Source organism: Chelmon rostratus, chromosome 7, assembly GCF_017976325.1.
Source record: "Chelmon rostratus isolate fCheRos1 chromosome 7, fCheRos1.pri, whole genome shotgun sequence".
NCBI classification, from domain to species: Eukaryota; Metazoa; Chordata; class Actinopteri; order Chaetodontiformes; family Chaetodontidae; genus Chelmon; species Chelmon rostratus.
The window spans coordinates 19,944,289-20,221,792 of NC_055664.1; the positions used below are offsets into that span (position 1 = coordinate 19,944,289).

A 277,504-nucleotide genomic window follows, 5' to 3' on the forward strand; every position below is an offset into this window, starting at 1 on the left:
TACAGAGCACAAAACAGATAATTTTTTTTTTTTAACTTATCCACATCTTCCTAAATGGAACTGAAATTAAGTTCAAGCTCATTCAAGCTGATGAACTTCATCCCATGATGCCCTTCTTTCCCTGCGTTTGAATTCAATGCCAATTTAATTAAAACATGTAACTTTTAATTACCTAACTGATTAATTTAATAAGTGAAAATAGACTCAGAGTGATAAATTATTGAGGTGGCAATGTTCCTGCAGCAACTAACCGACTCACTGTGACTGACTTCAAGGCTGTGTACAGACATTTTTTTAAGACTGTAACAGCCTGTCCCACAAAAATAGAACGCTTTTATATGCACACAACAGAAACACGCTCACAAAACATAAGTGAGAAAACATCCATTGAGGCGTCGCAGTGTATCAGACGGAAGCTGGATGACTAAATAAACTTGTAATGCAACAATAGCATTTTTACGGCTATCTCAAAAAGACAATCACGAACAGCTATCTGGGTGTTTTAAATTAAAAATCTACTTTAAATGAAAATTAATTATGCATCAACAATGCTAAATATGATAGAAAGATTGCATGCAGACGTGGCAGAGTAGGAGATAAGAGGAGAAGATTGGGAAATGTTTGCCTTGCTTATTGTATCTGGGTGGTGGCTATGAAGCGGAACATCCATTTGGCAAAAGAAAACTTGTCTTTTTTGCGTCTGCAGAGAGGAGTCACCTTGAGATCTGGTTGAGGGAACTTCAGAGGATGCAGCTTGAAGCTTACGCTCATCAGATAATTACAGATTTCCTCTCTTAAACACTTAACCTTTTTTTGTTTTGGGTAGAGAAGGGTAAGACGAGTCTACTTTTTTTCAGAGCTTTTTCTGATTAATCGCACCTAAAAACTTCCACATCAACATCCAGCACATTTCCGCCCTCTGGTAAACATCAATCTCTGATTAAGTATCAGAGTATTAAACATCAAGCGGCAACATCGCTGACATTAGAGCCCATAGTGCTGTTCACAGCATCTTTCAGGTTTAGGAGTTAATCACCTCACAAACACGCGTCTCTTCTCCCTGACACTTTCAAACCGGATTAAGAGGCTGGTTGTGTGTGATTTAATTAATGCAGATTTCTCTGGGTCATACTGTAGCAGTCGGAGATAATTGTGTTGTGGTTATCACAGGCTTCAGGTGCTTGTCCTTCATCATTGTTTGAAACAGCCAGCTCATCTGTTTCATGGAAAACGACTTAGCATCTCCCCACCCTCCAACATTAATAGTTATATATAGAAGACACTTTGAAGATCCAAAAGAAGTCAGATGGTGTTTTGGCTTTAGCTCAGCACGGTTTGAGTTTGTCGGATTGGGATTAGTTTGCAGGCTTTGTCCCCGCGTGTGAGCATCTCTTACAGCGTTTTCCATTTGCTTTGGCTCAGTTTTCACCATGTGCAAACCTTTAAACTGACTCGCTGCATTCTTACCTTTAAACATACTTTGCTGTCCTTCCAAAGCGCACTAAATCGCATGCTCAGTCACCTCATGCTAGCACAAGTGCTCATGATCAACGTGTGATAGCAAGTGTTTGTCCTGATTTCCACGTTTCTCAGCTGAGCATCATTGCAGCATAATTGCATGACAGTGGCAGATAGGAGGAAAAATCCATGCAACTTACCGTACTTTGTTTTGCTTGCTGCAAAATTGCTGCAATGCACTGACCGTAACATTAGTGCAAATTGTGGTTCACTGTAAAGTCATACGCTTCCCAGCATCACAGTATGACAGATGGAAAGTGTTGGAAAACTTCAGGGTGACTTGTGAAACTTGTGGTTGCAGAACTAAACCGATGCAGTAAAATGCTGCGTGCGGCTGCAGGATTTACTGAAGCGTAGAGTCATTCTGTATCATCTATATTTACAGTAACAGAGCATATTCATTATGTAAATGAAACACAAGTGTTTTTAAGTAATTTCTCTGCATTAGTGCTTCCCATCTACCTCCTGGAGTATTTATTTCTGTGAGGGCAGTATAAACAGGATGAATAGCTGGAATAATTAGCTAAAGGTAATAAATAAATGGCGAAATAGCTTGAAGCGATAGAAATTATTAGCCAGCAATGAATGAAATGATTGGTACGTCCAGCTTGTGGTAGAAGTTCAAATGCAAATGCTTTAATTATCACAACAATATCCACTTTCATGTAATCAATAGTGTTGGTGTAAACAGTGGTTTGAAAGAAGTTCACATGAACACAGTGGAGTTAGTAAAGGGGATCCATCTGAAAAACTGTTTGACAGCAGTGTTTGCTTGATATAATGTTGATTAAAATTCAGTTATAAACACATACAATGTTGTGATACTGTGTCCGTTAATGTGATAAAGATCTACCATTTGTTTGCTGTGGGGCCAAAGTACAGAGCACAATTTTTGTGTGTGCAGAGTTTTGCAAAATTGAACCTCTGTGGGGTGATTGTAAAAACACTGTACAGACCATTTCTCTGTTAGCAGCCATCATGAATTTTTAATGCCAGGTAGAGCCTTTTTTAACCTTATATATAAAATGGTATAAATATGCTGAAGAAATTAATAGCGGCACAAAAAGCCCTTGAGCTGTAAGGACTAAAAATGTAGTTTACAAATCGCCATGCTAGAGGGATTTGTCCTCTTGTTAACAACTAAATCAGCCAATAAATACGTAAATAAGCTTTATACGACCCAAAGTGTTTGTGCTAACCAGGAGCGACATAGAGGGAGAGATATAGTAAGTGTGCAGACACAGCCTGTTGCATTTTCCTTTGTTCACCGACTATTTATTCCCACATCATTTAATTATACCTCAGCCAAGCCAAGTCCTACATGCCATCAATCTCAATCAATCAATTAGCCAACTAAACAAGCCATGCTCAGACATTCGTTCACTCTCAATTTCCCCATTGTGCTAATTACACTTAAACATGTCATTCCAAATTAAAACTGAACATTTAAATGGGATTAGTGGCGTCTAACTGAAACATCACCCTTCTACATTCGTGCACTCATGATGCGCTGACAGCTGGCACAGCCGAGCAGCAAGTGCCCGTACCTGCTTTTAATTCAGACGCTTTATCGTCCAAATCATTAAGAAATAGAGAGAAAATCCTACGATTTGTTAAGTTTTAAAAAAAAATCAATAGGCAGGTATTGAATGTTCCTCGAGGGAGGCATTATATTTCAATGATTGTATGAGTAAGGGAGAAAAGTGGCTGGTTTCTAAGGCTAAACTATTCCCATTAAAGTTTGAATAATGTTATTGACCTTTACCTGGGATGGATCACTTAAGGTAATGGGAAATGGTGGCGCTGACAGAATGACGATGACAGAATGACTGCTTATGGTTATGAACTAGGTCTTGTTCCTGAAAACGCCTATCAATTTGTCGAATCACTAACATCCACGTGTTCAGCCGGAAACCTTAACAGGGGCCCCGGAGCCTCTCGGTGTCACTCATCGTGTCATTTAAAGCTTTCCTCGCCTCTATCTGCACCACAGCGCATGTGTCAGTCACTGATGGGAGCTCAGATTGCCGCCGCCGCCGCTGCCGCTCACCCACATCGAATCTATGTCTGCAACAGTATTTTTTCCCCTCGACTCAAGATGTTTCTTCTTTGGGAGTTTGACAAGTATCAGCGGCTCAGGATGAAGTGAACAGGTTCGCTCCGGCTAATGTATTCAGCACACTGAACAGGCGGAGTGAATATGACAACAAATACAAGCTAATGAGTTTTGCCGTCTGTGTCTCCGTGCAGGACGGGACTACAAAGTGACGTTTTTTGTTGATCAAGTCACAACAGCACGACACTTTAAACATTGATATCTTTTTATTAAGACAAGTACTCTGATTTTTTTTTTCTTTTGTAAAAATGTTGGTGTGAACCAATACAAAATATGCATGGTCATATGAGAAACATCCTCTTCACTACACAAAAGAAAAATGTCACCTGGGTACAGAGGGAAATTTAGGATTCAACAACAAAAACGACCATTTCGGGGTAATAAAACCACCCCACCCCACCCAACCCCGCCCCCAACCCCACCACCCCAGGCTTTAAACATGAGTTTCATCCAAATATCCAAGACATGTTACAGATCATTCAGAAAACTTCATGTCACAGTAAGTACACCATCTTTTCATATGAAATGTAGGCATGGATCGCCTGAATGCAAACAGATGCTTGATTGACTGTCTGTGGTCACATCCTATAATTACTAAATAACCGATACAGTATAAGCAAAGTGTTACGGTGGAGGAAGAAGAAGAAGAAGAAGAAGGAGAAGAAGTTTCATGAACATCATTGTGATTTTGTTAACACTGACTGTACATAATTTTTGTCTGCTTAACAAATCTAGTTTTTTCTTTGTGAACTAGGTCTATGCAAAATAATATTTAACGTTCACTGTAACAGTGCACCATATTAAGAACACATAAACATGTACAAATGAGAAGAAACATGTACATCTTGTGATTTCTTCACTTCTTGAATAGCTGTGGTACTACAGTATATACTTGGGGCCTTAAATTTGCATTCTACCTGAGATGCAAAAAACAGAACTATTAACACTCATGAACCTGAGAGAGTGAAAACAAACATACTAAATATCAAGTATTGAAATAAAAAAAAGTTGGATAAGAATGACACCTCTGACAATCTTTTTATGCCTCTCAATTAAAAGCAGCAGTCACTTTAGAACCGTTTAAGACAAATATCAAACCTCAAAATAGAAATTGTCATGCACGGAACGGTTTCCATGACACCAAAACCCAGAAAAACGTACTTTTATTGTAGCTTATTATAGCTTTTAGTGCTGCATTCCTCTCTGACATTACTACTGAGCCTTGTCCTTGAAGATATCCAAAGAAATAACAAATGAAGTGAAGCAGAGAAAATAATTATGACCAAATTAAAATTGTTTTGCGATCACTAATTAAGACAATAAATACTACATCCTGGCATACGACATTCTAGTCAGTGGAAGCTGCCACACCACCCTGATAAACAAAGAAATACTTTTCTTTTTTCTTTTTTTTTCAATCAACGTCGAAAACTCATTCCATCTTTTTTTATGCTCCAGGTCCTAATCGTGATGCAAGTCTATGGTGTGTGAATGCAGGCAACGGGTATCAGGATTGGCCCTGTACGTTAGAAAGGACAGAAATATACAAGATATACTGTTAGAGTGTACATGAGGATACTGTAGGATACTAATCATATGCCTCAAAATCAAAGAAGGCACTAAATTAAGTCCTTCAGTCTTTTCCTTTATAATGATAAGTATCAAGAGGTGGGTTTAAGGCAGTGGTTATCCTTTTTCATAATACATTTACAGCTTTTTTTTTCTTACTCAGGCAAAACAATGAAATCACTCACTAATTGCCAAACAGGTTTTGCTCTTATAGCCGTGACAGAGCGAGAGGCATGAAGCATGCGTGGCGTGCACACTGCGACTCTGTCAGCGAGCTTAGGGTCTTCTGATTCGAGTTGGTGAAAACATAAATAAATTTGTAACAGTGGACGGCTCCTCTGTGAAGGTTTGAGGCTGCAGGACGATCTTTCCCAAACCAAGTCTAAAGCGCTACGCAAATCTTTGATAACTTGTAAGGGCGAGAGCCCTTACAAGTTATCAAAGACAGCCCAAACGTAAAATGTCTGTACAGACAGCAAGGAAATATAACTGATTCATGTTTGCAGTGATTGAATGTCTTCTTACTCGTGTATGGGCAAGGGCAAAAAAGTGTGTGTAGCAAGGATTTCTAAGCCAGGAAATAAGCACTGAAATGCATTTTTCACTTGCTACAGTTATTCACATGGACATACCTTGATGCCTTACACAAACTTTACCACTGAAAGTGGAACATTCTTTCTTCCCTTCAACACAGCACAATTAAATATAAAGAAAAAACCTTGGAAAGTGAAATAACCAATGTCCCTGTAACATTTCCAGTTAAATGGTCACACCATATCATCAGATTAAAAAAAAAAATCTCATATTTAGAGAGGAGCACTCTGCACAGTGGACTTTCAGCCTTTGCTGTATACAAGTAATATTCACTGTACATATGCACACTCACGTAATTACCATATTTGGTCCAGGGTCGACCATGTGGGTGGTATGGAAATGTGAAGAATTTCATGTGTAAACCAAAAGCGCACAAAGCAGGTTGTACAAAATCTAAAAAATAATACATTTTAATGACGTGAACATATGATCGATGCAGCAGGACCAGTTGCTCTTTTAGGTACTGCAGAGTTTGTACACTCAAAGTAAAGTCTGGCCCTCAAACCAACAGACATGAAGTCTTTTGGCTTTTGTACTCGAGCAACGTTTTCTGCCATGTTTTTGGTCCATCCATCCCACGGATGATTAAAACGAGAAGATCTCGCGCAAAATAGTGGCTAAAATCGTTCTAAATACAGGCGACGTTTTTAAAGGTGTAGTTTGACAATTTGGCAAATGCACTTATTTGCTTGAGTTAAATGAGACAATTTATGCCACTCTGATGTCTGCATGCCAGCAGACAGTTGGCTTAGCTTAGCACGAAGACTGGAAACGGGGGGAAACAGCTAGCCTGGCTCTGACCAGAGGTAACAAATCCACCTACGAGCGCCTCTAAAGTTCACTCATTAACAAGTTTTATCAGTGTAAAAATGACACTCGGGTGCGTGAGCGTATTTCCTAAGATGTCAAACAATTCCTTTAAGATTTGTTTCTAAGTCAAACGCTAATGACCACAAAAAAAGAAAGACAGCAGATAACTGTAAATGTTATCCGCTGTTGGTTTACTGTTGTCCAGAGAAGCCTGATACAGAGTTTGAAAAAAGAAGGAAACTTTAACTCTATATCATGACACATTACAGCTGTCAGGATGTCTTAGACTGCACTCCACAATACCCTAATCAAATACGAAACTGACCTCACATCTACTAATCGTCAGATGTTTTTCTCCAACGAGGGACCAGTTGTACTCTGTGGTTTGGTGTGAAATGATGCTTAACTCCTACTTCACTTTCAGGAACAAATACATTCCATAATGAGCGCAATTACTCACAATTGTTACATTAATAATCAACACGGTGAACCGACCTCAAAAGGGGTGAACGAAATATGTCGAAACCAATTAGAGCTGCACGTGTGGGGGAAATGTGGTGAATTTACAGGGGACTGTTGGACTTTGACCCAGCAGGGAGAAAAGTGTTGACACTGTGTTACAGTTCCACAAAAAAAAAAAGAAAAAAGAAAAAAAAAAAGCTTAGATGAGCTGGCTCCTCAGATCTGGGTACATGAGCTAAAAGCTAGCCACAGCACACATAGACAAACACCAGGCCCATTTAATCTCCTCCGAAAGCCAAAAGCAACAAAGGATCAGGTGGAGTACATGGGGACAAAAAAAAATCCAATCCAACAAGCGTGTGAAGGGGGAAACAAAACAACAAAATAAACAAAAGAAATAGAACAAGGCACAAAATTGTCTGTAAAATAATTGAACTGTACAGAATAAGCCCCAGCAGTCCAGGAAGGGTCGGATAGGAGACTCAGCAACGCCTCTTCTTACCACTTGGCCATGCCAGTCCTACTTTCCACTTTCTTCTTCTCCTCTTTAAATCTCGCCCTCTCTGCCCCCAAGCCTTCTCGTAACCAATCGGAGTTAGACATAATGCTCCTACAGCACCCACACCACCAGCATCCCCACCCGTCTCTCCTGGCCTGTCCAGTTTAAATATAGTACTCCTTCTTCTCGTCTGTGTTGTTGTGTCCCCCCTCCGCGTTGATGATGGCCGTGTCTGCGTCGGCCGCGTCGTCCGCCCCTTTGGCTTCATGCGTGAAGTAAGTTCCTGCAAAAGCGTACAGACAAATTAGCAGCACGCCTCCTCCTCATCCTCCTGTGCACTTCAATCCCATTGCTCTTCACTTGCAACACACACAAACAAACCCCCCCAAAAAAACACTTGAACCCTAAGATGGGTTCATGATCAAGTGTGATTGCAGCGGCGGTGCTTTACCTTTGTGTCGTGCAAAGTATCGACCAAGAACAATGAGCGCACAGAGGATGGCAAACATCACCACAGCAACCACTCCTCCGATGACAGCGTGGTCAATTTTCTGTGGTGCCCCCTCGCCGGCTCTGGAGTCTGAAAACAGGACAATAACCGTAAATAATTTCATGATCAGCAAACCTTCTCAGCCAGTCACAAAGCTAATACCTTCAGACAGACGTGGACCACACTGGAGGGCTATGGCCATTAAATCATTAAGCTGCCAAAATAAACTAAATTGGTTTGTTTTCTCTCAAAGCATTTTAGCATGACCCAGCCGCAGAGGAAACACTTGAAAAGGCTGTTGAGAAAACTGCCAGCTGATGTTGTTTACCAATAAAAATGAGACGATATGATGGCACAAGGTGGTCCACGGAGGATGGTAAACAGTTCACAATTTGGAACTAAACATCCCATAAATATGCTATTAAACCATGTAAATCTTACTTACTGACAAATCCTGCAAACCACAATAGCTCAGCTTTATAATACCCAGAGTGAGGCTTTTTACTAATTAAAATGTTTAATTTGTTCACTTCTTCCTCACTCATTTTCTTTCCAGCTTTATGGACAGTATTTTGTTCCATTGTCCATGAAACAATCCAAATTCAAAACCCATTTAAGTCTACGAAATCTGTTTGCATATTACATTTAAAGGAATAGTTGAACATTTTTTGGGAAATATGCTTTCGGTTTGATTCCATTTTGCACGGCTGCAACGCGGCCACCAGAGCTGATTCTGGACAATGCTTGTGATTCCACCAGACGCTTGTTTCAGAGGCGTCCCAGCAGCAGCTCTCTGTTCTCCTTGAAAGATGGGCCGACTCTATTTCTGACAGAAGTGGCGTGAAGCCGCACAGAGCAGACCGAGCTGGGCAGGAAGTCGGACACAGGATTGATTTAGAATTTGGTTAATTTTCAAAATAAAACGCCAACACACCATCCCAATCATAAAAACAGCCAAGGAAAAAGGACCAAATTAACCAAATCTGAATAAGTCAACAAATTTGGGCAGACAAAATGCCTCCTGAAACACTCCTGGAGCCATGTGGAGGAAGAACAAAACAGACCTGGCGTCATGGAGCCGTGCCCAGCGGAATCAAGCCATCACTGGCTTTCTTGCAGAGAGTTAAATGAGAAGATCAATACCGCTCTCCTGTCTGTTAGCTTAGTTTAGCAGAAAGACTGGAAACATGGGGAAACAGCTAGCCTGGCTCTGCCCTAAGTTAACACAAATCCCACCATCAGCACCCAAAGTGCACAAACAAACTTGTGTAATCTGTCTAAAACCCAGGTGTAAAAACAACACATTGTGATTTTAAAGGGATTATGTGTCAGACTATTTCTCGACCAGGTGCTATGACTTCCTTGTTTCCAGTCTTTATGCTAAGCTAAGATAGCCAGCTGTGGGCTGTAGCGTCACATTTACAATACAGACATGAGAGTGGTATTGATCTTCTCATCCAAGTGTTGGCAAGAAAGTGAATTTGCAAAAATGTTGAAATATTTCTTTAATTAAAAAACAAAACAAAACATTATTAATTACTAGAATATATTTAAAATAAAGTCTGATGTCTAGTTCTAAATCATGCATTTGTGATATTATACTGTTGAACTCAGCTCATTATATGACGGTTTTTAGTGCTTCATATAGCTAAAGTGGCTGCCCGAGCAGCTTGAGTGAGCAATGGTGAAAAATGTTTTCAGACAGTTATTTCACCATGAAACAGTCGACACTGTCTGCAATTTCAGCGAGAGTTCACACACTGTAAAATACATTGTGATTTAAGAGGCCATTTCTGGAAGTTATAGAGCTCAATCATCAGAAATAGACACAAGTCTGGAGATAAATTGGCACCCGGTGTCCCCATGCAGAGAAATACGTGGCTGCCTCAGGTGTCAGAGAGTATCACTGTCGAGCATTTAGCCAGATTTATCCGTGCACCACAGAAGAACAAGGCGAAATTCGAAGCCTTTAAATTTCCAGTCTCAGAATAGTTCAGAGGCGTTTATCAATAGTCTATATCTGTGCACATTTGGACTGATGGAGGAGTGGCAGGCGAGGGAATGGCTGCACTGTTCTTTGCTGCATGAGAGAGCAGCTCAATTTTCCATCAATCTCACTAGTCATGCTCTGAACTTGAATGATTTTGATAAAAGACGAGCGGAGGGTGCAGAATTTCTCAACACTGTGAGGGCGTAATAAGTCGAGTTGAGGGGTCTGAGACGTGTGACACATTCACATCTCAACCCTACGAACAGCGCCTCGCCCTGGCTGCGTTCGGTTAGCGCGAGGACATCTTGCAAGAGGAGCTGCAATGAACCTAATTAATGAGAAAAGTTTTTGATGCAGTTGAGCGCTCCCTTAAAGTGGACTCGTCTTCACGGAGCAAGCCGGTCTTGTGCGTCGGCGTGTGTGAAGCAGGGATGTGCAAGGTGCTGCTTGTTTACTGTATCGGGGATGTCAGATAGCGCTGCTCATTCCCCCCGAGGAGAGGGAACGGCCCATGCTCCATGCTAATGAACATTCACCCACTAAATGGCCTGTGCGTAGTCCTGTCTCACCCCCCCCCCCCCCCCCCCCCACCTCCCACGCCTTCCTGCCCTCACCTTGCTCCCCACTGTCTTCCGCTTGACACATCCGCGAGGAAACATGCAGGGTCTCGGCCGCCTCTGCACAGCGAGGGAGGGTTTTATTGAACAGGTGGAAAAATTCGCCCAGAGTAAGAATCGAGACTCTATCACAAGAATGTCAGAGAGATTAAAAATCCCATAACACCTACAGTATCACCAGTTATGGTTGGTTGCGTGTCATGTTGCCTATATTAAGCACACTGCTGAACACTGGTTTTCTGTTTGCCACCTCTGTGTTTATTACAGGGGAGGGCCATAAAAACATGATCTCAAATTTAATCAGCATTACTGTTGTGCTCGTTTTCACTCAGTCTGCGGTGTTGCTGCAGCCTGCATTACATTGTAAGAAGATTACGAGATACGGGACATAATGTGTTGCCATGCAGAGGTCTAAAGCATATTATAAGACAATCTAAACGTACAGTAAAAGTGAGTCGTCATGAGCAGTGAAAACAGCTGTTTCGTGTATTGTGTTGCTGTGGCAAGATTTTTTTCAGTGAAATAACCCCTGACGATATCATTGGTGTTATCTCGGCTTTAGAGCTTTTTAACAGAAAGCGTGTGTTGCCAACAGGATGTATAGAGCGTGAAAGATGGGGGGTCTTTATCAGGCAGGGAGGGTCTAACAAACAGATGCTATTGGCTGATTCACGGGATTATCCAGCGGTTTTGGAGCTTGACCCACATAAGGGACTAAAAGTCAGGACATCTCAGTCTCTAATGCCTCAGTATTGACCATTTTCTAATTTATCACATGACTTCAATTTTACACCTGGGTCACCTGATAACTACCACCCCATCTCCATGACAACAGAGCAAATTCCATTCGCTGAAGAAGGCCAGATGAGGAAAAAGCTTTGGAGAAACCCAATGAAGGATCTTGTGATAAGAAAATGCAAAGTCACATAGTACTGCTGGAATGGACTCTCATTCAAACACGCTGGCACCAGTTCATGGACAGCAGGAGCAGCGAATCGAACCCCCAACCCTGAAATTATTGGACATCCTTCTACTTACTGAGCTACAGCTGCCCCCAAATCTGCCACATGCTCATAAGGACAGAAACATCCTATGATATGACCACAGCACCGGCAGCACAAACGCCAGGTTTAGTTGAATCAACACCTCATGGGCTGCTGGATGCTGTAGCATGTGTTCTTGTTATTTTGTCCACCTTCCGCATTTGGCTAACAGAGTGAAAAAGAGGGTGAGCCTGATCTCCGACCTCAACCAGAGCAGATTTTCTTTAGAAAGTGTCGCATTGTCAGTGCGATCATTCCTCCCTCTTCCTGTGTAGATTAGCTTGTCATTCAGTACTCTAACACACACCGGGATCAGGATCAGGAGTGTGATCCCCTCAGGAGATCCACGTTCGATAAACATGCATTCATAATACTACAAGGTGCTTAGAATAGAAAAAAAAGCTCCAAATGTCAGACGGTGTTATTACAGCAGCCTTTGTGGCCCACACTTGAAATAAGTAGAATTTGATTATGTCTGTAATGTGGCCGGTGTCCATACCGCCCGCGCAGCTCTGCTCGCGGCTCGATCGAGGAGTGCTGACATGCCCACACCGGCGTCCTGACAGGATGTGCACAGCCGTGGGGATTTATGGGGGAATAAAGAGGATTTGCAACTGATGCCTGTGTCCGCGCGGCGTCGAAATCTGCTCCGCTGAACTCCGCAGCACCGCATGCTTTACAGTCACACCTTTCCGTCTCTGTGCTGGAATGACTAATTGCCGCTCTGGTCAGCAACAGAGCATCTGTCGGCGTGGAGATCAGAGCTGCGAGCATGTCACCGGGCTGATTACATGGAGGAGAATTTCAGTTTTGCCATCTTTCTTCTCTTTTAATAGTTTTCTGCTCACATAAGGAGGCATATCACACGTGCGCTAACACCCCCACAACCCCAGACACGCGCACCAACACAATTCATAGATGTAATTACATGGGTATAATTGAAACAATGACTCTCTTACATTGAGAGTGCAAAAGCCTTCACTTCTGAATAGACTCTCACAGTAACCCTTTCCTGGACAGTGGCAGGACAATCGCTGCAGATTCAACTTTAGGTCCGTCGATAGCTGTTTTGTTCTGCCAACATGCGTGTCTCTTGTATTAGTTGCCGTTCGAGATGCACATAATGAGATGAGCACACATGGACAATCTCCACCAAATCATTTTCGCATTGCTGTTGTAACAGGCCATCAACAGAGCACAATATAGGCCTCACTTGAATTCCAGTGCCAGTGCTCGGCTAAATAGATTCCCAGAGTCCTTTGTAATAACCCAAACAATGATTTGAAGATGTACAAATACAGCTGTGACATTTAACGGAGGTGCTGAAATACAAGTGAAGGTCTGGCTACAACTAATAAACTCGTAAATGAATGGAAATTGTTAGCAGTGAACTTGAACTCCTCCATGGCAGTATATTGTGTCTTTTGAGATTGGCAAAATTCTCCGCGCACAAAAGCTGGTCGCACCCATCTTCCACTTCAACGTGTTCTCCCCCCGCAAGTGGAGATCAAGGCAAGGGAAAAGGTTGAGGAAATAATAGAAATCACTGTTCACCCCCTAAAGTAGCCCGGAGTAACGCGCCACAAAAGTACACCTCATCAGCCGAAAATGAGGACACAGTGTGAGTTCATTGGCACACAACATTCAATCTCAAAACCCTAATGTGCTAAGTGGAGCTCTCATAATCATTTACAACTGCTCCATGAAAAAAACAATATTACTGCAGTGAAACACTCTTTTAACTTCAGGGTGGGCTGGCATTACTAACCTATTCCCTGGAGACCAATTAAAATGGACCATTACAATATTTTCTTTCTTTAATAACTGTTTAAAGGAAAGAGAAAAAAAAAAACCTGCAGGTCAAAAAAAAAAAATACAGTTTCGACTGGGAATCAGAGTAAACAAATGCGAGGAAAAAAACTAATTACCATTTCTAAATGATTCTTTAATTTTTCCAATGAAATACTTCAAAGAGGAATGATACATGTGAGAGTTAAAACAGCGCTGGTAAATGTTTAATGGCTAATTATGTTGAATACTAAATCCACTCATAACAGTCTTTGTTGAAGTCAACAGTGTGCACGGAGTTAAGGCTTGAATCCCAAGACTCAACAGCAGTGGAAACCTGCCAACACCTAACATGTACCAGCGCCGAGGGAGGAAACAGCAAACAAAACAAGTATGAAAACCTGCCAGAAATGGATTCCTAAAATACCATCTGGCGAGAAATCGCATGATTTACTCACTTGGAAAAAAAAAAGAAAAGAGTTTGTCAGAACAAAGATGAGGGAATAACCCTGAAGTCATGTATGTACTGTGTGCACATGTTAAAATCACGAGGATCTACAAATCCCTGACGGCTAAGCAAAGCAAGCAATAAAAAATATGCTATGGTTATTTTCAAGTCCAAAGGGTGCCATATAGAGACTACACTCAGGTTCATGTATAGTGTAATGTTTGCTTGCAAAGCTCATATTGGCAGTTAATTTACTGCTTGTACTATCCATAAAGCAGAGAGCTGTTGACCTCAGAAAACTCCCTTTAACTCATCACACCCCAAAGCCTCTTTAATGTTTAGCTCCGGACTTTTATATTTACACCGTCCAGCACAGGTCCAACCGTAGCATGCTAAACTACAATTTAGCCTGGACTGCAGATCTGCAGAAACATAGGGCCTTTTTAATCAAGTCTACAACATAATGCCTTGTTCCGTGTCTTTCCTCTGGCTCCTCTCGACAAGCCGGGGGGAGATGGGGGGTTACTGAAGGCTTAGCCAGGATCTGATGTCCCTGCCTTGGATCATCTCTGAGCATCTGACGAGCTGGAGCATTACCGCCACAGACTCCCTTTATTCCTTCAGAGCTGGGGATTCTGGGTAAATTCTACCCTCTCCCCAAAAGATATACAACCGCCGACAAGGAAATTGAGGAGTGCTTTTTTTTTTTTTTTTTTTTTTCCTGTGGTCTACTTTCCATCTTGAAGAATGTTCTGCTTCATTCATACAAGACGTCCTCAGACCTGAATGACTGAACAGGTCGATTGCAAATGTCTCTCTCAACGACATATATGACCACTGGACAGTACCAGCAACAGGCGTACCGGACCTTCATCATCATGTGGTTAACGTGAAGCCTTCTTAATATGACTTCCGCCTTTGTTCCCGTCATTATTACCATGCCCACTGAAGGTCGCTGCCTAACAATGAAAGCAATAACCTACTTGTAAAGAAGACCTACGCGGCCGTTTTTCTGGTCAGGACGCGCTGGATTCACACTCCTGCTTTTAGTGTGATATGTCTAAATCGTACGAAAGAAGGTCACACATGTCTGTCAACTGTTTCTTGATGCAGGATGTCAACTAAAAGCTTTTTTGTTTTAGTGTAAATACGCAATAAAAACACACAGAGAAAAACAAGGTCTGAAAACTTTCAAACACATGAAAGAAATGTTCCTCTGAAAGGGTGACTTATCTTTCCCATGAGGTCTGCGCACACACAAACTCTCTCTCTCTGCATCTTTTAAGACACTGAAAGACCTGACAATATGAACTCTTGTGAAACTTTCCCAACATGAAACAGCATAGAAGACAAACAACTGTGAGACGCTGTGCTTTAACGCGCCATTTGCTCCCCCACTGCACAAAACCATGCTTAGGCTTTGAACTGAGGCTTTGGTTTGCAAGGCTACAACAAGAAGGGGAAAAAATAAACAGAAACGAAAATCTAGCAAGTGAAGTCATAGCATTTTGCAAATTAAATCCATCTATTACTAACCACAAAACCAGGAGGGAGAGGGCTAACATGGTTCAGAAACCCCCTTGCATGTTTTCTTACATACTAACACCTGCTGCTTATGTGGATTAGTGAATGACAGCCACTCCAAATCTTCATCATTCAATCAGTTCATCTCAGTCGTAAGTACACTGTAAAGTAGTGGAGCTATCAAAATATAGCAGAAAAAACAACGTTTTAAAGGCACAATGTTTGATCCAGGCATAAAAAAGGGAAATTTGAAACATACTAGACAACAACTAAATCTACTGTTTATTCCAGTTTATCCCAATTGTTCTGTTAAAATGTCCAATTGAACATTACACAATAATGTAAACAAGGTCCAGACAAATCAAAGATAAATTAATACATAAATAAACAAAGGGACAGTGAATTACAACCAGATTTAAGCACATAGCCATCCATTAAAGCCATGAAAACTAACACAGCACATAGGAGGATGCGTACATGTGCACTACCTGATTATTCATGATTTTCTTGCTTACGTCTGTGATGTGTGACCAATTTTTAGCTATGATGAGTCAATTTCTTTATTTATTTTAAAATCAAGACCTTCAACTCAATCCGTGTGTGACGATAACTGAAATTTATGCACCAAAAAAATTTAGTGATTGGACCTTTAAAATCAGGATCATATACAGTAGTGGTTCAGTGGCCCATGATTACAACAGGAAATCGCAGCTGGTGCTGCGAGTGGCCTTGCCAAGTCACACTTACAACGAACGAATAAGAAATCACACTGTATACTTCCTTATTGGCGAGAGGAAACTGCTATACTGTGCTGTTATGCTGATTAAGGTAGTGCAAAGCAATCTACCGCAAGCCAGCTTACCATTGCCCCTGTGACAGGGTATTTAGAAGAGTAGTGAACTGCAAGAAAGCTCAATTACATCCTCCCAGCATGTACTGCATAAATCACGGTAAATCCTCTTTCAAGCCTGTCTTTTGGAAATTACTGGAATGTTTCAGCAGAAAGCATGGAGACGGTTGCATCGGTGGAAGCAGAAGAGCTCAGGGGGGGAAAAATGCAGAGTAATGCACACTTCTGCAAAAAGCAACTTCCTGTTTGGACTGAGGCAGAGCGAGGGAGCTGAAGTGAGGCTGTGTCCATGCAGAGCGATCGCTGGCATGCTGCTGATAACTTCAGTGAAAGAGATAAAAGCAGGTTTGAAGTAGAAGTTTCAAACATGGGGAAGTAATTTAAAAACATGCGACGGAGAAGAGCTCTGTCATAGTAAGCAGAGGTTTAAAATAAAAACCCAGAAGACCTCGCAAACTAGAGTCACTGCCATTAATGTGAAAATTCATACTTAATAAACAAATACATAATGCACAATCAAACTACTGCAAAAACAATTGTCAAATCAAATAAATGTATAAATGAACAATATCTGAAAGCTGCCACATTAGAATGTTGGAGCTTTTGATGCCGCCTCACGCTGAGTTTCAAACTTATTATGTGTATATTGCCACTCCACATTTCTATGACGGTATGAATTGCAGTATTGTCATGACAAAGGGGCCAAAATTGCCGTATCTCTAAACCAACTATTGATAAACCGATCTATTCTTTAAGGATAGTTTTTGTATTGAAATGTCACATTCTGGCATATCCAAATGTCAACTCCCAAGGTTGCCTCGCCATCTGTCTAGCTTTAGCAGTGCTTTTGAAATAATAGCGATTTTTTATGTTTTTTTTTAAATAAAAAAGGTTAATATTGAAATAAATTTTCGCAATGGAGCTAAATCAAAGTATAAAACATTGTGTGCAGAAGATGGCAAAAGGTTGCTCTGCTATAAACACCGCAATGAACTGCCTTTCATTCATTTCATATGTCTTTGAGAAAATAGTTATTGATGTTTTTCAGCCTCGCAAAGACGAAATGTGACTGGCATTTGTAGGGGAGATGTAAAGGGCATTATAATATGATGGATGGGCCGGTTGAGATATAGCTGCAGATGCTGATAAGATAGCAGAACAGCAAAGCAGAGTGTCTACGTTTTCTCAGATCAGACATGTGACTGGAAAGGACTATGACAGGTGTCTCTGACAGCCCGGCGCTTCCTGTCCTCAATGTCACCTATCAGCAGCACTATCTGATTAAAACTGGCCATCCACGGTCTCTCTTAGCCTTAGGTACAAGCCCTCGTTATTTCTCTCCCCGATCACCTGATCACACGTGCATGCAGGCTCACACACACACGCACACACACACACACGATTGCTGAGAGGGACAGTAGTGGGGGCATACAGTACCTTGCGTGTTGACTGGGTTGGTGGTGGGTGTGGGGCTAGTAGTGGGAGCATCTAGATGAAAAGAGTAAAAAAAATAAAGAACATGTGTAAGAAATAAAGGAAGACAAGAGTAAAGAAATAGACAGAAGTCATTGAAGATGATAAGCTGTGCTAGAAAAATCATGACATGCACATGTTTTAGCTCCTGTGGTGAGTTCATCTATAAGAGCCCATGCTAGCACAGTGGTGCTTTGAGCTAAATGCTAACATCAGCATGCTAACATGCTCATAGTGACAATGCTAACATGCTGATGATTAGCAGATATAATGTTTGCCATTGTCACTATGTGAACTTAGCGTGTTAGCATGCTAACTAATTAGCTGATGAGAGTATTTAGTTGGTAAATCATTAATTTTGTTGGTAATAATGTATCACAAACTAAACTAAACTATTTTGACCTGAAAATGGCGCTACAGGGAAAGTTAAAGGATCACCAAGTGACTAAAGTTCATCCTGAGGAGGACATGAATGTGTGTATCACATGTCATCAAATAGTTGAGGAGATATTGAATGCAATACCAGAAATGTCAGCCTCTAGGTGGCGCTAGTGGAAATCAGTGGGTCACCAAAGTCTTTAGGATTTATCATCAGGGAACCATGAATGTTGGTGCAAAGCTGTGTGCAGTGAAAACTTTGACCTGCTGTGGAAGTGAAGTCAAGGGATCAAAGTGGCTGGGATCCATTCAATAGTTGATCAGATATTACACTAAAAACCAAAAATGTCAACCTCTACATGGCGCTAGAGGAAAGGCCAAGTCATTAGCCTTTTCTTCTGAGAACCATTAATGTCTGTGCAAACTGTCATGGTCATCCATCCAACAGTTGTTTAGTTACTTCAGTCTGGACAGACCGTCCCCGGAGCCACACCCCCTAATGTGGCTGAGAAACTAAGAAAATGACGCTCATAATTCACTGTGCAGGGTCTGCATTATATTACATTATTATTTTTTTTTTTTTGATGCATTTTCTAATTAACTGTGAATAATAATGTCTGGCAATCATGGAAAGGTATTGCTCTTTTTCCACAGTCTCAATAATTAAGTCAAACTGCAAATTAAACCACTCTGGTGGTCTCCCGCTGCAGCACAGCAGAGCCCAGAGCAGCATCCTCCGCCCCACACTGTACTGATTAGGCCTGTCACTAACCCCCAAAACAAAATAATCAGAAAGACAAAATAGAGGGCAATTCAGGTATGCAGTGGTACTAAGGAGGGCTGAAAGCTTCCTCATCAGGGGAATATATGCCTGGCTCTGGTGCAGGGGAAAGATAGCACGACCCCTTGCTGTGGGAGAGTCGCAGCAGGGGAAATTGGCTGGCTGTCTCCATGCCTTTACTGTCTGCACTCCATCAAAAGACAGCAGTGGGGGACCACACACTCCCCAACTAATGATAAAACATCAAGGACAGCATAATGTTGCCGCCGGGGATAGAGTGTATGGTGAAGGTGGTGCTGATGGTGGTAGGGGGGTATCAGGGTATCAGGAAAAGATTCTCCTCTGACAGTATTTGAAGAGGGGGTGGGCTAGATTTCTTTCCCTGTGACCGAAGGCAGTCTGATAGCTGAAATGTCAGTGTCTGGAAGAGGGAAATTGGCCATTCAGGGAAGAGGGTCTTCACAAAGGCCGGGATAGGATGTGGCACATATAATATCCAGGCGAACAAGAATTCTCCATGGGCAATTTCCAGGCTGGATGACTCTGGGCTCAGCATTATGAGGGCTGAAATATGAGTGTATTTTGGAGGGGCCATATTTTCAGGGAGCATTTGTACCAGTGAGGAATTTGATATGAGAAAATTTAACCATAAAGTGAAACAGTGTAGGATGTTTGTCTGTTTATCTATGCCTGCTTAAACCTGCCTGCCAACACGACAGCAGGGAAGAGATTTTTGTTTGTTTTTTTCCTTTATTTTTTTTTGGAGGGGGGGGTCTATTTCTTTTTCTTGCTTAGAAAGTAACTTTTACATGAAGTTTTGTCCAGGTGTTGTTTTAGAAACATGGGGTAACGTCTGTAAAAGAGGTTATTATGGCTTATATTATGAAAAAGGAATCTACCAGCTGATGTGTTAAAAGTTGCTCCTCGCTATGTTGCACATTTTTATAAAATAAGTGTGATTCACAAGGACAGTTTCACAACAGCCTTTCATAAGAACAGCGAGACTCAGGAGTCCTGTCTGCTCATGTTATGTCAAAACCCTCATAAACCCCAAATTCCCGTTGGCTTGTGAAGCTTTGACTTCTTGTCCACGGAAGATTTATAGGTCAAAAAGTCAACTGTGGGCTAAACCGTGGCAGTAAAAGGCAGCAGTGTTCTCCTGCCAACAGGCAGTATGTGTGAGTTATAGCACCAGGTAACCTCTGAGAGAGAAAGGCCCCACTCTGGCCAGCTCTCTCCCACACCACACACCTGCCAGGGGGCACAATTCACAGCCTGCTGCAGACACACCCGCGTGGAGAACAACCTGACAAAGCCTCTTTCTCAGCCTTTTCGACCGGCCACATACAATGCAAGAGCCACAATAGGACTTGATTTGACGTGGATTTACATCGGCCTCACGCCTGTCCGGGCTGTCGCACAGTGAAAGGTCATTAGTCTTTTTGAAATAGGAAGACCCCGAAGGACTAGCAGCGGCGGAGGGTGGCAGCAGGAGGAAAGAAGAATTGATGGACAATCCATCTTGGCTCTATCAATAATGCTCATAAGCAAATATTTATCAGAAAAAAAAACAAAACTCATTAAAATAAAGCTATTTGTTGCATGCAGTTGGTGAAACAAAAGGCATTTTTTGACAGGTGTGTGATGGTTATAACTGGAGCAAAAGCTCATAAATTACAAAACAAAACAGTATAAGGCCAGATAAGAGAAGAAAACACTAATTTTGGAGAGAAATATGAAATTGAAGTCAGTGGGTGGGACACGATTAGTGCATCAGTTTGTGATTGCACGTTGCTGCTGAGAAGCCACACAAAAATAGCACAAGGTTATCATGCTAAGACCCATCTATGTTGCGGAAACACTCTAATTAAGCCACTGTAGCAAGCATGATTAGTCTGGGACAACAAACCCTCACATGGACCACAACATGATTTTGCCTGGCATTAAATCCTCCAGAAAAGAGGAGTGGGAGTTGCAGACATAATTATACGTGGTTATGAGCACCTTTTTCCAATCTCCTGTGTGTCATTATAGCCAGCTGAAGTCTTCCAGCTTCCAAAGCTCGTACACCACAGGAGCGGTGCTTAATGGAAATTGGTAAAATATGTGGATAGGAAGTTACTAATTGAAGACATCATGGCCAGCGGCACAAAAATTGATTGCAAATGTACTGTAGGCAGACGGGAGAGTTGTTTTTTTTCTGAGGCAGAGAACATGTGCCTCCCATTGCTTTTCACTCGTTCATGCAAGTGTTAATGGGTGCAGCATGACATGATACATGAATTCAACAGTAGTAGACACACACATTGATCATCGGTTCTGATGTGCCTGCAGGTGATTTTCTCGTTTATTTGAATATTATAAAGGATCTGTGTTTGGGAATAACAAGCACACTTTCCCCACCTTGTTCATTAAAAAACACGTTCTGGGAGAAAGCATGGTAAATCGCGCTTTTAAAGGAATCTTTACACAACAATTAAGAATTTAGTCGCGATAGCTTGAATAAGTCTGCCTTGAGTGAGCTATTTGCCGGCATATGCTGTCCTTTTGTTTGGGAGTGATCATTATGGGCCCATTGGGAACAAGCAGATGTCATCATCTGCCTGGCAGAGCGCGATGATGAATAACCATGGCGCTGCAGAGTTGTGAGAGTCACAGGGAACCTATGTCACAGTGGCAAAGTCACACGAGTCAGTTGGTGCAATAAGACGCTTTTCTGTGAACATCAGCCCATCTACAGAACTGCTGAACATCAAACATAAGATGATGCGAAAATCTGTATGTGTTTCATTAACCACGTGCTGGAATAGCTGGAATAGCACTGCTTCTCTGAGTGCCTGAGAGATTTGGATTAGTGAGGTCCGACTGTGTTTGAAGCCCAGTTTATCAGACATTCCTACACCCCCCCGGCCCCCATAGTTATTCTTCCTGCAAACTCAAAACACCAACATCCGCTAAACCATTAAGGAGGCAGGGATTTCACCCGTTTTTAAAGTTTGCATGTGCAGAAATCCAGTGGAAAGGCTGCATTAGCCCTGCACCCACCGCGCTCCCGGTTTTTCCTCCTTTAATTTCGGCTGACTCTGACAGGTCTTCTGACGTCTCGGCCCCAGACCTCGTCCCTCCATTAAAATCCCCTTCACCGCTAGCCACACAATTGGTGAAATGGCGTTGACGTTAAAACCATGACAAATGCATTTATTCTCACAAATGCATATTTTCAGCAACTGTCATAAACATTTGCCAGGCGGCCGACAACAAATATATGTTACATTGCTGTTTTTTTGACACGCAGTTCATGCCTGTCAACTCGACCTAAACAAGCAGACTGAGTGATAATCAAAACAATATGACCATTCTGAGACCTGCAATCGGCTCGCTCGCGCAATCCACAACGAGCCCATTTTCAATGACAGCTTGGTGCACATGTTAGTTTCAAGCATGAGCGTTGGTTTTAGTGGCCAAATCTAACAATCTGCATCAATTTGTGATGAATCTGATGTAATGATGTGCTGTTGCACCATAGCCAGACGGAGCTGTTCTGTCTCTTTCTGGTGTGATAATGTTTCGAAGGTGTACTAACAAATCAGACTGTTTCGTTTAAACAATATTTAGTTGTGATGCACTAATTTATCACATCCTAACGATCCTCTTCAGTCATGTTTAAAGAGTTAAATTCTTTAAATTACATCAACTCTCACTCATTAAAAAGAATCCTTATCTGTGAATATAAAAATGTTCCCATCTCCTAATTCATTGTCTATTTTCAGACAGCGTACACAGCATGTGCACCAGAGGCATCAAGTTTCCACAGCACATCCTGTTTAGTAGTGTCATCATGCGTGCACGTGCACGTCTAAAACCCAGACTGAAGGTGAGCACAGAGAAACTTTCCCTCTTCAGCAGGTGAATGTGAAAACGGCTTTCCAGTGTCAAACTCTGCACATACATCATCCTGCGCGGTGAAGGTCAAACATCTGAGTGACGGAACAATAAGCAAAACACAGATTTTGAGTGGAGTGGGACTCGGAGAGCCTCAGTTCATGCATTGTGGATTTGCCAATATATAAATATTTCAGACAGTTAGTTTGATGGACAGTCAAGCCCTAATTTAACCTGACATCTAGAAATGTTACTTTTCCTCACACTGACATTTATTTAACACAAAATCTTGAAAGCAACTATGACTTAACCTGCACCGGGTTAAGATTTCTTGGTAAAAATGCATCTATTTTAGCACCGAAATGACACAACAGTCAAAATTTTAAGAAATGTTTTATACATATTACTTGAGATTCAATAGAGAGGATCCACCCTTATTTGTGCTTTTGGGTATGGTCACTGGCAGGCGATGTTCTTGGCACACAGGCAGAAACAAATTGAAACTTGGGAGCGAAATACAAAATCCTCTTCTAAGCAGCAGGGAGCAAGCGCTCCAAGGAGAGAAAGCTAAACTCCCCAACAATGGCTGCACCTGCTGCAAATTTATTTCCCCCTCGTCCTCATCACCCCTGCCAGCCACCAAAAATAGGAAATTAAGGTCCGAGGAGTGTGTACCTCACTGACGTCACATTACATGATTTCTACATGATGAAGTCCTTCTCCTTTTCAAAACTTCAAACAGTTACCTCCCGCTGTTCCGCCTTGGGGATTCAGGTGCAAAGATGCCCGGTGCACCTTTAAACAGTCGAGCTGTTTGCAAAAAACTTTTTCAGATTACCTGCATGTGTAATTGCAGCCAAGCGAATTCACTGGCAACCGCGTCCTTTCTGCTTCGCTTTTTTTCAATTTTATTTTTTAAGCATATGTTCTATATCTTATGCTTTTGGCTTCATTTTGTGTACTATTAACTGTTGTATTCTGGATTGTGATGCGTTGAAAATAAAAACACAAGTGCTGAAGCACCAGTGAAGAGTGGTTCAAACCAAGGGGAACAAACTGCCCGCTGCATTTAAAGTCAGGTCCTGGGAGAGATGGTCCCTCGATTGCCCTTTACTGGTTGGCTGCAGAGCACATTGAAATTCCACCCACTTAGATTTAAGTCAACAGGACCAAAGCCCATCTTTATTCTAGATATATGAAGTTGAATTTCTGGACCTAAAAGTCAAAGCCAATAGTGTAGTCAACAGTCTTTCCATGTTTTTTTTTTTTTTTTTGTTAAAAATTTGTTTTATTTTTTTTTAGAGATTTATTGGCTTTTATGTCAAGAGTTAGAAAATAAGATTAACACCACTCTCATATCCCTCTGCTAAATATAAAGCTACAGCCAGCTGCCTCTTAGCTTAGCTTAGCATACAGACCATAATGCACCTCTAATAACAGAACAAAGCGTTGATATGACATGTTAATTATTGAGCTCTAGATGTGCTTGTAGACAGATCTTTTTTTCCCCCCATTTAAATTCTTCATGCTAAGATAAGCTAACCGGCTGCTGGTTCTAGCTTTATATTTACCCTAAAGGCATGAGAGTGATATCAATCTTCTCATCTGACTCTTGCCAAGAAAGCAAATTAGTCTTTTTCCAGCCACATTACACATCCATCCAACAAAACTGCCCTGTACTTGACCCTGAATAAGGATGTGATGTCATGATTCCAATCCGGCCAATAAATGAATACTGAGCAGATTGTAAATGCTGCATGAGATCAACGCTGTGGTTTGTAAACTCGTAGGGCAATCTTGCACAAACCACCGCAAGCACAGTCCATTGGTGTTTCCAGTGGCCGCAAATCAGCTGGTAAAGTTGAGTGAGCTCTCATCTCTGACCTCAAGTCAGTTTTTTCATAAAACAATTTTTGACCAAAGTATCTTCATGAAGGAATTCAAAACACAGCAATCATACAGTCAAACTGAGCCTTGGGGAGTACAACAGCATGAGTGAAAAACTTTGTATAAGCCTTTTGTGGCTCCAGAGGGAAATACGTAAAATCTGACAAATTGCCTCAGGTGATGTCACTTGAGTCAGCGTTTTTTTGGGGGGGCTGAAGACGAGTTTGAAAATAAAAAAATCTGGGGGTGTAGAGTCATAAAGAATTTAGGGTGAGAGGTGAGCCTACCAGACCTCTGGAGCCCACTCCTCATCTCTGCTTGGGTCTAGCAGCTGGAGGCTACATTAGCCGCTACTAGCTCCGACTGAGCTGTCAGCAGTCAAGGTTCTCTTGTATCTGTTTTGATTGTTTTTTTGTTTTCAGTCGTCCATCGGAGGTCTGACAGTGTCAAAGGAGTGCAACACTCAGTGGTGTTCTTTTTAAAGTGGCTATGGATAGGGAAGGCCTGACAATCAAGGGTAAACTGTTCCACAGAATGGCATTGGAAAAGGTCATCAAACCAGGCCAGGACATCACACCAAAACAGGAAACACATTCTTTAATCGTACAAGCTGAGCTGAAAACAAGTGAATTTGTGGGGCAGATATTCACAGGATACAAACATACAGATCTGCTGTAGGGCCGTACAGTGCAGCATATAGCAATAGAGCCACCTGATTCATTTTCTTTGCGCAATCTGATGCTTCAAGTATATAAATCTACCATGTAAAACCTCACTTCCTGGGTTCTAACATGCCAGTCCAAAGTCAACAGTCAACACTCTGTATGAGTCAACTCATCATGCATTAATAGTACAGCTGCAGCTCAAATACCAAACCCAAATTCTGAGCTCGGTGGATTTGTCAACTGCAGCCACCTTCTGTGATTTTAAGCTCTCTGTTCCTCTCAATAATGGCTTACATCCATATACGTTTGAAATGTGACTCTGTTTGTTGCACAAATGCTGCACCAAATCCTTATAGTTCCAATACGTTCTCCTGCCAAAGCCACTGTAGGCAGTTAAGTCTATAAACCTTCCTATATGAGCAATGCAGACTTGAATCTTGCTGTAAAAGAGTGATGGAGGCTTTAAAAGGTCAAGTGCAACGAAGCGCAATACCTACCATATACATAGAGGATGTAGTCGTCATAGGCCTCTCCCACAGCATTAGACGCCACGCAGCGGTAGGTGCCGTTGTAGGACTTGTTGAGGTTCTCGATGTAGAGGTCAGAGCCAGTGACCACAGCGTGAGGTGGCACATCCTCGTCTACCCTCAGCCAGTTGATCTGATGGGGACTGGAGAGCATAAATACCACACACATCACTCAGGCGCTGTCTATCCATGCTCGAAATCTGAAATGAAGGTCAAATCTGAGATTGTCTGAGGAGGGCCATCGGCAGGCCTCGTCTAATGATGTGTTTTATTCAGCATGCTAACAACTGGTAACATTTAAATGGTACACTGAAATGCAAAGGTTAAGGGGGTGCTCGGACTGCTAGAAAAGGGTCATGCAGTGGAAATTAGAGACTGAAACAGATATTTCAGGGTGTTTTGAGGTGCTGAAGTGCGTCCATCTGTTTGAATACTCACTGTGGCTTCCCCTCTGCGATACATGTCAGATCTAGATTGTCACCCTCTCTTGTTAACCCTTCCGGATACGTCACCACAATCTTCACCTCTGGTTTATCTGAAAACACATGAGCATTCCCAGTGTCATACGTGATAACAAAACCACCTTTTTCAAAGCAAAGGTGTAATGATTATTGGACTCTCTAAGATGGAGCGCTGAGAGAAACAGACTTCTAAGTGAGAGCAAAACCGCCAGGAGTGAAACACAGAGCAGGATGAAATGATTATCTTATGTGCTCAGTAGACATTCAGTCAGTCTACAGTACCTTACAGCAAAATGATTTTTTTTTTTCTTCTTATCAATGCTAGCCAAAGATTACCAAAATGTCAAGCGGTTCCAGTCAAGCTTTCTCTTTTTCCTTGAAAGGTCAGACAAAACTGTTGTCTACCGGGAAAAAAATTAATATTCTACACAGACTACAAAAGGGTACCTTAACCTTTCTTTGACGTCTAACAGTGTAAGGCAGCCTGTATTACCTCCTCAATAAATGCACCATTTCAAGAACATCTAAACATCATTTGACACCAGAATAAAAGTTTTCTTTTTTCTCCCTTGTGGTGACTGTATCTCGTGGGTCAAAGCACCAGTAGGCTGAGACTAGGATACTGCGCGATCCCTCGATAACAGGCAGCGATAAACATACAGTGCAGCTATGATCTGATGGTCAGAGGATACACTGTGAGTCTACCTGGGACACATTTCACCTGAGCGTCTTAAAGAGTAACTCCACCTAGGCAAATGCCGCTTGTACACACATTGTGCATCCACATCGAAGCTGGGTGGAGTCACAAGCGTGCTCCGTTTGCCACTTCTATGGGAGTTTTTTTGGGAAATGGAGGATGTAGATCCCCATGCAGTTAACCGTAAAGGCCATTCCAGGTGGCTATTCTCCGTGTTTACCTTCGGAGAAGAGCATTTCAAATGATTCACATCATCAATGTTGTTTTTCCCCTGAATCTCTACAATGGAGGTGCAAAGTTAGCCTGACCTGTGAGTCACAAAAGCCACATTTATGGAAAATGCTCGACTAATCAAAAGTTTGGAATCACCTGCCACAAAAGCTTGATTCAGTTCAGTCAGACGGCTGAGAGGACTACTCTGTGTTACTGAATGGTCTTTCAGGCTTTTACATTGTAGAAAGGCCTCTTTACAAATAGATGTTATTTTGCATGGAGGGTTTGCAACAAAATAATGTTTTGTACCTGGAGAACAAAACGCTGTACAGTGGCTCAACCAGAGGGTCAAATGAGAGGGCAGAATGAGACAAACATAGCTTTGAGCAACAGTTGATTTAGAATATAAGAGATCACCAGTCATTAGTGAAAGAGACTGCAGCTTAGCATCAAAATCTATGCAGATTTAAATTGGAACAGGTTTCAAGTGCACAAAAAAGCCTATAACAAGCTGGAATTAAAACTTTAAAAGAGAAATGGAAGGTCAGTCTATGGCTAGCACAACTGGGATTGGATCACACACTGAGTAGTCTGAAGAGGGCCAAAAGAAAAAAACAGGTTCCTAAATATTCAGAGCCCAGTTGTGACATTTGGTTCAATAATGATCTGTGGTCACTTACGCTTTTCTGGACTAAAAAACAAATTCAAAATCGAAGTGCATTTGAGTGCATGCAACACCGTGGGGACATTAACTAAATGGAAGTTTTGATCATGCAATTATTCTTATTTTGGGGCCAAATGTGATTAATATATATGGTTATTTCATTGTACTGTATCTATCTTTTGAAATCAGTTTTGGGTAATGCATTACAAAAGTAACATATAACTGTATTATATTGCAGTCACAAAGTAATATAACAAATTGATGCGGGAGTTTGGTGATTTTACTACAATTATTATATCGCATCAGCAGCTGTCAGTGTTGTATGTGCATGTGTGTGTGTTTGTGTGTGTGTGGGTGTGACTGTCTCTGTCCAGGTAGCAAGATTTAGTTGAATATATTTATTCAGTGCCTTTTTGTTGTGCATCAACCTTGCGATTATGAACGTAGTCGAAAAAAAATAGTGTAAATAGACGCTGCAGGTCAGGGTAATGCCTGTGAGACACAGCTGAAACATGATCCTGCACAGAGTCTGCTGCGTGAGACACGCGAGTAGGAAAAACACATCTGATAAAGCCTGTCAGAAAAATTCCTGTTGAAAACAATCATAAGGTAAGTTAACATTGCTCTAAAGACCAGGTTATACTGAGGCTATATTAGTGATTGCATCATTATCACAATCTGTAATATAATATATAGCAAAATGTAATAGTAGTATTTTTTGGTCTGTAATGCAGTACTCTACACAGACTAATACGGTTAAGCAGCTTATTACTTTCAATGAAAGGAACACATGTAATGCATTACATTTTGCCCAACACTGATTGAAATCCTCATTCCTGAGGGGGAAAAAGAAAACATTCAATCTAACAGGTGACTCCAAACTGCTGAACATGAGTGTAAGTAAGTTAAAATATACCTTTAAGGCAAAAACACCTGAATAAACTCTTATATTTTGCATTGTACACTTAACCACATAGATCCTTGTTGGTGTATTAATTTAATACAGGTACTTTTTTCAACAATGCACTTATTATGTACAAAAAATGTTGCCTGTAGTCTAATATTTCAGTGTCTATGGGGCCTTGGTCTTGTCTAGGCTTCAAAAGTATGGCTTGGGGTCACTCACATAGCACTTCCAAGTGTCTTTGAGCCAGGAGGTCCTTTGCAGCTGGGTGGTCAATGATGCAGTCCACTGGCACTCCATCATCCTCTTTGGTGACAGAAAATCTTACCCGGCTGGTGACAGTAAACATCCTGTCATACGTCTCCTCAACTGTAGCCTCACCTAGAAAAACATCCCGGACACGAGCGGAGAAAAAAAGTTAATAACTCAAAAACATATGTCAAATCCTGAAGCAGCTCCAACCCGCAGTGGCCGTAATGAGTCAGAGATATTAAGTGCACATCACCTGTCAGAGTGGAGTGCTTTCAAATGCCATTTACATTTAATTTATGATTCGCCGATATGGTGCCCGAACAAGACTGTAGCGGATTCAGACGGGCCCGGGGCCTTCGATTCTGTCGAGAGCAGCGAGGAGTGGCTGGGTCATATAAGCCTGATAATGAATGCTTCTGCAGCTTGAGGGTTGAGCATTGTTGGGGCTAACCCTGCAGTAATCTGCTGCCCACAAGGCCCTAGGCTGTCAGAGGGGCATTCATTTAGAGAGCATTACAATGCCACAGGGGCATCGCATTAGCTGCAGTGCTGAGTGTGATGGTTTACTCGCACTTAATGAAGTGAAGAAATAATTACAGCCCCACTCTGACCTGCAGCACACTTCCATTTCAGCCTTGTCACAGGGGAACTTGGCTGGACTCAGGGAGGGCAAAACACTGTTGTTCCACAGTTGATGATCACCAATACACACATATGTGGCCTCTTGATGGATATTAACCCCGTGTAACACACACCCACCCACCCAAGACCTGCCTACATAAAATTTAAAGTACTGGGATTGGTAAGTGGTCAGTGCGCTTGAGGGCATTAAATTTGACCACTCTGCCAACTGCGGCGAGAGAACAGGCTGTTTGAAAAGCACACTCACCGCTAGCGAAGAGTAAGTAATGATGGTAACATAATGATAATAACAGCACAGATTAAAAGAGTGAGAGTGCGATGAGAAAGCTTAGAAAATAAATGTCTCTCTTTTAGAAACAGTGATAATTTAGCTATTTTGCTGCAGAACGAATCAGATGAGAAACAGTGCTGACTGACAAACAAACAGTTCATCAGTTAACACTTAAATACGTGCAAACCCAATATGAGTAAAGACATTACAGGATGTACAGCTGCAGAACAGTAACCTTTTAAAGGCATGAAAAATGCAAAATGTTATACACTCCTTTCCCCCCCTGTGAGCTTTTAACCACAATCTACATCGAAGTGATTTGACTTGGCTCTAAAAAGCTCTGCAAGCATTAACGTGACACACAGCGAATTAGTTAATCCCAGCCATCTTTAGTTAAAGTGCCACGATCAGCAGTAACACTCACAGAACAATGCCGCCGCGCTCCTCGCCACACAACAACAGGTTTTTCACGTTAAAGAGCGCCATTGTCATCGCGCAATCACAAAGACGAGGTCGCGTTTGTAAGGTCAGCGAGGGCGTTTCCAAAGAGTTGGGTGAAGTGGAGTATGAATTGGAGGGGTGTGATGATGAGTCATTATCCTCTCAGCTAGTCACAATAATTGTCTCATACTAATCACAGTGCTGCATTACTAAAACGGCTCAGGAAAAGATGGCAGGGAGCAAATGTGGTCGGACGAAACATTGAAATCATTATAGCAATACTAGTATGGATAGTTGCGTTGCCATGCGTGGCCATGACACACGGTAAGTCACTTCCTAGAAATATTTCGGGGTCCACTTAGATAGCGTCTGTGCAAGAATACATCAGTGCTCCATTTCCTTCGGAGTTTTTTAGCATCTGCAGGAATTTTATGCACATTTTTTCTAGAGCAGGTTAGGAAATTTAACAAGTTTAAGACTTAAATATTTAGTCTTGTTAAGACAGCAGGGAGGATTATGGGAAGGCCCAAGCCCCACACAAGACACATTTGAGCAGTCTACCGTTCACAGTTTCACAGTATCTTCCAGTGAAAACTAAAAAGGAGCCGAGCCGAGTGAGGGCAGAAGAGTGTGATGTTCAAAACTGTGTGGAGCTGCTGAAATGTTGCCCCCTGCATAATGTACAGTTGCTCAAATTTGCACAGTGAAAGTAAAAATTAAAATTTCATGACGCACATTAGGTTTTGTTAAGTTCCTTGTGACATGACTGCACTCCCCTCGATGGCAACTTCAGTTCGCTGCTGCTGATGTTGTGCAAAAAAACAGGGTCGCTTCTATGCGATGTCAAAGAGGCAGCTTTCACCAAAAAAGCACCATCCCTTCTTGAACTACCTCGTCTGCACAAAAGTCCCATGATGTCGTGCCTCTCATTCGACCTCCGCATTATGCAAAATACCACATGGACAAGCGAAACACATTTCAAGGTCAAGTAAACAGCTTGCAGCAGCTAGTTGCTTGCAGTCCTCTTAGCGCTTTCATGAAAAAAAAGTCCTTAATTTGACTTCTAGTATCAATTATTTTTGGTCATGATTCTTCTTACAAAGTAATTTGACAATGAAAAACAGTCGGCAAACTTCTGAAAGTTCTGAGTCATGTTTTGAAGATCAGTCTCATACAGACAGAGCTATTATCATTGTACGGACTAACCAACGCTTGTCAATTATCAGTGTCATCCAAACCCGGGTGAGGAAAACAACTGTGGATCAGGTCGTGGAAGGACTCCAATTTGAATGCAGAGGCGATTTGAGTGTTGCAGCAGAGATGTCAAATCAAACGCTCTTGTGAGCATCAACCACTGATCAATCCCAGTGCAATCAAGCATGGCCTCTTCTCAGGGTGACATTTTCTTTCAGTCAGTTTCCAACCCGAGTCTTACGCCTGCCAACACGCTGCAAAGCAGCCACTCATCAAGCTCTTTGAGCGTGGCTTCGACAGCGGCGGCGTAGCGCTCATTTAACCATTAGCCAAGCAAGCGACAATTAAGATTATACAGATGCTAAACTCGCTCCACACACTGCACCTGCATGTATCAGTAAACATACAGTTGGGTCATTGGAAAAGCGAATTGTAATTGACGAAGCACCTTTCATAGAGGGTTTACACACTGTAATCAATGGCTTTATTAAAAGTTAATAAAGCATTTATTAATCCTTTACAGAGCAAGATGAAAAGTATTATTAAGAACAACGTTGGTGCCTGGTTGTGATGAATTAAAGAATTAGCGTATCATGCTGGAGGCGGATTTCCCACAACCTGGCAACCTAAAAGTTTTTCTTATTATTGGCTCATGTTTAAAGCTTTAGTAATTGATTCATTAACTATTCATATATGTTATGAAAGGTGCCTTATTAGAAAAGTGGAACCAATATGACTTTGTTGCAAAAGCAGCTATTATAATACAATCAAATGCTCTAAAATTAACATTCACTTATAGTTCTGTTCGCTGAAGAAGAGTTTGGGATAGTGTCAAAAGCTCAGGAAAATGTGTGACTTGAGTTAAGAATATTTATGTACAGATATAAGCCCCCAAGGTCAAGACTTAAACTATGTTCAAGCTCTTATCATTTTGCTTGGATATTAAAACACATAAAAATCAGAGTAAAAAAGTGAATAAGGTTTTTATTTGGTCTTTTAAGAGATTCCTGAAATTATTTTTTACTGAATATTAATTGTTGTCATCACCCACGATCTTTCAAAGCTGAATCTGAGACAGCAGCTGGAGTGCATTTTTAAAAATGTGTGTAGAAAAAGCGTGGAATTTTAAACTGTTTGCCAGCAAATTAAAGCTTAATATTTCTAATTGAGTTTTTAAAACACAAGGTCCTCTAACTTCCTGATGAAATCTCCTGCATGCAGTCCCACGTAATAGCATACAAACTTCACAACACACAATCTGAATCCATCTGTCTGATCTCCTCCTGTCCTGTAGCAGCAGTAGCAGCCGAGCGTCGGGCTCCACTACATTTAAATAATATTGCAGCTGTCGTTTATGCTAACAAGCATTTTTGCCACCTTGTGTGCTGAGTCTCTGTCAGGCCAGAGCCCGTCAGTCCCCGACCTGCCAACATGATAAATGGTTGCGAAACCCATTCGGCCAGTTTGTGAGCGTGTTTGAATTAGCCATCAGATTTCCTCCGTGCCATTACGACTGTTTTTAAGGCACACAGACGCAAGACGAACACGATCACAGAGATTCTACAAAACCCTTTTAATCTCAATACGTGCGGGAGCTAATGAATTGTTTAGCACGTCCATAATGAGTAGTGATTTGTGTTTCCTGGGGTACAGGAGGACAAGACTCTCTGACTCTCTTTATGTATCCACTGCCACTATGGATTAGCCTCGCTCAGCATGTCAGTGGCATTTCGCTGATCCAACCATCCTGTTGTCTCTCCCTCCCCTACACAACACTCAACAACTCATGAACAGAAATTGACTTCGACTCCTGTAGGGAACACTGGCGGCACAGATGGCATTTAGCTTCAGATTCGCTCTTGTCTAAATATTTCATCTCTCAACAAGCCAAATGAATCCTCTCCATTCTAATACATATATAATTTGACAACAAGCCCAGAGATATCCACTCTGTGTAAATACGATATGACTAAAATGAATATCCCTCCTTGCTGTACAATAAGTATGTGATGAATAATTGATGACCCCTAATCATAACTGAGAGGTAATAAGGATTTTTCCACCACACCAGATATATATATAAACCTCTCTGCAGCAGTCTGCAGCCGGCCGAAGGCACTGAGAGGAAGATCAAATGCCCAGATATGAGTTCATAACCATGTTTACCGCCTATAGATGGTTTAAAGTAAATAGAAAACATTTGACTCGCCTCATTTTAAAAACACACAATTCCACCGGCATCAACTAAATTAAACATTTAAGCTATTTTAAATCTGAACAAGCGTCTCTGAAATGAAAACTACCTTCAAACGTGCCTTCAGACGAGGCAACTGTTTTGTAAAAATGCACGTGAAACATAACATGAGCCTGGATTGCAGCTCCTGCAGATGTGAATGCACAGTTCAATCGCTGCACGCTGCTGCGAGCAAGCAGCTCAGGAGTACAGAGAGAGGTAGGATGCACCGCTCTCCTCCTGCTGCATGTGCCAGCCATGATTATCCCCCGGGATGTACTTCCCATACATGTCAGTAACATGCTTTAATGAGTACAGCGCACATTTATGTTTGAGAGCCCAACTACGTTTCGTTACACAAAGGAAGCGCCTCTCGACACCAGGACTTGTAGGGAAGTGGACAGGCCTCGAGCATGTGAGGCAAACTGGGGGAGGCTGTTATTCTACTGACCTGTCAGTTCTTCCTCCCCCTTCATCCATCTGATGGAGGCAGCTGGCTTGCTGCCCATGGCTGTGCAGGTGAGCTCCGTCTCGTTCCCCTCGCTGACCACATCCTCGCGGCTCTCGATGATTGGGCTGCCTGGTGGGACTGAACCGCAGCAACGATGGTCAGAAAGACACCAGCATGGCAACATTTATACACAAACACTTAATAATAGCACAGATAAATACATCGCCATAAGTGATGATTGAGCGGAATGTCTTTAGTCTAAATGTCACTTTTTAGGAAAATCCTGCACTGTGTGCTCGTGACACAGAATAGATCAATTAATAACTCACAGTTACTTCATGCATTCATCTATGTGGCACCAGAATATGAGGAATCCAGGTTACATAAAGCTTTTTTCAGGCCCTGTGTTTGATCAGCAGAACAGCACCTGTGCATCCTCACTTTCTGCAAATGAGTAAAAAGTGAATAATACAAGAATATAATTTGCTAATTAGTTTAGGCCTTTTTCCCAGTCTTTATTCAAGAGCGTGGTCTTTCAATTTGAGAGCATGACTCATCGATTTCACGTTCAGATTTTGTAATGCTTTCCCTCAAAACCCTGCCCTCCCACTCAAATAGCCCCTGCTTGAGCTTAGATTTGCTCTGCTTCTGCTCAGGCTGCATGCTCGCACTCAGATATGTTGTCTGGCTGCACGGCTTCAGCCCGTCTCCTCGCACTCGGCTGCCTGTGTGTCCGCCAGCGAAATGTCTGCTCTCAGGTTTCTCCACTGCGCTCCAGTTCTTTCTGCAATAACCCTGTCAAAATTCCCCAACCAATAGAATGCCAGGTGTGGTGCTGACTAATGAAATGATTCCTGCGTCATGGCGGGCGTGTCCACTTTCTTCTTAGAGCGCCTCCTGCAGGTAGTTACTCTTAAACCAGGTGCATCCACTCCCACCCTCCAAGGCTAGGATACGATCACACATGAGTTTAGCTTTGGTGAAATTTGCTACTTTGGCATTTGTGCATGTGCGACTGTACCTTTAATAAAGCTTCGAGGCAACCGTTGTTTTTAAATGTGCTATCATCAAACCTAAACATGGCTGTGGCTCACAGCCGTTGCTCACAGGGCGCTGATTGTCTGGACGAATACGCAGATGCTGCTGTAGCATCAGTTATATCAGAACTGTATTTCTTCATTGAAAGAAGAGCAAAGAACAGCACCGAAGGCGTTTTTCGACTGGCTTCGGCTGCGTCATGTGATTTATTGAACCAATCGGTCGAAGTTAGCTTGCGATAGACGTTGATAGACAGATGGTCCATCCAATCATCTGCCAAGTACTTTTTGAAAATGCCTGCCCTTTTCCAAGCAGTTTCCGTGGATGACTTCTGAGATGTTTCTGTGTAACAAACCATCTGGCGGGTCAGGTTAAAGTGACCAACAGACTACTGATCAAAACTCAAAGCCACTTAATCATTTCTTATAAGTAAGCTAAAGGAAGTCATCCAGGATACATCCAGTAATCCATGCATTAAATCATCATGAGTCATGCATTAGTTGTGCATTCCTTAAGCATGTTTTGTGCCCCTACACCCTGAAAAATATTTTCCAAACTTACATAAGTATAGTGATTACACCCTATAGTTACATGGATACACGAAAAATAGGATGGGTCCCTTGCCCCTCGCATTAGTCATCGCAGCAACTTGCTGAACTCCAGTTACTTGAAAGCAAAAAGTCAGCGGGGTGTTTATTTCAAGGACTCTTCAATGCAACCCTTGGTTCAGAAATACTGCAGCTAGGTTTCAATTGTACAACTAGAGTAATTACTTTAAAGTGCTTTTAATTCCTTTCAATCCCCCAGGATGTCTGCATGTATAATAAAGCTTAACTAGAGTAATTTCACTCCAAAGCATCAAAGTGTGGCACAGCTGACTCTCAATAGGGAATCGTTTGGAGCAGCCAAGTCAACATTCACCGGGATTCACAGAGTCAACACAGCTGCCAAAACCAACGTGGTCTGAGCCATCAGTTTCAGCATCTGCTCCTTTTCGTTATGCTGTGGAGCTCCGCGAGACCCTAATTGGCTGACATTTTGTTTCAGTAAAGATAAAAGGATCAAAGATTACTATTATTTCATATTCGCTATCTATAACAGAGCGAAATACAATAAAAGCGTGTGTGTGTGTGCATGTGTGAGGAGGGGTGTGACATGTGTGCGAGGTTCACACATGCACCCTCACACCTACCCAGGACAGTGATGTCTGCGTAGGCTTCCTGAGGAGGATCTGTGTAGAGCTGGCACACATAGCGTCCCTCATCGGAGAGTGACACATTGGACAGAGACACCCGCAGTTCGTTGTCAGAGAAATTCACCAGCTGGAACCGGCTGTCCTTCAGAGCTGTGGGGATACATGTGAGACAGAGACAGTGAGGATACAGAGTACAGGGACACAAACGTGAGACACGGAGGGGCGGGAAGGGGAGAGGGGCGAGAACGAGAGAGCGGATGGAGGAAGACAAAGGAGAGGAGGTGAGGAGAAAATGAGACGGAGACAGGAGGGGAGCAGAGGGGAGAGAGTGCTGCCCTTTCGCGGGCTCTCTCCTTAATTGAGTAAAAGAAAAGTGAGTTTCAAAATGATTCATACAAGTTGATTTATAAAGCAGCTTTACAGTCCACAGAGCACTCGCACAGACAGGAAAGTGTGAAGAGTGCTCATGAGGACTCCTAACAAGCTGGGAACTCTTAAAAAGGGCTGCTGCTGGTCATGGATGGATGCATCAAACTCACATATTCCAAAAAAATGAGAGGCATTCAAACATACATAATGAATTAAATCACAGCTCAGGCGCAGAGAGGGTGGGAAGCCTGAAACTCACAAATCAAGAGTAGCCAAGAATCTGTATACTAATGCAGGTATAGATTGACTTAATTTTCTTTTAATGTCGTCAAACTGGGTTAGCAATCTCCCTGAGAGTTTTTACTCTGCTTTTCATTTGGGTCAGCCCTCATCCCTGAGCACTCTTTTACATAAACAGCTCTGGTTGATTTGATTGGGAGCCCTTTTGATGTTTTGACCTGCCTTCTTTATCAAGTCCTCTCTGCATCTGTCAAGCTAACGAACTCTATTCAGGCCCTGTTTAAAGCGCGGGGAGTTTGTTATTCCCTTCAGGCTCTACACTTAGCATCGTGATCATTACCCAAGGTCTCGGGGCAGTGTCAACATGAAACCTCATCCCCCGATATAATTTGAGAGCTCTTTGGAAGTCTCTCCTCAAAGGGAAACAATGACACTGATGCACTTTGAGAGGCAAAGCACCTGCTAGGGAGGGAAACCCTTCACTTCTGAGACGCTGAATATAGTTTATATGAGGCAGTTTCATAACCAGCTGACTGCTTACATAAGACCACAGAGAGCGTACGGTATCCAGTATTTATTAGTCAATGTTTAGACATATTTTCACCACAATATGTCCACATATTAGGGCGACAACTATTATTAGATATTTTAATTAGAGATTAATCTGCTGATTATTTCCTCAGTTCATCAAATAAAATAGCCTCTCACAGTTTCTCAGGGCCCTAGCTGACATATTTAAACTTGTTTTGTCAGACCACCCGCCCAAAACCCACAGATTTTCAGTTTACTCTTATAAAAAACCAACAAAACCACTAAATATTCACATCCGAGAAGCTGAAGCCAGTTAATCTTTGGTGGTTTTTGCTTAAAAAACAGGAAGATGATTAATGGATCGATAAAACTGTGCTTGATTAATTTTCTCTAAGTCAAGTAGCTGATATGAGCTCGTAATGTGGTAATGCCCTCCTTTTCATTTTTACACTACACAGCAGATACAGTCACAGGACTATTCATGAAGTCTTGTCCTGTTTTTTTGGTGGTAACTTCGCTGCTTTGGCTCACTGTGTCACGGAGTGAGCGACTATCTGTGGGACGTAGCTGAGATTTAGCAGCTTAAAGCTGTATTCACACATGCACTGCTACCCTGAACTTTTCCAGACAAGCTGTACGTGTGAACACAAATGTCCGAGTCAGTTAAGCTGGACGTTCGGCTGCCCTGCCGATCCCCGAGTTCAAAGTCTGTGTAATGTCTGATGGAGCCCACGTGTGAATAGACCAGGTCGTTGTCTGGTCATTGCGTCACAGCGAGGGAGTGGACGTGTTGATGAGTGTAGCTGCTTCGCACATGTTTCTGCTCGCCTTTATGTTGCCTTCTTTTGTTGAAATTGCAGATACATCTAAATACATGTCGTGATGATCATTGACAAACAGTCATCTTTACAGACTGCTCCTGCACGCTCTAACTTCACTGAACCAAAAAAGGCAAAGTCCAGACCTGATCCCGATTCCAGAGTCCGGAGTTCATATGAAAAGAGAGCTTAAGATTTAAAAGTTTCCCTCAGGAGTTGGTGGAGACCAAAAACAGAGCTAAACAAGAGTGAATATTATCAGATGGCCAGAAACAGGTCTCCAGATGAATAATAATGTTGCTCTGTGTGGCTACTGGTTACCAACAAATTCTACTACTTTTTACTTTATTCACAAAGGTGCTTTTTGCAGTGACATTTTTAAAGCTCATATTGGGTTCAGCACTATGCAACTGTTAGAAATTTCAAACAGTTTTGGTTATATTACATGAGAGATTTCTGTATTTGCTTGCTGTCCTTGCTTTTCTTCCTGGTTTGACGAGCCGCGGGCTAGTTTCCGACTTCAAATGCAACCAAGTAAATGATTGGGACATGCGTGGCATGTGATGACAGTTATGGGGTTGTTTGTATGCATTGCAGCACCACTTGCAATCAAATTTGCTGACACAACGCAAACACAGCCATAAAGAAGCAGACTAGCTGAGGGTTAATCTTTAAATAACTAACATGTAAAGCTGTTTCTTATCCAAACTTTAACTTCGATGTTATAGATGTACATGATATAGGGAAACACTTCAGATGAGAAGACAGGTTTCCAGGTGCTTTTAAACCTACAGGGAGTACATATTTGATGCTAAAAGGAAAGTCTTTGGACAGGGGATCACTTTAAACATTAAACCTTTGCAACACAAAGCCAGACAACTCCTGTGGAAAGATGCAGCGAATAAATAATGGTGTGATGTTGCATCACCATCCATAGAGGTCCACCTGTGCTGATAAAAGCTCATCTTTCCCATTTCAGATGACAACTCTGCCAAATTGCATGTCATTTCACATATATCTGACAGAATAAATGGCTCATTGCAACAAGGCTGGCTCAGCCTCTAAACCTATGACATAATTCATCTTTATTTGTTGCAATAGAGATTTGTTTATTTGGCCTTCACTCGTACTGTAAAAGCTGTTATTATTTTGTTATTTGTGTGCGTGTCTGTGGCTGCCGCTTCGCTCGTAGCTGCTGCTCTTGTAGCTCCTCGTGTGTCTCTATGTCGCCGCTGTTTACTTCCTTGTATACAAAGATCTGCCACTGTGTCGAGCGGCCCCGTTGACAGGTAACAATGCCGCTGAGTGAGGGGGGGTCCCTGCAGAACCAGGAGTCCTTTAGGAGCAGAGCCTAGAATAGCGCTACCATGGGGTTCGCCAGACCCCATTACGAGGAGCACAACAAATACAGCCCTGTAGCACTTCAGCCACCTGTCTGAAATGCGACATATATTCAGATCTAATTGCAGATAAACAAAAACCTTTAGCGTTTTGTTGTTGACAATGGAGCTGCACTGACTAAAGCAGAGAAAATTAGGTGTTTAGAGGCCCATGTGGAGCAGATTAATAAAGAATGAGGAGAAAAAGGTTGTCTTAACATTGTGGAAAGATTTCCTTAACAGTTCAGAGCGGATTTAACAGCTAATTATTCATTGTTGCTCTTAAAATTTGACACGATCACAGTCTCTATGCACTCCTTGGTGTCAGAATAAATATTTTCAAGTTGTACAGCACAACATGACCTGCGCCGTATACGAATCCATTCTTCTCAGGCAGCTTTGGGTATTTTGTACAAATATGACGAAGATGTGTACTCAAACTCCCTTGATGCTCTTAGCAAGTGAGGAAATGGAACACGCGTCTCGCTACCTAGACTTGTGAAATAACAGCTGGGATGCAATATAGACTGAAATGAAGGGTGTTTCTCGTTCACCTTGAATCTTGGCTCAGATCCCAGATACAAACAAGTAAAAAAGCAGAGACAAAAACTCAGCTCCAAGTAGAAGTAGCCCATATGCTCATGCATAATCATAATGTTCAATACCCTAATCTAAGAGATTATCGTAAAATCGAACAGTGACAAGGACACAGAAGTATTCCCATTATGGTAGCACTGTGTATTATCTCATATTAATCTTGCTGCATTCTGCACTTAATGACTTTTGTAAAAGAGCCAAAAAGTCAAGGACAGATGGAATCACGTTCTCACCGACAATCTAACCTAAAGCTGGAGGTGGTTTTGTTGTGATATCTGTTACCTTCACTCGAATGTCAAAACATGAGAGATTCCTTTAGTACGGGATGCCCTGAAATGTGAAACTGAAACAAAAACACACTCCTCAGGGGAAAAAAAAAAAGCAGATGTAGCAGCTCTGCTTGTGCAACACAGTCTCACAGATGTAGTGAAATTAGAACAAACTCTGAAATGGAGAAAAGGCGCGGTGGATTGGAGGACATGAAGAACATGCTCTGCAAACCACCAATTGGATTTTAAACAGCAAATGAATTCTGGTCACACGTTTGGATCCGGTTTAGACAATTTAAGTGATTTTGGACCTGATTTTAGTAAGTAAAGCTTTGAAAATTTGAACGTACAGTAAAGAAACCCCAATTATTTTTGTTGCATTTTTGAAATTACGCATGCATAAATGTAGCACTGGTAGTAAAATAAATATTTAAACTGCAGTTAAAATTCTGTTTGAATTTTGTTAAAACTTGATTTTTTTGAAAGTGTGAAAGCGCTAATGCATATAGCCACAGCACGTTCAAGTTCAATGAGGAAGAGGTTTAATTCACGTTTCATATCTTTGCGGTGTCGCATCTTCTGAATTTTCCTTTTGTGGTGGGAAAACCATCATGTTTGCATACTTCATGCTCACTTCATGCGGCTGCATGGCTGACATTGCATTCGACACTTACGCCTCACGTCTTTGAAGTAGATGGTCTGTCTGTTGGGGTTGAGCAGCTGGATGACGGAGTCGTCGTTGTTCTTCACTCTGCAGCTGATGGTGGCCATTTCCCCCTCGATCACAGACACGTTGTCAGTCGCCAGGTTCTGACCTTCAACTTCCCGACACAGGCAGAAAATACAAACGGGAAAAATTACAATTCAGATGGAGACGGGGGAATTTACAGCCGATCAAATATTTATGCTTCATACAACAGGAACAGTATGTAAACACATGCGCAGTGTAAAGATATGTGAATAGGCCGCGTAGATTGTCTGTTTGCAGCCATGTCTAATCCTTTTAATATCAGAGCCATGTGCAATGTTTGTCACTATTGATCTCCCCCAGCTCAGAGTGGGCCCTGTGAGTCAGTGCCAGATGGGCTGTAAGCTCTGCTGCCCACGAAGGTAGGAAGAGAGGAGAGGGTATGAAGAAAAAGAGACAAAGAAAGAGTGTAAGAAAGTGGCAAGTAGTAGATATGGGCAGGGTGGAGGACGGGAGGAGGAGAGGGGGAGTTAAACAGAGAGAGAGAGAGGGAGACGAGCCGGGCTGGATGCTGTTTATGGCTGAGCTTTATCAGAGCCCTCCATCTGAGGTTCCATGTGACCAATGTGCGCTCAGTGTGCTCAGCTGTTCTGTTCTGTATCTCTAGGAATAAAAGTGCTGTAAGCATCTGAGTCACTCTCTGTACTCTGGCATTGTTGCCACAGACAGACCCTGGACCTTGTCATCGAAACTTACACCTCACATCAAAACCCCCACACAAAAAGCCTGGCTTTGTTTCGCACCCCCCTCCCCGTCTTCCAAGAGAAAGAGGAAGAGAATCAAAAGTCACCTTGTGCTATATTTATCCGGCAGGAGCCAAAAAAGCATAAGGGGTATGGAGAATACGTTTAAAAGCCTCAGATTCACACCAGCGGAGGAACAACACTCTCAGCCACGGCCCCAAGAAAACATCAAAAGCACATTTGCATGCCCGAGTTGTCAGACACCTCTATTGCATTCTGACATTTACAAAGTGGAGGAGAAAAAAACACCTGCATTTTCAGATAGTGATAATGGGAATAGACAGCCAAACTAACATGATTCAAAATGAACTCTGTGTATGCGGCAAGCAATAAGAAATTAACCTCCTGTGGAGAAAAAGCTCCTCAGACCTGTCTGATGCAATGAACTACCCATTTCATTCCACTCCGCTGCCAGGGATCAGGTTCAGGACAAAAGGACGGTAATAGGTAAAAACAGACACAGATTATGCCTGAAAAGTACACACTGCAGCTCATTATAGCTTGGTAATTAATCCAAGATAGCTTTTTAATGCAGTTTATATTTACTACTTGTTAATGTGCATTGACATAATTGAATTAAAGTGCACAGACATGAACCAAATTAAACAGGAGAGCAGATAGTGATGCTTCATGATTGTGGTTTAGCGTTTATGAGGCAGTACCCCCTAACAGCCACCAGGGGCAGACCAACAGTAAGAGCGTGAGTGTATGGACAAGGGAGTGCAGAGATAAATGCAGGTACACAATGACAATGTAATTGGAGAGGGAGGGCTGGGCTGAAGGGGCATTTTGCCCTTACAAACTAAACCCAGACAAGAAGGCAGACGCTGGATAATTCTGCAAAACCTCAGAATACGTCCAATGCCAACGTTTTTTGTTGCTTCCTACAAGACCTGTTGATGGCATCTAGAGTTTGGTTAAGGTTTGGGAAAGATTGTACAAATGGCTTGGTTAAAACACTAATCTATTTCTTGGGGATAGGATAGGATATAAAGTTTGTTAATAACATTACAATATAATGACATTTAGAGCTGCTTTGGACAGAGCCAGGCCAGCTGTTTCCCCCTGCTTCCACTCTTTGTGCCCAGATAAGCTAAGCTAACCAGCTGCTGGCTCAATGTGTTTACTGCACAGACTTGAAAGTGGCATGCTCTCATCGAACTCTCAGCAAAAAAAAACACCAATATGCATATTTCCTAAAATGTCCCATACTGATTTAAGCTGTGGTTAACCAAAATGCTTGGTTAACGTCAGAGAAACACCATGGTTATGTTTAATGAAAAACTGAATTGCAGGTCCAGTCACATGCATGCAAGCCAGCCACTACTCTGACTCCGCATATAGAGCACAATATTTCCTGAATTTGCAGGAAATATTGGCAATGAACGGAAAAATCAGGAAAGGCTCGTCCCGATAATCTGCTATCAGTTAGTGTTCTGTTCTTGTGGGCCTTACAGGGAGCGATGAGGACATGAACATCACAAGACCGTGTTTAATGAACACATTCAATAATGGCTTTTAATGCTTGTATTTATAAAAATAATTAATATTTTTTTCTCCTGAATCGCATCATTTCCTCTGAGCCCTGTATAGCAGCAACATGGCCCACTGGGTTGGGAACCACTGAATTAGTGAATGAATCAAGGAATGAGTGGAGTGAGCGATTAGCTTCCTCCTTGCTAAATGAAAAAAAAAAAAATAAGGAGACAGATAAGCATGAGCATCAAATCAAAATAATCTTCATGTGGAGAGTTGAAATGTGAAAGTCTGTAATGACATCAAGTGCGCTGGAGCTCCTCCGTACATGCACTAAGTGCTGCAGAAGACGAGGCGAAAGCAATGTGAAGTGTTTTGATGTCTATTTTATTTCATCGCTGTAAAAGTAATATATTTGGCAGTCAAAACAGCAACATAGAGCAGCCTCAAAGCAAGGTTATTCTGCTCCCAATCTGTTGGACTGAGAGAAAGGGAATGCAATAGATAAATTCTCCATAAGGTTTAGCCGCCCCAAGCAAGGTTGGTCCCCCTCCAATATCCCAGCCTAGGCTCATCTCCAATTCAAAACACACATAAATAACATCGCTGTGATTAGCAATCCCATCAAAGTGAAAACAGGCCACTTTGTGGAACATGGAAGGGTTTTGCAATTGGAGTAAACATTTTCAATTGCCTCAGCATCCTGGTCATGATTGGGTGCAAATGAGGAGAGGCAGTCATTAATTCTGGGTGGTGGGTGGGGATGGAGGGGGAGTGGGCAGAGGCATGGCACAGATGACTGGCTGATAAATTCATACTCATTCCAGCAGCTGTCTGGAAGAGTAAAGTGCCTGTATCTCTACACATGGCTGCCCTCCTGTTCCTGCATCACAACATACTGAATGAAACAGTCAGAGGGAAATACAGACCTTCAGAAGTCTGCGCGCTCTCTGAGGGGATGTACAATCTGGCATCAAGTGTCTGGCTCGGAGGCTCGGCTCATCAGCCGCACTCAAAATGCAAAACAGCACCTACCCCGACCAATTTGAACAAAAGTTGACGAAATCAAGAAATATTAGCAGACCGGCTCCTCCAGCAGAAGTTCAGAGACGGGCACCTTTGAATGAAGTTGGCTCTCTCTTTGAACTTTCCTCTCTTGTTTTCACATCAAAAGACATGAAAGGGGTAGCAAAAAGCAGGACAGCCAGCCCCCAATTCCTCTCCCTTGAGTCACCGCTGTCTGCAGCAGTCGTGTCCTTTCAAGGAACAACCAGGACTATAGACAGTCATTAACAATAAAAGTTTCTCCCTCTCCTTCTCTGATGCTGTCGTCTCACCGCCGCGCGTCTTCATCCTGCTCAGTCATTAAACCCTGATCCTCATGATGAAATGCTGTTTTAAGGATGTTCACACAAGTAAGACGGCTTCTGTCTCGGGGTGTAATTAGCTCAGTGCCATTTCTGCGAGAACCTGTGCATGGGAAGATTTCAAAAAATTTCATATCCACTAATTTGACCATCCTTTTTTTTCCCCCAAAGACAAGCTCACATTGAACCTCAGTGTAATCGTTTGTATAATGATGCTACAACACGACTTGAAAATCAGCCTGTTCGACACAGAAAGGTATGCGTCCTTTTTCCAATATAAATGAAATGATTGATACACGGTAACAATCGGGTACCACTTTCTAATCAGGCATCCTTTATGAAGGGTTTATATATCGTAACAAGCTTTAGTGATGGCTTTTTTTTAAATAGAGGTTTAAAAATCAGTTTTAAGCCTTGTTCACTTCTGTTGCAGGGCTCCATTAATTAACAACCATTTATTTCCAAGCAGAAAGGATGAGCACCAGCCAAATGTTTTTATTGATGACTTATAACTGATCTATAAAGCAACGGTAAACGGTTCATTAACCATTTATAAAGCATTAGCTACAACTCATAAACACATATTAGTAAGTGGTATCTGCCTCCCACAACTGTTCCCTTTTAGATGTTCAGAAGTATTCAGATCCTATACTTCTTTCAGAGTACTAATACCACACTGTGTAAATACTCTATTGCATGTAAAAATCCTGCATTTAAACCTCAAGTAAAAGTATGTAAGTAATATCAGCAAAATTACTTTTAAGTATTAAAAGTAAAGTAAAAATTAGATGTTTTTGGATTAATATTACCATTATATTTAAGTGCATGTTGTATTTTACTGCTGTAGATGTTTATGGTTGTTCTATTTATTTCATTTACTGTTTGGGTAGTTTAATCTACAGCAGTGCATCATATTCTGTGTTTGCAGCATTGCTATCCTGCAAAAACCACATATCTCTAAAAAATGCAAAACTTTCTAAAAAAGAATTTTCTGAACCCATAAAGGAACACTTAATCCTTCAGTTTATCACAAAAACGGACATTCAAAGTCACCAAATTTGAAGATACGTGGTTGATCTATTACCTCGAATTTGTACTTAAATAGAGTACTTGATCATATGTACTTTGTTACATTCCACCACTGCCCGTTTCAAGTTCACATTTATCAGATACAGAGGGAAGTACCTGACAAACTCCTCATGTAATAAAGTAAAAACATATTTGGGGAATATTTCAAAGTGCAAAAATCACAGTTTCAGTATTTTGGGCTTAGCAACAAGGAACAAGAAAGATGAGCATGTGTTTTAAAATTCATCATGTATTAGAAGAAGGTACCAACACAAGTAATGTGTTTTCTTTTCAATTTTGCCCCAGTTTGGTTTTAGAAATAACAGGTAAAATCAGAGAAGCACTTTCAGTAATTCACAGTAACCTCACATGATGTTAGGAAAGAAAAACACATAAAGAACTGAAGGGTTAGTACAAGAAAGGAGGAGACAGCCGCACTCATGTTCAGACAGTGTGTGTTGTAAACGATGTTTGATTTTACTGTTTACAGACATATTACAGTTATTAATGATTCCAAATAAGAATAATTGTGGAGACATTTTTTGCCATGTTGACATGGTCCACCAGTCGGTTCACCACTTTGGTCCAGAATCCAATACCTCAACAACTACTTGATGGATTGCCATGAAATATTGTTCAGATATTCATTTCTGTGTATTTATTTGTCCAGTGCTATTGATAACGTTAGCATGCTCATGCTAAATGAAGAAGGTGAAAACAGCAAACATTACACCTGTTAAATAGTGATCATCTTAGCATACTGATGTTAGCATTCAGTTCAAAGCACAGTTGTGCCTGAGTACAGCCTAAAAGCTGCTAAGAGGCTGCAAACTTGTCTTGTTTTAATCATGAATGATGGCTACGACAGGTTTATTTTTGCTGTTAGTCTAGTTAAAATAGGTAAAGTGCACTTTCTAGCATCACAGAACTCAGACAAACTAAAGTGGCAACTGAGTGGCCCGGGCAGAAATTGAAATCTGCCATTGCATGTGGCGAAGTGTTGATTCAAGAACTGAAAATAATAATAAAAAAAGAGTGGATCGGCTCTCTCCTCCTTCCTGAAAAGAAAAACACCAACATAACCAGCCATTCATGTAAATATGCACAGATGAACAGACTGCTTTGGACAGCCAATCAACAGACACAGACAGACGCAAGCACTTCCAAATGAACAGCAGGTAGCAAAGAGAAAGAGTACCTGTCACGCTTTCAGCAGCTCCTGTTGCAGCGCAGACGAGGACGAGAGAAGAGAAGAAAACAGACAGGTTGTGAGCAGACAGGATGCAAGCAGAGAGCCATATTCCACTTATAACAAAAAAAATGTGTTCATAATTTCTAAATATGGGTGTTAAAATTCATTAAATTTAAGCTCCATATGCTATATGTGTAATTTTCTACCAATTAAGAGGAATACAAAAGGCAACATAATGAGCCATTTTTACAGTCCAGTCATTCTATTTTTCCACAGGTGTCTACCATCCCGGCATAATGAGCCATTTTCCTCTCTTCATTCATTTGTTGGGAATTGTCGGGGAACAGAGGGAATGTGTGGACTTTGTCCCCCGCCTCCACCCTCTTCATGTCCCTGATTGAGATTCCAGCCAGCCCCACGCTGTGGAGCAGCCACTGCCTGGAGACGCTCCCCCAGGACCCGCGCTGCAGCCTGGAGAGGAGAGCACCCATTCGGAACGGTGCCCACCCAAACTGGCATCTCACAGGGCATGGGAGACTGGCGCGTTCCCAAGTCCCCGCAGCGGTGCTCAGGGCCTGCACCCTCGGGAGAGCTTCCATCATTCATTGTCTGCTATTCATAAACAACCCCCCCCCCTCCCCCACACACACTCCTCCCAACCTCCCCCTTCACACACACACCTCCCCCCCTGCCCTCTGCTGCACATCTACATTTTTATATTTCACACACCATCTTATATTGACATTTCACACAGGCTTTGGAGCTTCTTCACTCGGGCTGTGAGCTATGTGAGCTGCAGTGCCGAGCGTACAGTATGCTGAAGTGACTGCCTGTCTCACTTGTCATTGCCGGCGTAATAAGGGTGTAAGGTATGACACATGTCCTTGTTATACTCCTTTGTGCATTTTCAATGTGTCAGCAATTCCCTCAGGACAAAGACGTGTGAGTGACAAATCACACACGATGGGAAACAAATTCTGAACACTGTCCAGGAGCCCGCTAGGATATCTGGAGCCTCTGCGTCTTTAAAACTTCCGAGTGTCAGTCAAAACTTTATCTTTATTAGGCGATAATTCCACATAATGAGGCTTCTGGGGCAATTCTGCCTCGGCTGAAAGTGATTTGAACAAAAAGAGACTGGAGTGATAGAGGTTGATAGCCAGACTCAAACTCCAGCTTGAATGAGCACACCGTATGCGTCCCAGTCCAACCAGCCCTCAGGACAGCCCATAATGAGACTTTTGAGCTGCTTTAATTGCCAGGTAATTATAATGTTGTAGCAACATTATGTAAATGACTCATTATCATCTTGTACGTGTAGTATATCTGGCCTCGTTTTATGTTACTTTGTCAAGAGTGTAACCCAGAAAAATGCATCACCGTAGCAGTGGGGCATCTCCGTGTTTAATCTTGTCTACAGAGACCTATATCTAAACAGAGAGACTTGTGATATAGCGTGGTGACACCTTCCCTAACCCTTCAGTATGATCCACTTCCTGCTGGTGGCCTCTGAAGGGGCTATAAATAGCGTTGTGATGTGCCTGCCGTGCTCCCCTTCTCTCCTCTGTACCTGCAGCACATTAGGTAGAAGTTATGAGGTGCCAGCTCGACTGTGATTAGATGTCATGGCTGTCGCTCCGCTTAGACAGTGCTGACAGACAGATTTCTGGGGGAAATGCGCGTGATGGCATTCGCGCGAGTGCAGCCGTTGCACCAATCTGTCAATCACGCGGGATGAGAGCGGGCAGGCCAAAGCGTCCTCCAAATAATGTCTGTCCTTGTCTCCTCACCTCGTCTCCTTTTCATCCGAATCTCATCCTCCTCAGCGAGCGGCGTCATGTTCGGAAACAGAAAAGTCGAACATTTCCTGATTTCCACCCGCCGCGATGCTGCATTTCCTGCTGGAAACATGCCCGTTGTTGACATTTGAAAGGGCATATTCTTGCACCGCATTATGTTTTCTATAAGAAGTGAGGCGCTAAGTGCTCTGGTATTCAGGCATCTGTGTTCAACCCATTGCCAACCCAATGAATCCATAATAATCTGCACTATTTTTTAGTCACTGAGGCAAACTCAGATCTCAGGAGACTGGATGTCTGTGTGGTAAGAGTGGCACATAGCCTCTCTCTCTCTCTCTCTGTCTCTCTGTCTCTCTCTGTATCGCTGCTGCTCAGTAAGAGCAGTGGGGTAACACTAATGAGGCAACATTTCTTCTCAGTACTAGTGTGATGCCTTTGAATTAATGTTCTTCCTTTCAGGTAAAACATTCCCTTGCTTATTTATGCTCATGATCTGCAGCGTTTTGCATGTCAGCCTAGTGTGTGATTGCACTGCATAAGAGGACACAACAGAGTCAGGTGCTGGAACTCTGTGTAGTTCCTCATAGGTATCTACATTGGTTACCTTCGCTCATGTGTGTGCGTGTGTGTGTGTGGAGCGATGCTTTCTCACTGTGTGCAGCCCACTGTGTTTTCATTTAATTAGAAGGATCAGAGGTGGGCTTCAAACTTTTCCTCTTCAAGGAAATCCGATGGAGAAGCGAGCCCCTGCAGAGTGGACCCGATAAACACGAGCGACTTTTGAGGTCAGGATTTTCACAAAAGAAACTGATCAAAGAGTTGCAGCTTTCCTCGCAAAAAGGAAAAACAGTGTCCATCACCTCATGCCAGTCATTGTTGTCATTCATTTTCAAATCCACATTAAATACTGCATGTTGCCTACAAATATATGCAGACGCTTTACTTTGCATGTGAACTGGAACTATATCACATGGTGACATATCAACATATTCACCTCCATGACAGCTTGATTGGCAGCAATTCTGATAATCGATTGTTTATGTGTGAAGAAATCAATTATATTAATAATTTATAACAAAGAAAACAATCATCAGATTAATCACTACTAGAAATCAGCATTTCTTGCAGTTGTACTCCATTTGCAGATGAAGATAGAATCGTACAGGTGAAAGCGCGGGAGAGCGCTAACAGATGGACCTTGAGTTGGGATTAGCTATCTTTAAGATGACACTGATATCCTAAAAATGATGCGGATGAAACAGCGACAGAGCTCAGATCCATCTCCAGCTGAATAAAATCCATTCACCAATGCAGTCTGCATTATACAATTGAAAGCCCTGGAAAAAGCGAGTAAGTGGACCTTGAGCTGGTACCGTTTTTTGAACCTCAATTCCCAAAGTGAAGAACTAATTTTCATGCTTTTTAATGGTTGCTTTTATTTAACAGATGATGCATTTATGCCTGTGAGGGCTTGGTTTTATGATAATTCAAAATTGCTCTTTGCTTTGTGCATTATTCAGTAATTTAGCTGCATTTTATTTACAGCCTTCTTTCATTATGAGCTGTCAGGTACGGCTTAATCCAGGCCAACCTGTCAGTGAGATATCAGAAAACATTCACCTGCAACACTAAAGGGAATACTCAGATTAATTCTCCCCAGAGTCGACTGAAACATATTAATCAGGTAGGTTTACGGGAGATGCAGAGTATGTTCCTGCTCGACAATCTGTAATAAAAAGGAGATTTTGCGAATATCCCCCACAGAGGAGGTTAATTGCTGACTGTTAATGAGATATGCTTTGTAAATGTCCAATCTATGGCCTGAATGTTTGTGTTGTACTCATGAAAAGCCAGGAGGACACGTGTAACTGAAGACAGCTTTTACTCTGAGAGATTAAGGGATAATCCTTCAGAAATGCTGGCAGATAAAAAGCAGATATATTGAATTTGGTGCCCTGCCTCCTCTTTACAAAGTGCTATGGGCATCTAAAATTGCACATAAATAACAATAGATGATGGTCTTATGAATAAAAGCCCAAAATTAAGCATCAGCAATGTCTTTGAAAACAAAAAAAAAAGGTGCTGAATCTCATTGGTGTACGTGACTGGGTCCTGTCACTCACAACACACATGAAAAGTCTCTGCAGCTGCCAAAAAAACAAAAAAAAGAAAGAAAAAAGGTGCAAACAGCAACCAGCCGCTTTAATGACAGCTCAGGTAGTGTTCGGCTCTCACATCCGTGTCAAGAAAAAAGGGAGCGCTAACACATTTCTGACTACTGTAGACGGCAGACTGCTGCTCCACGCAGCCTCACATGACAGACACCGAGCTCTCCCCGTTACACAAATAAAACAAAAAGCGGAATTAAAAAAAGGCAGCAGTGGCTTCATATCACATTGACACATCTATCAGGAGTTAATTCGACATTATAAAACAAGGCCGGTCTGCTTGGCAGGACGTCTCAAATCAACATGATATGAGGCAGGAAGAGCATTATAGCAACACACTGTTAAGTCATGCTGATTGTGACAAATGCAGCAACTTCAGAGGTCTATAAATCACCAAGCAACTGCATTCGCTGGGAGGTACAATGATTTCCTTTTTCCTACCAGGCACAATCATTCACTCTGTTATGTTAACAAGCCTGGTTGACTGAGCATGGACTTAAGTGCAGCAGCGACGGTGTGCTCTGCACCCGAAAAACCATGCAGCAGAGACAGATCCTCGCTTAAAGCCGAGGCGAAGCTTAACCTCTGGCAAAGTGACACATCACATCTCATTCAGTTTGTCTATTTTGGGTGACGCTGCATCTTTTTGTGTGTGTGTGTGTGTTTTTTTTTTTTTTTTTTTTGTTCCCCCCTCAGAGGCGGCAGGCACTGCGGAGCCTCTTTTCAGCCCCTCGGTTTCAGTTTTTAAAAGAAAGTTGCGGCAGGAGCGCCTGCGTTTGTTACCACAGGAGAGAAACCGAAGCTCTGATTCAACACACAGCCCTGCCCGGATCAAAACACGCGCAGAACGATACGAATCAAAGCCCCTCAAAGAGTCTTGAGGGAGGGATTTTTGCTATTCTGGAGACGCTGTAATGCCTCACCTATAGTATGGTCTCTTGCCAGGAAAACCCACATGAGCAGTGTTCACAGAAGAAATGGCGTGTGTGTGATTGTGTGTGTGTGTGCTTTCTAGCCTGTCAGCCAGCATATCTGCTTACTCACTATGAATGTGCGTTTCTCTGCACAAGCATTTCTGTGTGTGCGTGTGTGTGCGTGAGGGGTAATTAGGACATTAGGAGACGCTTCTGACAGGCTTGTCATCGCCACAGCCTGCCCAGTGGAAAGGAGGTGGTCAGAGGGGTAAGTGGGGGTCCGGCAGGGTCAAGAGACAGCTGCTGCACCACCACTCACTGTCTGGAAGCTCTCAGAGAATATTAAACCGCCGGGACCTCGGCCAAGATGCTCCCTCATTTATGGAATACACAAAGCTGTAAGAGGCAGCGGGTAATTTATTTCACTGTTATAAAGGTGCTATTGTTTTGTTTTTTTTCATCCTGAAATATGAGAACATAAACATAAAAAGACCAAAATAAATGGCGATGGCATTGAGGTAATTGAGGTTATTTTGTAAATCGGAGGATTTAGAACGCAGTGATTGTTGTTTTCATTTTTACAGTCACGCTTTGTGGTTTTTTTTTTTTCCATGATGATAAATCTGTGTGGTCTCACGCCTCCTGTGTATCTGTCCCCAGCAGAGAGAGAGGCTCTATTATTACAATATGAGACATATTAAATACATCCCCCAAGGCTGATGACCTTGGCGATGACATACCATTAATTGTATAGATGGATTATTATCATCGCAACAATAACATGGCTCCTCTCTCTGCTCCACTCTCCCTAACACCTGTGCCCATTCTCTGGCTGCCTCTGCTCATATACTCATAATCACATCTATCAGCCCAAAACGTTAACCGCATCCGGGGACGCTAAACACGTCCATTTGTTTGCAGTTGTAATGTCTTTTGTGCGCCTCAATCAGGCACCTGTCAGACACACACCTGCTACCTCGGCGCTAAGAGAAAAGGCAGAGGGAAGGCCTTTTGTTTCCTCACAGAGTTTATAATCAGCGCGTTGTTTCCAATCTTCTTCCACCATTTTTCAATTTCCCATTTCCCTTTTCTCAGTCAAATCACTGCTATCAATCAGGTGCATGTTTGAGAGAGGAGAGAAGCGCGCGAGTGTGTGTGTGTGTGTGTGTGTGTGTGTGTGTGTTAGAGAGAGAGAGAAAGAAAGAGGGGGAAGTTCCTTGATGGAACCATCTCCAGCCCTAGGCCTCATTAGTCAGAGACTGCAGGAGGAGATGTGTGTGTAAATGTGAGTGGGGGACGTGTGTGTGTGTGTGTGTGTGTGTGTGAGTGATAAAAATGAATACTAGTAGAGTGTGTCTGTCAATATGAGGCCATTTAACATTGCCCATTCCACCCGAATGATGCACAGCGGACATTATGCTCTCTATTTGAGTTCCTCTAAATGGATACTCAACCCAGTAAGTTCTATTATATTTTGCCCTTTTCCCTCCGCTGTGCTTACTGATATCATGACAGAAGATGACCTATAACGTCTCAAAACAATTTCTGTGCAGCCATGACAACATCTCCTCCGTATCAGGGCGCCGCGCAGCGAAAACATCTCAGAAATGAATGCAGCTGACTGATGTGGCAATCAATACGAATCAAACCATAACAGCTGCATAGGCACAAGCCATATTGATCGAGTGTGGCAAGAGGAGCTCGCGGTGCATCGACAGGTTTGAAGAGAGTCAACTTACTCGCTTTGATAGTCCGTTTCACTGCGCACGGCGACTGTTACTACAGAAATAGCACAAAGTCCTCTGTTAACATTCATGAGGCACAAATTAGGCAACAAATACAAACAGTGAATAAAGGATGAGCAAACACGACCAGTCCAGATTATTGGCAACGTGGCAATATGCTCCATGTTTTACTGAGCGTATTGATTATAAAAGAGATCTATTTGAAGTGGCCGTACAAAATGGCAACTATAGTAAATTCACAATGGCAGGGTAATATACGGCTTCACTGCTTTCATTTATTCACAGCTTGACATTTCCTCCCTTCCACAGAGTGTGCTCTAACTGTGTGCCAATGGCCACATCATTTAGACTGGACCCGCATGAATATTTAACATTAGTGCCTGGCTCGTAGCTTGCAGAAAATGAATTATTTTTAGTGGGCTTTGCAGAGGCACCGTGGAAAAACCCTCACTCTGGTGATGAATCGCTGGAGAGTTTATGTTGTATTAAGCAGGCAAAACAAATGGCTATCAATCATTTGAAGCTTTTCATGCTTGCCAGCAACGCATCTCCCTTCCCCCCTTTTCAGAGACCCTGTTGGTTTTCAGAGGGATCAGCTGCCAGCCTTGGGTGTGTAAAAAGAGGGTCAGCTCTGAGTTCACTGGTGTTTGTAAGCTGGAAGAGGAGGACTGAGGACGTGGGCGACAGTCCTACTGCAGCTTTAAGCAAATGTAAATTAGACTATAGATACTGGTCAAACAAAAAATAAACCTGTGATAATAAACCACTTTGAGTGTCTTATTAAACTGCAGCTCAGTTTTCACTACAAAATGTAAGTCTCAAGGCTGCAACGTATTAATTCAATTATTTTCTTGAATGATTCATCATTTCGTGTATAAACAGCAGAGTTGCTTGTTATAATTTCAAGGCGAAATCTTCAAGTGTCCTATTTTGTCCAACAAACAGTCCAAAATTAGTTCACGATTACATAAAACAGTGAACGGCAACGAATCTAGTGAAATCTTTGGTTGTCAATCAAAAATGGTGGTTGTACTGAGACAACTGATTTAGAGTTTGCTCAACCAAAGACAAGCTGTGTCAAAACTCTGATGTGACTGTTGCCACCTGCCACATTTACAAACCAACCAACGTCAGAATATTATTAATAATGACTCAGAACACAGAGGTGAGCTAGCATAATGCTACCCCTAAAAGAACAAAACTTGTATTGCTTGTTGGCTTTTTTTCCTCACTTCTTAGCTTCACAATCCCCTCCTCCTCCACTTTTTTGGTCTTCTTTGATATTATACACCAGGCATGTCCAAACTATTCCATAAAGGGCCGTGTGGCTGCAGGTTTTCGTTCCAACCAAGGAGGAGCACACCAGGCCAACCAATCAACATCAAGGGATCTCTTAGTTATCAGCTGAAAAGTGAGATCAGCTGATTAAATGAGTCCAGTCTGGTGCGCTCCTCCTTGGTTGGAACGAAAACCTGCAGCCACACGGCCCTTTATGGAATAGTTTGGACATGGCTGTTATACACAAATTCACTGAAAGCCCAGACGTCCAAGTTTTCCACTTGCACTTAAACGCAGCATGCACTTGTGGGTTTATGTGGAGCCGGATGATGAAGAGTCTCAAAACTCCACACGCAAATGTAACCTGATTTGAGTGTGTCAGGCGACTCGTGCACACACATATAACAATCTGCAAATAAATACAAAAGAACGTCACAAATATTTTTAGACATTTGTGTAGACAGGAAGCTTTTTGAAAGCAAAAATTGTCAGATTTGTGAAGCTGAAGTAAAAAATCTGCACGTGAAATACTAATAATTATCCAAGCTGTGATGTGTGCATTTGTAAACGTGTTCAAATTGCTTGGTACCTGTGTGTGGACTAAAACACCCATTCGTGACCGTCCTGGGTCTAATCTCTCCATAGATATGCTACATTCTGCCACAGATTGTGACCAAGACCCCTCTCACACAGTGTGACATACAATGAACTTGTAAAACTGTTTTGAGGCAACAGAGAAAAACTAAGGTCAAACCCAAACTGCAAGTAATTAGCCTGGCGCAGACTCCTTTTTTTTGTGCAACGATTTTTATTTCTGGAAAACATCCACTGTAAATGGAAGGAGGTCAACCAGATACATCTCCAGCCAATGATGAAAGTACAGAGGGGTTTTCAAACTATATAACCCTTCAGTCCCGCCAGCAGCACAGTCAATACAAACTCACGCAAACATTGTTCGAAACATCAAAACATTATTTCACATTCTGGAGAAGATCCAAAAGCTTTCAGTGAAATCAGATATGTTAGGCTGAATAATGCCATCAGGTAAACAGGTAAAATATTCCCACCTGATAAATGGTGGATGGCAGCTATTTTACTCAGCGTGAGGAGTTTCAATGAAGAGCTGGACCAAGCTGATAGAGAATATATATGTATGTAAGATACTGTCGGACAGTGTGGAGCAGATTTGTCCAGCTTGAATAAAACTCGACTAGGTTAAAGGACATATGTATTACGTGTTTTTCATGTGCAATTAAGCGTGATTCTGCATCTACGTGACCTACTTTCAAGTCAATTCAGAAAGTGACAAAGGTTCAGCGAAGTTTGAATTACTTTTTTTTTTTTTTTTGCTTAACCGCCACCGTGTTTTTCAGCACGGATCAATACCTGTCCATTCAATCGTACACTTGTGGGCTGAGGTTGATGTTGGAGTGGATCACGAAATGAAGTCTGTATCAACAAAAGGCCTATTGAGTCTTGGCCTACAACTGCCAAGGACGGTGGTACAAAGCTGTGAATGGTGCAAATAAATACAGTCTACTGTACAAATGAAATGAATAAATAAATAAATAAAACATCTGCTCCGGCAACATTAAGAGGGCTAAGAGATCAAACCTAAGAGTGCATAAAGGAGTAGTTCTTATAGATGATTAAATCAGCTCTTCATGCTTCCCCTACCTGCTTTGAGTAGTTAATTTGATTGGCTATGTAATTACCTTAACATTGGTTAATTGCTGGTTAATTTACCTCTCATAGCAATCACATAACCCTCTAGTCTGCCAATCAGTAATTTGAAAATCATGTATAAATTCAGCCTGGTAAAATACACACACAAGCAAGTGCCCAAAACTCCAGCACGACACCACCGAGTTTACAGATTCTCAGATTACTTGACAGTTTCATTAAGACAGATTACCGTGACCCTGAAGTTTTAATCTTCCAGATAAAGTGGAGCTGTTTTTACACCCATCCTCAAGGATGCACTTCATTTCCAACAACAACAAACCTGAGATGAGATTTGGCCTCTCTCAAACACAATCTGAATTGCTTCAATTGATTAAACAGAAACTGGCTGAACAGAGCAGCAGCAGCGGGAGTACGAACCCATCCACGCAGCCGATGGCGACTGTGGACACAAGATGGAGGGCAAGATATCTGTGAGTGGCCTGGCACCTGAGTCAGAGAGATAGTCCTGCTTACTTGGTGGTGGAGGGGGGGGTGTCAAATTGGAGACAGACTGGGTGGCTTTGCCTGTGTTTCCCCTTCAGCTTAATATTTTATGGATGTGAGATACAGTTCAGATGACAGTTTGAGATGACTGCGAGTCGGCGTGCGGGCGGAAAGAGTTCAACGATTTATTAGATGGGAGGGAGTGCAGCACGATCGGAGAGTGAGGCTGAATGTGAGAAATGTGTTAGCAGCTGTTAATGCGAGGAGCCTGAAAACGACTAAAAGTCGGCGCTCGCGCCTGTGTGCATGCATGTGTGCACCAGAGATGAGTGAGTGCTATCTGCAAGCCGAGCCCGTGAAAAAGAAGAGGCGCCGGCAGTACAGATGTATCTCTCTCTGAGCCCAACATGAAACACAGGAAACGGCCTCTTTGATCATTACCTACCTGTCAGTCTGCCCTCCACAGGGACCGCCTGTTACGACTGCTGATGTGCCGCACTGACAGGCCAGAAACACACATGCAAACTCAAACACATCGAGAAAAAGAAGCAGCGCTGCTATGAGTCTGACTGGTGTCGGCAGTCAGACTCGAGTCTGACTGCCGACACCAGTCAGACTCGTCCCTGAGGAGGTATAACCATGACGACCAACAGTGTGGGCAAAGCGCAGGTTTATTATTCTATATTTGGATTCCAATTAGCCTCAGCGACTGTGAGGCTGGCTGGGGTCCCCGCATGCATTTGCACCAATGGACAATTTAGCCTCCACTCCCTGTGATTGTATGTTTGTTGAATGTGGGCGGAAACAAGCACAAACCCGTGCGATCAAAGGGAGAAAACATCTGTAGAAGTAGTGAGTCGAAAGCAAACAAGCTTTTCCAAGTTCATTTGTTTCACTTACTGCTTCTACGGTAGATATCATGTACAAGACCCGCTGAGAAGAATCTGCGGACAATCAGGGTCAGCGGCGGGAGGTTAGGAAAGGATAGGTAGCCACAACACATGGGTAAAGTTGTGCACGATGACAACTCCGGTCGTCTGCATGAGTTTTATGTCTAATACGCTGTACATGCCATTCAGGAAAGCCTTATAATCACAATAAAGGCAGCGGACTGTATGTTGGCACTAAACATAAATTGTGAGCATCCAATACTGATGTAACATGGGGACAAAACATAGCTGAAAAAAAAATCTATCAATCAGAGTCTATCAAAAAATCTAAATCAGAGTCTCTGACTAGAAAGTCTGCCCTGTTTACTCCAGAAATGCATTTCTGAGGAACTACTTTTTCTGCACAATTAGTTCAGATTTATCAGTTTTAGAAAAAATATTTCATCACTGTGACCACCACAAACTTCCATTCACTTCCATTTCGTGCGTTTGGCAAATAATACTACAACTAACTTAATGGCTTAAAAACCACCAGGGATAAATTAGAAAGACCACTTTTTTAAATTTGCGTGAGCTGATGCTTTCAGGCTACAGCTGCAAAGACCAGAACCAGCAGGAAAACTGGCCTCAGCCTCCATCCTGTGCAGAGACCCGCTGGCTTTGACAAAAACTTACTTTGCTAACCAACTCCCAAGTTTAAAAGTGTCCTTAAAATACTGTATCTATGTTGGCTGTGTTGCCTTTGTATGTACATATCTGTGGGTTAACAACTATTGGTCACCATTTTCAAAAGGCGTCCTTTGGAGGCTCAGTTTGCTAAAGCTTGTTAGGGGAACATCTGCACCTTTATGATCAATCAAATAGTTTCTACATCCTCATTCCCTCTGCTGCCTTTGTCGCCTTTTCACCAAGGTCCCTGTTGCTCTTGTTCTCTGATTTTCTTCCGCCACCGCTGTTTCCAGCTTCCATAGGTTAAAGTTACCTCTTTAATCTTCATGTGCCCCCACCGGCACCGAGCGTAAACAAATGAACAATATAATGCGGCAGCAAGTATACACAAATTTATATGCAGAGCCGCGTTCGGCTGTGTTTCTATTTCAGGCGAGTTTGACTTCGTTGTTAGCGAACCACCCGCATGACTTAGGGTGGCCACATTTGGTTGCAGCAATTTGCACAGTTTAAGTTGTAATGGCTTTTCCACATCTTCCTCAAAAACAGCCACGACACCTCTGTAACTACTTTGGGGATACACTGTGCGACCACAGCTCCGACACCATTAGCATGCATTGTACTGTCAATTTGAAGGTAATGTTTGCAGCTTATTCTAATGGGAATGAGTCGATTTGTTTTGAAGGTAGGTTGAGAATATGAGGACAGAGATAACATGATGTTGTGTGGATTCCAACAGGAACATTACATTGCATACACCAAATCTCCTGATGTAGTCTCCCATAATGTCATGTCTGTCATGCTCCAGATCAGAGCGTCAGATCTTGCAGCACAACATCAAAGACTCCTCACCGATCAAGCGCACGCCAAGGAAACGAGAGTCCAACAGACCCGCACATATTCACAGGAGCTTATTGCATGTGCAATATGCATATCCATGCTTCAACACGCTGCGCCTGTGCCATCAAGTCTGCAAACATGCTAATATGATCACATCGCACAACATTCGCTTATCTCTGCATCCACTTCTCACCTCTGACGGAGTAGATGTATATCTGTCACTGTGTCAACTGCCTGCGTGCATTAAGAACATCTTTCAACACACACAAAATAAATTCAAACACACGCTGAAGCAGTTTTTCATGTTTTCTGGTGTTTGAGTAAAGGCAAAAAAAATAAGCAATAGTCACACATTCAGTATTCATGTATGCATCAACAGTAAAACTCATTATGCAGAGTGGCCCCTGTTAGAGTTATACTATTGATTTTATTACTAATGGGTGGATGGAGAAACAGCAATGCAATGTATATGAGATGAAGCCAATTTTATGTTTGTTGTTTTAAATTAATTTAATTTAATTTTTAGCAATGCATCATTTTCTTAATGTTCTTTTAGGTGTTTAAAATCGTAATCTGCAGAGCAACTAATTCTAACTTTCAGATAAATGTAGCGGGGCCACACCTACAAAATTGCATCTACCTGAAATTTAGTAGAAATGCAAAGTCAAATAAAACGGAAATAAGCGAGTCGAGTATTTGTACTTAAGTATTGTACAGATCCCAGTCCTAATTGTGGACTGGGCTCTGTTTGAATACTAGTGCACACACAGTATGATACCTGAGTTACAGTGCCAATTGCAAAATGTTGAATGCTTTACTATTAATATGAAAAACATGAACTTTCTCTAAAGGAAGACTAAAATTAGTGAAAACTGAATTTAAATTAAAATAATGAATGAGTAGAGCAGACTATTAATCGGGCCAGCCTTTCATTGCTGGCCTTCAGTATTTAACAGTTTTCAAAACTCGCACACACATTTCAGTAAGGGTAAAAAAGAAGTATTGAGGTTTGATATCATGTGCTAACATGCACTGCAATCTGGTGCTCATGATTTTACCTGCCACTGTCCAGACAACACTAACACCATGCTCCTGATACTGCCTACAAACAAAAACAGTAATCCAGCTGCTATTACTATGGCTACTGCTAATAATAATAAAATATGAATGGAGGATGTTGCACAGCAGTCCTTGCCAGAGGAGGCGATGCACACAGAAGAGATGATGATCATAGAGGAAATAAAGGGAAGGAGTCGGCTAATCTATGGCACAACACTGCTGACACCTCATAAGATTAGAGACGCCTCTCAGTCTAAAATAGTCCTCTATCTGCATGCTCAGTGCCATTACTTGCTTTGTGGGGTACTACCCTCAGGGGTGCATTTCCCACACAGTGATAGTTGCCAAGCTGCAGAGCGGGAACACACACATGCATGGACTTCCAGTCGCACAGTCACGCTGCGAGAGATTAATCGAATATGATGATTAACAAGAAAAATTTCAGGGAAATCTTAACAGAATATGTCTGCACAGTCACAGAGGTGGAAACTCCCGAGCAGTCATGACTCACTACTCAGGAGCTGCCTGCCTCTCTTCATATTTAAATGCAAGCTATTTCAACTCGTCTTCAACCGCCCTGCTAATACAGCGGCACAGACCGTTGGAGCTTTGATGACCAGAAAAATGGCGTTTGAGGGAATTTTTTTGCCTAAACACAAAATAAACTGGTGAGAGCATGTTTTCCAGGAAGATCGGGGCTATGCATAGGGTACTGTTTGTTTTGGGCAGACGAGAGACTGCCACTGGAATGCCAGAGTAAATACCCAGTTTTGTCAGTTTTCTGTGCTGCTGTTTGGGATCCAGAGCAACCGCAGGATCAGCATCAGAGAACATTTTCATCCCTCGGCTTACAGACCTACTGAACTGCAGCTCTACATCCTCTTCCTAGCCTTACTGCTCTTAGTTGTGAGCCAGCTTTACTCCTTGAAATAAAAAAAAAATGGCCCCACAACTGCTCCTCACATTTGATTTGTGTACAAGGTTGAAGGAGAGAAGTTCACTGGCAAGTTCAACTTGGGATTTCTTCCTCCTTTTGTTGCACCGTGAGGAAATTAGCAAAGGAATCCTCGCAGCTTGTTGTCGAGAGCGGCAAAATGAAATGACGAGAGGATTTTTGTCTGTGGCAGTTCAAGCCAATTTTACTCATCTTGCAGCAGAAAACTCTCAAATACAGTTCACCTTTCAAAACCGATCATCTTAAATTTGCACCTTCGCACTCGGTTTTGTGTGAAAGAGGTGAAGGGTACTTCAGTTGATTTGTTAAATTCAATTACCTGAGTCAATTTCAACAATGCATAATACCTCACATAGAACCTGGCAATAATGCAAGCCTGTATAATGAGGTAAAATGTAGGCTAAATGAATCCAAATCAGAAGAGCCATGGGACTGTGGGGAATATGCACTGTGAACAATTAGCCAGCTCATCCAGCATACGAATCGGCTCCTGGCACATTATGCACATACTGTAAAGCTCATTACTGCTGCAAAACACACAATCAGTCGATCAAATTCAGTGACAGAGCAGTGAGTGAGCCCCGTCAGGATCCGCCTGTCATTCAACTCTTTAACCCGCTGCTGCACCCTAATCACCCCGCGCAGACACAACAACAGCCTCATGTTGTGTTTTAACAAGTCATGCTTCGTTATGTGCAGGACTTTTCCCAGACTTCTTCGCTCTTTGATGGATGCTGACTGTTGTGATGCTTTCATCTCCTCCCTCTAAAAAAAAAAAAAAAAAAGAAGAAGAATCCTTGAACGCAAACACCCATGGTTAAACATAAAAGGGTTGAGATATTTTAAAACTGACATCACTTCAAAGGGAGTGAACACATTCAAAGGGTATCACAGGAAAGAGATTCAAAAGCCTGCTAGTCACCTGTAATCCACTGCTAATACTTGGTCCCCACAACTGCATATTAACATTCACACCGGTCACACACGCCCCGCTTCGACGTACAGATACATGCCGGAAATGAGTGATTCATTAATATTCCACTGAACACACAACAAGATGTACAGCTGCAGGAATTTCTCACGTACAGATACGTATTTCGTAGTTGTAGCTACTTTGTCTGTATTGATTCAGCATGCCAAGAAGAAGGATCTACACGTATACGAGGATTATCTCGTGAATAAATCAGTGTCATTACACATCAGCAGCTGTTTCATAGCGACAACTATCCTGTTAGCTGGCATCCGCCTCTCTTTTTCTGCCGTTCTTCTCTGTGTCTCATTCTTTCATCACTTTGGCTCTTTGTCTCTGCCTCCACATTCTTTGAATTTGTTGCCTCAGTCAGTTGTGTTGAAAGGTGTAACTTTAAAAAGAGAAACTACCTCTACTTCTAAATAAAGAGAGGAAGGAACTGTACCTTCAAAGGCTTCTCTCTCTCTTTTTTTTAACCACGGAAGAGAAGGTAAAAGTTTTTTAAAAGTTTCAGAAAACAGCGCTGAATCTTTGATGCTGCACAAACGAGCGTTTAAGTCTTTGTGGTCACAGTAAAGGGTGACATGCTCTTTTGAAACAGGAAACTATACGATATGTTATACTATCAGACGATAGGAAGAAAATGATGGCTATCACACTCAGACAGGCTCTTTTTAAAATGTTTACAAGCACTAATCACAGGCGGTATTAATGGCTGATAAGTGATTCATGCCCTACAGATCAGGTAACCATCAATAATAATAAATAATGGGTTGCCAGGTTATAAAAAAATCCTTTTCAGTCTGAGCTATCGCCTATTAAGTCTCAAATTGTTGCTCACCAAGGCAGTATTTTTAAAATCAAGTGGGGTTTATTATCCATCTAATTTTTCCATTAATACATGACATTAATCCTTTTATGTTCATTTTGTCTTTTTTATGTGATGCAAAGGTGCTGGCAGATTTACCATCAAAATTCAGATTACGGATTCAGATTTTGTCCGATGGAATGAAGACTAGCACATTCTCTTAGTTGTAGCTAGCGAGTGTAAGCTAATGTTTGCACAGACGTATAACTGCAAGTGGATCCAGCGTTGGAGGTGCGACTCCATTCATTCCTGTGAAAGTTGCTTAGGTGGCGCATGAAGCCAAAAAGACTTATGACCTGGATGAATGCACACCAGCCAGCTAACTTTCATCTTAGCCCTCCGCTAATTTGACAGTGGATGAAATGAGTTCATTGTGCAGCTCTTCTAGATTTAGGACTAGGACTAACCAGCTCAGCCCTGAAATACACAAATGATGTTACGTTATGTCTTCTAAATGGATCATCATCTGATGACTTATTATCAGGGACATGTTAAGTTTTAGTCTCAGTCTTTTGGCTTTTTCATTTTAGAACCAATCAGCCGGAAACATAAAAGTCTGGAGAAGGAGTTTTCAACCAGCTCACAAAGTTTTAGGCTTAGTGTTACTTGCTACAGCTGATCTAATCTGCATGAGTGTTAGAAATAAGGAGGCTGCTTTTGTTTACCTCGCTGTGAAATCAGAGACCCTTCATGTGGAGACTTACTGCGAGTTTCGAGAGTAAATCTGCCACCATTATCACTGTAAACTGCAAACGTGTCATGCACGAGAGGAAAGCTTAACCAATGATTTTGGAAAAGACAACCATATAAATCCCAAGGTTTGGCTGTTGCTGGAGTGCAAGCATCCCCAAACCAAATACAGAGCAGGACAAAGACTACTGTTCCTCTAAACTCTGATATAATATTATCTTAGCTCCCACAAAGCGGATGTTCCAGTCCTGAACAGATATTTTTCTTTCTTCAGTATAACGTAGTTTGCTAAGATCTTGCCTTTGCCAGTAAAGCTTGGTTACTGTTGTAGGTAGTTTACAGGCAGCTCACATTAAACACACCATTGAATCCACCCCTCACTCATTGGACAAATGGCTGTTTCAGTGAATGATCAGTTGCATGCACATGTACCCGATCAAAAAATGTTAGATGAATTACTTATTAAATGTTAATAAAGATAAAAACTTTAAAGCTTTTGTACAGGATAACATATTGGAAAGTGTTATTAAGTGACGGTTGTGTCATTTTGAATAAACACCAAAGAAACACTGGCGCTATTGTTCTGTAAAATAATCTCAGGCATCAAGCGCAGTAACAGTGTAAACAATGTATAACAGAAGGAGGCTGTGAACATCAGACAGTATGGCCTCAGTACAGTCGCAGCGAGAAAGAGAATCACACATTTTGGCAGAACACTCACAAGCTCTTAAGGGAAAAATGAGCTTCATCTTTAAGCTGCTCAAATTTCCATTTCCATTTGATTGCTCTCTCAAACTGCAGCGTATTAGTTTGGCACAGCGGGGAGATAGAGTCCACTCTATAAAACAAATCTTTAAACCATTTAGTTTCCGGGCATCTTCACTTCGACCCAAAAATCAGCAGATTGCGCGAGCAGACAATTGAGGTGAGCAAAAGAAAATTAAAGAACAAGAACAACAAGTTAAGTTCCTTTGTGGTCCAGATAAAGAACAAGAATATTTGGGAATCCATGAAAGGTCGCTCAAAGTGAAAACACTTGAATGCTTTTAGTTTAATTAATTTAATACATTTGATTTATTTTTTAAAAAGCTCATAAAATTGCCTCAGGCTGTGAGCAGATTGCACCAAAATGTAACACTTCATTTTCAACCTGTGCAGAGAGGTGACAGGACGCCCAAAAAACCCAGTATTTCACCCGAGGGCGGCGTCTGAGGTCCTGCGTCACAGAAGACTCTGTGGCCGAGTCTTGTTGGCTCGCATTGGGTCATCTTGACAATTTTTGGATAAGCTTGCAAAACCGCAAAGCTGTTTATCAACCTCGTCTTTGCTTTGAGATTAACTCGACAGGAGACCTTACGCCAAAACAAGATTCACCGCCGTCCTGAAAACAAGCTAGTCTGGGTGAAATACCAACTTTTAGGGAGTCCCCAGCGTCAGCAGTACCAGGTATAATACTGACGCAAAACACCTATCTTCAAAATATTCCAGTGCTGTCTCTGTTTTAAGCAAATTGTTGATGGATCAAAGGTGACAAATGAGAATGGTGTCTCAAAAACACACAGGCTAAAAGCGACCTCCCAGCAGGTGAGGCTGCTCCTGCTCAGTTGTTGCTGATGATGATGTATGTCTTTGTAGGACAAAAAAAAACAATGCTGAAAACTGCTAATCTCTCCACTCTGATTATTGCTGTCACTTCAGATTTATCCATTGTATGTGTGCAGATTTGGCAGTCAATTTCATAGCCTTAAAAACAATCTCCCTGGGAAATGCTAAGGTCAAGAGGGATCCATAAATAATCTCTAAGTCTGTGACTCTTCTACTAAGCGTTATTCAAAGAGGATCGATGGGATGTTGTGATTCAAACACAAAAACCTATTCTTTTGCTTATCAGCAAAGCTCTCTCCCAGCACTTTGTGGTGATCAATTATTAAAATCAACTTCACATGGTCCCCACGTGTCAACAAAACAGGGAAGTCAGATTTATTCTATAGGCTAAGACTTTTGAGAGGTAATTTTTCATCCGAGTGGCCTTTAGCATTTCTTATTAAAATACATTATTGTTCTTGTAGATTTATTTATTCAATGTGATAGCTCATTAGTCAGATTAATGTAATGTACTCTCTTCTCACTAGAAATGGTATGCAGGCAACAAGGTCCGTGTTGCTGTATAAATAAATGACATGAGGTAAAGTTCAAGTCTTCTGCTTTTTGCCGAAACTCTGACTTTCATTATGCATCTATTTTTAAGGATGCGGTGATGCTAAATTTAACTTCTTGTTCTTCAGTTGTACGACAGACCAACTCTCAGCTGCAACATTCAAAATTCAGTAAGGTATCAAAAGTAAGCAGCATTTTAATGATGCTGCAGGATGAGGTGGAGCTAATTTTAACATAAGACTTAATATTTTATATACTGCTGGGTAATTTAGTATACTGTGATAACATTGTGTTATACCTGCTAATTAAAGGCCTTTAAATTCTGCCTGGAAACTGTCAAATTAATATAGAAGCACAGTAATAGTAAATTACAGTACAGTACAGTATAAGTAAAGAATAGTAGCTCACGATTATACTTGTACTTGTACACTACTGTGGTAAATGTAGTTACTTGTTGTCTACCACTGGTTGTGCCACTTTAAAGTGTTGACTACTGGACGTTTGAGCTAAATGTTAACATCACCATGCTATCATGCTCACAATGGCAATGCTGACATGCAGGTATTATCTTTTCCATGTTAGCCTTCTTAGTTTTGCATGTTAGCATAACATAGCTTAGCATTTGCTAATCAGTGCTAAACACAAAGTGCTGCTGATGGGAGTGTCAGAAGTTTTGCAGGTACAGTCGTATTTGGTCGCAAAACAAAAAAATGTAACAAATCTAAATATTGACCAGATGGGGGCGCTAGATGAAAAGTGATATCACCGAAGTTATTGCAATTCATCCTAAAGGGAACATAACATCCGAACTGGCAATCCATCCAGCAGCTGCCACTCAAAGTCACAAGTATCGGCCTCATGATGGCGCTAGAGGAAAACAACCGACAGACTGACATTGCCAGACGTAAGACCATGCTGCTAACGGCTAAGAAGCTGTCATCGTAGAGTAGTATGATATTGCATGATGAGTTTTGAGGCTGATGCTAAAATAACAATTTTTAATGATTTAACTTTTACTCTTTCAGATGAGTGTTGATTTATTAAACTTACATCAGATGAAACTTTAACAAATACATAAAAACTTCTAAATTCTTGTACCTTTATCCTGTTTCTCAATATGACTGAAACACATGAATGACAGATGCAATTATACTTTGGATAAATCATCATTTAATCTGCAACTTTTACAATAAATGTCTCCAACACATATATACTCTGTTTCACAAGCATTAAACACTTACGCCACCTTGACTGTGAGGATTATTTCTTTGTATACGCGTGCTGACTCTGATCCCAGTACCGGTGTGCAAATTCTGTATCACCTCAATTATCACAGAGGATGGAGTCTTAATATCATCATGGAAGGCTGAACTTTAATTGAGGTTAAAAAGAAAACTTGTTGAAATAAAATTACTGATTTATAAATATGCACCACATAATTCAAGGAACCCTATTCATTTTAGATTTTACAAGTTAGTGTGCAAACAAAACCTGTGTTCAGTAACTTCAGTCAGTTTTGCAGAAAAAAATCTGTTGTTTTTTTTTTGCTGTATCGCCATTCGCCCCCAGCCTTAGTTTATGCATGAAATCTGCCACCAAAAAAAATCAAAGGTATTAGCATACTGCACCTGAAAAAAAAAAAAAAAAAAAACATCTCTTGGCCTTGAGTCAGAAGTTAAAATAATGGACACACTGTTTTGTGTAGGAGTCTGGGATTCATTAAAATGTTTATGCACTTATAAATAAAAAAAACCTGTAAAAGTTCCCCTGCAGTATATCAATGCTGTCATTTACATACAACTAAAACACCAATTTGAAAAACTAAGTACATTTGTAAAGAAGCCTAATGCCACCAGGTTTATGTTTTATCAACATTCATTAAACCATTTTAAAAGCTGCAAAATGTTCCTGATCAACAATGTTTACTATGATTTGTCCTCTGGCCAAAAGCATGTGGACCCCTGAACAAAGAAACATTATGAAAACTAAATATTAAAAAAGTCAATGCTGGCTTGAAGCACCAGAGAGGAGATGTTTACTATGTCAATATTTAACAAAACCCTGCACCATTGGTTTTGAACATTTTAGCAAATTAATTCCATTTACTTCACTTCACAGCACCATTTTGCAAAAACATGCTGCTTTGATTTAGAAATGAACAGATTTTACAACTGTTCCAGGCAGTCATTGATTTCCATTTAATGCTATTTTGTCAAAGTTGCGTTATTGTTCAGAGGTAATGCAGCGCAACATTACCACACAATGATAATGTAACATTAACTTAAGTTCACTGTGATAGATGGACACAGCTCAAGTGAACTGCTCACTGATTTTCATACCGTGCAGAACTGAGTGGAAATCAAAGGAAGCAAATATTCTGAAAGTCTGTGATGCTTTGTTATGTGCAAATGATTTGTTGCTAAGGGACTAAAACTTGCACACACACTTGTCCTTTACGTGTTCACACACACACAGACTTTTATGAGTAAAACCACCGTAAATGCACATGCTTGCACTAATGTTGCCAATAAATCTTTATGTGTTCTTAATACTTAAAGCCTTTGGGAGTAGATCTACATTGGGTTTATTCACTGGCACTAAAAAGATTAAAATAAGAAAAAAAAAAGGTAATTTCTCACAAAGTCTTCCAAATATATTGCTGGGCAAAAATAAAACATGTGACTTTTAATATAACTTTGGTTTTGTTTCTGCCTTTTTTTCAAATTCCAAACAAATTCCTCGACTGAGCACTTTATTCGCCTCGTTCCAACTCTCAGAAGCACAGACTGCATTGCACACCAAGGCATTCAAATTGCCTCTTTCACTCCTGTGCAAAGTAGGACACACCTTCACTCTGGGGAAACACTGCCCATCTCTGCGGCTATTTGAGGAACTACTTACTCCCCAAAGGTCTGATTTCTAATGTCAACAGTATTTGTATAAAACGTAGCACTGACTCATCTCCACTCTAAATGCCAACCTCCACTCAAGGAAAAAAAAGGTAAGACGATGTCTTTTTCTTTTTACTATGTCAGAAAAAAAGACAGCGATTACAGATAAACACTGTTTACAAAATGTTCTAATACTGGCTGTTTGAGATGATGTGAATCCAGTGTTTGATCACAGTCCTAAGGCAATTTTTCAAATCTATCTGCACTACAAAACAGTCTGATGGAAAACGCATTTGCTGTGCTCTGATTACAGATTATTACAACCCAATGAACAAACATTTGTCTTGTCAACATCTCCAGTATGAACTACTTCCACATGATTGTAATGCTATTTGAATTTCGCCGCATGCTATTTGTCATGTCAAAAAGTCACTTTCACATGTATTACTCATCAAACGTGAGAACGGCTGCTCGCAGGGCGTCCTGCTGGCCACAGAGTCTGAGGCATTCTGGGTTTAGAAAGCTAGCAGAGGACCATTTCTGCATGTCACCCCCCCCCCCCTCTCTCTCTTTTTCTTTCCTGTCATCCTCCACCTCCCACAAAACGCCAAAAAATGGATTAAACTTAGCCTGCATTGGGTGACAGATAATCTCACTGTTGAAATTGCCACCATTAGGATGCTGCAGCCACAAGATGCAACTTTTATCCTAAGACCAAAAGTGTGACATAGTAGACTCATTATTAAATTGTATAATTAAATGAAAATAAATAGTAGACCAGTGATTCCAATTAACAGCTACGAATGACTAAAAACACCCTTGTAGTTGATGCAACATACATAAAGAAAGTTTCCAACAATAAATGAATATTTAATGAATATTTACTTACATGCAGTCTGAAAATTAATAGCGCAACACAACTAACTAAACTACCTAAAGTCTAACTTTGTCTCCATTGTCCTTTGAATTAATGATAATAATGCTAATAGTAATAATAATAGATTATTTCTACAAGCTTCAAGCTTAAGGATTTCAAGGATTAAGACATTTCACAACTGCAATGAGGCAAATGAAATCAGACAATTAAAAATAATCCAAAAATAAAACCCAATAGCAATAATAACAAGAAGAAGACGACATCACAGACCCTTAAAAAAAGTTACCAAATATACATTTATAAAACAACATCTACGTTGTTATGGATGAATGTAAAATTACTCATTACTGAACTGACCTGATGTCAGCTGTAGAAGCAGAAGAGCAAAGAGCTTGAAATAAAAAAAGTGACACTACACAACAAAGATGGCAGCTGCAGTGAACTGTAAAGAAAATGTAATTGTCTCTGTGATGCTGTAATGAACTGACTGTGTCTAGTGACATCAAGTGCGACTGTATGCAGCATGTGTTGGTTATTTACATCATTTTGATTGTTCCATGTTGCAGCTTTACACTGCTTTTCATATTAATCTTGCTTCAGTCATTTATTTCAATATGATGCCATAAAAAGCATGTATAGTAGGTTATACTATTAAGACGGATATTCTAAATGAAAAAGCACTACGCAACATAAAAGTCTGGACATTAAACCGACACTATGTGGCCATAATTATGCGGACACTAATTTTTGTTGTGGGGCTGTTTTCGTGATTAGACTCAGCAACTCGGGGCTCGAGTTGGGGCTAAAGACTGCGATTTTAATAAATTTGGGGGTGTGGAGTTACAAAGAAGTGAGGTTACAAGACGTCTGCAGCCCACTTCCCATCTCTGCTTGAGGCTAGCAGCTCGAGGCTACATTAGCTGCTGCTAGCATAACACACTCGAATCTCTGGCAAAATCTCTGGCAGTTAGAGTTGCATTGTGGGTAATGCATGCGCCATGTTTGGCAAGGAAGAAGAATGCATTGAATGAAAGACACAATATATCTTCTGTTGCAATGATTATGATCTTTTTTCAAGCAGTTCATCACAAGTCAGGCAATGTTATAAGAGAGAACTGCTCAATCTGCAGTGTACTCTATTAATGCTACGGCATATAACCATAATAATACTGTGTTCATACTTTGTGGCGACAGTTTGACCATTCCTGTTTCAACAAAGCCCCTGTGCACAAAAAAAGACAAATAAATTGGTGTGGAAGAACTTGAATGGCCTGCACAAAGCATTTGGGATGAGGTGCTTGTTGTAGGGTGGCACTGATCCCTGCAGATCGTGGAACCTGGCCACAGTCTTGTGGAAAGCCTTCCAAGAAGAGTAGAGGCTGTAATAGCAGCTTATTAATGCCAATGGTTGCAGAATGAGATGTTCAACACTCACATAATGTTTCTTTGTTCAGGGGTCGACATACTTTTGGCTATCTATAGTTTGTCACTTATATTAGACTGTAGCAAATTTCCCGATTAACATCACCTTGCTATCTCCTTTTCCTTTGCAGTTCACAGCATCTTAACGCTCTCTATGATTTGTGGAGCATGAAACAAAAGGCTGGCAGTGTTAACTGCTAGACAGGCCATTTGGTGAAGTTTGGCACTTAGAGCCTCTCTGAACTGTTACTGGGAGGGATTTTTTAATTATTATTTTTTTTACATCCTTTAATTTATTCTCTTATGAGATCCAAAATCATTTTTGTGAGCCAGATGTGGGCAAGAGGGCGACACATATGAAGTTTCAGACAAACAATGCATTATCATATTACGAAAACAATCTCATAGTCCTAAAAACACAGAGGCAGGCAGAGAGAGAGATGAGAGAGCAGTGCCACAGCCTGCAAGATAACAACTTATGCAAAACAATAAGTCCCACAGGATTCATCTTATACAGCCCTAACTGAGGCTTTGAACTCAGTGAGAGAAATTAATTTCTAAAGTTGAAAGTTTTCCTGCAGGCGATTCCACAGGATGAACTTCAGGTTCAGTCAACAGAGCTGAAAGTTTGAACCATGAACTTTACTGACCTCCATTTCGTTGCCTTAATAATAATTGGGGTGCTGCTTTAATAATAAATGGCCTTACAGTAGTTTTACGTATTAATTCTCAGCCGCTTTTAAATTATTTATTCAAAAATATGTACAATTCAGTGATTAAGATGAATAATTAAATGAAACAATATGTAAGGCCGTGACTGTAACGGAGTAGTTTTCTCTGCGGTGTATCTGTACCTGTTTCTACGTCTTCTTTTCATCATTTGTTTTAATTACAGTTTTATACTTGTAGCTTTTCTGCCTTTATTTGATACTTTGCTCTTGTTTCTATGGAAAGTCATTTCCACCAAGGAAAAGAAAAACAAATGAAAAGAGGAATTATGACAAGCTAAATACTAATTTTTCATGTTATATCTCATAATTTTGAGTTATTTAGTCAGAATTTCTGACATATTATCACATTATTTTAACTTAATGAATCGGAACTTTGACATTGTACCTCTATCTAAGTACATCACCATTTTTACTTTGCATGACTATGCTTATTTTCATCATATCATGTTTTCTTAACATGGTGAAAATGGGTTTCCATGTGTGCCTGTTTTTGTGTCTTACGTATTTGTTGCACTGCAAAAAGAGGATCTGAAACGCATTTTCTGTTCACTTCAGGAGGATGCATGTGAAACCGAACACGTTCATTCTCTATAATGAAGCAAATCTGGTAGAAGCCTTGCCTGTTTGTAGATGCACACAGAGGAAGTACGCGTAACTTCTGCAGAGAGCTTTTGTGGCAAAACCGATTCCCACCACTCCACTCATGTACAGCCCTATGCAAATCTATTTACTGCCAATGTGCAAAACGAAGTCAGAAACCCTCCACAACCCCAACCCCCGGCTCTCCATGCTGAGGTTGCCGGTGTGGTTTTCCCTGTTGAGGCCACCTTATTAAGCTGAATGACAAACACTTCAACACTTGAAGTGGAGAGACGCTTCTGGGGAGCAGGCATGTGCTTTCCCACATTTCACTTGCTTGTTAGTTTTCCAGAGTACTTTATTATTCTGGTTTGCCATTTTGAACATCATTGACTTTGCAGACTGTTAAACTGTTTCCTGTTTGGCTGTGGGTGGAATGTGACTACTATACATACATTTACTCAAGTGCTGTGTATAAATTTCAGGTACCTGTACTTCACATGAGTGTATTTACACCACTACATTTATTAGAGAGCTTAATTACTTGCCAAGAAGTATTTTGCCTGATGGTGGCTGACATGCTGTCGTTAGTTCCAGACACTGAACAAAAAGGCAGTGGTGAAATGTAACTAAGTACATTTACTCAATCACTGTATTTGTGGATTTATTCTTAATTAATTGCTTTCCACCCTTTGATAAATCACTACAATTTAGAAGGGAAATATCTACTTTTTACACTACATTTATTTGACAGCTATATGAAAAAGCAATTACTTAAGTCGTGTTTTCTCTGCAATAAAGAAAATTACTTAAAATAGCAGACTAACACATTTTTCCGAGCGGCTCCTGAACACAATACGCACGTAGAGGCTGCTGCACAGCTTCCAGCACCGGATAAAGAACAATTGCTTCAAATTGTCAGTTTGTCTGGAATAATTCATGGAGTTGAAGCCAAACCTGACCTGTGGAAACTCAGTGATCGCAAGCATCTGTGTGATTTCGCCTTCATGGTGGACATTACCAGGAACCTTTCAAAGCTGACCCTCAAGCTCCAGCAGCTTCTCTCTGCTTTTAAATGTGCAATAATTTGAAGTGAAATTAAAGCTGTGACAAACGCAACTGGAAAGAGAAACAAAAGAAATGTAGCATATTTGCTACGCTGTTTAATGTGGAACCAGCTGATGTGCCTGACAACCTACAACATTAAATCACAGAGCTGCAAAGCAACAACCTACTGCGAGAAGCCATTTTCAAACGTGAGTCTTGCAAAGCTTCGGTTCTGCTCAAGAGTGATTGTGATTGACCCAAACCTGGAAAACCAGCTGTGAGTAACACCAGCATCATCATCTGACATCACATGCCTCGACAAAACAAAGCAGTTTCAGTAAACGCAGAGGTTAGTGTGATATGTCAATAATTAAAATGGCCAGGGGCACCGCCAAGGGGATCACAGGAGAGCCAATGCCACCCTGATACAATTGCTGGCCATTTAGGTCCTCATCGCATATACATTACAAACTATTCCACTGACCACCAGGTAGCTGTGACAACACAAGATATGCAGCAACACATGAGCAAATACAGGGAAGAAGAAGACTATGAGCAGGGAAATATGGATGTTAACAATGCTGGATTTAAAATACAGATTTGAAAAAGCTCAAAGATGCGTGTTGGTGAGAAACACTGAATGCAAACACATGTAGCCCTGCAGGGCATCTTTGAGTAAAGGATCTGAATACTGTCTCCACCACTGAGCAGCACACACAGACAGTTCATATGTATAGAAACACAATACAGCTGTGAAAAAATGAAAAGACTGTGGAAAAAAAAACACAAAATCAATACCAAATTTGAGAGGTCAACTAAAGATTGAACTCAACCCTGATATTTAAATATATTTTCCCTGGAAATAAACTACAACCTCACATGACCACGTCCAGACTGACAGGGCGAGCGAGGCTTGAGGCACTGCTGCCACAGAAATGCAGTTTAATACTTGCTTTTGCTCCAGCACCAAGATATTTTCCCCCACTGCCTTTCTAATTCAATGTATGACCTCTCGCCAGAGAGTTTTAAAAGTCTTCAGGCAAAGATCCAGCAGCTTTAGGTCTGGCCAATGACAGATGAGCCGCAGAGGCAGGAGCAAGACAGCTTGCCCTGGGAAAACCACGGAGCTTTGGTCAGCCTGCAGGGGTGAACTTCTGCTGCAGAGAGAGGAAGGAAGGAACAAGCTCCTGTAACATTATTTTCACTCTAAAGCCACCGACCACAGCATACATCATGTGCAACTAAACAGCAGGAGCTCATTATGATACAGGCAGTTCATCTTGTCTGATTCTCTGCCTGAAACATACTGTAGGCCTTAACTGGCAACTGTTTGTCACAGGAGGCACCGGGCTCAATTCCCTGTGCAAGAGGCAGTCACCTGTACAGGACATTTGTGTGCAAATACAGTATTGCTCTGCAGAAATTTAACTGAACGATTCAGTGCAGATCACAGTCCACAGATTCAGTGATTAATGACACCAAAGGGAGACAATGTGAGAGCAAAAAGAAGACAAGCCATGTTACCCTCTGGTGTTACTAATTGCTACCATCGTGTTTTTTTCCACAAGAATTTTTTTTTTCTTTTTCCTAAGAGTTGTTGGAATGAGGCAAAGCTCATTTAGTAATTGGATATGCAAGCAAGAAAGTGAATAATAGATCTTAAGGAGTAAAAGGGCTGTTTTGCATATGAGGGGAAGCTGCTATTTTGCATATTGTAACTCGCACACTTGAGTATGCCGGTCATTTTCTTTCAGTGCTGAATGAGCTTTTATGTTTTCTTGATGCACGACATGCATGACGACACCTGCTTCGAGTTTAAAAGGCGAGCGTTTTGCTTTAAGGATCGCCTTGTGTTTCTTATTAACAGTTCATGCCCCATGTCTTTCTGTCATGTGTCTCTTCATGTAGTATCAGTTTACTGTATTAGACACAGAGGAGAATATTTGTGCTGACAGCCAACCAAAATGAGCATTTCCTTGTCTCCAAACTGTTTTACTTTGACCCATGCATGCAGTAGATCTTTGCTAAGCATCCTCTTGCTAGACCATTGTAGTCCAGTGCTGGAGGGAGCCTGCCCTCCAGTTACGCCGTTATCAGACGGCTGATAAAATGTTAACAAAGAAGACATTAGAAAGCAAACGGGAGACAGCTGGTGCAATCTTAGCAGAGCAGAGCAGAGCAGCAGTGGAGATGTCAGACAGTCATTCTGAGTCGCTGCCAAAAGCCACAATATGGTCACTAAAATTGCACTGCATGGACAATTTGCCTCTCTGTACAAGAAAAAAAAAGGCTTTTGAAGACTTAGCATAAAAAGAGTTCTTTTCACAGCATTTATATGTATTTTGAAAAACATCTTTACTTTAGCTGTATATAATGAGACACTGAAATCATAAAAATAAAACGCGCTCCAGAACTGACAACCCACTATTCGTTAAAACAGTTCCATGGATATTTTGGAGAAATTTGCTTTTTTTTTGTTTGGTACAAGCAGTGCTCTCTCCTGTGAAATACACTTGTAATCACCTTGAACTTCGCCTGTGATCCAAGTGTGTGAGGTCCCACTCTAACACCTGCAGAAACAGTTGTTTAGAGGCACTGAACACGAGTCTGTCTTGAATATGGAGTATAATCACCACTTCTGTGTTATTCTTTGCATGAGGCGCGAGCACACAAATAACAGCCATCGGAAATTGTTTAAAGGAGCACTTTGCGCTACACGTACAATGACCAAATGTATTCAGTCCCTCTAAGGCTCAAGGAACTGAATGCATCATCAGGCAGGAAGCAGAGATCTTGTACCACTACAGCCTCTAACCTTTGAAAGGTCCACCTTCGGGACTGAGACGATTCAACACAGGAGGCAAAAGAAGACAAATGAGAAATCTTTCCGCCATCTTGTTTGGTCACAAGTGGCTGAAGATGGCATAGCTCAAAGTCAGTCGCTGACAGTAATGGATCATGTGCACAAAAATGACTTGTGATAGAATTTACAGTTGAAATAAGGTGTTTAAGTCAACAATAACTGATGTTTAAGGGTCGTCCTATGCCAAAGGGTTAGGTCACAGAAAAGCTTAATCAATTGTGAACGACTTTCGTTGAGTTTATCTTCCAGCCAGCAGGACCAATTTCTGGCCTGGCCTGCAGCAGCCAGTCCCGGCAGTGCAGACTGCACATTTGTCATAATTGTCTGCGGGCAAGCACACAAAAATAGTACTTACAGTTGTTGTGCAGGTTTTCTGCTTTGACAAGTAAGCATACTGTGGATGAACACACCCAGCTCTGCTATTGGCTGGAAGTGAGTTTGGCGGCATCACGAAGTTCAGGACTGGATCTCTGAACCATGAACGCTCTGACTGGAAGCTAGAAAAATGTGTTTTTCTCTGCATAGCGCAAAACACACAAAACATTAATAATCATGTTGTTTCGCTGGGATGCATGGGAGGAATCTGCATGTACAAATACATTCAGCGAGATGTGTGTCGAAGGGCATCAGGAAGCATGCGTGCAGTGTGTTTGCATGTTTGCGTAATTCTAATATTAGTGTGTGAAGGGGGTGATCTGTAATATCTTTTGTTGAATCATACGTGACTGCCATTCATCAAACCCAGTGACCTCTGGCCAGTGCCCTTAGCCACATCCACAGAGTCTAGCTATGATGGATGCCTTATTAGAGTCCTTTATTAGTGTACTTTAGCCGGGAGATAAACTTTGTAATTAATGTCTCAGTTTGAGTATATCTCATTTATTTCAATCGGATAAAGGTGACTCTTCCAGCCGACCGGAGAACAATGGCCATCGGAGAAGACAGCAGCTTGGCAGCAGAGCGGAGCCTAGGAATGCTGAATAACAATCCCGTCATCCATCATGGTATGTAGGGAGTCGGCAGGCTGTGTTCGTCCTGAGGAGAAGCTCCAAGGAGCAGTTCACAGCCATGAGGGATGGCTGAAAACGGCCACTTTCCCCTCACTCTGCTTCACGGTATATTCTTCGAAAGAGAGCAAGATAGTGCGGCTGTACTTCTTTGCTTTCCTTGGTAAAGTGGATTCGAATTAGAACTGAAAACATTTTAGCAGCCAGGGGCGCCAATATGTGCTACTGGCATGCTGCTGTAATCTGTAACCAGTTCAATATCACCCACGCATCATTAAAATCAGAGCTGATGAATGACATAATGATGAGAGCAGCCTGAGCTCTGCTCAGCTACGGTCTGTGATGATGGCAGAAGTAATTTTCCTGTTAGGCTGGCCCCTCCTGTTTACTTAACCTTTCCACAGTCCTCATTAACTCACCAACACCAGCAACTATGTTGGGTTGCCAAGGGCAAACACAATGGGCAGATGGAGCCGAGCTGAGACCATCACTTAGCTGGGCAGAGGTCACTCTGCTATCCTGCTGGCCTGAACTCTTCGCTCTGAATCTTAACATGTCATTACATTATTCCTGCTGCCAGCTATCCAACCAGCAATAACCAGTATTTCACAAGCTTTCATTCTCATTTAAAGATAAAGCGAGGTGTAAACCAGCAGCATGTTGGGGGATGAAATCTAACACAGTTTCCTTCTGCTCTTTTTTTTTTTTTTTTTTTTTTTCCAGAAATACCCTTCAGTTTAGCTCCAAGGGAGAGGACAAAATGCAAACCCAGCACTGGGGGTAATGGGATATGCAGCCATTCATTCTGCTGCTGGTTCATGCTCTCTGGCCAAATGACATCTTGGAACACGGCCACGCTGATACAGTAGCACCTTGTGAAATCACAGCCATTATTAATCCAGAGAAGGACAGCAGTCTGATTACACACAGCCATAAAAGACACAGAGTCACAAAACACAAAACAATGCGAGTTAGCTGTGCCCATCTATAAAGGAAAGCTTAACACAGCACTGAAAATGTGTGCAATTAAATTTCCAGGAAATCCAATGCAGTCGTAAAAACACATCTTAAAGCTGCAATCTGTTACTTTCCTCACATTCAGGCTACAGTAAAGATTACAGAACAGCTGCCTGTCGAATTTTACAAAACTGTATTTTTGTTTTTGTTGGTGAGCAGTGAGTTACGGTTGTATAATTTACTGGCATTGTGAAGTTAGACTGGGAAACGTGCTGAACATTTATCAATAGCGGGGGATGGAGAGTGTTTCCAAGCCTGTTAAATACTGTTTGGTGCTTTTAGTGTTTCACCATCATGCAGTTCATAATTTTCTAAAAATAAATGCTGGATTTCAGCTTTAATAATGAGCTATGGGTCAAATTATGGATCTAAAAATAATAAATAAAGAATAAATAGCTGGACGTAGAGCAGCAATCATAAATCTGTTAATCGACTAGTCAGCCGGCAGAATATTAAACCATTAAGCACTTCCTGGTTCCAGTTTCTAACATGTGGTGATTTGCTTCTTTTCTTTGTCTGATAGTAAACTGGATGTGTGTGAGGATGTAAGTGTGAGTTTCAGCCCTGGTCTAAGTCTGCTCAAATAAAGCCAAACTACATGGTTACTGTAGATACCATGGAGGTCAGTGAGCAGTTTGCGTGAATCCAACCTTTGAATCTGTGTTACCAATATAGTTTAAACTCAGATTAACTGAGAAATGCTGATTAATCAGCAAACGTGGCTGCAAATTTGCACATGGAGGATGTGTGTAGACACCAGACAAATTAAGCGAAAAAATTAGTCCAACAGGAATAACTAGAAAAGTTTAATATCTTTTTATTTTAGCCCACATGATTAAAAATGAATAAAGCTACTTGCACCGTTTTAAGTACCTGCCTCTGCGCTGGTCTCCCAGTCGAGCAGTTAAAGCAGATGGCCGGTAATGTCAGCAGGAACTCTCCCTCCTAAGCCCAACTTACTCTCTGTCAGAGTCCCCCTGGTTATTTGGAATGCTCACGAAAGGTCACGTCTGCCATGTTAGAGTAAACAAGAGGCCGGTTATACCAACGTGTTTTGTCTCTGTAACACTCTCAGCGGGATGCCCGCACTCTGTTTTGTTTAAGTGGGCCTGTCTCCAATCAGTTAAATCAACAGCAGCCATTTGGAACAGGAGCCGGAGTGACAGGTGAACTGTGGCACTGTCTGCTTTCCGTCCCCACGTTATCAGCTGCAAGGTTTGTGAATGGCAGGACTTTAGCCACTCTCCTGTTGATAGTGAAACAACCCACGGGGACACATCCATTAGCCCAATGCTGCTGTTTGACATGCTCCGAGTGAACCGCACTTATCCTGACACGCTGTCACCGTGACTGAATTACCGTGTGTACTGTAGCATCAGTCTGAGGTGCCACCCAATCGGGAAAAATATTAAAACCACATCAGTAAACACCAGAATTACAAAAGAAAACCCATTTCTCACTGACCCCTCGTGGTATCTAGCCATGTAGTACTGGCTTGCACTTGCCAACGTTTTGCACCAGAAAGTACACAATCCACACTAAATAGGCTCCCGGTTTGTCAGGGGTAGAGGCTGGTGACTTTCATGCCATCTGGTGACCTCCTCAAAGCTACTAAGAGACATTTCTCCAGTGGCAGCCGAGCGAGATAGCACCTCAGACTGTATTATTGCTTATATCTCTGTGGGTGTCCTTCAGCCCTATTTAGGTCACTCACTGTGTTATACAAATAAAATTAGGCACAGATTGCAACTCAACTGCTATTTCTCCGCTTGGCAAATTGCTATGAGACCAGGAGAAATTGAAAAAGCTGGCAAGGTCTCAGGTACCTGACAGTGACGGTGACTATGATGAAGTATCCTCCTGTTACCACTGTTGACTTTGCCAAATATCAGAGATCGCCACAGTCTCCACCCCATGCGCCCGGCCCGCCAGCTTTATAAACAGAGAGGAGCCGTGCCAATATTTCTATAAGTAGCACCAGCAGACCAGCCTGTAGGATCATGCCTCTCCAAATATCTTGCTGAGAGGTTACTTCGTCTTCATGTTCTGTTTTGCTCTCTCACTTGATTTTGAGATTTCAGGAGCAAATCTCTTCCAGGCCTCAGTGGCTTGCAGCACTGAGGGATTGGAAAGCTAACCTGTTCGCAGAAAAGTTGTGAATCCAAACAATTGGTGGCAACAGCCGGTGTTAAAAAAAAAAAAAAAAAAAAGCACAGGGACGGTTCAAGAATACATAAACGAGTCACTATGAAACACAAAAGAATATATCATCCAAACTTATTCATACAAAATATAAACTTTGAAAGTCAAACTGTGTGCCAGCACTGTATATCCTTTGTGTTTTGACTTGTTTTGACTTCTTAGGCTTACTCTTATGACCACTGATGGGTTTAAGCCTACAGCTGACGCTAGTGAGCCCCCCCCCCTTCTATAATGTGACACTGACTGTACGAGAGCTGCAATGACTGAGCAGATGTAACTAGCATAAACAAAAACATCCAATGACAATTAACCTGTGCAAGCTAGGCTAATTAGCTTTTACCTTCTGAGGGGAAGCTCTGGTTAGCCTAGCTTGCTAACTTCCACTTTCTGAGCGGAGTGCAAACTTTACACCACAAATGGATCCTCCAAAATGTTGAAGGCTTTAAACATTTACATTTTAAATCACTTTTGGTACATAACCATTAGAGTTTGTAGAAAAAGAGGAAAAAAAAACATCTTGCAGGCTGAACCATTCTCACATCAAACACTGCAGGCTAGCGTATTACAATCTTTCAGGTATAGTTATGGTTAAAACAAGCAAATGTTGGCGGTTATATAACATAACCCCAAAAATTATACAGGCCCCTTAAATTACTCTTTGATTGGTTGCACAATGCTCATCATTTTGTCTCGCTGGCCACAGATTTCAGATCCCATACTTAACAGGTATGCAACGTTTGGCAACCTTGCTTGTATAAACACTCATAGGCTCTACAGACAATGACATGCTCCAGTCAGCAGAGCATCCTGATGGACGATGGAGTGAATTGTAGAAATGGCAGCACTCACATGTCAACCGCTGCCATGGCTGTTTTGAAAAATGGAAAATTATGTATAATAGCTGAAATGTCATCATTAATTATATTTCCTGACACAAAAGGTGAAGGAAATTGAATGAGTTCAGTTGGACTTTCATTGGATTTAAAACCGATTTTCAATCAGAGCTGAAAACCCGCACCCACTTTACAGTATTTATGTAAACGTACATATTGGAGCGACTACAGCACATAAAAATGCACACATGTACACACACACACACACACAAACACACACACATAGCTGAGCTCAGAGGAAGAGGCAGGTTATGACAGAGGTAAAGTGGTTATCTGAGATAAGAAATGTCTATCCTTCAACCGAAAATCATATTTCTCACTCCACATTTTATCTGCGGGTAACACCTGTTGCAATAACAACAAGTCAAATGGATACAGACACATGAGGGGTATTCACTTGCCAATATTCTTTTAGATCCACAGCAGGAAAATGAACCCACACTGTATACGGTATCCCATTTAAAATCACACTTTGATGTGTAAATTTGTGCACAGTCACGTGGACCATCGTCCTCACTCTGTAAACACCTGTGCTGAACTAGTGCTTCCTTCACAACCAGAGCGACCAGGGGTGGCAATTTAATCTAATCCCACAATCGCTGATTCTCAAATCTCAACATAAACACGCTGAATTTCTCCCACAAAGCAAGGGGCAGAGAAAATCTGCGGGTCACTCGAGTGAATCCACGGTAATGTCCCCTCCAGTGTCCATCGATCACGTCAAACCTCTCCTTTAGCTTGGGGACATTTTGTGTTTTGACAAGCCTCACTAGACCGAGCACCCTGTGTTTAAGGCCGAAAGCCTATGTTTATGTGGCTGCTGGCAGACTGGACCCTGAACTGCATGTGGCGTGGAAACCTGATCCATTTATCTTTTGGATTGTGAAGATGCATCTGACCTTGCTGCCCTGAGGAAATGTTGATAAAGCTTTTTACCTCAGAATCACGGTTGATAGCATTAACTTTGCTCCGGAGCTTCTGTGTTACAGATCAGCTAACACGTGCTGACCATGGGGCGCGGTGCGGGGTGCTATGGTACAATATGAAACGGCTTGAAATCGGATATTTCTCTGTTGTGTTTCCTGGCAATATAATGTGATGTTCTGAGGGAGTCCTTAAGTGAACTGTGTAGCTGTTTAAAGATTTAAAAGACACTAAAAACAGTGTGTGGTGCTGCTGAACTGTACAATTTTCTTCTGGTCTCAAGATAAAAAAACAGCAAATTTGTGGTTTGTGGCTTGTACAGCACACTTCAGCTCGTATGATGGAGGAGTGATAATTTATACACTGCAAATGGTCATATGTTGACAAGAGAAAGGCAACATGATAAATCAACTCAGACAAGTGAAGACTGTGGCTAAACCTCTCTCTGCATCCTATCTCACTAAGGGACCGAGTGAATTGCAGCCATACATCCAGCTCTCTGCTGTTTTGGCTGCTGCCCATTAGCACAACTGTAAATCTCTGCTTATTGAAGCCACTGCTCTCCAGTCACTTCTCATTCTCTGCCTCCGCCGGCCCATTCCTTGTGCTACACTCATCACGCTCTATTTTTTGCATGTTTAGGGGTATGCTAGAAATTAGTTCACACAAAGTGACGCCCAATTACGTATTAAGGTACAAGTGTGTATACGGTTTCCAAATGGCCACACACGGAGGGGGGGTGAAATGCCTGCTGTCAAAGAGACGGGCAAAACATGGCATGTGTTCAAATGGCGATAATGGCACACTTTTGCAGAGTCTCTCCTCAAAGGCGTTCCTCGTGTTGCACTCGAAAAGTGACAGAAGTACTCACTGTGTGAAGAAATGAGAAAAGGAGTTCAGAAAGCTGCATATTTTCTCCTATTGCTGTGTGAAGTGGGTGCGCTGGTCGGATCGTATGTTTCTGTGAGTTACAAAAATTCTTCCCCCCCGTTCGGACGTAAAGAAAGTTTACATATTTATTTATTTCATTTATAACCTCAGCTACTTTCCAATGCACATCCTTAGTGGTGGCAGGAAGGAGTTTCAGACGCTGCTCAACGATGTGTAAAGCACTTCTTCTGAAAGCATACTGACACCTTCAGATGGATCCCGTCCAGGTCGCAGCAGCAGCGGCAGCATTTTTTAAGTTATTCAAACCTTCTATGGGACTTTCTCCCCACAGACTCACTTCTTGCTCCACATTATTCACCTGGACTTCTAGGGCAAAGTGTTGCTTGAGTTCAGGCATTGATCGACCTCAGAGCCTATACAAATCCACTCCAACGAATCACTTTCTATTGCTGTTGAGGCTGAGCACTAATTGAGTTGGAAAAAAAAGATCCGCTAGCAGGATTATAATGCTGGTGACGTTTTAAGAAAACACTCTTCCTCAGACTTCTCACTCTGGTACATATTTCTTTGATCCAGCACTCATACTACTGGGCACTGGATGTGAGTGTCTTATTTTTTATCGTTCCTTGGCGGCTGAGCACTAACCCATATATGAGAAACTCCAGCCTTGTCTTAAGTTCTACCACCAGCTGCCATGACAATGGCAAACGAGAGCCGCTTGGAGTGGAGACACTGCATGGAGGAAGATGAAAAACCGTTTAATAAATGTGGATAGATCATAAAAGGATGCAGCATCCAGCATGCTTAATTGAATTCTTGTCAAGCCAGATGGATATTCTTCTCCGTCCTCATGCAGTTCTTTTATCAGCCTTGGTCCCGGAATACTAAGCCTGTGTCTTGCCAGTTCTGCTCCATGGCCGGCATCACCCAGCATCACCCTCCCTGCCTCCTAACTGTGACCGCTATCACACTGAGAAGATCATGTGCTTTGCGGAAAAAAAAAAACAGACAAAATTGTAATCTTCACCCCATCAGTAATCCTCCCAACTACCCATTCATTCCTTGTTCAGTCTGGTTTCGAGTCCTCCAGTGGAGACACTCTTCAGATCTCATCTATGTTCACACATCTCTGTTTGTTACCTGTCTGTCCCCTTCTGATAGGAAAATAACTATCCTTGTGGTAGCTGATTGGTTCTCCAAATTGGACCAATGTCTCTGAACCAATGGGCAAACAGATCTTAGTTTTGCTTTTGGTTGTCAAACTCTGCCAGTCCCTGAAGGAGACAGGAATTATCAGTTCTCCAGGTTTTGCCTCCTCATCCATGATTTAATTGATAACTTTGCTGCCTCTAGGATTTATCGCGCCCTCCACTACGTCTCGCTGATGGCTCAGCTGCTTACACAGTTCAACAGAGACGCTCCGCCCGAGAAAAACAACAGCATTAGTCAAACGGCCAAAAGCACTACATGTTATGTTCACATGACAAAATCTTTTTGATCACAACACCAAGTGATTATTGTTTTAACAACGACGACGGAGGTCATGAGCCTTAATGAAGTACTAACTTCATTAATGTTCAAAATGTTTTTTTTTCTTTTTTGTGCCTCAACCAAATGAGAAAACTGATTTTGTGGTGATTTGTGATGGTTTTGGAAGGCAAAGACAATGGATGTAGTCCTGCCAACAGAGGCATCAGATCAGAAAACGCCTGAACGCCTCTTCTCTCAATTAGCCTGCGCTAGTTACGGCTACATCCGCTACGTCATCTTTTCCTTTAGTCCAGCCTTGCCTTTGTCAACAACAGTTATTAAGAAACCAAAATAATTTTTAGAAATTAAAGCTATTTTTTGTTGCGCGTAATATGCTGATCATCCTGATCAGTTTTTGACTGTAAATGCCTTAATATGATCTTGATAAGTGAGGCCATTAGTGGTGATTAAAATCTCCAGCAGTCATCCCGGTGTTCTCTTGCTGTTTGGACTGTAGATGAGCTCAGTGGTTGAGCAGAGAGCAGGGAGGCAACATTAGCACCATGCAGAGCAGCAGCACTCTGATTTACTGTTCCCAGGGCTGGTGATTGAGGAGAGCATTACGTCACAGCTGATAGATCAGAGAGTCTTACAGCAGAGCGGAGCTCCATCAACTGCTGCTGACAGTAGCGTTAGTGCTGACAACCAACGAAAATGGATTTATGAACAAAACACAGATACTCTGCGCACTGACAGAGCTTACATGCACACAAACACACATGCGTACGCTACAGGCACATAATTCTTGAGCGCCAACGCCCACATTCGACAAAAGACACAGAGACATTTTTGCAGTAAAACCAGAGCTGCACGACACACTTGCTCATATAAAATGCTAACTGGCATAGCGGAAAAACGTGGAGTAGCAAGGAGGACGTGCAGAACCACTTTAAGCTGTCAATCTACTGGTGTGTTATTTAATGTATTGGTTATTATTTCTTTGCGGTCGGCTCTCACTGTCATCTCACACAAAGGTTTCCTCTGACAAACCGAAAGACATGAATAGGAGACTTTAAATTGCCCAGACATTGTCCTTGTTTCTAAGTTGTCTAACATACGCTTCTTAATTACATGGTGTGATTGTGATACACTGTTCTGCTGTTGTATATACTAGGACTGCATCTGGATGAGCATTTTCTAAATCAACTCTGAGTCACCAGATTTAACTGAAGATTTTTTGTGCGGGGGCGTCAGTATTTTACATATTGTATGTAAATTTGCATTTGTCAGGCGCTTGTGGGTCCTGCTTTTTTTTAATCTATACAACTGTAGATACTTTTTTGTTCTTATAAACGCCAAATAGCATCACTTTTTCTTCAGTGGTCCTTACCTACAATTATGAAAATTCAACATTCACTCCTCCACCCACTTACACTTACCCAGTGCATCTGCAGAGAGGCCGCCCCACACTAAACTCTTATAAGAGCCAACATGAGTCTCATGTTGCCCATAAGACTAGTGCTTTAATGCCTTTGTTCATCATCTGTCATGAGAAGACATCCCAATTCCACACAGAGACATAAAAAGCGTGCCATCCTACGTTGCTCTGTGTACACTAACACAGCCCGAAACGCAGCATCTTGACTGATGTTTCGAATCATTGACGTTTAGAGGGCAGACCTAGTATAAACAGTTTTGCTGTGGCCTCAGAGACTGCTGCTAAAAAAAATTTACAAATGAACTCTGGTGCAATACATCAAATAGAGGAATGTCGGTTCAACATTGTATATGATCCCTTACAAATAAATAATGAAATAAATAAAACATAATCATCTGTTTATATTCTGTGTTTAAGCCCTGTGATGGACTGTCAGGGGTGTACACCGCCTCTCACCTAATGTATGCTGGGCTATGCTCGGGCCTCCTGCAACCCTGGACAGGATAAGCGTACATAAAATGGATGAATGGATGGATGGATGTTTCATCCCGATGCATTAACTCACCACTCACCCTGAGATACCAGGAAAAGGTTTGATGCATTCTAAAAAAAAAAAAAAACAGGCTTCTTGGCATGAACCCGAGTTTTCAAAAGGTATTTAAGTTCATGATTTATTTACAATGTATCTGTACATCTGAAAACTTTGATTTTATAGCAGCCACATGCCTATAATGACTCACTGCACTCAATAAATGCATGATTTGGCTACAGTTATTAACAAGGACTGACACATTTTCTGACTTTGACAAAAATCTACTGGACCTGTGAAACTGAGTTTAAATTAATTTCCCGATCACAGATATGTAATGTGGTTGTGAAGTTGACCTTTAAATGAATAATACAGGCCTCTACGCACAGCTTTTACTTATATCTGTATTATTACAGTATTAAATCTTATATTTTGCTATAATTTACAATCCGACACAGCAACAACCCAGCTTTGATCTACCCAGCAACAACTGCAGAGACGCGAGAGCTATAGGCCCTGCATACCAACTGCTTATCAACACAAATGCTAATGTGACCTTTAATATTAGAAACAAAATTATGAATGAGATTCAGATTCAATAGCTGGCAGACATGAAACATATTCTCTCACTTGATGGGAACCTACAGCTCTCACGCCACGAGTAGTGTAGGTTAATTGAAGTTAGTCTGTTTGATAAATACGATGGCATCTCTGACTTGACAAAGTAAGACAAATGTGGATGCGTTATGATGCTAGTTCATGTTCAGATGTGTCACTTTCTCAGACAAACTCTAATAGATATACACACTGCAAAGTACACAGACTGCTTTAATGTTATTTCTACTATTCAATCTAAGAGAACCAGCCTGAAAGCGCCACCATTCACTTGAACCTCTACTATAACCACAGAGGCAGGCTCAGGATTTGTCTATACAAAAATGGGTAAACATTTTAATGAGGATAGGGTTCATCAGATGTGGAAAACATACTCACATTCTGTAATGTGTACATAACATAGCTGAAGCCAGTCATAGACTGTCTGCATACCGTATGATCTCTGTCAGAGCCATTAATTTAGTATAATAAGAGAGATGACGCCGTAAACCTCACAGCACCATGGGCGTGGCGCATATCTCATATCTAACGCCGCACCGCTGCGCTCAAACTTGTAATTATTAAGATCATGCTGGAAGTTCAGTGTGTTGACTACCTGCACCAAGAGAGTTATGCTTTTGAGGACGTGTTTATCTATGTATAAAAACCTTTCTGTTATATCTGGGGAAGGTCATGGGTGATAATAATACAGGTTTAGATTTGGACTTTTTCACAGTATTTCTTAACATTATGAGATTGGCGACGTTTTAAAAAAATCTCTGCAAGAAAGACCCTTTAAATTATTTCAACTTTAACCCTTTTTTGTCACTAACTTGTTCAGTTGTACTGTAAAACGGTCATTTTACGTTTAGAGAATAATATTAGCTTCCTTTCTAAAATAAAAGCTGTTTGGCTTTCCTTAAGCCTTCATTTGACAGTTCTTGCCTCTAACTTCTACAAAATATGCTGACATGCAGAATCTACATCGAGCCGAGCACTAACTCTGCATCTAAAACAGGGGCAGAGCTCAGACCGCTGATAGAAAGCCTCACCACTCCATATACTGCTGGCTGGTTTAAACTCTAACAATGCATCAAACTTTATGAGCTCATCAAACGTTCCGCATGTAAAATCTTATCCTGCAAAGTTACTGGTTACTGGCAGGACAACACAGCCTTCAGATAAAAGTGCATGGAGTACAACAGCGCTGAAATGCACTGAAATAAAGCATGGCGTTACATAAAATGTAGATGATCAAGTAAAGCGCTACTAAATCAGGAATATATTGCAACAACTTCTATGGTGCTAAATGTTCAAAATGTAATTGAGATAATTTTTTTTGGGGAGGAAGTTGTCACATTTCTAATTAGCTGCACAGCTGCAGTGCAGCAGGGATAAAGGAGTCCCTTCAATTTTCCTTAATCAGATGTTAGAACACAAAGGCTGTCTGATAAGGATTATTCATAAGACGTTTCAGTGATGACAGGCTGTGTGTAATGTGTATTTGCAGTATGGTATGTGCTTATTAACACTAATCTATGGACTTCCTGAGGACGTTAGATGGGTGTCTCATCTGGCATATGGCACCCTGAAAAAAAGATTCAGGAGGGAAGCACTTTACCTCGTCTCAAATAACAACTATCCTGGACCCGCAGCCAACACAGAGATAATCATTTTTTGCATATCCACTAATAAACCGTGGTTTCACTATTGCCCGTTCCACAAGGTTGCTGCCTCTTGTTTCGCCTGGAGCAAACTCTTTTCCATCCCAATCCAGGCTGGGAGTGATGAGCCTTGCTGTCCAGATTGAGGTGAGAGAAGGGTTGGTCTCCTGCCTCCAGCACCATCTGCTCCAAAGGGCCACTTTTAGACATGCTGAATAGACGGTACTGTACTTGCAAACGCAGACGGTGATTATCAGAGCCATGACATCATCAATACAGACAGGGCAGAGGGGCTGTTAACTGTTTTAGACATAACTGGTCTTGAACCAAGCTTTTATACTATCGATGTGTCCAATAACCTGATCTACAGTAAGACCTCTCCTTAATAAAAACAATGTTTTAGCTGTATGTAATGAGTAAAGCATGACAAATATCGAGTACAGAAACTGCATCAGTTCATAGATATGTGGATGGAACAACTGTATAAATCACTAGCAAAGATGACCTTAAAAATCTAAATAATTGAACAGCGGCCTCAAAAAATTACGATTTGGATGTGCAATAACTATTTTAAATTTAATGCAGAGAGAACCCATAACACAGTTCTTGATCATGATTCAAAAGAGACACACTTCTTAGACTTAAAGCTCAAAACAACGGCAAAACAGAGCGAAACTGAGTAAAACGCTTGGATGTCATCACAGACAATGATTTAAACATTAAGCTGCCGGTCTGCTTCTTGAAAAGTTTTCGTAAGATGGTCTAACAACTTTCGGAAACCCCCTCCTCCGACACCTTTCCAACCCCACACCTTTTTGTAGGATGTGAGGGAGGCAGCGTCCAAGCATTTCTGTAGCTTTCCAAACACACACACTTAATGTAGTAATTGTCTGGCTGTGCGGAGGTGAAAAGAGCCCCTATTTCTATGTTTCCAACTATTTCTGCTACTTTTCATCATCTCTAACATCTGAGTGCAACACAATGAATAGCTCGCAGGTGAGACTGTCTGAAAATGTGTTTTAGCTGATGTCACGTGTAGCAGTATGGAACAAACATAAAGCTTTTTTGGCTTTCTAAGCGTTTGATCCACACAAACACTACAGCATTAAATAAACTGTTAAGACAAAGCAAGATGAGATGTCTGCATGTTTTACATTTACATTTACATTTTCATTCTTATTAATCTGTCCTGTTTCATGATACATTGAGATTTTTCTTTTTGCCACATTTAAATATGTATGTTTGCTTAAATGTTTTATACGTTTTTACACAATTTCACGCAAAGCTGAATGACTTTATTATTATTACATGTAGAAAGATGAAAGTCCAAACCATTGTTTCCATAATAATATGCGATGGAGCATTTAATTCCCGGGATGTGCTTCAACCTCATATCAACTCGGGCTAGAAACAACCAGCGCCTAGAGAGAGAAAAATGGCTTTCCTGCCTCTAGATCAGAGCAGCAGCCAACCTTTGAACCTAGGAATGAGAGAAACCCAACCTCAGAGGGAGGTGGAGGCAGGGGCTATTGACCGAGGGGAGAGGCAGGGCTGAAGTAAGTGGGATCTGGGCTGGGAGTTTCCGTGTCAGTGGGCTCATCTTACAGCCTCCCTGATGGACCACGGTTACGTCCCTCAGGGTCCAGATGGGATTCAGTGGTCAGCTCGGTGACAGCTGGTGAAGGGTGGTCAGGCCTCATGCATAATGGAGGCTCAGCGGACCACACCACAACCTGACTGCTGCACTGATGTGGAAGTAGTTCTATCTCGGTGTCAATACTGCAGGGTTACTGCAATATTAACTGCTGTTTAAGGCCTATAACCCGCTGTGAGCAGCATTTTACCAGAACTTGATTGAAAAACTTTGCAAAAGCCAACAGAGCATTTCATTCAAAGTCTTGATTCATATTTGATTGATATTTGACTCAGTTTTAACAAAATCTCTTGTGGTTTTGAACAACCCAGGTCTCGATTTTTCAAAGTTGTGCCCATCATTTCAGTTATCATGATACAGCTGTACTCAGATAAGTTACTACTGAGGTCTGGGAACAACACGGCATCACAGCAATGACGGCCAATAGAAAGAAAGCATGAGCAGTCAGACGATCAGACAGTAAACAGGTTTATCCATCTTATCTCAACCACTTACTCAGAGGTAGAACATATTTGCAGGTGAGAGCACCCAAAAATGTGCTCATCCCTCGTGCCGATCCCAAAAAATGTATGTGGAAACTGTAAACACATCACTGGCATACAGTCACCTTTTAACTTGGCATGGTGTTGTGTACTTACACGCCCAGCAGACACGGATCACGTTGAATGAACAGTAGCATACACTAAGAGTTGTGTTTGCGTCCACCTGATAGATCTAAGCCCAATATTCACTCCTCTTTTAGCTCTGTTTCTGGCCTCCACTAACCCCTGAGGGAAATATCAGGCCCTTCTGCTGCTAAATGCTCCACTATGTTCGGTTGTCTAATGAAAACGACGCATATAAAAGCAGTGAGAGTGAACTTACACCTTTAAAGCTGCAGACTGTAAAGCCAAACCAATGAGCTGCAAGAAGCTAAAATGCTCTGTGGATTTGTCACTACAGGTGACTCTTTTCACATCATAAAGTCAGATGACCCATTGTTAATATGTTTATACTCATTATAGCAGCTTTAAGGTGAGCATACCCACAAATGTAGGTTGTGTGCACAAAAAAACTACAATAAAATAGAAGCATGTTTTACTTATTTATTTCCCTTTTATTTTGTCTCATTTCCAAGTGTAAGTGAGTTCTTTCTTCGACCTGACTGCAAGACAAAGTTCCCCATGGGGACTCAGGAGCTGAAGGTGAAGCTGTGATGGACGTTTACAGTGCACAATTTCTGTACTGATTTTCCCATCATCCATTTCCTCTTCCAAATCAGTTTGGCTATCCTGGGGTTTTTGATTAGAACCTGTCTGATTAACTGATGGCTCATGCACTTTGCCCCGTTGGACTTCGTTTTAGTGCCGCATTACAAGATCTCAACAATTACCTTGGTAAATTATTATTACCAGTAAGAACGAGTGAGAAAAGAAAGAAAATAAGACCCAGGTTGTGTGAAAGTGGAATTTTCCTTCCAGAAATCTCACTGGATAAACTCCTTTGCTGCGTGTGAGCAGTGTAGCTCCTCTCAGAGCTTTATATTTCCAGGGCCCGGAGTCCTCGCTTGTCAGTGTGTTGAGGAATCAACGCTACCGGCTATTCTGTTGTGAGCGGACACACTGCAGTACATCACCTCAATCAGTCATCCCAGCCCTCGTCGGCAGCCACCGCGGCTAGCGACCCGACCCCCATCCCCGACACAGCAGCGAGAAAGTGCTTACCTAGGAGAAAAAGACAGAGAGGACATTAAATCAGCGAGCATAATATTCTAGTGAGCAGCGGACTCGCTTTCACAGATTAGCCAATCTCTCCCCTGCACAGTGTACTGCCACAGAGTTTTAACCCTCTCCAGCTTCAATTGAAATGGAGAGAGGGGAGATTATCCCACATATTCTGGTGCTCAGCGTTTTCTAATGTGTCTAAATACAGGCAGTCACTGAGGCTGATACACTTGTGTTTCTCAGGGAAGGACTGGAGTTTATCGAGATCACAGTAAAAAATATAATGGAAATTAATAACAAACATAATGGCAAAGACTGTGGGTCTGCTATCTTATTCTTCTGAATATTCACAGAGAAGAAACTACCATATCGCAGCCAAGCAGAGGGATGAAAATGTAAAAAGCGGGTTGTGGGGATTCTGAGCTTCAGCCCGAGAGGGATTGAGCCCCGCATTCAGTCCACAGCCCTGTGTGAAGTGTTTTTCACTCGGCTCGATCAAAAGACAAGGATGTCTTCCAGTGCCGGATGTTACATCACACAGCTCGATTCTTCACACTCTCTTATCCATTTTTCTGCTTATTTGTACCCCATTTAAGTCCAGGGGCCTCACAACCCCTGCGCCGAGCCAAGCAGGCACACAAACAAGGCTAATGAACAATAGGAGGAAAGATGCTGCACGACTACTGAGAGAAAATGAATGGAGATGCATGTCGTGTGTGGAGGACCTCAGTGAATGGGAACTTGATCAATCAAGTACCTGCTGTTGACATTCTGTAGAAGGGAAAAAATAAACTAAGAAAGCACAAGTGGTCGTTATGTTTAAGAGACAGACAAAAAAAAAAATGACGTGAAACAGGATTTGAACATCTGAAGCCATAAATTATTCAAGACATTGACATGAGTGGTGACATTTTACTTTAACCCACACACACTCACACACTCACACACACACACACACACACACACACACACAGAGACACACAGAATACAACTAGCATGTATTAGCAATATATAGATGCATATACAAGGAGTTTTTACAGCTACGTTATATAAACGTATTGTTATTTTATTGTCAATCACCAGCTGCATCATTCACATGCAGAGTTATAGTGACAAATATATTAATACACACTTACAAATGTTCCAATATGCTTGCAACTACATTATTTATGCTTCAGTTAAAGTGGCAATACCGCAGTGTAGAAATTTCCTGTCAATAGTAAAAGCCCTGCATTCAAAAATGTACTGAAGTAAAAGTACTGAAGCTCGAGATGAAGGCAAACCTGACATGGGAACTCAGGGACAGCTAGCGTGTGTGTGATTCGGCCTTCATTGGCGGACATTACCAAGAACCTCTCAGAGCTGAACCTTGAGCTCCAGCAGCTTCTCAGCTCTCCGCTCTCAAATGTGAAATCATCTGAAGAGAAATTAAAGCTGTGGCAACTGGAAAGAGGAAACACCGAGCTTGTTCCTACTCTGCAGCAACAAAAGCCCGCTGTGACATCTGAATACGCTGGCGAGTGTGAAAACTCTTTCGGACATTTGACGAGAGGTTTCGGGACATGAAACGTAAACAGCAAGAATTCAACATATCTGCCAATGTTTGAACCAGCTGAGGTGCCTGAAAACCTCCAGCACGAAATCAATGAGCTGCAAAGCAACAACCTGCTGCTGTGAGCAGCTCTTTTCAAAACTGACTCTTGGTTAGACTCGGTTCTGCTCAAGACTGACTGACCCAAACCTGTAGAAACCAGCTGCGAGTAGCATCATCATCATCATCGTCATCATCAACATCTCTACTAGGTGACATCAGGCGCCTCACCAAAGAAAAGCAGTTCCAGCCATCACAGAGGTTCAATATATGTTCAGGAATTTAGTTTGGCCAGAGGTGGCGCTAAGGGGGGTCCAGCGGGGCAAGGCCGCCCTGATACAATTGTTGCCCCCTCCCTAAGTGATCCTCCTCCCCCCAACAATGCATATGCATAATCACTTCCAGTGGAGTAGAAGTAAATAATAGTAATATTCAAGTATGTAATAAAAATTGTGCTTCAGTACAGTACTGTTATAAACTATTCATAAGTTGTTTATATACAGCTTATTAATGCTAAACAACAGAAATATATACAGCATGTTACACACTCTTTGTATGAAAATAACAGTAAAATGTTAACTTTGAACTATGTCAAGTTGGCCTGGTACCCAGTAGGGCTGATCTGGGTCACTCATTAAAAAGGCCTCCTTTCTACTGGACTGTGTACCCCAGGTGCTTCAGAGGCGTAGCTTTTTTTCCCTTTTGTTTAAATTGGCCGACCTGTGACAGCCAATACAGCAGGACAGAGATCAACTCACGCAGACAGACGAGCCCACACAAAGCCTGGGTGACATGAGGCCAAAGCACACTGTCTAGACTGCTACTGATAACCAGTCAAAATGCATCGGCGGGTCAATGGCTAGGAGGAGTTCAAGGCTGTCCAGCTGAGTGGGTCTCCCTCGGTGGGGGAGGCGGCCACTGCCCACTCAATAGAATTAAAATCGGCTTTCTGCGAGCCCTGAAAAACACACAGCCGATCTTCAGAGCGAGCCAGCTTTTCACTTTCTATTTACCCAGAAATAATGAGATATCTATCCGGTGATTTCCTCTAGAAAACCTTACTGTACATTTAGCAGTAAATTATCTCAACTCCGGTGCTCATTCCAGTGCTTCCAACCACAGTTTTACTGCTGTCAACACTTCACGGAGCAGCTCTGTCGCTGTTGTTCTGTGGCCTTCATGCAACACCCAGAGAGAAACACTGAGTCTTAATTTTCCAGCCTTGAGCGGTGTTAAGTGCAAAGATTGTTTCCAGCTTCACAAAGAGCTGTGAGCCATGAATTTGCAACGGGGAGCTGAGCTGACGGCCAAGGCCGCAGCTTTCACAAAGTTACACAAGTGCAGATAGAGAGAGGTTATCTGCAGCAGACTCAGGATCACATACTAATGGGAGCTTATATAGTTGGTGGATATCACAATATATATAACACAACTGGTCAATATAAATATGTCTACCATAAGAGATTTTACGATACTGTTTATAGCTTTCACTTTAATATCTGTGGTTGTATTGGGACATGCTGCAACTCCATGAGCAGCTTTATTTGATTTGCATCAATGTGATGAAATACAATACACTTCTTTTCATCTTTAAATTGTGGAAGCTCGTCCCTGCCCGAAAAAAGAAAAAGAAGACAAAAAACTGGATGATAAAGTTTTGCATTATACAAATAAAAACCCTCATAGTATGTCAGCGTGAGATTATAAGAGAATGTGAGAGATAACAAAATGAGATGAGTCACATTTATGACTTCAGTTAAAATTATGAGATGTGCAGTCAAACACTTGACTTGCTAATATTTTTGACTTTGTGAATCACGATTTTGACTTTCTCAGAGTACCTTTCTTTTTATTATGCACACATTTTCATATTTCTTTTTTCTTATTTTCCAGGTGGAAAGTATTTTCCATAGAAAAAGAATTCTCATCTGGTTATTTTAACCTTCCATAAATGTTTTCTTGAAAATCTATACAATACAACATATTAGACTGTTTTATCCATCCGTTCATTTAGTTTAGGACGTGTCAATTAAAACAGTTTTACTGAAGTCGAGGTCTTAATAACTGAGGATTTACTCGACTTTTTATAGCTCGTCGATCAATAAATGAACACCGGATTAAGTTCAGCAGACCAGCTTGTTCTTGAAAACACATCCAGTTGTGTACATCTGCTTTTATCATACTGATGTTATTATCTGCAGATAATTTATGCGAAACACTGAATGACTATTCGTTTGTCTGCTAATACCACTGATTAACAATAAATCAAGTGATTAAATAATTAATCCAAAGCCTAAAGCAATTACTTCATCACTCTATTTGGCACCTCTAGCTGAGTTATGTTTATGCTGTATTTAAAAATACACGTGTAATATTTAACTAATACAATATGTAAGTGTGTGAGTGGAGCCATATGTGCAGATCTGGAGTCTGGATAAACTGACACTCTGGCGAGGAGCTGCATTCGATTGAAGTGGAAAAAAAAAAGGCGCTTGTTTGTATTTTTCCTCAGGCAGTGTTATGCAAAACAAGTCTCTGAACCCTATCGATACTGCCCTCAGTTCTGAACTGAAGACTTTGAGCTCGCCCAGGGTTGCCAATCCACAGCACACACTTACAATTTGCTCCTGTGTCAAAAAACAAAGTCATGAAGAGAAAATAACAATCCAAAGCTGCATAATTTCACCGAGAGACAAGGGCGCGGAGGCAATGCTGAGTGGCGTGGGCAAGATGGCACCGTGTTTGGGCGCTGAGCAGCATTTTAAACCACTGAAGCAGCTTCATTATTTTAGAAGGTTCCTTCCCAGGAGCTGCAGCGCCCTGCAGATCACATCGGCGCCAAGTCATCATCTGCGACAGCAAACTGAAGAAAGCGAGACGCACCTCCTGTAAGCGCGCAGCAAACGACAAGTCGCCATGCGGCTTCAGTTGAAAAATTCAACATCTTCTGACAATGAAGTTAGACCACATCAATTATCAATTACACTTAATGGTGGAGGAGAAATTGAATTAAAAAAGAGTCATGGCTGACCACAGGATACGAAGAGATATTGTTCTTGGCAGCCGCATTCTATTCATTCATCATTGACGTAAAGGTAATAGGACTTCAGAGCTGTACTAATGACCAACGACATCCTCTCTGTAAAATAGATGAAAGGTGTGCCATTATGGGGTGGACTCATGAGAGGAGAGGCCATGCGGCTAATGACTCATTAGAGACATCTATAGCCAGACAGGCTGGGAGCCAAAAGGCCAGGAGTCCTTTTTAAAGACTCAATACCCCAGCTGACACTAATTGTAGCTGTCAGGATAGCATGGATTTTCATCTCAGATAATAACAGTCTGTTCCCCTGACACATCTTGGCCTGCTACCCACAACTGGCAGTGCCCAGCTCAACAGTGTCTCCCATCCCGAAGAGTTGATGCACAGCAGCCTGATAGTCCAGCCGCCATGAAACAAAGTGCCCGGTGCTGCAACGGAGCTTCTGAATCTGATAAGCTGCACGCGGGCCACCCGAGAGCGAGGTGCAGTGGCGAGGGTGGTCTAAAAAGAAAACGCCAGAGAGAGTAATTTTTTTAATATTCTCGCCGCATCATTCAGCTCGTGCAAGCACCTGCAGTGTCGAGCAGACACATCTCTCATTTGGACAGAGGCAAAGCGAGATGGTTTATGGTCTAGGCGTACTCCCTGTCACTGTGCTAATGTGATTCACTTCCAAAACAGTCAGAGGAAATGAGAAAAGCTACTCTTTCCCACCCTTGCAGCACTCACACATGATACACACGGGGCTTTACACTGCAAGCAGGAGGGGGGAGGATTATAAAAACCTTTCATGATACATTGACATAAGGGGAGGAGAGACACTTACCACCGACTGCAGCAGCAGCAGCAGCAGCGTGAGATTCTCGATGCTAGATTTGAATGTTAGAGTAGAAGCTGCAGAGGAAAGATTGGTGGCAGTTCATTACACTTCAAACTGAAAATGACTGGCAGCGACTCTCCCCTGGGTCGAGTACGGAGCAAGAGCTGGAGTACTGTATTTAATAGGAGACACGCTATCGAACATGCTGGCAGTCAAAATAATAATCAGAAAAAGCATTCTGAAGGGGCCCTGTGTTTCCTTGAAATGTCCACATAATAGGTTTTTTACAGAAAGCATGACTATATCAATTGACCACAGTGCCTGCAGTGTTCGCTCTCAGCCATTTAATAAATAACTGCAGACTATCCAACGGCAGGGTTCTGACTGGGTTAAAGTGAAAACAAATTCTCTTAAATAGGAAGCAAATCTGAGCAGCATATGGTCGTACTCAGCACAATTCGGCACTGTGACTGTGCAGAAACTGAGTGGCACTATATCAGTGTTGGCTGCTCTTTTTCAACATGGCGACTTTTATCCACCTCGACTGCAGGCCTGCATTTGAGTTGTCTGGTGATTATTTCTCATTCCTCTTGTTATATAAGGATGTTAAAAGAATCTGCCCTGTTTTATGATTTTCTCCCTTTTTAATTTGATGTTGATGGTCTTTGTACTTATTTGAAATCCAGAACGTCCTCTATGTTTACCTGTGGTCTCATTCGAGCCACTTCTTCTGTCATAAATGTCAAATACTCTGCTTATCTGTGTGTGCATGCGTGTGTGTGTGTGTGTGTGTGTCTGAGTGCATGTGTGTGTGTGTGCGTGTGTGTGTGCATTATATGTATGTAAACTGAATATCTTTGAGTTTCGGACTGTTGGTTGAACGTCATCCAAGTCTTTCAGAAATTGTGATTGTGTAACAATTTTCTTTTATTTCCACACATTTCATTAACCAAATGACTAATTAATGGAGGAAAAAAATGTCAGATTAATCAATAATCCGTCATTAACTATTTCCAATCTCTTCCATTTTGCTGTTTTTTCTATCACTGTTAAGATACCTTCAATGTTTTTCACATTCACATTTTTCACACAAGCCTCTCATTGCCTCAAAGGGAATAAGGATTTAGGATATACTGTTTTTATAATCATCATTTATCATTTTAGAATGTTTTCTTTTTCTAAATATATTACATATTGCTTTTATGTCCTTGACTATAATTTTCATCAGCGTATGGTGAGCTTTGTGTTGTATTTCATTATTAAACACATTTATTTCACATGGTCCCCAGCAGGCTTTTAATTTGAAGCATCTGCAGGAAGTGTTGAGTGTATGTCCACAGTAGAAGACCCTGGAAATAATGATTAGTGAATGAAAGCAGTGTTTCTGTTTAAGAAGGGAGGACAAGACTGCAGTTGTGCTGATGGAATTACTGCTGTGGAAATGGACATCATGCTGAATTGACCATTTGAGCCATTTCAGTAATTCCACCTTTTTGTTGCAGCTATTATTTGAGGCTTTGCAATGACTCAAACGGTGGCTTTTATTGCGGACGTTGCAGTATACTGCACGTATATAAAGCAGAGCACTGGACTTGAGACTTGTCTTTGACCATTTGGGAGACAAAGCAAAACATTTAGTGTTTAATGTTTGCGTTAATAAAAAACCTAAAATATAAGAACAGAAATAGATAAGGCTGCACATGAATATTTAATTATTATGGAACCTCTGCAGCTTTGTAAAACAGCACTTAATGAAGCTTTGGAAGTTAAATGGTCCACTACTGTCTTTAAACTCACAGACTAAATAATGTCATCACACCTACATCCACTTCTTGACTGAATTATTTCCAAACCTACACACGCTGTTAAATTGAAACCCGTCCATTAGTGAGTGCAACTGCAGTCAAAAAATAGTTAATTGGAAAAAAGTGTGGGAAAATATCCCCGTCTCATCTTGAATTTTAATCATTAAATAACTACATTTAAGAGGAAAGGAAACAAGAGGATGAAAGACGTGCACTTTGTTCACTATTATCCAGCCAATGCTGATGATTTACATAAATACTGTAGAATATTCTGTTATATTAGCTGTAGCCTCCAGGAACAAGACACTAAAAATGTATGCAACAGTTAGCATTCAAAAGGGGAATAACTTGTTGACTAGCTTATGGAGACTCATTCGTTCATTCACAGTATCGGCCCCTAGTGGTGGTAATAAGGCCTAACAGTGTCAACACATGAGACTGAAATACTGCCACAAAGCGGGGGAAGCTTTGTGCCTATGAAACTGGGTGTGCATGTATTTTAAAGGGCTTCCAACGGCGAATTAAAACCATGCCACCTCAGTCAACCATCTCAATGAGAGGAAACAAATCCATAACCACTGGCTTTAAAAGGCCACAGGACCAACAAACCTTTTAAAAGACCAAAGGAGGTGTAAGCTGAGAAACAAAGGTCAATCTAATATGGACTTCTTTAACGATTGTTTCGCTCTTTGACTAATTCCCACAGGCAAAAAAAAAAGAAAGACAGAAAGGAGGGAGGGAGGGAGGGGAGGGGAGGGGAGGGGAGGGAGTGAGGAAAGAGCCAGTTAGCTCGTCCACTCTCTCTCTGCCTGTTGAGGGCATGTCTCACACTACAAAGTCCCACTGGGAATTTAACCAAGGTGAGGCTTTCTCCCGCCTCTAAAGTCCTCTTCAACCAGCCTTAAAACGGCTCTTTAAGGCGACGTTCACAATTTTCATAAATATTTCAGGATATGACACTGCAATGATGGCGGGCGCGAGGCTAGCCCTGCCTCATGCCTGCTATTACTAGGCTAATCTAAACTCCCCATGAGAATTTCTAGATTTAATTTAGGCATTTGGGGATGATGCTTGGCGGAGACAAGGGCCATCCATCTTCTCTTAACGGTCCTAATCTTTATAGAGGCCCCAGACTTCAGGTAGTGCATGTGATGGATAGCACCCCTGGCTGAGGACAGTCCATTAGTAGGAAGAGAAAACCACAAAGCCGAAGCCCAGTTACACTGTCTTAAGTGCAATTCGGAGGTAGTGGCAGCTCTGTATACTACATTACCTCAGACAAAAACAATGTTTTGGAACACACGTCCACCCCAGTTAACCGTCCCAGCGCCCCTCATAGGTTCAGATTATCAAACTCCGAGCCTGCAGAGACTTTCCCCTCGACTGCCTCAGAGCTCAGCAGCCATTAAAGAAAAGCAACAGTGGGAGTATTATTCTGACTTGGAGCAACAATCACAGAATGAGAGGAGACTAGAGTGCATCCACTCTAAACTTCATTTTTGAAGCTTCAATTGCGAAAAAATCCAAGACATGTTCAATAGTTTAGCCCTGAAATAGCAAATAAAAACTTCTCAGCTCTGACTGACAGAGCTCTTGATACAGTAGGTTGATTGACAGCGTGTGACAGCTCAGTCGGTATTTGATATCAGTCGAAGTTAACGTTTTTTTTCATGGCAGACAGACTGAAACTAGGTCTATATTTTGGATTTCTGACAGATGTGTAGGAGGGGAGAAAAAAAAACATATTTTCTGCCTGGAGCACCTAACCTTGAAGGATTAAAATGTATACGGCTATTCTGTACCTGTTTTTAAAACCCTTCAAGCGTTAAATCACGCCCAGCTTTGAATTTATCACTGATGCTAATTTGTGCATCCAGAAATCTCAGTGACCTTGCATCGCACGCCATTATTGGGATGACGTTACATAAACAGAAAATAAACAGAAAAACAAACTTTGCTAGTTAATCAGTTCAAGTAAAGATGATGTGCTTTTACTCCCCCCATGATGTCCAATTAAGAGTTGTGTTTATCACTGGAGCTCTGCAGTGGAGCTTTTTACAGGTACCCACTGCTGCTGCCACCACTTTTATCTGCACAGACAGCAGGACACCAGTTCAAAACAAAAACATGGATTATGTATAAAGTAAGGGAAGGGAGGGGGAAAAAAAAAGTCTCATCCATATTTGCAAAGACTTGTTTGTTAAATCATTCTGAGCAAACACAAAAACACTGTTTATCACACATTCATTTGGCATTATAGCAGGCTTCAGTGCGTTTCAACGGGGTAAATAAAGGGAAGATAAAATGCAGTAATCCATCACAAATCATCTCAGGCCTCCTGTCATCTCACACAGCATGCTAGCCTGCCTTGGCTTTAATTAAGTTATTCTGGAACTGCTGACAACAAAATAAATAAAAAAATGGAGGAAAAATAGAGAAGAGTGTGAAGTGTGGGGAGTTTCTATGGAGACCTGAAGCATCTGGCTTGATCCCAATAATTTGTTCTCTGCTGTCTGCATCTCTCTCTCTCTCTCTCTCTTTCTCTCTCTCTCTCTCTCTCTCTCTCTCCCTCACACAAGTTTATACACATAAAAAAAAACCCTTTTCCTCACGCACGCATCCCCCTCGACGGCACAGAACTTATAAGTTTGATTATAATCACTGTCATCCTTCAAGCATCACAGCATTTCATCGCATCAAGGCCACAGAAAATTCTTTAAAAAACGCAATTTTCCTGAGTTTTCCTTCACCCTGATGCTCTTTTTTGGGGTCCTCTAAAAAATGACGCACTGAACATTGTTTCATGCCCTTGATTGCTTAATGAATAATTTGTCGTTTAATGACAAATGATTTTAAGTGTGATATTGGACTGATGACAGAAAATAACACATTACGTCTGTTTCAGAGACCCCTGCTGTAAAACGTGGTAAAATTCAGTGCATGCTCACATGTTCTGTATCTGTGATTGGTGTTTTTACACTGTAAAATCCCTCCCGAATCACAAATAAGTCTATATTGAATTCTGTTAAAAGGGTTTCATATCAGTAATGTCACCGTGTAGGATAAGAGACTGTACATTTCTGTCTGTGAATGACTTTTTTGAAGGCAAAAGGAATATAAGATTGTTCAAACAGAGTCTGTGTAAGTTATTATTTAGGGGGATATGTCCAAAATCTGCCGTCATGGTATATGTAGTTCTATACCTGCAGCACCATATATGTCATGATGCAGTAATTGTTCTGTGAATTCAGTTAAGAAATGGTTTCAAATAACCATCCAAATGAAAGAAAAGCTTCCATTAAAACAAAAGCAACTGCCTTACATGAGACAAACGCTCGAGTTAAAAACAAAAGAGTCCAAACTGTAAAACTAACGTTCCTTCAAAATGCCACCTGCTCCGTGTTTACAGTCCCTGTCCTCCTCCGTGTTTTCTTGTCGCTCTCTTCTTCTGCGGCGGTTTGCAAACCGGCTTAGAGGTGCTTTACCACCACCAACTGTTGCTCTGGTAAGCGGTCCTGCTGCCCAGATCATGTGACCTTATGAGGGAGCTGGATTCGCAAGATCTTGTTAGAATCCCGCCATGATTTTATATAGCAGAGACACTAGGGGACAGCTCTATCGCCAAACCTCTACCAGTGGACACATCCCTACCATTGCAAGATATATACCATCATATCAATCAACCCTGTTATTTCCTTGTTTACCATACTAAAAATGCTTTCCATGTTTTGTACCTTTTAGCAAATACTTTTATATACAGTAGCTTTAAATACGGTGAGAAAATAAACATATTTAAAGAAAAAGAGCACAAGAGTGGGTCAATGCCAACAAAACACAAGGGTTTAAACTAATGACCTAATTAAAAAAGCATTAAAAGGAGTAAATAAAAAGATTTGTTTTTTAAAGTGCTTTATAAATAAAGTTGGATTGGATTGGATTTTGTCTGTGATTGAATTTGTTGCTGTTTTCAGAAACGGGAGAAAAACTAATAGAGTCAGAAATGGACAAACTGGACGGTTGACTGATACTTAACTCATCAGATGTGGTCGGCTCTGTCGCCATTTACTGTTTGCCATCAAACAAAACCATCAAACAAGGTAACACCAGTCAAATTCAGCAGAGCAAAAGACAATAAAACACATGCTGTGTCGATCATGTAGTTCACAGGCAGCAGTGTTCAAGCTGGAGAGTGTACAGGGGGATAAATAATGGTGTAAAGTGCTAAACTGTGCCACTCTGCAGTATTCAGTCTCAATTTGGACAGCGAAGAAGCAACACCTTTTAAAAGCCTGAGGCTTGTTTTAAAGCTGTGATGGACGAGGTCCTGAGAGCCTCTGTACAGCTGATTTTAGGGAGGAGAAGAAGACGAGGGGGGTGATGGATGGGTGAACTTTATATTTGACCTGAAGGAAAACAGAACTCAGTGTAAACTGCGTGCAGGCAGGTCGTTCTGGGATTATGTTCAGATGAGCCTTTGGAGTTTGCTTTCATTTGAGGGTTCAGCCGGTTGAAGATTTGCGAGCGGTGTTTGAGTGAAGTGCAATCTGCAGCGATGTTTTTAAACTGGAGTTAAATCGTCCTGTTCTATTGTTGGCAAAGATGTCCTCTCCTGACTAAAATTCACTAAAAGGAATATGCACTGTGATAACAAGACTGAGCGCACTTTCACACCTGTAGTTCATGTTCAGTTCGTTTGGTCTGGAGCAAAGAAAGAAAGAAAGGTGCACTTAAGAGTCATTTCCTGTATCTGTGTCACATGGGTTTCGCCACTGCACCGCCCCTTTAGTAGACGTCAGAGTCTGTTCAGTCCAATCACCTACACCAAAAATGGCAGTCTAAATTAACTGTGCAAGTGTCCCGTATATCCCTCTGAATTTCTCAGTTTATATGAGACGGTTTTTAGTGCTTTTTCTTAATAACTGAAGCAATGTTTTCCTAATAATGGAGAAAACCCCTAAAACATGCAGCTGCAATCTTGGCACAAACTGTGCTGACAAATATAAAACACACATTAATATAAACTGATTTAAATGACCATTTTATATATATATATATATATATATATATATTTATTTTCATTGTGTGATGGTAAATTAGGTCAGATTTGAGAGAAAGCTAGAGGATGAATCTGTTCATTAGTTCATGGGTGTCGGTGTCACCGCTTTAGACAACTGCTGCTCCAATTTAAAGTGTCTTTAGTCTTAAGGTACAGCATTATCTACCCTGCATTATTGCAACAAAACGATGTGTGAGCAAAACCGCAGAAGCATCAGTGGGCACCGGGATAAAATTAGTGGGATATGAGAAAGCCATTTAAGACTCATTGAGATTGAGGACAAATATCCCTTAACTCCTCACGTGCCCCTAAAAAAACTTTAAATATGGCATTTCTATAAGGAGTGTGAAATGTTTCCACACATGACAATGACTGGGCATTTTGGCAGATTAGATTTTGGAAACAAGACAAAGCGGAGCGGAGGATTTCCTCATGGGAGGAGAAACCTTGGCTCCAAACTCTGTCCATTGTCTCCTAGTCTTTTATTTCTGTCTACTTCAACAGAAGGATAATCTGCTTCAAATGACACCATATTGTTGATAGGAGAGAGGCTTATTGTCCCCCTTTCATGTCTCTGATAAAAGACACAGAGAAATACTGTTCCAGCCGCCGGGATTGAGAAGAGAGTACCATTACACTTCCTCATCTCCATAAAGCCTCCATTCATCCATTTACCTCTCAGGACTCTGGGCTCCGCCAGCCTGAAGGAAGAAGCAGTCGAGTGCAGAAAGCTGCTTCACTTTGCACAGGCTCAGTACGTTATGGCACCCAAGCAGGCTGATGTGCTGAGTAGTGACAGTCAGCAGATTCGCTTTGTTGTGCACTTTCATTTAAGCAACAAGGGACTGCTTTCGTTAAGTGCAACTCACTGGGATGAAAGAAGTAGAGCTGGCGAAGGCAGGCAACGTTAGTTTTACTCCATCACTTTGAAATCCAAGCTATAACCATCTGTCTAACTCACTCCAGAAACTCAAGCCAGCAGAGGCAGAGATAGATTATTCATTTCAAATCCTACAGCAGACGCAGCACTGTAGTTAGCGCATATCTTTGCAGCACCGACGCGGACGCTAGATTGCCTTAAAGTGATCACAATTGAATATTAATACTACTTAATTATCCTTCAGGGGAGATAGCAGTCCAAACCTTGCTGATGGGAGTGCTAGACTTGCTGGGGCGTTTTGCTGAGCGTTTTAACGGCCCCGCCGTTAATGGGCGAGGAGCTGCATGGAGGCAAAAAGGAGCACTTACAGTTAGAGAGCATTCGCAGATGATAGTGGTGTTTTTCTGTCGCTCTCCCACTGTCCGGAAAACTCCAGAAAACACTTTGAAAAGAGTTCGACGCCTCAGTCCTGCGTCACAGCCAGATGGCAGAGCATTAGCAGGAGAGGCTGGAGTCTGAAACCTGACAGTTACTGAATTCACACATCCACTGACCCCAGCCGCCCACCTCAACCAAAAGCCCTCCCCACGCACGTATCGCCATACGCACACACACACACACACACACACACACGCACGCACGCAGAGCAATACGTGTTTACAAAACAGAGCCCTCGAGGAACATAATGGCCGGCAAAAGCTTTTGTGAGCTCTGAAGAGAGGGGTGACTAACCTTCACTTGGCCATCTTCATTAAAGCCTCTGGTAGAGCAAAGAGAGCTACAAGCCAATGCTGAAGTGGAGTGAGGCTAACCGGCAATCTCCCACACATGCGATACACACACACACACAAACACACTAATTCACACTCTCTCACATACACACTTTTGTTGTGCCTCCATGTCAGCGGAAGCCGTGACAGGAGGCATTACGTTTTCGGGTTGTCCGTCCGTCCGTCCGTCCATGTGACCTGTCAGGACCACCTCGAGGGGATTTCATCACACTCACAAACGTCCACTTGGAGTCAAGGATGAACTCGGCGGTCAAAGGTCAAAGTGACCACACGGAACACTAGAGAATTCATCATTATGACACATTTTCACTCAAATGTGTCACAGGATAAAATGATCAAGTGATGAAGTGTTATATCCAAAAGGTCAAAGGTCAACTTCACTGCGACATCATAACGTTCTGCAAAACCTCTTTTCTGTCCATTAACAGAAGGGGAGGCTGTGACCATGTTCCACATTTGGTCAGATACTGAATTGGTGACACTAATCTTGGGCGTCCACCTTGAAACTGTGCTGACTGTATGGATCCTCTGCAATTTGCAGATTCTTTGCAGCAGCATCCATATTTGAAGCACTGCAGTCCACCACAGGCTCATTGGTTCTGCTGATATTGAGCCTCAAGTGATTGTTGCTGCACCATAGGATGAAGCATCAGTCCTCTGTGCTCCTCTGGAAAAACCTTCTCTAAGTGAAGACAGCATGCTTCTCACTGGAATCATACATGTCAATATAGACATAACTTCCATTCGGCTAAAAAAAATACACTTAATAAATTGCATCATATTCCTTCAATAGATTGTAAAGATGTTATATGAGTCTGGACGGAGATGGATGTAAACTGCGATTTGACTGGTTGGTGGAGGCAAACAACCGCAAGGAGGTAATTCTAGTTTATCAGAAAACAATGATCAGACAAGCAAACTGTCAAAGTCTATTCTCACACTATAAAGGTCATATTCACAGGTGCAAGGATTGTCTAATTGCGCATTTCATACAATCTTGAGCCTCTGAATGGAAACCGCGAAGGCATTTCCAAAGATAAAAAAGCAATAAGAGCTCACAATATTATGTTCCTCCCCCAAACATATTTGCTGGAATCATTGGCATTCAAATTACAGAGTATATTTTCCAGCTGATATACTTTAAACAAGATAATCATCAGCAGAGGGGTAGTGGGGTAGAAATTTCATTGAGCAAACAATGATTATTTTATTCATAATCCAGGGGAAAAGGAATAGGGAGAATATCAGATGAGATGATTCAGGGTGAGGCGAGCTTAAAGCCACGGGAGAGTCTGTTCTAGTCAACATCAACCGGTGTCTCGGACTGCCGGAAATAAACAGAAAACAGTGTCCTACAATCAATAAGATGAAATGAGAGCGGTCAGATAGAGAGCACGTTTGAATGTAGGAATGGGCAGTATTTCAACATCACTCTCACCCTCTGTATTACATGACAAAATTCGGATGTGGAGATATTGTGGTTCACAGTTTTCATGTGTAAATGAATGATAACACATTTTGCTCAAATCTGTCACAGCGTGAGCTTTTCAACACTTGGAAACGTAGTGTGTGTGTATATATGCATATATATATATATATATTGCTCTAATAGAGCCACTTTAAACATACATTGCTAAAATGACTCATAAAAACACCCTGCATCCTAAACTTGATGTAAATATCAGGTTTTCCTTATGTTTTACTTGTGCAATGTTTTCAAAATAAATGACATAAAAAAATCTGTTTCTTACAAATGCTTGAAAAATGTAGATATGAGGGTTTTTGCAGCAAAAATGACAATGATTTTAATAAAAAGGTAGCCTCAGTCCCATGTTGATATTTTTGCATAATTGTTCCGTTTTTTGTTGTTGTTGTTTTTTTTTCACAGCAGACCTAACAGGGAGGGCACAGGTGTTACCGCTAACATTAACGGTGGCTCTGTTCTATTCAAATGTCCCTGTGAGCCGTGACAGCGTGACAGAAAGCCAGCACGCACAACACCAGGACCCTGAAACTGGAGCAGCTAAATGGAATTCAGCCTTCGTTAATAACATTATTTACACCTGTGCTTTTCACACAGTAACACGTCAAAATGCCTGCAGTGAAAAAGGCCTGTCAAGGGTTGGCTGGGATTCGTCTTTAGACATCTGCTTCTAAAAATTAATTTTTATGTTTTAAAAAATTGCCTGATGAATATTCATACGGCGTGTTTTGGAAGTGGAACCTTGACTTCACACAATTACTGTGGTATCATTTGGGAAGCATCGGCATAAATTCAGGAACAAGAATCACTAGGAATCCACGTCTTTTATAATCAGAAGTCAGTTAATCTTAATCAGGTCTTGAATGCGGCTCAGAGATCTTACACACAGTCAAACTCACTCTCTCATTCACAAATTCACTTCTTCCTCTGTGTTATAAAAAGTACATTTAGTGGTTTTTACTGTTTAGTGAGCTGAAACTTAAGTAAACAGTTAACAGCTGCATGCATGTAATATTTGTATGTGTGAAATGTGGCACATTGTGTTGTGGGGTTGTTTTGGAGTTTTTCAGGGAACGAAAAAGAGAACAAAATTCAGACATTCAGACAAAATATTGGGCAATATGTTATGAATAAGGAGTGACTTCAGGCCCAGTCATGGTCAGTATTTGTTATTTATTACACCTTAAATAATAAATAATGTTCAAAAATCTGAGTGTCAGCTGTACCAGTTCCCGAAAAACATCAAAACATCAGTGGAACAGGTGTGTGAGTTAGAGCTGAATCGATTAGCCAATTAATTGACAGTTCAACTGGCAAAATGAATCTGCAGCAATTTAGACAACAGATATATAGCGTAAGTAATCTATCAAGTAAAAAATGCAAAAAAATTCAGGTTTGCCAGGCCCTCAATGTGAATATTTGCTGGTTGTCACACTCTTTTATAACAATAAGATGAATCCTTTGGGGTTTTAACCTACTTATCATACACAACAGTACATCTGAAGACATCACCTCAGGGCCTGGGAAGCAGTGACGGGCATTTTCACTGTTTTCTGACACTGATTAATCGGGAAAATAATCGTCAGATGATACAAATAACGACTAATCGTTAGATGCACGCCTGATCTTTATGTTTATTAAAAAAATGCTGTTAGCAAAAGGCTAGGGGTTTGATCCCTAAAGAATTCATCAGCATGGCTTACGACTCATGGGTCAGGTATATACTCATATCTTCATGTTAAATTGAACAAGCAGCTGTGTCTATAGATTAGCAGCATGTGCTGCTGAAATAAAACGGGCTGCTTTATTCTCAGTGTCTCCCGAGGAGCCATTTGCTAACTGGAATTCCTATTTTACTGGACTTTATTTAGTTCAGCTGTGTACTATGTGTAAGATGAACGACAATAAACACACTTGAAATAATGGTAGATGCTCAGCATGATGGAAAAGGTGTGATGTGAGTGTGAATTCATCTTTAGTTCTTCTGAGTATTCTTTAACAGTGAAAATGTCAAAAAAATATGGCTGTTTGAAGTATGTCTATACCTCTGACAGCTGTGAACTGCAGCTTCAAGTGTGAATGAAAAGCTTTGTATAAAACTTTGTGTGCTTTATCTCATCAACAACGCCGAGCCACTGTGGTTTTGGGACTGTGGAGTGTCAGAGTGTTATCTTTCTAAAGCGGGGTGACCAGACGTCCTGAAAAATTCGAGACAGTGACGAATTACAGGCATTTGCCCACAGACAGGTACAGCAGGCACTGCAGGGTTGGACATAAAAGTCCATAGCATTAATGCATTATGGCTGTTTTTTTTAGCTCTGTACAGAAAAGCAACTGGTCGCGATGGTGACGCAAAAAAGAGGAACTTAATCTCGCAAAATTCCACGTGATTTGTGAGCTAAATGCCAACATTAGAATGCTAGCATGGTCACAATGACAAGGACAGTGCTAACATTCATCAATTAGCACAAAGCGGCAACCTCTGGGGCTAAAAAATGAAGCCAACCTGAAGTGCCAAAAACTGCAGTTCCTCTAAAGACCACTTGAGGCTGGCTCCAAAAGTGAGTCAATCCCCATAGACCCCCACATTAGAATGTTCAAATTTTACAGCGGAAATAAACACATTTATATCCTGATACAAAAAGCAGTTTTGGTCCCTATTGCTAATTTCCCTGTTCATGACAACCATATCGGGGGTGAATATTTGTATAATGCTTCATTTAAACTATATTAAGCTTTAAATTTATGCATCATTATGGGCATGGCTGCTCTGAGTGACAGCTAGTCGGTGCGTTTCAGCAACCAGACGTCATTCGACTCGTCTGCGCTCCACCGGTGAAGGCTGGAGCCGCTGTCACCGAGGTTCACAATGGCTCGTCAGGAACCTACGGGTGACGCCACAGAGAACGTGTCCACGTTTTATACTGTCTATGATTGGCACTGAGCATAAAGTACAGCTGAGGGCTGAGCTAATGGGAATGTCGTTAGTTTTGCATGTATTTGGGCAGAAAGCGGAGCTAAAAGTGTTGAACAAACTGACATTTTGCACTGATGGTGCAAAAGAATACCTGTACCAAATCGACCTGCTGGTGGCTCCAGAGGAAAAGTCGGAATCATCAAAGTCAATGGGATTCATGCGCTGAGGATCATGACTATCTATACGCACTATACGTCATTCATTCAATAGTTCTGAATGACATTACTGTCCTGAAAGACATCCCGCTGGAGTATCTGAAACCGTGTTGCTGTTCTTGCTCTCTTCAGGTCTGTTTGCCTCAAATTTTGGATCAGGTCTACTTATCTGTGGGTTCTTTAAGACTGGATCCGGCTGTCTTTGGGTTCATGTAGGAACAACTCTTTTTGTGCACGTTGGATTCAGGCAGGTGTTCCTCTTGTTCCTCATTTATAACCATGTTCATTTCAAGACCTTCTACCCCCAAACACTGACAATTGTGGACCTTGGATCAGAGAACTAAGCTGCCAGAGAGTGAACCTGGATTTCTGCAGGGGTGGGAAAGAGTTTAGCCCATGCAGCTTTTGAATCTTTTGTCTTTATCATCAGTTTATCCAGATCATTAACACAAAACTATATCAACAAAAAAAGCTAGCAGTTGTCTTCGAAATCTCAGCACGCTGCGGAGCTGCTGAAGGTTGGCATCGGTTTAAACAGAAAGCTGCAGAGAGATGAAATGCTCACTATAGATGCTGATATGCTCATTGCAGAATTTATTAGCTGCATGAGCAAAACTGTGGTGGACAACAGTCATGATTTAAAGAATTGCTAAGAAGGAGAAAGATAAGACATTAAATCCAACTGCCTTTGAAAAATCAAAGGGTCAAAGAGAAAAATCACTTACAACTCGCCCTGTCGGAGAAACACAGACAAAACACTGCCCGCATCCCATCTGCTCTGACCACCCGGAACAGCCTCATCAATAGATAAATCTATACTTTAACACATCCAAAGTCAGGTAAGATAAAACTTGACACGCAGGCAAAGCAGCTTCCATTTTGTGAAAGGTGCACACCTAGAGACAACTCGACAGAGGCGAGATGACTGCTTCATCAAAATTGAAACTACCAAATAAAACAGACTAGTAAATCATACGTAAGTCCCTCACGAACATGAACATTTCCTCAGAAGCCTGCTTCATTTACTTTTTCAGCCATGCATATTTAGCAGTTGCTCTCACTTGGGGAAAACAGGCCACTTCATGGAACTCATTCCAGGAATTCATCAGCACTCTGTCAGGCAACATGGCAGCCAAATATTTCTATGTCAGAAATACACGGGCCAAAAAAAAAGCTGTAAAGAAATAGGACATACTGGTGATCAACTGTGCTTGAGAAATGATGAACCAAAAAAAGAACAATTCTTCGAAAAGAAAGCTTATTACGCAATCATTCAGATGTGGTGGAGCTGATTCCACATCCTAAAGTTATATATTCAAAGAGGAAACAAACAAACCGTAATCCCCTTACCACCACACATGCAATCTCCTTTTTTTTTTTTTTTTAAAGATGACTTTGTCTCTTTGCGCTGTCAAATTGTATCATCAGTGTTCACCTCTCATGGCATTCGCTGCCTAGATTTTAAGATTAAAGCATTAAAGTGAGATAGCATAACAATATACTGTGTTCTCTCCGACTGCATTACAATTCTCTGCACTTATATCGGACTTAATCCCATCCTCATATCAAAAAATCATACAAATCCAAATTAGAAAAGCATTGGCGAAAGGAAGACAATAATGCTTTTATCTACAAACAGAATATTTGTGGCAACTGCTAAACTTCGGTACAACAGAAAGGCAACAAAACAATAACAAAAAAAAAAAGAGAGAAATATTTGGTCGACTGCCATGAAAAGCCCAAGTTCAAAGAAATATGGACTTGCGGTGCATTGCATCATGTGGGGGCACACCACCGAGTCATCTGCCACGGAGCTCATTCCAGACAAACCTGCAGCCGAGTATGTGCAGCAAAACAGAAAGAGTCATTGATCTTTTTTTTTTTTTACCCCCACTACCATCACCTCATTTAAACAAAAAAATCTCTGGCGTGATATTTATGGGACATAAATAAGAAGTAGACAAATCTAATTTATTTCGGGGTCAGTTCCATCAGCATTCAGTGTCAGTGCAATCAATGGCAGTGAAAACACTGTTGCCTTAAAGTAAAAGGAAAAGGAGTAAAAACAAAAATCTCCATAACTGCCAGTGAGAGATTCAGAGGGGCTACGTGGCTGCTCCATAAAGGTCTAATTTAGCCTGTTTTTCTAAGCGAGAGCTGCATGAACACACCCACCGATTGCCACATGACCTCCGCAAAGAACTAAAACACAGGGTGTTTTCCCTCAGCGCAGCCATAATGATACATTACTATTTATGTTCCGGCAGCTGGTGGGTGGCTGCGCTGAAAAGTCACTCAGTCTGCCTCCTTTATTTGCCCCCTGAATCTTGTAAGGCACTGCGAGGTTCAGTTTTATATGAATGTCTCTGTTAGTTAAGATGAAATTCCTTTTACAAGTTGAGTGACGGCTCAGAGGTTTTTGAGCCATGAATGAAAAGATCCTCGTCGTGTAAAGAAATCTCTGTGCAGACGTGTTTGTTTGGTGCAACGCTGACTCTGTGTTCAATGTTGAATGCAGCAGCGAGACTATTGGCTACTTACTGTCACTTCATGGGAAGGAAGTTTGAAGTAGAGCTCCAGCGATTAGGAGACCAAGTCTATAATTGACAATTATTTTGACAATCAATTAATCATATCAGTTATTTTTTCAAGCAAAAACGCGAAACATCTGCAGTTTGCAGTTTCTCGAATGTGGGCTTTTCTTCGTCGCATAGTAATTCGGTTGTCTTTCGGTATTGAACTGACCAAATAAGCAATTTGAAAAGCTGTGATGGATGATTTGTTTTTACATTTCATACACCAAATGATTTATGGAATTACTTGAGAGAATAATCAGCACATTTAATTGCTGGTTGCAGCCGTAGTTTAAAGCAATGCTACGCAACTTTTGAAGAAAGACACAACAAAATTTCTTCTCCCAAAGAAAAAGTGGTGCTCAAACAAAAAACAAACGCACCCTTCCTCAATTTCATGCACCCATTGCTTTTGCTGCTGCAGCCTTACGTTGTCTGGTAAGACCAGTAGTGTGTGGTGGCTACTGTTAGCAACTGCTAGCTAGCAAACTCAGCCAATCCTCTGCAGAAAAACGCCCATATACTGTAGGTCATTAATACAAAAAGGATGTTGCGACCCATATTTACATGTATTCTTAGGCAGTGACCTCTAGAGGTTGTAGTGATTATGACAAGAGCAAAAGAGGAAGTCAGGTGACGTAGCATAAAGAGCAAGAAAGGCCACATGTGGAGGAAGCTAGGGTGGATGAAGGGGTCAAACAAACACTGTCATCCAGCAGACTGCTGTTCACGTCCCTTGTGAAACCAAAAGTCAATGTTGACTCATATTTGGTTACATAATGTGCTCCAGTTACGTCATGTACGTACCAGTAACACACTTATTTTAACCCTTGACCGTTCCCTAACAAATTGGTTTCATTGCTTGAACCTGAGCAAACTGTAACCATTTCACAACGTTAACCACTTGAGGATGGAGATCATCATGCAGGCCTATTCCTGGGTCTGCCCTTTTCTACTTTCTAACCGCACAGTTTTGCTTTAAAGTCGAGGTATTGGAACTAAAAACACCCAAGTCGAACATCTGGCTCAGATTTGCACATTTTCACATGTTAAAAAAGGTGCGTGGCTGCTCCCCTCACTGCAGACGTTTCACTGTGTTATGCAAGTAAGGTCAGAAACAGTCATCTTCACATGAGCCTCAGTCCTACTAAAAAGGAGGTGCATTATAATGTTGCCTGAAAAATGACGTGGGAGTATTAGCTGATGTTCTAAACACCTTAAAATATTTTACCAAAGAAGACCTACAGTACAAGCTACAGGCAGTAACAAATGGTCCACAGGTGAACCCTTGTGACGTGGCCCCCATTTATCACTAAACTATTAAACATTTAAGAGCTTTGGTCTTTGCTCGCATTTAGAAGAGAAATATTTGCAGAGATTTCCTGTCTTTGTTTATTAAAGATCAGCGTCTACACATTGTGGGTCACCGTGTTCTCTTCCTCAGTCTCTCGTTTGTTCTCTACTGCCAAGGGCACTGCGCAGTATAATGCATGCAGCACAAAACAGTAGGCACACTGGGCACATGATGAGAAGTTAGATATGCCTTCTTTAGGCATTAAATACCGCACGCAATCAAAGGTGAAATTAGCACTTTCTGGTTTATTAAATCCCAGGGAGGGAGTCATTTGATTATTCTGCTCCTCCACTTGTGCTTCTTACCGCTGTCACACCTCAAACTACAAATTAATTGGGTTAAAAATGCAATGCATTTTCTGCCAGTTTTGCACAGGCAAAAAGCTCACAGTCCCAGTTTGTCAAAATCACCATTTGATTCTCAGCTGTTTAAGTTTCCTCCACAGACTTCTACTGGGTGCCGGCCTATTAATGCATGTATTTACATGTTTATGATTTGTGTTCTCCTCAAGCCAGACAGCATAAACACGGCACTTCTCCACAGATAATTAATTGTGAAATATAGTCTGAGTGTGAGGGCATCTAGGAGGAATCTCCAGAGGTAAGGGTATATTTTAACTGGTTCATAACAATAAATATCACAGACTATCGGGCTTGTGTGAGAATAGAAATTCTTCCATGAGTTCACAAAGTCACTCTGCTCCTCTACAGTGCAGCTCCAGATTTAATATGAAAGATTTAATAATGTGATTATATTCTGTGGTTTCGTCCTATGGAGAGAATTGTCCATGTCAATTCTCTATCTGCGGAGCTGTATATTTTCTTATGTTAAGTACCATGAAAGCATATTGAAGGAGAAAATCCTATTCATAAATATTAAAATGTATAAAAATGGTAATACTTTGCATATGTTAACCCCCATTTAGCACTTAGAAGCAGTGTGTAGACATTATTTGATCTATAACGCACTATAATATAGCTGTAACCACATATTGGGACATCCTTAAGTGTCTATTAATGTACATCAACATTCCTTCATATGATTACATCTCTGCAGCATTATATTGTTATATTGTATTATATTGTCAGTCAGGAGGAATTATAATGACAAACTAATTAATAAACCCAATATCTGTTTACAACTGCTTCATAGTGTCTTCTAAACCATTTATGAGTTGTTTATATACTGCTTATAAAGGCTAAATAAATGTTTAGATGGACTCATTTTGAATTTAAATGTTGTTTTGATCAGCAGCAACTAACAATTCTTTTCATTATCGATTATCTGATGATAAAAAGTCAAATGAAATACCTTTTATGATTTCCCACGGCCCAAGGAGATGTTTTGGAATAGTTTTATTCTACCAACAGTCCAACACTCAGAGGTATTCAGTATACTGTCATATATGGCAAAGAAAAGCACCAAATCCCCACATTCGAGAAGCTGGAACCAGAACATTTTTCCTTAAAAATGAATGAAGAATTATTTGATTATGAAAATAGCTGCTAATTATTTTTCTGTCAATCAGATACAGGAATAATCAACCAATAGTTGCAGCTTTAGTATTCTCCAGATGAATTGCTTTGGCCATTGATTTTCTCATACTAACCCACACTGAAAGCTGGATCAGCCTCTGTCAAACATTATCAAGGTACTGTAAATAGCTTGTCTAAGTTCAATATTGATTTTCGGCTACTGCAGTTCTCAGAGTAAACTTCATCCATCTATGCATCTGAAGACTGGGCTGTGTTCACTGTTCAGTCCTGTTGCATTTGACAGGTCCAAGCCATTAGGGAAGACAAAAAAAAAACAACAAAAAAACAAACAAAAACAAAACAATGCTAAAGCTGCTGAAGTAAGAAACAGTTTTTGACTCTTTTTTTATCTGCACATTAGCCATTGACAAGATCCAAATGGGTAACCTTAATTAACTGAAGCTGCTGCTCTCCAAAGTCTGAACCACCTGGCTGTCAAACAGGGAGTACAGCTGGCCGTCGATGTGCGGTCAGCGAGAAACTGACTCGTGCGTGTGTGCGGGTCTTTGTGTGGGAAGTCGGACTGAATTGAAACTCCTCCTTATCACTATATTCATAAAATTAAGCATGTGGCGCATTTATGCATCCCTTCATTTGTAGTATGCACAGTATTTCAGGCAACTGCAGTCAGGCACAAAAAGAATGAAAACTAGTATTGAACGGTTTTTAAGAAGCCTGTATTTGTTGCATCATTGGATTATTAAAACCGGTGCATGGACATGAAATAAGCACTTTAACGCTGGAGCTGGTTGAGGTGGAGATTCTACTATGTGGCAGTTTAGTCCATAACAAATCATCGTATTTTAGAGGCGGATGATGCAGTAACTTTTGTGAATAAAACCTTAACGTGCGATGTTACTAGCGACTACGGCTGTCAGATAAATGTAGTGAAGTGAAAAATACAATAATGTTAGCTGCGCACTGAAGGATTGGGCCCAGATGGCAACAACGAATGGACAAATTATTCTCAGGAACTGGAAAACACACGGCGAGCCTGCCTTAAAGGACTTGGTGATGCATAGGATGTATAACAAGACAGAGAAATATTTCCTCATGTGGGGCCTGTATATTTCTTTTATAAATACGAAAGTGAAAGGATGAGGTGGAAGCACATTGATATTGATTTCCATGTGGGAGTTATGCTTTTGTACTTTCTCTCAGAATTGTGTTGTCTCTATTTTCTTTTTTGCTTTATTTCTCAAGAAAGCCACAATACATTTTGGATGATCCCTCTTCTTTCTTTTTTTTCCTGATCGACAGTGCAGGTGTTACATTTCAAAATAAGTCATAAAAATCACATCTCCCTCGGAAACGTAGTGAAGTACAAATATAAAGTTGCATAAAATGGAAATGCTGAAGTAAAATTGCACTTATGTGCAGTGCATACGTTCTTGTTTTTTTCTGTCATTTCTGTGATAATGCCATTCAGTTCCTAGTTTCTGCTCATTCCCTCTAATCCGTTCCAAACTTTGTAGCAGCCCAGTAAAATGTCCTACTTATTAACATATGGTGCCTTTGAAAAAAAAAAAAAAAGGGGACAGTCACTGTAATTTAAAAACCTCCCCCTCGAAAAATGGTTTCATCACATATTACAAATGCAGCCTGAAGAACTGCGAAGGTATCATTTAAGTTTTTAAAGGTCGTGCAGTTTGATCATTCACGCTGCACAGCCCGGTGACAGATGTGATCAGGTCGAGTACTTTGCTCGAGCTTACGTCTGACCCAGAAAAGTGCACTGCGAATATTCATGTCTGCGTCCTTGGAGAATTCCAGAGACTCTCTCCTTCATGACCGTCATACGACCCTTCCTGTAGCACACATGGGCAAACTGCCACACCATACTGTAAAAATGCTACCAGATGGCCTCCATATCCTCTTACTGGCTGACTCTGTGGTTATGGGTTAACCGGGTGACGCCCACTCCAGAGTATTTTCACTGTGATTGTAGCTGGTGCTGTTTGGGCACACACAAAACAGTGCAGTCAGCTTCAGCTGCACAATGATAAAAGGAGAAAATAGCCAAAGGGGGCGGAAGATTTTTCATTTGTTGCTTTTACTCAGAAAATAGAGTCATTCTGCCAGTTAGCACTGGTTTGTAAGTAAAGAGAAAGAGGGATTTATCCAAAATATATTTGTTCCACAGAGAAATACCAGCGGCGCTAAATCTGCTTTTTGGCTACACTGCTAATAGCCCCACTTTGTGCCTCTCATGTGTGACCATCATATTGAAATCACACAGCTAAGAGTCCAATTTTCTGACAATAAATACCTGTAGATCTTATAAAAACCCAGATGGTCATTTTGAAACACTTCCTGCAGATCTGCAGAAATTTCCAAAATCCTTTAAACCACCTGGATGAAAAAATATTAGGCAAAAAATAAGAGATTTTTAAACCGTTTCTCAATATGTGGCTGAATTTACTAATCCATGCGGCCTAAAAGACACATGTTCTTGCCTTTCCTTTAAAAATCTAAAATATCTGAAAGAAACACCAGTATATGTCAATTGTGGTTCATGTTATACAAACGGTGTAAGAAAATATAGCATTTCTGGCTGCCATCTTTGTTTAGATTAGGAGAAAGGTGCAACATGGGAAATGAGTTAAAAAAAAGTAGTTTTTACTTTATCCAGATGGTCGTTGAGGAATCTGGAAATCCCGTCAGAACAGCAGTTAAGTGTTAAGGGATCCTCTGGGTTTTTCAAAGATTGTCGGGCATTTCAGAAAATCTGGTGTTTAAGCCGCTGAAAAGTTTTAAATATCTATAACATCGAATATCCGTGACGAAATGAGGAAGAATTAAAGTTGAAGTACTGAAAAAACACCCTTATGTATTATTTAACAAGAGTTTAACATTTAAAAAAAGCTCAGAGTGTGGTCCCGTCAGATTTGATTGACAGTGGCCTGACAAACTGTTCACCCGTTCCTAAATCCTGATTGGAGCAAGGGCATAGGTGACACAACCTTTTTCCAATTTAGCCCCGCCCGCCACAAACCTGCTAGGCGAGCAGAGAGAAAACATTAACTCTCTCATGTGAAATAACAAAAAGCGCTCCAGCTTTGGCAGAAAATAGTGTGTTCATGCAGAAATCTGTCCTTTAGCTGTGAGAAAAAAGGTTTTCAGAGCCTTAAAGCTCTGTAAATGTACCAGTGATCATAAAAATAACAAGCAGCCTGTCAGCCCGTGTGTCGTATTTGACTGATCATGCCCTACACATTTTATTTTAATCATGATGGAGTAGTCATTGAGATGCATAACTGTCTACTTCTGCATTTCACGAAACGGGAGGTGATTTGCCTCATTCAATAACTCACTTAGCGCTGCGTTTCAAAAGTGGAGTGAGGAGGAATGTCAGAATAAACAAAACAAATCAGGCCTAATTGCGTCTAAAATTAGATGACTGCAAGACAGGAGGATTTGTAACGGCGAGGGAGGCAGCGGATGAAAGAGCGAATCAAGGCGAGATCATTGAGAGGTGAGTAACAAAGCCCTGCCAAGCTTTACTGTTGTGGAAAAAAAAAAAAAAAAAAGCTCCTCACCTCAAGGTTACAAGCAGCCAGGCTATGTGCAGCAAATGAAATACTCAAGGAAGACATAAGTCTCATTAAGGCCCATAAAGGACATCCCTAATAAAATCCTCAGCCTGACATGCAAGAGCTCTCCAGTGATGGCTGATTAATTGCTGGTGCAAATGAAAGCATGAGAGATAGCCGGGGCTCTGTGGCTGTAATTTATCCTCCCCTGTCCTGTCGTGTCCTCGCAGCCTGGGGAGATCGCCCAGGAAGACAGGAGACGGAGAGTGGGTGGCTGCTTTGGAGGGGGGGGGGGGGGGCACCGCGGGGGTTACATCTTCATATTACGGTGGAAGGAAAACATGTTCAGGTGGCCGGTGAGATCATTTGTTTAGATTGTTTCAGTTATAACAAGCTGTATGTGTTGACATCTGGGTGTTTGAATGGGGAGAAAAACTCCCCGAGCAGGTCAGACTGATAATGATGGCTGCAACATGGTCTGGGAAGAAATATGGTGGCAGCAAAGATGACCCAAAATATATTCTCGGCAGTCATACATCAAGCAAAGGCTGTGCTATTTTATGACAGCTCGCTCTGTAATCCATCAATAACATAATCTTACTGATTCTCAGTCAAGATATGTGTTTCATCATTTCATCACCTCCTTTTGTCAGATCTCTGTTTGTGATTAATGGAGAGGCTTCCAATGCCAGGAGGGCATACTTGTCAAACATATGGCTAATGAGTGAGTAATTACCTCCATAAAATGCTTTGATGCTTTGCCTTTAATCATATCTGAATCAGACCGAAGTGGATTAATCAATAGCCGGGGAAGTTTTAAGAATGGCCGGCGACGTTCGGGGCAGGCCGCAGCCAAGGTTACGAGACAGACATGGGGGTCCAAGGACAATCTGGGCCGGGATAATGCCCAGCTGAGGCCAGACACACACCTGCCCTCTATGTGTAATAAGTGGCGGTGGCACATGAAGAGGAGCGAGGAGGGAAACAAAGGAGCGGGGTGAAGGAAACAATGGCGACCCTGCTGTCCTGGTAGTCGCTGATCATATTCATGCCATAACTTATCTCGGAACAAACTGCTTTAAATTCACACTTGAAATATGAGAAACAATGTGTTGTTTTTAACAAAGACATAAAAAAAAAAGTCTGGCATCTCGCTGTCCTTTACTGTTACAATCGGGATCCTCTGTTACTACTGCGAGCATCATTTCTGTTGCCAGCGTTAGAGGCTGGCAACGATACCTTTCTTCCTTTGTTTTCAACTGGCAGGATGTGATTTCTTTAGTCAGCACCTCAGGAAGAAACAAATACTCTGTCAGTGGGTTTATTCGTGCCGTTATACTCCGTGTCAGGACGACAAGGGATTGTGATTAATCTGAATATCCTCTCAAAGGATAAGACTGGCCGGGGCTGCTGACACCAGGGGAAAGCTGGGTCAGGCTACGGGTCAAGGGAGGGCCAGAAAACACTATATAAAGTTTATCTAGTAGACTATTTTTGAGTCAGTCTCTTTATGAAAAGAAATCTTACTCACCCTCCCCTCCTATAATGCAGAAAATGGTTTGGTATGTCATGCTACTGCAGGTCAGCCAGCCCCTTACCCCCTCCAAAAAACAGTATGTCAGTCGGGATTTGAGGTGGGGTGGGGTGGGGGCGACGGAGACACGGCGGGCCTCAGGCTGGCAATATTCTTTGTTTTTGTTCTAAGAAAAAACTCCCATGAGGACCATGTATTATTCAGTCATTCAATACTTTCCTACCCTGTCTGTGACTCTGAGCCTGAAGACCAGCCATCCCTACAGAAGACATACAGTCACAAATGTATAGTTTCATTTGTTTAACAAATAATTTTTGATTAGTAATGTCCTTAAACTGCTGCCCATTGTCTATTTCAGCAAACCAGAGTAAATAGTTCAGTTGTTGGGGACTATTTTCAACTGCGGATGAACACACAGTGGGTGCTCCAGTATCTACAGCTGCAGGATGATGTACTTTGACTCATAATAATCTACAGCTCCCATGTTCAATGCGATGAAGGAACATGTCACCAAGGGCAACAGTGTGACTGATGTGTTTTTAATGGTTTTTGAACAACAATGGAGCTCTGTGACAAAGAGGAAGAAGTTCCAGTATATCAGGCAGTTTGATGGTTAGCGTTCTTCTTTTTGTAGGATTCGATGAGTGTAACAAATACATATAATATCTCCAGAATTTTCCTTTAAAACAAAGTCTGAATGTTTTAATAACATTTCAGGCACATTTCTGAAATATTAACCATATATAACATGGTCATCAGATCCTACTGGTTCTCATGCAATTAGCAGCCAAAGCTATGCAGACACGATGAAACTGCTGAACTCAGCTTTAGAAAGAAGCACATGACACAATCATACAGGCGATCAGACCAGTTCAATCATATCATCTAAACAACTTAGATCTGCAAGTGTAAACAAATGTGAGTGCACACCAAATGTTACATGTGACAAAGGTAGAAAAGCTGTGTTCCACTGTTATACAAACATTTCACATGGGTAACAAAAAACGCCTGCTCAGAATCACTAAATTTGCAGAATAATTAAAGATCTTCACAACATGATTCCACTGAAAATTCAATAAAAGAGAATATCTTTTCCATCTTGTGAGGGGCTCATTGCATGGCTGCAATATAGTCCCCATAAAAAATGTAAAATGTGAGTCTCCCTCAGAAATGATGAGGTTCACTGCAGGATTGGTGCAAAATTGAAATGCCTTTATTTTATAAGGCAGTATGTATTTAAATTGACCAACACAGGTCTTCACTGGGGACACTGTCAGCAGCAGCCTCCACGCCTATATTGTGTTGTGCTAAAGAGCTGAGGGGAAGGCTGGTTCTCTATCAATGTGCAAGCCTATTGGTCAAAAACAAAGAATGAGACACCACCGATAGAAAGGAGAAAGAAGGGGAAGGGGAGGGGAGAGAAGGAAGTGAAGGGGAGAGAGAGAGAGGAGACGAGAGCAGGGGTAAATCTCAATAATTAAAAAGGAGACAGAGTCGAGGTAGACCCAATTCTTTCTTTGTGTACACATGATAAAAAACCTGGTCCACAATTTTCTGTTTGACTACAAGCACATATTGACTACAAAATCATCTTAACCATCAGTAGTCCCACGTATTAAAATACAATTTTTCTCTCATGGGAGTACTCTGGAGCCAGCACTTGAAGTACACCTGAAGCATCCAAGGAGCACTTGCATGTGATCACCACAAAGACAGAGCAGCACTTCTACTCCATTGTCTTCAAAAGATAATGTGAGGTTTTGGCCAGACCCAGCACACCTTCATCATCTTACTTGATTTCACTGGTCCCTGATGGTTTAAAATGAAGATCAAGCGAGTCCAGTCTGACTCCAAAAGAAATACAAGACAAATGTCTGAAGGCTGGATTCTGTGGTACAGCCTGTCCAGCAGCATCCATGTCTAACATTGAGCTTGTAATGTGCCCACAATAGGAACTGTAGCCACTTCTACCCAAACAAGGCCCGGCTTGGATTTTTCCTTTAACTTAAATATGACCACAAGCCAGTTTACTCGGCCTGTATAAATGTCGACAGCAGAGCTCTGGCTGGACGACATTTGGACGGACAGCAGAATCAAAGCGCTGTCAGAATCCTCCGTCTAACAAGCTGCTTCAAGCTGATTGAAGCCACGGAAAATTCGACTGGCCACATCGCTGAAACAACAAGTAGGACAAAAAAGGGCATGACGAAACATCCCCTGAACCTAGCTGGCAGTTTAAGTGACGCTTAACACAACAGCGTGGAAGCGATAGCTTAATAACGGCAAACGGAAGCATCAAAACGACTGCGGCCCGCTGCCAGACTCATTGTCACTGTCTGCTGGTGGCGGCGCGTACGCCGCAGCTCTAACAGGTGATATATCATGCGAACGATCATACAGCTGGCTAGGATGATGATGATTTAAAAGGCCTGGTGAGAGGAGACAGCTTGTTTGAAAGCCTTGTTTCACTGTGTCCGCGGCCTGATGGGATGCATCCCAGAGTCACCTTCAGATGCGGCGTCCTCTTGACTGAAGGCTTGATGGGTCTCATAAATACCAATCGTAATTATGATCCAGCAGCAAACAAACCTCCATTTTTCAGGCCATTCTGACAAGAGCGAGGGTAAACCAAGTAGGCCTCGCTGGCATTTTGCATTTCTTCTCTGACTGATATGTCATTGTGACAGTTTAATACTCCATAATTATGCCATTGTGGACACCCGATGGCCGAGCTGGGCCGGGTTAGCGATGCACGGCCGTGGAGAGAAGAGTGTGATGTTTTGCTGCAAATTGCGTCCGTGTTGATGACACAAGAGGGTGATGAATATTCGGAGGTGACCTACTCACCGCAAAGAGCGATGGCTGCAGACAAAAACAAACATGCAGTTGGTTTGTCTGCTTGTGCGTCGAGGGAATTATTAAACATAATTATACATAATCACCGGACAAAACATGTCACCCGTCGCACTAATAGTTTGTTTACAGTGAATCTATAATTTCAAACTTTAGACGTTACATGAGCACAAGGTGACAGCATTTTCCTAATAATGTCACTTACACTTACAATGCATGCTGACAGGCAGATGCTTCCCCGGGGGGCTGGCAGCTGTCATTCAACAGTTCATCAGCCATGGGCTCAATGTGTCATCCAGGTAACCGTGAAAGTTCCCCCTGTGCTCTTTTCATCTACCTGTGCCGCTAATCAACAAGTTATCAAGTCAAAGAGACAGCAAACGTCTCCTCATTCTGCAGCAGCACACATAAAGGACTAAAATAAATGTGTCAAAATAGATCTGTTCGTATTTGTTGTTTGTTAACTTTCTTCCTGCTCCTGACAAAAAGGTGACAAAGATGAAGAGCTATAAGATAAAAGTGTGCGGTTCCACATGTTGAACCGCAGATGAGTGCTCTGACATCCCTCATCTGGTTGCACCTTATTTACCAAATACTGTCATTTGGTTTCCATTTGTTGTCAATTTACTATTGTTATTTTTGTCTTCTCTGCATACACGGCATCTATTTCATACCTGCCTTCCTCTCTTCCTGAGGTTTCCCTTCTTTCTGTTAAAAGAATAGTTTGATATTTAAGGAAATGCACCTAAGACAGGAGAGCGTTTAGCTTAGCATAAAGACTGGAAGCTGGTGGAAACAGCTAGCCTGGTTCTGACCAAAGGTTAAGAAATACCTGGCTGCACCTCTTAAGCTTAATTCACGTGATATATCTTGTTTCGGTAATGATAAAAACAGGAAGTTGTGATTTTAAAGGCCCTAGAGCCAGGAGAAGGTTATCTTAGCACAAAGGCCGCTAAAAATCCTAATGTGTACACTTTGTTTTTGTACAGATTAAACAAATGTTAAAACTGTTAATTAGTGAGCATTCAAGGTGCTGGTAGGTATATTTCATTTAATTCTGGGTATAGCCAGGCTTACTGCTTCTCTCTCCCTTTATGCTAAGCTAACTATCTCCAGGGGTGAGAGTGGTTTCAATCATCTAACTTTCAGCTAGAAAGCACTAAGCATCCAAAATGCTATTTTTTTTTCCTTATCCTTACTAAGGATAAAGTGTTGTCCTTTAAGCAAATTGACTTGACAGAATGTTGGATGTCAAAGACGAAACTAAACAAAATGTTTGGTCTGCTTGATTAAGTCTGGTTCGATTTGGTGAGAGGATGCTTATTCAATCCTATGTGTCAGCTGATAATCAAAACACAGAACTGAAGAACTGTCTTGTGGCGTCGGTACACAGATAATAATTGGTAATCGCTTCTGTGTCGAAGCCACTGCGGTTGTATGTAATCAACAAAATTCCACTTTGATCAATAGAGCGCCACGGCGGTGTGACAGAGATTAAGGGTACAGTTTTGACCTTAACTGAAGCGCAACAAAATTCTGCTTAATTCATTTTTTACACAGGAGTCCCTCACCACACATTCCAACCTTGAGATTGGACAAAGAGGAGAAAAAAAACACAGCGTCCCAGCTCCCCCATACGCATTTAGTGCAGGGTTGAGATGTGTGTGAATGAAAGCCTCACATAATATGTTGGACTGAACTGCAACCTTGAGCGAAGTCTGAAAAAACGCCTTTGTTCTCTTCAACACTCATCTCGCATACTTTCTCACTGTGACAAACGGAGAGTGGACACGTGAAATTTTCACCTGTTATGGTACAACTGGGGAATTTAAACTACCTCTTTAACTGATTAAAAACCTAAATATTAAAGTACTACACAAGTGAAGTTAAAAGACAAATATGAGCATGGCCATCTTTACCTTCATGGCCACATTTATATGTAAAATCAAAAGGAAAGAAAATGATGAGCTTTCCTGTCTGCTGTGTGCAAACCAGCAGAGTTCGAGATATTTTAGCCTTAGCAATACTAGTTTTGAAAGTTGCTCCCTTTACTGCAAGCAAACTGCAATAACACCACCAAAAACACAGATCGAAGACGGAAGTTAAGGCAAAAAATAAAATCTCTGTGCAACAAAAAGAAAAGTTTATGGAATGAGCGCCCGCTGCATGAGCGGGAGGGGAAATTTAGGCGTTTCTACGCATTAGATAACTGTGAAAACACGTCACCTCTTCGCTGCAAGCAATTCCTGCCTTTCACTTAGAATGTGAAATGATTTAATGGCTTAATGGTTTAATTATTAGTGTGGAGACGAGGTTAACACGCTTTTATGCAGCGGAAACGCCCCGTTTACAGCAACAAAGGTGAAAAGGATCTCACACGCGAGGACGTATGTGCAAAGCAAATACTTAGAAACAGGGTGTACGATGTGGCCCTAATGTTACGATATTTAAGGGTATTTCTGTGATAATTATATTCTTGATGAAACGACAAAAAAGTAGAAAAGTTTTTGGCTCTTCTCATACTCAACCAGTACATCTGATCTGATCTTAAGTGTAAAGTCTTAAGTCAAAAAAACAGCATATTGCAATTAATCACATATGAATTTAATTAATATTACAAATTTCACTAACATCATCCTGAACAATATGGTCCGACACACCCATACCAATCATTCGAAAAAAAACATTCTTTACTCCTTATAATGACCAAAGCCCTCTTTCATTTCACAACTACACCTGACATAAAATACATTATTTACTGTATTTTGCTGCTAGAAACACAAAAGGGACAGACAAGGTCAGGTGGAGAGAAAACGCCTCAGTTCATCTGCGAGGTGATTTCATGCCATATATATCAATAGATTTTCAGACTTTTGTGTTCCCTGTGTGAAAACTTTCAACAGCTCTCCTCTAATATCTGCCGCTTCACCACAAGCAAGGCTGCTTTCTGATGATTCAAATAATTCCAGGCCCTCTCTTCAAATGGAACATTTTGATGGATTATGCAGTGCCAACCCTCACCGCGCCGAACACATTTGAATAAATGTAGATTTGAGATTTCCTGAAAGATGAGGCCAACATGTCAAAGTGATACACAACTTCATGCAAATGCTCTGTACCTTCAAGCTGTAGGGTTTCAAAAAAAATAAAATAAAAACTGGCGTGGAAATTTCCAAAGTTCCATGCGCCAAATCGAAATTGTTTCTCATGTTAATTTCATTCATTCAGATTTCTGTCGCACCGCATATTGCATATTGTCACATTGCACTGACAGGCAGTAATGAAGTTAATAGTGATTTGTCTGTGCGCAGCGATCTTATTGTCTGAACTGTCTTCATTGCAAAGTTTTCATTTGCCATCATATCATTAGGAATTCAGTGAAAAGGATTTTAAAATGTGAAGGGGCTCGCTTAAATTGGCCTGAACGTAGAACACAAAAAGGCAGAGGGAACAAAACAGCAATTTGTGCACATAGTGAGAAACAATCAGCGTAAGCCTTCCAAGATATGACATTTGGGTAGAAGTGACAAAATGAAATCATGTACAGCGGCCCTATTACACATGTATGCCATTTGACAACCCTTAAGTCTACTGATATTTGAACCAGAATAATCCACACTGCGCAGGTCCAGCCTATTTATTCATGCACAGATTGCGATTCTCTCAGGCTTGGGAAATCAGCTTTTGCTTCAACACCGCCTTTGTCACACTTATACTTCCCTGCCCTCGCTAACTACACTATCTCCCTGCCTATTCAAGCAAAACTTTATGCTAAGTAAATCATTTACATCTCCCTAGCAGCCTATCAGCATTTTCCAATAAAACCCCAAATTGATGGATGTCATCTTAGTGCTCACAGGCAATAACTCCTGCTGCTTCGAAATAACAATATGTTTTGGTTTTATGAGGTCTAGACATGCTATTCTTTTTAATGACATCCCTAGGCCAGCGCTGTTTACATTTATTGATATCTGTTTTTAGACTAGAGCGGCTCTGTCTTCCTCTGAGGTTTTCCATCCAGAGCTAAGTTTGACTTATGCTAACAAAACAAAACTTTTCATTTGGTGAGTTTGCGCCACAGAGTGATATTTTGCTCATATATTTCCCTGAGACGTTTCCACTATATTTGAAAATTCATGTAAATTCATCGAGAGACAAAAGTGAACCACTTTACAGTGTTGTTTTATTGATTTTGACAGCTTCCTGAAGGTGCAAAATAACACCTGCCTCTGCTTGTCCATTTACAAATCAAGTTACCAACATTAGATTTAAATAACCATTAAAGCTTCAATTGGCACAAAATCTTCTACCAAAGTTAGAAGAATTCTGTATTTGGGTTTTTTCTGTGCATTTCTTATTGATTCGAAGTGGGCGGGGCTCAGTTGGAAAAAGGTGATTTCACGTACTTCAATGCACCAATCAGGATTAAGCATCATTTGAAACTAATTCCGATGACCGCAGGCACGTGGTGCACATGGAGACAGGCTGAAATTACTATCACACATTATCAGTGAGGGTGCTGGAAGCTGGAAACAGTCGGGCTAAATCACATCAGCTCAATTTTGTTTTAAAAGCCCACCGTGATGAACGGTTTGGTGGAGAGTTTGGGGGAGTTTCTCCCAACAGGAAACTCGGCCAGGAAGTGAAGGAGTTGCGAGCGCAAATATGAAGCCAGCAAATTCAAACTGACAGTTTATATCACTCTTTAAGGCTGTTTTTTTATAGGTCCAAATAATTTGCACAAAAATGTAGTCCAGTTTTTGAAGCCTCTCTGTTTTTTGTTTAAATTATTAAGGACCAAGCACCAAACTAGACGCAACTAAACCACTACTGCCAAACTGCGAATGAAACAACCTCTGCGCCTTGAGAAAGTGCTTCAGGTCATGCGCCCACACGAAAACAGAGCCCTCGGAGTTCATACAAGGAAACGGTGTCGTGACACATGCAACAACTGCACTTACCATCAAATGGACTGACAGCACTCACAAGAGAGGGTGCCCTTCTTTATATGATCAACACTGAAGCTTACAAGAGAAAAATCCATAAATGGTTCAGAGAGAATGCGGTGAACAGAGCAAAGTTCAGTGTCAGCGCACAAAGGTTCAGCGCTGAGCTGCGGTGTCCATACATTTCACTAGTTACGGTAAACTCCCTCCTCCTGAAGCTGCATCGTTACTGTGCTGTAACATCAAGGCACGTTAAAAGCAAGAAGCCGGAGAAGATGGGCGTCGAATGTCTTTTTGTAACCAGTAGCTCTGTGCTAATGAGTGCTGGCATGTGTTCTACCTCGAAGGATAGAAGAAAACCAATTGAAACCCAGTTTTAGAACGGGCGCAGACTTTATGACCAATTAAATTTATGTGAGCATCATGGACTGTCAAAACTAAATGAGATCTGGTTGCAGAAAAGAGCACGGAGAACTAAAAGTCTATGTGAGGGGTGAACTTTGGTTGTTCTTTCAGCTTCTGTGCACAAGCAAGGATTTTGGCGTGCAAGCTACAAAGCCTTCCCCAAAGACAAAGGTCCCCCTTGCTCAAGAGCTTTCACTTGAGTTGCTGGAAGTGTGCCCGAGTGGCCGGAGGTGCCACTTTGTTATTCTGTCATTGAGCTGTCCTGGCGCTCGTGATTGGTGCTTATCTCCAGTTTTCTTGACACTAAACGTTGAACACGGCTGTGCGGCTGGATGGCACTTATCTCTTTGCCTGGCTCTGTCTGTTTGCTTGTCAAATTTTCAAAAATGTTATGAGTGGGTTTCTCGGAAGTTAAGCAAAAGGAAGATAATTTGTCATAATTGGCAAGAAGTAGAGTCAACGGGTGCAGCCTCTCACAAAAAGCCATAAAACTTCAGAGCATCTTCACAAAGCAGCATCAAAAATAGTACACTTTTGAGTATATTTATATATGCAGACATAACTGCTCTTCTATTTTTTCCAGAATTGGTACACTGGTGGAACAAAGAACAAAGGACAGATGAAAGAATTAACTCTGAGTGAAAATCTGACAAGTGGAATCGGCTTATCTTGACAAATGAATAGCATTAATGAAGGTCTGACGCCGAGATCCATCTGCAGTGAGTACTCTCAGCAGCAGAACTATTTTGTACAGTATAAGTTTATGAGACTTTTAATAGGGAAGCTGTAAAGTGCCGTAAAGCAGAAGCAAAACAAAACAAACATCAGCACATAATGATAAAGAAAAAACTTGCACTGTTGACTCCATTAAGGCCCATAGCTCATTAAGGGAGACTCAACAAACTTCAACTATTAGACCCAACTGGGAAAACAGAAAAGAGAAAGGGGGGAACCAACCCCTGCACAACTGGAACAAAAACAACACCTAAATATGAATAATTGGTTAAATGAATAAGTGGAAATACAAAGTTTGCAATTAGATTTCTTTAAATGTTTTGGGGGCTTTTGTCGCAACTGTTCGTCCACCTTTTTGACTTTTAAAGCATAATCAGTGATTCAATTATAAACAACTTCTACTTGTGATTCGATGTGAAACACACACAAATACAGATTCTCCATCTATGACTCAAACTGCTCTACTCAGAGATGTGAATATAAATTGTACATCAAATACTGTGTTGTAAAAAAATATTGAAAAAGTGTCGGTATTAACACTGAAGAAACCCTTGATTTTGGAGGACGTTGTCAATGGACACTATTCTCCAGCAAGGTAATTCTCAAAAGATAATGAAAACTGTGTGAAACGGCTACTGGGACAAAACAAAGAAAAACCTCAATCCTAAAATTCAACGTGTGACAGCAGAAGCATCGTGTGGTTGCATTCTTATATTTAATTATGTTGATGTCTTGCATACGAACCGCAGAAATAGCCTGCTATAAACATTAGCACACTGTGCTGAAAACAGCATTCAGCATAGTAGTATGGATGAAGGAAGAATCTTGAAAAGATGAGGCAATCCATGCATCTACAATGTGCCCCCTCCAACAGCCCACCCATGTGTCAGCTTTGATAGAAACATACTGATGGAGGGTGTGTGTTCGCTAACATTTAATCAATCGATATTGGTTGCAGCAAATCAAAATGTTCAGTTCTGCTAAGCACAGACATTTGATTTAGAAATATAAAAGCTGCCGTGCTGCAAGCCCCACATCTGAACTGCAGGGCAGTTGATCGTCTGGCAGCTCGGGGTTCACTTTCCATGTTAGCTGCAGACAGACTGCTATTTGGGAGCCAATGGACCAAGCCCATATTTCCTTTCAAATACATTTACCTGTCATCTCAGATGTAAACAATGTGACTTTGAGCTTCCCCTTTCCATTAGCTCTATTGCCTCCCATGTCTCTCCGCAGTGCAATGACTCAAGTATGAGAAGTAATCAATAGGCTTCTGGTTTGGGTGAATGAGTCTTAGTGCTTGGTTTGCGCAGTCTTGATCGGCCTGACAATGACAGATTATAGTGCTTTATCTGAGAGTAATTAAGATGGGTCTATTGTCACGCTGATAACTCAAGAGCATGATGCCCCCAAGGCAGGCGGCAGCAACCTGTCAGACAACAGCTCTCCTCTGTGTAAACAGCATCAAAATGTTCTGATGGTTCACCTTGAGAGGAAGTTCTGCATCGACTGTAAATCCTCTATCGCGGATCGCTTCTTTTACATTCTTCGTCTAACTAAAGACTGCTACTACTACGATATTGCCAAGTGCAACTTCAAAAAACTGAGTGTTGGAGAATGCACGCACCTCCCTGCCAAATTATCTCCCAGGCAGTCCACTTAGTATATTAGGTACTACCTAGAGTGCATGAAGATGTAAAATGCCAGTGTTTCTAAAACCATACTGCATTCCAGGAGTCTGTAATCCCACAGATCCAAAACAATACTGTAATAAATATACTAAATGTACTTCCTGAATTACTTAAAGGAATATTTCAACATTTTGGGAAATACACTTGGAATCTGAACATATGAAGCTATACCCAGCAGCTGGCTAACTCAGCTAGCCTTACTCAGTCTGAAAGCAACAAACTCCGCCTTCCAGCATCTTTGTACCTCGCCATGTAACACATTATGTTAGTAATCTGTTCAATACATTCAAAAACCGAAGTGTGTTGTTTTTTTACCTTTGAACAGATCCAGAACTGCCATTTCCCAACGTTAATCACATGATGACCAAGGTCCAGCACGCCTGTCCCTGGCACTGATTTTAGGACTCACTGAACAACCTGTTCTGTCGCTTAGGTAGGAGGTTAGGAGGACGTGTTTAAAAAAAGTTGAGCTATTCCTTTGATATTGTCGTTTCTGACTCTGCAGTTCGTGCTGTTGTCACACTGGGTTTCTCACATATGTGCTTCTCCATACATAGAAATGAATTCGAAACACTTCTCAATGCAATGCAGTCAGACACAGCACCACCAAAAAGTAAAACCTCGAAACAGACCACAAAATCAAGCACATAAACACCTAAAGCAGCAGTAGTGCTGAAATGATTAGCTGATTAACCGATTAGTCAAGCAACAACAATCATTGCCAAAAATGTTGACAATCAATTTATCATTTAAGACATTTTTCAGGCGGCAAACATTCTCTGTTTCAAGCTTCTCAGTTGTGAGGATTTGCTGCTTTTCTCTGTTTTATGTGATTGTAAACTGAGGATCTTTGGGTTTTGCAGAGTTGTCCGGACATTTTTGTGAGACGGATAGAATTTATTTCAAGGCTACTGCCTGAATAGATTATATGGGAGGCTCTATTCTTCTGCTCCTTTCGTGTATTTAATGTTATTTCTTTAAGACTTTGTTCTTTCCAGCTGGCATCCCAGAGTGTATTGCTCAAATAAAATTAGAGAAACATTAGGGTGCAATGGAGGCACTGAATGGCTGAATGGAAACACAGAAACTTGGAAGGACTGGGCTATTCTAATGTTGTCCCCAAGTCTGGCTCTATCCTGCTGTGTAAGGGAATAATATTTCATTCAGTCTGCATAAATGCATTTGCAAACAGCACTCCAACAAGAAAGGGAGGGACTGATTCCAGGGGATGCTGTTAAGAAAGCAAGGCACCTGTCCTAATATTCACTGTGTATAAGCAAGAATGTGGCAGAATTATTTATATAATTGTATTACATTTTCACTCTTATCTCAGAGTAAAGTACAGCATCAGCAGCACTTGCATTTCTATTAGCAATGTAAGATTTATTGATGAGTGTAGTGTTTGCATTCTGTCGGCACTCACTTGTGCGGAGTATATGTATTTTTGATTTTCTCCAGTGGCGTTGCGATGCTTCCACCTGTGTGCAGCTGCTTATGGGGGACTCGGGTACACAGTGGTTATTTTATCAGGCTCAGATCTGCCCAAACAAGCCCAGAGATGTTGTTGTCTGAGATGCAAGGCAGCGACTGAGCTCTGCCCAACAGAGAAAAGCTCTCCACTTCAGCCTTCCACAGAAGTGAGCGGCCTGCCGTCAAACCACAGTGGACGCAGCGGATAGGACTGGTCCAAAGGGGGCATGTGCTGGCCAAGGCCCAAACAGCCCCTGGACTCAATATCTCTAAAGGTGACCGAAACGAGAAACTACGTGATGACACACCTTCTCATTGGTCAAACACAAAGCCAAACACTGAGCAGCTGCAGTTAGAGCACAGGATGCTTTTTCATTCCAATTCAGGCAGTGGATTAGTGGGAGCTCGATAACTGAATTTATTGATTAGCGATTCAGTCTTCTCTCTCAGAAAGAGTCCTTTCTCCTCCGCATTGATCACCGGTTATTTAGTGGTAATGCTGTGAGTTCTGGTCTGAGACTCATCCACTCTCAAGGTTCTCTTTTCGGCAGATTTCTCTTTAGCTGTGACTGAACTGAAGACAGGACAGTTTCTCAGACGGTCCATTATGTGTAAGAAAAACAAGGCAACAGTGAGTAACAGATCACATCACTACTTTCAGGCTGTAATTGTGGTTGCCCTTTGGTGCAAACTGTAATCTTGAACACTGTAATGCTCTGATGAAATATATTATCAAATGTTGTTGAACACCAGATTATTGGTGGCTCAGATATTGCATATGACACATGGATGAGTGCACTAATTATGCGCAGCTCCCCTTTGGGCCGATCAGTGTTCATTTTTGATCATGTAGGATGCATTCCCAACTTCTGCTGAAACACAACAAGTGAAAAAAGGCTGCAGAGCCCAATCAGTGCAATTCTGAGTTAAGTTTGAGTTAAATGTAACGAAAATCTGATCATAGAGAAACCTGACTATAGATACAGGACATGCCAGATCAATAACGCACTATGATTAATCACTATAGCAAACAACAAGCTCTTGAAAGTAGAAAAATATGCTCCTGTTGTCCCTGACAATCACAGCTAGAAAGAGACACAATTTATTAGCATCACTGAGTTTGTACTACAAAATAAAGTAAAGATGGACATACATAAAATGCCTGTTGTTCACTCATAAATAATGAAAAGACACTGTAGAAAAATTCACGTCAACAAGTAAACAAGACAATTTTTGTTACCAGGTATTTTTGCGCTAATTATGTTGTTGACAATGTGTGTAACAGTATGACATCATTACGTCAACAAGTCAGAATACTGCCATTATCGAATATGAATTTAACATGATAAAGATTATACTGGTATTATCATGAACAGTATGACATGGCACTCACGTACTTGTTAGCATGCTAACATTTGCTAATTAGCACAAAACACAAAGTACAGCTGAGGACAAATGAAAGTTAAAAAGTAAAGGGATCACCAAAGTTATTTCAATTCATCCTGAGGGGAACACACGTGCACCAAATATCATTGCAGCCCGCCCAATAGCTGTCGAGATTTCACTAGAGACGAAAAATGTCAAACTCACCGTGGCACTCGAGGAACAGTGACAGAATCACCAAAGTCATTAGGGTTTATCCTCTGGGCACCGGTTTGCTATCAAGTGTCTTATTGCACATTCATGAAAATGCTCAGAGAAATCGTAACGTGGCAGGGGACCACGCCGCACTGATGGCACACCGCAGATGGAGTCTCCCTCCAGTGCCTGTATAACTTTATGTCAGATTTATTTGGCAATACAGCGCAGTGCAGTAAAATTTAGGGAAGGTTTAAAGGTATCAATATTTGAATCTCATCCAGCCTGAGTAAAAGCACAATTACTGGCTTCTGTGTTGTTATGTGTGAGAGACAGATGAATGGTCAGATGGTGAATGATCTGCAAAACCTCGCCCAACACCACTGCAGGAAACACATCGAGGGGGAAGGAGAGGCAGCTTTTAGTCATCTATGCTAAACTGGATCCTCATTTGTATCAATCTTTGCGTGAATTATGGTATAGTGCAGGTTATGGAGGATATCTTCCCAATGGAGTTCCTCATTTAGAAAGTACTGTGCTTTGACGGCTCCTCGGCCTTAATGGCGCCTTGTAATTGCTCCATCACCCATGCTAATGTGCACTCCGCGCCCTTTTAAAAACAAAAACATTGCATTTCCTTGTTTTTTTTTTTTGTTTTTTGTTTTTTTTTTCCATTGTGGACCTGATTGTCACTGCCCAAGCATCGCAGCCAATAGAGCGAGGTCTCTCAGATCCAGGGAACACAGAGAACAATGTCATATTCATAAGGGGAGACATCAGCTCTCCTCCTCATTACCACAGCACAGCCATGAATGGAAGCTTCTGTCCCCACAATCATGAAAGGACCTGTCATCTGTCTGTGTCTCCTAATTGACTGTTTACTACATTTCAACGCAGACAGACAGACAGACAGATTTTTGATCGTCCTCAGTTTGTCATTCAGTTTGACACTGCAGTCCAAGTCCCTCACATAAAAATGTCCCCAGTTTTTTTTTTCTTTATATATTTATTACATGACTCACAGTGATAGTACGGCTACCGCGGCACTCCGGTGACCTTGGCAAAACAACCAGATACGGTATTTACTTGAAGGTCCCACTATAAAGTACGTGGGCAAAAACCCTTGTACCCAGCACCCAAGGTGATGTTTTTAAGGAGAGATTGGACTCTTTCAGAAGCTGAAAAGAATATAAGGACTGAAAGAGATTTGCAGGTTTTTTTTTTAATCCCGACTTTGACCTCCAGAACCAACTTCTTTGAATGTAAACAGGCTGACTTGCCGCAACCTCCGACTTGGAAGGACAAACCGAAATGAAATCTGCCTATTCACTCCGAGCCGCAAGGACCCTCGTCTGTCAGATCCATTGTACACGCGATCTCAAAGCGAGCGTGAAGTTTGATCGCGGACGCATATTCACATACTGCCAGGCTCCGACAAGGTAATAATGGTTTAAATACATTCGATTTAAAGGTGAGACCCCGTGCCTTCACAAAGACACGCGGCAGCAAACCTCAAGAGCAGAAAACACGGCCTGGAGGTGTGATGTCCTGAGCGAAAAGATAACAGCAAGGCCCACATCACTTACTCTGCTACATCTGATACCAGTGGCCAAATTCCTCCCATGCATCAGCTGCCAATTCTCTGCCAGCCCCTCCCTTTTCAGCAGCATGATTAGCTGCCACCGCACAAAGTAGTGCCATGCATTATCTAGCAATTAGACTGACGCTTATTAGGCAGAGTTTAATGTAAATTTAATGAGCAATAAATTCTATTTCTTTAAATAGAAGAGTTTATTATTCTTACAAATGATGTACTGTGGTGCTTTCAATGTACAGGCAATGAAATACTTCACAAGCGGGCACATATCAATGGGCCATTAAGTGCGGTATTAAATGTATCCTGAAACACGGTCCTGTTTAAGTGCTTTTTCATACAGAGAGCAGAAAGAGAAGGCCACTTCAGTTTGCTACAGAGATGGCACTGATGTGCTGCGTGTGGTTCTGAGTGCAGCTGAAACAGCCGATCAATTGTTTGAGTCATTTTTCAAGCAAAAAATGCCAAACATTCGCTGGTTTCAGCCTCTCGCTTGTGAGGATTTGCTGCTTTTCGTTATCTCGCGTGGCAGCGAACTGCTGATCAGGAAAAACAAGCTCCACTCTAAGGAACGCTTTATTGTTTTTTGACATTCTGCTATCAGACGACGAATCAGTTCACACAGAAAGCAATCGGCAGATTAATCTATAATGAAAAGAGTCATTAGTGGGTGGTGGGGTGTGCTGTAACTTACTACATTTACTCAATTGCTGTACTTTAGTACAATTTTGATGTATTTGCACTTGAATATTTCTGTTTTATGTCACTTTATTCTTCTACTTCGCTACATTTGAGAGCTAAATATTTTACTTTTTACATGTATTTGATGGCTGCAGTTACTACTTACTTTGCAGAATAACATTTTGCACACAAAACCAATGACTGACTAGTAAAGAAATGCTGCATTGTTATAGATATAATTAGCGACTATATGAAGCAGCTAATTTAGCCCCATCTTCACCAAAATAACATTAAAACACTTCTCACACATACTGTCAATGCATAAAAAATAGTAGTACTTATACATTAAGTATATTTTGCTGTTTTATTATGTTTTTACACTGCTGTATTGGTACTTATACTCCAGCTAAGGTCTAAATACTTCTACTATCAGTGGCCTTGGTTCCTCTGATGACCTTATCTTCAGCACACAACAGAAGTATGCATGCACAGGTGTGAATGTACTTCCTGTCGGCCCCGGTGTGCACCACTGACCCAGGGAGATCGACAGTGGTGTGAAAACACGAGGAAATAAAACACTTTCAACCTCCAGAACACACACACACACACACACACACACACACACACACACACTGTAAGTCAACACAGATTGAACAGCACGCTGCTAGCAGATTTCAGCACTATCTGCTTTGAAGCCAAACCCGCCATAAGCAGCAGGAGACGGACATCTTCTATTACTCATCGCGTCACGTGCCAACTGGCAACGACGAGCACCGGAACAGCTGTATGTTTCCTTTTGTTTCCTGGTGATCCCGTCCTTCAGCGGCGCCCTGAGGCTTCATGACAGCTCCTATTGATCCACTTCACCATCACTCAGCCCTGACGAATGACTTTAAGCTGGCAATAAGCGGGATTATGCAACCTTCTGAAATTCGACCATCTGATATGCTACAACAGGCCGAGCCCCGGGAGACGCACGGGGAGAAATACCGCTAAACAGATTCTTTGTTAAAATGCAAAATCTCAGCGTTTCATAACAGGATGCTCAGCCGAGGCAGCTCTTTAGCTTCATGAGTCACTCTGTATACAGTGGGAACAACTTTCTGTTATGATGTCCGGGATCAGCTCCCTCTCTCTCTCTCTTTCTCTGCCTTCCTTTAATTAGCTCTCTTTCCTTATCTTTATAATAAACCCAACACCTATTATAGCCAGCAGCAATGCAGCCGGCGGGATAATTTTCCTCCCAGCAGATGCAGGGAAAGTTGAAATCCACTGATTCTGGATTATTAACAAAGAAAAACCAGAAGCTGTCAAAAAGCAGACTGTCAGCACTTCACAAAGCAAGAGCTTGAGCCCTGTTTTGCTCCCAGCAGCTGGCACAAAGACAATCAAACAAATGGAAAGCCTGAGGTCAATCAGAGCAACTCAGGCTTGGTTTTTTTTTTTTAACCTGAACCAAGAGACAGCATCAGCTCCCTGACGCTGCAACCTTCGGCGTACCGAGCTCGAGGTTATTGCGCATTCATGATGCACGATTTTATTTAACTGAGAGGTTAATTAAATTATTGTGACAAGGAGCCGCTAGACAATGCTGTAAATGTCATTCAACTGCTATTCAGCGCAAACCATAATAAATTCAACAACTGTGAAATGGAAGCCTCATAAGCAGTGAGCTGTAAAAGAAAAGAAAACAGAGGAGGAGACAATCCCTGTTACTAGTAGCCTAACCTCCTTTTGAAGAGCAGGTTGTCAATCTCAACACACACACACACACACACACACACACGCTTTGATGAGTTTCTGCAGACCTGTTGATGGGTGATGCAGATACCACTATTGTACAGTTAGCAGCCACTAATGGCACCATCTGTAATAGGAATCAAACCGCTAAGAAGTGACTCCGAGTGTTAACCTGTCATCGCAACTGTTGCTCGCAATTTCAACAAGCCGGGGGACTGACAGCACAACAACATGTCCATCCGAGCAGCTGGGAGGGATTTCAAGCGGCTGCAAACTGACATTTTAACCGCTTCACACGCGTCAGTATTGTCAGCGGATGCGTTTTCCAGGAAAAAAAAAAAAAAAAAAAAAACACTGACGCATGCAACTCTGATGCAACCGCGGTGGAATAACGGGGAAATGATCGGACTGGGGACTGCAATGGTCGTGCACGTCTCAGGCGCCCCTTGTTCACGCTGTAATGCCCGACAGGCAGATTTTCATCTCCAGCCTCCACTGACAGCAGGAGGAATGAAGACTGCGGGCTGGAACGCGCGCACGCCGGTGTCAGGAGCTGCAGTTGTGAGGCCAGAGGACACCGTGCGAGGCGAGAGCTGCAATGCGTGTTTTTCTCCAAAGCGCACCTGAAGCGCAGACTTGAGAGATTTGAAGACAGTGGGATGAGTTGGGACCACGGAGGTTTATGCGGTATGACTAAAAGGATACAAGTGCGTGTGAGCCGCGTCCTCTCGGGGCCGGAGAATCGGTCCCAGCAGATAATAAAGAGACACATCTCACTGAGCAATGCCTTCAACTTGCCCTATAGCTCTAAACACTGTACGACCATTTCACTCAATTACCACTGGTGACACTTTCTCTCCGCCTATGCAATAGTGCAGCACTAACAATACTTTTTACAGCAGTCCTCTGAAGCAATAGGCTGCAACAACCCAGGACAACACCCTATCAATCAGCGGTAAAATTGAGAGACAAGTAGCGCAACGCTCTCCAGAAACATCGCGGATATTCTGGAGTCAGAGCGACAGAAAGTGATGCTGAGATTTCAGGGGAAGCCTGTGCGCATCGAGCGCGCAAACGCACCACAACTTCTCCCCGGTCCTCCTCCGGCTTCAGCCGTGGAAGTGGCAATTCTGCGCCGCAGACGCACACACGCACACGAGGCGCCCCGAAAAACTCACCTTTGGGAAGAAACGCCGCCGAAATCACGAAAACAGAGAGAGAAATAGCGAGAGATCCGCTCCCCGTGATCGCCATGTTGGACACCTGCTTGAGACTGGCGGCGCTAAATCACCTAGAGACGGCCATGGGATGAAAATGTAGACACATGAGAGGCGGAGGGAGGGCTCAAGCAGGGAGCCTGCTATCATATTGGGCTGCATTATGTTGCAATGACATCTAGGCCTATAAAATAACATAAGAGCATTACAGTGATGCATTGGGAGATTTTGAAATAAATAAATAAGAAAACTGTGATACTGGCCGCGAATGCAACTGAACCTGAAAGACACGCTGGAAATCCCAGCAGGAGTATTGAGGGAATATCACGGTGGTACCATGGGAAGTGTAAAAAACAATAGAGCACGGCGAGGTAACCAGAAGAAACCACCGAGAACCACAGACATTTACAGGAATATTATAGTCATTTTCTTTTACGGTTATGGTCTGTTCATGCGTCTGAGACAAACTTATACGCAACTGGCTGCGCCCAAGCACAAATAATACTGAGCTAATACGGCATTTAGTTTATGTTTATTATGTGCAACAGTCAGAGCATCTGTGCATGAAGAAATTATGCTTTTTCTTTTGGAATAACACACATTTGTGCGACTTTTTTGCAAAATAATTGAGGCCAAACTGCAACATGCTGATTAAAATGTTTTCACTGAGGCTAGAGCTCATGCAAAGCTCTTTAATTAAAGGAATAGTCTGTAAAGTTTGGCGAAACTCCGTCTCTCAAGCCTTTTCTGTTCAATGCCTACTCAAAGAGCGCCCCCTTTCCTTTGAATGGTGTATTGCATCTTATAATTGCAGTTGACACTTGGTGCTGGAGAGGTGGCATGCTCCTCACGACTTGGGGGGGGGGATCACATCAGAGTTTCACATTTTGAAATCACACTGCTTGAATGGAAATGAAATACTAGAGATTATTAATAAGTGTGACCAACTGAACTCCCTCTTCCTCTCGCTGTGTGTGCTTTATTATATCTGGTAATGTTTCAACACACCCACCCCCAACCCCACACACACACACACACACACACACACACACACACACACACACACACACACACACAAAGCCGCAAACTTATTCTCACCTGAAGAAGTATATTTGGAATATCTTATGGGAATCATAGAGCCACAGAGAACCGTGCATGACAACGTTGAATCTCATTTCCCTTTTTCATTGTGTCAAAACAGCACAAAGGCTGCTAATTGCACAATCTATTCTCTGAGCCTGCGTGTCAGTCCTCATTCCATGGATGAGTAGATAGCATTTAGAGCTTCACTCTAATGCTGCAGCCGTCCCTATCACTACAGATTGAATTCCACACATCAAATTTATTTCAGATGTTATTATCTGTGGCAGCTTGCCAGTTCTGCCTGCCACTCACACAATGTCTCCACAAGGTGTTTTCTCCTCACAGCACCGGCCAGGCTGCTTTATTTTCCAGCAGCATTGCTGGACATCAGTGAGCACCTGGTGGAGATGCGGTATGCTCAATAAGTTATATTTCCACATTTTGTATTCCCGTTTTTCCACGTTTGTAACTTTTATCTCTAGTAATTTGATTTCCAGTGTACGCTTAATTCCAGTTCTCGTGCACTCACACTCCCAACTTTTGTTTCCACTCCCTGGTGATTCACTCCACTATACTGCATGGCATTTCCTTTGCTCATGAGAATAGATGGGGTTCCTGGGTCTCTCTGAGAAGAGAAGCCCAGCGTCTCTGTCTCCCCGAGCGGGATGAATAATGGATGGGAATGGATCAGATGACTGAACTGCTTCATCTGGATCCTCTGTAGTAATGCCCAGTCATAGATTCTCAGTGTGTCAGTGTATGGGAGTTTGTGCTTATGCGCGCTCAATCCGCGAGGAGTGGCCATGCAGCTCGCAAACAGTAGTTTGTTTAGCATGTGAGCTGTTCACACACCGAATACTGGTGGTGCCATTTAACTGGGGAGCCATCAGCATTTTATCTTCAAATTAGTGCGGAAAACGGAAATAAAAGATTTTCGCCCAGGCCTCTTTCTCACTTAATGTTTGATTAGAAATGCAATGGTTTTAAATTAAGACCCCCCCCCTCCTCTCTTTTGGTATGAAATCAATCAAATTAACGGAAATTGAATTATTTGAGATGGTAATCTATTTAAGCAAACCGTTCACCATGAAAATGTTTTCCTCCTGTTGTGAACGGAAGAATAATTGAATCAGACCCTTGTAAGTGACCCCCAATGGCTGAGCAAGAACAAGGCTTATTGAAATGAAATGTAGATTTTCTCATGCTGGGACCACATCAGTGAGCATGCGGGGGTATGTAAAACTCCATTTGCCACACATAATATGTACATGTTTTCACGTGTGTGCGGTATGTAGTGTACAGTAGCCGGACAGAAACCAGGGCAGAATAATGAACAGTAATTGTGTGTGTGGAAATGTGTGTGTGTTCGCAAGCCTCCCTTTAAGCCCTGTCCATATATCCCCCGAAGCCACGTTCACTTTTTTTAAACTTATTTTAGCACAACAGCATTTATAAAGTACAACAGTACCACTGCACATTTCCGTCTCTTTCCCCCGTAGCAAATTATTACAGGAAATGATATTCCAAATATATCACCACAGGTCATCAATTCTTTATGCCTTGGAGGGATGAAACATGTGCACTCAGTGGGTTTCCTGCCTCTTTTTGTCACACTTACATACATGCAGTAACTGCCTGTAAATTGCATTTATATATGTTTTTCACAAAGGAAATCCTGCATTTGCTAAAAGCAAGAGAATTGTGTCTTGATGCTTTGGAATATTTTCTTATTTTTTGATCATTTAATAATTTAGTTCCATTGAGTTGATCATTTGCTATTAATAAATAAGCATTTGAGGGTGTTTCGCGGTCAGTTCGGCTCACTTGTTTGCTAAAGAAAGCAAACAGACCTGCACAAACACATACTGTATTCTGTGTGTCTGTTCATTCAGTGTTTTCAATAAATGTCTGTAAATGGCATGCAGTGGTGATCTCCATCATTCACATCAAACACGTAAATACTTTCTGGTCAGACACATGCTACACCTTCATTAGCCAATGCCTGCACAGGCAATTTTGCACCCACAGACCACAGACATACAGTATAGTAGGTGAATGTAATAAATCATGAGTCACATGGCACCTCACGGAGGCTTAATGGTAATAAATTTATTCAGGGTGTAGTGTGTAAAGCTGGCCAGAGTGGTCCTTTATCAATACCTGTGGAGGAGAAATATTGTTCCAGTCCTCCCATTCATATAAATCTGAACTCTGAAAGACTCAGAGTGGCACTCTGCATTTTTCGGCCACTTCAACCCTTTTCAGAGCTTGAAAGGACAGCATTGACCCACTTCCACCTTTCTGTCTGCTTCAAGTGGTCCATCTAATCCTACACATATAGAGCATCTTATCTGTCTGATGCACCCCGCAGACCGCGCGCACTCCGATCAACTCAGCAGCACTGATCCTGTCCAGATGTGATCAGCTGAATTCATTGTTAATTGCTTCAACCATTTATTCATTATTCCAGCCGTTTATCCATTAAAATTGCACAGTTCTATTGCTTATCCATTACTATTGACTATCTATTTCAGCCATTTCCTTTGAGCTAACCATTGCTTTTAGCTAACTAGTTCAACTGTTTATCCATTGTAAAGTATTTTGACCATTTATCCAATACTTTTAGCCATTTGAACTGTTTATCTAACTGCTTATCCATTGCGTCTATTTGATCAATGAATTTGTCATGATTATGGGTAGTAGAGACACACTCGCGATCACAATGGAGAACAACCTCCCCCCTTTTATCAAAACATTACCAAAACATGTTTTGTATACTTTCTTCAAACCAGCACAAAAGCATGCGAATGAAAGAAACATACATAAAAGCTCTGCGGTTATGTACTGGCATAGCAACTGCGGCTGTATAGCTGGGTATGCATTACTGGAATTATTAGCACAGCTGGAAAGCCTGGCTGAAAATACCTGTCTAATATACAGTAGACTGAACAGCATAATAGGGACAGGGTCATTAGCATTAAACTGTCCATGACTACACCTGCTGGGAGCCAAACGGCTGGTGGCTACCTGCTCTAAAGAAGAACACCATGCCTATAATTTTCCACATCAGACTGAGAGTGAAATCAATAAGAAAATATCAGTAGTAGCACCACATTAATAAACCTATATGGAACCATTTTTTCACATAATACCATGTTTAGCCATCAAAGCCTGCAGCAAAACCCCAGAATTTTAACCTGGGGCACGATGTTGAAAACATAGACTGCATGGTGCTTCAAAGCGCCAAAACAGATACGAACATTTTTTATCTGATTCAGTCAGTTTGAGGACATTACGGCACTTCCTCCAAATACGTAGCACTAAATCGCATAAGGATTAGGACATATTTGCATATTAATTAGGCAGAAAAATCCCATAAACACAGCATGTATCTTCTAAAATCCAGATGAATGATTAGACGCGTATGCCATATTGGTTTGTGGGACAAGTGTTTTTTATAGAGGCCATTTCATTCTGAAGACCTACGGTGCATGTGGGTTGGAGCCCATGTCAGCAGCAGTCACCCTGAGGCAAATTCCAGAGCTGCTGTTCAGGAGCTAAACCTGCCCTGAGATTTAAGATCAGCAGCCTGACTCTCGATCTGCTTGTGTGGGCATTAGTTCATCTTGTCAGACACTTAAATCTCAGCAACAAAGCAAAAAGCAAGTTCATTATATGCTGTTTTTCCACTATTCAAAACAAACTAAGCCAATGTTTTCCCAAGGTCTGTGCTGTTCAGTTCCAGTGATTACTCTGCAAAATACACACCAAAGACCGACCGAGCAGGAATCAAACCTCAGAAAATCCAATAAAATGCTTTAACCTTGACAGTGCATGTAGCAATCATCTGTAATCCTATTGGAAACGCAAATTAGTCTCTAGACTATGCTTTCACACATCAAAATAATTTCATTTTTCAATTACTGAAATCAAAGAGACAATAATATGGCTTAGGAACATCCAATAACTCCTTAATATTTTTTTTAAGCTGCAAATGCATTGGAAAACAGGGAGAGGTTAATATCTGTCAACCTGATTTCTAGAGCTGGTTGACTAGACACAGCAGATACTAGTAGAGTCAAACCTCTTGGCGAGCCGACTCAAAACAATTAAAAATATTCCTCAACTGAGAGAGCAGCTTTGATTTACTGTAAAGAAACAAAAGGCTTTCAGGCTGTAACTGACGAGAGAGATCCTATCGTTCTATCTGCTCCACTGGCTTGTCGTTGATTTTGTATAGATTTCACTGACTGCTATTGAAGCCATGACTGTTTGACCCCAGATTACATTACAGCTATAATTGAACTCTCAGATCCAGAAAGCCCCCCGGAATATCTCCCTGCCCTAAAGACAAAGGTGATGGAGCATTTGCACTCATGGGTCCTAAACTAAGGATAACAGGTCTAAAAAGACGATCCCTGTATCCTCTTTTTAGTAAAAACAATTTATGAATCAGAGGTTTTTTTTTCACATTCTGCTGAGTAGGCCTTACGAAAGCAGGAGTATGAGTTATTGTTTCATCTTTCATTTGATGGCTTAATTAGATAGTTAGTGGCCTGTAAACTGTTAAGTGGGCTTTATAGTGTCCTAATTTGTATGTAAATTTTCATTGTTATGATAATACTACACAACAATGTCTTGCGCGGTCTCTGTTATGCTGAGCATGCCTTTAAGGGAGCCAGAATTATAGGCTCTATCGTGCTTGATATTTTGTTGAAATTAGCATATATTTTTCATTTTAGAGAACTTGTTTTTACATTTTATCGTTGTGTACCTTATTTATAACCAGACGATCATTCAATAACCCTCCCTATGTGTTCACAAGTCTTTCTGCTTGTTCAGCTTAGTGTAATCTGTTGTCTTTGTGTATTTACCTGGTTTCATTGTATCTATACCTGTTCATTTCACTATGGGGATTAATAAAGTGATCCATCTATCCATCTATCTATCCATCTATCCATCCATCTATCCATCTATCTATCCATCTATCCATCCATCTATCCATCTATCTATCCATTTATCCATCTATCTACACACATGCTTTTTCACATGTGCACAATCTTTTGATTTATGACAAATTAGCTGCAGCTAGATGCCCTATGTTGCATTTCCTGTGTAACTGTCCTTATCTGCACAATTTCTTTATTGCTGCATGCAGTTACATTAGCAGAACATACTGAAATTTGTTCTTTTGCATTTTAACCCATCCCTGATGAGCAGTGGGCAGCCACTGTGAGGCGCCCGCAGACCAGCTCCAGCTCTAAGCCGGTGCCTCGGTTAAGGGCACTGACAGGAGAAGTGACCTAAGATACATGTTTTGATAGTGAGGGAACCCAGAGCCCGGCCAGAGGAAATTCAGGCAACCACAAAGGAACGTGTGCTGCACGCACAAAGGCCCGGCCATGCCGGGAATCGAACCGTGCTGCCATGAATAAGCCAAATAAGCAAACAAATAATCCAATTTCAAGAATCCATCCCATGCTTTAATGCCACTGTTATTCACTTTTTAAACCCGTTCCTTTGTGTGGAGGACACAGCTCATCGAGCAACAGTCTAGGCATTACAGATTACTTTCCTCCCCTGTGTTTAAAAAGTTCCCTTATTTAATAAATGAGTGGGAACTGCAGTATGAGGGTCTTTATGAAAACAGACAGGATTTCTTCAGGTGTGAAAAGCAGTGTTTTAGCCAGGCTTAATTGGGTCTCATATTTGTATTTCCCTCTCCCTCCCGCTCTCTCTTTCTCTCTCTTTCGTCCTGTATAAAGGACTCAGGTTCACAGACTTCAGTGTCATTACATTTTTTGTTCAAATTTCAAATTTAGCAAAGCTACTCATCGTCAAAAATCTGAAAACGTCTATTTCCTTACTCTCTACAGTAGAGCCGCTGTAATTTACCTGAACTATCATCATTTATTATCAGGACATATCCGGAGGTGTGTTGAACAATAATGTTTTTATATTATAACAATGTTCATAATTAAGTGTTGTGATTTTATTCCCCATGCTAGGCATGGAGTTTTAATTCTTAATGAGAACATCAGATATGCAGTCCAGTGCTGCAGTCACAAACAGGTACGTCCTCTTTCCAAGATGCCAACAGAATAAATATAAGCTTTGATAAAATCACATTGATAAAATATTGCATTATTAGCTTGCTGGTTTATTTAGTTTCTGCCGCTGTCACACTGATCAATATTGTTCACTGTGCCTGTAAATTAGTGTAAGTGAGGCAATACTGAGGGATTTCTAATGCAACAACAGGTCAGTGACATTATCATGCTTGTCAATAAATCTGAATATAAACACATTTATAGCAGAGCAGTGTTTTGTCAGAACTTTTTATGACTAATAGAAGTTTTTTTGGGACCAGAATCAGAATCAGATTATGAGGAATTTGTCTTGGTGTTTCAGTGCATAACAGCAATATAGCAAGAAGAAAAATATAAAGAAAGATTAAAAAAAAAAGAAGCACTTTCAGTTATGAAGATATGTGCTGTGGCTGAAGGTAGTTTCGGGTGACCTTGGATAAAATGAAATAATTCCTTAGGATATTTAAGACGAGGCCCTGATCTTCAAAATGTTCAAATCCCTGCTGCACAAAGACTGAATTAAGAGCAAGAGTGAATGCCAGCACTTCTCCAAGTGCTTGAAACTGATTTAACCCTTTTAAATCTAAATTAAACTGACACGAGTGTATTTTGGAAGGATTTTTCCTTTTATTTCTTAAGTTGGATGGGTGAGTCAAGAGCAACGAAAACACGTGAAGACAGCGAGAGAAACGGCAAGAAAAGTCTGTGCCAGATTCGTGCCACATCTTAGTTATGTGGTTTACAATTAAGAGCTCAAGGCCACTGAGAAAACTACTGCTCATTTTGCATTGTGTTCATTTCTAGAGATGCTCAAAACGCAGCCTTTGTGTCCTACCAATCAATGCCTTTCACAGCTCAGGAGTGCTGCACCATAAACGGTAGTTTTCTAATCACAGGACTCGTCTCCGTCTCCACCAAGAACAGACTTTTAGTGGGAGTTCTATTCTCAGTACAGTATAATTTTTCAAATCAAACATTTCAGATAAATGATATTTTGACAACATGCACAGACTCATTTATCCAGAGTGTCCAGTCAAGATGAAACCTATTCAACTCGAGGTGATGTCTCTTCAATTAAACTCACTGATCATGCTTTTACAGTATCAGCTAATGCAAGTGGACAGTGCGAGCTATAGTTAAAGATAATGAGGGCGTTTAAATGAAAGACATTCATTCCCCAACACTGCACCACCTCAGATGCTGTTTTCGCACTCATTTTAACATTTTAAACAGAGCAGTGACACATGGAAGAGCTGCTGCCATGCCGCTTTGCTGTCCTTGATGTAAAGCCCCAAATAGGGAGTCCTAAAAGAATAGTCATTGCACTACGGTCGTCTCTCCATAGGCAGAGCACAGCAGGCTGGCGTGTCATTTGGCCCGTAGTGCACTGCAAAGAGGCAGTGACGCATACTGTAAGCAAAGAGGATACAGCAGCCACCCCAAAGTACGAGCAGCAAAATGTAGTGAATGAGTCACCCCCCTTAGACAGAAGAGCAGTGTTGATGTTGCCATTTCATGCTGTGTACTGTGCGTACTCCCCCAGGTGAATGGGCTCATCCTGATTTGTACGTATGCGTGAGCAAATATTCACCATGCAGACCGAGTTCTGTAGGGCCTCTGTGCAGGAGAACTGGATCATGACGACCCACAATAAGCTACCAATACCAAAAGCACAATGCTACACACTGTGCAATGAGCCAGACAGCCAATCGTTGTATATTAAAAGAGGCCACATTTGAAAAGAGATAGAGTAGGACGAGTCAATGCAATTGGTTTCATTAACTAATTTGCACACTGAATTATTCAAATCACAAGCAGGGGAGACTGATGGCTTGTGTTTACACAGTGACCCTAATTATCAAAATAGTTCATTAGCAGCATGCACTGTCCTGGTATGTTGGCCTCATAATGTTTGTCATGTCGGTAAAACGAACGCTCGTGAGGCCTGTCAGGATAACATCACATGTAGTGCCCCGGTGTTGACTGAGCACACGCTAATTAACCATCTTAAAATTGTGTTCGCACATTTTCAGTATTCCCAAAACTCAGTCCTTTGGTCTTAATCCCCTGGCAGACATCCACATATCATGGTGCTGTAATGAAGACATAATAAATATCATATTTAAACCTCTGAAGAATATCTCTCTCAGACACACACACAGTCAAACAATGTATATGTGAGTGTAGAGGCGTACAGGAACACACTGTGAAAGTCAATTAATCTAAAATTATGATGTAATGTATCTGTAATTAGCTGAATGAACCAGCTGCATTGCACAATATTAATATATTTACTTAACTGTTATTCGGCTGCTTGATACTGCAAAAGTTGTGCAAATATAACTATTAATCTAATTCTATGACAAAACCTAATGATTGGGGCTTAACAACAACAACAACAAAACTCCAATGCAATTGTTTACAAAAATGAATGAAAGAAAAATCAAAAATAAAGAAATTGAGGTCAAACTTTAAGCAAACGTCTCCCATTCTTTTTTATCTGTGTTCCAGCATCTCGCTATAACAGGCAAAAAAAACTACCCTGCTCATCTGTGTTGACACGAATGGTACAAAAAGCATCCATAAATCTGGGGACTGCAACAGTTTCATCCAATTTGAATAGAAAAACAATCTTTGCAGCTCAGTTTGTTAAATATAACTACAGTAGAAAAGGAGGGGAAGGGGTTTCAAGTCTTTGACAAAATCCTTTTTTTGTTGTTGTTGTTTTATTGCTCAAAATTATTCTGTGCAGATTTTTAGTCTCCAACCTCCTAAATACTTAATTGTTGTTTTTCTGTGCTCATGAGTATTTCCCAAAACATTTCCTTGAGAAGAAAAAAAAAAACTGGAGCAAACATAAGGAGAGGCCATCAGCATTGTCATAGCGAGGCACGCTCAGTTCTCCGCCCTGCCCTCATCCTCCGACTGGCCTCCAGATACCGCCTCCACCTGACCTTTGCTTTGCTGCCTTCCACCTGGATGTCCAACGGCAGATTAAACTGTGAGATAAAGAAGTGTAATAGCACTTTTCACATGGGCAGGACTGACCAGACGCTAAAGTGGATTCATACTGATGAAGTGCGAAGATACACTCCTTCAGTATGTTCTGGTAAAGATCATGATAAGTCACCATCATCACAAGTCCACCTATTAAAATATGTATGAATACTGCTGCCGTATTAAAAAAAGGAAATGACTGGTTTATATTGGTGACTAATAGCCATACAGTGTGACAACCACAGACCTTTACTTAATAAGAACAGCACCAATTAACTGCTGTATTACAGGAAAAAGTGTAAGAAGCAAAATATCTTATCTTATCTTATCTTATCTTATGCATACCACTCAATAAGAGCATGATATGAGCACATACAGAATATGTGACATTGTCAAACAGTGTAGAAAGAGTCTACATGCATGCTAGCAGCTCTGTGAGGCTCTATGCACAGCAGTACTTTGAGCTGCATGCTAACATGCAACAGTGCTAACATGCTGATCTTAAGCACGTATACAGTAATGTCTACCCTGTTCGGCATCTTAGTTTCGCCTGTTAGCATGCTAACATTTGCTAACGAGTGCAAAATGCAAAGCAGCTGAGACTGGTGGGAATAACGCTAGTTTTTCGGGTTTTTGGTCATGAAACAAAGTGTCTAACAATGCTGCTGCACATGTATGAGACACTGGGTAATAACACTGCTAGATGAAAGGCTGAAAGTCTAATCTACAGCAATCCATCTCATGGTTGTTGATGTGCTTCACATAGAACCACAAATGCCAGCCTCATGGTGGCGCTAGAGATAAGGTAAGGAGATCCCCATGTCAGGATGATTAATCATCTGGGAACCATTAACGTCCATCCAACAGCTGCTGCTGGACCCAGGTTTTGGACCAGTCAACAGAACAGCATTGCCATCCATCACATCACATGGCCAGCACGTCTGAAAACGACACTGTTTTTACATCTACAGAAACCGGCATCTTTCTTGTCAAGCTTTGCTGCTGATATTATTCAACCATCAATTTGCCCATAAGGTTCACGCCTCTGAATCTGACAACGAGAAAATGAGCTAACCTGTTCTAATCTACTCTAAGTGAGAAAATGGAATTTAATTAAATATGCTCTTCCCTCTTCAGTGGAACTTAATAAAACCCATCACTATAGCTCACACGCCATCAATGAACGTTCAGCTGGGGATGTATTCTGCTTTATATTTCCTCTGTGTGAAATAACAGGTCACTGTGAGAAAAAATGATGAAGGCAGCACACCCATTTTATTCTCTGCTGAAACATATACTCATCTGTCTTGGTTCATGGATGATTGATAAGTCAATTATTTAACATCTGCCTTTAAATACTGCTTTGTGTTAGTCACTATAAGTATCTGTAAGTATCAATGTTAGAGATTCAGGCCTAAGTGGGTTTATGTGCAGTCAGTTTCACAGAATATCCACAACGCCAGACTACACTTTGCAAAACTGATAGTCACAAATCCCACATTATTATTCTGAAATGGTTTGCATTCCTCAGGAGACACACTACAAAAGCTCTCAGGCTCTCTAAAGTATCTTTCATCCCTACACTGTGCTCAAAGATGCTCCAAATTACTTCACAACTCCGGCTGCGCTGAATGGGCAGAGTTACATGGGATACTTTCCACTGCTTCATTCAACCAGACCAGCACAGCTGTGTTATATCTGTGCTTCCTAAACATGGGGATCGGTCCCAAGACAAATCTGATGGGTAACAAGCAGAGAATAAAGACAATAAGAATTTCTGTTACGCAGCATTGTTTATTTATTTATTTTATTCTGACTTTTCTTGACTTTTTCCATTTTTTTTTCTTGAGAAATACCACATACCCCTTCAGGCCTTGAGAAATCCTTTGAATGAAAGAATGGAGGAAAAAATCCCTTTTTTGATTAAACTTCGCAAGACTCATGTCCATACTAAGGCCTTAAAGTGTAGTGAATCACAAGTGCACATTGCTTTAGTTCAAAGGAATGCTTTCACATTTTCAGAAATATATTTATTTGCTTTCTTGGAGAGAGCTAGATGAGAAAACTGATACCACCCTGTAATGCCTGTACTGGTAATTTGGAACCACGGCCAGCCAGCCTTCTAGCTTAGCTTAGCACAACGACTGGAAAGAGGGGGAAACAGCTAGCCTGGCTTTAAAGGTGATTAAACCTGCCCCTAAAGCTCACTAATTAACACGCTGTATCTTGTTTAATCCATACAAAAGCTGAAGTGTAAAAAATGCTAAAACAAGCTGACTGTTTCATATTTACTGTGTGATCATGACAGTTGTATCAATCTTCTCATCGTATAATAGAATAAGCGTATTTCCCAAAATATCAAACTATTCTTTTAAGGGGTGACAAAGAAAAATAGTTGAAAATAGGAACAGGACAGGATCCATTTCCTTGTGCTGCAATTATGTTTCATGTATTATAGCAAAATAATGACTTTGCCTGCTCATTCATCCATTACAAAGGTGCTTGCAACAGACTCCAGGTATTATCACTTTATCTGAATGGCTGAATACTGACTAATATCAGAAATCTGTATTAAAACATGTCCAGGTCTACAGTCCAGCACCTGCCTATTTAACAGTGACACGCTGTTCATTAAGTCTCCCTTTTTTCTGTCAGTCATATCTCACCCCGGCTATAACTCAGCTGGGGACATGAGTGATAACAGCACCATCATGGCCCTTTTCAATTAGTTTCTGAGATGAAAAATATATAATCCTCATCCTTCATGCCAGGATGCTTTCCCAGATTACAACACAGTCTGCATTAATCATAAAATTTATGAACGAGAAGTCTTTGCTTGCATAGCGCTGCGAGTCATATTGTCTGGCTCTGGGCACTGATAACCACTCATGCATAAGCATAACAAAGACAATTAGGGAGTTTAAGTGTGTGTTTATGTTCTATTTGTTGTGGTCTTTTATTCTAAACAGAAGGACCTAAATACTAAAAATGACTCATAGCAAGCCAAGTCCTGGGGTTGTTGGCTAAATATTTGCAGAAAATAAGAAGCTGCCTTATGTTTGTTTATGCTACTTAATGTTCACTTGACTTAGCTGAAGGTAAAGGACTTTGCACAGCCATATGTGATAAAGAGCTCCACCATTGTGGGATTAATTTCCTGTATGTTTGGAAATTGTTATGTAGCGTGATACAAATAAAACAAGAATTTAGGTAAAAAAAAAACTACTTGGTTAGGCACCTTGTGTGTCTGTATGAGACGCAAAAGGCGTGACAAAGTGTTGGAATTTGATGCTCTGGGAACAAGACTCCTACTGTAAGATGCATAAATTAAAAAAACACAGATGACATCTTATGGGAGGAGCAGCTCTGAAATGTCACCATGTATCAGATTTACTTGCGCTCACTCTGTTATGTAATGCTCCAAATTCTCTTGCATATACTCACATAGCAGTAGCTGATGGAAACACCCCCTGATTCACAGGCTACTTTGACAACTTTTCAGACATGCACTTCACACAGGAGATCAATTTCAACCATTATCAACCCTTAATGCCCGATTGCTGCAATTAATGTAAAAAATACTGTCATAATTCAGTCAAATCTGAGCACACAGACATGATGCACACATTTTAAGATTCAGTGTGACTTACACCTTTCGCGGATATCATTGTCTTCTATGTCCACTGGGAATAATCCAGTGACCGCTGTCTGTGCATCAATGGGTACACTGAAACAGGAACTGCTAATTGCTAATCTAGCATACTTTTACTGGCACCCATTTGGCAAAATGTAAACAGATGATGGATAAAAAATAATAATAATAAGGCTACTGCTGTACTCAGGTTAACACACTGAATCCACAGCAATGTTAAACTTCCCATTTATACCCCAAAGTATTATGGGAACTGCATAATTTCCTTGCTTGCATTGGTACTAAGTTAGTGAGCAACAGTGCATTATGGCTGTGGCTGGGTTAGTGAGTTTTTACCCCAGTGGTGACAAGTATCTGAAAACAGCCGCTGCCACATTGTGACGGTATAATGAAATGGAGTGTTGTTACCCGAAATGAAACACCTACACATACTGTTTATCCCTCTGTTCCACTTTTTGCAGAAATAAACATGACAGTTGTTTTCTACACCTTCAGCAGTTTTCACACAGAGATATAAAATATGGAGCATTACCTTAAATTAACCTGAAAATGAAGCTTTTAAATGAAGTTATACGTCATATAAGATGAGTTTGACTGTGGCTCAATGTTGTAGCCACAGATGCAACTTGGGAGATTAGCCGTCTGTATGTTTTCTTTCAATGCAGCCAGCGGAATACATTCCCTCCAGCTTGATAGACAATCTCTGACTATTTTGTATTTGTCTTTGAGACAAACAGATGCTTAACTCTGCAACTCTAATTAGTCATGAGTGTAGAAGTCTCAGATGTAAACTCTGACTATGGCAATGAGCTGTAGGAGTTGCTGCCCAGGTAAAGGGCGACGATCAGGGCAGTTGTTTTAGTTGTCCTTCTATTTATAACAGGAGTGTGTGTGATCACACAGCCTCTGTGAGAATCTGATATGATACCGTGCATGTTTACTGAACTTATATGATTTGTTACAAGAAAGCAATTTTAAGTGGACATTTTCTAAGTGATGTGGCCCTTAACATGACAGCTCACGTAACCTTGCAAAGGTTGCCTGTACAATCAGGTTGGCCTTTTCTTTCCTTGAAAAAACAGAGACACTTGAGTGAGTGATGGGCTGCACAAAACTATGCAACGGCTAAATTTAGCCCCTTCAGCTGGGCTATTTTTCACTTGACGTATTTCATGTCAGTCTCTGTTCTGTTGTGTATTAACCAAGACTAAAATGTAACTATCTGGCAGATAGCACCCAATATGATAGTTCTGTCTTTTCCTCTTGTGATGAATTGAATTAGGCAGAAGCGACATGCATATGAACGCTGTCTGAGCTCAAGCAGAAATTAGAGGCAAGGATGGAATTGATGAGGACTAATTTCAATCCACGGCATCATCAAATGAGCTTAGTAAAAGAGCTCAGTATTGACTAGCTGTTGCAGGGGTCATTTCATTTTTTTGATTTTTAAAAAATGCAATTTAACAGTTTAATGAGGGCAATCAATTTCAAGAAATGTCAGCAGAATGAATTGAGAAGTATATGTCCTGACGTTTTTAATTGTGGAAATGGTGTGAAAAATCCGCTGCCTGAATTGAGAGTTAATGGGCCAGGTGGATCCAAGCGGACAGCTGAGTCATCAGACAGTGCAATTAATTAGCGCACAGCATTTGCATCCCTGTTTGTTCTCTGTCAAAAATGAGCAGAACCATGACAGGAGGACATTTTTGCAGTGTAAAATGGGTATGAAGACAGATAGCACACAACAGTGAACCAGGAGGGTGTCACTGTAACACGCAGGGCCCTCAAAACCACATGAAAAACTTCACGATCTCAGACCATGCTCTTGTCACATTGGAAATGCAACCTAAGGATTCTGCACAATACGCGCCGGATGGCGTGTTAATTAGGGAGCTTTAGAGGTAATGGCGCTCTGGTTTTGTTACCTTTGCACAGAGCCACGCTGACTGTTCCCCCTGTTTCCAAGCAATCTAATTTCTCCTTTAATGGATGAAATATTTTCTTCTTGGCATGGTATGCAGTGATAACTTAATTATACTTTTCCAACAACTTTCAAAGAAGTTTAGTCTTCCCAAATGTAATTTGTTCAGGTACTTACAGCTTTGTAGTTTTAAATGCTGTCCCTAATTTCTCTAATGTACCAGCAGCTACCAGTGTTGACCACTTTTTGACCCCACTCTGAAGGGCACGATCTCTCTTTTGCATGGTCTCATCCACTTACTCTATTAAACCCTATCTTGCTGCACGGGATTGAAACACCGTTGGAGGATGAGTTATATCTCGAAATAGCAGAGGAGGACTGGGTCGAGTGTTTGCGTCAGGTTCACTCCTTTTCTTTGTGTGCCTGGCACGAGCTCATACAGTGTAAGATTTGTCTGCGCTCTCACTTAACTAAGGTCAGGCTGTCGGGGATACACAAAGACATTCATCTTGTCGGAGGTAGATGTCGTCATGAATGTTCATATGTACGCAATTGGCACAATATGTGGCGTACCCTCACACCTATAATACCAAATCATATGATGAAGCATTAATAGCTTTTTTTTTATTAAAGCTAGATGCTGGTATTTCGTCTGCTGGAAATTTCCCTCTCCAGCTACCCACCATTCTTGATAAGAGATGTTTTTTACTGTGTTAAGAAAAAAATTGGTTGTGCACAAAAATTTTTTTTGGGAGACACAGGGACTATCTTTCACAGTCTGCTGATGCCACTGTATGGCGACTGTGGGTCAGGCAGAGTCGACGTCCACTTATTAGAAGGTTGGCGGTTCGATCCCCGGCCTCGGCAGCCTGCATGTCTAAGTATCCTTGGGAGAGATCTGAACCTCAAACTTGCTCCTGCTGCTGTCCATTGGTGTGTTAATGCTCATAATTAGCAGGTGACCGAGCTACCATTGTGTGAATGCAGGCTTGTGTTATAAAAGTGCTTTGAGTTGTCCTCAGATTAGAAAAGCACTATATATAAAATACAGTCCATTTACAAGACCAAAATATCTCAACAACTATTCGATGGATTGCCATGAAAACTTCTGCAGATATTCGTGAGGATGAATCCTACAAACTTTGTTGATCCCCTGACTCTTCAATTAGTGGGTTTGAATGAAATGTCTCAATATCTTTTGCATGGATTTTCCATAAAGTTTGGTTCAGACATTCATGTCTTTGTTATAACTTTGAGGTGAGGTCACAATTACCTGCAAAAGGTTAGTGCTAATTAGCAAGAATTAGCATGCTAAGATGCTAAACATCAGCATGTTAGTATTGTCACTGTTTGCATATTACTAATGTCATGTTAGCATTTAAGTAAAAAAGAAAAAAAAAAGGACAGGATCACAAAGCTGCCAGCATGCCATGTTTCTTTTCTCCTTCAAACACAGAAAAACAATTTTGCTGACAATAAAAGCATAAAGAATCTAACCCTGAACCAGCATGACACTCAAATATAGCCCTGAAACACACACATGACACATGAGGTTGAAGTGGAATTTAGAAATCAATTGATGGTTATGAGCTTATCCCAAGTGACACTTAGTGGAATAAAATATAACATGACCACTTCAAAGTGCAAAAGAAATAATGTTGTAAAGACATTCTCTATCCACTACCCTCTCGCCACATGATAGAGGGTGTAATGAAGAATGGCATGAAAAATTTATGGAATCACTTCAAAGATAACATATGCTTTCATGATTTTCAAATGGTTCTTAGATAGGTTGAAAATTGATGGGACTGCTATATATCAACCAATTCAAGTCGAATCTCCATCAAAAGACTTCACGCTTTTTATCACATAAACACCACATTGCCCACTTTTTTCACTGGTTGTTTTCCTGCGTCGGGTTTTAAACGTTGAAAATGATTCAGTAACATTCAGAGGGTGTTGTTGAGATATGTTGTCGATTGGATACTGAACAAAAAACATGTAACATCTCTGACCTCAGATTAAGGTGCGGGGGTAAAGTTGTTCGGGTCCTCAGCTTACATTTAGATGAAAAGCAAAAACAAGAAATGATTGAGAGGCTGCGGATTGTGAATGGGGTCAAAGGAAATGAGCAACAGGCAAAACTTCTTTGTTCTTATCTTTTTTCACGCAATCAATAGAAGTGAAAAGGGGGAAAAATGAACACCTCCCCTTCAAAGTCCATCTTATTCTGTTTGAAGTCCATAAGGTACCTCAAAATGAGAGTAATGCCAAAGGTACCACTCTGCCCTTAGCTCCTGTTAGACTCTGAGTTAGAGTAATTCAATATTGTATTAGTGCATGAAGAATATTGCTTCTGAGATATAAAGAAAAACAAACAGAGTCCTACTGAGCAGATACATTCTTCCAGGGTCTAGATATGATTAAATGGCATCTTTTCCAGCGATAATAAAAACACATAGTATGTCTTTTAAAAGAGTTTAGTTATGGATGATACATAAATGACAAATTGTGCAGTATGCTACGACACTATTTGTTGCTGTGCAGACATGTACATTGTGCTGATATACATATGGTTACAATTTATAGCTGCTTTGGTGGAGGAGTGGGTGGCTGGCTGCAGTCACTGAGTACAGTCACTGAACACAGCATTAAACTCGTGTGTCTCCGTCAGCTACGTCTTTTCATTTAGCAGCCTCCAAGCTAATGAGCAGTCCAGTTCCGAGTCTTCAAATCCGGATTTATTAACATTCGGGAGTCGTGATTTCCCTCAGTTGAAAGAAAATTAGGGTCTGAATGAAATTTGGTTAACATGTCTTGAAAGAGATACACTTTAAAGCAAATATTTGACATTTCGGGAAATATGCTGATTCGCTGTCTGGTTGGGAGCTAGATGAGGAGATTAATATCACTCTCACATCTGTCAGCTAAACCCAAGGTTGCAACCAGGAGACAGCTTGCATAGCTTAGCACGAAGACCGGAAATGGAGAGAAGCAGCTAGCCTATCAATGTTCAGCAGTAATAAAGTCCGCCGTTTTAACCGGACTGAGCAAGGCCTGTTGTTTCCTCCTGTTTCCAATCTTTGTGCTAAGCTAAGCTAACTATCTACTGGGCATAGCTGCGTATTTGCCATACAGAAAGCAAATAAATATCAAACTATTCCTTTAAGACAAGCAAATGCTCAATTTTGAAGCTCATCCCAATAACGCAAGCTGTAAATAGCTGTCTTTGAAATTCAACAAAGAATCACTACATAATGATTCTGTATCGATGAAATCCTGTGACCTTTTAAAAGTGGACTTAACTCAATTGAAATAGATTCTCTTGTGCAGAACTCCAAATTTGTATATTTTCTAATTTTGCTCTTTCAGATTAAGATTTGCTCGCGCAGGGCCATTGCTTTGCTTTGAGTGTTGGCGACACAAAAGCGTCTTTGTTGTGTTTGAACTGGTGCCTGCCTGTGTTTTACACACACCTTATTTTCAGCATCAATCTGAGGGCACATTCAAAACCCCACTGAAGTTATAGCAGAGGCCGCAGCCAATGAACCATGGCAGAGTTAACTTCCAGGTTGGCGTGCAGGATAACAGCCCCGCTGAACTCGAGGCCATAACATCATTCACATAAACGCCGCACATTGAAAAAAACCTGTTGAGGACTGAGTGAACAAACATGCTGAGCCCAGCTCTTTTTCTTGGGCACCTAATAACACCAATAGTCCCAAAGTAGGTGGTAACACATTCAGTGAAAATAACACATTGCTGTTAAGGTGTATCACTTATACGCAGGGATGACCTATTTTAGTTTAAATCAAATTGCACTTCTACTATGCTGTATTTCCTGCAACCTCTTGAGGTATACTCAGAGTTTGTGTATTCACTTCGTTGATCTCATACTGTACATGTAAAAGATTAACCTTTTGATCAATAGCACATTTCATGCATCTCTCATCTTTTGACGTGAACGTTCTTTGGTGTTTCAGTAGAGAAGAGAGCGTCTTGAAGGCAGCGTGATGACTGAGAGCAGTGTTCTGCATAGCCCAGGGTTTGGAATGAGGTTTGAGTATGTTAGAGGCTTGTCATACATCTTGGTGAAATCCAAAGTGACAGGCTTCTTGAAAGACCGAGGATCTGATGCGAACTGTCACTGCACATTACAGAAGCCGGTCCGTGCTCAGCTCGGTTTATAGGATGTTCGAGTGCAGCGAAAGTCTTAAAATGAGTCTGTTACCCTAATTGTTAATACCCTTTATAAATATTGACGAGTGCATTTGGAGGGGATGCTGTTTGCTTGTGTTTTTGGTGGATTTGGAACACGAGCCAGCGCTTTGCCACCTGTGTTGAACTCATTTCATGTCATTATCAGATTGTAATTGAGCTATATTTCGGGTATCTATTATTATGTGGTATGCAAATAAGGCATGGTGGTTGCGCAAGATGATGGTGATGACATGATGAAGGCTGTTTTTAGAGCATATCACATGACTACTGAGGTACTAAAAATAGAGTGAATTTTCATTTACTGATACAGTTATCAAATATAATTGAAAATGCTACATTCAACACAAATACAGTGTCGAGTAGTTTGTTTTATTGTTTTCACCAGTTTGGATTGGATTCAGCCAAAATAAGTAATTAAAAAGTAAGAGATGGACATAAGTGATATAGAAAAATGTAATGGAAATCCATCTTTGAAAGCCTGTTTCAAACTGCCTTAAGACTGGGATTAGACGACTATTATTTGATAGAGCACCAGCGAATGCAAACAGCCTCCACTGATGCCTGTTCAGAACTGGTTAAATGTGTCTGCACAGTGAGAACGATGTGTGAAAAATAGTGCGAAAATATCACAAAATAAACCCTGGGAAAAAAAAAAAATTATGCAGATTCCTGAGCTGTGAGGGTGAGATTTTAAATATAACCAAGAGGAAACATTTGCCTACAAACAACATGAGAAATAGGAAAAAAAACAAAACAAAACACCAACCACACCAAATTCAATGAATTTCATGTTGTTGCGTTTGCCTGCGTGATAAAGCTCCCCTCTAGCTGGAGTGTTGGGTCAGAATGAGACAGGCAGGTTGGGGCCAGACACCATGGGCACATGATGAAAATCTCTAATATTCTATTTTCCAAATTACACCGCTTTGACAGTGGAAAAGTGATCAACATTAGTTCTCATTAGCTCATAAGTGCGTTTGTACACTGTCCATGCGTTAATTATAAAAGCAGGAGGTGAGTCTGCTGTGAGGATGCCATTCAAAGTAGAGATATGCTGCCCCCACATGTCAGCAAGACGACATTACATGTAAAGGACTTCCTCAGGATGTGTTGCCATCTTGTCTAAGGCTCCATTTCCATGCTGCAATAGTTTTATATCCCTAGGTGGCAGCAGATATCCAAGATGTCTTCACAGATACATCTCTTTGGTTAGTTTCATCTCTGTCGACTCTACTGCCATGCAGCTGTTAATTTGATTTAAACAGAGCTTTAAAAACTGGAAGTACTAAGATCCTTTCAAATCTTTTCACTTCCATTTGTTTTAGGATATATTGCAGACAGAAGGTGGAGAAAATAACCCTTGTATAATCTAACGCGATGGAATGCATGGATCTATGAAGCACACATGGCTTAATTGTGTGAGAGAAAGGTGTTTCATTTGTGATGCTTCTGCAGTTTGTGGTCTTTCTTGTATTTGGATCGCATTACTTCACCCAGCAAGTCCTAAAGCTGTGTTTGGCTTGCGTCACTTTGGCTCCAGCAGAAGAACATTTTCAATATTTAAGCAGCTAAAGTGTTAACAATGTCAAATGAGGGACTCACAGTTTAGACAGTTTTCATTTGAGGAATTTACTTGTAATTTAAGTGAATTCTTTGTGTGACTCAGTTGACTCTGCGTGGTCAGAGAACATTTGTCTTGCATTCCTGGTTATGCTGATGAGGCAGAGGTAAAGTGTTGTCACTGGTCTGGCAGTCAAACACTGAACTGAATCAGTGGAACTAAGCCCTCTTTGTACTTGGTGATGATGAGCATTACAATGACATCTCGCAGTGACACCTTATGTCTACAGCAGTGACGACAAGCTTGCAGTCTGAATGTATTGTGTAAATCATCTCAAAAGAATGAAATCCTTATAATGGGGGAAGCTGTATTGGACACTGCATCCTCTCTTTCTGCTGTTACATAATGAATATGCATATGGCTGAGTCTGTGTGTGTCTCTGTGTGTACTGATGTGTGTGGTTGTATGTGAGCTTAGTCAGACTCCTCCAGATCTCTGCCTACGCAGATTAATATCTGCGGTCCACAAAGGAGCCCTGTGTGCCTTGCAGGACAGACTCTCAGGACAATGAATCCACTGTCTGACAACACCGTCTCCCACTCAAGCAAACTGATACGGGCCTTTTAGTCCTGAGATGGAAGCTCAGTCTTTATGCATTAAAGGTGATACTGAACGACAGAGCCGCGCTCCAAGCTTTCCCAAAGCTTTTCAGCGAGTCATTCATCTCGACCGCGGAACATTGAATTAGAGTCACCATTAATGTTGACACTTTCTGCCTCTGCTTGTGACTTTTGAATTATGGTAGGCAACTTTGAAAAAACGCAAAGACACTGTGTAAAACATAGCTAAAAACAGAATGCAATCATTTGCAAACCAACAGTGTTAATCGACAACAGTGGTACGAAGAGTCCATGGAGTAAATCTCCCTTATCCAATCATGTGTTCACAAAGTGGTGAACCTCGCTCTATCCTCGCTTGTGAACGACTGAGCCTTTCCAGGAAGCCCTTTTCATACCCAATCATGATACTATCACCTGTTACCAATCAACCTGTTTACCTGTGGAATGATCCAAACAGGTGTTTTTGGAGTATTCCACAGCTTTTCCAGTCTTTTGTGGCTCCTGTGCCAACTTGTTTGAAACATGTTGCTGCATCAAATTCAGAATAAGCAGATATTTACAAAAATCAAAGAATCTGATGAGTTAAAACATTAAATATATTGTCTTTGTACTGCTTTCAATTGAATATATGTCAAAGATTATTAGCAAATGATCACATTATGTTTTATTTATGTTTTACACAGCAACCCAACTCTTTAGGAATCTGGGTTGCACAGGCTTTTGTTTCTTGAAAGGAAATACTGTTCTGTATGTTGCTATGCAGCAATAGATTCAAATCTGCTGTTTTGCCAGGCCATTATGCAGGCTGCGTTTCCACCAGTCTGCTGAAATAAGACCACAGTGAGGTTTTGTTTGATTTTCTTTCGCCTGATTTGACATTGATTATGTGATATACACTGCAGGAGTCGGTGAGAGGGAGAGGATCTTCTCCAAACAAAGCTAACCAGTCATTATGGCTTTCCTGTTTTTCTTTGTTAGTCACACTGAAATCCACTGAGATGCAGTACACATTTCCCCCCTCGACCCCCACCTCTGCACAACTGACCTCCACTTTTCTCCCACGACCTGGAAACCAATGTTCATACCAGCACTGTATGTTACCTTCTGTTACAGCGGTGGAGGAGGTAAGTGAAGCTATTTTAAAATGTCCTACAGTGGAGGATGTTCACATGTATCCTCTGCAGGAAAAAATGCTAACAGTATGGCCATCAGATGATAGAACGATAGAGTTTGAAGTAATAATTAATAGAAAAAAATACTCAGTAGTAATCAGCACTGACAAAGTAGATCTAAATGATGTGCTGCACGTGTATGTATGCATGTAGGCGTGTGCCCAAGAGAGTATGCATGTGTGGTCATGGCTCTTATGGGTGAAAGAGGATGAGAGGAGGCAGGAGAAAGAGGGCGAGATATGCTGCACAGAGAGAAACAGAGAGCTGGAGAGCACAAAATAACTTCAGGCAGCCTGGTGGGTAATGAAATGAATGTTTGAAGCTTCAGAGTGTGGTACATGTTTTTTAAAACGACTGCATACTCACTCCTATGCTTCTCTGTAGACGGAGGAGAATGAAACAAACAGAGATTAAATTTATCAGCACGCATAGGCTACTACTGCTTCTGCTAGTACTATTATTATTGTGCGTGATTGAACATGAGAAATGAAGCCAAACACATCTTGGCAAAGTTTAGAAAGAGATTCTGGGTGATCTGAGCCGATGAACGAGCACGAGGAAAGAGCAAATGGACAGCATATTCAGTTTCAGAAAAATGGAGCTGACGGATCAAGGAGGATACATTAGTACAATTTGTTTATTGCAAAACTAGTTTTTATGAAGAATATCAGAGCATAAGGCAGTCCATCTATACTGCTACACAAAAGATGAGATTAATAGAAATGAGACTGTACCATAATGTTAAAAACACAACTTTGTTAAACTGCTGGACAGATTTTTTTCAGATGATTTGATTTAGCCGTTTTTCCAATTGAAAACGACGACTCCAGTTAAGCCTCTTATGAATTAGCACCAGAAATTTGGCTGACGGGACCTGTGAGATCTAATAATCATAAATAATTACTTGTGCAAAAGGATTTATACGGTTACACCCTAATTTTCACCCTTTAAATGAAACCACTTGAACATTTCTTGGAAATTCAAATGTTAGTGAGTGGCTACACTAACAACAACACGAGCAAGCCTAAAAATAAAAACAAGCTACATCAGCTTTTAAACTTCAGTGCACACTGAATAAAACACTACACTATGTTTTGGAGAGCATTTATATGTATGAGTCATCAGCTGAGTCATACTTTTCCTATCTGTGATGCTGAGGCACAAAAGCCAGTCGAACCTTCTTTACCCCCTCCAGAGTGCCCTAAACCCACCCTGTCTACCTCTCTTCCCCCCTTCTCCCTCCTGCTTCCTGCAGTCACTTCTTAGTAGATGATTGTTTAAAAGACGGAGAGAGGAAAAGAGTGTCTGTGAACATTTTTCCAGCTACACTCCCTGTGGTGGTATGTTTGGGGGGAATCGCTGTAGACGGATCGGTTGCAGAAAATGTGCAAGATTTGACCACAATACATTTTTAGCCAGTCCACAGATTGATTTGAGTTTATTAAATTTTGGCCCATTGCCTCTCTTTGCTAGCCAACAGTGCAAATCAAAGGCAAACCGCCCTCTCAGGGTGCCAAATGTTACGGTCCCCCCCTGCTGTGCAAGCAAACAACATTCTCCTCCCTTGCATCTGCGTTCTCTCAGGTACCATTCACTTTGCAGCCTAAATAAAAGTGCATTGCACAAGGCTCTCTTCAGTCATTAATGGGGTTGAGGGGGTCAGGGGGAGTGATTTGACTCACAGCAGTGCTTTTCAAAAGCATGGAGAGGCGATGACCGTGGTTTTTGTTTGTGCATTTTTCAAGTTTTACATGCTGTATTTCAAACATAATGTTGGACTCTTTGACAGCATTTCATTATGAACTGCAGATTAAACCGTGTTACAGTTCATCTGTGAACTGACTCTGAGACTCTTTTGAGGTGCTTTACAAATCAAATTATGCAATATATATAGATAGATAGATAGATAGATAGATAGATAGATAGATAGATAGATAGATAGATAGATAGGTAGATAGATAATTAAGATACTAACACATCTAAAAAATATATCTAACTGGTACCATTCATGGCTGTAAAATGTTTTTTTTTTTACAGTGAATAGCATTTATTAATAGAGTTGTCATCCGGAACACAGGGGTCACGCCCAGTTGTTTGTGGGAATGTGGGGGTTTTCATGAGTTTCCATTTTATAGTTACAAAGAAACTGCACATGCACAAACTAGAAATGACGAATTGATTAACTCACTAATTGCTTCAGCTCTATGGAAACCCAAAAAGTTTATTCAGGGCATAAAGCTACAACTTTAAAGTCCTTTATTTGAGTATTTACATTTTCTGCTACTTTATACTTCTACTCCACTACATTTATTTGAGACCTGTAGTTACTTTTCAGGTTCATATTAACAATACAAAACATTAGGAACATATTAATTATGATGTATTAGTATGGATAAATATAATAGTTAAATAAGGTACCGAGCAACACCCAGTATGTGGTGGAAAAATAAGCTCCATCTTTACCAGGTGTGACATTAAATACACATGAATGCATTGACAAAATAATAAGAGAAAGTAAGATTTTGAATGCAGAACTTTTACCTGTAACATAGTATTTCTACACTGTGCTGGAGCTCCTTTTACTGAAGTAAAAGATCTGAGTACTTCCTCAATCACTACATGTGGAAAACGTAATAAAATATGATATCATATAAAATATAATGCTGTGTTAGACTGGATGAATGAACTGTAATGTATACAGGTTGTGCACTGGTCAATGTATATGCTTAAAGAAAACCAGTTATGGACATCTAAGAACAGGATGTAGACAGTTAATACACATAAATATATATACTGTTGTGATGGTTCAACAGCTTGGAAGCAGGTCGTAAACTCAGCGTGTTATATACGCACACAATATATATGTATATACATATACAAGTATGTATATATGTATATGTATGTATAAATGCATGTATACAAGTATACATGCCTTTGTACATACACTGTATATCTATCAGAAATATATTTTTGTCGCAGAAAAGCTCTAAATGAATATCTCTTTTGAGCTTTAAGGTTAATTCCTTCATTCTACAATACCTCTTTTGTCTGGTTCTTTCAAACAGATATACTAATCACATGTAATACCATTATACAAACCGTATTTAATTCATTTGTTTTCAACATCACGATTATTATGGGGGGGGGGGGGGGTTCCCTGTGACGCTGCTTTCCTTTGAGACCCGCGCACTACTTAACAGGAGCTCTCTCATTCCGCCTGTGCGGATTAATCCGTGTGTGTGCGAAGGCTCCGCTTGTCAGTCAGACTTTGAACGGGGCACTGGCGCTCATCAGTGATAATCTCTGGCCGCTGCTTGTCGTCAACGACGCCGCTGCTGACATTCTTCACCCACCAGCTCAGAAATATATAGATTAGGATGAGCAGTTGCTGAAATAGGCACGAAACCCGAGGGCGACGCTGTAGGGACCGAGCGGAGATTACACGTTAGCTTTGCCGTTTAACGTTCACCTTACTCGGGAGTTGCGATGGTCCAGTTAAGGGATATTTTTCTAGCCTTGCTTTTTGTGAGCTGTACAGGTAAGACCCTCATACTCAGCACTACGACACGATTTTGAACTAGAAATGGTTCTGTTTTCCTTGGAATGTCCAATTCCTACCATTTAATAGTGCTAAGGACCGAAGGCATCCACTCGCCTCCCGGTCGCCGCTCTCCCTCCGCCCGCAGGCGCGCTGCTTGGCAGGTGCAGCGGTAACGGTACTGCGCCTGCTGCTAATTAGCTTACTGGCGAGCTCGGTGATCTGTTTTTTAAGTAAAGGCAGCTTGCTGCTAATGTGTTTGTGTACCATTTTCTCTGGACACACACACACACACACACACAGAGACACACAGACACACACACTCAGTAGGCTACACAACGATGCTCTTTGCGTGACCAGCCTGTGGGCTGACTTAGCGTTGTTCTACATTAAATTAAACATGATGCTCTAGACGAAGAGGCTTTTTAAATGGTGTAAGTATTGACTGTGGATGTTTTGTGGATGGAAATTTGGTTTGTGGGTTTATTTTTTCCTCCATTTGTGGTCGTGCTGGCCGTTGGTCTCAGCCTGGATGGGACGTGTTTTGTTGTTGATGGGGAGTGATGCTGGACTCACTGTATATGTACACACACACACACACACACACACCCCCCCGCTGGGTTGAGTCACGGTTCCCCAGTTTTAAAGGTACATTGTGCAGGATGAAACACGTGGCACAGTCAAACGCACCTGTCAGCGCACACAGGTGTGATGGCATTGAGGAGGGGTTTCTGACAGTGGATGCTTGATTGCACGCAGGGCAACCCGTGGACGGTGTCGGTTTATTTGGTCTCCCTGGCACATTGATGCATAGCAAGCACAACTTCTACTCTGAATCATCTGTTATGTAATCTGATGTTAGGATAAAGGCTTTGAAATGAGATCCTCTAAGTTGGTAAAATGTGTCGTTATGTAAGTCTAATTGAGGGAGTTTTGTGTCAAATTACATTTTTAATAGCCTTTGCACGCCAATTTCTTTTTTGTGATTAAAATCAGTAATTCGACATGTGAGGCGCTTATGGCTGGAGTAGTACTCTCAGCTACACTCAGGATCAGGGTTTTCGTGGGATAGCCTTTTAATCCTTCATGTACAATCCAATATGTGCAGGGGTGTTCCTCGGGCAGGAGAGGGAAACGCAGAGGGAGTGGAGCCCTCACTGCATTGTAATGGTAATGCAATCTCCCCTGGGTTTATTGGAACGTTACATGTAGAAATGAAAAGACCCTAATGATTGGATTCAGTCATTTCTTGTGCCTATAATTTAATGTTGGCATATTCTAATGAATTTCACACGTTTGTTCAGGATAATCTCTTACGTATCTTACAGTTACACTTGAACACATCGTGGTGTAATACAGCCTCAGAAATGATGGGCTGCTTGTGACTGTCGTGACAAAACCTACTCATTTAATGGAAGGATTAGATGAGATCTAAAAAATAATAGAGAATAAATTGAGCATCCACGGCCTCTGAAAATTCTCTGTTGTATTTGAGAGAGAAGCCTTTGTGGACTTAATCTTTGTGGAACATCTGAAGCTGTAAGACTGTGGACTCGAGATATGTGACTAGAGAGACTCCAATTGAAGGATCTTGTTAATGCAGTTATTAACCAGTGTTATAATTTAACCATCCATACTTTTTGATGTTTTAATTTTTTTACCAACAATTGTTACCATGTATCTACTGAATGGGACATTTTGTAGTTGGAAATATTTACTTATCAGACATTTCTGTGCACCAGTTTCTTGTTTCTCATCAGCTTGTCTGCAGTTTACAAATTCTTGTTAACATATCAGCCCAAATGATTTAACTCTACATATTCTAATAAGGAAAGAAGTAAGGAATTTGAGGTTTGATTTTGGTTTGAATCATATGTGATAACCTGCCAAGCATTGCCTTAAATGTACAGTTATGTGTATGAAACAGAAAGTGGACAATGTTGACCGTGATACAGTTACCTTGAATGTGGATATAAGACAGGCAAGACTGCATGACTCTTGTGTTGTTGAGTCTATCATCCCCATTCTGATCTTGCATAAGGTAGACTACCTTTTGATAAAGTAATCACTCGTGCACCATCACTGAAGCTTAAATGAAAATGTTTGTTTTGTCTTCCTTCATTGAGTATGCATTTGTAGTGTTTGCAATGCTCTGCACAAATGTGAGAAATAGTACTTTCGTAAATGTGACTTTTGTAGGTGAATATAAACCAAAGAAAACTGCGATCTTTCCATAGATAATTATTTAGGATAGTTGCAGTATTTATGACTGAAGTGAGATTGGGGAAGGATTAACCATCTTTGTTTTGCCTTTCCTCTCTGGCTCTGCCGACATACTCTATGGGCCTGTTGAGCCTCTTGACATAATTATTAATTCATCTTCCTCAAGCTGATATCTGGAATGAGGAAGCATTTTAAGGCTGCATTTCTGACAGGAAATGAAATATGGCCTCCAGAAATCAGAGTGAGAGAAAAGAAGCAAAACTGGGCAAGATAAGCAGTGAGTTCCAAATGTCCTCTACCAGTGAGGTTGATGAATGAACTGCAACTCTGCATCTCACCATATGGCTCTCTTGAACTGCAAAATGTGGCTCTCTAGTTTACATCAGGATTGTTTCACTAGCCTGTGTTACATCATCAGTCAGATCACGTGGGAATGATGGCGTAGCTCCATGCTGCTCCATTTACAAAGCAAGATGGAAGCGTGGCTGTGACTGCAGGCGCGACTTACAAGAGCTCCAGACTTCTTTACGTCTGACTTAGCTTCACGAGGATGGAAATCAACATTGCCAAAAGCAATGGCTGCCAGTCCAGCAGCTCCAACTTGATAAAATGATTATTTCAGAATAGTGTGTGCACATCGTGTACTGCCAGCAATGATTCCCATATTTAGAATTTATTTGGGCGGTCCACCAACATAGATTACCCTCCCTCAAAACAAGAAACTGCAAGCCATGTAAAAAATGACGCATTCTCTTCAGTTTCTTCAGTACACAATTACAAAGCTTGATTAAGTGCAGAGACCTTTACAATATGTCCCTTACCTAATGAGACCAATAATGTGTCAGTTCAGTGAGGTCGTACCTTCCAGAGAGGCCGCAGTGGAAATGCATATTTTAAGAGCTGCTCTTAATTCTTATTTTGATTGACGATAAGTCTGTTTTTTTTCCAATTAGTTCATTAATCATTTAGTCTCTAAAAATGACTGAAAATTGGGAAAAATGCCTGCCCATCATCCCGCTTTGCACGAGTCAGATTCTTCACATTTCTTTTTTTGACAACTACCAGCAAAAAGCAAGCTGAAGGCAGCAAATATTTGGCATTAGTGCTTTATAAATGGCTCAAATGGATAATTATCAACATTATTGTCAGTTAAAGTTTTGGTCAATCGTTCATCCTGTCAACACTACGCATGATCACGGCTTGGAATGCCATGTGGCTGCTAAAGTGTGCTATATTAGACTAGTAATGCAAAACCTTTTAGCATTTGATTAAAACCACTACAGAAAGCAAGTGTTTTGTTGTGGGAACCAGCTGTAATCTCTTATCTGAGCAGCAGCGGTGATGGTGCTGTCAAGTGCATTTGCGGACTTCTACTTTGAGTGTCAAGCAGTACTCTGCAAAATGGTATTAAAGTCAGACAGACACATGCACATTTGAAGAAAGGTCCATTAGGGAGATCCAGCCAAAGCAGGTAAAGGCCTAATGTATCTTTTCACCACCATTTTCTGTGATTTTTGTTTTGCCTTATCAAATAACTAAACCTGCCAAGAGCAGAGTATCCACTGACAGGCCACTGCTAAGCTTTAGAGGATGTTTATTGAACCAGAATTTGTTTCAGAATGGAGCTGAGGATGGAAAAAGACAACTGCTGTATTGGGAGACAATTTCTGGGAAACAACTGTCAGCCGTGCTTGTTTTAGCTATTCTATCTATTCAGACTAGTAATTTTCAACAAACTCATATGTTATCTTAACCGTGAAACAGTCGGTGAAATACTCATTCTCTATAAATCAGACTGCGGAGCTTTAAAGCTCCCACATCTCTTGCACATCTTTTTTTTTTTTTTTTTAATCTCACACATGCTAAGGTTTTTGTCCAGTATTAGGAAGCAGAAGCAAGAGAGAGGCTGTGTTCCAGCTAGGACTACTTGACTCTTTTGTGATGGAGAGTAGATCAGACAGATCCAGGTCTGACAGAGTTGAGAGGAGATGCATTGCCTAAGGACGCTAAAAAGATGACATTACACATGCACGTGACCCCGTGAAGCACTGTGGGAGGAACATAAACATCCTTTCCTTAGGGTTTGCTCACAGAAGAGGCACAGGCTGTGGGTTTAGTGGATGATTTTTCAGTGATTAGCCTCTGTGGTGGTAGCATACTTACGGTTTTGCATTAGGGATTAATATTAATCAGGCTTCATTTAAGAGTATGAAGCAGGTCAGAGGCAGCACTGAACAGAGAGACCTGTAAGAAAAAAATGTTGTATATCTACTGGATACATCGCTTTTTGCAATCCTGCTAACTTCATATCACAGTCTGATCATGCTAAGATCAGGAAATTAGAACAGTGTGTCCTTGTCATTCATCAAATAAAAAGAAGAAGAAAAGAGGCCAACACTGTGAGCACAGGATCCCTGTGGACATGTAACCCTAGATTAGCAAACCTTTAGGCATTATATGTCTTCTCTCCTGTTTGAAGCATTTCCTCTGTGGGACAAAAGGAACCTATGACAGGATGCTTTATCAAAGTATCAGTTATCTGCTAGGTATAGGTGAGACTACTTGACACACTGATTGTACACGTAAGTAATGCTTTAAGCAGGAGATTTTATAAATATCTGTAAACAACTGAGTTTGTCTTTGATTCAAAAATTTTAACATTTAGTCTCTAGTTCAGCTACAGTCTCCTCTTGACAATGGTGAAAACAACTTAGAGCCATTTCCACATGGCTGTTTTCTTTTTTATTCTCATTTTCCCTGACCAGTCACCTTCAGCTATGTAAATGCTGGGCACACTGTGCAAAATGTACCACCTTTTCTCTCTGGGCTATTCACTTGCAAATAAAGACTGATTTCCCGTTTTGCTTAGGCTGTTATGAACTGAGAGCACCTCCTGGCTCCCCTTTCTGCCTTTCTAGTGTGTCTTACTTGTCTTATTTGGGAGGCACAGGGAAAGACAGGTCTCCTGTGACCCAAAAATAAGACATCACAGCCCTGTCTGTGACCCATGTAGTCCCTGAAAGAGGAAATGAGCTTATAATCATGCCACTGTCGATGCTGAAAGGAACTGTGTACCAATTTACAAGAAATAAAGATGAGTCTTCAGAACTCAAACTCCTAAAAGCAAGCTTACAGTATGTCTGATTTTACAAAATGAGTCCATGTGTCATCTTACTGTAATAAAGCAATATGCTGCTGGCAAGGATTTAGCTCTCAACTTCTTTTATGTTGTGTGAAAGGAAGCAGTGTGTGTGTTCTCATGCATCCATGCACATCATGGTGCATTCATTATTGAAACACTATAGGATACATCACCATGCACAGAGCAGGGAAAATTTGGATTGCCATGCCGCAGGCTTTCTTTTTATGCAGTTACCATAGTGTGTCACCCTCTCAAACATTATACTTCTCTGCAGGCTTAGTCATTGCCTGGCAACTTAGAGATACCTATTCACACATTCATGACATGCATTGATATTATTCTGAAAAGAAAAAAAAATCAATTATTAAAGTAGTAAAATGACAGTCATTCAGCAAAAAAAGCTGTTATTTTTAATCTCTAATTAGATCACACAAGGAAGGCACTATCTCCAGGGGAGCATTAGCAGCTATAGCTGTGATCCATTCAATGTGCAGGATCCACTTTGAAATGATGTCAGTGATTCCCACAGATAGGCTATACTTGGGCAGCCTGCAGAAGTGTTTTAATAGTCTCTCAAGTATATTTTAACCCTTTCAACAGTTTTACACGTGAAAAGGGTTGTCTGATGTAATGCAAAGCAGTGGAAAGCAGTGCACTTTGAGTATTTTATATGTAATCCTGCACTGATGACCCTCTCACTTTGCATACAAACTGCAAACTATTTATTGAAAGACTCATTATTCATAAAAAATGGCTATGCACAAAAACTAATATAATCACCTTTTTTATAAATTTGTTAGCCTACAGCTACAGGGATCACTTACACTAAGTGTCACATTATTCTTAGGTTGATGATATTTTATGGGTACATATCTCAGTGTTAGGATTTTTAGAGGACTAGAAGGAAAAGGAAAAAAAATGAGAAAGTGATAGCACTGGGGATGGGAGTTAACCTCATTTCATCCTCATTCAAGCAGAGTAATCTAAAATTATGTAATAGAAAAGTCCAAAGATAGAAAGAAACCTACATGGCAACATGGCACCTCTTTTAATTTTGCAGCAAAACTGTGTAGCTCCTGTGAATACAAGTGCTTGGATCATTTGGTATAGTATGTTAAACATGAAATATTTAGAAATATTTTCAGAGCTTTTTGCATTGTGTAATTGATCATTATTGCTGCAGTTAGCAAGTCAAACAGTGACCAGTTAAGTTTATTTTTTTGATTAATTCCTTTAGCTTTCTAAACTGCTGTTCTCAGGAATTGGCAGTGATAATAATCAGCTGTTAAGAGTTTTTACTCATTAAAATTTGAGGATCATACCAGGGTGATAATTCAGACACGGTGCAATCTGAGATCTTGACCTCTATTTTGACCTTTTTTATCTGGACAGCACACGCAGGCTTGTGGTGATTGACCCAATGAATAATGAATGCATAATGGAATGGACATCACACCATCCCTTAATGACAATTGCTTCTGCAGTCCATGGAGAAATATTTCTGTCGTGTATGGATTTGTGACAGATGGCACTGTGACATTAATATTTTTTGCATGTCTGTTTTGCCAGCCAGTTCCCTTCAAACTGAGGTGTACGTAGCTGCTAACTGGATTGTATTTAGTCATGTATTCCCTCTAATACACATGGAGTCACGACAAGTCCCCCCCCCCCGACAGAGTGTAGCTTCACGAGGAGGGCGTAGCACACACAGAGATTCACATTATCTACCACAGACCACATCTCTTTTCATACACCCCAACCAATCAGAAGTAACCACTGAAGCCTGTATGTGGAAGGAATTTCGAGAGGCTATAAAGGATAATTTGAAGATGTTTTCATTGAGGGCACTGGATCGCTAACATTAACAGGCGATATCACTGAGAGTTAAACGCAGCACTTGGAATTCCTGAACCCAGCAGACACACCCACCGGACAGAGGATGTAGCTAGAGGATTGGAGGGGATTAGAGTCCATCTCTGAGTCAGAGGTCACTGGAGTACTACAGTTAACTCCTCAGTGCTAATGCCAGCAGTGGATGTGACTTGTTCTGAAATGCTCAAGGCTTGTGAACAGTGTGCCTGGTCTGGTACACCACCACGTCCCCATTGTCGGGGTGTTTTCTGGCTATTGTGTAATTGCACTGTTTAGTACCTGTTGAAACCCTATACGAACTTGCTGGGAGGTAACTGCAACCTGTTGTTAAACCTCACATTCACCTTTGTGTGGAACAGTTGGTCAGTTGGACAGATTATTGAGGGAAAAGCTTATGACGGTTTTACCTGTGGTATAAAGGGTACCCTGTTTGCACAAAGTCAAACAGTCACTTTGTCACTGTGGCACTGGATCTCTGACAAGGGTTGACTTGTCACCTTTACTGTGTGTGATGTTCATGGATAGATATCAAGGCACAAGGTTTGGTGATGTTGGCATGATGTACTATCTTTACTGCTCAAGTCTCACCTTTGGCAACATGCTTTAGGTATTGATCCAAAGATGAAGTTTCTCTGCAGGGTTGCTGACTCACTCTGTGTGATATAATGACTTAAAAGGGTGTCTTTGCTTTGATCGATGGATCTCCCAGGCTGTCACACTGCATGGTTAACACACCCCAGTTACAAATGTTTTGCCCAGTTTGGCTACAATAACTGACAGATGTGACAGTGAAGTATAAACTCAAACAGCCTTAAAACATCCCTAAGGCCCAACTTAAGAGATATACTAAAGTACTTGGGTTGTGCTCCAGCTTGTTTGTGCATCCCATCAAACACAGCTGCATGTTTGCAGGTGGAAAGCTGGGGAGGGTTTTCATCTGGGTTGGTTGGGGTGCCTGTCCAGCGGAGGTGTAAACCTCCAGTGCATTATGCCCTACCGTTGAAAAACATCAGTGCACATGTCTATCTGCAGCTCTCCACAGGCAAAGAGTAGGGTTAGCACAGGGCTAAGAAGTTTGCAAAAAAAAAAAAGAAGAAAATTCTTTAGTATTAAAAAAAAAAAACTTGATTACACTAGAAAGTTTGAATGGACTTTTTAAAAATTCTTTCCCAAATCTTTGCCCCGTCAACTGGTGAAATTCATATTTCATATTTATTCCTATTTCTTCTATTTCTTCACATTTTACTTCCATATGTGCAAACCTCCATGTACTTTGTTTGGCTCACTGAGATGATGACTCATAGATTAGAGTGTTTGTCTGTGATTATGATTATTTTTTTATGGAACTGCTAAATATCATGAACCCAATTTGCTTGTACTGAACTGCTTAATGCAGGTAAAAGTGATTAAAAAACTGCTCACCTCTAGATAGTTTATTTAATTGAATAGCCAGGTTTTAATTAAATACTTTTGGTCTTTTAAATGCTTTAAATACTGACTACTAACATCTTAACAATAGCTGTTCCTAGTTAAGATAGTGTGCAATGCTTGAGAAGGTAAAAGGGGAGGAAGGACAAGAGAAGACTTGCAAGGTCGTAATGGTTGTATTTTAAACTCAGCATACCACTTTGTCAACCCAAGACTTTTACTGGTTTTCCTAAAAAAGAGCAGAATGAAAATTCAATATCGCACAAAACTTTTCCATATAATACTGTGTCATCGTTTTGAGTCTAACTTTTTTTTGTCTACACTGTATGTTTGGCATCTTGTCTGTCTCTCACATTCCTCCCTGAAGGATTTCCTCTCAGTATGACACACTGACTTCCACTGCCTGAAAGCCGTCTTGCTCTCTTTGCCAGCAGAAGCCGGATGTGTCATGAACCCCATTGTGTATCTTTTCCATGGATGTCATAGAGTGCAAAGGCAGATGACAGGCCCTCTGAAGCAAATGAAACTATCTCGCATCACCACTCATAGTGACTAGTTCAGTATAGACAGAGGGTATCTATGCATCCTTAAAATGCTTGATATGGCTGCGCAACATCTGGAAGAACCACCAATGAGAACCACTGCAGTTACCTTCACTGTTAACTTCATTGTAGGTATCATTTATTCATTATTCCAAAGCAGCAATTGGAAGCAGCTCAAGAAGATTTGTGCTCATGGTTGTGGTCAAAATGCTCACAATGCGGTAAACTAGTAGTTTTGAATAACTCACCCAAACCATGGTAGGCTTTCATGATGCTTAGAGCATATTCTTCACATCTTATATTTGGTATCTAGTCTTTTCTTCATTAACATTATTAGACACACGGTGCGTTTCTATCTAAAAATGTAGGTACTGCATGCACACTGTTCGCAAACAGTAATCATCTCCTGTATTCTCAATGGCATACTGGTGACTTGCATACTCCCACTGGAGATTGCTTCACAACAACCACCATTAGTGGCGAGAGGGGAAATGTGAAGGGCTGTTCTCTGCCTTATGACAGCACATGGCCGCTCTCTCTGCCTGAGTGGCTACAGCTCCGCACAGTTAAAACACATTTTGACTGAACAGGGTCAGTGCACTGTTTGACTAGTGGATGGAAGCCACCATGCTCTAGCATTAAGGGTGTTTGACATCAGTTGTTGTGGTGCTCAATATCGTTTGTCTGTCTTACAGTGCCATATTGGAAAATGTGTTTCTTGTATATTGATATAATGGGAAGGCTGAGTCAGATATATATTAACGTCCACAAATGCCAGTTTTTGTCTGGGACTGACTTCCTGTGTAATGTTGCAATACTTTAACTATCCAAGATTGTGTATTTGATTCCTATCTAACAGACTCCATATGCACTATGTTTTCTTGCACTGTTGGTTGTCTGGACATGTCTGCACATCCATGAGGAAGTCTTTCTGTTGTATATGCCTGTATAGCTGGTGTGGCTGAACAATTAATCAAAACATTATTGGAATCGTAGCCCGACACGGTGTCTGTACATTTAGCACATAGCACTGGTGCTACAGGGGTTGAGAGTTTTATAGCATAGGGCACAAATAGTAGCTTTAATATTAATCATATGTCATCATCTCTAAAAACCACAAGTAGTGCAGTTCATCACTTTGACAGGCTTGTGTCTATCAAAGGACATTAATGTTGCGTACAGGGCACCATCCAAACCTTAACGAGAAATGTTTTCAGATGCCCATGATGGTAAATTCCTGGGATATAACACCTCTTGCTATAGAAACCGTCCATATATTATGCTTCAAATGAGCTATCATTCAGGATCATTTATATTAAATTCATGTTGATCATGCCGTATCTGAAGTATTTTTGGTCTCTTATTAGTGATAGTTAAACATTGCAAATGATGTACAACTAATTACTAGAATCAACAAGATTTCTTTGTTCTTTAACAGGCTGCAACAGATTCAAGTCATTGGCCACAACTAGGGTCTGTGAGCAGGCGTCACTTAATTAAAAGACTCATTATATCGGGGTCGTCGTCTCCAATAATTTCTGGAGCCTCCCTGCATCACTAACAGAACTAGTGCTGCTGTTCCTTGTCAAACGTTAGCCAAAGGAAATCCTATTTAATTAGGTGTTTCGCCCTTACTTTCATTTGGAAGTGTTTCATTTGTTTCTTAATTTGTTTTTTTCCTTGTGATCTTGTTTGGGGTTATGGTTTTGGTTGATACCATGAAAGGCGTGCTTCACTGCTCATCTTGCTCATAGATATGGTAAATGGACTGTATTGATATTGTTCTTTTCTAGACTTAGAGACCACTGAAAGCGGTAGCCAGGATACTTCAATACTTTGTGCAGATTGCAGCGCCAGGGATCGAACCACAGACCCTCTGATAAGTGGATGATCACGCTACCTCCTGAGCCACAGTCGCCCCTGAGATAGAGAGATAGAGACATGAGATGATGCATCTCTGCCGCCAAGATATTACAGCAGAGTTCTGACCCATTCAAATAGTAGAAAATGCCAGACATTTGTGCTGCTTTCGGATACCCTAACACAAGAAATGCCAAAACCAAGCAACTGGGATAACACTTCACAGGTTCAAAGTCATTTTGCAATATTTAACTATGGTATATGTGTTGAATTTAATATATATATCACAAAAAGTTAGACCAAGTTTGACTTAACACAAATGTTCTGATACTAAGCTACGCTATCTGATGTCAGATAAAGAAAAAAAGATGAATCAATCATGGTCTTTTTATACATTAATATGAGATTAGAGGTAAATTTATATTGTTCATCTCTCTTGTTTAAACAATTTTCCTGAAGTCACAGCTATAAAATTAGTGTATCACAATGTACAAGTGTTACAACTTTGCACAACCCTGCTGATACACTGTATATATATATATATATATTTGTGACTTAAATGTAAAATAGAAGAAGTTGAGTCTTATGTAGGGTAAGTTAATCTTTGTGAACTGTTCCTAGCTACACTAGGTAATGTATTTTGGTATGAAAGCACCCTTTTTTAAATTTAAACAAGTATCCTGTATCATAAATACATGTCTGACATTTGTGACAAACCAAAATCAGAGCAAAATCAATAGAAAATTCAGCGAGTTATGATTTTGACTGTGGATTGATTGTGCCTTGATAGACTTACATGCATTAGGAGGTATGGATTCCCTGTACCAATATGGTGGATGTTCCTTAAGAATTATGGGGATTAGTGCTCAATGTATGGACTCTACACACAACGTATATGTTGGACCATCCACTGGCTGAAATAAATGTTGTGATTGCCTACATGTAAATGTAGTATGCATTCTCCATATAGAAAGAACAAGTCCAACACCTATAGGTACTGTATATATTCTAACAGAGTGCCCTCATTAGATCAGACATTACTGTTTTAGTCTTAATTTGTGTTCCTAAATGAAGACCATTAATTGAACTTAGCAATGGTTATAGAAAACAAGCATTTCAGTTTCAGTTGGACTGGAGTATCTGTCCAAATCACGACATTCTAATGTGTTGTACAAAATATACAACCGTGTCTTCAAATGAATTTTCTCAAAGAAATTAATTAGAAAATTGACTGACTGTTGAAATTATTTTGCAACATGGGACATATTGATCGGAGGGTTTCATCTTGGAGCTGCCACTATGATTAGTTTGCTCGTGTCTCAAAGAGATCTTGTTCAAATAACCAGAGGAGTATTGTTGTTCTAAACAAGTGGCAAGAGCATAGAGGTGAAATGCATGCTGTGTTTACCTACACTGAATAATTGGGCTAAGGTCTTCTCAAGTGATCTATTTACGTGCACCTTTTATAGTCTGTGACTGTGTGTCTCTGTTGCCATCAGTAGACTAATACCTGCAGAATACCATCCACATACACATCGGTAAGCATGAAAAAAAGAGTAGCCACTAGCTTTCCAAGTTGTAGTACCAGCAAGTGTAGTGTTGTACTCCTGGAGGAGACGCCACCAATGGAATCTTCTGGCTTGATTGAATATGAGTAGGTTTTGAAATAATTGTTGGACTTGCAGTTGTGTTAATAGATGATTGTGTAAAGATGTTAATGCCAGGAGCCATTCTATCATGTCAAGGTCAAAATGATTTTTTCATGCGGACTGATTCTCAATTTCCTGTGACTTTTTAGGTCTTGCTTTTTGTCGAAGTTCCTGTGTCCCTTTGTGAAAACATATATTCAAGTAGGAACTGAAAGTATAGGTGATACAAGTTCCACATTGTTTTATCTTAAAAATGTCAGCTGTCATGTTGCTGGCAAATAAGGCAAATTCAAATCTAGATGGGAGATGAAACTTGAGTACCCAGACATTCAGTCTGCGTTTTGATAAATGTCATTAATGTCCTTATTGCATTTAGTCATTTAGTCTCTGTGTAATGAACTGTCCACTATTGGGGTATCCATTTGTTCCTTTTGGTATCAACTTAAACTTAATGCATTTCCCCTCAGAGTTCATTCTCCCAGTATCAAAATGGGAATTTCTCAAATGCCTGAAATCGACTTTCTCAGATGACTTGAATTTCAGACTTATGAATTCCCCAGGTTTTTTTTTTTTTTTTTTTTTGCCCCTGACAAATTTATTCCAGCAGTGGAGCTCACAGGATTTGTAACAGAACATTAAACGAACTGCAGCTCAAACGTGCAGTGTATAATGCCTTGGATCTACCTCAGACTGAATTTAATGAATTTTAAGGCAGGTGAATCTGTAGTAATGAGTTGGCTCGACTGGTTGTTATTATCTCAAGGTCAAACAAATGAGACCCATCAATAACCATCAATAACAAATACCTGACAATAAATATGACCCTTAAATCTATGTACCACTGGTAATGAAATTATTTCAGGCCACTTAACTGAAATTGGCACGTCCTATTACATGTTTATTGAGCAGCCATAAAATCAGAAAAAGGCAGTACCCCACTCTAATTCATCACAGCTTTGTTTTTCAGTCCCAAGATTAATGGCGATAGTCTTCCCTCTCTGCAGATGTCTCTGGCGATTCTTAGCCCCGAGGAATAAAGTAGCCAACTCTCTGGAGGCTAGCCTTGTCCCAGTGTCTATTTTTACAGTCCAGCTTCTGATTGGCCAACAAGGTGTGTGTGTCTGGAAGCTCATGTTGTGTCATAAGGTGCCTCTGTGCCATCTGTCGCCCTCAGTGGAGCCGTTGTGAAGACAGACCACGCCTAGTAAGTCTGTCTCTGGGAATGCAAAGCACAACCTTGGGCTTTCCTTGCTCTTTTGTACTGACAGCTATAGCAAGAACATGAAGGGAATGTGGGATCCAGCTTCCCAATTACTGCTTTTGAAACTAAAACCAAGTGTTTTGCGAGTGAAAAAGATTGTGTTTGTTGTTTTTTCAACAGCATGTGGTGCAATCATGTGCATTGCATTTTGATGCTTAATATTTCTTGAATGTGCAGTGGATTTGTAGAGAAAGGAACACCTTACATGAAACGTATAGATGTGAACAGATTTGCCTAGCAGGTGTAGTAACAGGTTGGTCATGAGTCATTGCTTGTCTAATCAGAGTATGAATTTCTTGTCTCACCAGAAGTGCTAACCGATTGAATCACAACATTTGGCTGACTGAAAGATAACAAGGACAGCATTCTTCTTAAGGTTGACTGAACTTAACTGCCCTTCTGCCTAAACCTTATGTTCACCGCATAGAATGTTTTCAACACTGTCGTAACCCACCTGACTGGGTTTCCGTTGGGTGCTGTGCTTTCTCTCTGCACAATCCAGAAACTCTAAATTTGGCATACGTATGTGCATCTGACTGTGCAAGCCCATTGATAGACTTGCACCTGCCCAGGACCTTTTGTCAGTGCATGTTGGGAAAGGCTTATTGAAAACCTGACAATACTGGTTGCTCTTTAAAGATGTCTGATACTCTCTCATGTCTTCCACAAGTGTCAATCTGAATAGGGCAACTTTGTTATTGATACATTCCACAGGTTACAACTGAACCAGCACATGTTTGTCTAAAAAGCTTGACTAATGTTACCTATACCCATCTAGCCTGTCAGAAGCACCTCCAATTAGTCAAAGGCAACTGGAAAAATTGTGGCAGAGCATGGCGCTGTTGCTTAAGAATGCAAATGGCCTGCTGTTATGGCTTAGCACAATTAGATGTGGCATGGATTAATGAGGGACATCAGCGATGGCCTTGAACAACACAAACAAACCGGAGTACCAAGCATGCCCTTGTCTGGAGGGCTAGAGAAGCATTTCCCGACTGTCAAAGAAATCTGACATTCTTCATTGAAAGTTTTTAGTGCAAAGAGTCTGAAGATGACAATTTAAAGTATGAGGCTGAGCACAAACATTTATAGCAATATGCTGCTAAAGTAGTACATTTAGACGATATAAACAGAAGTTTTAAATTGAATAATTTTTTTAAGCTCTCAAAGCTTGTTTCAAGCTACTCTACTGCAATCACCTGCATACTCAAGTGTTTTCTTTATGTGAATGTGGCTGGCACTGCTGCCTCATAATAAACACTGTAGAGTTTTTATGTTCTCCGTGTGTTTGCATGGATTTCCTCTGGGTGCTCTGGATTCCAACCCAAAAGACATGCACATTAGTTATTGCACACTGCTATTACCCTTGACCAAGGCGCTGGCCACTGAACTGCATTTAGTCCCCACGCACTGCACTGTGGCTATTCCACACTCCTAAATAGGTAGGATGAGTAACAATGAGGGAACAAATTTCTCCATGGGGACTTTTAAAGTATAACGTTAAATAGGATAAAACAAATGAGCTTCTTAATGAAGCATAGATGACTCTTTTGTTACAATCCAAGGGTTTTAGTCTGATATGGATGGCAAGAGGCCGATTTTCCAGCAGGGAGATGCACTGCACGTACAGATCAGAAAGATGAATTGAACTGAAGGCATTTGATGATGGCAGTTGTCTGGTTAGTTAGATTGAAAGAGATCCTGTGCATATAGATTCTCTAAGAGGCAGAAACTGGAGCAGAAATGCAGTCTGTGAGGTCAAATTATTGTGCTGTATCTTGCAGGAAGCATGGCCACTTGTTTGTAATTAACATTGAGTTATTTTGATGTTGTTTGGCGTTTTTGAAATTGCAATTGATTGAAGTAGTAGGGTCTGTGTTGTTTTGTGCTTCACTGACTAATTTTAAATCTACAAAACAAGAAAAAAAAAGTTTTCAGAAAAGCCTGAAATGTATAATTTTGTCTTTTACTTATTGAGCATATTGATATCAATACAATAATGAGCATCAAAAATTGTATAAATGTTCGTCATTATCACACTATTTGTAAAAAAGTCAGTTTCTTTCTACAGTAGTTCTCAGACTGCAGGTAAGAGTATTGCTGTTTCTATTGTTTTACGAGCCGCCTGCTCGATGAGACTCTGAGCTGTAACACAGACATGCTCATTTTTAGTGCCGTTTCATGTTCTGCATTAAGTCTGGAACATTGTGAAAAATTCAGTGAAGAGATGAGGAGATAGAGGCTTTGATTTCAAACTTGGTCACTCAGTTCTACAATGGATCTATTCGTTGTACCGGCTATTTGTACGTGGCTGTCTTTAAACCAGTGTTAGACTAGCAAGCCATTCGGCCAAGTGGGAAATAACAGCAGTTTCTTATGGAGCCAGAAGAAGAGGCAGCTTATCAGAAACCTGTTTGATGCACAGCCACTGTTTTGATTTGATTCGATTGGCTTACGGTTAGAGAGAGTGTATAGTGGTCAGCAGGGACAAAATCTGTGGACAGGAAAAGACCAGCTGAGGCATCATCATGTTGGCCACTGTGGTGGGTGACCCTTGTTTATTTACTGGCAAAGGCAAATTTTACTGGCATTTGATACTTGGCAGGTGTTCATTTCAGACTCTGTTAGCATGGGAGGCGGGACATCAGTATGTGATTGACTGCTGGTGGACGATGTCCAAGTGCTCAGCTGCAGCCGCCAACTGCTTCCATGCCAGCGAGCGAAAGAAAAAGAGATGGCCATGGTGAACATTGTTCAACACTTCTCCGGTCATAGGATAGGTTTGGGCTTCTGGCGACCAGTTTCTCTGCCTGCTATCAGCGTGTTCACGCAATTATCCGTCAGCTCTGTAACCTTGACGGAGACGCGCTCATGCCAGTTTTTATTTTCATTAGTGGTTTAATCCAATTACTGTTCCGTCTGGCCTAATCTCTGATGGGTCTGCATCGTCTTCCTCCATTCATAGACAACTCCAGAAGTGGCTCACACTGTGTCATCCTACACAACATAATGAGTACTCAAGTGCTGCTCTGCCTCTCTGCCCTGCCCCTGGCTCTGTCTGGCTGTATCTGAAATGGTGCATTCCCTCTTATTGATCCTCTTCCTGGTGGAGTCACAGGCAGGCTTATCCGGCTCGTCCCAGCTTGTCTGCCCTCTGAATGGACACACAGAGAGAGCTGTGTGCATGTGCCAGGCTTCGGGGTTCTGTGTAGTCCCAGGCAGCTTGTGGCTGAGTGGTCATTGTGGCTCCCTCCCTCCTGCCCTCCTGCCCTCCCTGTCCCCCTTTTTTGCCTCTTTGTCATTACAGTAATTATTAGAGATGCATGAAATTCTGCCCGGCTCTGCGCAGCATTAGCGTGTCATGTATCGCTAAACCTTAATGGCTTTCTCGCTCGTAGCAAGAAGGCAGTTGCTTTGTGGGCTTTTTCATGGGAGCGTGTCGTGACTAGCACTAACAGGGAAGCCACTGGAGAACCACTGTTATGATTAATCGGGAAGAAAGAGTGTTATTTTGCGACAGACTGTGGTGATTCATTGTGTTCACAGAGATGTTACCATTTCAGTCATTGTTCATGCCACACAGACTCCCTATTATTGTATGTTGCTGCCACACAGGATTCAAGTCGAAAATAAAAATCCATGCACGGTCCTGAGAATTCAGCCTCGAAGAATCTTTTTCATTTCACTGATTATGCATGTCTTTTTTAGACATGATGACAGACTGCTCTCTCTCAGTCCTTGCACAGGTTGTACAGCTCTACTGGAGTCCTGAGCTGGATCAAAATCAAACCAGGATTTTTGGCGTAATTATTATCTGTTTGTCGTCGGTGACAAACATGTTTATCCTGGACTGTGGTAGTTTCAGTTTGTGTTCACAGAATTGTCAGAATTATTTAATAAGCCACAATTAATCTCTTTCTTGTAATCTTCCGGAAGCTTTATCTCCCCTATATTTTAAGTGTCCCTGCCAGCACAATGTCTGCATTTTCAGCCTTCTAAATACTGACTCATTACAGGAGAACACAGCATGGCATGATGGACCACAGACACTCTCCGTCTCCCTGGGCTTTTGTTGTGTGGTTGCACAGCTGAGGCAGATGCTGAGGGGCACTCGCACTAAATTGCCTGAATGAGGGCAAATTCTGTTGGCCGCTGAAGTGGAGTGCACTGTAGCTCATTGAGTCACAGATTATCTTCAGGAAAGAGAGGAAGAGGAATGTAGCTCACAGAGGCATGTACGCATTAGGAGGAGTTCACTTCAATTCAGATTTTGGCTTCAGTTTGAGTCATGATGTTACTTAAAAGATGTTATGGTGCCATGGCAGTGTTTCACATTTACATAATGTATTTGAGAGACTCAACCAAATAGATTTATCACCCCCCAAAATTGCATGTGTGTTTTGAACTTTTCTTTTCAGTCCATAGAATTGCAGTTGAGGCTGCCAAGTCTGGGAGAATGGTGCATTCATGTGCAACTGCTTGGACTGGAAAATCTGAATTTAGCTTGCAAATGCAGTTTTGTTTTGCAACAGACCCAATTGATGCACATTGAACTCACACATCATGATTAAATTCTCAGGTTGTGAAGAATCTCCCTAAATCAGATGACCACTATTCTACAGAAAACAAACCACAGTGTTTTCTCTGAAACTGTCGCTACCCGAGGACCTGTCCTCTGAACTCTGCTTTTAAGACCCGCGTTAGGGCTAGTGATTATTTTCATTGTTGATTCATCTGACTGTTAATTTATTGGTTAATTGATAAATTTTTTGTCTGTAAAATGTAAGAAAGTAGTGAGAAAGATCCCTCCACAATTTCTCAATGGAAGCAGTGACATATTCAATTTGCTTGCTTTGTCCGACGCGCAGACATTCATTGTGCTATCATGTAAGACAAGGAAAACAAGCAATCAAGTATTAAGATAGTAGCAGATACATTTTCTGTTGATCGACTCGAGTGGTCGAGTAATCATTTCACCTCTAGTCTGCATTGTTTGTTCAGTCACAACTGTCCTTGTTGACAAAATCAATCAAGTCTGCTCAGAGCGAAGCTAACAGAGATGTGTAACACCATGTTTGGGTTTAATGTATTTATATCAAGTTTCGTAGTGGCTCATTCAATTTAACAGCCATTTTTTGTTACTGGGGTCGAGACCTGTGATTTGTTACAGCTGGGAATCCCTTCCTCGGCTCCAGTACATTGAGAAGACGGCAAAATGTATTATCGACAACTGAAAACAGGTGGTCAAGAACGTCTTGTTTTTGACACCTGCGGTCGGGCTGCAACTAGGGTTGGGTAGTATAATGGTATATACCCTGCGATGGTAGAAATGTGTCCACCCATAGAGATTTGGCAGTCACGTTTCCACTGTTGGAACTTTCCCGTTGCTGACAGTGTACGTACTGCTACTCTGCTACACAGCTAGCGTGTGGGGGTGTTGATGACATTGCATTGGGTGTTGCTGCTTCGTGCTCTTTCCTGCTCGCTGTATATTGCTTTTCACTCTTTTGTTGATATTGTGCATATGTCCAAATATTTATTTGATATTTCCAGTCAGTGAGAATGATCAGACACAGACAAATGAGTTCAGGCCATATCGCCCACCCCTAGGTGCAACTGACAATTATTTTCAATGTTGATTAATCAGTGGATTATTTTCTTGATTAATTGATTAGTTGTCCGGTCTATAAAATGACAGAAAATGGTGAAAAATGTCGATCGGTGTTTTCCAAAGTCCAAGATGACGACTTCAGATGTCTTGTTTTGTCCACAACACAAAGATATTCAGTTTCCTATCATAGACAAGTTAAGAAAATGGGATCAAAGACTTGTACGTTTTTTTTTTTTTTTTAGAAAATTTTTCAAACCGATTACCAAAATAGTTGTTAGTTAGTTGTTGTTAGCTGTAACCCGTGGGTTGTCCCTGGACTTTTTCTCCCGCTTTCCCACAATTTGTTGCAAACTCCTTGAACTCTGCATTGTGATGATTCTTTGGACGTTTTATCAAATTGCTTTTTAAAGGACCCACTTTTCACCGCTCGTCTTGGCAGTTTAGCAGAGTTTGTAGTCTGCTCTTTTTTTTGTCATATCTCAACATGACGACGGTTACAGATTCCAGTTTATAAGATAAAAAAAGATGGCAGGCAGGTGTTGATATGGGTTACAATTGAATGTATAAGTTCTATTTATATACTTATATCTCAAAATAGTAATGTTTCGAAGGATGTGTTTAGATGCATTTAAATGAGGAACATTTTGTTCCAGAATTTTTCTTCTTCTTTTTTAAATCCCTTCTTATAATGATGCACATCAAACTACACTGCAAGGGACTAAAGCGCCCCTTTTGGCTTATGACAAAATGATGAATGTAATACGGCATAAAATATGACATGTTTTATGATACTTCAATATCACAGCCAAACACCTTTCAAACGGCCACTTTTCAACAACAGATAGGATTCTGAATCATCTCCACTGTGGCAGCTCAGCTTCTGCTGCCTCGACCTCTTATTCTAATGTGTGCTGCCCTATTATGTAACCCATAAATATGACCATTACATCAGTATTTGAAGTGATATTTTACACCCTCGTTTTTTAACATGTAACATTCTGCTGCCACGAAACCAATCCTGTTGTCTGCTTACTGGTAGTGCAGAATGTCAATTTTCAGATATAATTAATGATCTATAACTTAAAAAAAAGGATTTACTGTAAGTACATATGAATTACACTGTAAGCCTCTTTTTATGGTGAAGATGCCACGGAAAGGAGATTTGGGATTAAGATTAAGATTTTACAAGTATAATTTGGACTAAAATACAGTAGATTGAAATAGATATAAAGACAGTTTCTCTGTACTAGTTGTTCCTTTTGGTTTGGCACATTACCATTTCTTTTGAACCAAATGCACAGAGATTTACTGGGAGCTTCCGGCCATCTGTTGTGCAGTCTTATCATGTTTGAAAAGCAACGCACAGATGAAATGCCCCAAGTGTTTAAAGCCTGGCAGATATTGATGCCTCAGCTTGCGGCTATAATAAGGGAAGCACCAGCTGAGTGTCAAATGAATTGTTAAAATGTGCTCTTTAAGCATCACGTGGTTTCACTGAACAACATTGCACACAGGGTTTAAGTTGTAGTTTTTATGTATGTACAATATGGGGATGGCTGGTGCAGACGTTGGAGCATCATACCACCAATGGCTTCGCCGCTGAAGGCAATCATCGTGATTGGTTGAGGTTGTGAACTGTGTTTTGACAACCTCTTCAATGTAAATAGTCACTCCTCAGAGGTTGTACTGCTGCATCCAATCAGATGGCCATGAGAGGGAGAGAGAAAGGGAGAGAGAGCTAGAGAGGGAGGGAGGGAGAGGGCGAGAGACTGAGAGGGAGAGACAGAGAGAGGTGATGTCAAAATATAGGGAGAGGGGAGCTGGGAAACACGTTTCCATAGCAACTGGTAGAAGTGAGTATAACTGTGGTTGAGAGGCATGAGCAGCAAGCAAATACTTGTTTCTTAAAAGTAGTGAGTCCTGAATACGACCACCTTGGGTGTGCATTGTCCCTTCAAGACTGGGAACTCAGTGTCGTGTTTGTTTTAAATTAAATGTTTTATTTGTTCATTTCTAGTGTGTACGGAAATCGTTTTACTGTTCATGGAGAATCAATGTGAGATTTGTGTAAGACTTGTATGAGCCAAAGCACCTGAATTACGTGCATGTGTCTCTGTTGTAAGAAAAACTTACATTTTTTATGTACATTTCAATGTGCTTTTTATTATAGCTTAGATATTGTAATAGGCAAAGTTGGTGTAAGCTTGCCACAGTGACAAATATGTTTGTGTTTGTGATAATAAATCAACACAATAAATTGGTCTAAGTGGGGGAGTTATTGGCAGTTTTTCTTGGCTAGAGTGTGTGAGACAAATAACATTGTGATATACTGTGAGTCAGTCTCTTGCAGTACATCATAAACACACTGGCACCATTACTGATGCAGAGGCACTTCATTCCTACAGACATTTGGAGTCTAAACTGATTTTCTTTCAGGCAGTTCAGACACCACCAGTAAAGGCTGTTTGACATTGAAGCAGTTGCACATCGGTTCATGTTGCTGTGTGTGTGTTTGCGTGCGTGTGCATGCTTAGTCCTCATTCATTTTGGCACACACTTTTTCATCTCAGCAGGCCATAAAACTGTATGAAACGGAAAGTGTTTAATGCACTAAATAAATAGTATATAATAAGTGTGGCTTAGGTTCCTGCCATGGACAGAATATATTTTGGCTGGTTATTTTCTTCTGTTTGGTTATACAGATATTGGAGATATATATTTGATGTGACAAGTCACATACAGCAGAAACTGCTGTGTAATATATACTGGCATTACCATAGGCAAATTATAAATATATGTCAGGAGTTAGTCAGCGATTCCCAGTCCTAGTGCCTAGCGAACCTTTTATTTGAAGGACAGATCAGATTTTTTGTTTATTTTAGATTACAGATGGGGCCTACTTAAGCAGAGGTTTATAAGTGTGACTGTCAATTTGGCAGGCTTAAAGTTTAAATGCTTGTGTGTGTGTGTGTGTGTGTGTGTGTTTAATGCTGGCAGAATAGATAATGAGCATAATCCTGCACGGCAAGTGAAGCGAGTCATGGCTTGGTTCGAGGCTTACTACAACATCCAATAGCATAGCACAGGCAATAGCACCCGAGGTGTTGTTTTAAGGTAGCGACAGAAGCTAAAGGACAGAGGCCGAGCTCTGCATAAATTCTCATTTACGTGGTGTTGTTGCTCTTCACGTCTTATCAGTTGCTTCCAACATAATGTAGAAAAGTCAGTGAATTCCCGTGGGGAACTTACATTTACGATACAACCCAAGCTAGAGCAGATGGGTTGAGGCTACATGGGGCTATTTAAGGATCTCCAACTGCAACCACTGATTACTGCCCAAGGACATCAATATACATCATTTCCATTCATGAAATAACCCCCTTCCACCACCATCGCTACACAGAGAGACATTAACACACCAATACACGTGCAAGCACATGTGTATGCAGTGGTATGTAAGTAAGTAGTATAATCTCATTGCTGTGCTGAAAAATTCATGAACATGACCTGAAGCACAGAGACTACCGTAGTTTGAATTGCAGAATAAAGAAGAATAATAAGTAATAATAAGTAATCCAAATAAACGGCACAAAATACTTCACATTTTGCTGCATCATGCTGTGACCTGCATTAAGAAGCAGCAGAGACGTAAACTCTCTAATTAATAATATGTTACCATTGTAGTATTTTTACTCCATGTTGCAGAGAATTTAATGAGATTGCTCCAAGACGACGAACACTGAGGCTTCGCCGATGACCTACAGAGACATGAATTATTGACACTGCAAGCTGTTTCCTATAGGCTGCATCAGCCTGCATCCAAGTATGACATTGTCCACAGCTACCGTAAATGCTATATCACAAATGAACTGCTATTCAATTCAAATTTCCCTTATGTTTTCCTCTTTACAGGCAGGAAAATAGACCAACAACTAGATTTACTGCTGCCGTTTTCTTGGCATTTGTCTCAGTTTTGTGGTAAAACTTAGGCAGACCATGATTCTCTGCTCATATGTCATCTGTCAAGTTGAACACATGGTGCGATTGTAAATAAGACTTAATTTGCTGCTCAGATTTTGGGACAGACCGGCATTCCTCATCCATTTGTTGGCAGCTGATCTCGGAGTTCCAACCATATTCAGCATCCATAAATGGCGATGTCTCGAAGGCAGAGATTATTAAATCTAATTGTCCTCCTTGGTTTATGTCAGCATGTCTTTCCTCTTCAATCTGAAGAATGAAATGATTCATGTGAGATGGAATCTAAAGCTACTTAGAGGTAAAGCCATACCTCGTCTCTGACTGTTTGTGGTCAGTCTCCTCACATTAGTTTGTTGATGGAAAATTCCACTTGGTCTTTTGTCAATGTCTCTCAGATTCCTGCAGGCGGCCTTTGCAGTCTAACGTCACGTTCCCGGTTTCATTTATTGCTTTTTGGGTGGTTTGATAGAGGTTGATTTTGATGGGGAGGGGAGTGAATTTTTTCATCGTGGTTCAGTTTTTGTATAAGCAGAATTTTAGGATGAAAAGCTGAAGACTGAAGAGGCATTTTAATATAAAATGTCAAGTTTAACTGCAGGCAGGTTTACCGTTTTTTACCCAGAACTAGGTCACTCTTATCTAATCTGTTGGTCTCTCAACCAGGCTGGTGTTGAGGGCTTTAACAACCAGGAAACTTTGGTTTGGACACGTTACTCCTGTTTGTGTGCAGGTTTTATAAGCCTGGGGTTTGGTTTGCCAATTAGTGGTACATAGCAACTTCTAATGCTCTCAGGGCCATCTTCCTTTCTACTCAGTTCTAAGTCCTTGTTCTAGTTTTAATAAACAGTCATACGTTTTTAAGGAACATGGACTTAAGGCATAAGGTGAGTTTACAGTAGGTTTAAGAGCTTGCGCTCAGTGATTAGCGGTTCACTGAAATAACTGCAGTTTAACAGCAAGAACAAATCTTAGAAATATACTTAGCATTTGAATCTTCAGCTTTTAAGCATCAGTACATTATGTATGAAATTTGAAAACGGGTGTGTTTTTCTCATGCAAATATGTTTTGGAATTGACTTATTTATACTTTAGCATAACTCTGCGTTATTCTTTTTGAAAACTTAAGCGTAGGAATTGAAAATGTTTGATTTTGGCAACATGGTTCTATCAGAAATGACACTTCTGCAGAAAGTAATGCATTATGACAACAGGCTTGCCGTCCCTAGATACATGCTGCTAGCATTCTTACATTTGGGACTAAAAAAATATTACGCTCATCAGAAAACTATGTTTGAAATTTGTGCTACAGGCAAAATTTAATTTGAAAAATTAATAACGCCAAATAACTTCTAATGAATTAAGACTTAAAGTACTTAATAGATGATTCTCCTTCTTCTCAATTATTGTATTCTCTTATCTACAGTCCATGCTCCATTAACGTCTATGATGTGGAGACCCCATGCAGTCTCAGCCTACTTAAATGGATCGGTCTCCGGGGATTCACATGCAGATAGAATTTCTATGACACACAGTTGCTTCTTGTAATTTGGCTTCCCCCTTTTTGCCCTTTAACTGGGCTTGAGCTACAGTCGCTTGTTAGCCTCTTAAATACATGAAAAGTGAGCTGTTGGTTGGAGAGCAATTACCCTGTCTTGTTCATAACTATCTGCGTAGAGGAGCCACGGCTCTGCCTTCGATCAGAGAGAACCAATTAGTGCCTGGGCTACAGAATAGTTTATTTTGGAAAACTCCCAGACTGTGCAGGTGCGTTGCTCTTGTTTTATTATTTTATTATTAATATTCTACTGAATAAGGAGAAAAACACTTAGTGAGAGACAGTGAAGAAGGAGGTGGATCATGTGATGGGAAATCCCTGTGGAACCTTCATCCCTCTGAATGTCATCTTGCTTGGAGGAGGGATATGAGAATGGTTTTGCATTGTTGGTTTTAATATAGGAAAGGCAGTGTTGTGAAGTACACTGACAGGTTTTACGATCTGGCTCGCTGCTTTCTGACTTTTTGACATTAATTCAGTACACACAGCTGATCCAGTTAGATGAAGGTTTTTGATCAGTCATGAATTTATAGTACCTGCTCCTCCATTATTTAGCCAGCACACTGTGGACTCATTTTATGAGGTACACCCAGCTAAAGCTAATGCAGTCTAATAAAACAGTCCTATAATAAATCATACTTTCATGAAGGTTATAATGTTCAGCTTTGTTGAAGCTGTTTTAGAGAGGTGTTGATTCAACGTTATGGTCATTTTGGAGGCTGTAGTTTGCTGTGCTGTTGAATTGAATTGTGTAATTTTGAGAGGTATTAATAATTTTAAGTCTGCCTTTATTGATATAAATGGGTTGGTAGGTGGGATTTGTTGCAGTGCTGCTTTTTTAAGACTGCGTTAGTTTTAGCAAGGTGTACACAATAAGCTGGCAACTACAGTAAGTGTGTAATATATGCGAAGTGTTATTTGCCATCAAAATAGTTTCTTTTTGCATTTAATTTGCTCCTCAGACACAATGCTGTGTTTAGTGGTCAGTATATTTTTGCATGATTCTGCAGCCTCTGTATTTTCGGTCATGTTACAGAAGCTGCAGTAAATCCTGATCTTACCCGTCTTTCTGACTGCACTGTCTACGGATCTTCCCATCATAAGCGTCAAAGGGAATGAGCTTGAGCTTTTATACTCCAGGATGAGATAAAATGCAGATAACTCAGCTCTGTCAGTCAGTATGCTTAGCACTACTCCACCCTGACTCATCTGCCCCACATTTCACCTTTCTTCGTAATTGCCACTCCACCTATCTGGCACCTTGGAACTGAAAAATATGAAGAGTTGATCCTGGATCTGTTCATGGCTTACTTAATTCGACCTGCATTTAACTTCTACTCGACTGGAGTTTTTAAAATCACATTCAAGATCACATTAGTGTTGAACTTATTGTATTGCTGCTGTTGAACTGTGGTCTAATTGTTGCATTTTGTGTTTCTGTTACCACCTTCCATTCCTTTTTTTATGTGCCTCGCATGTTTCGAGGATTTTTCCTCAATGTGGATGTAAAGCGCTTTCAGACATTGAATGTGATAATGGGCTTTACAAATGAACTTCACTTGACTTGAATAATCATCATCATCACCATGCCTCCTCTGCAAATGAGTTGCTTGTTAGTTTGACTAAATGAACACTACCCGTACTTATTTCCTGTGTCCAATTAAAACAAAATCCTTATCCATGAAATTAGCATAACATTGTTTCATTCAGTAGTTCATATGAAAATAAAATGAGTGGGGTTTTGATGCCTGGTTTTCATCTTTCCTCACTTTGAACATCAAATCCTGGTGACAAAATTAAATAATTTGGCTCATTTAAAAATAAAACCTTCAAACAACTGTCATGCATGCAATCAGTTATAGTGAACTGTGCTTTGTGCTTCTGTTATTTGACAAAAACGAGGATAATCTGACAGCAGAGACTGCAAACTACAGTGATTTTCATAGAACGTATTCAGTTTCTAGTTAACACTGCTGCTCTGATGGGATGACAGATCATACTCCACACGCCTACTTAATATCAATCTCTGGAAGATGGAGAAAACATTGTTTGGTGGATTTAAATTTAAATATATAGTCCTCCTTTCATTTTCTCCTTGTTCTGATAATTCTTTTCTTTTCAGTTTGGTCACATTTAGCCTTTTCAGTATCAGTAATTACGACCTTGTATGTTTTCCTGAGATGTTGACGGGTTAAGAGCTAAAGTGATCAGTAGATTAGTAGATTGAGAGAAATATAATCAATAATTGAACAGTTGTAGTCGCTTTCTAGGTGAAAATCCCAAACATTCACTGGTTCCAGCTCCTCTAATGTCAATATTTGCAGCTTACTTAGCTTTCTCTGATTGGGTAACTGTATGACCATTAGTCGAAGCATTTTAAATTTGATCAATCAATTAAGTCATTTTCTCTTTTTTTTTTGTAAAACACGCTTGTCATTGCTAGCTATTTGTCCTTAGTTATAAATACTAGTACTATCACTTTTAGTGGCCAGTATATGAGCCCAGTAATTGCTAATCTCCGACACATTTAGAGAGGTTTATTTACAGTTTATCAGGTGAACCCAAAAGAAGGAAGTAGACATGACTTGCAATTAAAAATCTAATTTAGATTCTGATTAAACTCTGAGTAAAATGAATGACAATGTGTAAGTAGTTCTCATCTCATAAATTTTATAGCTCTGATCCGCTAGAATAAACAAACATGAAAGGACAGAATATAAGAAAAGGATTTGCCATCATCATTGAACCTTTCACAGTGCTATGATTCAACGGTTGAATTATTGTTTCAACATTTGAGGGAATGTCACTTTTTAGTTGAAAAAGGTGTGACCAAAATCAGTCATTACCTGTTCCCTCCATGTGTTGGCTTTACAAAAAGCATTGAGCCTATTCGCTCCAGTTCATCTTCAGCAGACGTCACCATCTTGTTTCTTTGTGTCCCTTCACAACACTGCGTGCCCACTTTCGCCCTGACCTCCAGTGTGCGCTTGCACACTGATGGTGGTACATACACATTCACACAGTCTTGCTCATGTGTAATATGGAGCTGGACTTGGGCCCATTTAGTCACACTTCTTAGTCAACCACAGGAACCCCTGACTACTCCCTCGGGAGATTCAGCAGGAAACAAGGGAAGCTTTGTTCTAATTAAGCACAAAGTGTTTCAGGCCATACTCCTGTCTGTCAAATAACAGGAATCTGTCTTTTTCATCTGGTCTTTCATTAAGTGCTCTGAGCTACTCGCTGCGTTTATCTCTCTAGACAGACGAAGTTTTTAAAGCATCTTAAATATAATTTCTCTGAAGGTATGTTGGCAGCAGCGCATTGGTTCTCACAACTGCAGAATGTTAACTGAATAATTGCAGCGTTGGCTCGATGCTATATCTCTTGTAAGGACAGGAAGACTGCAGGCAAAAGAGGAACAGGAAATGTCCGTGTTTTTGGTAATAAGGCGGCTAGAGCCAAAACTGGCACAGTCGATTTCTTGATGTGTATGTTCATTAGTTTCCACAGTTCAGTTACAGAAAAAGTACAGATGTACGTATGTGCACACACTGTATTTGGGTGTCACTACCTGCAGAAAATAAGAGTCGCACCTCAAGTTTCTCATTATCGTTGTAATTGCCGTTAACTTTGATTGTGTGTTTAAAGTTGAACATTTGATACTTGTAGCAGCTATTAACTAAAATAAAACAAAATCATAAAAATTAACTGACTTTGTATCATGCCATCCTCCACTGGGTATTAAATAATCAAATAGAAATATAATTCTGCTTGTGACTTTAAAACTGCAGGTGCAACTGCAGTTGGGTTCTCAGTCCTGTTGGACAAAAGATATATGATGAAGTTCCAAATGTCACTTAATACTCTTTCCAGTAATTAATTAACAGTAATTGAAGTACTTAGCAGTGCTTCATTAATGACGTTAACAAGTTTCTGGTGTTATATTGTATGCTTTCTGTTTCCTGTTGCAGCTTCACTGGAAGTACAGATCACACCAAGCCAGGGTGAGATTAGTCTTGGAGAGTCCAAGTTCTTCATGTGTGAAGGTAACTTTAACCGTCTTATATGTTTTACATTCCTCTAAAGATATGACCTAAAGTGGCTGAAAAGAGAATGATGTCAGCAGAGACAGAGGTCTGTGTTTTCTGTTTACATTCTCATAAAAATAAGAGTTATTTGTTCAAATGTTGGCATTGCACTCACAAATAATAACAGTCTGCTAATATTTACTTCACATCCATGCTTTCTACTTATTGGGATTTTATTGTAAAATGATGATCCTGGTGATTTAGGAGGCTAGGACGCATAAATGTATCCATATGGCTGAAATGTCCTGGTTATCAATCTAATCATGACAACCCCCTTTAAAGTCCTGTGTTTCCTGTTGCTCTACGCATCTGTTCTGGGCAAAACATGATATGATTATTGAAGAAAAACTTTAGAGTTTCTTATTTTCTGACATTTTGTCATTTTATTTTTAGAATATATTTGTTGTTTCAAACAGCTAAAATGCAGAAACCACAAGCCTCAACCCATGCAGGCGTAGGAACAACCTACAATATTCAGTCTGTGGGCTCTGGTGAACTTCACTGACGTGGAATGCATACATTTTACATCACTTGTTCCTAACACACTGCTCTTTACTGTGCTCTCAGTTGTAGGTGTTGCCAAGCAGATAGACTGGTTTGGACCAAATGGGGACAGGATAGAACCGAACAGACCAGACATAACAGTAACCCGTAATGATGAGTCATCCTCCACCCTCACACTGTATAAAGCTGGGACTGAAAATGCGGGGACGTACAGGTGTGTCGCTACCAATGGTGACCAGCAAGGGGAGTCAACCATCAAAGTGAAAATCTTCCGTAAGTATTTCCCCACTCTCCAAATTATTGAGTCGTATGAGCACAGAGGAAAAAAATCCTGTTTATTGAACTCACAGTATTTTATTGACTGCTCAAGGGCAACACATTACTCTTTTTCCTTTCAAGTGAGGATGGATTTTTCATCAGTTCAATAAACGGTCGGAAGACCATTAGAGGGCTGCTTAATGATCCTGTCTGTTGTGCAGTTCTTGTGAGTAATGGCTTTTATTTTCCATGAATGCCAAGCATCAGCAAATGTCCATCAGAGATGAAATCCTTTGCCGAACACAACTTTTCCTGTTGTTTCAGTTACTATGTTAGCGTATTATTAGAAGTGTTCACCCATGTAGACATGGCATATCAAAATCAATATACAGTGTCCGACGCAAAGTAGTTCCATTTTTCTGTTTGCAGTTGGTTAAGATAAGTGTTCTTCTTGATTAAATCTTAAGAAAATTGTGTTTTAAGAAGGGAAATTAAACTGTTCATTTATGTGATGCACCTCGTGGAACTGGCTTGTAAACTCACAAACTCACACAGGTAATCGCATAAGGTAAGCTAGTGCCATTTTAGCAGCTATATACAAGCCGACTTCTGCCATCTACAGCAGCACTTTTGTCAGTGTAATGCAATGTCACCCCCTGCAGCCAAAGAAAGTAACAGCTGCTACAATTTCCACACTGGTGCCCCCTGCAGGCAATGAGTGCTATAGCTGCAGTTTATTATTTTTTTTACAGTGTTATATTTTGTGTGTTTGTGTTTAAATTTTAACATTCAGCGCTAGATTCAAGAAATGAGCTGCACAGCATAGCTAAAAATGTCTTTGCATGTTCAAATGGTGTAGTTTCAGAGCCGGGAAGTCGAGGCAATTCTGTAACGTCTGCCCTGAGTCTAGACTGTAAGGTAGCGTTAGGGCTTCACTCCTGCCCTGCAGAGCTCCTGGCAAATTCCATTAACCAGTTTGTTAGTTTTAGAAACGCTTTAGCTCTGATAACTTGAAAAACAGTAAGTCCTGGGAGCCTGTTTAGAGTGATGAGAAGCTCAGGGTAATAGAAAGCACTGCCTGATAAAGGAAGTTTGAAGAAAAGATGGTCCTTTTTACTGTAGTTACAATGATGTTGGTGGGGCTCAGAATTTGATCTTTTTTTTAATGTATAAAAGTGTTGATTGGTAAAATTGCCATTTCTCTTTCAGCGTAGCCATCTTTTTACAAGAAAATTGGAGGGAATTGAAAAGAAATTGCTAGCTTAATATTGAAGATATCTTGTTGTGTGTGGAACAGTAATGAAAAAGAATGCTTAACAAATGTCTATCTGCAATACTGAATACAAATATATGCCTTCCCAACAGACAAACTAAGTGAAGGAGATGGAGTTTTGATGAGATTCATACTTTAATACCAATGAGTAAAGACGTGTTTTGCATGTTATATTCCAGAAAGAATCACCTTCACAAACGCCCCCTCGCCCCAAGAGTTTACTGAAGGAGACAATGCCAATATTGTTTGTGATGTCATCAGTTCGCCTCCACCCACTGTCCTCTGGAAGTACAAGGGAGCAAAAATACAGATGGAAAAAGATGGTAAGAGTTCTCTGAACAGCACGGAGCATATTTCTGTTTGGCTTGATTTTATCCTGTCATCTCAGCACATTCTTAATATTCCTTGTTGTGAGTGTTTCATTCAACTGCATGTCTTTGACAAACATTAACTAATGAATATGAATAGTTTTAAATATTTGTATTCAATTTGCATGGTCTAGTTCGCACAATTGTTTGCATAAAATCCCCCTGAGGTCCATCTTATTAGAAAGAAAAAAAAAAATCTGCTATTACTAAATATTTTGTGTTCCTTGTTGTATTGCTTCCCAAAGTGAAAACTGATATACTGACATAGATCAAGGCAGTATTTATTAGTATTTATTATTTGATGTAATATGGGCTGGACATGAACAAGACTGACGTCAGAATATTAGTATTGCAGTTTTGTAGAGTTAACATTTAAGTAAAAACACTTACGACAACCAGCATAAAGCATATCTTCCAGCAAACTAAAACTGAAAATGCGACTAATTTATTCTAAATGTAATGAACATAAACTACTGCATAATACAAGAGCACATAGTCGAAACACAACCGCAGGCACAGTGGTTTCCCAGTGTTAGACACTAGAAGTTGTTGACGCCCCGCTTTTGTGGCCACCAGGGTTTATCCTGTGCTTTGAAAGGAAAAAATTAATTTGGTTTTGAATTTGAAAATACAATTGATTCTCTGTTCTTCACCCCTGACACTGAGCAATATCATAATGTGTATGGTATTGTTGGTATTGCTCTGGAAAAATAATAACACAAGCTCTTGTGTGGGTTGTAATAGTATTTCGAATTACTATGTGATTAAATTTATTTGGGTCACATTTCATCTCAAACTGAGGGGGTTCTTATGGGCTTTTGGCCATATTCCTCTTATTCTGGTGCAGGCGGAAGGAGTGTTGGGCATGCTCGCTGAATTTGACACAGTGGAAATTACACATAATCTGTTGTATTGTCAGTTGTTTTTTTATGTAGCAGTATCCCCCAGACAGACAAAAATATTGCATATCCCTTGGAGTAATGGAGCTTGAAGAAAATGCATAAATTTAAAGTCAAGTTTGTAATAACACTGCAGAGATCTTACCGACTAAACCAGACACCAGTGTTAAAGTGTTGATAAGTTGTCAGCCAGATACATCAAAGTGAATCTCTGCCATGGCTGACTTATTCAGGCAACTACATATGTGTGTATATATGGAGTTTCAATACATCACTATGCAAGCCTCCTGGTAGCACGACAGCAGCTCTTTTTCATCAAACACTTAAAGTGAGTGACTTGTGCCTAATTTAAACTTGTCAAATGTATAACACACCTGAGAATGCATTTATCCTCTGCTTCCTTTCAGTTCGGTTTAAGGTACTGAGCAACAATCACCTTCAAATCCGTGGCATAAAGAAGACAGATGAGGGCTCATATACCTGCGAGGGTCGCCTCATGGCCCGTGGCGAGATTGATCTGCGGGTCATCAAGGTCGTTGTGAACGGTTAGCAGGATTTCCTCTTCGCTTTTTGTTCCTGTGTGCATGTTTTTGTGCGGCAGGTGTCCCATGACGCTTAAATAAGCCGTAGCTCCTTAGAGGCGACCAGGCCCAGCATCAATATGGAAACAGTTGCCCAGGGCAACCGTGTATCAAAGATATTCTATGCTAATGAAGTCTGTTTCCTGCAACTTCTGAGCCTAGCAAATGAGTGAGCTTAAAATAAATGTTCTGAATTTGTCACAGCATCTGTCTCTGCTTTCCCTCCTCCTATCTGTCTGTGTGACATCTACCTATGTATGTATCTATCTACCAATTTATTTTTCTCTCTATTACATTATTTATCTATTTCTCTGTGTCTCAGTGCTCCCGACCATCAGAGTATGGCAGTCAGAGGTGAATGCCACAGCAGATGTCGGGCAGCCTGCCATGTTGACTTGTGCTGTTGATGGCTATCCTGAACCCATGGTGACTTGGACAAGGTAAAACTCTGCTTGCAGCTGGGGAGACAAATGCTTTCAACATTTGCAGCAGCACTTGTCATATGTCAACACATCACCCTAATAATTTGGACTGTGTCTGTTAGTTTTTAGAATTGACTTGTAGTTAGACCAGACTAAACACAACGACTCTCATCGCCTGTTAAATTATTCTTTTGACATGAGTGATTGTTTATAGAACAACACTAGCCATGCTAGAGGTTCTGTGAGGCTACACTTTGGCACAGTTGTGCTTTAAGATAAATGCTAATGTCACCGTGCTCATGATGCCAGTGCAAACATGCTGAGGTTTACCATTTGCTCATTAGCTCAAAATTTAAAGTACATCTGAGGTTGATGGCAGTGTCATTAGTTTTGGAGATTTTTGTTCATAAACCAAAGTATTGGACAAATTGAAATTTTGACTTGATGATGGTGCAAGATAAAAAGTTAAAGGATCCCCCAAGTTTTTACAGCTCATCCTGAGGGAGCATGGATGTCTGTACTCAATTTCATAGCAGTTCTTCCAGTAGTCATCAAGACATTTTATTCTGTACCAAAATGTCAACTAGCTGGTGGCACTAGAGTAAAAGTCACCAAAGTCAATGCAATTCAAACTTTCACAGCAGTCCATCCAATAGTTAAGATATTTCAGACTGTACCAAAGTGATGGACTGACCAACAGACAGACAGACCAACATTGCCATCCATAGAACCTCACTGCTAATGTGCTGAAATTTAGTGTAGCGCCGACTGTTTGTTGGCACATAACGTCAGTAGTTTAGATTAGATTAGATCAGATTAGATTAGATTAGATTAAAGTTATCTGGAGAGATGCTGAGCCTCGCATAGCGGCTGCACCGCCATCTTGGTCAATGTATCATTATGTCCACACTGTAAAAAGCCGACCGCAGCAGATTAAAGAAATGGGGTTAATTAGAAATAGCAAGCTGTGTGGGTTGTACAAGTGCCAGCAACATATGATCTGATATCATCTTAAAAATGAGGAAATGTTTCTAATACATGTTTAGATTTACCAATGGTAGTATTTGCAGTAGTTTCTAAAGTGTCTCATTTCACAGAATCACTGTCCTCCTGCATAGGAAATGAGAATTAAGTGTGAAATTCATTATAGCCTATTGTATTTTTTGTGTTATGAAGGTTATTAATTTCTATAGCACAGCAGGACGGCAGGAAAATTTTACCCACCATCAGTAAATGATAGCTGGCTTTGCATTTTTTATATTATTATATAACATTTTTCACACTATTATATATCATACATTATCATATATGATATTATATAAGGATAAGGCTTTTACTGAAACCGAATGCATAAGACATTATACCCTGCCTGCTCAGTTTGCTGTCAGAGGTAAGCATTCTGCTGCTTCTCCAGTAAATTGTGGCTTTTTTGGACTGAACATCCTGTCCAGAGCTTGTCAAAATAAAAGGGATGAGGCGTGCTTGCTGCTTGGCTTTCATGGGTGGTTATTCTATCAAACTGGAGGCCAAAGTGGCCACCACACACTCTGGGATATTAAGGATATTCTACAGACCGGTTTATTCATTGCAACAGGATACTTAATCACAGGGTATCAGAGGTGCATGTAAACAGTGAAACCTGAAGACCGGGGTGTCATCAATAGCTACATTATTCAGTGTATCTGAATACAGTCATTACTACATTGATAGGCTCCTGCTTTGTTAAACTGTTCCTGTTCATCTTGTTTCCAAGACAGCAGTTAGCTGAGTAGACAGCATAGATTAGGGGGGTGCAAGCAGCCCAGGAGCTACTGATGGCCTTGGGTTTTTTTGTATTTTGTCGACCTTGGAATAATTTTTTCATACTTCCGCAGTTAGACGGCACCTGCAACTTGTTGAAAGTTGTATTGTGAGCGATAACAGACAGTCAGAGGCCAGAGAACATTATCTCCTCTACATGGCTGCCAATGGTGACTGACAATATACACTGTACGACGACAAAATGAAAATATGTGAGCCATTTTCGTTCAAATTGAGTTTTAACACCGAATGTCAGAAGGCTTGAAGAAGAAAAACATCATCGCCCTCATTTTCTGAAAAGACTTTCTGCTCTGACATGTTGAGCTTTCCCCTCTTCTTTTTCATCGCTGCGCTTCTACTTTATTGCTTGATCTTTTTCCCTTGGTCATTCAAGGATGTAGAAAAAGCACTGCTTATTTTCTATAGACCTAAGGGTAGCAAACAGTTATCTTTTTAGAGAAAACCTTGTAACATGCCGCAGAATGAGAATAACGATTGAAACCGATTTGGATGGATGGATATAATGTTCAACACTCATGTTTTCCACAGGAACGAAGTGGTTCTGGAGGCAGGAGAGAAGTACAGCTTTAATGAAGATGGTTCAGAAATGACAATAATGGATGTGGCCAAGCTGGATGAGGGAGAGTACACCTGCATTGCCAAGAACAAGGCAGGGGAAAGTGAGCAGGAGCTCAGTCTGAGAGTGTTTGGTAAGGCAGAATGTTTTGTATGCATACACATATATGTACTAAAGTGACAATATAAATTGTTTACAGTGTGTGGAACGGAGGTATACGAGTGTGTAGGAGGGGAGAAGAACAATAGTATGGTTATGTGTCTGTTTTCCAAGGGATATAAGATGAGGTGTCGTCTCAGTGTGGGTTGGGGTTGTTTCATATAAGGCTGAATCTTACAGATTTACAGAGCTGGCCAAGTGGGATGAGCTCAGCTGAACTCTTTGAAATCTTTTTTTCTTTTTTCCTTCACTTTTGCTCCCTAGGTTGTTGTGTTCATTTTGTCACGTAAGAACGACCATAATTTCAATCACAATATCAGTTCATGCAGTCTTTCTGTCAATTAAATTTACAATGACTTGGCTGCTGCAGTTTTTTTTTTCCTGAACAACAGAGGTGGCCAGGGCCTGATTCTTTACAGCTCACCGGGTAAACAATTACCATTAAATTACTGAAGACAGCTTTCAAAGCACATTGCAATTTAGCAAGATTTACCTCATTATTTTGAAGATTTTCTCACACTCACCAAGCTTCGGTCTCCGTACATCAATGTGGGAAAAGCCACAATCATGCATTTCCTTACAGTCTCCCACTTCTGCATATGAAAGCTGCCTCGATGTAGTTCTTGAATATTGAGTACCAAGATACCAAGTCTGATTAGATACTTATATTTTCTTACATATTACAGCAGCACAGCGCAGCCTTAAAGCCCCTGAAAATGTTTCTCTATAACATTCACTAATCAAGCAACAATTAAGTACTGTGTTAAGAAGAAAAGTCTTAAGATACTTTCTGTATTTATTTCTCAAGAGGAAGTGGGGAGATTTTAACATTGCCTGCACTCGTCAGTGACTTTAATCCTGTCCACAGTGCATATGTGGCAATTTTTTCACCCCCATCGAAGCTCCAGTAATAACTGAAGCCACAATTGCCTACTGTCTTTCAGGGAACTCACTGGTCCTATTTTAATTTAAATCCTGTCCAGAGTGATGTTCTTACCTTTTAAAGTGAATCATGATGAACAGTTTGCCCCTCTGCTCGTTTTTGTGTTTTTTTTTAATCAGCTCGGTATGAAATTTGACATCTGTGTGAAAATGGAGTAAGTTAAAAATGCTTTTGCTCATCTGAAACGTGCAAACTCAAACGTACAGGCCTGTTAGGGAACCAATATGATCAAAGAGAAAGGTCATGAAGTGTCAGCTGCTGCAGGTACTGCTGTCACCTCTATGTCCTGTGTTTTTCTGCCTATATTTGTTTACAATTTTACACATTTAACTTTCAATGCAGTATAAAAAAGTATAGAGATAGAGATAATGATTCTGAGAGGGAGCGTGTCACGTCTCTCCCTCCACCCCTGAGGAGGCTTTTGGCTTTCTATTTTGGCTTTATCCTGCAGAATATCCATCGCTCTACTACAGACTGCATCCTGTAATGTTCTGTTAATGTCCCAATAGTCAAAATGCCATCTGGAACAATGTGTTCAATTACTGGGGAGTGCTGTCTGAATGAGGCTTTAGGTATTATTAATCAACAGTTTAACACTCGGAACCCAGCTTCATCAGGATTGTGTGGCTGCGTTTTGATCAGTTTGATTGACAGTGCTGGCAGTATGGTGCTCAGAAATATGTAACAACACTTTTCTCCACCTGACTGACCTCACCCACTTCAAACCAGTGAGGAGAGTACAGACAAAAAAAGACAAATGCAGACATGATGTGAAATAACTAAGTGCGCTATCTGTAGAAGATTTTGAGTTCATGTGATCTCAAAGTCTGATTGAGAAAACTGATTTTCAGAGCCTTTGAATAGGGCTGCATTGAAATTGGTAGAGCAGATTCTTTGAACGCTGAAAATAAGCATCGGTGTCTTTGGAGAAAAGTCTGTGTGAGTGTCAGCGTGGAGCTGCAGTGGCAGCAAGGTTTAGGCAGGATTTCTTTCTTTCGTCTCTTTCTCTCCAGCATGAACAAAACACTGACGTTTAAATGCAGTTGTTAGACAGCAGCCGAGGCTTTTCAGAGGCTTCATGCACCTGTGAAATACTCAAAGCGGCTCCGTTCACTTCACCCGCTGACACACATCGTCAGTGCGGTTGCTGTTAGCGTTGGACTATTGGTTTGTTTGTGCCCTTCTCGGGTCCGACCATTCGCAATGCTGTATCCTAGAAACTGGTTTTAATAAGAAGAGTGGATCAGAAAATGGATCAGGGTTAACATAAGCGATGTGAAACATTGATCCCGAGCCTGCCCATCAGTTTGTGATACCCCCAACAGTGAATCCAAATTGCTGCATGTTCAAACACTTTTAATTCAGAAATAAAAAAAATGACGGTGCAGCTGTTCCTTTGTTTATTTGAATAGGCTCCCATTTAGCAAATGCATTGGTTGATCCATGCGTTCACCCTTCATGGAGTGGAATGAAAAATATGAAAGCACAGATTAATGCTCAACCTCACGCTTCAGAGGTAGCACTTCAATTCGCTCTGCTCATGTCACGGTGTCGGCACCCTGCTGCGCTTTCAGGTTAGCTTAGGTGTACTGTAACGTGACAGTTCTCTCAAATGTAAACAAAAATGAAGACCGGCTCCTTTGAGATAGGCTAAATAAATTATTACATGAATGAAGTTTGGCTGCACACATGGTTATCACAACTTTGCTGCTGCTGCTGGGACTGGAAAAGCTTAAATACAGTTCTGCTGCCATAAGAATCCCACTCACCTGTCAAGCTACTGATCCTCATCCTCCCTTTGAACTCATCCCAAATCCACAGAGTTGCTCTCGTACTTATTGTGCTCGTGCTACCAAACCACCTGGCCGCCTTGTTATGTTCGAGTGGCTGTGATGACTTTGTTTTTGTGTTTACAGTCAAACCTAAGATCACGTACATCGTAAACCAGAGCACTTCAGAGATGGAGGAGCAGGTAACTCTGACGTGCGAGGCATCGGGAGATCCAACTCCTACCATCAACTGGAGCTACGGTGAGCGTGTCTTCACTGAAGGAGAGCAGGTAAAATAATAAAGGCGATATGGATGACAGTATAAGTTAAATATCTAAATACTAGGTATTAAAGGGCGAGTGTCCTGTGAGCAATTATCCTCCTGGAGTTAATGAACCACACCTGGTGCAAAGTAGAGAGACATTTTCGTTTTTTCGTGTTCCAGTTGGATATTACACATTCTCCCCTGTTTTACTAAATAGTACACACTGGGAAAATGACATACTAAAACTACTTGGCGGATGCAAAAAAAAGTTATTTATATAACTTATTTATTGTCTCTGGCAACAGCACAGGAAATAATTAATATAGGAATAAATCTATGAGAAAAGTGGTATATTTCTTAAGTTACACTTTGACTGAGTCTCTCACAGCTCCTATATGTACAAAATGAAGAAGTACATTTCTTTAACTCTAACTTCGTGAGTCGACTTTATAATGCATTACTCTGTGATGTGGAATTGGGACACAATGACTAATAACCACCAGGGAGGAACACAAACCTGCAGGACGCCGGTGTCTCAAGGAGAGGAATTGAATACCTTTAACCTAAATTCAGGAGGTATATTGATCATGTGCAGCTGGGGGGAATTCTGCAGCTTCATGGCAAAACACCCTCAACAAGGTTTATGTACCACTGATTATTTCCCCTAAATTAGCAGCTCCTTCAAGATGGCCCAGCGGACTTCATGTAATTAGCTCGGTGAAACTCAGCCAGTAAAGTGGAGTACACTCAGATTTGACTGGAGTTTTCCCAAATGTCAAGAAAATCTGCATCAGAAACCCAATTATAACATTCCCAAAATAAGCACGCAATTTGAGGCAGTAATTAAACTTTGTCTGCTTCTTATTGTACAGTGTTTGCTAGAACGAGCACTTGAATGATCAAGTGTTTGTTTAGCATTTTCAATCACTGTTATCATTACTCTGCTCATGCTGGTGATTGAAAAGTTTTAGAATAAAATGCTATCATTTCTAAGGTTTATGTCTGGATATTCTGCCATCATCTTTAAACATTTGTTTTGGCACTGCATTGGTTAAAAGCCAACCTCTTGCTTACCATTACATCCTTAATACTGTGTCCTCTTGGTAATGTCCTCTGCAATATTACATGTGCAAACCATCAAAAGCAATGAATACCTGATTGGTATTCTCGTACATCTATTGCCCACATGGCCTCATTCTTCAAGGTCTTGGTGTCTTGCTACAGTTGAGAGGTAATGAGGGGGAAAATGCTTCAGAGAGATACTGTAGTTCATGGAGGAATTCTGGAGCCAGTCCATTACATGCACTACATTTTCTTCCTACAGGCACATCTAAACAGGATCTATCAGGTATGAAATCCATGTGGCACAGAAATGTACTGGAGTAGTGTTGCAAAATATGCCTCCAGATTTGACAAAACCCCCAACTGAAGTAAAATAATCCCCTTTTCATTGAAAATTTCCCAGCTGTTTCTTGAAAACCCCAAGGAATGATCTCATCAGAGTTCATGAAATTGATTGGACTGCTGCATGCTTCCCAAATATAGCCTGCAAACTTCACTGATCTTGTGATAGAAAGCGTGTAGAGCTTATCCCACGAGATCAGATGAAGATTTGGTTAATAACGTTCTAAAAGGGAAACGCCATTTCTGTGTCGCTGTCGTCTGATCATTTCAAACTTTCCATCACAGCATGAGGTTGCCTGGATTCAAGCCCAGCTCAGTCTGTCTGTCATCTCCATAGTTCTGTAGATTGTCTAACATTTACGTTGGTATCACTTGAAAACCGAGGGTAAAAGTGTTCCACTTAAAATCTTTTGAGCATCAAACACTCACCTCCTGCAGACAAAAATGAGAACGTGAGTGTGGGACTGATCATGGAGGTGGCCACTGGAGATGTGGATTATGCTGCAAGGAGAGGTTTAATGGGCATTTTTCCAACTGTGAAAACTGATCACTATTGAAATCCACTGTAACTGACATGGTTTCAAGCAGGCTACAGCCACTGTGTTCCACGAAAATGGAGGTATAAACTTTTCACAGCCACCTGTCAAGCATACAGGGCTGAGTGTTTGATACTGACTTTTCAGGTTTTGAGTGGAGCATCATGTCGAGTGCAAAACCCGCTACCACCATATGACGCACGTCACGACAGGTCTATTTTTTATTTATTTTTTTTGCAAACCCACACAGCCACAGTGGCAGGAAACACTGGCAGACATGGACTCGCAGCCCAGCAACAGTTTACACCTCAGTCGTATCATCCAGTGTCCCCTGAGAAGCAGCGCTTTCTGCAGAACACATCTCCCATCTGCGGTACCCCGACTTCCTGTCAGTGACAGATTGCCTTCTTTTGTGGTCTTGCAGCTGTCATAATGGATGAGGAGAGACTCATCAGAGGGCTGCAGTCACGCTCAGAGCTGTATGCCCGAGTCTCACCATTATAGGTCATAAAAGACACTGCCTGGCCAGCTATACTGTAGGTGTGAGGACTGACTCTGCAAGTGGGTGCAGAGGCACACACACACACACACAGACACACACACACAGAGACTTTTTGTTATTAAGAAGAAAACTACAATATGCAATACCCACCCATTTCCTGCATCGTGTGGTCCCCCCTGCACCATGGCATGTCATGTGACACATGTCATGTGACGCACAGCTGTGCTGTGGTGGCAGCGCGTTTTGCACCTTAGTCTGCAGTATGCTTTGTGATCTGTGGCATCTCTTCACGGCTGTCAAAGAAATGATTAGCAGCCTTACTGAATGACTGTAGAGTACAAAAAGAGTAGAAGCAGATTTCTTAGATATTCCTTTATAGTTCTCGTTATCAGTAGGGGAAATCATTTCCCTGTTGGGGCTCTAATGAACGCGTGAGGAAACGGCTGCTAATTGTTTAATTGTCTCGTTCTGTTTGTTCATCTGATGTCCGTCTGTCATGCTATGTGTAATCATCATAACAGCTGTATTTCATCCAGGATGGGTGTGACAATTGAAACAACATTCGTTTGGGGTGGACATGGTGAAAATAAGAATAAAAAAAAAATCAAAAATGCAGCTGTTAATTTACTGTTCCAATTTTAAACTTAAAAGGATGTCAAATGAAGGACTTTCTCATTAATGTCTTGATGTGAGAGTTTTGTTTTGGTCAGAGAACCAGTACAGATCCGTACTGTGCCGTCTTAGATGTGTGGCGGTGATGAGTTGATGGAATTAATTAGCAGTATATTTAAATGTGTTGTTCAGTTCTTGGGCTTCGTAGTTGGTCAGCTGCTTTCATTTCTTGTTTGAACAGTACTGTGCATATAGTACATGGACTTTTTTTATGCAGAATCCTCTGATCATAAAAAGATTTGGTTTTATTCCCATACAGTACTTTATCACACGTATCCGTGGTGCTTTGTTCATTGTTAGACAGGAAATGCAGTGGTATAAGAGAAGAGAATTATTCAGTGTAATAGTCAAAAGTTTTACAAAAATTTCACTTTGACAATACCATCTTTTCATGGTTCAATACTGTACAAAGCTTCAGAAATGAAGCATCAGAAAGCATTTGTTAATGTTAATGATACCAATTAAAAATTTGGAATCGCCTGTTTTTTTTCTTCTTTCCTTTAATAGTGGCTGTTTTAACAAAGCTAAAAACAGTATCATTTAGACACCAAGTGTATTATTTACATCTGAAGCAGTTTTGGCCCCAAAAGAATTTCTGATTCTCTGTTATATAATGACTGATGATTAAAATGTCCATTTAGTTGATGTCCCCACAGTGTTGTATGACAGGGGAGAAGGTTACTATTGAAGCCATTTTTCCCCCCAAATTATTTTTAATTTGTTTTCCAGTCCAGCATCATTATGGAACTGCAACAAAACTCTAAACATTATGGGAACGCGTTTTTTTTTTTTTCTTGGGGGGGGGGCCCTGTGTGGTCTACTCTGTGGTTAGATTGAATAAGTTAAAACTGTGATCAGTCCATAGTCTGTTCCGCTGACCTGACTAAACTAACCTTCCCTGTTCAAGTTTTGAGAATAGCTTTGCTAAAGCAACACACTTGTTAATCCCAGGCATTATTGTACACTTGACACTGAAACAGGCACCTGTTCCTATTTAAATCTGCACAGATTTTATGCAGAATTCCCAGTTTCTTTTACCACTGACTGGTGATTTCTTATTGCACAGAGGTGTCTTTGTCTCCGTCTGTGCTTCCTCCTCCTGGTTGAGCCATTGGACAGCATTTTGTTCTCTGCGTACATGACATTACTTTTTTTTTTTTGCAAACCCTTCATACAAAATAACATCTATTTGTCAAGAGGGCTTTCCACAACCTAAAAGTATGAAAGCCCATTCAGATATATAGAGTAGTCCTCTCAGCCATCTGACTGAAGTGAAATAAGCTTTTGTGGCAGGCGACTCCAAACTTCCAACTTTAGAATTAGAATGAAGCCTCAAACAACCCTAAAAAACTAAATATAAACAAAGTTTCTGTTTACATTTTGTGGTAATCACCAAAATACATTGTTTGTATCCTTGAGGTCTAACAAATGGGATGAAGGTGTTTCCCTCCTCACAAAATATTTGCAAAGCCGAAGTTTGAAACCTGCTTTGCTTACATCCACGTTTGCCGCCTGCAGATCGGAGGAACAGCGTGACACTGAAAGTGTAAGACGTCGCCCGCATCACCCGTGTGTGTGTTCAGGCACGCGACAACAAAATCAATGGTCAAAAACTCCACAGGGTTCCTTTGAGCTAACATTTACACTTGATATCATTTTCAGCCTCGTCACTAAGTTACTGTTACACACGTTAAAGGGAATAGAGAGGCAAGGTTTAAGGGTATAAGTACAATGTCTTCATGTGTGAACATGATGCAGCAGCTGGAGGAGACGGCCTCTGAAGCTCAACATATTGAGTGACGACATAATCTTTGAGGAGAAAGACCAGGACTTGTGCATGTAAGAAATCACAGCTGCTATCACGTGAAAGATTAGCTGCTCATTGTCGGTTTGATGCTGAAGGAAATCTTGCATGACTTTGTTTAAATCTGTTTCCTTTGTATTGTGATCTTGGGTTTTAAAAGGTTAACACAGGGAGAAACAAATTCATTCTGAATAACCTCCTACACACGATTTTCAGTGTCAGCAGACAAAAGCGTTGCCTGATAACTGTGAGTAAAGGGGTGCACAATGTGAGGATTGAGGGAGATTACTGTATCGTACAAAAGAAGAGCAGTGGTATGTTTAAAAAAAAAACCTTGTACAGTCGTGGGTGTATGCCTGCTTAGAGTTATGTTTCAAATTCAAATTGGTACTTATCCGGGGATAGTTTTGTTTTTGTGTATAAGGCTATTAAAGTTAAGTGTTTATGTATTTATTTTCAAACTTCCATCAACTTCACGTGCGGTATTCGGTTGTTTCAGTCCTTTGAATGCATTCGCTGTGAGTCGCTCCAGATAAGTGTGTCTGTTTAATAACTGAAAATGTAAATGAAGTATTTATCCATGCTTTGTACATTATCTACATAATGAATGTTTTGCTTATTTGAATACACATTAAACATTCTGCTTGATGCACAGAGTTTCCAAGCCGTAATTATCTGGAACTATTTTAAACTGAAGTCGAAGCGAAATAGGACTAATTATAAAACTTAAAAGCACATTAAAGTTTGGAGTTGATTGGGTGATGCCATTTTATGTCTCTAATCTGTGTTTTTGTAACGAAAATTCAAGTTTCGGGACGTGGATTTGCTTTTGGGGCCTGCTCTGTCCAACATCCAGATTAGAAATTTAAGACCTGGGAAAAGAAACTCATGATCATTTAATAAAGAATTAGATGCTCAAAGAAAATACCCAACCAACGTTGTGTGGCAGCAGTTTAGGCAGAGCGTCTAAAACAGGAACGCTTTAAGCGTTGGCGTGCCGATGCAGAGAGAGCATTGTTTTCTCAAAACACAAAAGGCTTCTCATTTACAACAGCATGCCTGCTAGCTCAGTAGTGAGGTGATGTAAGGGTTTCTTCGTCAGTTTTCTGCGATGTTCTGGCAGAGGTTCTGAGGCTCAGCAGTTAATGACACAGGACGATGACAATATGCATAATCAGCGCTTTCAGTCAGGCGTCACCCAGTGAATGAAGCACTGCCAGGGCTCTGTACATTTATGTGTTCAGTGTATTCGTGTCAGTATGTCGCTCGCTCTCTCTCTGCGTCGCCCTCTTCATGCTGACATTACAATTCATGTCGGAATAAAGAGCAAGGATAATTCTCTATGGAAGGAAGTAACAATGGGCTGGAAAAATGATAAGTCCCAAGGGATGCCGCACCACATTGTTCTGCGTGTTCACTCAGGGAGGTGATTGTGTTTTTGGCGCCTTCCGTTTCGCACGCTCACATCTGCTGCTGTTCATCGTCCCTTTTGTCTTAAACAAACACCTGTCACAGATATTGACTGCGATACCTGTCAGCTCACTCAGCGCAGAAGCAGCGCTGCAGATGAGCGTGTGGCTGAGGTGGTGATGTTCCAGACTATTAGGTTGCCTGTTTTAATTGGACTCAGCGCTGCAGTGATATGCAGCCGACTGCTGTTTGTAATGATGTACGCTGCACCGTGTGTTTTGCTGTGACAGTGGACGACTTACAAAGCTCTTAAGAACAGAGTGAAATTACTTTGCAGTAAGCTTTGCATATGATTTATCCAGTAAGTGTTTCACCGTCTCTTCTTTTTGCCTTCCTCATTCTTCTGGTTGTCATTAAATGGTGAATCAGACTGGTGAGTGATGTAGGGTCCCTGAATTTAAACATGCGTTCTTTGTTAGTTATAATCCACCTGCATTGATTATAAGAGGATAATAAAGGGGCAATTTTAGATGTGAAATAATTGATGGTTTGATTTACTGCTTTGACCTACAAATATTCCAGCAGATGGCTTTCATTTACTTGACATTTTCTTGCTGTTGCACCTGATGAAATAGCTGTTGATCATTTTGCTTGTTACGCTTCAACACTTCTTCACTATGTGGGCCATCACATCTCATTGTCATGCTTAACATTTTCTCCTCAGCATCATGAAATCCATAGAGCATGCTTTCCAAATAGCTTTTTTTTGTTTCGTCGAGTTGGGCTTTTCAGTGTCATTATGATTTGACTTGACATGCTGTCTAGTACAGTTCAAAGTATTTGTTTGTCATGCAGATGTTTGATTTTATCTGTCATGATGTTAAATTATTCTATATTCAGAAAGGAGGGAGATGTGACCAACATGATTATGATAATCACTTATTTATCTTGATATAATTATGTGATTTTTTTTAAATAACATGATAAAATGTCAGCCTCATGGTGATTCCAGTCAGAATTTCAGTCAGATGTTGCTTTTAGTGTTTTGCTAGCAACATACTATAATACTATTTCCTAGATTATTTTTAAAAATATGCAGTATGTACAATTATTTGAAATATAACTTAATTAATTAGACATGAGAACTACACTACCACGTTTCAATATGAGAATCTGATCACTACATGATGGTATGGAGAGGCAATTAATGATAACATTTGACAGTAACTTAGGCTAATAATGACAGGACTGTTGGTGAATCTGTAGCATTTCCATTCTTAGAATACAGAAATTAACATTTTTAAAGCTACCGTGCCTCTAGATTTCTAAATGTCCTGACAGGGAGAGGTACTATCATATCTTTTTTTAAAGAATGAAACAAGAGTTCTGAAGTTATGCAAATCACATTCTTGTCTATTTTATCCTTGGAATACAATCAAAGCATAACAATGGTGGAAAACCCTACTTCATTTGAGACTGCAGCACAAGTCGTGTTAACATTCAAAGCAGAACATCTAATTTGCAAAATGACTCAATGTAATACAGACCACCTGTAGGCAAAGATTTATTTCCAGGTCTCACATGGGGTGCAGGAACAGCTGCAGCAAAATTGCTTCTTTTAAACCCCATTGCTTATTGAGCAACACGGCAAGTGTTGTTCAATGACTTCACGACTTGGGTACTTAATGTTGTTGCCTGATATAGGACAGGCAGAACAGTGCTGGAGTAAGTTCAGTTTCATTGGGTTTTATATTCTCATTACTGCTTTAAGCCTCAAAAATGGATTGCAAGCCGATAATTGCTGCACTACTTTTGCCAAACAGGCCGACATATCTCTGTTGTTGCGCTGTAATGGAGTCACCTCTTCCCAATTAACCAATAAGCTACTTATCTGTAAGCATTTACACCATCATGATGCCAATAGACTGACTCCTTTTGGGGCTAGAAGCAGTGTTGTTCCAGTGTGCAGTAAAGTAAATAACCATAACAGTCCCCCAGAAATACACCTTTAAAAGAAGCCTCCTATTGTCACATTATAAGGCTTCTCCGGAAGGGAAAGCCAAAGCATACCTCTTATTGTATCTGCAGCCGTTTAGCAAAACACAAGACATTCAGCTCAGGGACTGTCGATGTACGTGCATGCAATGTGCAGCATCCCAGCTTTGCCTGGATAAGGATTACCTTCTAAGAATTACTCTGCCTTTTGTTTGTTGTTGTGTCTCTGTCCTCTACAGGCATCATGGACTCGGCCCGAGCAACATAAGGTATTCTAAATGCATGACTTTTTCCTACAACCCATCCATCTTTCATGTCAGGGAAGTCTAATACAATTCTGGATGGATGCAGATCAAAATTTCTGATCAAATGAGGGTCAGGGAGAGTATAAACCCTGAGGAGCAGCCAGTGCAAGTCTTTCTTTTTACTTGTTTGGAGCCTACTTTAGCCTGTTTTATTATTTTATTTCTTTGATCAGACTTTTTACCTAGCCTGTGAGAACATACTGTAAGTCAATACGAGACCATTGCCTGCCCAAATATAAACTACTTGATAATTTCTAAATGTTATGCTAATTCTGTAACATGCAGTTTGTCAACCTGCTGAGGTGTCTGTCCTCCCACCCACGGCTCCTAATCTCTCTCAGTCCACAGCCGATTCTTGATTAGAACTTCAACGTGTATTTTTGACATGCTGTAGTTATCTATAGTTCTAATTTATTGGACCGAAGATGAATGAATATGTATGCAAGAGAAAATGAAAGACGTCTTTGTGCAGCAGCCCAAAGCATCAGAGCCAGGGACTGTTCCTGAAAGAAAGTGAAAATTGGCAAAAGAAAGAGCTGCCCACATAAGCTTTTCTGCAACTTACTGCACCACTGAATATGTGTTTTACATATGTGAGAAAATTGGTGAGAAATACCATGTTGTAATCTCCAGTATTAGTGCTGAGCGCACCGTATTAGAGGGCGGAACTAGTACAGATTCATCTTTTCGGCTTTCAGATGAACAGAAAGTTGTGCTCTCACGATAATGAGATGGTATGGGTGATCAGCCCGTCACCGTTTCAGTCGCAGGATCAGATAGGAGGGTTGCCATTGTTATGTATACTTTTAGAGCATTTGACAGGAAATTAATACGTATTTTTAGACCATTTGGTTCCCCAAATAGCCTTTCTATTTTATTTTTAAACTGCAGGGAGCTCTGCACATCAAGCAAATTGGTCTTTTCCTTTGACTCCAATCTCTGATAGTTTTTAGAATGGGTATTTTTCACATTCACTGTTTTCCCACAACCACTAAATATTGACATCTGACATGCATTCATGAATAACACCTGTGATTACAACCGTCTCGAATGAATAACCTTATCAGACACTCCTCACTTCAGGCGGTGAGAAATACCATGCACATGCTGACAGTAATTACTGGGTTTGTGTAAAACTGTGAGTTACACATGGTGGCACTTACAGTTTTGTGCATCAGCAGTAAAAAGCTGTAAAGTAAGTAGCATTGGACATTTTTGTTTAGGCTTGCTATATACTTTTGCCTAGAAAGTGAGGCTAAAAGGTATTATTTTGGACATTTGGATGAGTGATCAGCTGCCCCCAAAAGCCCAAACAGTATAAAATGTATCCCAGTTACCTAAGCTGCTCTGTTTTTCAAGACGGATAAAGATAATCCAAAGCAAGTGCTACTTTTCTCTAAAACAAGCACACACGGCTTAAAAACGGTTATGTCATGCTACTTTAACTTATGAACCATATATTAGTTAACTGTTTCTCAAATTTCATCATTTGTGCTTTCAGGTTGTGAGTGCACTGGTTCATATCAATGGATCAAGCAACAGTAATTTTCACTTTCTGACATAATTATATGGTTTTTGAAGTCTACCTGCAGTCTGAATTGATCAGTGTGTCTGCAAGATATCCCATTACAAACCGCACAGAGGAGGAGGAGTATGAGCATGCTGAGCATGTTTGTTGCAAATGCGTAGGCAGCTGAGTGTTCATTTGAGAAGGCAGCGGAAGGGAAGGTACATTCAGGGGAAGGTGCATTTGTATGCTGGGCCGGTTAAGATTTGGTGAGACATGAGTGTAACATGTCCTCAGTGAATTCAATTCAATGTTATGCTCTAATGTTCCAGCAGCGTCTCTCTTCTGCTGGTAAAGGTGAAGAAGCTGTTGGGGAGCTCTGCTGTCATTTTGGTTTGATTTATCAGAGGAGCGTCTATCTGAGATCCTTTATTTCCTTCCCACTTCTATTTTATACTAGACACACACACGGACATGTAAAATGTTTTTGTATCTGTTTCTTAAAGGGAGTAAAGTCAAAAAATAATGACAATAATGATCAGACAACCACTGTGGTGCATTATGTATTCACACTGAACAATCAATTTTTTTTAAACATTAATGAATCACAATATTAAATGACAGTGAACACTTTTCCCCCCTGGTGTATATTAATTTTGGTGTTCAGTGTGTGGCTGTAGCCCCAGAGAAAATGTGCATGTGTTGTTCTGGCTTTGGTGAAATTCTGACGCTACATCCTCTAAAAAAGCAGGCGCACGAAATAAAAAAGGACTCAATATTGAGCCGTAGTGACTAACGTGGTTGTACATGGTGCGGCATGTTGCACAGACGCAGGAGTCAGAAGCAGTACCACAGGATGCTTTCTGCACAGGGGTCAGAATAAAAGGGTAGAGTGTTATGTAAGTGTCTCCCTGGTCCTGCTACCCGCTATGCATAATGAATGCCCCAGACATGCTTTGTCTATTGAATTTGAATACAAACTAACGAGGGTTTCTCTTACATGGCTGCCCAGACTGGGCCCTAATTCAATATGTGTAAAAGCATCCATGCCATTGTTTTGCCTGCAGCTTGGATCAAAGCCATGAAAGCAACCAATAGGGAGGGTATAGATACTCAGTTCTGCAGCACCTTGTAACAGGAAACACCAAAGCTTGCTGTATAAAAGGGTACAAAATTAAACACTTATATGCCCCAAATCCATAAAATAAACTGCACCATTTGAATTGGTTTGAGACTTGCTGAGTTTGAGATCTACTGAGTACAGAGGAAAATAATATAGAAGACATTTATTATACCATTAGCAGCTTTAATAAATTGTTGAGCTTCACCCAAATCTTTAGTAATGTAAAATGTATTTTTATTTTGAATTTCCATATTATATTTTAAGTTTTAAATAGTAATATCCTGGTTTGGAAATGGTTCCCTCAAAAGGATAAATGTGGACTGTCTCGAACAGTACACCCACAGTTTAGTGTCACATGACAGCAGCAACCACAACAATACAGGAGTTGTTGACCCTGAAGGTCATGAAGCCACTTATGGTCGGATGTTGTAACTCTGCGTATTGAGTTAATGAAACCAGGTATCTCTAGAGCAGGAAGGTCATTTACACATCTCATTAGCCAGCTGTCTGTTGTTATATCCCTGGTTTCAAATGCTGCGTGACTTGGCATCTGCCTGTCATCACTCAAACTGGGGCATGTGCTGAATGTGCTCTCAGAGAGCTTTGCAACCCACCAGATCACAAATCATCACAAGTGATTAACTCAAAATGTTATTTTACTAAAAAAAAAAAGATTGTGTGCATTGACACTAAGCCCTAACTGTCTTCAAGATGAAAGTGCAAGCTTGGCATGTAAGGTAATGCTCTGCAGTCTGGCGTCACGCATCAGCGTATTTCACAAGTTGCTAAGCCCCCCGTGTGAAAAGCTCTAGATGGTTTCTGGTGCCTTCTGTCATCAATTATTGATAAGCTCCCCTGTACTGTCAACTGTGCCCTTATGTTTCCACATCTTCACAGAGCAGCGTGCTGCTTTTTTCATTAATGTAACGTCTGCTCTGCTCATTAAAGACAAGCTTTTTTTTCTCTTCTTCTTCAGGTCACACGTATTTGCAGAAATGTGCTCTGATAATGTAAATGTGCAGATATGGCTGTGGAAACTCACTGATGAGAATGGTTTGTTTTTTGCTAAACTAAGCTATTTTCTGCTCTCATTTAGAGTCTGGATGGAAATGTAGTGGTGAGGAGCGATGCTCGTGTGTCCTCCCTTACTCTCAAGTATGTCAAGTACACAGACGCTGGTCAGTACCTCTGCACAGCACGCAGTGCCATCGGAGAGGATGATCAGCTGGCATATCTGGAGGTTCGCTGTAAGTATTTCCTTCAGTGTTACTAGTGTTCACCTTTTTCACTGAGTAAAATAAGCTTTTCCTAAACATATAAAGCTCAACAACTCACTTTTAAGTACAGAGCACTATTTCTGAGAACTGTTAAAAGCACAAAACTGAAAATGTTTTGTATGTAATGTTTTTTTTTTCACCAGATGCCCCTAAGATCCATGGTGCAGTGGCAGTGTATACCTGGGAGGGCAATGCTGTCAATATCAGCTGTGAGGTCAAAGCTCATCCCAGCGATGTGTCTATTGTGTGGCTGAGAGACGGACTGCAGCTCCCCAACTCAAACACCACCAACATTAAGATCTTCAGAACGCCATCATCCAGCTACCTCCAGGTGCACACTCACACATGCGCGTCAAACCAGGATTTACAGTCCATAAAATAAACACACACACACACACACACGCGTGCACACATGTCCCTTTTGTCATCAAGATTTCATGAGCATAGACTTGAAGTGAAGGGTTTTCTTTCAGCTCCATTGTGGGGAAAAAAAAATCTAATGAATAATTCAGCAGCAGGAAAGCTCACAGCAACAAATAAAAATAGGCTACTCTAATGGACAAACAAAAAGGTCACCTTCAGAGTGTTTGACACACACGTTTGTTTTTTTGGTATACTGCCCTTCATATATTTACTTCTTTTTTTCCCCCCTCCCTTCCTCCAGATAACCCCCGAGTCTGAAAATGACTTCGGAAGCTATAACTGCACTGCTTCAAATGAGATGGGTACAGAGTCCAAGGAGTTCCTCCTCATCCAGGCCGGTCAGTTGTGATTCATAGTGCTTTGCTGTTACTTGTGGCTGAGGATGGTTGATGACAGGAACACTTCTCGTGTAGGGTGCACATTTTCTATAAATGCTCGGAACATTCATTGTTGGGATAATAAATAATCAGTAGTTCCGGTAAATGTCATTGTAGCGCACAAATTAAATTGTGAGGAATGTGCCTGGCTCCAGGCTTCAGAACAGATTTTTCACCCATGTTCAAACCACGTTAGACCAAAACATCTACCACAATGTGAGATTACAGCATGCAGCGCTCGTTTCGATGGATGAAACATTTAGCTGAGAAGGAAATGGAATCAGCATCAGATAATTTACATAGCTTCCCTCTGGTTGTTTAGAAAATTCACCAGCTCAGAGGATTTCACTTGAAATGTAAAACAGTATGTATTATTGTGCACGTCTAAGGCTTTAGTAGGTGTCTATTATGAATTAAAAGACAATCTGTCAAAGTAGCAACACTTCACCGCCAGCTGATACCACAGACTGTATGTTCACCAGCACATTAGACAAATGGAACAGAGAGCAGAGAGATAATGTCGCTCTTAAGCCACAATCTGAAGTAAATGAATTGAAAAGACCACATTCTTCCCTCAGAGCGGAGTATGGGCGACCAGAGTAATCACAGTGTGCCTTTTCATTTCGAAGATGAAAGTGATGCAATACAGAACTGTGCTCACGCCAGAGTGTGAAGTCCGAACAGCCACAAGTATATATGACCATTCTCAGTGGCTTCAACAGTTTAAATGTTTTCATTGATGATCTTTACGTGCAGAGTATTCACTTTTTGCCCTCATTCCTAAAAAACAATACACCTACTGAGCTATTTACATCACTAATGAAAATGAATATTCCCATTTACAGAAAGCTGATGCTATATTGTTTATAAGGTCAAAATGTGTGTGACAGCCGGCAGTAAAAACCCCAACTGAGATGCTTATTGTGGCTGTGCTGTATATATATGTCCAGAATGCTGCTAAAACCGAGAAAATGCTCCATTCGGAATAAGGCCGAATTCAGAATATCCAAATGGAACGTGCCGCTTAGTGAGCTGTATCGAAAACCGTGATATTCTGTATACGAGTAGAAAATGAGTATTAAAATAGAAAGCGCAGTGGTGGGTGAACCATCACTTGGCTGTTTTGATCAATAAACTTGAATCTTAATATTTCAATATTACATTATATTGAAACATAAGTTGAGCGTAGCCTGAAGTCTTTCTTTTTCCATCTTAAAGCTTCACCAGAATCAAAACAAGCAGCTCACTATTTTCTGGTCCTTTCTGGGCAATTATCATCATTGAAGACTGAGTTGGGATTGTACTTGTAGCAGAGGAGCATTTTGATGTTTTTCCTGCCTTTTCTGAAATGATGTCAAGAGCGTGCAGCTGCTGAGAAACTGAATTCATGTCACAAATCATAGATTTCTCTCAAAGCTGAAGCAGCTTTTAGATTTTTTTTTTTTTTTTTTGAATTCTGGATCTGCGAGGAGCTGCGAGCTCAGTCTGTTAGTGTAACGGAACAATGAGTCTGACAGCGTCGCTGTGCTGCAATCTTATGGTTTTTGTTGTAATCACGCTGCATTTCCTACCGTTACCAGAGGTGCCATCAGCTCCATCCATCAGTGAGGTGAGACCCTTCTCCACCACAGCACAGATCCAGTTTGAGGAGCCTGAATCCACTGGAGGTGTTCCGGTCCTGAAATACAGAGCAGAGTGGAGGACTCAGGGCAGGGGCAGCTGGGTGCAGAGGGTCTATGAAGACGGTAAGAACACCAGTCAAAACAAGAACAGTTTGTGGGAAATGTGATTTCAAGCAAATTACAGTTAAAAGCTAACAAAATTAGTTATGTTAGGTTCTGTTTTATGTGCCTTTGTTTCATGTAATGCATAATATTAGATTAGACATTCTGATTGTTTAATATTATATGTGTTATTATGTATGTATGTATGATTGTATGGGACTTTGCATGTTTATTTTATGGAGGTCCATATGGTCAAAATATCCACATTAATAACATGATTGATTTAAATCATATCAGCCATTCACTCTGATGTTGACGGAGTAATGATCTTAAAAAGGATCATCAAGTGTGCCGATACCACCAATTACCAATTTTCATATAGCACTTTTGTTATATGGTTTTACACAATGAATGAAAGATAATAGCGATGTTACTTTATGACGGAATAGGCAAGACTAAAGATATGTAGAAGGTAATCCTAATCTATACATGTAGGTTTAACACTGCAGGATGGTGGCTTCAACACAGCCGTCAATGATTTCTGTTTCTGTGTATCTCTGGGTTTAGACCTTTTAGACCGTCTCTAAATAGATTTATCTGTTGTTTAAACATTGTCGGAATGAAACGAGAATTTAGCTAATCAGTGTTTACTCGTGACAGAATTAATTATGCATGTATTGTTTGAACAGGGGCCGTGTTTGTTTTACCCCTAATCAAAATGATCAAGGTGTTCTCAACGGGGATTGCACTGCCTCTGATCTGTTGTACCAGGCTCTATCAGCGAGGTGACTATCACAGACCTGAAGCCAGAGACCAGCTACGAAGTGAAGTTGTCAGCCATCAACGGGAAGGGTGAAGGTGAAAGGAGCCCCGCTGAGTTCTTCAAGACGGAGCCTGTCCGTAAGTGGCACATGTTGCACACTTTACAGCATACTGTAGAGCTTTCATCTTTCCTTCTTGACCTTTGTCTTCACAAACATATTACCAGAAGTGCCTGTCCATCCATTACTGATCTATAAAAACTGGACGAAGAGAAGAGTGTGTCCGCTGCCGCACAGCAACACACAAGTCAGCATTGAGGCTGTTTGGACAGCGACACAAAAGCTTCCAACAGTGTCTTTTCAGCCCCGTCTGTCCTCTTCCAAGTTTGTCAAGGAGTAAAACTGACAACAGGAACTGACTCGCTGACCTGCTTGTCTTGTTTATTTAGTTTTTTCCATTAAGGAACCTTGAAATATAAGAATTCAGCAAACTTTCACGTCGGTTAGTCTGATTGGTTTAAAACAATCTTGCTATTTTCCACGAGAAACTGCTCTTTGATTTCATCACATGGGTCACACTTGGATCCGCTCACACATTCGTTTAAAATGCACAGTTTCACAGTATATTGTTCTCATTATGAGCATGTGAACCATGAATTAAACCATGAAACAGAGTTGTTCCTTGGTTCTTTAAAAACCTGCCTTGGAGTGAATCTTGAACCCATTTTTTAGTTGTTAGCCCCCTCTGTTGGTTGGGGATGCATGTTTTTGGAAGGAGAAGCCGCTTCTCCCTGTTGGCTTCACACTGAATGTGCCTGCTGACTCATAATTGATCCTATTTTCATTTTTGGACATGATTCAATGTTGTCTGCATACTGATCATCTCCCCACATCCTAATTTTATCATTTTAATCATGTATTTCTCATCCGTTTGCTCATCTGTCTGTTGTATCCATCAGGCTACACTTACAAAAGTAAGTGCTGCATCTCTTTTTACTCAGCTCTCATTTTCATGTCCACCTGCCACATGTTAGGCGGTTTAAAATGCTGTTATCAGATTTAAATTGGAAAAAGGCTGATAAAAACATCCTTTCTGTTATAGTTTTAATCCCATTTCACCAATCCACTTAATCATAACAGCATAGTTAGCAGTTAACATAGTTATTCATTAATATGCTTCTAGAGCATTACCTTACCCAGTTCAGCTTTGTTTTGTCTTCCCTGTCTCTCTGTTGTTATTAACCTGTTAGACGGATCCATTACATACTGTAACAATGTCATGAATGTGATGAAAATGAGTGTCAAGGCAAAATCGATAAGTCAGTGGCAGTTTTATTATCACAACCTGCATAATTTATTGATTTAACATTTTTGTTACTACGGACTTACGACAGCCGGCCAAATCCACATGTTTTGTTACCATTTTGTAATGCCAGTTTATTGTCTGATATCCATCCAGTTAATAATGAAAGACTAATTGGAATAACTACGGTACATTTGCTGGAATATTTCCATTAAATATATACTGAAAAAACAATTTTCACGTCACGCAGGCTTTGGAGCGGTGTCGTACGGCAGTGGTTCAGTTTCATGTGTGCTGCCTCCGTCTCAATCTAACCTTGTGGCAATTATTAAATAAAATGTTTCGTTTCCTTTTGCTTTCCTTGTGCAGTCTGCCAGAAATGAGTCTTGCTAAACTCTTCAGTGAAGTGCTATTACAGAGATTCAGGTAGTCATTTGTGCAGACAACTGATTCTGATTGCCTGATATCTTCTCTTTTATGTCCCTAGACGGCATTTTTCATTTTTTCTCTGAAGACACAGGTTTGTTCTGTAGTGAGGATAATAGATGATTAGCTGTTACCGCTGTAGCTGTTTCTATCCCTACAGGATAACCCCATCATCCCTGCTGATTAGCTGCATTTGTGTTAACTTCAAAGCGTGTATTTTTTCTACAAACTGTGACCTTGTGTGGCCTGATCATCAATGCAGACTGCTCTGTGTTCGTTACCTGTAGATTTCACTTCACCCTCATTCCTTGAGTTGACAGCAGAGTTACCCAAGTATGAATATCATTTTGATTTGTAGCTTGTGAATTAACTGACTTAATGATGGTATTTTATGAATTAATGCCAAATCTCTGCATTTCAAATGCTACACATTTCCCCTCAGACTCCAGCTATTTGGTGTAATTTGGGAATGTTTACATTTGGATTAGGCCTGTCAGCATCGATTAATTAGTTACCTTAGAAATGATAAAGTCTGTAAAGTGAAGAGGATAAAGCTTTTGGACGTCTACTGCACTTTTCACATTGAGACACCCAAACAGAGGATTTCCTGTGCTCAGTTGTTGTGCTTATTAGTATGAAAAGCTTTGTTGTGATTCCATGTCATTTTTTTTGTCCTCTACCTGTATCTGTTTTGTCGACTGTTCTGTCTTTCATGTCCGTCTCCCTCTTTCTGCCTCTCACGTCATTTCGTGTGACTGTTAATTGGCTTGTATGGGTCTGATGATCCTCCTCCACTATGCAGAAGGTAACCTTGCAGATTTCTGAAAGAAAATAACTTTAACTGGAGAATTCCCCAGTTAAACAACACATTAATTGCTTCTGTGCAGTCATGTAATGTATGTCTACCTCGATCCTTTTAATCAGTCATGTAGACATTTGCCTCAGCAGGATAAATGAGAGAGAGCCAGAGCTGTCTTCGCAGTAATACATAACAGTCAAGAGTGTTTAATATCTGCATCACTCGGATAGTATTGATAGCCCACCTCCTGGAGGGATGCTACCTCTCCTCCCTACAGGATGTGTTACTATAAATCAAGTGTGTAATAAACCCAGTTTCCTCTAATCACAGGAGAATCATAATCGATGTCTACCCCACCTACCTGCAAAAAACTGCTGCTTTTGTGTTTGCTCTGGTTCTTAATCAAGAGTGTTTAGTATTCATGCTGAGAGCAGTCGCCACCCTGTGCATTGTATCCTCCATATTGTTTAACATGTTTAACCTCAGCCTGATTTTCATGCTTTAAAGGCTAAATCAACTAACTTGGACTAATTTAACCAGGGTTTGAATGCAAGAAATATTACTAGCACCAACACTTACTGTTATGCACCTTCTTGTCAGTAAATTAGTAAGTGATATTTCCTTTATTCAGCACTTTTCTAAGACAGAAAGACTAGAAAGTACTTTACAGTTCCAAAAAAGAAGCACTTAAATAATTTCAATAAATCTTATGAGAGATTTATTGAAATGAGAGGAAAACATGTCAAAGAAAAGAACAAGTCAGGGCAAGGAAGCATCAAATGCGTTTGAGAATAAAGAGGTCTTGAATTTAGGTTTAAAACAGTTTATACAGTTTAAACAGTGAGTTTGCTGATCTGACCCCCAGAGGAGGCTTTTCCAAAAACTGAGAGTCAGGGCAGCAAGACTTTGGTCACAACAAGTCTTCAGCTTTGAGTGAGAAACAACCAGGACCAGTGGAGCCCAGCGGAAACACCTTACAAGTAACCGAAAGCCAGAAAGCCAGTGTACTGAAGCCAGCACTTACTGTAGGTCTAATCATGAGCAGAATTTCAAACTAATCGTAGACGTGCAACAGCTTCTTGGCTTAAACAAGAATACAGTGCATTATAATAATCAAGAGGAGGACAAGGAGGACAGAATACAATGAATGATTTCCCCAAGCTGTCGGAGAGGAGAAGCAGCGAAGTGTTTCTTAATTAAGAAATAACAGGACTGAATAACTGACTTCAAATGTTTCTCAAAGTTCGATTGGGAATAAAAAAATGACCCATAGGTTTCTGAAAACGTAGTTAGAAGCCTACAGTGAGTGCTGTGAAGTTAAAGAAAAGTCTGATTTGTGGCAAAGACCAGGAGTTTTTTGTAATTTAATTGCAGGAAACTAGGAGATATCCAGACACTGAACTCATTAATGAAAAGTAGCCAAATCTGAAAGTTCCCAATGGGTTTCATGGACACATGAAGTTGGAAATCATCCACAAATGATAAGAGACGCTGCCAGATTGAAGGGTAATGTGCTCTAATTGGAGAATAAGACAGGGTCCAGGATTGACCCTTGAGGAACTCCACAGGTCAGAACAGTGGCGGATGTGTGATGGATACAAGGAAGGGAAGAAAGCGGTTAGATAGATGAATCGATGTCTTACAGTTGCCATCTGATTCGTTTCTACCTCATCACTGTGTGTCGTTTAGGTGTCTAACATTGGTTATGGAAATGAGTCTAATGTGTTTGAGGACGGGAAAACGTAGTTTAGTGCATTACGAGGTTATAAGTTATACTGCACAAACATTTCAGCATGTGGTCATTTTTACAGGCAGACAAAATTATTATGCTGTGAAATGCAACATAAACATTTCAGCCAAAGAGAATTAGCTCTTTTCCCTGAAGCCTCGTATGACACTGGGGGATGTCAGTCAGCAGTTTCATGCCGATTGAATGTCACTCAGCATCTCAGCCTGAATCAGATAAACACGTAGCTGTGTGTCATTCGGTAATTAGTCTGACTTGAGACATACCATCTTGAGGCGAGTGATTAAGGAAGGGCAAGTGACTTAAAAGGACAAAAACAAAGAGCCAGTTTGAAACTTAAGCCTTTAATTCTAATCAAGGTTTTTCGGGGTTTTTTGCTCTCTAATTTTAAATGCACTGGTGGACTGACAGGACCTTCCCCCGTAAAATAACCCTGTTGTTTTCTGCATCTTTGAAACGAGCCTCTCAGTAACCTCCATCTTGCTCTCGTGTGCCTGTAGGGAATCCCAATCCTCCTAAACTGGAAGGGACACTTCAACCCAAAGGCAACTCCCTCAAAGTGAGCTGGATCAAGCAGGACGACGGCGGCTCACCCATTTTACATTATCTCGTCCGTTATAAACCAGTGAGTACGACAGTTAGAGCTGAAATGATTCGTCTGTGTCTACTAAGGCAACTTCTTTCATAACTTGTTGATCATTTAAGTAATTTTTTAAGCAATATACCAAGAACTCTGTAGCCCTAGCCTCTCACGTGTGAATACTGCTAATTAAAAGAATCATTAGTTGCAGCCTTAAATGCATGTACTGTCTATCTCTGTGTGTGTACGTAGCTACAGGCTTCAGACTGGAAGCCAGAAATCCGGCAGCCCAGCGACAGCGAGTACGTGGTTCTCAGCGGGCTGGAGTGGGACACAGAGTATAATGTCTATGTGGTGGCAGAGAATCAGAAGGGCAAGTCCCAGCCAGCAACCATGTCCTTCAGGACGTCCACAGAACCAGAGGCCATCCCAGGTACCCTCCCTCCCTCAGGTTCACTCACACTAAGCTGGAACTAAACAGCCAGAGAAGTGAGGAGCCAAACTCAAAGCTCGAAACCACAACGTCACGTTCTATTTTTAACTCTCTAGCTCTGAAAGGTGAATGACAACTAAATAAATCTACAGGAAAAAAATAGATTTCCTGGACGGCAGCGAGCCAGAAATGATTTTCCGGCTGAATTTTCTCACTTTAAAGTTTTGACAGCCCTTGCTAAATGAGCTTGAGTTTGCGCTCACAGAACTGGGACAGGCTCTTTCCACAGAGGACGAAATGATTTCCTGTGAATGGCTGTAGTTTGTCTTTAGCTGTGTTTACTGTTAAAATAGCAGCTAAAGTGGATAGTTTGTCCCTGTGCGAAAGCAGCCTTTAAATTGACCCTCAATAACCACTGATTAACTTGTACCTCGAGGTCTTAACTGCAGCTGAAGGTTTTTTACGAACCGTACGAAAACCAAACAGCTCGTCAGATTCCCTTTAGGTGCTAGACACTGCAGAGCGCTTCGCTGAAACATCCCAGCAGACCATTATGTCTTCTCTCGCTTCTTTTCTAATTCATTTTCCAATCTAAAACATCTCCCTCTCACCCACCACTGAGTCACCATCGAGCCAACACGGTGTAGTTTTCCCCTTTGTGCTGTGCTTTTTGCTTTGATGTGTTGCTGTATTTTTTCCTCCCTCAATATAAGAAATCGGTTTCTTTTCCTTTTTTTTTTCACTTTTGGTTTTCAGACCTGACACATTTTCACTTTCTCTCCTCTTCTGTTTTCCCCACCCTTCTCTTTTTTTCCTCTTTGTTTCCCTTCATTTCCCCCCTCCTCTTCCTTTTTTCTCCTCTCCCTTTCTGTCTTTATCCCCTCTCTCAATGTTCCTGCTCTCTTGCCTGGTCCCGGACATTGGTGTGGTGGACCACGTGAACATTTTCGTCCCGACCTGTGTGCATTTTGGTGTGTTCGGGGTTGTGCTGCCCCCCTCCCTCAGCCACTCAGGGCTGTTCATCTGTGACATGCACTTTGGTATCACTCATCTTGTCCCTCATCACTGTACTCCTGCTCTCATAGTTTTGTGGGGAATTCACACCATAACTGTAGAGGAGAGCTTGCCTTTCTCTGGCCTGGCTGTCTCTCTGGACGCTTTCACTCCTTAAAACAGACTTTCTCCATGGCAGATGTGTCTCTGTTATGGGCGAGAAAAGGGTGCCGTGTAGCTTCAGAACAGACCAGACAGACGTGTTGAACCAAAGGCAGTGGAAATCCTCCGCCTCCTACAGATTCACTCTGCTCAGCATTAGCACAGCTAGTCATCAGTACTAGACAACAGAGAGGAATGCCAGTTTACAGTAATGAACAATAGTGGAATTGAAATGAGGTTATATTAAAAAATAGCACTTAGAACAGAATAAAGGCTGAGTGCTGGGCCTGTCCGTTTACATAAACACTGTATTATATTCTTTAATCGCTTACAAAATTATGCAGATGCACTGTAAAGGTTTGTAACATTAACGTTTACATTATTGAAAACAGAACCGCCTAACTGAAAACTGTTTGTAATAATAATATTGGCACACTTTGACAAGTTGTATACAGAATTATCATAAAGGAAACTGTTATTTTTGTGCTTAGTAAGACAAATGTTCACATATTTCTCATGCATGCAATGTGTATCAAATATCACGCAAAAACACCTGTTTTTCTACATTTGTATTGGAGGGTGCTTTACTGCTGCATTTGATTCTCTAGCAGATCTTGATTACCTGTTAATCATTTGTATGTTAAGAGTCACATTTATCTAGAAACAGGATATTTTTCTGCAGTCTTCAGCTGTTATTAAATTGGACTTCACACAAACAGTGAAGCTACATCACAGCCTTTTGTGATATTTGGAAAAGCCTCATGTCCATTTTGTCCACAAAATTTCTAAGTAACTAGCAACGCAGTGTAAGCTTTGGTTTGCTCGTCTTTCTAATACCAAATAAATGGGTTGAAGATATACATTTACATTTTTTTTAATGTCTTTTTAAGGGCAGCCATTTGCTTACAAATTCCTCAACACGCCCTCATATTTAAAATGAAGCTGTACAAATAATTGAGTGACACAGCAGTCCACACAAACGCCTCACACTGCAGCTAAACTCACGCTGAGACAACTAGAACATATCAGTGCTTGTAACAGGTGAGTTGTTTCTGTTTTATGGAACTGTTTGTGCTTACAGTAGCATAGCAGCACTTTATTCAATCGTTCATGGCTGTTTCTATCAAGCTGTGTCACGCTACAGTTGTTCAGCACTCTCCCTCTCTTGTCTCTTGTCTGGCAGATTTGGGTGATGAGGCAGCGCTCTCCATGGGCATCATGCTCTGGGCAGGGATCCTTATTGTAGTATTTGTGCTCCTGCTGCTGGCTGTGGACGTCACCTGTTACTTTGTCAACAAATGCGGCCTCATCATGTGCCTCTGCGGCAAATCCGCCACAGGGACCAAAGGGCACAACTTGGAGGAGGGCAAGGCAGCCTTCATGTGAGTACTAGTGACAACAGTTACATGCAGTTCAACAATCTTTCAAACGATGACCCTTGGCCAGATTAAAATTAAGGTTTAATTATATTTTAGGACCCAATTTTCTTTTCGAAACTCTTCATATATGCATTCAAAGCTGCCCCCTCTGTCTGTCTTTTATACACAGAGGTGAGCATGTAAACAGGGGACAGAACTGTGTCCTTACAAGAGCCCACAGCGTCTATGGCAGCGGGTGAAGGGGAACAAAGTCAGCCAGTGCATCTCCTCTGTCTGACGCTTTTAACACAAACCAACAGAATGTAGATTAAACTGTTTAAAATACATTTTCCAGTAAAAACAAACTGGCAGCACAGATGCTGTTAAAGTTGCTCTAATCGAGGGGTCACCAACCCGGTGCCCGTGGGCACCAGGTCGCCCGCAGCATCCACATCAGTCGCCCGTAAGCCAGTTCTAAAAATAGCACTGATCACGAATTAGCTCTGTCTAAAATTGTATTTAATTGTGTTGCTATTCTTTTTGAATTACATTTACAGTGATGTAAATTTAAAAACGAATACATAAAAACGTAAAAAAAATGTATATCATAAAAAAAGTTTAATATACGAACTCTGACGTAGTCTGGGTCGGAGGTCGGTCTAGTGCGCATGACAAACCAGCTTTGCTGAGATGAGCTCGTGAGCGCTGCAAGATGAGGAGACGAACGCCTTTTCTACCCACAAAAACATGGCAGAAAAAAGGAAGAAAACTTATCATTTTCACAGTGAATGGGAGGAAGAGTTCTTTTTTACTAACGTGAAAGAAAACTGTGTGTGTCTCATTTGCGGTGCGACTGTGGCGACGGCTAAACGGCACAACGTGGAGAGACACTTCAGTACATGTCACAAAAGCTAAAACTGTTAGTGGCTAGTAAAAATTGAAAAAGATTTCCTGCAAAATGTTGTGGAAGTGATCATTTGAAAATGAAACAATTGGATATTGCATATTGAAATGTATCTGTTTCCTACCTTGTTTAATCATTCTGAATAACTATTGTGATGGATCATCTGCGATCAGTGTCTTCACATAGAATATCATTAATAATAATATAAAATTAAAGGTACACTGTGTAACTTTGTTATTTCAGAAGTGTATTATCAAAGTGGTAGCCCTTTGCATTACTCAGTGCCCTTGAAGTAGCTCTTAGTTTCAAAAAGGTTGGTGACCCCTGCTCTAATCAGTATTTTGATATTAATAATGGATCAGTTGACGATGTGTAAGATGGCACTTGGATTGAGAAACCTATCTCTGCGGAGCTTTTTAGCAACTTTTTGATGACTGGTTTGTTTTTAGTCTTGTTTCAGCCTTGCTGCTGTCATCACTGGTGTTTCTAGTTCAGCTGTTTTCAGTCAACAGGCTCTGATAAACACACTGTACACTGTTTCCCTGAGGAGATGGTGGTGAGCTTTTAGGAAGGAGACTATTGTACATGTTTACAGCTGGCATTACCCTGCGATCTGGATCAGGAAAATCAATGAATGCACGTTAAAATATTTCTAGTTCTGAAGAGGAATGACTAAATGTAGATGAATTTAGGTAGACTTTGGTAGAAAATCACTTGAAGTAAAAAACAAACTCGCTCTTGCATTGTTAGTGATCAATCAGTTATGTTAAATCTCTTCCAGACATTATTTTTCTAGATCTAAATTGTTGTCATTCATCCTTTTGTTGTTTACATTTCGCCTTCATCTACTGTACTTGTTCTTAAATTAATGACACACTACATTGCCCACAAGGCCATTCAAGGACTGACTTTGAAGATGATAAACAATTTTAGCTGAAGGTTTAATGTTTAGGCTGATGAGGGAAGAGATAACTGGGGAAAGGTTTCCATTAAGAAAAACAGAGCATTGTGCCTCTTGAGAAAAATCAGCGTCTTGTGACAGCAGTGCATTATGGTCCACTTAGTCATTATCTACAGGAACAGGAAAAATACACAAATCAATAAAATGGGTCCATAAATGAGATGAAGTTTTGAGAGTGGATTTCTCCTTCAGTGAAAGTATGAAGGATGCTCGGTTTAAGTGGAGCATTGAACAAATACTCTCATGTACACAATAAGGCAGCTCTGGATCAATCTGAGTGGGAGGTTGCTCTGTGTATTGATTTGTGCCACATTTCATGCTACCGATTTCACAAGGTATTAAAATGTGATCTGTATCTGGACGCCTTATCTGGATAAGGAAAAACATGTTAATGCAAGCTGTAAATCAGAATGTGATCCAATCTGTCCGACCACATCTGGAGGTAGTCTGGCTCACATTGTGTTAGATAGGTGTAAATGCAATCTGTACAACGTGCTGGCTTCCGTACACAACATGACATTCATTCAGATATTGTTTTAGCAGAGATAAAAAAGAGGTTTTTGTTCAAATTTAGAGAGCGAGGAAGTGAGAAAGCTGAACGAGACATTCCTCTAACAACTGACTATTCGTCTATTCTGGAAGTTACATGACACACAGTAAGAAATAACTGAGCGTGCGATGATGTGCACTGCATTCATCTGTGCAGCCGATCTGCTGTTAACAAGGCATTTAATATATCTCTAATACATTTATCACTAAAACACACCAGGACAAACTGACACAATAACTTAATGTAGTACATGTGCTGAATTTACAAGAGGGGACAAATAATTAAGAATTTGTTGTAGACAACGTTTAGAAAGTTTCCACTAACTCAACAAGTCCAAAAAAAAAAGTTTCTATGGGAGTCTGAGGCTAAATCGCCGTCACCTCAATTTATTCACATACAGGTTTTGCTCTGGAGGACAGAGGTTCAATCTCAATGGGGACATTGAGAACACATCCAAAGTGTAAACACAAAAACTGGATCAGATCATTTATGATCCGGGTAACGTATATAGATACAGATCCCATTTTAACACCAGGTGCAAACAGTGTGTAAAAGACAGCTACATGTACTTCTTCACACATCAGCTGACTCCAGTATTGAGACTGTGTTCACATTATCACTGTCTGCTGCCCTTCTGACACCTTTTCTTTCTGCTCACTGTGGCACACACAAGTGTTCTGCGAGATAATCCATTTCACCAAGACATTTGTCTCTCTGCCCCACAGGAAAGATGAGTCCAAAGAGCCAATAGTGGAAGTCAGAACGGAGGACGAGTGCACAGCCAATCATAACGCGGCAGGACCGACAGAGCCCAACGAAACCACACCTCTCACAGAGCCAGAGTGAGTGAAAACCGACATACAGCACACGGCCTTTTTACCGCTCAAGTCTTTTTAGCCGTTGTAAACTGCACTCCACTTCAAAGAATACTTCTTATTCAACAGGACAAAATTTGACCCTTGATATAACTGAAAAGTTCAGGTCATTCTTGAGTGGAGTCCACTGAACTGTGTTGCTTTTCTGTTTTTATCCCCTTTCAGAGGGATTACTGCACTTTGTGTTTCTTCTCCAGCCTTTGGAGGTTTTCTGTCTCATTGTATCAAGGTTGAAGCAATACCAGTTAAAGACACAGAAAGGCTTTGGTCCTCTTGAGTGTGGTCAACTCATATGAAGCCATTTGACAACCTCAGCAAGCCCATCTCTCATATCAGCAGGCTGGAAAATTAGATTACACAGTATGAGATTGTCACTGGTACTGTTTAACCCTTATAGGTGGTCCTGCGTGGTGCTGTAGTGTTCTGCAGGAAGACTGGTGTTTTTTTTTTTAGTACATTAGTCCTAGTCAGTGTACTCCATGTTGGTGTGTGTATGGGATGTATCCTTTAATGTCCACTCACAGCATGACGCCCTCTTTTTCTTTGTTTCTTTTTCTCACTAGGCTTAATAGTTGCTGTTTTTAGTTGCTTTGTCTATGTTTGTGTGAATTTCTGAAGCCGACTAATCCCTCTGCATGCTCTCGTCCGGGCCACCCTTCCTCTGTCACAGTCACCCTGGTGTCTAGTCTGTGTGTCTCTGTTCTCTCCCTGCTCTCTCAGGCTGGCGGCTTACACTGCTGCTCTGGCACTGGACACCCTCTCCTCCGTAGCCACCAACTCTGACACAGCCACTGCAACAATTGACCCCGCTCAGGACAGCCCCTCTAGCGAGACCACTACCCTCACTTGTAGCCTGTCTACCCCCGCCAACGACCCATCAGACCCCTCACCCACCCCTGTCCTGGCCCCGGCCCCGACTCCGGAGTCGAACACCGCCCCGCCGACTCCCCCCATCTCCACCTCCGCAGTCGAAGCTAAAATGGCCCCGTTAGTAGAACAAAGAGGAAGTAACACCCCGGAAGAACCGGAGAAAAAGACCACTCCTCCGAGTACCCCTGAATGGACTAGAGCTCAAAAATCTGGGACACCGATACCACCGAAGCGTAGACACTCTCCTAAACTCGCCGCTCTGAATGCTAAAGGTAGCCCCCCTGTATCTCCACTGGCTGCGTCTTCCCCATCGTCCTCTCCCGCTCTCAACACCAAGAAACCTGCGCCAAGCCCACCGGTGACCAAGCTTCCTGTACTGCCACACGCCGTAGCCTTAGAAACTGAGACGCCAGCACAAACTGCCTCCACTCTAGCAACCACTGCCCCTCCAAAACCCGCCCCTGATTCGAATCCAACGGCCCCAGATCCCCGCGGGTGTAGCCTTACTGCCTTCGACACGATTAATAAACCAGCTGACCAGACTGATGATAACATCCCCACTGCCAAAGACGCTGCAAATAGCTCTCCTTCAGTGATCTACGGTGCTCTTAAAGTCCAGGATGCTGAAGAATCTGCTCCTCTAGTTGCAAATGTCCCCTCTCCTTTACCTGTCAGTCACATCACTTCTGCTGCGGCCCCCGCCGGTCTTGAGGCGCTGATCTCAAATGATCTCCTCACATCGCGGTCAGACACGTACGACTTACTAACCCCACACGTGGGGGCCAAAAGTGCAAATTTAGAGTTAGAGCTGACAAACGGGACAGAAAGACCCTTCCTGCCCCCCACAGACCTTATTAGCTTAGAGAGCCCACCCTCTGCCCCCTCTCTGCCCAATGGAGACGGAGCAGACCTCCCCCCCTCAGGCCCAGTTCTGGAGGCATCAGAGACTCTGGCCAAGACCGCTCCTCCTGTCAACGATGAGTACGGCTCCCTCTAGAGGTTTATCTGTATGTTTGTGTGTGCGTGCGTGTGTGTGCGCGCGAGTGTGTGACTTGTATGCCCATTCATTCACCACCGCATCTTGCCATTGATCACACAATATGAAATATTGTAATGGTAAACTGTGGTAATGACATTGGGACGATTATTAGTGAGATGTTGTGGATCGTGACAGTGGAGTGATATGATGGTTCTGTGGTTTATGCTTGCGTGAAACCATTGTGGGGTCTCCAGTTTTGCAACATTCACCTCAAGAATAGTTAAGCCTCTTTCAGACATGCAGCCTGTTTCATAATAGTGATGGTAAATTCAGCAAGTCTGAGCGGAAAAGTCACAGCGACAATATCGCTACGTCGGACTATACCCACTCTGTGCACTGATTGGCCGGGTGTGCAGAGGTGAGGAAGTCAGTAGGGTTTGAACTTATAGTGATGCACACTTAACAAACGTGTGCATCACTATAAACTGCCTCCTAGGAGAGACCCAAAGTGTGCTCACGCCTCTCTATGAGGGCCGGTTTTCCACCCCTCCTTTGAGTATGGCTGTTCAGAACAGGTATAGACACTTTTACCCTCTAATGTCACACAAACTACTTCTGTTCAAGCATAACCCGGCCTTAAAATCTGCAGATGCACTATTAAATACAGAGCGAGCAGTTACAGGCGCGTAACACATGTATCAGTTATCTGTTAACTAAACCAGGAAACACTGAAGTTTTACATAGTTTAAGAGGAGAATTTTTCTCCCTGTTGTGTGTTACAAAGAGTTAGAATTGAAAAACCCCTCTCAGAACAACGCTAATCAGACCTGCAGTCTCCCTTCCTATGTTTGACTTTCACTCGTGTCCAGCTGCATGGATAAAAATAGGAATATCCAGCAAACACAGCCTGAACAAATAGCAGGCTAATTAAACAAGAGTCCCAACTTGACACGCTGACATTGGAAACTAGAGAGAATTCGCTAATAAATGATGGAATTGAGAACATTTAACGAGCACCCCCCTCGCTCACGATGGTCATTAATAAGGACTCAAGCAGAAAAATATGTTTTAAAATCTATCTGTGATGCAGCCTGTTGACATCACTGCTTTCCAACTCAGCAGTGCCACTACTCCCTCTCGTGCACCAGATGGCAATATCGCACAAGCGTTGTGGCTTTTTGCAGAACAGCCCTGTCACGTCTGAATAAAGCCGCAGCACCTATCCACGTCTGAATGACAAAACAGTAACTGCAGCGGAGAGACGGAGCCAGTTAGTTACGTGTTCCATGTCTGAAAGGGGCTTCGTCTTCATGACAAAATGTTTTGTCTCAGGCAGTAAGTGTGCCTCCGAATGTTGCCTAAATCCTCACCAACTGTGCAGCTCTGCCCAAGAGAACAGAGGCTAGACGACGGTGTTTTCCTGCTCTGAGCCGCAGACAAGAGGAGAGGAGCTGCAGGCAGGATCTAGATCCTGTGTTGCACTGCTTTAAGACGACACGGACATCAAACACCACAAGCCCTCATTTAGTGTGCCATCACAGTCTGTTTGATGTAGAGCTAAACTGATTAATTGATTACATTTGCGAAACAGATTGTTTTAGAACTGGAAGGCTACTGGATGAGCTATGAGTTTGTCATTCTCTGTTTGTTAAATTTGATTTGACTGTTGTCGAGGTGGTGAAGAAATATGTAAAAAGACCTCTGAGTCCACACAGTGTCTTCTTACATATTGGGTGAAGACATCATTGAGAATAAATGGTTCAAGCTGTGTTCAACTAAAGTGTTTGTTCACTGAGAATTTTCTGTGTTCTCGCCAGAGACGGCCAGATTTCTCAATTTGCACCCTCTCGTTTTTTCTCCCATTGCAGGAAGATTTTCTCTGACGAGAAAGGCAAACTGGAGGAGGCAGAGTTATCGAACACCCTGACGGAGATCACTGCGGAACACAACAGTGTCATACAGACAAATACCACCGAGAGCAAAGCATGATGGGCCGGGGAAACCCCAGCCCGATCCAAAACATTTTTGCAGCAGCGTCGTGCGAGAAACACTGCAGGAGTTTTGATTTCCAGTGCCCTTAACTACATATTTAAAACAACACACAGGCGTCAATTGGTTAGAGCGCACTTTGACTGCGCTTCATTTCCGGTTCCATTCATGAAATGTTTACTGCTACACCCAAGGAGTTTATCTTTAGGTCATAAGAGATTAATTTTATTTTTTTATTGTTATTTTATTTAACCAGTCAGGAGGATTAAGAATAATCTCTTATTGTAATAACGATTGCTTGGTAAATGTATGAAATTAGATTCTACTTTCTATTGTGCTTATAGTTTGAATTGCAATCGCACACAAGTACTGAATTATGAGAAATGTTTAAAAAAAAAAAAACCTGACTATATATAGAAATTATTTTTCTTATTTTCATGTTCAGCTGTTCAAATGTGAAACTGTTTGCATTGTTTTAGTTTGGACTTTTCATTTGTGGGCTAGTCTCATTAAATAGCTCATTCTGCATGTCTGACCTGCAAGTGGTTGTAAAGTTTTCAAGGTTTATGGTTTCACTTTGTCCGTTACAGGGATGTGTCATCGCTCACAGATACGCTGGCATTGATTAAACATAGGCCCGACTTCAACGTTTGGATTATAGCCTGATTTGTCATGGTTATAAAAATACAGGATATACCCACAGCCAGCTGCAGGGGGAAAGAGACCGACAGAGAATCACACGTCGACGGCGTGCACGATCAGATCAGATTTGGCCCGTTTTGTGATCAGATGTATTCAATCTGCCACTGCTTCACCACAGTGTTAGTCCCAAATATCCGTTAATAAAGGGTATTTGATTAAAAAAGGCAACTCATTGAACACAATCACAGAAAGATTAGGGGGAAAAAAATGCCAGCGGAACTGCTGATTCTCAGCCAAGGGTTGAAGAACCGCGAATCAAGCGAATATCTTATGATGTTGCGCTAAATATACGCCACGTATTTGTTTGGAAGGGGGCAACAACAATGACCGCTATTGTTTCTTCCTCACATTAAAGCAGATTGAAGGTCTGGCTTCATTCTTTGAGTTGTGCTTTTGGAGCAAAAAATGAATAAAAAAAGCATTTTTGTACTATTTAAAAACTACAAAGATTTATTTTCCATTTCCTGCCTGCAAGCTTGTGCACTGTGCCTGTGTGTCAATAGATTGTCTTGTCATCAGTTTCTATGATAATCTGCATAGCTTTGTCGTGAGAGCCTATTCTTTTTATTTAATATATTGTATTATTAGAAGAAAAGTATGATAAATGGACTAATGTGGTCATTATAACACGTGTAGTGTATAAAACTGTCCGTCTCTGGTCACAGCACTATATATTGCCAGCTAAAGTGAAGGAAGGTGTTTTGAACCTCGGCATGAATTCATAGCGTATAACTACAAGGCCGATAGACGTGCCCATGTTTGTTTGGGGAAAATAATGCTCATATTGGTTTAATGAGTCGTACCTTTGGGGCTTGTTCTGGCATTACTACACATAGTTTTTATTTACCTTCCCCAGTTGTTATTCAAGTGTTCTGTAATGTGGTCTTTGAATTTCTTTATTTTTTTTTTTAGTTTTTTGTCTTTTTGTACAAAAATCACTCACCAAGAGCGACTGCTTGACAAGATGAGGATGCCACTGGCAGGAAGCAAGGTGGTCCACCTGAAACAGGAGATGAGACTTTTTTTAAAAAAAGATTTACCCAATAGACGCAATGTCAAGAGAAGACTGAAGTTCCTAAGAACAAAAAAACAAAACAAGCTTTATTCACCTTGTACTTCACTGCTGTTGCGAGACCACCTTGCTCCCTCATCTCTGGATGCTCCTTTTGGTTTTATTGGGTCAAACTCAGAAAATATCTGTTGTGTACAGTCTGAGTGCTAACCCATTTACAAAATAAAAAATGGTTTCCGAATCTAATTTTGTCCTGGCCCATTTTGTCATTAGTATCAATTACTTTTTTTTTTTTTTTTTTTTGGTTAAAAGAAACCACGTCTTGTTAAAATCACAGCTTGTAGTGACTTCATTTGGACAGTAGATGTCAGTATAGACCTACTTTTGTATTCCCTCTTGTTTTCGCCATGTCATGGACACACAGGGCTATTTACAGAAAGGTTACAGAGCAAACAGGTTATGTCGGGGCTGGAAATTCCTCGGGTTACTTGTCCAAAAAGATAGGAGGGGGAATAAACACGTGTTACATAATGCATGTTTGTGCAGGAGTAAAGTTGATACTTCCAGGCTGGGATGTCAAAATACTGTGTACCAGTGAGGTCTTGATATTTTCAGCTGTGGCATTCCTCCCATCAGTACCTCTAATGTGACATGAACCCGCAAACCGGTGCTGTGTCAACAGAGTGTCAACAACACAAAGCGGCCAGCACTGACCCGGCGTGGCATCCTGTTTCACCTACTGCCCCCTCTTACCTAATTTCATTTTTGTCCGAGTCTGACCTCTTAAATACTGATTTGATCTTTCTGTCCGCTGCGTTAACCAGTTTCTGCTTCTGATTTGAGGACAACAAACTGGTCCTAACCTGGCAGGCCGTGGCTGGTTCAGATGCCCTGTAGATGTCTCTGATTGCAGCCTTGACGGAGAGACGCGGAGCAGAGGGCGATCATTCAGATCCGTGACGTCTCCCCGCTGATGATTTGCAGCCAGTCAAGTCAGCGGCAGGCAGCCGTGATGATACAGGAAATTTGGTGTTGGACCCTTCAAAGTAAAAGAAAAACAAATCAGTGCCAAGACAGACAAATGGTACTCCAGTCTACATTATTAATGTATTGCAACATGTGATACAGCAACACGTGAAGAAAATTTACATGGAGCTAATTTCAATTTATGTCCTGTAATTTAATTTATATACAGCACATTTCCTATCACATGGTCATCATATCAGCTAAGTAACTAATAACTACGGCTGATAAATAAAAGCAGTGGAATAAACGTGCAAAGTTCCATAATATGGGTGTACTCAAGTGTAACTATTGTATAGAAGTATCTCAAAACTGAGTAAATGCACTCAGTTAATAAACAATGCAACATATTTAAAATAAGGTTTGACAGAAATTTGTCGTGAGGCAAAAAAAAAAACTCCACCAAGAAAGATCCACATCCACACACCTTAAACATATAATGCATTTTAAATAACTACATGTGGACTAAACATATGCAATGCACCAAAAGTTTTAAATCCTGTTATTTCCAACACGATAGGCATTTAGAGCTACATAAAAATATTGTGTAACACTAACATTATTGACCAACACCATTCTGACTCCAAAGTCTATCTTTACTTTAATTTAATAGTCCCTAATGTCACTGTCAAATCGAGATCCCGCAAGCCACAATAATTTTAAAAAATACTCTTAATTTATATGTTTGGTTGCAGCATAATTATTGATTAACTGTGCATCTCCTCTTTTAATCAATCAGTTAATTTCATGGTTTGTTTCTTGCTATTTTTAACAATACTCCACTTTATAAGCGCCCCCCCCCCAAACGCGCATTTCAACACGTGGTTCCGAAGATTTTATTTTGAAAGTCCTACCCGGAAGTCCCGTATTTCCCCCGCCGCTTTGACCGTCGCGGCTGGGTGATGATTTGCTTACTTGGAGCAGGACTGAGTTTGGAGCGGGTACTGTGAAATGTGTAACCATGATGTTGCCTGGATAATCAGCGGAGGACGATAGGAGACAGAGGTAAGAACAACTGTGACAGCCGCCACTTTTATCATCTCTGCCGCTGATTTTAGTCCGCAGGTTCCGCTGCGGTTAACTACTTTTCAGCCTCAGACTCATTTCAACAATTAATATTATAGAGAAGGGCAGTTTGCGGCGGGTTGTTATCATTTCGTTTCACGGCACACATGTGGAAATGGACCCAAGTTTGGCCGCAGCCTGATTCAGGATTTTGCAAACTTGATTAAGCTCAGGCTGCATCGCAGAGTGTCCAGTTCACACAGACATCAGTGGACTATTTTTGGATAAATTGGGTCTTTTATTTTCCGACGGCACTCGCCCCCCCCCCCCCCCCCCCTCAAACACCGAGCAGACAGCGCAGAGAGCGCTCATTTGTCGCAACGTGTTCGGATAATAAAGGTGGACGTGTGCGTGTGCACCTGATGCGCTCTGATGTTGCGGTTAGTTGAGGATGCAGCCTGTCAGCATCAGCCGAGGTGCTGCTGAGTGGTCCGACGGCACTAATCACCACAGCGAGCCGTGGCATCACTCGCGTTGTCATTTAGGTGTTTAAATGAAGTGGGGGAGCGTGCATCCGTGCCAGGGTCGCGCGTCCTCTTCACGATTTCGTCAATTTGACTGTTCTGTAACTTATTTGGGGATTTTTTTAGCGGAGCCGTTTAATTGGCTTTAACGCATCTGATCATGCACGTGCGCCGCCTATATGGACTAATCAGCCCTTCAAGGCGTTTAATAGCAGGCCTACCTGTTGAGGGCACGAGTGTGAGGGAGTGTGAGTGTGTGTGTGTGTGTGTGTGTGTGTGTGTGCGTGTGTGAGAAGCTTGATGAATTGAACCGTCACCTCTCAGTATGCAGACGTTATTACAGCGACGTGACCGCTCTCAGAGAGACCTCAGACTAATCACCTGCAATGGAAACTGTTGCTTTGCGCTTATCGACCTGTTGTCTGTCTTTGGTTCTTAATTAAAATAAATAAACATGTTTAGTGCATGAAACAAAACCCCTGAAGAGATCAAGAGGGGGCTATATTCTCAGAATATATTTAAGATGATGTTTTTTTGATGTATATTATTTTTTAAATATTCCTCCAGACTGACCATGGAGTGGACACTGGTGTATAATTAACTGCCTTTTATATCACATTGTGAGCCAGACAGGCACTAATGATCCTCTACCCTCCCCCCTCCACCCAAACCGCAGACCTACAACCAGCTGAAGGCAAGTGAAGCAGGCAGGACAGCCACACCTCATGCGTGGGCTCAGCAAAGGTCCGAGTGGATACGGGTCTGACAAACATGGGTGTGCTACAGCTCCACAATCCCACTCACCCCAGCACGCTTCTGCAGCGGGCCAATCAGATGCGTCTGACCGGCACCTTGTGTGATGTCATCATCACGGTGGACGGCCAGGAGTTCCCGGCGCACCGCACCATCCTGGCGTGCACCAGCAAAATGTTCGAGATCTTGTTCCACCGCAGCAGCCTGCGCTACGCCCTGGACTTCCTGTCCCCCAAGACCTTCCAGCAGATCCTGGAGTACGCCTACACCGCCTCGCTCCAGGCCACAGCCGAGGACCTGGATGACCTGCTGTACGCCGCTGAGATCCTGGAGATCGAGTACCTGGAGGAGCAGTGCCTCAAGGTGCTGGAGACCATCCAGGCGGAGCAGAGCGAGGAGGTGGCGGTGAGGAATCACAGCTCCGGAGACCACAGTGACCATAGCCGGGCCAGGCACTGGAGGCACATGTTGATGTCCAAGAAGCATTCCATACAGGATGGACCCAACCGCACCACTCCCACTGCGCTACACCACCTGGCGCTGTACCACATGACGGAGAGGAGCTCTCCTGGTCCAGAGCCCGAGGCGGCTCCTGAATCGAGCCCCAAGATGGACACGGAGGACGACATGGAGAGTTCCCAGCAGCCTCAGCACCACAGCGCAGAGCTATGCCAGGCCTCATCCCTGGATCCCGCCAGAAGTATAAAATCAGAGAACATACAGGTGGATGATGCCAACGGTTGCGAGGGCAGGTCCTCCAGCACCGGGGAGGGAAGCTGCATGTCAGACCAGCCCAGAGACGAGGGCCCGGGGACGCCCCTGAGAGGCAGCGTGATCACCAGCGCTCGAGAGCTGCACACAGGCCCGGAAGACGGAGGACAAATGGTGGGGAACTCTGTTGACTGTTTCCCCGGGATCGCTGAGAAACATCTGGCCTCCATATACTCTGTGCCCTCCAACCACACGGGGGAGGGGATGCTGCCAGTGTCCGTTTCAGTGGCCCCGTCCCTGGGCGTGCCGCTGGACCCGAGGGCCTACAGCGGCCTGCTGCACCAGGGCTTGCTGCACAGGGAGCTGCTCAGCAGGCTGGGCCAGTTTGCTGCTGGGATGAGACACGAGGGCCAGGCTCAAGGCCAGCAGTGTTGTGGCGAGTGCGGGCTTCAGCTGCACAGCAGGCAGGCCATGGAGCAGCACAGGTAACGCGCGCACAAGATCCATCGACACACATTTTTTACACTTTCCTGCAGCGTTAAAGTAATTTAAACGTATTTCAGTATCTCAAATGATGGAAAATTAAACAAAATGAAAATGTTAATCACTGGGGGTCCAAAATTTAATAATCACTAAAGAAAGAGGGCATAGTTTTGGTGCCATTTTGCTGAAAAAACACTTCTACACTCTCTACGCAGCATTTTACTGACAAACGTGTATATGTGCGCACGTGTGGTCTGATGAATATAAGCCAAGCAGCTGATTACGCTGTGAGGAGAAGCGGTGGACATGTGTCTCTTGAACTCAATGCTTGGTCTTAAGGATCTCCCGCCCCTCCATCATGTTAAAATACTACGAGAGTTAAAAGCTGGAAGGAGCAACGGCAAATATGTTAATTTATTCTCAGGGACACCTGCACTCGTGTCTTAACAGTGAGACGTCTCGGGAAGGTTTGAATCGGGTCTTTGTGAGGGATTTGATATAAAGAGGCCTTGGTGTCGCATAACGGCGGTATTTACAAAGCCTGATTTTCTAAATTCTGTTTGATTATTTGTGCAGAAGCGTGCCTCACACAACAGGCTGTCTCCCAGTCCTTTTGATGTGCATTCCTTTGCATCAGCGGAGAGGAGCCTCTCAGCAGGGACCAGGCTGGACGCTTCAGCTAGATGACGGATAACTTCTGTTTCACAACCCGCTCCGTTGTTTTTTTTCCGTTCGTCTCTCCTTTATTTACGAGCCTGTCAGTTCAGATTTTGTCATTGTACACAAAAAGTTAGACTAGCTCAGTGACAACTCTCATTAGCTTGATTGCAGATGTTTAGAGCTGTGCGTGCTTGGCAGTGTTTGACTCATCACTAATCATTAGAAACAAGACAGTCTGTGAGCCAAAAGTCCCAATATGCAGCCAACTCCTGATTAGGATCACAGTCTTTCTCTATCTGCGCCTGTGGCTGACATTTCAGCCTCGTGCCACTCCAGAGTTTTGTTGAAACCGCCCGGTGAAACGGAGCATCCTGTGGGATATTTAGTGATTTCTTACTCATGGAGACAGGCGGATGTCCGCAGGTTGAGGGACTTGCATTGGTGGCGCTGCTTGAGGATGTAGTGAAGTTGCTGCAGGTCTGTAACCAGGTCACTGAGCATACACCTGGTCTGCAGATTGACATTTTGTAGTGTTGTTACAGAAGAATCTCCTGGCACGATTTCAGTATGAAATCCGACAGAAATTTGACCGATTTGGTTTAGAATACAAAAAATAGAGTTGTAAAATTAAAAATATACTGTGAAAAATTTTTTTATATTTGTAGTTTTAATGTTATGTCAGCACATAAAATCCAAACTACAGTTCAGGTAATTTTAAAGATTATTGAAACCTCTATATTAAAGAACATATATTCACCATTAACTAGCTGCTTATTAGCATGCATATTAGTAGCATACTGGCTCATTATAAAGCACTTATTAGTGCCTTATTGCGCAAGACCATATTCCACAACTGCCAGGCTGTTATCTAAGAGTTTTCTCTAAATAACCTCCAAATTACTACTTATTGATAATAAGTAATGAACTTGTTGTCTTAATAACCTTAATCACCAGAATAAGGCATTAATAGGTGCTTTATAATGACTAATAAAGTGCCAATATGCAACTACTATGCATAATAAGCGACTAGTTAATGCTGAATATTTGTGTGTTAATATAAAGAGTGACTGAAACATCTGCCAATAAAACTAACTAAAATTATATTGCATGTTCGAATAAATCTCATGCTTTCGATATTCTTAAATTGCACTTAATGCTCTTAAAAATTGTATTATTGTCCTTGTATCCATTTTAGGAATTAAAATTATACTATTATATTATTATGGCATTTTTGCCTTTTAAAATATTTGAAAACGTCTTAATTATTGTCTTTTGGTAGAGGCAGGAAATGAGGGGAGAGCACTGGGGAATGAAATGCAGCAAACATCTGTAGCTGGACTCAAACTTTGTGATTACATGGTGATCACCTTAAACCCCTGAGCCACCAGGACGTGCCATATTTTTCCCCTTTATTAAATAGGCTGTGTGGAGAGAAGAAAGGAAATATACACATCACGGTTACATGGCTGACACCTCAGACTGCAGGGCCATCAGGATACACTAAAGAAAAGCTTTTTTCAGTCTCACATGAACTCTCAAGTAAATTATCATCTTCAAAAGTCGGTCAAATCTTCCTTTCTTACGGTTAAAAAGGCAAAAACTCAGTGCTCCCGAGCTCCAGAATCACTCTTTTTCCTTAATATATTAATGTAGATTTCACATGTGTTAAGTTCCGTCTGAGGATTTGTTTTGACCACTGAGTGTGTTTCATCGTGGACTCGTCTGAGGCCATTTTCTCTGCTGTTCGCGGGGTGATATAAGGATAACAGTACAGATGCCTTGCATGCTTGGATGTGTGTGATATGATATGATAGGTTTTGCTGCCGGCAGAGCTTCAGCGAATCATCTTCTTTTCTCCTTTTCATTGCAGGAGAAGTGTGTGTGCGTGTTGCGTTGGGATGTGAGTTTGCGCGCACGTACTCGGTGTGTGCATTTGTGCGTGCGTGCCCAGTGTCTTGCAATGCTGGCGGGTGGAGGCACGCGTATGTCTGCACTCTGAAATTAGCCAGATATCCTATTGTCTGTGTTCTTCTAGCATTCATGCGTCGTGATTCACAACTCCAAGGGCCTCTTACACTAATGATGTTGCATTCAGTGAGGGATTCTTGCCGGAATTAAAACATGCTCCTCTTGTTACTGGGACAATGATGCTTCTGGGTTTGGGAGACCTTACAGAGAGAGGGGGAAAAAAAAAAAAAAAAAGCGCAGAAACTAGATACTTTTATTATCACAAGTGCGTATTTTCGCTGTGTTCTCATCTCTGTTAACATGCTCACATTAGTGTTTGTCTTTCCACAGGAGGCTGCATAATGAGGAGAAGGGCCACGGCTGTGAATACTGTGGCAAACACTTCCAGGACAGCATGCGGCTGCGGATGCACATGCTGTCTCATACAGGTACTTAGTAACTCTCACACTCTCATCTCAGAGTATTCAGTGCTTATGAAGCCTCTTGATAGTGCGGCCTTTCAAATGCACCTGTTCATACTACAACCCCCTTCCTCCCCTTCCTCCTCCTCCTCCTCCTCCCGGTTAGTGCTGCTCCGAATACTTGGATCATGCTTTCTTTTCCATGCTTAGGTCTGTGTACATCTCCCTCCCTCTCCTCTCCGTCTCTCTCTCTCTCCCTCTCTCCGTTTGAATCCTTTCTGTGTTTTTTCGGAGAGTCTGGCAGCTCGCCAGCTCTGCCCCTTCTGAGTGATGACATCATCAGCTGCCGGCAGGCCTGGGTGTTCTGCCAGTGTTCCGAAGCGTGTGTGATGGCTCGCTCGCAGATGTGTGTCCAGGAACACACTGTACCCAAATGCAGACTTAATCAGACCTGACTGCTCTCCCAGCTACTTTATCCAAAATAGAGAAAGAGGAGCAGAGGGGGAGGGAGGAGGGGGGGTTTGAAAGGGGGGAGATCAGGGACTAAAAATGAAACTAAAACAGAAACCTCAGTTGGTGTATGTGTATAGACAAGGCGAGGTCCCTGTCCTCTCCGCCTTCTCTTGGAGGATTGTTCTGGAATGACATACTGCTGACAGATGAGAGAGAATCTGCGTCTTTAAACTTCACCTGACTCGTCCCTTTTTCCTCCTCTGTACCCTCCACATAACCCTTAACACGCGTATTGTCTTGCACTGCTCCCAGACCCCGACAACATGCTTTGATTTTCAATTCGCACTGACATCCACCACGGCGGCACCTTTAACCTAATTTGAATTTTTTGCATAAACTCTCCCCATCCCAATGTGTCAACCCATAATACTACAAAAAAAAAAAAAAAAGATGTGGATCTCATTTCTTTGTCACTGTGTATTTCGGTATAGCAGCCTTAGATCCCACTGGTTGCTAAGGAGCGAGTGCTCCACTGCTCTAATGGGCTGATTTGGTATTCAGCTCGATGCTGGCTCTTATTTTGGTATGCCAGACAAAGTGTTTTGATGGAGGACGATTGCAGCCGCGTCTGGAGACAGTTTGATGGTTTATGGATGAGAGCACACTCCGTGCCTTTGACTGCACAAGACAATGCACTATGTTCTCTTCTTCCCTTATCACACAATCTCACACAACACAACACACCACACTGGACAGCGTCACACAACATCAGGATCTACAACATTGCTCTTGTGTTACTACTATATAAGACTACTCTCTACCAAGTTTTATTTTTGCTCCGTGTAACAAAATGCACAGTTCCAAAACAGTCACAGTTTGTTTTCAAAAACTGTTGTTTTTAGAAATGAACAGATTGGGGCTTTTTTGTTATTTGTATGCAGCAATGGGAACAGTGGCACAGTGTCTGTGTATAGAGGCATCGTAAGAGTTGAAAGAGGACCACATTTAGGCTGTAGCGCTCAGAGTTCCCAAAGCTTGTGGGTGTTTTAATGAGTCATTTTAACTTCATTTAAAGCCAGCTGAGCAGAAAATAGATCAGTGAATGAGCCCTGGGCCAGTATGGATCTGCAACCGATTTACATCTCTGTGAGAGCCAACCCACATCCAAACAGCTGTGTGTGTGTGTGTGTGTGTGTGTGAGAGAGAGACAGACAGAATGTGTGTGTGCATATCTGTCCTATGTGCCTGTCTGTGCAGGTGTGAGGTGAGTGCAGAACGAGGATTGAACATTTCTGCAAGCAGTATGCATACTTGTCTCTTTCATGTCTTCATCACAATAGACAAGGGCATTCCAAAGGTGAACTGGGAACTGTAGTTACAGTGTATGCGATGGGATTTGGGGTGTTGACTCTGAACTGTTTTTTTTTTTTTTTGATAAAGGGATGTGCCGTAGGCGGGAAGCGTCTGCTGTAGAGAGAACACCCAGTCCTTCTGTGGCCTCTCAGGCAGACAGTCTGCTCACTGTTCAGAGACTGATAACAGGGCACGGTAAATAAAACTCTTCAGCTCGGCTCTTTTTTGTCAAGAAGAAGGGCCGTTGCACCCTGTCTGGTGCTTTTGTTTGTCCTGAGTTGTGTTTTTATGGCGCTTTCCTCTGCTCCATTGTACTCTGCGCATTTGCTTCCTTGTGTTAACACCTGAAAAGAGCAAGCGTCTGACAAGCGAGGCTCTTGGTGACTTTTGAAACGGGGCGCCTTTGTTCCACTCTTGTCGCTTTCGCCACAGTTCTCTTTAACCGCTAAATTAACTGACTTATTCTGCAATTACAAACACACCTGTTAATGTCTGATCAAGATACCTTCTTATAAATTTGATTTTATCTACAGCTCCTGCAGAGGCGCTGGTGTGTGATCAGTGTGGAGCAACATTCTCCTCAGAGGATGCTCTGGAAGCCCACAGGCAAACACACACAGGTACTTTACAAACGTGTGCATGCACTAACACGCCCTCCACACACACACACACACACACACACACACACATTATGTTTAACCTGGGCAGCATGCATTGAGCTGTCGAGTAAGCCGTGACTACAGTACTTGTGATCATGGCTCTAAACTTGCCTGTCATGCTGGCTGGGTTAAACTGTTCCTGTCATGATGCTCCATAATTTATCAACAGGGAGGTGGGAGGCCCTCTCACATATCACCCACTAATATCTCTTGGCATCCAGACCCACTGCATGCCACTTTGCCACAGCCGTGGCTTCACAACGCCAGCATTACAGTTTCACAGACATACTATCCTGACCTCCTGCCTGAGAGCGCCTGTGGAATTATTTACACTTACACTGAACAACGAGATGAACACCTTTTGTTTTGCAATGAGAAAATGTTTGCATTATAACCTTTTCTTGTCCAGTGAATGCCTGGTGTTAACAGTTGACATCAGGATGGATCTAATTCTTTCTTAAAAATGTGGGGTTTTTCGAAAGAAAAAAAAAATTGAATGGTAACATAGTTTGGAACAACCTTGCAAACTTTACTCATGTGGCACATTTCTAAACATATGCAAGTTACATAAACATGTAGGTGTTTCATAGCAAGAGGACGACAATATATAAAACAAGTAAAATTAAGTTTATAACCTACTAAATAGAATCTATAAAATAGAGAGAAGGGCAAAGAAAATCAGCACGATTCAAGAGTCAGTCAATTAGCATTTGTATTACTATTAACAAGAGTGGTGTTATTAGACTTATAAGGGGTTGTAAGCAGCAACCTCACTGATGGTTAATAAGTAATTAATTTATCAACTTTAGCTTTATTATCCCAGGGGTGGAATTTCATTTCATTCAATTTCAATCTTAAAATATGTAAAACAAATGCCAACTCGCAACACACGAGCAAGAAAAAAAACTATATCCAATATGAATAATAATAGAAATACTAAATGCATAAAAACTGGGAAAGATAAGGACATTTTGCAGTTGCCAGGTTGTGTGTCAGTTTAACATTTTTTGGTTGGTGTATATTCTCTGCCAACACTTTGTATTTTTAGCTCTTTGACTAATCAGGAGGAACTCTGCTGAATTGATCCCTGACACCTTTTGAGAGAAAGCTTCGAAATGCGTAATAATGCGTCAAATAAAACCTTTAATGATTTACAGTATCATTCATAGATTAAGGCTGGTCAGTTTATTTTGATGTAGCCGAAACTATAAGGCAATTAATCAGTCGATCAACTGAAAATGAATCTGAAACTACTGCTGTGCTTCCAGCCTCATGAATATCTTTGGATTTTTGAAGTAAACTTTAAAAAACTAAACTTTGGGCTCTGGGAAACTATGACAGACATTGTTCAGATTTGTCGGGCCAAACCATTAATCGATTGATCAAAAAAATAAGATGAAATAAAATAATGGATAGTTGCGGCCCTACTTTAAAGTGGACAAACCTATGACCCAGTTTTCCACTTCGTAATAATAATTCCAGATAAACACCAGTTAAATAACAATCTGTTAATATAAACCCACAACCTGAGTTCTGTGTTATAACTCAGCTCAACGCTGCTCTTTATAGCATTGAAGCTAGATAATTGCCATTGATAAAATCATTATTGACAACCTAAAAAGCCTTTATAAAGTATGCCTTGTAGTGAAGTGGCACTTTGCTCTTGAATACTACCCCGTTAGCTTGGAGAGAGAAAGATTTAACAACACGTGTTGGACTGTGAAAAAAAGCTGTATTGTTGTCAGACGGCGTATATACCTGACAGTGTCTGAATCCACACCTTTTCTGCTACTGTCAGAGAAAGGTGATAACCCTCTCAGGAGCATTGGCATGTAACTGTAACTCCAGGTGGCACACACAGTATGAATACTTAATGAATGTGGACATGGAGGGGGTGTTAACGATGCCCAGAAGTTTCTACCCTCATCTCCCCAAGTTGTAAACATCCAGGGCTCGGTTTCAGCCTGGCAGTGCATGCGGAGCAGGGTACGGGAGGGCATTACTCTCTCATTTTGTCGTGATCTCAGCTCGGTCTGCTGTGACGCATGACCCTTTTTACTGACACTTATTGTAGCTCTCAGAGCAGACACTGACATGAGTTACAGGTAATTTAATCAGCTGGGTTGAGGTTATGTGAGGAAACTATGACATAGCTCCAACTCGGTACAAAGATTTACAACCTGCTTTTTATTCCTCCTAAAAACACTGGATCTTTCAGTGCTGATCACGCAGTCGCGGCTTTAATTTGCCATGTGGCATAACCAGTGAGCCAAATGAGTTTCCTCTTAGCAGATTAACACTTGTCAGACCTCAGCAGCTGCAACACTGCTGTCCACCTCCTCTGCAGGGGAAATAATACTACTTTTGGGGGACCTTACTCTGAAGCAATTTGGCAACACTGGCTACAGTGAAAGTCCCTCTCACCATTTTGATATGTCAGAGGTGAATGGCCGTGGGTTGCTGAAGTTAGAGATCAAAGAGGGGGGTGGGGGGAAGGGGGGTTGGGGGCGGAGTGGACTGTGGGAAGGGAAGGGGGTAGGGGGTATGTGAGGACTTCCTGAGGGCAAGAGGATTGCTGCTGGTGTTAGATGCCAGGACTGAGAGGAAAACAACATCATGTGCTGCTGTTTACTCCTCACCACAGCACTGTCATAGTCTCCTCTGACCTACTTGTCAGTGCCCAAAATAAAAGAATGGAACTGTCTCCGAATTGCTCTCACAACAAAGGGGTTTGTTTCATCAGAGCAAGTCAAGGCTCTGGGGCACCGAGCTTTCAATTTTGGAAAACCCAGGATGGTAGCTTATCTACAGCACGCACAGAAATCGACTGTATTTGCTTCAAACCATGCTGGCCGACCATTTTGCCACCTTGCCTTCAAGGCAAAGGCCATAAGAGTGCTGCCTTTGTGTACTCAAAGCAGCTGCACTGCTGCTGTTTCCACACATTACAGGCTGCTTCATCAAGTGAATAATATTACCTTCTGTCTGAGCCCTAATTAAACAGTCCTGTAGTCCATTCAGATACAGCTCAGGCTGTATAATGCAGCCCTCATGATGCAGACCTTTTAGCTCGCCTAATTGCGTGTCCGTCATCATACTGCACCCGCCTGTTAATACTCTGTTGTAATTCATACAAGCCTTAAACTGAATTGAACTGTGCTCTGTTTGGCCACTGTGCCCCCAGTATTTATTTGCACTGACTGTCATGATACACAAAGCCCCAGGATGCCCTGTCATTTCAAGTAGAGTGAAATATAGTGGATAGAGAAAATATTGTCAACATTCTAGGAATCGAGGCGAATGAAACAGTGTGTGACCTCAATGAACCGATCCATGGAATGGTGGTTAAACACGAGCAACGTATCTCTTGTTGCATTAATTATTAAGTCGGTTGTTCCTCACTCGGGTAGATTAGCAGTCTACTGATGAGCGCCCGGGGTTGTTTAAGGTACTGTAGCGTTTGTGTGTGTGTGTACTTCTGGAGCTGCCACATCTACAGGGAGCTGTCTGCATGAACACTTACGGTAGCATGAATGCACAGGGTCATGTGAGGTCCGGCACATAATATAGCCTGCATGGCCCTATTTAACAGAGTCATATCAGTGAGCGGGTAGATAGAGAGCACAAAGTATGTACACTGAGCAGGGCTTTAAAACATAGTTTACAGCATCTTTACGATGCATACGCTAGCTGGCGGACAGGATCAACCGGGATGTAGTATTCTAAATTGTGAAAATCCTTGCACTTTTGATAGCACCAGCAGATTTGTTCAGCTCTCTACCAAAACAAGTACCTTAAGAGATCAACTACTGGAAGCATTTATTAAAATAATGCATGGTTATTTAAGCTTATTAAGATACTCAAATTCAGCATTTACTAGTTGCTTATTAGCATGCAAGTTTGTAGCATATTTGTTCTTTATTAGTCATCACTTATCACTTATTAATGCCTTCTCAGAGTTAGGGTTAGGTTAGGTCATAATTCATGTACAAGAGCTTCCTTACTTACTGTCTGATGATACTAATTATAAGGTTATTAGAGGAAAAAGTTAGAAGTTAATGGCGTAGTAGCTGTAAATATGGCCATGCAGAATAAGATGTGCTGATAGTGCTTTATTATGAGTAATAAAGGGCCGATATGCTGCTAAAATGCATGCTAATAAGCAACTAGTTAATGGTGAATATGTGTACCTTAACAGAAAATGTTACCTAATGCCAAGTATTTGCCAAATTACTGTTAAAATTAAATGTTTTGTTTTCATTTATTTCAGCGAATATAAAAGACAAATTATTCAAAAATCAATCAGTTTAATTGGACACTGAAGTTAAGAATAACACAGAAGAAATTATACAGATTTGCCATCGTCTCTCAATACAATCTCTTGTTCAATTTGCAGTGGGTTTACTCCCAGATTCTCAGGGTGGGAAAACTTTTGTTTGCCGCTTGAAAAGAAACAGGCTGCGCTTATTTGTGAATGAAGGGATTAGCTTGAACACTTCACCCCAACAAGGACCATGATCCTATCTGGTTGCCTAGACACATGGTTTTGTTTCTTAGGCAGCGTGAGAGCGTGGCTGGCTCCCACCTCGGTTGGACTGAATAAGTGGCAGATGTATGAAGGCAGACCATGTTTAATCACATGAGTATACACATGGAGATATGCTGAAATAGCATAACAACCCTGAACCGGCTTCAATTACCAACCTAATTGTACATTAGACAAGCAGCTCAGAAATGTAATGCACACAGTAAATGTTTATATTTTCTGCCTCATAGCAGAATTGCTTGAAAGTAAATCATTATTCCCACTGTTAAGGCTCCCTCCCTCTAAACACAATGCTCAGTCAACTCGCCAGCCTTTGAGGAATACCATTGATTACATGGTATTTACCCCATTGAGGACCAAGGGTCAGGGGTCATCCACTGCCTTAAAACCCAAATCCCAGGCCTATTGTCTGGTTAAGGGTGAGAGAGCAGGGGGCAATGACAGCCAACTTTAGGGCTTATTGTCTCATAAAGAAGCTCCTCTGCACTTATTACCAAAGCTTACTGGAAAACTCTACAACTGCAAATCCTTTTTGTTTGAAAAGTTAACAGAGCGCAGCAAGGCGAAATGCCACCACTAACACGTACAAACACTTCCCTGCCTCCGAAGGTTCTTGTTTACACTTCAAGATATTATTTGTTATTTTTATTTTCAGCGTCGGCTGCGTAGAATGAAACCGAAAACGACTGCTGAGCTGTTGTCACCGTGTGTCAACCTGAGATCAAGAGTGAGCTTCTTGTGACAGAATATTTGTCATATTTCTTTACTCAAGTTTCAGTATTGTTGGTGACAGAAGGATCAGGATATACATCTGTAAGAGCCTGCGAGTGTGTCAGGGAGTAAGGCTTTACCTCCACAAAGAAACTGGGATGTTAAAACTTTCAGAGCAGACAGAACAAAGTACGCAGGCTGCATTGAAACAAGCATTTGCAATATATGATAGTTAATAAAGAGAGAGTGGCGAGAGGATTGATTTAAGTAGCTTTGAAGTATCTACAAGGTGGATAATATGTTATTCAGTTGGTTGAGGGCTCTGCCTGCAGCTGAACTAACCTGGACACATTGGAACAGAAAGCACTCCCCCTGCTGGCTGCAGCAAATATTACGAGAGAAACTGGTTAAAGTGGATGAAGGCTCCACACCACAGGTCATGCAGAGACTGCATTTTGTGCCTCTGAAATTGTCTTTAGATAGATCATTATCCAGACTCCACTGTTGCACTGCATAGCGATCTGGCTTTAGTTAGGTATGACTCAGGCAGAAAGTGAAGCCGGTCAGACGGTGAAAGGATTTCCTGTATGGTCAGCGGATAAGGGGAGTGGGGAGGGCGCAGAGGCGTTGAGAATGGAGGGTCTTTTGTCTTCAACTAAAATATTGTGATCCGTGGGTGAGAAAGGGCCTTGGTCATTAGGCGACAGTATAAAGACAGGGATTGTAGGAGTTGCGTGAGGAGCCTATGACTAATGGGCTTGGTCAATGAGGGCCTGAACCTCATTGTGTGCCCTTTGTGCAAAAGTCCACAGGCTGAAGCCTCTGAACAGGTGCAGTTCATTACACCGGATCGCCTCCCTGCAGGATTGTTAAGATCAGGGAATGTCTTTCATCCTGTCTTCTTTCTGTTAATGATTACGAATGATCAGTTCCATTAGCGCTGCTTTAGGGGAAAATTTTCAAAACTAGGTTCAAAAAGGAGCACTATAATTTCAAAGAAGAGGCTGTGTGCCTCGTTGCCAAATTGTACTTGTCCGTGAAATGTGAAGTCTAAAAAGGCGTCTTGCTTTGTTTGAGCAAAGTGTGATACGTGGCTTAGTAAACAATACACAGTGAATGTTTCTGATTTATCCCTGAAAATGTGAATTTGCTTGATTTGTTTCTTTTTCTTTCTACTTTGAACAGGCTTGTCTGTTAACTTGATAGTACCTAAAGCAAGTGTCTGACACTCTTCCCTCTTAGTATGAGTGTGCTGTATCCCTTTCCCTGCGTTAATTCCAATTTAATTGCCAGTTGCCTCAAGGCACTTCAATAACAGTAACAAATGATTTGATTTAGTGGACCTCATCAGACTGCATTTTAAATGCGACACAGCAACCCCACTTGAATTCCAATGAAGTGCTGGCACAGTCCTCTGTTTACTAATGATCCTCCGCTGGAGATGTCTGATTGAATCTGAGTCAGGAGCAATGGGACCTGCTAGCATTGTAAATGATCTGCAACCTGAACAGACAGAGAAATAAGGACCTCATAATCTCACATTAAAGCCTCACTCTCCAGGACATGCAGTGTTATGTCCAATGCTGCTGATTAGCCAGTCCCTCAGTCTTACCACACATATGAATTTGCATATGTGTGAATGCCAGAACGGATTTGAGTGCTGGCGTATGCAGCCTGTAGATCAAGTGTTGACTGTATGACAGCCAATGGATCTTCTTCACATAGCCATTTTGACTTGAGCTACCCTGCCAGTGTCTCCCTATCTGTATTCCTCTCCACACTCCGTGCAACAGGAAAGCAGCCCCGAAGAGATGCCAGGTCACACACAGGATTAAACTGGATTGTGTTTTTTCCTGCAGTCCTGCCTTTAATGGCTTGATATCACTACTCAACATTCTGCACAGAGCGCATAGTGTAGGCATCATTTAGGGTGGAGCTACTATCAGCCACTCTTTGAGCACAGAGACAGAGGACTTCACAGGCTGGAGCTGACTCCTGATGGGGAATGAAGAGAATAATTACACATCTAACACACCAGGAAGGAGCCATTGATTGTGTGATTGGCATGCTGTGCATTGTGTGGGAAACTCTTAAAGAAAACAATGACTTTCATGGTTTAAAATAGAACGTATAAAGACTCACAGTTGAAAGTGCCTCTGGGCTTTTAGGGGAGTTAGTTTAGGTAGAGGCACTTGCTCTTTGAAAGAAGCTTTTCCCTCAGAGGACTCACACAAAGTTGAAGTGACCCAGTTTCCCCACTTAAGGCCCTGTCTGTGTATGGTACTGAAATAACTGTGTCTGTGTCTTGTGCGTTCTCCAGGGACTGACATGGCGGTGTTCTGTCTGCTGTGTGCAAAGCGCTTCCAGACCCAGAAGGCCCTGCAGCAGCACATGGAGGTCCATGCAGGCATGCACAGCTACATCTGTAGCCACTGTGAGCGCCCCTTCCCCAGCCACACTACCCTCAAAAGACACTTGCGCTCGCACACAGGTAAGAGACGGATCGGTTGCGCCATCATCGCTATCTGTGGTTATCTCCTGTCACAATACATAAACACAAGGTGCCAAACGCATGCATATGTTGGAAAAGAGACACAGACGGCTTTATTTATTTTTGTATATGGGTTAATTTCCTTAGGTCGCTGGCTTTAAGGTTTCACACAATTTGCATGCATCCTCTCCCATCCTCTTTTTCCCTTCTCCATAAGATGACTCACCTCTCTGATGACAGCACTGTACCGTTATGGCCGGTGCATATTTTGGGCAATTTCATCCTGTTTATATTTTGGGTTCTTAGACAGCCTTTGGGCTTCTGCAATTCACGGCTGTCAGTTCTACTGTGGTTCACCCAAAATGATAGAGGAAACCCAAATAAATATTGAAGGAAAAGCAAATGGAAATGACTTGTCTGTGTGTTCTACCGAGGGTGAGTCTTAGTGCCGCAGGAGACGGAGAGATATTTACTGAAAAGATGTCCCCCTTTCTTCTTTTACCTTAAATAACACTCCCAGCTGTCACGACTGCTTGATGTCTAGACAGGAGAAATACATAATTGATGTGAAGAGACAGAAGTGAAGGGAGTTTTGGCCATGGCAGCGTATCTTGTTTGTATGCCATTCTGCTTGGAAGTAACATTTTGTAAATGTCATCTGCTCCACAGTGGGGTGGGGGATTGGGGAGAATCGGCCTGTAATGAGGAGAGCAATGTATCCTCTGACTTGGCTGTTGCTGTGGACACTGAGATAATGAGGCACATAGGTCATTGGAGATGAGTCAAACCCTCAGCCTAGGAGAGAAATAGATTAACTACAGTATAGAGAACAGAGCAGCACATGCCTGGAGGACTTTTATTAGCTATTAGCAGACAGCCAAGAGGAGTGTCCTCATGTCATAACATTAGCCACGTCTGAAAGCACATCATTTCCCTGCTCGATATGCATGTGCACAAAGGGCTCTGTGACTATTTGACCTATGCGGCTACATATGCACCATACCCTGTCGTGCCAAGGATAAAGTTGCCCATTAATGCGATCTCATGATAATGGGCTGTGTTGGTGTTGTGGCTGCTGCTGTTGTGACACGACCGTGCTTTCAGGCGATCACCCGTTTGAGTGTGAATTCTGCGGGAGCTGCTTCAGAGACGACGGCACGCTGAGGGGCCATAAACGCATCCACACAGGAGAGAAGCCTTACGAGTGCAACGGCTGCGGGAAGCGGTTCAGCCTCAAGCACCAGCTAGAAACACACTACCGTGTCCATACAGGTGAGAGCTCAGACAGGTAACATCGTGCCCTGCAGATCTTTTTTTGTCTCCTGTTTGAGTAACATTTGATAAAAACTTTTTTTAAAATTGCAACTATCTATTTATGACCTGTTTTTTAAGATTTACGTCCTCTCATGGAACAAACTGACTTGAAGCTGAATGCTCCAGACAGGGCAGTGGACTATAGTCAGAGTAGTGCATTTCTGGCTTTGGTCTTTTCATGGGACTGTTGTGTGTCTTACATAAATGTATAATTTTTTAAGTGTAATAACAGTATTAATGATAAAGATCATTAAAGATTTTATTAAAATTGAGATGTCCAGTAAATCCTAACCACTAAATTTTGATGCTTTAGCAGCTTTTAAAGCCATTTTATGGAAGAGGAAACTTACTGAGAGCCTTTATATTTAATTGCTTTATATAAAAAAAAACAACTATCAAACCATTGCATTAAATCACTGAAATGCAAGTCTGCATTTTATTTCAGGTTACATTTTACAGACTGCTATCTGATTCCTTGCTGAGGTCAAACCTCAGTCGTATTTGCAGTGGATGACGCTGACTGGCCAATATCTAATATCAAACTGAAGGCAAACCGATATACTCCCAGAGCACAAACACACAAACAACACACAATACCACAACAAGTACAGTGGACTGAAATCGGGGTGAATCCCGTTTCACCTGGCGGACCTCTGACTCCGGGTCTACAAGGTTAATGCTCTATTGTTGAATTTTTCAGGTGAGAAGCCATTCGAGTGTAAGCTGTGTCACCAACGGTCCAGAGACTACTCGGCTATGATCAAGCACCTGCGCACTCACAACGGAGCGTCTCCGTACCAGTGCACCATCTGCCAGGACTTCTGCCCGAGCCTGGCCGCCATGCAGAAGCACATGAAGGGCCACAAACCGGAGGACGTGCCGGCGGACTGGAGGATAGAAAAGACTTACTTGTATGTCTGTTATGTCTGAGCAGGACTTGGACCCCACGCACAGTCTGACACACACACGCACAGTCTGACACACACACGCACAGTCACTGCTGGGTGAAAACCTCGTAGCTCCAGTGTTGCTGTTTTTTTCATGCTGAAAGATTACATGTTTCTCTCTGGGTTTAAAAAAAAAAAAACTAAATCAGACTCTTTTTGGATAAACTGAAAAACGCATCGTGGGAAGTTGCCATTGTGGGAGATACAAGGTTTTTACCTCACATCAGAGACATGCAAGCACGAATACAAATGTGTGTACACATTACACTAGGGCTGCTACTAATGATTAACTTCGTCATCAATTAGATTATTTTTACCACTAAGTGATAAATCTTCCCTTCTGAAAATCGTCGCGGCGACCGCTTCAGATGACCAGTTTGGTCCGACCAACAGTCCAGTCCAAAGAGATTCAGTTTATAATGATATAAAACAGAAAAGCAGCAAATTCTAGCATTTTGAGAAGCAAGAGGAAACCAGGAATATTTGACATTTTCACCCCGAAAAACGACTTAAACAGTAACTTGATCATCAAACTGCTCGATTGACGGCTTGCTTCCCGGCGACTTATTGTTTCAGCCCTAGTGAACACAAACATACACAGACACACACGCGGTTTCGATAATAACTGTATCTCTAATGGCTCCGCTGTGGTTGAAATCAATGCCACAACGGCTGCGACTGCTGACCTGTGTGTGTAGCAGGAGCTTTTTTTGATTGACTGCTGAACCATCAGTCAAACCTGAGTCATCTTCTATGATTGTGCAGTAGATGTTGAAAATAATTCCACGAAGGCTCGATTGGCTGAACTTTGCGACATTTTCTCCTAAATTCCTGTGACTTCTCCGTTTTTTTTGTTTGTTTGTTTTTTTCTGCTGTTGGATTTTTATTTTGGAGTTGTTTATTTTCTGCATGTTTTACTTGAATGGCTGCCACGTTTTGACCTCATAAGCTTGATCTCTTTAATTGCCTTGTCTTTCTTGCAGTGGGTGTTATTGTTTCGAGGTAGCTGGCTTACAATTTGAGTTTCTCTCGCAATGTAATAGGTTTTGCTATTTATATGTTGTTTATTTGTTACCAAATATGTGCTGGTTTTCATCACACAGTCGGCGTCTCTTGGGATGATTTCTAGTAGAGTCAGCTCTACCTCTCCTCACTTTTCACCGTTTGTTTTAAACCTACTGCAAACCATTCATCCAGTAGTAGTTTTAATTTTCTAACAAAGACATCATACTTTAAATGGTCAAACAGTGTGTAAAAAATGCGAACAGCCGCAACATGGCTTTTATGTGTAGTTTTTTATCATTAACTATATATAGATGTCTTATAAAAATCACAGAATCAGAATTTTCTAAGAGAAAACTGAAGAAAACATGAAAAGAAGTTGTTGGGTTTTGTTTTTTTTTACTAAACCTGAAAAGAAAATTCTGACATTGAATCACTATGAGCAGGTTATTGTCAGTTATAGTGTAGCTGTAATGTACAAACTGTCATGGTATGTTATTCCCTTATGTGAGCCTAACACAGGCCTTATAGATTTAAACATGTTGTATTTTTGTATTACAGTAATTTGCTATCTGTTTACATTTGGTATGATTTGAGAAACATCTTTATGTGTGTGTTTTATAAGTCTCTGATTTGATTAAGATCCCCCCCTTGTGCCTCTTTTATAAGTAGAGCATTGATGTGCTTGAGTACATGGGTCTGTGCTATTGGTAGTTGTTCCTGGGTGTTTGTTTATTGTTACTTAATTAAAGATAGACTGCCATGTAGATCCACTTTGTCTGAACATTGCAACTGGAAGCAACATACTGTGATAGTGGCTGATAAACTGAGACAAGCGTGTACTTCTAACATCAAAACTTGCTTGGAACTTGCATCAAATTGTTCCCTTCAAAGTCACAATGGGCTGAGATCTTTGGATGAAAACAGTGTGTATAGCAAAACTTGGCGTCTGTGGGCATTACCAATGCCTTCTTAAGTAGCCAACAGCACTCAGTGCCATGAAAACACACATTCACTGTATCTATTCTACATGAACATGCACTATAACTGGATTTCCTTGGTGGACCAAAAGAAATAGAGCACTTTTGTTTGAAAAGGGTTTTTTCTTTGATCTTTCTATGTTGTGATAATGCAGATGTCCTTTTATTTGATGTGTCCTAGAAGGATGTGATTAGCATTGTTTAGAATATGTCAATGTCTGTCTACCTCAGGGCCAGATCAAAGCTCGAACTGGTATCCAATCAGGGTTGTTCTTCTTGCCATGTGTGCAGTAAAATCCCTCTTCATTACAGCTTTGTAACACAGTGTGTGAAAGTGTTTTCTCAGTGTGGATTCAGGCACAACTCTGTATGCGTCAGTGTTCGGTGGCATGGTTAAAAAAAGAATAAAACAAGTTACTATTTTATGCATCTAGTCTCATTTGCCTACTGTTTCTGCTGTCTGGATTCAACGGTGGGACTCAGTATGGCAGAGTTCTCCGGCCTTGTTTGTCCCCCACAGCCCCTAACTGAGGAACTCCCCCTTCATCTACACCATACATGTTCCAAATGTGTTCATATGAACTCATTTCAAAGTGCATGTTCTTTAACACAACTGATTATAGAAAAGTGGATAGTTTTAGGATATCTTCTTCATACAGCTGAACTATCAATGTTGAGATTGGCCTGGTCTTGCAGTCGTACTAAAGTAATGGATAATCATTTAACCATTACTTTTCTCTATTTTGACCGTTTATCTGTCCATCATTGCACTTATTAACTTATTATACTGTTTACTTATGTACCATTGTTTTTTACTGATACCTCTTTCTATTGCACAATCCCCTTTCCAGCAAAACACTGCAGATTTCCACCCTGTGGGATTAATAAAGGATTATCTCATTTTAGCTAACAGTTTAACTGTTTATCCATTACTTAAGCAAACAATTTCAGCTGTTTATCCATTACTTCTAGCTCACAACTGCTCATCCATTACTGTGGGCTAACTATTTATTGTTTATCCAATACTTTTAGCTAGCTATTTCAAATGCTTATTAGCTAACAGTCCATGCAATATCAATCACTTGGTGTTCAGTGATAAAGCTGACTCAATATGTGGGTGTGTTTTTTAAAATTGTAATTTCTAACATTAGTTTTTGCATGTACAAAGCACCCCTGGGGTACACATCACTGGTGTACGATCTCCTCTCTCTACAGCTTCTGTGGTCCGAATTCAACCTGAACATTTCACTTTTACAGCGATGCTGTACGCCGGCCATCATCCAGACGTGGACAATGCTGCTGATCCCGCTTAACCGTTTATTGGCTCCTGCCACAAACCTTCACAGTCTCAAGCTGTTTATAGAGTTTATGTGTCATCTGGGCAACTCGTAAACAGCTGGAGTCACTCCAGGCTCTGTGCTGACCTCTGATAGCTCTCTGCCAGAGCCACAGCTGGCTCGGTCTTTTATTCCAGATGTGGAAGGAGCTAAGAACCAGTATATCAGGTCTGCCTCTGCTCCCTGTACAGCATAGTAAAAGTGAGAGCTCTTAATTACAGGTACTGTCAGCATTTACTGTACGTTTCTTTGACGATGGGTTTTTATGTTCGCCTAATGTCTTTGGGATTTAACAGGATTCAGTGCTAGTGCAGTGTTGCTTTAGTTTCCTTTCCCATCTCCTTCATTTTACCATAAAGCAGCCTCCAAGTACACTGTGACTGTTTTATTGTTCAATCTATTTTCTAGTTATACGACTTCAATCCTGTCAGCTAAATTCCAGCCTGCAGTGTTTAGTTTCTCTCTTCAATGATCGCACACTCTCATTTTCCACTGCTCTGTGATTTTACAGCTCACTCAGTTCTGTAATCAGGATAGTTAACAGTATATGACTCCATTCACTTCTTCCTGCTAAACTCATGTCCACTGAACCACAGCGTAAACACTGTGAATATATGTGTAAATGCTATTAGAAAAAAAATCTCAAATATTGCTGATACCCAAAAGAAAATTCTGTAAACTGACCAGGTCATTTGGCAGATCTTAAACACTTTCTTGTTTATGCAGCAGAGCAACATATCCAACCTGTGGCTTCAGGACCTCCCCACGTGGTCAATATGTTTGTCTGAGGGGTCGCAAGATGTTTAACGAGAAAACAATATATGTATTTATATCTGCTTATATCTGTTTTTCTGGTGAAATATGGACATTTTTCCCCTTCTGATTTCTAAAATTATAAACATTAAAAAACCTAAACGGGAAAAATCGCTGTTCACTTGTAGAGCTCACAACCCATAGACATACGAAACTATTGACAAGGGTTCGCAAGTTGATTTGCACAGGTCACAACCCAAAAAGGTTGGGAACCCCTGACATAAGCAACAAGTGGTGGAAGATGAAGGGCAGCAAACTCCTGACCTTGTTGGCAGGGCGAACTCACAAGACATCATTCACTTCAACCCTGGGCTGTCAAAATTGGCCAAAAATGTGTTTACTTATTCTTTCTAAATAATAATAATAATAATAATAATAATAATAATAATAATAGTAGTAGATGGGTTTGAACCATTCAAATATTGATTTATGCACATTATGTCCAAGAGGGAAAACCAATACAAGAGACATACTGCTTGTATGGGTATATGCAGTCTTTTAAAAGATCTACATACCTACACATTACAAAATAAACAAATAAAATAATGTCCTAAACCATGCAGTTGAATTATTTGCCCGTTTCAACTTGACCTACATTTAAATTTCAATCAGTGGAAGTGACGATGTGAGCAGAGTTTCTGTTTGGTGGCCTAGAAGATTTCAGTGTCCTGGACAAATGATAGAAATTCTGGCCAAATGCTGCCTGCGTTTATGGACCCTACCTTCCCATGTTTTTGGGTCTGTGACGAGTGGAGACAACAACTTTTGAAGCTGGTTCTGTATTGAGCCACAGCACTGCCGCCTGCAGCCATGAAGCAATGTAATCTCTCTGTATGTTTGTGCACCATCAATGTACGTCCACTAAAAGTGCTGGTTTTTGCCACAGTCTGACAACATTATGGAAACAGTCCCTGCTGAGATACCTTTTAGAGTGAGATTGTTTTTGTTTAACCAGAAACAGACTCTATATCGCTGTCGCCAAAGCCACCAGACTCCATTCGCAGAAACAGTAATTTTATCATCGTAAAACCCACTTGATTCAAACTCAACAGAAACAAAATTAAACTCACCAAAACCTTCTTGGTTCATTTGTCACTGTTCCAACAATCACCACCAATCCTGGTTTGGCTGAAATAAACCCTTAATTCACCAAATCGGGAGACGAGCAAGAGAGAAGGCGACATCAGGCAAGTAGCAGTGAAAACGGTATGCAGAGCAAGAAACTAACATCTAACTCAGGAATTATTTACACTGGACATCATGAACACAGAGCTTTAAAGATGTCTGACCTCAACAGATTTTCATGGTAAAAAAAAAGCGGTAATTAGTGGATAATGGAAAGTCTGGTTGTGTGAATCCTGTTCGCCATGCAGTGTATTCAGTGCAGCAGCCCTGGCCCACGCAAGACCAGCTGCTGTGGTAGTGGCGCCTTATTTTCATGACTGAATATTAATTTTCACGATAAATGTTTTTTTTTAACAATTTGATATGTTTATTTCTATATATTTAAATGTAGTGTAATCATTGACAGCTTCAGAGTTATAGCTGCCTGCACCATCAGCTAATTCAGCATCATGACAACATATAAGCAAAGGTTGGACACCACAAGGACTCAGAGTCTTGGGTGATCCGATCAAAATGAACAACTCTAAGTACCAGTGTGAATGCACCCAAGATGCATTGAGGATGCACTGAGTGATTGCTCAGACCACATTCAGAGGTGATCTGATCAGTGTGGCCTAGAACGTGTCCTAGGCCACACTGAAGGACGGCCTACTCAACTGACATCCCCTGCGCAAGCAGAAGTACGTACTCATGAACGTGTCATACTAAAGTGTGAAACTACAAGAAGAACCCACAACAGCAGGCAAAATGGATTCTTGTGGATGAAGTACACACGCTGTCTGATTTCCATTTGGGCCGTTGTTTTGGTCTTTGCAAATTTCCTTGTTTAATTTCCGGCACACTTGGCACGGGGAGTGCATTGCTGCCTCTCGTCAGTTAAAAAAAGGCATTTGGTTCTTGCCAACGGAAATGATGTACGCATATGTCACAAGTGGTCGCACGAGACGCACGTGGAGGCGCATTCTAATGTCAGGTGTGAACTGACACACCTAAAGCTATCCACTTTGTGATCGGATCAACCAAGAAGCTTGTTAATGCCACATGTGAACAGAACCAGAGAGTCGAACACTGATGCTGGCAAATGGAAAACAAATATTTTAGTGAATAAAAGTGCAATTTCAGAAGAGATGACCCTGATTAATTTCCTTAAAAAACAGTTGGTCAAATTAATTTACACCATGTGCTATCTATTTAGAGGTTTCAGGTGATATAGTTAGTCTGATATATTCATTTGTAATTTTTTAATGATATAATCTCTTCATATCTTCCAATTAAATTGAATGAATATGAATATTATGAATATATGAATATTTATAATTCCTTTATTGTTAACTGTTAAATTAATCAATTGCTTTAGAACAATATACAAGATCTCCCAGGTCCATCAGTTCTGTCTGGAAGCTTTACAGTAGATTCAGTGTCATATGTTTCTGTCACTGAATTCATAACCACAGCAGATGGGGGTTGAGTGTTCTAGTTTTCTAGTGGATCCAATAATCTGTTTCTAAAGCATTTCTTTCTCACCTTCCCTGGCCTTCATTTCCTCACGAAGAAATTAATTTAGCTTTGAAGCAAAAATGTAATTCTGACTCTGCCGAAAATGACAGTCACCCCTGTGACCCCTCCACCTCTGATCTCCAACCCAGCCGTCGGTGCATGGCCATGCTCAGTGGAGGAGCAGATTGAGTGGGAGCCAGTGTTAATGTAATCTCCTCTGTTTAATTAGAGTGAGCGTGGTGGGCAGCTAAAGCAAACCACATTACCCACCATCTGGTGGGGAGCAGCTCTGCTCTTACCCACCCTCACTATCATTAGCCTCTACAAGACAAGACACAAACACATACATGACAGCTATTTATTCATCCTGCCACTTTCAATATAGACACAACTGCATACCATTTAGTGGCTATGATGAGGCCATACTCATGCTCAGGCCTGTCATAAATGCATTGTTGGGTAATTACAATATGCTGCACACTGACACATCCAAATTAAAATAGTTGACAAAGACTTAGACGATAAAAGCCACAAATTGCCCAGGTGCTCTATATAACAGTGTCTGACTGTTTTCCTCACATTTCTGCCCCACTTCTTCGTCAACTGTGACCTCCAACAGTGGCTGCAATACATTCAACATAATGTCTTTTTATTTATGAATATTTTGTGTTGCTGAATATGAGCATAAAAAGTGAATCCATCTTTTACTTGGACTTCAACTGCAGGGTTATATTCAGAAGGTCTTAAATGGAGGTCTTTGAGTCTACCACAAGAGGGCAGTATGCTACCACAGCTAACACCCAGGCCAGACTGCAGGGCTCAAGCACGGAGGATTTACTGCTCCACAGAAGGCAGAGCTCACTGGCAGCCAGCAGAGAAATACAATTATTGGAGCACAGAGGGGAGAGCCTGGCAGTGTGTCATAGTGCATCTGTGCGTGTGTGTGTGTGTGTGTGTGTGTGTGTGTGTGTGTGTGTGTGTGTGTGTGTGTGTGTGTGTGTGTGTACACATGTTGAGATACAGGGGGCGCAGATTAGTGCTTTCTGGCCTCACCGTGTGCTGTATCATGACCTGGACAGTATACAGTGTGCTTTCCTTCTTGAACACATGATTGTGTCATGACACTGCACACATGCTGAGCCAACAACCTGGATCATATAAATCTGAGGTACGGCATATTCACATAACGGAGGAGTTTAGCTTCTAGGTAGAAAATAAGCATTTTATCCCCAGCCATATGGTTTGTCTGCGGCTGGAGGATTAAATCTGAACACAGACATGATACGCATAATTTTAGATTTAGTGTGACTTGAACTTTCAGAGGATATCATTACCATGTTCATGTTTATATTCACAGCAAATAAACATCCATAAATCCGCTTAGAAATGTGAAAAATGCTCCTTATAACTCCAGAATTTGACAGAAAATCACCACGTTTGTAAGCTTTCATCAGTATCAAAGTAATCCAGCGATTGGTGGGCTCGTTTGGGGCTAAAGTTGCACACAGCACACAACTCACTGAATCCATGGCAGCATTATACTTGTTTATATCCTCCAAAGCGTCATGGGGTCACAGACAAAACAACTGAGCAACAGCATACTACTCAACTTTCAATCGTAGCGTTTTATTAGATCTGGCAAGCTCTTCTGTCCTATTTTCAAAATTGGACAAGTAACACTTAGTTTGCCAATTTAGATTCTGCAATTTGAATTAAAATCTCCAAACAAAAAGAGAGGCATTTGGGGCTTTTGTGTGAAAATAAAGACTTGCTTTGTTGGCAATCGTGACTGATGCAACCAAACCTTTAACAGCATCAGAAATGATTAATAACTTCAATTTAACACTTGCTGATAGTCGGTTATATCAAAAAAGACCCATCAATTGTGTAATGATAAGTGTTTCTCTTTCAATTTCTTGGTTGGGTGAGCCTTTGTTAAAATTAGGACACTAAACACCTAATAAACTAGGTGACTTTCTACCAAAGGTACTGTAGGGATACTTGTGCAGCTATCAAAAAAGCACAAAAGTATGTCTACAAATTGTGTGAGTATAGCATGCCTATTGTCACAATAACCACCAAGCTTCCAGCTATGACAGGCCAACTGCACAGGAAACACTTCTCACCGACGTGAGTCAGTTTAACACCTGAACGCCACACGCTGCGATTGAGAGTCCTTGAAAACTCATTAACATGTGAGCAGAGACGTTGAAAAAGATTTCCAAACGCAAGGGATAGATTGTTGAAATGTTCAGGTAGTATGAATGCAAACTTTATCAAACCCACTGAAGTAAAAAAAAAAAAAAAAACTAAGCCTAAGCATAGACAAATCCAGGATGAAGAATTAGTTCATCTGTGCATTGAATATGAAGCTGGACCCAGCAGTTGTTAGCTTGGCAGAGCATAAAGGCTGCAAACAGGGGAGACAGCTAGCCTGGCTCTGTCCAGCAGTGAAATAATTCACCTACCAACACCACAAAAACCACAAATTTGTCATTTTCACCCATTTTTGTACACAATAAACAAACAAGTTTATTAGTGAGCCTTAGAGGTGCTGGTAGGTGGGTTTTGTTGTCTTTGGAGAGAGCCTGGTTAGCTATTAAGCAAAGCTAAGTGGCTGCTGACAGTAGCTTCACATCTAATGGACAGATATGAGAGTGGTATGGGTCTTTTCATCTAACTTTATTTCTCCAAATTAATTTAAATAAGATTCAATTTAAAGATTCATCCAAATTAACACATTTGGAGAAGGTGGTGTTAACGATGGAGTGCTCTAACTCATCGGATAGGGCTGTGGTGCTACATCAGACAAAAAAGAAAGGGGGAACCACAGCATTTGGATAACATGCTCCACTCTGCCCTGCATCTGTGGGTACGCCAGCCTTTAATGGCCATCTCTGCCGAGAGGCCACGGCCAACAGCATCAAATGGCACAACTCTCATGACGGCCCACACATCAGTGAATCAGCTTTAAATGCCTTGGTGGGCTGGACTTTGGCAAAAAGCTGTTCAGGCAAACACTGTCCAAAACCTAAAAAAGAAGCTTGCCTCTCTTCAGTTCAGTCAGAACCTACTGTGGGATTTCCGAGCGGGGGCCGAGAGACCGGATCTGATGTTCAAGGTTTGGACTGAGAGAGGCGCACATACTAATGGCTGAGATAAGAGCAGAGCTGATCAAATCTCAGGGAGAGATCCAGCTCCAAACTGGGCTGCAGCCAGTCTCCTCACAGTGGAGCCTTGGACTGTGGCACATGAATAAATGAATGAATGCAGTCCTCACCGGGAGGCCTGTGACACCCCCCTGTGCCTGCTATTGTTGTGGTCACGATGGAGGGATTTACTCACGATCAAAAGATGAACAGAAGCCAGAGTGTAGTCAGTTACTCATTAAGCCACAGTACATTTACTTTAGTGATAGTTTACTGGCCTAGATAGTTCTGTGGTTGTTCCTTATAACATTATGCTTAATGAAGATGTGTCAGAAGCAGTGATACAAGGCAGAGAACAGCGGCACATCCTATTACTTTAAAAGCTGGAAAGAAAACATTCAGGAAGTTTGCTTGATAAACATTATCAAAAGTGTTGCCAGTGGATATCTGTGGATGGGCTGATTGAATAATCGATTATTTGTCTCAGCACGAAACATAACACAAAACAATTACACAGCACCACAGGTAGACAGGTAGGCTTATCTTGTAAACTTACAACTGACTGTAAAGTACCGACATGTGTACCAAATGTGTGATGGCAAACAATCCATATTTTCACTCCTCTGTACATAACAGTATATTGCCTTGCATTAGTTACATGAAGGATAAATAACTATTTTCTGCATATCCCTGAATGAAAATAGCTTTAGTCAACTTCCTGAAATGATCTCTAACAAAGGGAATGAAGTGAATGGCAGCTCTGTAAATCACTGTTTACTCGGCTGTCTGAGAAAACAAATTTCACCAGAAGAGGGAGACATCAAATCCCTGTGAAAATTAGCAAACAGCAGCTCTGTTCTCCTTCTCCTCTGTTTGCCTCTGCAGGAGAACAATTCAGCACAATGCTAATATCGTCAAACTCCATTAACCTCACAACCCCGGCGATACGAATTTCAGCTGTTGCTCCATCACATGCAATTCACGTCACTGCGGCGATGCTCATTACTCTGTGTTTGATTTCCAAATAAGTCCATATGACACCTGTTAGATGAACCAAATAGATCAGAGCCATTCCTTGGATTCGACCTCGACAGTCAGACGAGGAGGAATTTTCTTCCTGGCAGTAGCTCCCTTCACCTGGACTCAGGTTAATCCCACGCCACACATATGGAAGGTACATCCAATGTTCCTTTAACGGCAAGGATCTAATTAGTAATTCTGTTTTTGCTAAAAATCCAATACGTCTTATGAGAAGAAACAGACTTTAATCCCCCTCAAACAATTTCTCACCATTTTCAAAGAACACGCCTTCCTTATGTCAGTTCATAATTATTCTTACGATTTTCAGAGTTAAAGATTCCCGTTTTGAGGCCACTCAAGTCACCTTTTCTACTGTACTTGAAACCCAGGAGATATTTGAAACACAGAAACAAATTATTGACAAAAGCAGTCTATCTGTGAGCTTGTTTAAAGAGTGAGGAGAGAGGAGAAAGTCTCATCTGTCAGCGGGCGGACAGAACACACTTCATTTTGTTCTGGAGTGTCGGGAGATGATAGCTTTGGATTCCAAATGACGGGGGATTGACATGATATGAGACTTTTCAACAATCTGCAATAATGACCTTTTCTCAGAAGCTACAAGCTGTCAGGTAATAACATGCCTTGGGTGAAAATGGACAATCTTTTGGCACAGGTAAAAAGTGTTACCTAGCAACCGCCGGTGTCCTATCAATAGTCAACGAGGAGGTATCTCTGGAGATGCTCCCCCCTACAAAGACCTGGTTCAGCTTGCTTCCACAGGCCCCATGACCCCCCTGGACAAACAACAGCCTCATTCTCTGCACCGCTGCTGACCTCATTGTCTCTTTGTAAAGGGAAAGTCCAGAGTTGCATTCTGTTAAATGGCAAATGGTGCATCAACTGTGAGCGGGACGGACCTCTCTACCTCCAGCGCAGGCCTGCAGATGACACCGCTGCCTTTTCCTCAGGACCGTATGCAAGGAAAACATGGTAGGAAAAGGGGGACTAAATATTCGCTACACCTTGCTCCATCTGTCTAACAACACCTCTCTCATATTGTCACCTTCACGCTCTACAGAAACAGCTGGTGTTTACACATGTGCTATTCACTTCATACTTGTGCCAGACTTGTTTCTGTCATGTTCACTTATGTTTCTTTTCTTTTTTTTTTATAACCGATGTGCATCTTGTGACCTGTGCTGTACAGCTGCAGTGAATTTCCAAAGTGCTCTTGCACTAAATGCAACTCATGCTAATTCAAAATCCAAAATTACATGTTTAGCTACACTGAAGTGCTACAGTAACACAAGAGAGCAGATGTTATGGCATTTATTTGGATGGATTTTGTTCTGCAATTGTATAATACTAGTCTGCATCTCACGTCGACGGAAAGCTTTATTATAATTACTGTAATACTCTCAATATGTTGCTTATAGAAGCAGCTGCTCCTTAACACAGACGCTCCAGAGTGATAAAACTTTTTTGAGCACGGGAGCAGGAAAAGTGTTTTAACACGTTTTAAATTAATTAAATGTGTTGCACGAGACACAAAAGAGACAAGCCAAGGCTTCAGCTTGCTCATTACACCTCGCACACTGAGGAGATAAATGGCACACACACCTGTACACACCTACACCTCTGACTCCATACATCTGGACTGGGCAGTGGTGGTGAATGTCCAGGATTACTGTGCTCCTAATTAAATGTGACAAGGCCTGACAGGTGCACAGTTGCTGAGGATGCAGATGGTCAGCAGGTAGTTGTTGCAAGTAAGCAAACTTGCCAACATTTTATCAAACAGGAGCAGCCTGAAAATGAGGTCTGATGTGCCAACTATACTTTTTATAGAGTCTTGATGGAGACAGATTATCAGTGATTGAGAACCCGGCGGCTGTCGGCCATCCTTTTCATTCAGAGAAAACAGCAGGAGTCGCAGAGACCAAAGGAGTGCAGGGCTGGTTAAAAGGGATTCATTCTACAGCCTATGGTAAGCTCCGGTGCTGCAACACCTGACAGCCATCAAACATAAAACACACTGCTCTAAATGTAAAGAGCAAGCCTACATAAGACTTTGCACTGAATCAAACCATCTACATTGTAGTGATAAGAAGTAAAGCGGTGCTTTCTTGTAAAAATGTCTCTTTGTCTCACAGCTGCGTGTCAATGTGCTATACATGTAACAGCTGACATTTAATAAATCTTCTCAGCTCATATCGGAGATCAAAAGGCATTAACTCCAGTCATAATTGTTGCCTTAGCTCACAGACTGGTGAGGCTGCTGGCAGCAGTGTGTGCAGTTGGACTCCTGGGAGGCTTAGCCGTAGGTGTCTGGTTTCTAGGTGAGTCATTGTGTTGAGAGAGAATCGCTAAATTAGCCTCACAGTAACCAGGAAAAGGGAACAAATGTGAAAGTTGCCTAGCTACAGCCACTGCTACTCTACACAACAGAGCTCGATAAATATATTACTTAAATGATTGATTCAAAGTCGCTGCAGAATAACTTTCTTCTGACTAACTAATTAATTGATTGACTAATTGTTGCAGCTCTAATTGAATATTAATTCAATATTTTGTTTAACATAAACACATCCTCTAAAATTAGGTTTTTAAGTAATTCTGACCATGATACAAACAGCAGGACAGTTTACAGTTTAAAAATAAACTTCTCACTGCTCTCTGGTGGACAAACTATGTAACAGTGACACTGTTTCAAAATGATCTTAAACATATTTTTGTCATTTCTGCAATTGCTTGTAACTAATCAGTCGACATATACGTTGATACTGAGATACCTGCCATAAGGTGATAGTGGCCAATGCATTGACCTGGCCAGATTATCGGTCTGTCAGTGCTATGTAGTACTGAAAGTTGTTTAAATCTGTAATGGATTGATTATTTCCATTTTACAACAATAAACCTGTTACAGGATTTAGAGTAATTCATAACTTTGCTTCTCATAACAGCAAAACTGATTCTATAGCTTTAACATAAAAAAAATGCACTGATGATGGTTCATCAGACTATTTTAAAAAGGACTGACATAGATAATTGATTAAAGGGGCCCTCCAACTATTTATTTACTTGAATTGCTTGATCAATACTATGGACTGTTTAGTTTTTAGTTTTTTTCCTAGCTGAAAAGGAAAAGATTAAAATATGTGATTACATCCACTAAAATCTTATTTCTCTACGAGACAGTTTGTCTCGTCTGGGTACAAATTCAGGTAATCTGAAACATTTAGTGAAAACGAAGACGTTTTTGCTGCCTAACTCACTGGCTAATTAAAACACTGATTAACTACTGTATATTTTATCTACATACAGTCAAGCTTCTGCTGAGGCCGTCCTACTCCCAGAGTCCAGTGGGGCTCGGGGACACAAAGGAGACGCCTTTCTGCAATGTGACAGAGGACACGTCTATCTCTGACCCCAGGAAAGGTCTGTGTTTCCTCCTGTCTCTGGTGTTTGTCTCACTGTTTTATGAATAAGCAAACAGTGAAGGATTGTGTGGTTGCACATTGTTATGGGATTCATCACACTGGGTCATGGTTCAGCTCTGAAGTGATTTTTAGTTGAACAGTTGCAAAATTATCATTCAACAGCTGCTTCTTGTTGCCTTTTGTTCACTCTTGAGAGATGCCCATTGACATCCATGAAAACATCACACATAATGATCTGTTTGTATCGACTACATTAGCATAGATACTTGTGTTTTTCCTAATCATTTCCCACTCATAGAAGAGGCTCATTCATTACTGCTGACTGAGAGCTTGTCTCTGGAGGGATTTTCAATCAATCAGGTTCAGTGTTTTACAGAATCAGCCCAGAGAACTCCCTCCTGGAGATCCAGCTGGGGAAGCTCCCCACCTGGCTGCCTGTGTGCTACGAGAGGTGGAACTCTTCACTGGGAACACTGGTCTGCAGACAGCTGGGTTACCTTAGGTTTGCACCACAGGATCGCACACCACCTCAGCTTTAACTGTGACTGAGACTGGAGCACTCGCTCCCTAACTCATAGTTTAATCTTCGCCTGCTTTGCCGAGGTTGAAGGCTCATCTTATTTATGATCTCCTGATACCTCATCTGCAATCATGCTTCACACCTTATGAGTCTGAATTATCTTAATACTCACTCCCATCTATTTTGCATATGTTCTCTTACCAGACTGACCGAGCATAAAGGAGTGAATCTAACGGATATTGGGCCAAACTACAGTGATGGCTTTATACAAATTACCTCAGAACACAAGAGCAATCTGGAAAATATGTGGCAACTCAGGTAAAGCAATTTGTCTGAGGACATCATGCTCATAATGATGCAGAGAAAATTGTGGCTATGAACACATTAATTATGCATCATTAGTTACCCAATTTATTTTCATTTAGGGGGAGCTGTATCACAGGGAAGGTTATCGCTCTGCAATGTTTTGGTGAGCAAACTTTTGCTTGACTTTGCACCAAACACCAAGCCCTGTAGTTTCTAAATAATTCTTCAGAAAAAGCTTCACATCGGTGGCACACAGAGGGAATGATGCCACTCGCTGCAGCTCTTTCTGAACAGTCCAACTCCTTTTTTGATGAATGGATCTCTGTGTAGAGTGTGGGACACGAGCGAAGCTGCCCAGGATAATCGGGGGAGTGGAGGCCACGCTGGGCAGGTGGCCCTGGCAGGTCAGCCTCTACTACAGCAACCGCCACACCTGCGGAGGCTCCATCATCACCAGTCAATGGGTAGTCACAGCTGCTCATTGTGTGCACAAGTAAGAACGCTGACCTTACCAGCACTAAAGGTCCGGGGTTACAGACCCCATGACGGAGAATTATCAGTCATTAACAGCTGCACCACACTGGACTCATGACAGTTCTCTATTATCAGTATCTGCCTTTTCTTTTCTTATCTAAAATGTCAGCTACAGGCTACCTCAGGTATCCAGCTGGGTGGTCTATGCCGGTATTGTCACCCGCAGCTCGGCTAAAATGGCTCAGCACACAGGATACGCTGTGGAGAAGATCATCTACAACAAGAACTACAACCACAGGAGCCACGACAGTGATATAGCCCTGATGAAACTGCGGACCCCGCTGAATTTCTCGGGTCAGTCAGGGAGCCTCCTTGCAAGATAGCAGCTCTCCAAAAACACACACATACCCACACACAAAAAAATCCATATGACCTCAGTTTACCGTTTTACTATCTTATGCTGACATGTTTCAGCAAATCATCCTTCATAAGATCACCACAAAAGTGGCATCATCATCTTTTTATAACCAGAGCACTAAATCCCTCTCAGCAACCACATCATACAGACACAAGTCGTTACACAAGTTCAACACAAGTTCAAAAAAAAAATTTAGCTTTAGCTGATGAACGTGAAAAAAGCCCTCTGGTATCATCACTCTGCACAGTGAAGGTCAAACAACCAAATGAAGTAGCAATAAGCAAAAACACAGTTTTGAGTGAAGGGGGGACTTAAGGGGCCTAATTAATGGCTTGCGAAGTCAACCGTATTCAGAGTTCAGGTAAACTTGAGGGAGCCCATTATAAGGTAAAACCTCAACAGAGATTTAAAAAAATGTAGCGTATGTTTGTCTGAAAAATCATAATTTAATCCAAAGTATTCTGTCCTAATTTGTCAGAATTGTAATGTCATTTCTTTTTTTCCGCCTTTAACTAGATACAATCAGACCTGTCTGCTTGCCTCAGTACGACCACGATCTTCCTGGAGGCACACAGTGCTGGATATCAGGATGGGGATACACACAGCCTGAGGGTGGTAAGATGCCTACTGCACTGCTCTAAAACAAATTTACATCTGCTGCAAGTCTAATTCACACGTGATGACAGAGTGTGCCAGGTGCATTGACAGAGCAGCGTTAAATGTGTGTCTTCTCTCTCAGTTCACTCACCCGACACCCTGAAAGAGGCGCCAGTTCCGATAATAAGCACAAAGAAATGCAACAGCTCCTGCATGTACAAAGGCGAGATCACACCGCGGATGCTTTGTGCTGGATATACCGAGGGAAAAGTGGATGCATGTCAGGTCAGGTGCATGTTTTTAACAGTACCGTGCAGAGGCGTTTTAAAGATTTATTCTCAACCCTGTGATTTGTTTACGGTGAAATGCGGGCATAATGAAGGCTAGGTGAGTCAGTGTTGAGCAGTGTTTGTGTCTACCTCTCCAGGGGGACAGCGGGGGTCCTTTGGTTTGCCAGGATGAAAATGTGTGGAGGCTGGTGGGGGTTGTCAGCTGGGGGACAGGCTGCGCTGAACCCAACCATCCTGGAGTTTACACCAAAGTGGCTGAATTCTTGGGCTGGATCTACGACATGATTGAGGTAGCAGACTTTTTAGATCGACTGTAGAAAACGTGTCAGGATATTACATACATGTGAACACCTAGACTAGAGTAGGAACTACTATTACTGACAACTAACTTCTATTTCATTCTCTATTAATTTGCTGATTATTCATTTTATTGATTAATCAAATATTCATTGCCAAGAAAATGGAGAAGAAAAAAAAGCCAATTTCCCAGAACTCAAGGCGAGATATTCAGTATTCTATCATCTGAGAGAAAGAAAAAGTAACAAATCCTTCTTTCCTTTCCTGAAAAGCAGGAACCAGCAAGCGTTTGGCATCTTGGCTTAAAAAATGAATGACAGACTATGAAACAGATAAATTTCCCTTCAACAAATGATTGCAGCTCTAAACTAGAGCATGAAACAGTATGTGAAGTATGAAATGACTGCAACTTGACTAACAGTAAGATGCTGCATACACAGCAAATAATGCATCAATACTAAAGATAATCCAATAATAAAACACTGACAGTGGTCATTCAGCTGGCTCATGAGTAGTTTGACTTTTGATTGTACATTTTCCTGATAGTGCTTCTGTTATTCTGCTTAAGTCACTTTTTGAATGCAGGGCTTTTACTTAGAACGGTGAATGGTAAATGCCACAAAACAGCAGAAATAAGCCATTATCACGATTCTTACATTATCAGCAACAGGAAACTGCACATTTGAAAATAAAGTGTGTGTGTGTGTGTGTGTGTATATATATATATATAGAAAGTAAAGTTTTTACATTGCTAATAATAACTGTTTCTCTTTGCAGAGCTACTGAGGAGGGTTCATGGAGCACAAGCAGAGGATGCTACTGATATTACTGTTTGAGACATTTGGAAATTATAGTTATTATTTTTACTTTAAATGTCTGTTAAATACTGTACACATAAAGACTGACTGGAGACATC

The 277,504-nt window shown here is 41.3% G+C and overlaps 4 protein-coding genes across 6 annotated transcripts; 3 read left to right on the top strand and 1 right to left on the bottom strand.

Annotated features, from left to right (window-relative positions):
• Nucleotides 1-7,579: 7,579 nt before the first annotated feature.
• cadm1b (cell adhesion molecule 1b) lies at nt 7,580-141,008 on the bottom strand. The gene is made up of 11 exons (XM_041941063.1): nt 140,933-141,008; nt 47,371-47,391; nt 41,445-41,591; nt 36,565-36,717; nt 34,335-34,472; nt 29,073-29,231; nt 26,350-26,446; nt 25,882-26,054; nt 17,756-17,806; nt 8,020-8,148; nt 7,580-7,851 (listed from the first exon to the last, which is right to left on the bottom strand). Exons 1-11 carry the CDS (start codon nt 141,006-141,008, stop codon nt 7,733-7,735), a joined length of 1,263 nt encoding a protein of 420 aa, XP_041796997.1. The 3' UTR covers nt 7,580-7,732.
• A 26,629-nt stretch (nt 141,009-167,637) lies between these two features.
• Nucleotides 167,638-229,846, top strand: ncam1b (neural cell adhesion molecule 1b). 3 transcript variants are annotated; one of them, XM_041941504.1, is made up of 20 exons: nt 167,638-167,825; nt 196,924-196,998; nt 197,608-197,817; nt 199,255-199,398; nt 200,750-200,887; nt 201,246-201,363; nt 203,695-203,855; nt 206,741-206,883; nt 215,421-215,450; nt 219,213-219,363; nt 219,537-219,724; nt 220,058-220,154; nt 221,774-221,938; nt 222,689-222,817; nt 223,638-223,652; nt 224,469-224,501; nt 225,210-225,212; nt 227,454-227,578; nt 227,786-227,966; nt 228,972-229,846. In XM_041941504.1, exons 1-20 carry the CDS (start codon nt 167,774-167,776, stop codon nt 229,049-229,051), a joined length of 2,238 nt encoding a protein of 745 aa, XP_041797438.1. In that variant the 5' UTR covers nt 167,638-167,773; the 3' UTR covers nt 229,052-229,846. The 3 variants fall into 3 exon arrangements, with proteins under 3 accessions (XP_041797438.1, XP_041797439.1, XP_041797440.1); XM_041941505.1 differs by lacking the exons at nt 223,638-223,652; nt 224,469-224,501; nt 225,210-225,212; XM_041941506.1 differs by lacking the exons at nt 215,421-215,450; nt 223,638-223,652; nt 224,469-224,501; nt 225,210-225,212.
• A 6,330-nt stretch (nt 229,847-236,176) lies between these two features.
• Nucleotides 236,177-261,744, top strand: zbtb16b (zinc finger and BTB domain containing 16b). Its single transcript, XM_041940866.1, has 9 exons — nt 236,177-236,193; nt 237,487-237,601; nt 242,585-243,822; nt 246,779-246,876; nt 248,743-248,850; nt 249,189-249,275; nt 256,892-257,062; nt 258,167-258,334; nt 259,077-261,744. The coding sequence occupies exons 1-9, from the start codon at nt 236,177-236,179 to the stop codon at nt 259,304-259,306; spliced, it is 2,232 nt and encodes a 743-aa protein (XP_041796800.1). The 3' UTR covers nt 259,307-261,744.
• Nucleotides 261,745-270,843: 9,099 nt separating this feature from the next.
• On the top strand, nt 270,844-276,608 carry tmprss5 (transmembrane serine protease 5). Its single transcript, XM_041940867.1, has 14 exons — nt 270,844-270,875; nt 271,027-271,218; nt 271,969-272,002; nt 272,095-272,233; nt 272,505-272,585; nt 273,571-273,684; nt 274,053-274,188; nt 274,411-274,524; nt 274,632-274,675; nt 274,843-275,005; nt 275,156-275,340; nt 275,921-276,019; nt 276,144-276,286; nt 276,429-276,608. The coding sequence occupies exons 1-14, from the start codon at nt 270,844-270,846 to the stop codon at nt 276,606-276,608; spliced, it is 1,656 nt and encodes a 551-aa protein (XP_041796801.1).
• The last annotated feature ends 896 nt before the right edge of the window (nt 276,609-277,504 follow it).

Coding starts and splice junctions, on each gene's coding strand:
- ncam1b (XM_041941504.1), top strand. CDS start 167,774: ATGGTCCAGTTAAGGGATATTTTTCTAGCCTTGCTTTTTGTGAGCTGT. Junction 197,818..199,254: donor CATCAAAGTGAAAATCTTCC/GTAAGTATTTCC, acceptor GTTATATTCCAG/AAAGAATCACCTTCACAAAC. Junction 220,155..221,773: donor GTTCCTCCTCATCCAGGCCG/GTCAGTTGTGAT, acceptor TACCGTTACCAG/AGGTGCCATCAGCTCCATCC.
- zbtb16b (XM_041940866.1), top strand. Junction 248,851..249,188: donor GAGACTGATAACAGGGCACG/GTAAATAAAACT, acceptor TTTTATCTACAG/CTCCTGCAGAGGCGCTGGTG. Junction 257,063..258,166: donor ACACTTGCGCTCGCACACAG/GTAAGAGACGGA, acceptor CCGTGCTTTCAG/GCGATCACCCGTTTGAGTGT.
- cadm1b (XM_041941063.1), bottom strand. CDS start 141,008: ATGGCGATCACGGGGAGCGGATCTCTCGCTATTTCTCTCTCTGTTTTC. Junction 41,592..47,370: donor AGCTGCTGAAAGCGTGACAG/GTACTCTTTCTC, acceptor TGTGTCGGGAAG/TTGAAGGTCAGAACCTGGCG. Junction 36,718..41,444: donor CTACTTCAAAGACGTGAGGC/GTAAGTGTCGAA, acceptor GTATCCCCACAG/CTCTGAAGGACAGCCGGTTC.
- tmprss5 (XM_041940867.1), top strand. CDS start 270,844: ATGACCTTTTCTCAGAAGCTACAAGCTGTCAG. Junction 272,234..272,504: donor GATTCATTCTACAGCCTATG/GTAAGCTCCGGT, acceptor TTGTTGCCTTAG/CTCACAGACTGGTGAGGCTG. Junction 273,685..274,052: donor TATCTCTGACCCCAGGAAAG/GTCTGTGTTTCC, acceptor AATCAGGTTCAG/TGTTTTACAGAATCAGCCCA.